The 254,825-nt window shown below is 43.2% G+C and overlaps 2 protein-coding genes across 5 annotated transcripts; one reads left to right on the top strand and one right to left on the bottom strand.

Annotated features, from left to right (window-relative positions):
• Positions 1-70,063: 70,063 nt before the first annotated feature.
• TWIST2 (twist family bHLH transcription factor 2) lies at positions 70,064-100,256 on the top strand. Its single transcript, XM_081184026.1, has 2 exons — positions 70,064-70,803; positions 99,536-100,256. The coding sequence occupies exon 1, from the start codon at positions 70,283-70,285 to the stop codon at positions 70,763-70,765; it is 483 nt and encodes a 160-aa protein (XP_081040152.1). The 5' UTR covers positions 70,064-70,282; the 3' UTR covers positions 70,766-70,803; positions 99,536-100,256.
• A 12,996-nt stretch (positions 100,257-113,252) lies between these two features.
• On the bottom strand, positions 113,253-243,076 carry HDAC4 (histone deacetylase 4). Of its 4 annotated transcripts, none has more exons than XM_081205325.1 (27): positions 242,889-243,073; positions 212,078-212,320; positions 200,244-200,298; positions 184,046-184,290; positions 182,159-182,309; positions 176,862-176,982; positions 174,094-174,215; positions 168,250-168,381; positions 166,719-166,831; positions 162,256-162,372; positions 161,964-162,162; positions 159,786-160,024; positions 155,773-156,027; positions 154,219-154,405; positions 152,160-152,293; positions 150,533-150,653; positions 147,251-147,297; positions 145,055-145,162; positions 144,651-144,706; positions 141,307-141,394; positions 139,300-139,419; positions 134,795-134,892; positions 127,572-127,690; positions 125,014-125,147; positions 121,725-121,809; positions 119,953-120,097; positions 113,253-118,208 (listed from the first exon to the last, which is right to left on the bottom strand). In XM_081205325.1, the coding sequence occupies exons 3-27, from the start codon at positions 200,293-200,295 to the stop codon at positions 118,169-118,171; spliced, it is 3,228 nt and encodes a 1,075-aa protein (XP_081061451.1). In that variant the 5' UTR covers positions 200,296-200,298; positions 212,078-212,320; positions 242,889-243,073; the 3' UTR covers positions 113,253-118,168. The 4 variants fall into 4 exon arrangements, with proteins under 4 accessions (XP_081061451.1, XP_081061449.1, XP_081061450.1 ...); XM_081205323.1 differs by lacking the exon at positions 200,244-200,298 and adding an exon at positions 200,150-200,221 and having other exon boundaries at positions 242,889-243,072; XM_081205324.1 differs by lacking the exon at positions 200,244-200,298 and adding an exon at positions 200,150-200,221 and having other exon boundaries at positions 159,786-160,009; positions 242,889-243,070.
• Between the last annotated feature and the right edge of the window lie 11,749 nt (positions 243,077-254,825).

A 254,825-nucleotide genomic window follows, 5' to 3' on the forward strand; every position in this document is an offset into this window, starting at 1 on the left:
TTTCCCAATATTTCGGCCAGCCGGCTTCCATATTGGGTTTTTTTCGGGCCTTAGCCTCCACTGGTGATAACCATCTCGGGGTCTTATTTTCCAATAATCCTGGGCTTCGTTTTGAATCAAGAAGGTGGAACAAAATGTCACTTTGGACTGACTTCACCTAGATCCAAACTCACAAATTTAAAAATCACAATAGCTTTTGGTTTCTAAAAATACTAGGGCAGTGCTGGCCTCTCTCTGCTAGTATTACTATAGATTAGGATTATCAGTAGATTGGAGATAAGACTTAAAGATCAAGGAGGGGGATCTGTCTGCTCTTTGAGAACGAAATGCATGATTTCCACCCACCCTGGCACTACCTTTTAATATTATGTTCAGTTGCTGAGATGCTTGCACTATTATATGTGGTGGTACCATTAGTGTGGGTGAAGAAATCACATGAAGGCTGTTTATATGAGAGGGAGAGAGGGGAGGCAGATTCATTTTTCCCACCCAATTTCTTCTACTTCTTGGTAGGGGAGCCTTAAGGAGTCTAACAAGTAGAGTTCCTAGGTGGCAAGCCTGCCACGCTCCGCAGGGAGTGTAACATGTAGCCTGGATCTCAGAGATCATTAGTCCTCACAGAATTACAGTTCCTAAGGTTTCTTGGGGGACATGAGAGTTTGCAGTGTGTCTGAAGAATGCATTTAGAGTAGCCATACCTTCCTCCCAGCAGAGGTTACCCCCCAAAATTCTTCAAATATAACATAGCCTTCTTCAGAATTATTGGCCTGAACAGCTGTCTCCACTATATGGAAGTATCCATAGGTAAACTGCCTATCAGGGGACTTCTCTGTCTGGGCATCAAATGTCTATTAGCCTTCTTGTTCCTTGTTTGGCAGTACTGCATTTTGGCTCCAACTTTGCAGTTCCACAGTTTGAACTCAAACATGTTCAGACATGGGGGAAATGTCATTGTCTTCATTATATTGGTAGGGAACAAAAGTCTCATGTAGTAACAGATTGCCATAAAAAGAAATGTCTCATGGAACCCGGAACAAGGCTAACTTGGATGCTGCACTGAAATAATCAGACCAAGTAAATTATGAACAAAGGTAGAAATATATTTATTTGCATCAGCTACCAGCTTTTACAGTGTGTATACAAAGTGCAAATGTAAGTAATATTACCAAATCAAATTAAAATTCATGCTATGTAAAACTCAGAGAGGATCATCACCCTTATCTCAGTGGTACCCTGCTAGGCATTTTGTGGTCTTGGCTGCCACCAGCTTAACTTGATTGGAAAGGAGAAACAAAATAATAATAACCAGAAGCAATGGCTGTGTGTACACTTCCATTTACTCAGCACCCAGTGTGCTTCCACTACTAGTTTGTGATGTGCACATGATGTGAACCACAATCCATGTACCCATACTATCATTTCTTATGAAATACTGTGGGGTGTTTTACAGGAAAATTTTTCTGATGTTCAAAATCAAACAGGTATTTCCTCCACAGGACTTTTGCTTTACGGAGGCCTAAACATAGTAACTGCTGTGGTGAAAAGCCAAGAAAGCATAATCTTAAAAGAACGACTTTCATCCAACTGTTTTCATACAAATTAAGCAGAACTAAGGCAACCAAGCCAATAGGAGCTAACTTCAATTGAGGCGAACAGTTAAATGTCCTGACCCAGACATGTGTCAAAATGGAGGGGAGACTGACTCTGAATCACAAGGCAGCATTAGAAACACGTTCTAGTACAGAGAATAAAATGTCTAAGGGATTTAAGATTGCACAATCTTTAGTGGGCTTAAATTGGCATCAGCCCAATTTTGAATTTCATAAAACAATTAAGCTAAGGCTTTAGCTTTAACATTTTCACGCACAGCAGGTATAAAAATTATGAAGAAACATGCTTTGAGTTTCATAATTTGCACAACTCTTTCTACCATGTATTCTTTTTAAGCTGATCATGTTCTAGACCAGAGTCAACCTTTTGACTAACGACATTCTTTCGCGGCTCCCCTGAGCCTCAGAAGCCCAGTTATGTCACCCCTTGCCGACAGAGCTGGCAGCCCCTCACCCCTTTACAAACACCCTCCCTGGGGGAGCGTTCCCTCAGCCTCCTCTCCTATCTCCTTGGCAGCACCTTACTCACCTTGCAAAGCAGCAGTGGCAGCAGCGGGCACCCCGGGACAGCCTGGCGGAAAGGCCACCCTTCGGCACAAGACACTCTGCACAGGCACAGGCACTGCACACAGCAAGCCCAAGAAAGGCCCGTGTGGCCCCTGCCTGGCCTCCCACTTCCCAACAGCGAGGGCTGGCAGGCTGGCTGGCTGGGTTCCTTCACCTACTTGCTTGCTTACTCCAAGCACCCTCGGGCCAGCGCCAGAGGCACCATTCGCCTGGGGAGCTTGTAGCCAGGGCTGCTGCAACAAACAGACGCAAACAGAAGCCTTTGGGAGGCAGAGACGCAAAAGGGCATCAGAGGAGGGAGGGAAGGGAAAAGGGGCAGAGGCCAGTGTTGCCCGTGGCGCCCCTGACTATCATTCAAGGCCCCCCAGGTGCCACGGCACACGGGTTGAAAGCCACTCTTTTAGACTATTGAAAAGTGATACCCAAATATTTTAAAACTCTTACTTATCCAATGAGCTGTTTACCCAAACACCATTTTGCATCATAGAGAATAGCATTACCTGGCTATAATTCACCATAAGGTGATTTATTTATTTTTACAAAATTCCCCCAGCAATGTTCTCAAATCCACTTTTGTCTTGGATGTCATCTGTATACAATAAAACAGATACAGTACTTAGGGACATGATAATTTGGAGATGACAAAAACATCTGTGAGCTCATACAATTTCGCTTGTCCTGTGCCCAGAAACTGTGGGTCTGAGAGGTTTTCCACTCGCCCCCTGCTTTCCTGGCATGGGTCCAAGTCGTTTTCCATTTGGGAGAAAGCAATGTGACAAGTGGAAGTGTGGATGAGCCCCATGGCAAGAGTGGGAAACCTCCACTGCACTTGCCAGTCTTTCCCTTATGGCCCACAAAACTGGGCAAGCCCACCCACCCTACAGGTAAGGCTGGGGCTTGCCCCCTGGCTTGAGGATTTTTTATCTAACCAGGACTATTTTTCTATAAAAGAGGTGCTGGAACTCACCATTCTCTTAGAATGGCAATGGTGCCCACCTGAGAGGGGCCGGAACCCACCTGAGAGGTACAGGAACAGAGTTCTTGTGAGTTCCCCCTGAAAAAAACCGTGCCAATACCTATTACGTAGTACTAATTTTCTTCTGTCAAATATCTGAGGCCATTTGCTTCCATGTCATGACAAAAGCGGAGGGGTGGGCAAAGTCATGCTCACCTTGGAGTCTATTTCATTTCATTACGGTGATTTTCTGTTCAGGCAGGTGCCCACAAGAAGGGGCCAAACTAGATGGGCAAGAATTGCATGAATATCCTTACTGTACACACACTTGTTGTGTAAATAACAGCTGTGGGGAGTCTGGACTGCTGGGGTGGCGATAAGAAGTATAACTCTCTCTTTCTGCCATGCTCTGGCAAAAAAGTTGCAGCTCCCTGAAGCTGCTGTTCACATTTAAAGGGAAGCCACACTTGGCAGCAATAGTGGCTTCCTTGGGAGAGCAAGTGGAGAGATTCTTTTAGGCACAGTGGGGGAGAGAGAGAGAGAGAGAGAGAGAGAGAGAGAGAGAGAGAGAGAGAAAGAAAGAAAGAAAGAAAGAAAGAAAGAAAGAAAGAAAGAAAGAAAGAAAGAAAGAAAGAAAGAAAGATTTCCCATCTTTCTCATGCCTACTGTTTCCAAAACAAAAATCATGCACATTAATTGTGAAAATGTCTAGTTTGGCCCTGAAATAAATACGCACAACAACATTGTAGAGGAGCACTTTGTAAGGTGTGAGCTGTTTCAGAGAAGTATCCCAAGGAGCTGCTCTTCAGTTCCCTGTAAGTGGCGGCACATGAGGTCAAAGTGCCTTTACTTCAATTTTCAATCTTCTCTCCTGCCTCCCCAAACCAGCCACTGAGTTCCTTACTGAGCCTCTTTTTGTGCACACAAAAGACATGTTGAACTCATTTAAAATGGGCTCAGAGTACAAACATGAATGCAACCCATCTGAACTCATCGAAGTTTGAGCCTGCAACCTGGTTTCCCTGGTTTCCTTTCTTTTCTGGTAAATTACAATGGCATGGCAACACAAACATTTGCTTCCATCTAGCAAACAGATTTACCGGTAAATGAATCATAAAACAATTATTACCACCATTACACAAAGTCTTTGTGACTTTTTAAAAAAAACCCTATGATAATTGCACAATGGTCCAGTTCCCCTAATGAGATTAACAGGCAACATGGATGCCTCAGGGCAAAGTGTTGTTGTTGTTATTGTTATTGTTATTGTTGTTGATGCTGATGCTGATGCTGCTCTTGTGTGGTGGCAGCAGTCAAGACCAGGAGGGCAGCGTCCTTAAAGTTATTCAGATTTGATCCCCAATTTTCCTTTTATAATATGGAATCAGTGCTGACAAATGTAAAATTCTTCCATTTTTATGTGTTAGCCGAGTGTCTTGTTGCATCATTGGACATATTTTTAGATGCCATAACATTGTCCAGCTAACATAACTTGTTTCATTGGATTCAGAACTCTACAGTATAGTCACATCAAAGTGTACCCGGTTTGTTGGTCTTTGACCCTCATAATGGAAATAGTGGTTTCAGAAGTCCAATCCAGGACGTTTCACAAGATTCACTTTTTCAAGTCTGCTCCATATTGATGCCTGACCATGGGACGGAGTCACCCTTGGTCATCCTGATGGATGACTTTTATGGAGAGCCAGACAGGGGAATGCAGTCTTGCTCCTGCTTCTCAATCTTTCTGCAGCTTTTGATACCACTTGACCACAGAATCCTCTTGGACCAGCTCCATGGAATGGCAGTGGGGGCCCTGCGTTACAGTGGTTCCAGTCCGCCTGCAGGACTGAGTAGCACTGGGAGAGAGATTTTCAGCCCCCTGGCAGTAACACAGGGCACTTTTTAAAATCCTCAATGTTATTTAGTATCCATATGAAGCTGCTGGAGTGGTCTTTAGGAGTGTTTAAAATCACAAAATAAGTAGCAAAGTAAAGCATGGAAATATAGACTGTTAGACCTTTAAAATACAATCTTCCAATTTTCTTCCAAAGTTTCCCACTTCCCCTGGTGTAGAAAAAGACCACATGTTTGGTAAATTAAATATGGTTTATTTACAAACTCTCCCAGTGTCAGATTCATGTGCTTTTCCATACAGCATTCAGAAAAAGTTGTGTAGGCAGCAAAACTTGGCTTAATTACAATGGTGAAAGTTCCTAAATTATTTGTATAGGAACTCAAGAGAGTTTTGTTAGAGCCAAAGGGAAGGAGGGATTATTTGATATTTTCATAGACTCATAGAACTGTAGAGTTGGAAGGGACTCCAAGGGTCATCTAGTCCAACCTCTGCAATGCAGGAATAAGTATTTTCTGATAAGTACTTACATTGCTGTTTTTCTGTTTTTGATCCTCCATCTCAAGGGCAACTATGTTGATGATAAAGAGAATTAATGGCGGCTGCACTCGCTGGGGGCAGGTTGAATGTGGGGAATGTGTTGACTTTGAGTGAGTTCATCTAATAGCACCCAGAATTACAAGCATGTGAACTGTGGCAGATTTGCAAAAAGTACTTGATGGGCAGAGAAAACAATCATGAATAAAATGCAGAAGATAATAATGAGCAAATCTCTGAATAAAGGGAAGGCTGGTGAAGAAGAGCAGCCCCTGAGAAACAAATATTGGAGATGATTTATTAGACCAGGAAGAAGGTCTCACAGAGTTCTCTGAAGAGTCACAGCCATGCCTAGAGGATCGCTCAGTGCCACTGGCAGTTTAATCTGGAATTATTTTAGAAGAAAAAGCGACTAAGCTTCCCGCAGTAGCAGGAATGCTGGAGGGAGGCAATCAATGTAATGATGGAGCCAGGATGTTTAGAGCCAAGATGTTGAGGAAGGAGATGGAATTAATGGAATGGGGACTCTGTGTACAATCTGAAATCATCTCAGAAGAAATGGCCACGCCCCCCATAATACCACTGAAAAGAGAATGTAAATTCAGAAAGTGGAAGATTAAGCTTTCTAATTGACAAGGATGGAAGGTCAAGGTAACAGGAAGCATAGAGTGTGAATGAATGTCTACATAACTTGTAATTAACAATGGATATTGTCCTATTATATAAACACAGCAAAGAAATTCATGAGAAAGTTGTGAGGCTGGATTGGGGGAAGTTCAAGGCTGAATTTTATATTTAATAATAATTGAAGAACCTCTCTTTTATTCTTTTATTCTTCCAGCTCTTTTTCTTTTCTCCCCTTCTTTCTGTCTTTTTTATTATTTTCTGTTTAGAAATAGTTTGCTTTTTATTGTATTGTGAAAAGTCTTAATAAAACTTTATAAAAAAATGAAAACTGGAAAACTGAAATGGGGGGTGGGCTTGTTAGAGCCCTGTGGTCTGAGCTAGGAGCAGCCATCTCACACCTCTTGACAAGCTAAGCTTCTCTGGTAGACCGTAAGTCCACTTACCCTTCTTGGTACAGTGGCGTTGCAGGCTGGTACAGCAAAAGCCTTGATTACCGTCCTCCCCAAATGAGGGGAAGTGACCAAGCTAAGCTTCATAGGACAGCTTACTCTATGTCATTAACCCCTCCATGCATCAATTAGACTTAAGCACGTTGCTTTTATGAGGCTGATGATTGCACAGTCACCATGTAGAGCCTCTGCTCAGAGGTCTGCACTGCCTGCCAATCTCCTGCAGGGCCAAATTCATGGTCTTACAATTGGCATTGTCAGTATTTTCACTGCCACTATTGCGGAGGGTCATGTGATCAAATGATTCCATTTCTTATCACTGTGTGTGTGCGCGCGGAGGTCAGGTTGACAAACTTCTGCTCTTTGTTCTCTCTCCACATAGAGAGGATGTGTGAGGAGTCGCTCACACAGCATGCTGTGTTTCTTTTGTTTTCTTTGCTGTAAATAATAAAATGCTTGATGCCACAATTCCTACACAATTTTGCTTTTGCTTATTCTGCTGATACGTCTTATACGGATGTGCACATGTCTTACGGATGTGTGCCGATGCTTTATACGCGACTCCGCCAAGGGATCATCCTGGGAGGCATATAGTTCTTAATGTCTTGGGACCAGCTTATTTGAGGAATCAGCCACTCAATGGGCAGAACTGGCACTTTTGCACTTTAGTTGTTCTGCAGTTGTAAGAAAATTTGCATTCTACTCCTTTTGGCACCAGCTTAAAAACTTTTCGTAAGGCAAACCAATTTAAACGTGTCTTTTTAGCTTACTGCTCTTTTTAATTATATTTGGAATGTTTCTAATACCTGTTTTTAATTTTATGTCATTGGTAGTTTTAATGTTTTATTATTTTTGTAAACCACCTATCACATGCAAGCAGTATATATATATATATATATTTTAAATGATACACACTGCACCTTGAAATTGTGGCTGCATGCAGAAGCATACATTTTAACCCTTGTTTCCCTCCTAAAGAATTATTGGAACAGTAGTTTGTTAAGGGTGCTGGAAATTTTAGCTCTGTGAAGGGGACCTGTGGTCAGGATTCTTCAGGGCTGGGAATGTGCTTTGAATGTATGGTGTCTATGCAGCCCATGAACTGAGACCTTATTACCGTAAGTCCACTTACCCTTCTTGGTACAGTGGCGTTGCAGGCTGGTAACACCTCCTTCCACTGGGACCTGATGTGGGCTGCAGTTGCCAGGGTCTGCCTGGCTGGTGAGGGGGCTTTTTGCTCTCCTCTCTGGCTGGGAAAATTGATCCAAGCCTGCTTGCAAGATCGACCAATGGCAGGCAGGCTTGGAGGCTGGGCCCTGATTGGGGGTGGGCATGACGGAGCAGGTAGACTTCCCTCAGGTCTGCTCCCAGGGTATTTAAGAGGACCATCTGACCATCTTGGACCATCTTGGATGGAGAGGAGGTTGCAGTCCCTGCCTGCCCCTTCAGATGTAGGGTATCCCGCTAAAGGGACCCAGGAGTCCATACACCCAGGCAGGGATGGGGGCCTCAGCATTCCTGCCGCGATCCCCCCATTTGATGTAAGTTATAGGAATCTTCCGCTGCCGGGTTGACCCTTGGTGTCACTTTTGGCAAGTCAGCCAGAAGGTCATGGTTGCCCAAGGCCTATGCCCAACCACTTTCATCTGTAAATCAATTCCAGATGTGTTGTGTCCATTATCCATGTTCAGTCAGGGGAGGTGGGGAGGGCAGAGCCTGGGCATGCAAGTCTTCCCATAATTAGATTTCATGGTTTCCCCTTCAGCTCTAGAAGGTCAGTACCCTATGGAAACTGATGGCATTTTTGGGGTAATGTTTATTTAGAACAATATGGGTTGAGCAGGTAGCAACCAAGTAGGCAGTCAGGCAGTCATATGCCATTCCCAAATCACCATCACCCCAAAGCAACTGGCCCAACATCAAAGTGGGGGAAATCAAGGATGTTCAGGGAATCTAGATCTAGAATCTTTTATTGTAACCTTTCACCATTCAGCAGGTATTTTAGTTTCATAAATCTGTGGCAGTGATGGGTCATGGTGCTGAGGATCAGCTCAGGAGATTTTCCTTGCACAGCCAATAGTTGCTGCCCCCTGTCCTGTCTGCTGCTTTGCTGGAGAAAGAAAGTGCAGCAAGCAGGTCATACAAAGTAAAAGAGAAACAGTAAAATTGATTGATTCTGTGCATTATAGAAAACGAAATAGATGCAATGGTGTGTTGTTCTTTTCAAAAGAGAGACATTTTTAAAAATGCACAGTGTAATGGAGAGGTCAAACAAGCAACAGAAACACGCGTTTCCCCAGTGACTCACAAAAGAGCATTGATCTCATTGTAGTGGCAAGAAGTTCCTACTAAAATAATGTGACCTTTGCATAATAAAACCTCAAAGAGAGGTGGGGTGTGTGTGTTTTCCTTCAATTTGGCCAGTTTGGCTCAGGTTTACCAAAGGCTTGGTAAGAGACTGTTCTATTGCTGCTGACTCTGAGCCAGGCTTTAAGCAACCTTCCCAGAACGACATGTTGGCTATGAACCAAGCTGAGTTCAGCTCCGCAGATTCATTACTTTGATCTGGAAAATAGCCAGACTCTCATAATCTGGATTAGCAATATTTGTGTTTTAGCTAAGGGTGGGGAAGAAATGCTGCTCCAGAGTTTCTGGGTCAATTTCTGTTTCTTATTTGAAGACCTGCAGTTATATTGTCACGTATCTGCATTTTGATTATGGTCTTAACAACTATATGGTGCCAGCAAATTGTTTCAGGAAAGATTGGGTAGCTCTCTTGCCCAGGGGCCAGGGGTCCTCCTGCATTTTAGTAGGAATGCTAACAGAACCACCCACCTCAGTTGGACTCAGATTGTCAGGTTCCACTTTACTAGATAGATAGGTTTGTTTCCCCCAGAAGTATATTATTTAGAGAATTTTGCAAACTGGGAGAGGAGGAACTCGTGATCCCCATTCAGTTTTTTAAAGCCGGTTATAAACATACCAAAATGCATAAAAAATATTAAAAGTAACTTTTCCCAACCGAAGGCATCTGAAATCATTTTTGTTGCAGAATTGCGCAGCTGCTGGTTGGTTTGTTTTTTATCTATTAAAGTTATTATTCATTCATTCATTCATTCATTCAACTTATACACCCAGAGGTCTCAGGGCGGTTCACAACAAGATCACAACATATAAAATCAAACCGAAAGCAGTAACCCAACCCACCCACCCACCCACCCAAAGCCACATTCTAAAAGGGTGTTGGATGTCAGTAAGAACAACCAAAGACTTGGTTAAAAAGGAACATTTTTGCCTGGTGCCTAAAGGTGTATAATGAAGGCGCCAGGCGAACTTCCCTGGGGAGAGCGTTCCACAAACAGGGAACCACTACAGAAAAGACCCATTCTCGTGTTGCCACCCTCCAGACCTCTCGAGGAGGACGCACACGAAGGAGGACCTCAGAAGATATGCTAAACATTTGTTACAGTAGTCAAGGCCCTTAACCCAATGAGGCCGCTTTGAGTATGACTTAGTTGGATGTTCCTCACTGTGTGGCATAAGTTTTCATAGGCTTCTGAAGCCCACAGGCAAGGTGTACCCGTCACAGCAAAGCTCATGCCAGCATATGTTTATTAGTTTTTAAGGTTCCACAAGACTCTGCTGCTTCTATGGAGTCAGTGCAGATTCTACTGCACACACTTGAGTTATTTTCGGGGTAAACACAACTGACCAGTTACATGTTGAATCAGCTTCAGCCACACACATCTCAAAACAGTATAGCCCAGTATGTAAACTTGGAACATACCAAGAGACCGCCTTCTTCTTTATTTCCCATTTTGATCTGCCATGTAGACCCAAAGTGCTCTGGATATTTTTTTAACCTTGTGGGGCAGAGTCATTTTGCTTGGCCAGGTATTAGAGAGCTAATCTCTCGGACATTCATCAAAAGTGATGTAGAGCATCTTCCAGAGGGGCTCCCGTCTAAAAAAAAAACTGGGCCTGAGCTTTGGTGACTGAGGCCTGGTAAATGGGGATGGGTAAACTACTGGGGTTTGTTGGTTTAATGTGATTTTAACTGGATATTTTAATTGTGTGGCACTAAAATTGTGCGGGAGAGGCTAGAAAAAAAATGGGATATAATGTGTGCAATAACCTTTAAGTTACATTTTACAAATATAGTTTACATTGTATGAATTTAGCTTCTTCTGAGACTATGATGAGAGCCAAAACAGGCCTCCAATTCGTCCGACTGTTGGTGCTTTCTGCATTAAAGATACCATCTCTCATTCCGTGTATTATTTTCTCAGATTCAGTGTTACGAAGAGGCAATCCATTTATTCTTCAAAAGTGCCTGCTAAAAAAGAAAACTTGCGTGCTTAAAAAATCTGGGACAGTTCTTGGCTGAAGCAAGAAAAAAAATCTTAGAATGATTTCATAATCTGAAAAACGTGGCTGGAAAACAAACGTTTATTCCAAATGTACTAATGCCACAGTAATTAATAATTGTTTAATATTAACAACATTGCTGTTGAATCAAAGAAAATACATTGGCGATAGTTGCAAGAAAAACTGACTACAAAAATGCAGATTCCCTCAAATATATACAGGTCGCTTCCAACTCCCCCTTGCCCTCTGCCCCTTTTCTAAAAATATCCTTAGTAATAACCTACTTCTAATACAAGGCAGTTTGTTAGTTACAATGAATGCTGGAAATTTAGTGAATGTCAACATTTGCATGTGCATATTTTGAATCACAGCTGAACAGGGGTGCAAACTTGAATAAAATATTGGCAAGGTAAAATATTGGCATAATTGATCACACAAAACAGCAAACGAACACCATTTGAATAGCAATGCCTATCAGCTTGGAAGGGGGAACGGCCTCTCAGATATTTCTTTGGAAGGGGGCTGAGCCCCAGGATAAGGTTACCAGATTTTTTTGAATGATTCTGGGGACATTTTTCAACTTCAGTGGATTCTGTATGGGGACTGATTGAGGCAGTCATCTTAATTCATGGGGGGGGGGGGAATCCAAAAGTAAGTCGGGCAATACCTTTATCAGGACCAATGTAAAAAGTCACAAAACAGTGAGCAAGCTTCGACATTCCCCAGTGCTCAATTTTGGTGGGGGGGGGGGGAGGTGAAGGAAAGAGGGAATCCGGTATGTCACAGAAAAAATGTGCAGGTGTTTAATTTCCTCCAACAGTGACATGAAAGAATAGGTTTCCAGGCACCTATATTTATCTTTCTGGATGGGGTGGAATCACAAGATATACCTGGCAATTACGACCAGAAGACAACTACATATGGAGGGGTTTTTTAAAAAATGAAACGACTCTTCCACATGGCTGTTATCAAAACATTACAAAGTCTCATCTCACTGCTGCTGAGGAGTAGAAGGCTTGGGTTCTAATTTGAGTCTCTTTTTAGAAAGCCAGGCAAATGGCAGGGGAGGCTGGCTCTTTAAATATTTTATTTTTATATTATCAATATTTTTATATTATCAATATTTTTTAAAAAATCTTAATTCAAACATGTCAATCAATAAAAAGCTGCTTGAAACACTATTATATGAATGCTTTTAATCGCCAGTTTAATCCTCCAACCTTCCCTTGAACACTGACTTAATTTTTCTTAAACATCCATGCCAGTTCCTCTCTGATTTTGCATCTTGTTGTGAAGCATTGCTACAATCATACTCTCACTCACATAGATGCAACACACACAAAAGCAAAAGGAACAGAAAGAAAGAATGAAAAGGCGGGAAGGAGGAGGGAGTGAAACAAACACTACCAAGCGGCCCTCTTCTTTGTTGTTTAGTCGTTTAGTCGTCTCCGACTCTTCGTGACCCCCTGGACCAGAGCACGCCAGGCACTCCTGTCTTCCACTGCCTCCCGCAGTTTGGTCAAACTCATGCTGGTAGCTTCAAGAACACTGTCCCAACCATCTCATCCTCTGTCGTCCCCTTCTCCTTGGGTCCTCCATCTTTCCCAACATCAGGGTCTTTTCCAGGGAGTCTTCTCTTCTCATGAGGTGGCCAAAGTATTGGAGTCTCAGCTTCACAATCTGTCCTTCCAGTGGAGAGGTTTGATCTTCTTGCAGTCCATGGGACTCTCAAGAGTCTCCTCCAGCACCATAATTCAAAAGCATCAATTCTTCGGCGATTCTTTACACTGCATTTGCATTCATAACATTCCTCACAAAGCTCTTGCACAGTTAGGCTGGCCATGCAAACTGCCGGCTTACCCAAAGAAGGCCTTGGTCACATCCCTTCAGGGTTCAAGTATGCAGTCTAGTATCCTTAGGAGAAAGGGAGGGGTTTTTAGGATGAATGAGTGTTATAACACAGAATCATAGAGTTGGAAGGGACCCTGAGGATCATCTAGTCCAACTTAAATATCCAGCTGTCCCATACGGGGATCAAACTTGCAACCTGGCCATTATCAGCATCACAATCTAACCAACTGAGGTGTCCTTAGGGCAGTGTTTCCCAACCTTGGGTCTCCAGCTGTTTTTGGACTACAACTCCCATCATCCCTAGGTAGCAAGACCAGTGGCCATGGATGATGGGAATTGTAGTCTGAAAACAGCTGGAGACCAGATGTTGGGAAACACTGCCTTAGGGTATTTATTCCTTTGCACAATTTTTTATATCCTATAAGTTACTGTCTATTTGCTATTTTGTTTACTTTGCCCAGTTTGTAGTTGAAAGGACATGACCCTTGTGAGAAATGACTAACTGGTTATCTTGTATATTTCCTGAATGATGACCTTACTTTGAAGGAAGATTCCATAGTATGTAGAAAACTCCATTCTTTCCTACCAGAGATGATAATTAAAGTTTTCTGGCATCCCAATATTAGTGTGCTGATCATTAATTACTAGGATGTCAGGTCACATTTTAAGATAAGTGGTAGTACCAGCATCAACATAGTTCTTTGAGAGTTATATTTTATATCAAATTATGGATGCGGGTGGCACTGTGGGTATAACCTCAGTGCCTAGGACTTGCTAATCGTAAGGTCGGCGGTTCGAATCCCTGCGGCGGGGTGAGCTCCCGTCGTTCGGTCCCAGCTCCTGCCCACCTAGCAGTTCGAAAGCACCCTTAAGTGCAAGTAGATAAATAGGTACCGCTTTCTAGCGGGAAGGTAAACGGCGTTTCCGTGTGCTGCGCTGGTGCAGGCTCGCCAGCTGCAGCTTCGTCACGCTGGCCACGTGACCCAGAAGTGTCTCCGGACAGCGCCGGCTCCCGGCCTCTTGACCGAGATGAGCGTGCAACCCTAGAGTCGGACACGACTGGCCCGGATGGGCAAGGGTACCTTTACCTTTTATGCCATCTTGACTCATGTCATGATTTACAGGAATAAACCATATAAAAAGTTCAGATTGGCACACACCATTAGGGTTAGGGTGCTGGACCTGGGAGACTAAACTCCAAATCCCTACTCAACTATGAAGCTCACTGGGTGACCTTAGGCCAGGGACTGTCTCTTAGCCTAACCTGCCTTTATTTGTAATAGAAATATAAATATACATACCCAATTACATATTTTAAAAAGTTTTTTTATATACAGTGGTACCTTGGTTTACAACCACAATCCGTTCCGGAGGTCCATTTGTAAAACAAAACAGGTTGTAACCCAAGGCACGCTTTCGCCAATGGGGCCTCCCAAAATTTTTTTGTTCGTAAACCCCCCCCCCCAAAAAAAAGGGTTGTAATCCAAAAAAAAAAAAAGGTTTCAAACTGGGACATGCACTTCCAGGTTTGATGTGTTTGTAATCCAAAACGTATGCAAACCAAGGTACCACTGTACTGCTAAATCACAAAACATATCAAAGCAGTTTACAACATTAAAGTGTTAAAAACTATACAACCAAAGCGTAAAATTTTAAAAACAAATTACATCGTGTACTGTATTTACACTTTTATGTCTTCCTCTGCAAATACATTGATTTTCTTAGTAGTTCAGTCCGTGCATTTATAGAGAATAAAGCACATAACATACATTTCTTGTGCATACAGGCAGAGGCCATTTTGTGTGGCAGTTCCTTTCTTGGTGCCTGCACCTGTCAGTGGAATGTGCATAAGCGCCCCCTCTCCTCCCCATTGCACCCCTGTTCTGCCCTCTTCTGGGTCCAAAAGGACCCACACGTCGGAGACTGCGCATCAGTTGGACACACTTACAATGGTTGCCACCTGTATACATTTTTATATTCTTTGAGTGATGTGGTAAGAACCAAACAGGATATTATGACTATTATCTTAGGAAATACAAAAAATCTGCATCTGAAAATTCCATAATTACTATTTGACTAAGCAGAATCAAATAATGGAAAGTTCATGAAATATTTCTTTGCTCTCCTTTTTCATTTAAAGTAGTGAGCTTGTATGCTTTTAATAAAACTCTATTTTATCTCTCAGAAGAACTTCAAATAATTTTTTACTATAATCAAAAGAATGCAGAAAATTGTAAAAGTTTATAGAATTGTTTTTTCCCCTTCTGATTGGGCAGTGCATCATAAAATCCAGTCTGATGTACTATATTTTATAGGCGTACAAAGCAGGGATTTCCCACATTTACATTGGCTGTTAATGTTGTAATGATGCTGACAAATGAAATACAGATGGAGGGCTCATTTTGCAATTTAAAGCAAAGCCTGGATATGTAAGAATGCTGTCATTTTATGTGAGTATATTTAAATTATCCTAAGTAAAAAGATTAAGGAACATCGCAGCGTGGCAAAAACTGCATTGGGTGGAAACACTGTCTTTGATGTGTCTCTCATGTACTGAGTGGGGTGTGTGTGTGTGTGTGTGCGCGCGCGTTTTATTTGTAGTGCAGCTTCATTTTTATTTTATATCTCCCCTCTAATTATGGAATTTCTCATTAAAATAAGAAGAACCACATCTAGCCAAATGTCCTGCATGTGTTTTCGCTTTCTGAAACCAATGCAAACGATATTTTCTTCCCCTTTGCAAAAATGGTGGTATAAAGTCATGCTGACCTTTGTGCTTACTATAGCACCAGCAACGATGGCATCATAGGCCTCAACCCAGGTCATGTTAGTTATATTTAAGACATGGGACAAGTTGATTGTGACAAACTTGCTTCATTGGTTTCAGTGGGAATCAGTGGCAATTGTAGCTGGATCAGGGCCACCGGATTTAAAAGAGAATCGTTGGTCATCTATTCCCTCTGCCTACAAAAGCAGGACTGCCCAGGACTGAAGCTATCTTTTCCCATCACCCACTCTTCAGATATTAAATGATTTCACACTTCATTTGGGCAACTTGTTTTATTTCCCTAAAGCTTTTCACAGCCACATACTTTCTCACTAACATTTTAGATTTCTTCTGCTCTGCCTTAATTATTAGACCACACACAAAGCCACCAGAGCAAAGTGGAAGTGGTATCTTAATAGCAGCAGAGCCTGGTGACTTCAATTCTTGAACAATATGTCTGATATATCAGCACAATGGAATATAGCTGAGAGGAGTGGCTGTACCTGCCTATCCCTGCTGCAGTTGTGGCCATACGGGAAAGGAGCAAGAAGCTTCATAGCAGGAACCCTTTGCAGGATCATCTCAGACTGAGAGCCAATGTGGTCCAGGGGTTGAAGTGTTGGACTAGGAGCTGGGAGGCCAGGTTTGAACCCCCTCAGCCACGAAGCTCGCTGGGTGACCTTGGGCTCTCAGCCCAACCTGCCTCACAGGGTGGTTGTGGGGATTAATTGAGGAGGGGGAGAACTATGTATGCCACCTGGACCTCCTTGGAGGAGAAGGTGGGATATAAATATAAATAATAAAATAAATAAGAAATATTGATATGCCCCCAATTGTATACTAAGTGCTTTCCTGCAGCTAAAATATAAACAAGGCCTAGCCTGCAGGCATGTACATAACTTTAGTGCATATTTGTTTGGATTTTATTTCCAGTAAATAATGGGGTTGTGTTTATATTTGCTGAATACTTTGGAGAACACGTTTTGCTTAGATGCTCAAATGTTTAAGAGGGAACATTGCAAATTTGGTATAATCTGTTTCATTTTCCAGGGCATTTTCTTATTGGAGTCATTTTCCCCCCAGTTGTATATTCAGCATAGCTAAAAATACGCAGACCTGCTCAGATTATTTACAAAAACTCTTTAGATGCCAAAATGCTCTGAACAATCATTTCCTTTCAGTTTACAGGAACATTCAAAGTGCTCTGAAGCATATTTTCAGTGTAACTCATCACTTTGAAGATTTGTCCAAGCTTTTGTTCATTTCTTGACAGGAAGTTGTTTTCCATTGCTCAAAACCAAAAGGGGAGCTTTGTAGCTCAACAGTATTCTTCAAAAGATGACATGCAATCTAGGCTCATGCATTCTAGTCCACCAGAGCTTCTAAAATTATTATTTAGTGACAGAAGCATTGCTCTTGCCTTATTTCAATTGACTCATTTCTGATTTTTGAAACATCCAATAAGATATGGATTCATATCCTCAAAGTGCATTGATGGTATATAAGCCATCACATCCTGGAGCTTCAGAGTCCATGTGGGACTGAACTGTCCCCAGAGGACACGGCAGCCAACCCCCTCCATATACTTGAGAACCACCACGGGTTATCTTTTGGTTTTTGTGTAGACTTAGATACTTAAGAGACTCAGGCAAAAGTTGAACAAACAAGAAAGATTTATTGTATAGAACAAGTTGGCAAAACAAAAGATGTGTCAGGAGATAAAGTTCTTCCAGGAAACAGTTAACTTATTAATAATTATACTAAATGTAGTGGATGCTACAGGCTTCTAAACAAGGTAGCTGTGGGTCCCTACAGTAGTGAAGATACAGCTTCTTTTTAACTTTAGTTGCCTATATTCAGATATTATCCTTCAGTTAGATGCTGCAAGTTTCTAGGCAAGATGGTAAATGCTCCTTGTATTTCCAGTTATTTCACTTCCTTTCTTTAGCTTAATTGCATAGGTCTTGCAGCTTAATATTTTGGTTCTTAAACCCAGTGCTGCTTTCTGTCAGTTTCCCAACATTCCGTCAATCACACTCTTGAGGTGCTTCAAGCAGCAGAGCGGATTCAGGGGTTCCCCACGCACCCCTTTTGCCTGGTTTCTAGAAAGTCTTCTCTTTCTAGCAGATCTCTCCTCCCCTGCCTGAAATGAGACCCAATGAGACATTTCCCTCACAGCTTCTACTTCTCCTGGCTCAAATTCAGCCCTCCAGTCAACTCCTGCCTGAATACTCTCAGAAGAAAGTCAACACTGTCTTTCTACCTAAGCTCAGAGGCTCCTTTCTCTAGCGATATATATTTTCCTCAGCCTGTTACACAAAGATCAGAACAAATTCCCTCCCCTTCCTCCTCAAACTGTCTTGCTCTCTCAGAAACGGCTCCTTTTATTCTCCCTCCCAAAATGCTGGCCAGTCAGAGAGAGGGTCCAGCCCTCTGGTGGGATTCTGAGGCACTGCATCACCAGATCTGATGGGGAAACAGGGAAAACCCGCTATAAATAATTAGATTGTTATAATCTAAAGTCATCTTTGAGAATTCCTGGAGAACAGGCGAAGTCCTGGCAGACTGGCGGAGGGCAAATGTTGTCCCTATTTTCAAAAGGGGGAAAAGAGAGGACCCAAATAATTACCGCCCAGTCAGTCTGACATCAATAGCAGGGAAGATTCTGGAGCAGATCATTAAGCAAACAGTCTGTGAGCACCTAGAAAGGAATGCTGTGATCACCAATAGTCAGCATGGATTTCTGAAAAATAAGTCATGTCAGACTAACCTGATCTCGTTTTTTGACAGAATTACAAGCCTGGTAGATGAAGGGAACTCAGTGGATATAGCCTACCTTGATTTCAGGCACTTGACAAGGCATTTGACAAGGTGCCCCATGATATACTTGTAAAGAAGCTGGTAAAATGCGGTCTTGACTATGCTACCACTCAGTGGATTTGTAACTGGCTGACTGACCGAACCCAAAGGGTGCTCATCAATGGTTCCTCTTCATCCTGGAGAAGAGTGACTAGTGGGGTGCCACAGGGTTCTGTCTTGGGCCCGGTCTTATTCAACAACTTTATCAACGACTTGGATGATGGACTCAAGGGCATCCTGATCAAATTTGCAGATGACACCAAACTGGGAGGGGTGGCTAACACCCCAGAGGACAGGATCACACTTCAAAGCGACCTTGACAGATTAGAAAACTGGGCCAAAACAAACAAGATGAATTTTAACAGGGAGAAATGTAAAGTATTGCACTTGGGCAAAAAAAATGAGAGGCACAAATACAAGATGGGTGACACCTGGCTTGAGAACAGTACATGTGAAAAGGATCTAGGAGTCTTGGTTGACCACAAACTTGACATGAGCCAACAGTGTGACGCGGCAGATAAAAAAGCCAATGCAATTCTGGGCCTCATCAATAGGAGTATAGCATCTAGATCAAGGGAAGTAATAGTGCCACTGTATTCTGCTCTGGTCAGACCTCACCTGGAGTACTGTGTCCAGTTCTGGGCACCACAATTCAAGAAGGACACTGACAAACTGGAACGTGTCCAGAGGAGGGCAACCAAAATGGTCCAAGGCCTGGAAACGATGCCTTATGAGGAACGGCTAAGGGAGCTGGGCATGTTTAGCCTGGAGAAGAGGAGGTTAAGGGGTGATATGATAGCCATGTTCAAATATATAAAAGGATGTCACATAGAGGAGGGAGAAAGGTTGTTTTCTGCTGCTCCAGAGAAGTGGACACGGAGCAATGGATCCAAACTACAAGAAAGAAGATTCCACCTAAACATTAGGAAGAACTTCCTGACAGTAAGAGCTGTTCGACAGTGGAATTTGCTGCCAAGGAGTGTGGTGGAGTCTCCTACTTTGGAGGTCTTTAAGCAGAGGCTTGACAACCATATATCAGGAGTGCTCTGATGGTATTTCCTGCTTGGCAGGGGGTTGGACTCGATGGCCCTTGTGGTCTCTTCCAACTCTATGATTCTATGATTCTATGATAACAACAGAAAGAAATCCCTATGGAAAGCCACGTTTTATAATTTCCTGCTCTCTGGGGCCATCTAGTGTTGCATGTTTATAGCACACTCAAATGGCTGTTTCTTTATTAATATAGCTGAGTCCCTAGCCTGGCTCTGCTGTCCATCACAACCTCATGGAGGAGGAGGAGGAGGAGGAACTGATTGAGGGGCAACAGACCAGAAGAACTGGCAGTACCAGGGAGGTCAAGTTCCTTCTCTGAAAGTGGGGAAGAGGAGGAGGATGGTGAGCAGAATGAGCAACCCACCTTTTTGGCGCACTGAAGCACAAGAAGGAAATCATTTCCCAGCATGACCCCTGCGTGGAAGGCAGCCTGAAGAGCCAGTGTGCACTTGCTGGCAGGGTGCAGCTGGACAGAGAGATGTTTGACCAGATGAAGAGGCAAATGCGCCAGCCGCCCACCACCAAGTTCCTCCACAAATCACCACCACCACCAGCAAGTGCATCTGACCCACAGCCAAGCACATCAGGGTCCTGGTCTACCCACCTCCAGCGATGAGGAAGACTGAGAGCCACCCTTACCACCATTCATACCTGTCTGGTAAGCGCTGCTGGCTTTTAAAAGGGTTTCCCAAGGGTTTCCCGAGGTTTAGAGGGTGTTTACAGGCTTCTTTGATGGTGTTGCCCACTAGTGCACACGGTGTCTCAGAACGTAACCCCCGTGTAAATTGGGAGATGCCAGTATATAAATATCATTGCATTGCTTGTTATATAAATTAACTTGTTGCAGTATAAAATACACTTTGAATTGTGGTTATTGAAAGTTTTATTTACAGTATTCAGTTAAATGGACTCCTCTTTCCTCCCCAAAAAACATCCTTCCATTGTCTTCCTTCCTTTTCCCCTTGCATAATATGTTACTTTTGCTGTTAACTCAAATTCACTGATTTTATCAGTTCATTAATTTACCTGTAATCCCCATTTCCTTGTATATAATATACATGCTGCTTTCAATGTATACCAAAAAAATGCTCTTTTTTCACTGAACTGTCTAAATAATTAATTAAGAAGTTTATTTTATTCTATTCCCTCACAATTTTTACTATTGAAATTTTGCTGCCCGCCCCCAATATTTATATGCAATTTTTGGCCTTTCATTCCTGTAATTGGATACTTTTTATTTTATAAATTACCTTTGGTGTTATATACTACCTCGTCACTGTTTTAAAACAGTTTTCACTTGTGATAATATTCAAATAGAACCTGTGTGTCTTTCCCCACAACTTTTCACATACTGTGGTATCGTCCCTATTTCTGGCTCCCATTTTATTGACTAAATATTTGTACAGGGTAGGAATTCTTCTATTCATTAAGCCCACAACTTAAGCACATTTAATTTGTGCACATTCAACTTTATGCACGTGGCAAAAAATGAAAAATAAAAAGGGGACAGAAAGGGGGTGGTCATCTGGGGAAAAAGACTTTGGCAATCCCACCTGCCCTTGCACCCAGTGTGTTTTGACTATATGTGGTTTTGGCTTTAGGCGCAATCTCCAGGACATAACCCACATCTAAGTTGGGAGCTTACTGTACTGCCTTGGAAGGGACCTAGCACACGGTTAAGAGCCCAAATAAGGTGTTTTCCTTGAACAGAACTTCACTGAGGAAATCTTGATGACCACTCAACATATTTTAGCCTATCTACCTTGCAGGGTTGGTGTGATGATTACAAAATGCATACTGCTTTAAGTTTGTGATATACTGATTTAGGTTTGTAGATTCTAAGTTTTGTTTGGTCATAGGCATGCAAAATGGGCTAAAAGATCCTGCCCCCAGCACCCAAGTCTGCGTTCACAATGATCTATGTGAGACTTGATCTCTATGCATGCCAGCCAAATGGGTGATCAGCCAAATAGGAGAAAGGCAGTTAGCTTTGAAAGGGCTAATTGGCAGGGAAAGGAGGTCTAAATCCAGTCTCTCCCTTCTCCTGCTGCCTTGAACAGATGAACAGTACCCCTCTGCCAAAAAAGGCACCTTACATTTACCACATCCCATCTGTAAAAATGAAAATGATCATGAATTTCCCCCCTTGGTTCCATTGGCTCATGGTTTTGGTGAATACCCTTAAAAGAGAACACAGACTTTGTGGATCATATTGAGGATGCTTTTGGAAGAGAAATCAATCAGCCTCTAGGTTATTCGGGTGAATAGGTGGTTCTGTGCTACAAATATTGCAGTAACGATTGATTTCAGCAGTGATCTTGTTCTCATTGGTGAAGACGATGGCAACCGACTTCTGCTCAGCTGGTAAAAGCATCATCTCTAAATACCATCTGCTCCCTCAGCTAGGAGGCTCAAGGGAAATAATGGAAACTGAAAACAAAGCTGAGTGTGATACAAAGAGCCTAGAGGCAACTTTCATCATGCTATGCATCATAAGATGTTGAAAATTGCCTCTAGGCTCCTCACGTCACATGTGGCTATTTGGAAGCTGGGAGATTCTCTGCTTTTAGTTAACAACCTAACTTTGAATTGTGTAACTGTTCTGCATTTTAAAAGCATACACAATTCTTGGCAACTATTATTGTGTCATCTTTTATAAGTTCGTGACCTACATTCAACTTTACTGCTGGGGTTTTTTTTGGGGGGGGGAGCAGTACTACTGGATCTGGCCCCTAGCATGGTAGGATGCCATGACTGGAATGTGGGAACTTTATTCTGTAATTACCATTCTTGTCCCTAATGTACCTAGCAGTGGGGATGGTGACAGGAAATTCTCACTTTGGGCACAGAGTTACCTCATCTCCTTTTCCTTGGTCTCTGAAAGGAAAAGCAAAATATGACCAAAATATGGGTTACCCATTAATCCACCGAGTTTCAGAAATGCAGACCCCACGGATACAACCCTTCAGAAGCACCATAAACAGACAGTGAACTACAAACGGAACAAAACGAAAATTGTTCATTGCAATTGATGTAAATCGCCAATCAAACTTCTTTTGGGTCCATTAAAGAGAAGTTCCAGAGGCACTCTGTTATTTCTACACTCTCTGAATGAGAGACCCTTAAAAGTTAAAATCCAGTAGAGTTACCGCTATTGAAAGATCATCCCTCATCTGAAGTTAAAATGTTTGTTGTTTAACCTGTTGCAGCCTAAGTCCATTCCCCTCCCTCAGGGGGCACTGTTGCAGCCAGGCCCTGGGCCACATGGGTGATCTGGCAGGTGGCAGGCTGGATCAACCAGCTGCTGCCTAACTGGCCTTTGCAAGCAGACTTGGGTTGGGCATTCCCCCGGAGGGGGCCCAACCAGCCAGTCAGGATGCTTGGGCTTGCTCCCAGGGGTCACTAAATCGCAGCCTGGCCAGCGCTCCATCGTGCTTTTGGCCAGATCTTCTGCCCTCCCTTCCTTTACCTGTTGCTTTCTTGTGCTATGACCTGGCTATAGACCAAGTTGGCCACCATATTCGGGACCAGGCAGGATTTTTTCCATTTGGCAAATAGGCACTAGCCATTTTGTTTTTGCCTACCTTGTAGCAATTGGCACAACTTTGTAAGGCGGTTAGGCATTGGGTGAGCCTAGATCTTAGCTGGAGGGGAGGTTGTAGCCTCCACCTGCCCCTCCTTGGGAAAAGGGTATCCTGTTAGAAGGATCTGGGAGGAGTGGCTTCTGTCTGACACCCAGGCAGGGGCTAAGGCCAGACCATTCCTCCAACAGGAACCCCACGGGGGTACCCTTATTTGATGTACCATGTTTTTTCATGTATAAGATGCCCAAATGTATAAGACAACCCCTATTTTTTTAACCAAAAATTAAGAAATCAATATTTTAAACATCAAACAGAACAACTTTGATGTTTTATTAAATATTCAAAGCACTGGCACTGGCGTAGCAACCCCTGCCTTCTAATAACATTGTCTTAAACAAGGAAACATCCCCTCCCCCCTGGAAAATATGGTAAGTCACAGGGCATCCCTCATGGTTGTGGTTGACCTTCACAGAGGGGCTGGAGTGGAATAGCAATGGCTTGACCCAATGCCTACACCAACCCATTCTCTACTGTAACCAACAAAGCTGTGGCCTTATTCAAGCCCAAACCCAAACTTCTGCTGTCCCGTGTGGTTATTCATTTCCCTAGGGAACTGTGGGGGTCACAAGGTCTTGGCACACAAATGGATTAAGGTCCACATCAAACCCTCCTCCTGCTCCTTGAGGGAGAGCTTGCACACCTGGGCTGCACACTCCCCTCTCCTCTGTTCAGACGAGTTACCAATAAAAGACACCACACCATCCAAATGGGATCAAATCAGGCCACAACTTTATTGACTACAGATTGGCATAGGCAACGGGTAACCATTTATTTCCGGCCCACCTGCCAGAAATATCATCAAGGGTCAAGCCAGCAGCAGGATTCCTAGCACTTACATCAAATGGGGGGATCCCCGCAGGGATCGCCCCCTAGAGGAGCACTGAGGCCCAAGCCCCCATCTGGGCATATGGACAGAAGCAACTCCTCCCAGGATCCCTTTAACTGAATACCCTATATCTGGAGGGAAAGGCGAGGGTACAACCCCCTCTCCATCCAAAACTAAGGTTACCCAATGCCTAAACCACCCAAGTTGTGATGACTGTTATGAGGTAGCAATCTTAACCTTAGCCAAAACAAGGGTTCTGTTCTTGGGACCATGGAAGGACCAAGAGGAAGGTGGTACTGGGCCTGAGGGAAAAAGAATAGGAAGTGGGCAAGATCCGAAGGCTGAGGGTTTAGGCCTTCAGAGTGTAGGTGGGGCAGAACAGGGTAAAACGTTCTTCACATACCCTGCCAAAAAGAAGCCCTCATATAGTTGCCACAGAGAGAAAGGTTAGCCTAAGCTTTTCTTTGGCATGCTGGTTTTTGTGTGGAGGAGACAGAGCCATCTCCAACAACTACAGCTGCTGGGCTATTTGAATCCTTTTGTCCCCGTTGGACAATAAATGTTCTCTTTTCACAAATCTGGGCACTGTCATCTCTCAAGAAATGGCTGAGCTGCTGGGGTCAGCTGTAATGTTACAGGAATTTTAACACTATATAAAAGAAAGTATTTTGTCAATCTTATAAAGTGACAGGAAATGAAAGCATGCCCATGGAATTCAACAGTCCAGCAGGTAGTGGCTGACATTATCACTTGCCTCGTTAATGGAATATGGGAACATAACACTCAAAGGTCACACAGTCAAGATGTCATCCCTTTTTAAATGCTCCATAATTATTTAGGCCAAGATCCTGAAAATAGTGTCTCAACTCTTACATTTGAATATTGACAGCTGGCACTCCTACCCCAAGTGACTAAAATGAGGTGCAAGTGATATGGTGATTGAGAGAGCTGGGACTTTCAGACTGGGTAAAAGTATATGGAGAGGTCATCCCCTACTTGAGAGTTGACTGTGACTGATATATCTTGAAAAATCTTCTCTGTAGCTATTGCACACTATTTTTGAAAGCCTCCCCTGATGGCACTGCTGCTCCTCTCCTGAGCTGACACTTCAAAGGCTTTGAGATTTTCAGCCATTCCCCCTCTGCCCTTTCTTAGTCAGTCAGGTGCAACTGCTATAAAGAAAGAGAAGGGGCGGGAGGGGGGGAATAGAAGAATATGGCTGGCCCCATGATCAGAGACATCTGCTGCCTGACTTACTTAGGACATGATGCAGCCACACAGTTCCTTTTTATTGCAAACATTCCTCATGAGTTAGCACAATTTTATTTTCTTCCTCCAGACTTCAGATGCCCCACAGGAATCTCATAATACCAAGGGGATTGGCTCTGCCTTTGCGATTGACTCCCATACTATTTCGGATCTCTGTCCACTTTACCTATGTGTAAAGACAGCCAGTTGGGACAGAGTGAGTGGCCTAATTCCATTCCATTTCAAGTATTTCAGGTGTTCAGTCTTAGGTCCATTCTGCCTGGGTTTTTTAAAATTTTTGTTTTAAAATAACTCAGAAAAAGATTCCATTTAAATTGTAATTTTGTACTCACATTTTACACAGAAGAAATACTTTACATGTAAAATAGGTTTTCCCCCAGTGTTTTTCAAGGCATTTCTCCATAAAATAGACAGGAAGACCATATGGTAACAGCCCCAATAAAACTGTAAAATAGGTGTTTTGTATGCATTCTTATGTACAATACTATTTTTGTGTGCACTGAAACTGAAATTCCCAAATCTGGATAACTGTGTAAGCTGACTAGGAGTTGCATTCTGTCAGGGATTGGTCTGAAGACAAGGACTGGGAATGCATTCTATGGCAGACCAGCTTCTCTCCGATGGAGAGCTGGAGGGGGGAGAGCCACCTCCCTTGTCCACAGCGTGTTCAGAAGCAGAGAGAGAGAGAGAGAGAGAGAGAGAGGCCGAACAGCTTAGGGAGGAGTTACCCAATTTCAAGATAATGACAACAGAACCAGAAAGGAGGGAGCAGCTAGTTGAGACATCTCTTCCTGTTGGCGCCCAAAATGCTGCGGAAGCTGGAAGGAGGATTAGACTAGCCAACTGCCCTCCTTGCGTAGAGCTGTGTATTTGTGCTTGCAACATGATGCTGTAAGAGAAGGACTATAAATCTATCAACTGCTTGTTAATTCTTATCTGTGAAGTTACCAAAGGGAGGGGAGGACTCTCCATGCATGACACATTCCAATCCACAAACAAATTCAGGATCAGGTTGATCTGCTGTGAAAAGCAGGCTGAACTATTTCATCTAGTTCTGATAGTGCAGAATTCAGCAGTCAGGTTACTCACCAGAGCAAGACAGTTTGAGCATATTACACCTGGTCCAACTGCAGTGGCTACCAGTTAGTTTCAGGGCCCAATTCAAAGTGCTGATTTTGACCTACAAAGCCTTAAATGGCTCAGGACTGCAATACCTCAAGGACCTCCTCTTTCCATATGAACCTGCCCAGACCCTGAGATCATCTTCTAAGGCTCTTCTTCGTGTGCCTTCTCCTCGAGAGGTCCGGAGGGTGGCAGCATGAGAACGGCCTTTTCTGCAGTGCCTCCCCGTTTGAGGAATGCTCTCCCCAGAGAAGTTCACCTGGCGCCTTCATTATACACCTGTAGGCACCAGGCAAAAATGTTCCTTTTTAACCATGTCTTTGGTTGATTTGATTGACATCCTATGCCCTTTTAAAAATGTGGCTTTGGGGTGTGTATGTTATTGGGTCGTTTTTATTTTGATTATATATATTGTGGTGTTTTATGCTGTGAACCGCCCTGAGACCTCTGGGTGTAGGGTGGTATATAAATTTAATAAATAAATAAATATTCCATTCCTAGCAACCAATAGTATTCACATGGCACAGAAGCTGAAAAAAATGCAGAAGTAATACAGAAATAAAACAGCTAAAGGCAAACATAACCTCCTTAGAATATAAGGAAACTGAGGTGGTACTCCAGAAACCTGTTTAAGGGCAGGAAACTACAAGAAGGCAGCAAGTGTAGAAAATGGCTAATGGTTTCAGTTGTATCTACACAAATGCACAGAGTATGGGAAACAAGCAAGACGAATTGGAGCTTTTACTTCAATATGACTTGGTAGACATTACTGAAACCTGGTGCAATGAGACCCATGACTGGAATGTAGGAACTGAGGGGTTTAACCTGTTTAAATGGAATAGACCAAACAGGAAGTGGGAGGAGTAACATTATATGCAAAGGATGTGTACACATGTGAAGAAATCCATGACCTGGAGCATGGAAAGCAGATTGAGAGAATATGGGTAAAAACTTTAGGAGAGAGAAACAACAGTGACCTTACTGTGGGTGCCTGCTATAGACTGCCAAGTCATACTGAAGACTTGGATGATGCCTTCCTAGAATAGATTGCCAAACATTCCAAAAGGAGAGACATAGTAGTCATGGGAGACTTCAATTTCTCCCATATCTGTTGGAACTCAAACTCAGCCTCGAATGTAAGGTCCAACAAATTCCTCCCTTGCCTAACTGAAAATTTCATTTCCCAGAAGGTAGAAAAGGCAACAAGGGGATCATCTATCCTGGCCTGGTCCTCACCAACAGGAAGGAACTGATCAACGAAGTGGAAGTACTTGGAAACCTTGGGAGAAGTGATCATGTCCTCCTGGGTTTCATGATACAGAGGCAAGGAAAAGCTGAGTGTAGTAGGACATGCACTCTGGACTTTAAGACTGTCAAGTTCAACAAGCTTAAGGAGCTACTGGGTGAGATCCCATAGTCAGAAATGTTCAAAGAGCAGGAAAGGCAGAACTACTCAACACCTACTTTGCCTCTTTCTTCACCTAAAAGGAAAGTGATGCTCAGCCTGGTGATAACAGAATAAATGATGTACGGAGGGAGCTGTGGCCCAAGATGGGAAAAGGTGTAGTAAGGGAATACCTACAGTTGCAATTGAAATTATTCAACCCCCATTGCAAATCAGGTTTATTATCAAAATTTACAGACTTTCAGCTGTTTGCAATGAGCAAATCAAACAAAAGCAATTGAAATGCTACAAGTGGTTCCCCCAAATTCAGATGAAAATGCAACTGTATTGAGCTGTTTCAATTGCAACTGTAGCTACTTTAAATGAATTCAAATCTCCAGGGCCTGATGAGCTGCATCCAAGGGTTCTAAGGGAGCTTGAGGATGTAATCTATAATCTTTGAGAATTCTTGGAGAACAGGTGAGGCCCCTGCAGACTGGAGGTGGGCAAATATTGTCCCCATCTTCAAAAATGGGAAAAATGAAGACCCAGGTAACTACCAACTGGTGAGCTTGACACTGATACCAGGAAAGGTCCCAGATAATTCAACAGTCAGTCTGTGAGCACCTAGAAAAGGATTTTGTGATTACTAAGATCCAGCATGAGTTTCTCAAAAACAAGTCATGTCAGATGAACCTCTTTTCTTTTTTTTGATGGAGTAACAAGCTTGGTGGATTAGGTTAATACTGTGGACATAGTGTATCTTGATATCAGTAAGGCTTTTGACAAAGTTCTTCATGATATTCTTGTGAGGAAGCTGGTAAAATGTGGGTTGAACGAGGTAACTGTTAGGTGGATTTGTAGCTGATTGGCGGATTGAACCCAAAGAGTACCCATGCACACATTCTTTATTACAGTCCAAAGACCCGCAAAAACAATTTCAAAAGGAAAATACAGCAGAGATACAGGAAAAACATTGCTAGGCTGTCATTGTGGGGTTTTTTTTAACTGTTCTGACAGTTGCTTTTGGGCAACTTCAAGATCCCTACTTAGATTTGGATTTGATATCCCACTTTATCACTACCCTAAGGTGTCTCAAAGCAGCTAACAATCTCCTTTTCCTTCCTCCCCCACAACAAACACTCTGTGAGGTGAGTGAGGCTGAGAGACTTCAGAGAAGTGTGACTGGCCCAAGGTCACCCAGCCACTGCATGAGGAGGAGCGGGGAATCGAACCCAGTTCACCAGATTACAAGTCCACCGCTCTTAACCACTACACCACACTGCTCTCTCCCATGTTCCAGTTCTTTATCTTAACACCAGATCTGGAGCAGAGGTTTCTGCAAATACTTGTTGAAATAGAGAACTGTCCTCTGAAAGCTCTTCAAATAGAGGGCTGTCTTCTTTGATGTCGGACACATGGCCACCTGTCTCCAGGAAAAGTTTTGATGAGAAATTTGCCATTTACTCTGCCCTGAGGCACTCTGACACTCCAAATAGACAAGGGTTAACCTCTGTGCCCTAATCACATCCACTAAGCTCCACCCCTGCCCTATCAGGCTCCACCCCTGACCGGCCAGGCAGCCACCTTGACCACAGTACATTCCCTGCCAGCTTGCTATCCTTCCTTTATAAGGAACTCAAGGAAAAAAGGAGAGGAGAATAAGACCGTTTACATGTCATTTTCCCGCCCCAGGGCTTTTGTGAATGAGATCATGGGGGAAATGTTTCAAAAGGGCCGTTCTTTGTACTGTGCGGGGACACAGGAAAATGCTTTAAAAGGCATGTCTGAAAAATACAGGGCTATGGTTTTTTGTTGATGTAAATCAACATTTATTTCATTGCAGTCATTTTGACACTCGCTAGCGAAGGAGTTACCCCAAATGCTTCCTGTGCTCTGTGGTTATGCTTTATGCTTTAAACCGTTTTCAGCTGTGGTTTATAGGAAAGAAATAATTAAATGCAGCCCATCACAGTAAGACTCCATTTCCGTCACTCTTGAAGTCAGAACATTTCTTACTTTTATGCTTTGGTTTATTTCTGTGATACCACCTGGGTAATTTCAACTGGATTAATTAACATTTTTGACAGGACTTTAGATGTGGAAAGAGGAGGGAGGAATAACCTCCCTGTCTTGTTAGCGTCTGCTTGCTATAATGATGTCTAGAACCACAAGCCTGAGCTCCAGTCACTGCAGGGATCTCTCCGAAAATGTAGCCTTGTTGCTTCTTGCCATTGCCATCGGAAATGTGGCACGTACCACACACAGTTGACTGGGTGACAAAGGATATATTCAAGTTGCAGAATGGGGTACCAGGCTCTTCTTCAAATATATCTTCATCTATGAATTATGCCAACAGGGTTTCCTTTTTTATTCTGTGCTGATGAATAAAGGATTAGGATATGTACTACTATGGCCTTCCCAAATGTGTTTTCCTTGAGATGTTGCTGGACTACAATTCCTATCATTCCTGACCACCAGCCACATTGGCTGGGCTGAAGCTGGAGTCCTACAGCATCTGGAGTAAACTGGGTTGGGAAAGACTGGTCTAATATTTATCGGATCATCACCAGCCACAGCATTATCACAGCTTTACTGAGATGCTACACTAGAGCATAAATTCAGGATCTGACCAGTTGGCAACTGCAGTCACTTATTGTCCATTTGTATTAGGAATGCATGAAACAGGCCCCTCTATTTCTGCTGTGTTCTCCTTTTCCATCCATCGTTTTGGATGCCTGTTGACGAGGTGCAGGTGCAGAATCTTGCTCAACTTTCTCAAGCAGGCAAGAACCTACAAGGGAAATGGTTGTCCATGCAGACTAGTTTCATCAATAACCCATCCAAGAAATTTTGAAGTGAATTGTTTACAAAGAGGTATTTAGAATATGATTTGAATACTCATATTTAGAAATGTGGACGTGAGGCTGGTTTGCACGTGCAGCCACCAGGTACTCACTACAAGATTGTTCATGTGTGCTTGTGACCATATGGGGTAGTCATAGTTGGAAGTAACAGTAATATTTCTTATTTATTCAGCACCTGAAGATCCACTAAGCACCAGATAAGCTTGCAGTCTAATGACTGGAGATACCTACATGGAATTGCCAAGTTTACGCCAGGTTCAAGGACAATCGTGTGGAGGGAATTCAGCCCTTCCCCTGCCTGAACTGGCCCAGAGCATCCCTGCGGCTTCAAGTGGGCTGCACACAATTCAAAGCCCGAGGGACTGTTTGGCTGAAGAGCAGAGGGGGCGGGGAATGCTTCAAATAAATAAGCAAAAAAGCTAATTGGGTGATGAGCCATCAGGTGCTGTATATTTCATTGACTCTACAAATCCAATATAACTGGGAGCTCCCTGTTCCAACAATCTTTCAAGATCTCCAAACTGAATTTTCCATCTTATTCAAATCAAGGATAGGTCTACTTTCATCCATTCTTATAACTTGCTTGACCTTCCTTCAGGGGTTGTTGTAAAGCTGGTGCTGCAAAATGAGAAAACAGACAGATCCACCAGTGAATCAAACTGGAACCATATGGAAGGAACATATTAGTGAAAAATCCAGCATTAACTTCACTCCTGCCTGGAATGAGCCGTCCCTTCATTTCTCTTTGTATTTCCCCCATATGGCTTATTTCATCAGGGATTTCTTTCAGATGCACAAACTAAAAAATGTTGCATGTCACTCAGAAGTGAAATGTAAAAAAAAATACATATTAACACAAATATTTAGTCTGTTTACTAATAATTGCTGATTTTTCTCCTCTGTCTCTGAAGCTTCTTCCTGTTCCCCCATCCAACTTCCCCAAGACTCTGCCCACTTTCCTCCAGGGAGCACAGCGCACAGTTTTGGTGCCAAGTCAAATACACAGAATCACCCCACAAATTTCTTTACATATTTAGTATATTTACACCCCACCTCTGAAAAGCTATTGCCCAGCTAAAAACTACTATTTATTCCTTTGCTATGAAGATCAAAAATTAAACAAATAAAGAAACAAAAACAAATTTATAAAATCCTGACATCGACCTTGGTGGGCTCCTCAAAGGCCATAGGCTTTCACATTTGCCCAACCCTGCCAGGGACTGACCCTAATCCTGACTAATGGATTGGTGGGTGTCTAATGGACAAAAGGAAATGCTAGCGAGTTGGCTTTATTTGAATTTCCTACAAGAACTGCTACAGTTCTTTTTGTGAAGTTATTTTTCTGGAAAACAGATGTGAGCATGCTACAAGTTTTTAGAGGATTTGTCATTTGAGACATAAATATGGGAGCTCTGGATGTAGAAATCCCGGGTTCAATCCTTTAAGCTAAATGACAAGATTTCTAGGGTGGTGGCTGTTAACAGATTCATGTCCTTAGGGGAGGCGGGGAGAGAGAGAGCGGCTTAAAAAATTGTGCTATGTTTCCAAAACCATCAAACATTTTGCAGAAGACTGTACAAACGTTACTTTTTATTCTGCCTCAGCTGTGCTCCCACCACTGGTTTTTTTAATCTGTGTTCACATGATGTACTGGCAATCAAGAAGCAGCCTGTACTTTCATGCATTTTACCCATGCCTGCCCGTTCTGCTGCCCACTGCCAAAGTCTCACTTAGCAGGGTCACGTGGCAGCTTCCAGTGAGATTGTGCCTAACTCTCGCAAGATCTCCTTGGAAGCAGTTGCAGCCGTGCAACCCTGGTGGCAGAGGCAGGCTTCTTCACCTCATGTGTGTCCTGGCCCTGCTTTTACTCCATGTCAGCTTGAAGCCGAATTTGGAATGGCAGCTGTAGTCCATTCAGAGTTAAGCCCAGGTTTCCTAAGGGCAAGTCTGGCGTGGGTGTTCACCATGGAAGACCAGCCCACTTCCCACAGAACCTCCATGTGTCCTATTTTCCAGGGACAAGCCCGGATTTACAGAAGCCAAATTGGTTTCTGATTTGATCCCATAATGTCCTGCTTTTTCCGGGGTGTCAGATTTGACGATTGAAGCTCATTGACCAGAAATAAATGCTTTGACAGATAGTTAAAAGGAGGGAAACATTGTGATCCCATTGTTTCCTTTCACTTTTTTAAAAAAGAACAAATATGGACAAAATATCTTAAAGAAGAAACTCTGTTGCTATTGTTTTCAAGGAAAAGAACAATCAGAAGTCTTTCCCCCTAGAGGGGAGCTATGAAATTGTAACTAAATCCTGGGAACTTGCAGCTGTTTACTGATTACAACTGTGGGAAAGAGTTTTGTGACCTTGCAGGACAATGCCTTCAGAAGCACTGTTGGGTGCTTTCTGTAATATAAGTGCCCTATTGGATCAGTTAAGTCAGAAGATGGATTTTATGACAAAAGCTTCCAGAGCCTTTGATCAGGTAGTGGAAAATTATATGGAGCCCACTCAGGAACTAAAACAGGAGTGTGCCATGACAGAACAACAGAAAGAAGAGGACCTTGCTGAATCTGGGACGCCAGGGATGGAGGGACTCTCGGCCCAGCAGGAAAGTGAGCTTTTGGATTTGACAAATGAACTTGGAAAAAACCAGACTTGGAAAGATAAAGTTTGGATTGACCCCCCTATGCAGGGATGTTTGGACTTTCCGAGTCTGGAAATGGGCCGTCAGAGGTTTGGAGCTGTTGGGACTTCCAATTTTGGAGGGAATCTGAAATATGCTTTAAAACATCACATGGAGCTTAGTCTGGACTATGAGAAAGGGCCTGATTTGTTGAAAAGGGTCAAAAACACTACAAAGCTGGAGTTCCCGTGAGTGAAAGGAAAATATGAAGAAGAGCTGCAGAAGGGACATGGAAGAGATTTGAAGGCCTCGGATATAAGGGCACCAGGTTAATGTGCCAGACTAATGGGGGGGGGGAAGACTGACAACCCCGGGACCGGGGGGAGGGGACGCTGGAAGAAGATTGGATTGCTTTTACTCTATTGTACTTTTTTTGTATTACTATTACTAGAAATGTTTTATGAATGTTGGGAAAATGTTGAAATGAAATTACTTGGCTCTTGTTAAAATGTTTAAAGAATTTGGCAAAAAGGTAATGGTTATGAGAAGTTGGTAAAAAAGATTTAAGTTTTAAGCTCTAAGGTCGTTTTTATAAGACAAAATGAGAATAGAGTAAGGTAACGTAATGATAAAATATTATGAATTATGGAAAGGATTTGCTGTGACAATTATTAATCAAGATACAAGAGATGGGAGGAGGAGAAGGTCATGGAAATAAGGTAATGGAAATTGGAGAATTTGAAAAGGATGGTTTTATTTTTTATTTTTCTTCATATGTTTTTGTTTTTCTTTCTTTTTTGTAATTTTGTCTTTTTTTGGTGTAATTTTAAAAAAATCTTTTGTTTCAATAAATATCATTTTAAAAAACAAAACATAATGTCCTGCTTTTCCTTAGGATGTCCCTATTTTCATGGAGAAATGTTGGAGGGTGTGGAGTTATGCGACCCACTAGCCAAGGAGATAAGCAACTACACAACCTTTAGAAGACATCTGGAGGCAGCCCTGTATAGGGAAGTTTTTAAATGTTTCATGTTTTATTATGTTTCTATACATGTTGGAAACCGCCCATAGTGGCTGGGGCAACAAAGTCAGATGGGCAGGGTATAAATATTATTATTATTGAATAGGTTGTCCCTATTTTCATTGGAGAAATGTTGAAGGGTATGTTCCCACCTGCTCTCTGCCTGCCACCTATGTCAAACCTGTGCCAAAGAGGAGATCTTTGCACAGCCCCCTCTTTTCACAACCATCACTAGAAAGTTGTGGATTTTGCTAGCAGCTCCAACACTAAATTTAGCTGTGTCTTTATATATGCATAAGCTGTAAGTACCCAAGAAGCTCAGCCTCCACAGAAATGGCAAAACTCCTGGGACCTGAATGAGGTTAACCCAAGCAAGCTGGACAATTCAAGAAATTCCCGCTTGGAGCACTTCATAGAATCATAGAATCATAGAGTTGGAAGAGACCACAAGGGCCATCGAGTCCAACCCCCTGCCAAGCAGGAAACCCCATCAGAGCACTCCTGACATATGGTTGTCAAGCCTCTGCTTAAAGACCTCCAAAGTAGGAGACTCCACCACACTCCTTGGCAGCAAATTCCACTGTCAAACAGCTCTTACTGTCAGGAAGTTCTTCCTAATGTTTAGGTGGAATCTTCTTTCTTGTAGTTTGGATCCATTGCTCCGTGTCCGCTTCTCTGGAGCAGCAGAAAACAACCTTTCCCCCTCCTCTATATGACATCCTTTTATATATTTGAACATGGCTATCATATTACCCCTTAACCTCCTCTTCTCCAGGCTAAACATGCCCAGCTCCCTTAGCCGTTCCTCATAAGGCATCGTTTCCAGGCCTTTGACCATTTTGGTTGCCCTCCTCTGGACACGTTCCAGTTTGTCAGTGTCCTTCTTGAATTGTGGTGCCCAGAACTGGACACAGTACTCCAGGTGAGGTCTGACCAGAGCAGAATACAGTGGCACTATTACTTCCCTTGATCTAGATGCTATACTCCTATTGATGAGGCCCAGAATTGCATTGGCTTTTTTAGCTGCCGCGTCACACTGTTGGCTCATGTCAAGTTTGTGGTCAACCAAGACTCCTAGATCCTTTTCACATGTACTTCTTTACACTTTCTTTTTAATTCCTCCTGGCACTTTCTGTCAACTTCTTTCTCTTCCTTTTTTATAAAACGCCTTACACTTTATGGCCTCCCTTCCATCTGCTTCTTATTATCACCTCCAGTTCTAATCCCCTCCTTAGCTGTTCACATAATCACCCATTTATTTGAAAACCTGTGTTTGCACCCTTTGATCCAGGGGTTGCCTTTGACTCTTTAGTACTCTCGAGTCCCTTCTTATCCAGCAACTCTTAGCCTGGGTCTTCCTTGTCTGCCTCCTATTGTATCCCATAGGCTATTATTGCTCTGTGGCATCACTCCCAAGCCCACTGTACTATCTATGAATGTATGAGAAGAGAGGAATGCACCTATCTCCTGCTTCCTGCAGAATATAACTGAAACTGTTTTGCTACTTCTGTTTCCTCCCTCAATATGGCATGAACATACCTAGCAAATGAAGAACTGTGCACTGGACTGATACACACAGTCACTTCTGTTTCCTCTGTAGTACAGATCTGGTGAATATAAATCTTTTTTTACAGTTTGATTTTCCTACCCACACCCTTTCAGTTATAGCCAGCTATTGACTTTTGATTGTTTTTGGCTTTTAAAGGATTACAGATTATGGGCATGGATGGTCCAACCTTTTCCTTTGTCATTTAAAAAAAGTGTTTGCATTTGCACATGTGGTGGTGGAATAATCAACAGCAGCAGAGATGACTTGCTGCTAGAAGGTCTTCAGCTTGGCATCAGAAGGACATAAGATTTGGCTTCAGGTGAGCCTTCCTGAAGAAGACTTGAAGGAGGACCTCTGATGACAATCTTAGCATTTGGAAAGACTAGTTGAGGTTCTTTAGATCATTGGATCCTGAGCCATTTAGGGCTTTAAAGGTAAGTGCCAACACATTGCATTGTGCTCTGAAACAGACTGGCAGGTCTTTAACCACTGGTAAGAGTACCAAATTCTGCTTTGGTTTTTTGCCTTGAACATTTTCACTCCTGGCAGAAGAGGTATTCTTTTTTGTGAAGAGGAACAGGACCTTGCAAAGAAGGTTTCTGCTTATGCTGATGCAGATGCGCCATGTTTTTTCTTTCCTCCTGCGCTCCTCCCAGCGGTCATTCCTCCTCTGGTGACTTCTACAGATGCGCAACCTGACTGCCTGGCTCCAGGCGATGCTGTCGTCTGCAAGGAAGGGCGCATAAGGAGAGAAACCAGGGTCACACAACTTTTCTCCCAGTAGAGAAGCAACTGTGACAGCAGGGACCCTTCTGAACCAAACGAAGACATTTTTCCATTTAGTTAGGCAAAACTAGCTAAATCACAAAATGCTTATAGGCAATACAGTACAATAATGATTTCTGTTAGAAACAAAGTAGCAATTTTGCTTTTAACAAAGAGCGGCATGGAAGCACCAGGAGTGATGGCCGCAAAGAGAGTAGATGGAAAAGAACAAAAGAAGACATTAAGAAGTGGAGATTAAGGCGTGAGCCAACTGCTGCTGAAGAGCCATAACCATCCTACAAAATAAAGGAAAATTTCCAATTTCAATTGCTTTTGAACTGATTTATTTATAAACGCAGAAGTGGCATCTGGAAGTGTTTTGCTGCAGTGCAAGCAGTGTGCTTTCGCTTAGTTTTTCAACCTTGTAGGCCCATCATTTTCTCCTATTGTTGTGGTATCTGTAGAGTATTTTTAGAAAATTGGAACAATCTCTGCTATCCCAAGAGCAGGAAACTCTGTTCCTCTGATCTGAGAGAAAGCTATTGAAAGAGACCGACAAGCAGGGAGAAATTATCTTTCTACATTCCTTTTTTCCAGGCAACATTTCATGTTTTTTTACTGCCATGAGGAAGCCTTCAGAGACACAGCTTCGAGTTTGCGAACTGGTAGTCTTCGGAATAGATTCAGTAAGGAACGTTGTGCAAATTCAAAACCTTTACACTGACTTTCATAGAAACAGTGGATAGTTTACAAATGTTAACATTATGATTTTATTCCCATATATATCTATGCACGTATGTTTTATGTCTCAATCGATCCCATTGATTTGACATGGTAGCTGGTTGTCTTCAGGGCAGCATATTATGCTTCCAAAGGGAAGGCACAGAACCAAGTTACCTGGCATGGAAAGTGTGTCAGGGGTGGGGGGAGAATGGCAGAAGCCTCAACCCCCACAGGCAGCTGCGTGGAAAAGAGCAGAGATTTTGTGGAACACACATGAGTGCACACGAGCCAAGTGGCAACAATGCAGCCCACCCATGTATGTCGTTACAAACCATGGCCATGTGCAGAACACATGCACAGCAATGTGGGCCATGATCCTGACAGGCTAAAATAAATCAAAGTTCCTATTCGTGACGTGTCAGAAGGCTTCTTTTATGCATTAGAAACTGGAGAGACCAAACTGGAGAGACGCTTTCATTTGATTGCCTTTCTTGGAACATCTAAAACGGCAACCACCAGCCGCTGTTTTTCTTCCTTTTCTGTTAAGCTCTGTTTTCCTTCTATGGGTGTGTTTCATTACTTGAAATTAAAAATCAATTTTTTAAAAACCCCATAGAAAGCTATGAAGAATAGAAATGTTTTCACTGCTTCCCTAAAGACCATTAGGGATGTGGTTGGTCCTTTGGGAAAGAATTCCATACCTGGGGCTACCACAGAAAAAGCCCTGTCTCACATTCCCATTAACTGAGCTTTGTAGTGCGCCATATAACAGGGGTGTCTGTTATAGTTCTTTAGCCTGCAGTTCTACACATAGACTTACCCAAGAGTAAGTTTCACTGAAGTTAATGGGATACACTTCTGAGGAGACGGGTTGTTTTGCCTGTTTTAGGTAAAAACAAGAGAATGACATTGGGTTGTATCCAAACACTTAATAGAACTGAGCAGTATGAGAAAAGCAAGATTGTTTTATTTTTATTTTTCCATCAGTTCAGTTCATAAAGCTCTCTGGTGTTCTGCAGTGCTCCCAGTGTTGATAGCTGTACTCCATTTCACCCTCTCCTCTTGAGTGCTGTTTTCCTGGTCCCTCTAGTGAATTCTGGTGCTGGAGGAGACTCTTGAGAGTCCCCTGGACTACAAGAAGATCAAACCTCTCCATTCTGAAGGAAATCAGCCCTGAGTGCTCACTGGAAGGACAGATCCTGAAGCTGAGGCTCCAATACTTTGGCCACCTCATGAGAAGAGAAGACTCCCTGGAAAAGACCCTGATGTTGGGAAAGATGGAGGGCACAAGGAGAAGGGGACGACAGAGGACGAGATGGTTGGACAATGTTCTCGAAGCTACCAGCCTGAGTTTGACCAAACTGCGGGAGGCAGTGGAAGACAGAAGTGCCTGGCGTGCTCTGGTCCATGGGGTCACGAAGAGTCGGACATGACTAAATGACTAAACAACAACTAGAGAAGGCCCCTCTAACCCTCTAAAATAAACACAAAGTTAAAGAGTTTTTAATGCATTCACTAAACTATGCATCTTATCTTATGTTCAGTGTTCACAGCCAATTGTGTGTACAGTGCGATGTAAATAAATGTGATAGATTTTTGTTTTTTGAAAAAATGAGAATCAAATCTGTAAGGTGACTTTAGAAATATTAATCCTAACAGCTACATCAGCTGAAATGCAGCCACAGAACTGAGAGTGGAGCTGCAGGCAGGCACCTTGGAAGGTGGTGGACTCTCCTTCATTGGAGGTTTCTGAGCAGAGGTTGGATGGCCATTTGTCATGGATGCTTGAGTTCAGATTCCTGCATTGCAGGGGGTGGACTAGATGACCCTTGTGGGTCCCTTCCATCTCTATAACCCTAGGCTTCTATGAACACTTGACTGCCACTAAACATTGTAGTTCTTTTTTCTCCTTTTTCTACCTATATTTGGTTAGATTAGCTGTATGTAGAGAAGGAGTATATGGGATGTTTGGGGGGGGAGCAGCTCTGGAGGAGGCCACATCATGCTCCTTCTGGGGTAGTTTGTTCACCTTTAGTCCCCACCATGTACTCAGCTCTCACCTGTGGCTCCTAGAAGCTGTCAGTATGCGCCAGTGGCCACAACCTGGGAACGGCTTCAACTCTCTGGCCAAACCAGGTGATGGTAGCTGACGGGTTTCAAAGCCTTGGTGAGTTAGAGACTTCCCCTGCATGTGAAGACAGGCTCTGGCAGATTAAGTGGACAAAACCAACAGTGCGTCCAATGGTCAAGAAGGTGGTTTCTGCTCATGCTGTAGGTGGAAATAAGGGGCAGATGGGGCTTGTCAACCTGGGAAGGTAACCCACCCAGGGGAAGGAAAACTCTTATCTTGTATCTCTGCTGCCTCGCAGGATATCTTTGGGAGAAGAGAAGGCTAAGGAGTAAACTACACAAATCTGGAGCAGAGTCCCTAAGACAGTTGCATGGCACCTTGTACTCCTCTTTCCGGCAAGTCCTGAAGCCAAGCTGGTGCCAAACCTATTGCTCTGCTTTCTTTTGGACCCCGTTAGTGAGGCAGCCCAGGACACACACTGCCCAGGCTTGTGACCCAAGGAGGTCACTACTGCTAACACAGCGGTTTGACTTCAATTCCAGAGGCACACTCCGTTGTCTCTCAAGACAGATGGATGCCAACAATAACAATGCGGAGAAGGGATGTGCTGCTGCATGTGTCATGCCACCCTTATGCATACAGAATAATGCCCTTATCGTTCGCTAGATCTCACCCTAGGAGAAGCTAATCTGGGAGTGAAAATGGCATGGAGGATGTCAGAAGAACCTATTGGCATGGCTTTCACATTTCTCCAGAGTTTTTCAGGAAAGCATTGATAAGTCTATACAAACAGGCAGTTACTAGTGCTGACTAATGCATAATGTCTTGCTTTTCTGTTGCCAGGAAATGTTACGGCTTTGAACATTCATTGCAAAGTGTATTTTGGAAGGATTTCCATTAGCCATCTCTTATGTTAGAAACTGAAACAGACACATGCTGGGGAAAAGATCTAGTCTTGTAATCCTTACACCTTGAACATTTAGAGTGAGCAAATCATATTCATATTGTCCTGTTCTTTTCTTGAAAAGTCATTTTGAAAACGTTTTGCTACTCTGTTCTTAGAAATCATAAACATAACTGTGCAGGAGGAATGCTGTAAATGTAATACACAAGGCTTCAGCTGACCAGCATTCCATGACTTCAGGATAAAGAAGAAACTGGGAGGGAAAGAACACCCCTGAGAAGTGCAATAATTTTTAAAGAAGATTTTTAAAGATCCTGGTAAAAATCAAGATTTCCCCTTTCTCCAGATGTTCTTCGTCCTTATGCTGACGCCTCTCGCTTAGTTTTAGGCATGATGTTGCATTGATTCTGAAGAGGTTCATGAGACCCCAAATCCGCTGTTCTTCATCTGGGGGCAGAAAAAGGGGAGAAGGCAAAGAAACAAACATCTGGAGAGCAGAGCTGCCAAGTGTGTGTGTTTTCACTGTTTTCCAGCTTTCCAATTCTTTGTTTTCTGCATTTGATACATGCACAAAGAGCTGCAGGGCAAAGATTGCAATCAGTGCAGAGTGTGATCTACTACTTCATTACTCTGAATATACATCAGTTAAGACCAAGCTAATGTTGAGTCCCTTGTCCACAGACTTGCTCTGTTCTTTTGTCCAATGGTGAGGTAATTGTGAGCATTGGCACTCACTTTCCCGGGAAGTGGATGGGGGCTGAAGTTTGTTAACAGCAGTGCTCATGTCATGGACATCTGCCAAACCTTGTACTTCTCATTTTTAATAAAGTGTAGTGGTTGGAAAATAACTTTATGGATGCTCTGCTCAGCATATCAGAGCACCAGATGGTGCTTGCACCAGCAAGAATAACAGAGTGTTAGTAAGCAAACACTGGTGAAAGGGAATAGAAACCTGAAATAGAAATCTTTCTGGAAAGATTAGGAACACCCTCGTTGGTTGGTTTTGTCACAGGAACATTGAAAGTGTGTGAGAGGGGTGCATTTAATGGAGTAGACATTAGAGAGGCAAACAGATCTGAAAATCTCTGTAACAGCTACTACACAAGCTATTCAGCCCAAGTTCAGTTTACGCCTATTGTGAGGAGTGTTTTGATTATTCCCTTGATTTTCCCATCTTCCATCCGGGAAACTCTAATTATGAGTGTCTGACTGCAGGAACTCTGGAGGGACAAATTCCAAATGTTTAAGAGGGGGAAATCTGTTACTATTAGTTCACAAGGGAGGAGGAAGAATAATAATATAGTAATGGCATAAGGACATAATTGAAGGGCATAATAGTCAGAGTTTGGCCATTGCCAAACAGTTATTGGATATGCCACACACACTCATTGTTCAGTACAGCTTATTCCCAAATATGCAAAGAATTGCAGCCAAGAATTGCCTATACAGTGGTACCTTGGGCTAAGAACTTAATTCGTTCTGGAGGTCCGTTCTTAACCTGAAACTGTTCTTAACCTGAGGTACCACTTTAGCTAATGGGGCCTCCTGCTGCCGCCGCCGTGTGATTTCTCTTCTCATCCTGAAGCAAAGTTCTTAAACCAAGGTACTATTTCTGGTTAGCAGAGTCTGTAACCTGAAGCGTCTGTAACCTGAGGTACCATTGTATGGCAGTTTCTCCTACTCTTGGTTCAGTGCTTTAGCATGAGGGAAAAGTGAAATATGGAAGCCCTGGGGAAAAGCAAGTACTATATAGAAAAGGAAGGAAGGAAGGAAGGAAGGAAGGAAGGAAGGAAGGAAGGAAGGAAGGAAGGAAGGAAGGAAGGAAGGAAGGAGTATAGAAACACATCAATGTCACAGTGTTCTGGGTTGCTTGGAGAACAATATGGTTCACTATCAGCCATACCTTGTATGCAGACAAGAGAAAGACCACCACACAGAGAATGAACTCATGGTGTGTACAGCTGGGTGGCATCAAGGATGGAGAACCCCTGGCCCTCCGGATGTTATTGGACCCCAGCCAGCATGGGCAGCGGTCAGGAATGGTGGCAGTTGTAAGGTTCCCCGTGTCCGGCCTGCATGAATGGCTCCAATTCCCTTCTCTCAAGAGGCTCAAGTGCAGTGGGGCTTAGACTAGAAATTGGACTAGAAATACTGACAAAGTTTGTAGATAAAAGGCTTGCAACGTGATTTTTTATATTCTTTTTATTAAAAGCTGGCACTCTTACCCTTAAACCAACTCATTCATAGCTGAACTGAATTGCAAAAATTGCAAGCTCCTCAGTACTATGTCTTGATTTAGAACTCTGGGGGGCAGGGAGCGATTTCCATTGTTTCCAGAGGACGCTTGTCCACCCTGAGCCTGAACTGTGGCCTTGTTCTCACTAAGGTGCTATACTTTAGGGCTGAATGTAACAAGTCAGATCACTGACTGTTGCTCCATACAGCCCCAAAGTCCCTACACAACAGAAAACTCGCCTGCCTGGTAAACACTCCTTCTCAATGTCTAGTTCACATCCACCCACCCCTATGGCAGGAGTTTATCAATAATGGGTGCCTGCAGTGTTCTGGTATAGGTTTTCTGCTGCAGTGAGAACTAGGTCTAAAAGAAGCTGTCCAAGGAAAATAAGATAAGAATAGACCGAGCTGCATGTCAGAGACAAAGGAGCAGCTGGTGAAATGAGTAATACCAGGCCGTATTCTCTCCCTTTCCCCACCTATCTTTTCCTGCCTGTGATATTTTCAAAACAATTGTTCTTGTTTTATAGTGTGAACATGTGCTGTGTTTTTTCCATAAAGCTGCAAACTAGTGTCAATCACATAGATATCACCCTGTAAATCTGCTTTAAGAACTTGGTTTTGAAATCTAGGGCCCCAGGGCAGGTTTATGAGATACTCTGCAGGTGCAGGATAAAGAAGGGAGCAAGGAACAGGGCCGAGAACACAAGTCATAAAATGAAGTGCTTTTGACTTTCAGTTTGAGGCTTTCATAAATTCATATTCTTTAGGTTAAAAAGGAGCAATGCAGTTTTCTAGCATTGGTATTAGTCTACTGCAGGCATGCCCAACGTAAAGTAGGCTGTGATCTACAATCCAATATAAAAACTGGCAGTGATCTACCACCCAGGGATGGGTCCAGGGAGGGCAGGGGCTGGCTGCTTCCCCTGAGAGGGCAGGGATGGGGGCAGGGTGGGTGGGTGTGCACTGCTTGCTTCCCCTGACATGGCAGGGGTGGAGGGGTGCAGGGCGGGGGGGGCATTGATGGGGCAGGGCTGGGCACACGCACAACGTCAAAACAGCCCCTCCCAATGTCTCCAGTGGTTGGTGGGTGGCGATTGACCAGAATTCATCGCAGGATCTACTCGTCGATCGCGATTGACGCATTGGACACGTACTATAGACTCTATAGTAACATTCAGGTGAGGTTGCAGGGTGTGTAGAGCAAAAGGCAATTAATTTTAATCTATATACTCCAGGTTATGATGAGTGTGTGTGTGTGTGTGTGTGTGTGTGTGTGTGTGTGTAAGTTCAAAAGCATGTCAAGTGCAAGTAGATAAATAGGTACCGGCGGGAAGGTAAACGGCGTTTCCGTGTGCTGCTCTGGTTCGCCAGAAGCGGCTTAGTCATGCTGGCCACATGACCTGGAAGCTGTACGCCGGCTCCCTCGGCCAGTAAAGCGACTGGACCTAACTGTCAGGGATACCTTTACCTTTATGATGAGTAAAGTTTGTCTTGGGAAGAATTCCAGTGTTCCAGACTCATTTCTTCACGGAAGTTTAATTTTATAATTTTATATGGTGGTCTTTTCCAGTATTTAATGCTGTTATGATTGAATTTGCAAGACTGAGGGACCTACCTGTGTCACTTAGCTTTTTCAATTGGACATGTATTTGTAGTGTGATGAATGCACCTCTGAGTCTAAATCGATTCGTGGTGCGTGGCCTTGGAAAACCCCAGTATCCCAAGATGCAATGCCATGCATTTGAACTTATGGAATACAGCGGAGCACTTTGGGCAATATTCAGATGTCTAGGTATTTCTCATCTCTGTTCAAGACCTCCAGGTGCAAAGGATATGACTGCTGTGTCAAATGAATGCTCAGCTGCCGGCTGGAACACAAAGCACTGATAAATGTTACCTTACTTGTGAAGGATTATTCCTAAATCAGTTTCTGTCCTTCTTTTGCCACTCAGAGGTTCCACTCTGTTCTGAACACTTATTGTAGGAGAAATGTGGTTGTCAGCATGAGTAGGAGCTGACAGAGCCAACATTTTGCATTCCCTCGACTTACATTTCTGGCTTGGTACTGGCATTTGCTGATAATCAAATTCTCCAGTACAATTATAACATAACCTGTTTTACACATAATTATAGTGCGATCATATTTTAGAACAGCAGACCTCTTCCAAAAAGAAATATGGGCCTCATCTGCAGTAGAGTGTAATGAGCATTCGAAGGGACTTTTATCTCTTCCTCCTTTTCCTTTTAGGTGTCCATAATCGAAGCAGGCAGACCTCACTCTCCCCTCAGATTTTCCTGATCCATGGATAATCCAGTGAAATTGCATGTGAGCAGACTGTGGATGTACATTGTGTGGGTGGGCTTTTTATTTTTAACTTGTGAGGTGACATTTTTCCTGGGTGCTGTCTATCGCCAAAGCTCCACCTCCATTTTGTTGACTTCAGCCCAAGCGAATAGCTGCAACACGTCTCTTTCTACCAGTTGTTGCCGAGGGCATTTGTGGACTCATTTTTTAAGCAGCTCTTTTGTGTAGAACTGATCCTGCAAAAAAATGACTGTATTAAAAACAAAAGCAAAATACTGCCCTTGCAGGTTCAAGGGTGGGAAGGAAAATGGGGAGGAAAGAAAGCAGTATTTCATGTGAAGCACCCAGAGATCTTATGATAAAGGGTGATATATAAGGTAATGGGCCCTTTAGATGTCCAGCTGTCCTTCGTCAACAACAAATTGTTGCTGTTTTTTGTGTTGAATATATGCTATATGGTAATTTATGGACCTAATAGGTATCTGTCTTATCTGTCTTTGTAAAGAAGCTATCTAATTTTGGTAATTTGCTAAGCTCTTCTTCAGCTTTCTGTTCTCCTTCCTCTTTTGAGCTCTACTTTTGTAACTTCTGGTTGACATTTTAGAAACTGTAAGTAAAATATTTAATATAATATTTATATATGGTATTATAGTAGCAAGTGGGGGTAACAGGGAACTGTACTAGTAAATAATAATATAAGCCTACTAAATAATAAAGATGAATATTTTTCTAAAGTAATTTTATAATGGGATCAAAATAAATAAATTATGTATTACAGTGGTACCTCGGGTTACATACACTTCAGGTTACATACGCTTCAGGTTACAGACTCCGCTAAACCAGAAATATTGCTTCAGGTTAAGAACTTTGCTTGAGGATGAGAACAGAAATTGTGCTCCGGCGGCGCGGCAGCAGCAGGAGGCCCCATTAGCTAAAGTGGTGCTTCCGGTTAAGAACAGTTTCAGGTTAAGTACAGACCTCCGGAACGAATTAAGTACTTAACCCGAGGTACCACTGTACATGAAATCAATCAGTAGGCATAAGACTCACACCCTCATTCCATGCTGCCTGATCACCAGTCTACAAGCACTCTTTAATATTAGATAACAGGTACAACAGCTTGACCTACATTCAAGTGTGCTGCACTGCAGTCTGCAGCTGCCTGCTACGTGTTGCCATGCCACCAGTCCATGTCGGCACCCTATATATAGAAATGAGCAAAGCAGTGATATTTTAGGGAGCAGGCTAGCAGGCGGGGCCCATGACTTACATCATAGGAGCCTACACAACACAAAACACTGTTGCTGTATGTCGGTTTTATTTCATTTGTTTTTTTATCTTTTATTTTGGAAATGTAGATCCAGTGATTTTTCCCCTTTAATTTTTTTTTTGGGGGGGGGGGCTCCAAGAGAGTGGGATCCTGAGCTCTAGCTTATTTAGCTTATACGTAATTCTGGCACTCTTGTGGATGAAGGTGCACATGGAAACAGTGACACATATATGTATTAATGCTCTAGTGTGGACACATCCATAGTCTAGAATGCTGTGATTCTAGGAGATTCTGCTTCTCACACTAGATCAGCCATGAACCTGCTGACTGGCTTTGAACTCTTTGTTATTTGCGTGGACAGGCGGAGTCCCCAGATCCCGAGCGGTCCCCCCATCATGTGGAATAACGACTCAAGACAACGTGCTATGGGATTAAATTGGCCACAACTTTATTAAATTTCAAATGTGGGTAGACCTTGGCTCAGGCATTGGGCGTTCTCCCTCCCTGGTCCCCAGCCGGGGACCTAGGGAGCTTCAGGGCTATCCAGTGTGTGGGGGGGGGATGGGCCGGCTCTGGAGAACATATGTTCAAGCAGAGATAGCCGCCCCCGTTACGTCGCCGCCACAGGGGAGAGCAATGACGACCTTTCGGCGTACGGTCAAAGCCTCCCTTCAGAAACCCCTTTAACGGGGAACCCTGGCATCGCCGCCGCAAAGAGGAAGATGGACTAAAGGATTCCGCCCAAGGCCTGATACCGCCAAAGATGTGACGTTTTGCTACGGGAAAGACGAAACCTGCCAATGCAGGGAAATTCCTTTCCGGCCCTTTAACAGCGACCTTATCGTAGAAGCGCCCGCATACCTGTGAAGAAAAGTTAACCTGCAAAGGAAGACATTAACTGAGGGTGGGTAGGGTGGGAGAAGCTCTGGAGCCAAGTGAGGATTCCCAGGTAAGACCCTCCCTCTATTGTGTGGGCAGGTAATCCCTCCCCCTACCTGGCCTGGTCTCCTTGGCAACGCTTCCCCCAGGTGGGATTGGACAACTGACTGTGGTAGGCGGAGACCTCCAGGTATCCCACCTGAGGGAAGGCAAAGCCCAGCCTATGCTGATGGAGCCGCTCCAGATCCAGGGGCTGCGCGCGTCCACGCAAAGGGCGCCGCCCGTTTTAAGCGGGGAGCGGTAATTGCAAACCTCTCTTCTCAAACTGCCTAAGTAATGACAGTGACCTGCCTCATATGGTTGTGGTGTTACCAAGTAAGATGAAATGTAGCTATCTGGTCAGACCACCAAACCAGGGCAAGCTGTGGGTTTAAGCATATAATGAAATGGAACATTTGATGTTCTCAATGCTATTTTCTTTCTGCAGGTGAATGAACTTACTACATCTTCTAAGGATGGTATTACTGAGAAGATCATAGATACATACTATATACCATGAGATAGTAGGTTTACATTAACCTTCCCAAATGGCTAAATAATCAAGCACTTGGTGAGAGCATGGTTTAGGAATGGATTCCTGCCCAGAAAAACAAGCAAATTGTTTCCCTAAATTAGCACTGCTGATTCAGGCAACTCTTTCTACTGAGCTCAGTGAAATGACACACAGAATGTATGTATGAGCAAAACATTCCTAGGAGAACTGAATTAAATTTAGCTAATATTTCTTTAGAAGAGCTTTCAGTGTCTTTGTCATTAAATCACAAAAACTACCAACTAGCAAGATTCCCAGCACCTAAATCACCCACCCCAAAGAGATTTTTTGCAGTTCCTTCAGAGAGGACATCCATGAAAACTGTTCCATTGTCCAATTTTGTGCTCACAGGATGATTTTCCTGACAACCCTCCTGAATCTGCTCCATTGTAATTTCAAACTGAAAAACCAAACAACAGGTAATGTATAATAAAAAGAAGAAAACTATAGATATAGCTAGGTAGATATAGCTATAGGATCCACCAGTCAATTAAGAATGTAAGAATATGTATTAAATCTTACGTTTTTTCTGCAAGTGATCATGTTAGATTTGGTTTTGCCTTCTTTATTCTTTACTGCATCTGAAAAAACAACATTTGGTAAATGAGCAAAAGCAATAACTGAGTAAAAATAGATTCCTGGCAAATAAATTACTTTTCATAGTTATTTTGATCTGTTCTCTAATACATCAAGTTGTAATAACAAGATGTAGTACTGGTATAAAAATTATTTTATTAAATATATAATTATATTACAACCGATTGCATGATACCTTTCTATACTGATAGGTACAGTGCTTTTTTCTGGAGATACGCAGGGGTACACACACCCCTAAACATTTTGTGAATCTTTGTACTTTTGTCCATTTACTGTATTTATTTTTCCTGATTTGAACTATAAAATGGTGATTTTCTTCAGTCAAAATGAGAGTACACCTAAACATTTTTTAAAGAAAAAAACCACTGGATGTAGATACTGTATTTTTCGCCCTATAGGACGCACTTTCCCCCCTCCATAAATGAAGGGGAAATCTGTGTGCATCCTATGGTGCGAATGCAGGCTTTCGCTGAAGCTTGGAGAGCAAGAGGGGTCGGTGCGCACCAACCCCTCTCGCTCTCCAGGCTTCAGGAAGCTATCAGCAAGCCTGGGGAGCCTGCGGGAGTTCCCGCAGGGCTCCCTAGGCTGTGGATAGCAGCCTGCCACCCGGTGCGCGAGGTGCCCTGAAGCAGAGCGCCCCGCGCTTCGGGCAGACATCCACAGCCTGGGGAGCCCTGTGGTACTTTCCGCAGGGCTCCCTAGGCTGCGGATAGCAGCCTGCTGCTGAAGTAGAGTGCCCCGTGCTTTGGGCAGACATCGGGCAGCCCCACAAGCTCGGGGGCAGAGGGGAGGCTTGGAGGCTGGCGCTGGGGAGGAGCGCCGCCATCCCGCTGTTCCCCGACCTGGTTTGGATTCCCTGACCTGGTTTTGGGGGGGGAAATAAAGGGAAATATTTTTTCCTTTATTTCCCCCCAAAAAACTAGGTGCGTCCTATGGGCTGGTGTGTCCTATGGGGCGAAAAATATGGTATATGCCGTGGTGGAGGAAATTGCTCGGGCACGCGGAGCGGCAAACATGATGTGCACCAGGGGGCGTGCCGTTCTTCCTGGGGGTGCCATCGGTGGCACCCAATTCTCCCAGGGGTACCAGTGCTGCCCGCTGATCACACAAATACGCCTGGTGTGCGGCGCTGCCTGCCAGGGATGCACGCTCCGCCCACTGGGGGGTGCATCCCTGGCAGCCAGCGCTGCCCGCCAGGCATGTTTGCACGATCAGCAGGCGGATTTTTGCAGCAACGATTGTGCCAATCGCGAAAATCTGCCCGCCGGGGATGCGAGCGCCGCCACACCAATCCACCCGGGGGGATTTTGTCACCCCCCGGCATGACACCCAGGGTGGAGCACACCCCCCGCACCCTCCTTGCGACACCCCTGGATATATGAAGCATCAGTAACAGCTAAGCACTCAGACTGAAGGCTCTATAAAGCACAATTGTCCTAACATGCCATCTAATCATAAAATGAAAGTCACACAAACCTCCTCCAGAAGACAGCTCCGTTAGCATTATCTCCAAGAAGCCCCTGCCTTGTGTAAATTCCCACAGCATATCAGATGGTGGAGGTACATGAAGTAGGGTCTCTAGTGGTGATAACCAGCTGTGAGTTAGTAGAGTCTATGCAAGAAGGTGTTCCTGAAATTTTCCTGTTACAGATCAAATTACCTACTCACAAATATTTTTTTTAATGTAGATGTAGAAAATAATGTATCCTCTAAATATCAAATATTATGTTTAATTTGAGGTGGATCATTGTTTTAAAAAACAAAACAGTTCCTACTGCAGGCTGGTCTTTTTCATACAGCCGTGCCTTTAAATTAAGGCGAGTCCTTGGGTGTCATATAGACTGAAGAATGACTTCAGTAGGCGCCTCGGGTGTCTCTTGCTGTTCACTCCCTCTCCCTCTAGAAGCTCTTATTCCCTTTAGCCCTTCTCCTACTTCACTGCTGGGCACTTCAGTTTTCCTTGAACGTAATAGAAGAACTGGGAGAAACTGGGTGACTCTTTACGTTCCAGTTGCCCAGCTCCCTTCCAGCACCCCTTGCTTCAGTTGGAGGCCGTATTCTGAACTGTTTTTAAAGGCAGTCCCATACAAGGAGCATTGCAGGAGTCTGGTCTCTCTGTAACTAGTGCAGAGGAAGTTGACAACAGTAGACTGGCAAGGAAAAGAGACTTGTTTGGAAACAAAGGTAGGCCTTCTTTGGATAACCTTTAGAGGAGTCAGGAGTAGGGAAGCTTTGGCCCTTCAGGTATTTCTAAACTGCAATACTCATCATCTCTAGCAAGCATGACCAATGACCAAGAATGATGGGAGATCAGCAACCTTTGGCGGGTCAACTCACCTTAAGACTTTACAAGCTTTAAAGCCAATAGAAGGAACCATGGTTAGGATGCAGATCAACATGGCTCTTTTTATATATAGGCTTTGTTCTCTGTGCAGGGATGTAGCATTCCAAATGTGCCTTGCTTGGCTTGTTCTTTTTATCCACAACCCACTTAACCTTAAACAGTGGCCTATTTTGACTTAATTAGATATTAACAATTTCTGTGCTAACGTATCTGTACTTTATACTATCTAGACTAGATCAGTGGATATTGTGATGAAATCTGCTACTTCAGTTCAGAATTCCAGACTTTTAGAAAATGTAATGTAATTTTTTAAAACATAGACTAAAATAAAACCGTATTGGTTTAACTAGCTATTATGAGATTGCAACAGTATCAGATATTTGTATTCCAGTTCAACACAGCAGGTTTGCATTGATCCTTCCTCCCACTCACTTCACTTGTTCCTTATTTAAAAATAAAAATCGGAGGATCCAAGTGGTCTTGTTTCATCAAAGGGGCAGCATCATATGTTTCTGACACCATTATAATGGGATAAATTCTGTTCTTTTTCAATCAGCTGCACAACATTCTGTTAACCTCTTTAAAGGGATAAAAAGAAGCACTTTATTCTCTTTTCTCTTTCTACAAAAACAAGTGTTTTTAGAGTATGTTCCACAAATAGGAGGCAAAGAGTAAGGCGAATGATCTTGCAGAGAAACTTGGGAATGACATCAATGGGTTTTCAATCTGGAAGTCAATAGAAAGTAGTTGTTTGTTATCACAGGACAGCCAAGAGATAATAGAACAAGAGCCGTTTCTTTTGAAGGTTTCAAGTATTTAAAGCTTCAATTCCGTCTAGCTCTGGATTAAAATTTTATAGGTGTTTGCAGCAATAACAAGCTGATGTTATTCTGATTCTTGAGATTTTGTCAAGCCAAGAGTTAGACCACCAGATAATTTTTCCTAGTTTTCACCTGCAATCAGTTTGTTAGTTTTCAACTGGATTAAGTACAATTCAAAGGCAAACGTGATGGAACTGTCTTGTTTTAATTTTGAAGAAGATTCAGTATCAGATTTTCAATTCTGGGTCAATGTGGATTCTACTGATCAACTCTCCTCTCAGCCAGATCATTTTCTGCTTGACCGTTCTACTCCAACAGGTGAAGTCTCTTCTTGGCCACCTTTTCCTTGTCAGTCATGGTTTCCTGATGTGCAAATACCACTCCCAGACCCAGGTGGGCAGATTCGGCAGTTTGAGGCTGGTGCTGAATTGGACAGCTCCTTGTTGGTTCAATCTGATGATAGTGACCTGCAGTTTAAATATCACCGATTCATTCCTGCTCACTCTTACAAGACGCAGAGACACGCTGCCAACATTAGGGAGAGGAAAAGGATGCTGAGCATCAACTCTGCTTTTGATGAACTTAGAGGCCACGTCCCAACCTTCCCTTATGAAAAGCGTCTCTCCAAAATTGACACTCTCAGACTGGCCATAGCATACATCGCATTGCTTAGTGATATCCTGACTTCAGGATCTGACCCCAAATCCTATGTGCAGAAATGTATGAAAAACGGATATAAAGGCCATCAGAATGCAATCTGGAACACAAGTGGTAAGTGTACAGAATTTGCTTTGTTTCATTTTTATAATTTGTTTCTTTTTTTTCTTTTTTCTAATACTATATTAAAATCTGGCTTTCATTGCAAAAAAATGAAACCAGTAAAACAATAGTATCTAAGCCAAACTGAAATGACATAGTATTCTCCCTTGTTCACAGACTGGTCAGGTCTGAAAGGATAGTCAATCTTTTTTGTGATTCATGCTCGGTGTAAATAGTTTGGGGGCCATTTTAGACAGGTCCCTTTAAAAATATTATATTGCTTAATATGTCCTTGTGCTTTAACATTTTCTAGATCTTGCTTATTTGGTAACTATTCAGTTTGCAATATAGCAAAGTAAACCTGTAAATCATGGGCTTCCCTGACTGAATAATTGTTTCCTACTCTTACACTGGTCATTAAAGCACGGAGACCTTTTATCTGTTTTGTAACCGCATAAGCCTATAAAAAAGAAACAAACCCAGATCAACAACAATAACTTAAGAAAACCACAAGAAACAGTGAAAGTCATAGAAATGTGCCGAAGTTTAAATCAACAAAAGCAAATGGCCACAATTCAACCAGTACCCTGAATTTAATTCTATAATTACTTATTATACATCTATATAATAAATGTGGAAATGAAATGGTAACTAGCTGGCTAGACAGGTGGATAAAATTCTATGTGTAATGAATCAGGATGTCTGACATAGTTTATTCAAATATGTAGCTGGACAAATTTTGGGCAGTGGGGGAAAACTGTGCAGAGTGCAGTGGTAATCAAACCCTTGCGCATATGCAGCTTAATAAGAAGCTAGTTTTTTTAGTTAAAAGAAATGGATGAAAGAGGAAAAGATTAAAAATGAATAGGAAAAAAACTAAATAAAGTTTTCTTTAGATTTACATAAGCTTACACGAAGAATATATTAGAGCCACCTTCTACTCATCAATTCATTACCTCTTCCTTCCTCTCTGTTTTTTACTTTTGTTTTCCTTTCCTTCCCCCCCCCCATCTGTCCTTTCTATTTTTCTGTGGGGAGCATTGTTGGTTGACCATTTGTCTAGCCTGTAACAGACTTTAACATTGCAGGTTCAAATTATGCCTTTATAAAATTAGTAGGTGACCCTATGGATACTATGGGAAGCATAATAGCCATTTACTCAACAGGAGCTCTTGTAATGGTGACGTTTTGAAAACTAAATAAGTGCTATATAAAATCGTCTTCATCAACAACAATTCTTCTCTGATATCCTTTCTGTGTTATGAGATTGCTATTCAAGGCAAAACCTAACCTATCCATACTGTTGATGCTAAATGAATATTAAATTAATTATATTAAAGTTTTGGTGGCAGTGTGAGCTTGCCTTGGAAAGGAGTATGCTACGTTCTGAGAATGACTATAAACTACTCAAATATTACAATTATGGATATGACAAAGCAAAGCCAATTGACTATAAGATCAAATGGTTTTTACTGAAGAGTCTAGCATATGCTTAGATCCTTCCGAGCAAAAACAGACTTTAAAGGCAACAAACCTGCACAAACACAGGCTGTTTAAATCCAAATTCTGTGCAGGTGTGCAGGCATTGTGCATTAACTGTGGTTAATTTATGCCTGATATTAACCACTTATCATCACTGTTTGCATTTATTAATAACAATGCTTAGGTTATATGTCACATTTTTCAATGTAAACTTCACATATGTTATCTCACCATTCCGGGGTGGGTGAGGAGAGATAAAGGTGTTCCTAAAGTCGACCGATTCTCTCATTGAGGATCTTCCTTCTTGATGACTCAGCTGCAACAGCAGCTTTCCTAGCCGTTCCTTTATTGATATCAGTCAGTCAGTATGTAAAAAGCAAACTCTCACTGGAAAGAGGGAAGCAGACCTGAAATGTTCAGTCTCTGTGAAAATCAAAATAGCCCCTCCTGACCAAACTGTCACTAACACACTGAGCAAATCAGTTGCTTAATTAAAAGGAAAGCGTACTGCACATTAATTAAGTCTTTTAATTCAATTGGTTCCAGCAAACATATGGTAGCACTGGGGAAAGTAATTGTGAGATAACAATTTAACACATTCCTATCTTTATAAATTAAAATACCTTGTCCAGAAGTGCATGTGTTTTCATTGCACTCTTAGCTAACTGTTTTGCTCAAGAGGGACATAAATAATGGAATTACTTTTTTCAAAGAGATGGAAGTATGACTTGCTAACTTCTTGTGCACATTTGAGTCATTGTGCATCTTCTTCACTAGATTTACTATTTCCCCCCTCTCTCTACAGATTTGACAGCCCGCTTGTCCTGGATAAAATGGGATTAAAAGATGCTGCTTGACACCAGCCGTTAAGTTCTCACCGCAGCAAACATAAGCTATTACACTGAAATGAAATAACAACAATAAACACATACTCAAGATTGATTTGGAGACCCAGTTTCTATTAAAATCCGCTGGAATTAGACATCAAGATTAGACAACAACCAGTGCTTTCATTAGTGATAATACACATGTACACCAAGTTTTCTTTTAAAAAAGAAACACTTAGAATGTTGCAAAATCTTGACTCATTCTTTTTTATATAGAATCTTAGACTTGGAAGGGACCCACAAGGGTCATCTAGTCCAACCCCCTACAATGCAGGAATCTCAGCTAAAGCATCCATGACAGATGGCCATCCAACTTCTGCTTAAAAACCTCCAAGGAAGGAGAATCCACCATCTCCTGAGGGAGATTGTTCCACTGTCAAACAGCTCTTGCTGTCAAAAGGTTTTTCTGTATCTCCTTTCTTGTAACTTGAAGCCATTGGTTTGAGTCCTACCTACCAGAGCAGACGAAAACAAGCTGGCTCCATCTTCCATGTGTCAACCCTTGAGATATTTGAAGATGGCTCTCATATCTCCTCTCAGTCTCCTCTTTTCCAGGCTAAACAGACCCAGCTCCTTCAACCATTCCTCATCAGGCTTGGTTTCTAGTCCCTTGATCATCTTGGTCACCCTCCTCGGCACACGTTCCAGCTTCTCAACATCCTTTTTAAATTGTGGGGCCCAAAATTGGACACTATATTCCATGTGTGGATGTGTGACCAAGGCAGAATAGAGTGGTGGTACTACTACTTCCCTTGATCTGGACACTAGACTTCTGTTGATGCAGCCTAGAATACAATTCACTTTTTTGCTGCTGCATCACCCATAGATCCTTTTCACATGGACTGCTAGTAAGCCAGGTGTCCCCTATCCTATATTTCTGCATCTGGTTCTTTCTGCCCAAGTGCAGAACCTTACATTTATCCTACTGAAATTCATTTTCTTAGCTTTCACCCCGTTCTCCAATCTGTCACGGTCATTTTGAATTTTGATTCTGTCTTCTGCAGCATTAGCAACCCCTCCCAGTTTCATGTCATCTGCAGATTTGATGAGCATCTCCTCAATTCCTTAATCCGAGTCATTAATTCTATTTTAAAAGATTGTTGCAAAATCTTCTAAAGTATATAGTTAACTGAAATAGGTTTTGCAGCAAAGGCCAATTGGCTGTTGCTCAATTTGTGGGCTCTTTGTTTTCAAGGAGGGAGCTCTTCCATGAAATTACACGAAGTAGGAATTAATTAACACACAATAGTTGAAAAAGTACCCCATCTTTGATGGTATAAATATTCACATATCAGAGCAAGACTGTAAAAAATCATGGATTACGTGGTGTAAAATGAGTTACATGATCCTTCAGGCATGCTGTGTAAAGAACTTGACTGTATTTTCAGAGCATGATAGACGTGCTGAGATTAGATACAAACCTGTTGCAGCTTCATTAGAAAAATTTTGATAGCATCCAATTCTGACATTTAAGAGCATTTAAAGAGCTCTGCCAGATCAATCAAGCAACCCTGTTCTCAAGGGTGACCAACCAGATGCTTATGAGCAGCCCAAGCACAGGACGTGAAGGCAAAAACTCTCCCCTGTTGTTTGTCCAGCAACAACTGGTATTCAAATGCACTGCTTCAGAGCACAGAGGTGGTTGCATATTCCTGGGATAATTTGGTATTTATTTGGGCAATTTCATTTTCATAGCTAAACTTGATATTACATGATAAACTGTCATGCAGCTTTTTTCCTTATGGATTTATAGCTTACTTCTATGAGAAACAGTCTTGTTCAAAGTGATAAAATAGTAACACTAATAGAATTCAGAAAGACTTTGTTATGTACAGTACTGAAATAACTATGCAAATTTAGCTGCTTAGCACTGCCCTCTAGTGGCAGATCGTGCAAGCTTTTGCCTTTGGGTTGGGAACAAAACCAGCCAATTAAGGCTGCAATTCTGTACACACTTACCTGGGAGAAAATGAAAGCTAACATTTAAAAACAAATAAAAGCAATGCAAGAATAACATGGGGAGGTAAAACTAATATCAGCAGTGGCTTAAGGACCCAGGAAAACAAAAGGGATTTGCCTGGAGATGAAAATAGATAGATGTAGCCTTCCTGTGTGTCTCCCTGGGCAGTGTATAACACCAGGGGCAGTGGTGGCTCTGTGGTGTAAACCACTGAGCCACTTGGGCTTGCCGATCGGCGGTTCAAATCCCCACAACAGGGTGAGCTCCCACTGCTCTGTCCAACTTCTGCCAACCTAGCAGTTCAAAACACACCAGTGCAAGTAGATAAATAAGTACCACTTCATTTCCGTGCGCTCTGGCACTCGTCACGGTGTCCCGTTGCACCAGAAGCAGCTTAGTCCTGCTGGCCACATGACCTGGACAAACTGTCTGTGGACAAACACCTGCTCCCTCAGCCTGAAAAGCGTGATGATCGCCACACCCCATAGACGCCTTTAACTGGACTTTACATTTTACCTATAACACTGGAAAGCAGCCCTAAAGACCTTATCCCACATATAGCGACTTCATCTGTACCTTGCCTTGGACAGCAGGGGCGCCAGAGGAGGACCTCCAAAGATGACATTAGTGCATGTAAGAGCATGGACAGGTTTGTGTGTTCCATGGAGCTTCTTGCTATGAAAATAGCCAACCAAATAGCCTGGCTGACTTGTTAGGCTAACATCACCCGACTAACCAGAGGTGGAAGGATACCATTAGAGCTGAAGTCAGAAATGCCAAAATGTGCAGGTGAGGGGGGTGATGTTGCAGTTCCATGTTAGCAGACCCCGTCTTATTTTTCTCACCTTTATCGCTAGACAGCTCACTGGCTCTGGGACCTGATCAACAATTGTTATACTGAATTTAATGGGCTCCGAGGACAGTTGCCATGCTGGCTGGTCAGATGCAAAAGAGGTCAAGGCTTCTGCACCAGTAATTGTGTAAAAGAAGGGATTTCAGAAGATGCAGCCTGTCATGCAAGTTGAAAATGCTATTCTGCACAACTATTAAAGATGCGCTCTTTTGCATCTGACCACTCTAAAGCCAAAGTACTCATCTCTGTTTCACACACCACACGCACACATGGTACCCATCTTTTGTTGACAACACTTTAAATTATTTTAATTACTTTGAGGGAAAACAAGCACATAATGTATTCTTAAAATCTACTGCTCCCCACCATTTAGACATAAATGCAGCCAAGATCATGCCATTGCTTCTTGCAAGCACTTACTGAAAGAGGAACTTAACACAGCCTTCTAAGTGTAGTTTATTCTGCACTCTTACAAGTTCTTGGGAGGGGGCAGTGCTGGGTGAGAGCGCATAAGACAGGCCAGAGCTACGGCTGGAGCTCATTTGGATTCTCAGTCAAAGATTCTCTAAACCGCTCAGATTGCAGTAAAGGTCAGTCTACTTCAATTGCCCCCGCAGACCTCTGCTCAGGCTAAATTTGGCACTCAGCAGCATGCAGAAGACGCACTCCACGGACTTGAATGGAGGCTAACTGCACTTTTTAATATTATAAAATGCACTTGAAGTAAGAGCAGGGACTCCTGCCTTTAACAGCTGCAGGCACACACCAGAGACACACAGCAACACTTTGATGTGCGCCTCCATTTGTGTACACAGCCAAGTGTCAGATCTGAGTGCTGCGACGTGCCGTACCTTTATTATGTGGCATTTTGAATTGGGAGCTTTTTCTTATGGGCAAACATAGCTGAGTTTGGTTTTTATGGAGCTTGTGTGTGTGACCAACCCCAGCATACAAAAATTGAGTTTTTGGTCTTAGGGAAAGAGCAAGAGCTGATAATGATGAACAAAACATTCCTCCTTTTCCTGGTTTCCAGTTCCTCTGCTAAAGGAACACACATCCAGTAGATCCAATATTCCTAGATTCATCCAGTGCTTCCTAAAACAAATGTATTTTGAAAAGACCTTCAATTACCACACATTCACTAGAATTCTTTGAAAATCTCTTAATTGACTGGGTTCTTGTGATCAGACCCAGCTGTAACTACATTGGCTCTTCACCAAAGATGTTCTCACACAGCAACTGGCTGTGAACTTGCTACAATGGACTAAGTTTCAGCATCAACTTCTCTAATAAAATTGTTGGCTCGGGGGGGGGGGGGCGGAAACTGGACATAAACCCAATTCAAATGTCACAAGCCAGGTGTGCTTCCAAAGCAGACAGACTTCCCTGGTTTGTTTCGGCTGGGCATGCTCAGATTTTGCACATGCCCTCAGAGCTGTGGGAACCATTTATACATGAGGGGAAGCCTTGGGACTTGTGGGACTGTGAATGCATGTGTTGATCCAGTACTTATTTTATGCACGTTTACGTATTAAACCAAGTCTCCATGATCAGAAGGTGTACTATTATCTCAGTAGGGCTTTAAAAATATTTACATTTGCCTTAAAGATATAGACGTTTGATTGAAGGATAAATAATATGTAACTTATGTTCATCTCAATTATAACATGATCCATAACTGGAGATCAGACATAACTTACAAGAGAAACACCATTATAGAAGGAAAATCCTTTCCTAGATCCATTGTCTTGTGGTTACAATGAAGCACGCTGATATTTTCCCATCAGTATAATATCATGAAGTATACAATATTGGTATTATAACCATCTTATGCCAGCATTACATATGTTTAGGCTCGGGATGCCGATCACCATAACCACATACAAACTTTCTCCTTCACAGACAAAAAAGAACGCACTGCCCTAAGGAAAGCTACCCAAATATCGTCAATGACAGACAAAACAAAGATTTTGTCTGAGATCCAGTGTGTTTACAGCTTTTTGCGGGGAGGACTTTATTTCTGCTCTGTGGCTCTTGGTGGTTCTGAGCTCCTCCCTTTTTTAATTTTTAAAAGTAGTATTTTTAAACCATGTACTTTTAACATATCCACCCCAATAACACTAAAAGAACACATAAAATTCTAAATACATACACTATAAAGTGTACATTAATAACACCAACTGTAGTAAATATATACAACTAATAAATTCATTCATGAGCAAGACTATGGCTGGCAGCAAAACCCTATGCATGCTTACTCAGAAGTAAATCTCACTGAGTTCAGTGGGACTTACTCCAAGGTAAGTGGGTATAAGATTGCAATCAAGTAGATGTATAGCACTGCACTGCTAATCTGAATTCAACAAGTATTCATTTCAGTTAACCAAAAAGCATATTTATTAATATTTTGATTAAACCAATAGGTTATAGTGTTATATGGCCCCATTTGTCCTTCATGAAATCTCACCAGAGATGTAAGTTTAAACCTATATAATTTCATTTGAAAAATAGTTTGGATTCATTAGGAGGAAAACGCCTGCCTTTGAAAGAATACAGGGGTGTTTATTTTTCAAGTCAATGGATTTTTATATTGTTTTATCCACTGGCATTTACAGAAATTTATGGCAAATGCTAACAAGTACAGACCAACAGGACTTGGAACTTTAAATAATAATAATAATAATAATAATTTTTTATTTATACCCCGCCCTCCCCAGCCAAGGCCGGGCTCAGAGCGGCTTACAAGCAATAATAAAAACAAGATGAGTGATTATAACTTAAAAACAAAAATAAAATACAACATTAAAATAATGGAACATTAAAATATTAAAATGGAGCCTCATTGCAGGAGAAGGAAAAGAAAAAAGAAAAAGGGGGCGGAGGGAATCAAATTGGCTCCAATCCAAAGGCCAGGCGGAACAACTCTGTCTTACAGGCCCTGCGGAAAGAGATCAGATCCTGCAGGGCCCTGGTCTCATGAGACAGAGCGTTCCACCAAGTTGGGGCCAGTGCTGAAAAGGCCCTGGCTCTGGTTGAAGCCAATCTAACTTCCTTAGGGCCTGGGACCACTAGGGTGTTGTTATTTATGGACCTTGAGGCTCTCCGTGGGGCATACCAGGCGAGGCGGTCCCGTAGGTACGAGGGTCCTAGGCCGTGAAGGGCTTTAAAGGTCAAAAGCAGCACCTTAAATCTGACCCTGTACTCCACCGGGAGCCAGTGCAGCTTGAAAAGCACTGGATGAATATGCTCCCATGGCAGAGACCCTGTGAGGAGCCTCGCTGCAGCATTCTGTACCCGCTGGAGTTTCTGGGACAGCTTCAAGGGCAGCCCCGCGTAGAGCGAGTTGCAGTAGTCAAGCCTGGAGATGACTGTTGCATGGATCACTGTGGCCAGGTCGGGGCGGGAAAGGTAAGGGACCAACTGCTTGATGCGGCGAAGGTGGAAAAATGTCGCCTTGGCTGTTGCTGTGACTTGCACCTCCATGGAAAGGGAGGCGTCAAGGATTACACCCAAACTCTTAACGGAAGGCAATGGCACTAATTGGGCCCCCGCAAGAGAAGGGAGTTGGTCCCTCATCCCCATGCTATCCCGACCTAGCCATAGGACCTCTGTCTTTGAAGGATTTAGTTTCAATCGGCTCCCACGAAACCATCCAGCCACAGCTTCCAAGCATCTGGTCAGTGTGTAAGGGGCCGAGTTGGTGTGGCCATCCATCAGTAGATAGAGCTGAGTGTCATCAGCATATTGATGACAGCCCAGCCCAAAGCTCCGGATAATCTGGGCAAGAGGGCGCATAAAGATGTTAAAAAGCATTGGGGAGAGAATTGCGCCCTGCGGCACTCCACACACCAAGGAGTGGCGTGACGACATTTCCCTCCCTAGTGCCACCCTCTGTCCCCGACCAGAGATAAAAGAGCACAACCAGTTACGGGCTATGCCCTGTATCCCCACGTCTGCAAGGCGATGGTCCAGAAGATCATGATCGACCATGTCAAAGGCTGCTGACAAATCTAAAAGGATCAGCAGTCCTGACCCGCCTCGATCCAGTTGTCTACGAATATCATCTGTTAGGGCAACCAGAGCCGTCTCCGTCCCAAAACCAGGACGGAAACCGGACTGAAATGGATCTAATGCCGATGTTTCCTCCAGAAACCTACCAAGCTGTTCAGCAACCGCTCTCTCAATTACCTTACCCAGGTATGGAAGATTTGAAACTGGGCGGTAATTGGATAGGTCTAAGGGATCTAATGAAGTTTTCTTTAAGAGTGGACGCACCACTGCTTCCTTCAGTTCCCCTGGGAATGTCCCCGTGTCAAGGGACAAATTGATAATTTCAACCAGGGGGGTCCGCGCAACATCTGGACACTCCCTAATCAGCCAAGACGGGCACGGATCAAGGAGGCAGGTGGTGGGCCTACCAACTTGGAGGAATCTATCCACATCAGTAGGGAGTATCCGATCGAAATGGTCCAACACTGGACCTGAAGTCAGTCGAGGGGCCTCCAGTTCAGTCACTGTGTCTAAATTGGCAGGGAGGTCACGGCGGAGCAACAGGACTTTCTCCGCAAAAAAGCTCGCGAATGCCTCACAGCTGTGGGTCGAATTTGTGCTTAAATTTGGTTGTCCTCCTAAGGACGTTATTGACCTAATTATTCTAAAAAGTTGTGCCGGGCGAGAGCTAGCGGATGCAATGGAAGCTGCAAAGTAAAATAGGGTATACTATAAAGTAAGAAATATGGGGTTTTATTTTAAAAGAAAAGAAACATAGACAAACTTTAGAATCACAGTGCTTACGATGAAGCCATGCCTCTGAATTTTGTGCAAAGTGGCGCTGTGGGTTAAACCACAGAGCCTAGGACTTGCCGATCAGAAGGTCGGCGGTTCAAATCCCTGCAATGGGGTGCGCTCCCTTAGCTCGGTCCCTGCTCCTGCCAGCCTAGCAATTTGAAAGCATGTCAAAGTGCAAGTAGATAAATAAGTACCACTCCGGCGGGAAGGTAAACGGCGTTTCCGTACGCTGCTCTGGTTCTCCAGAAGCGGCTCAGTCATGCTGGCCACATGACCCGGAAGCTGTATGCCAGCTCCCTCGGCCAATAAAGCGAGATGAGCACCGCAACCCCAGAGTCGCCCACGACTGGACCTAATGGTCAGGGGTCCCTTTACCTTTACCTTACTCATAACTCACCCTGATCCAGAACGGGAGGTGTCAGTGTGCACAAATGATGCAAATGTCAGCATCTGTACAGATGCAAAGCCAGGTGGGACTGCTCATCTGGGAGCCCCCTGAACTGGCACAATGTGTTCTCTAAACATTGTTGTTGTTGTTGTTGTTATTATTATTGTTGTTGTTGTTGTTGTTGTTGTATTATTATTAATATATACTGTCACAGAAATGTGGTAAAATATCAAACCATCCCCAGCACTGTCCTGTGAATCAAAACAACTTACAAGCACGCATGCATGCAATAACACTCTTAATATAGCTAATTTTTAATTATTCCTTATATTTATTTCAGCCTTCACTCCCAGCATTTGCATTTAATGTTAAGACTTAACCCTTCACTAAAGGAAGTAAAAATAAATGAAAGTGTCCCTGAGAACTTGTAATGTTCTCTTCCGTCAGGAACTAGGTAGAAAGTCTTCAGGATGACACAAGCTATTGCGTCTCTTCTTTCTAGATAGCAAACACTGTTTAAGCTACAAACATTTGTCTTTCCACAGAAGGACTATAGCCAGCCTTCTGCATAAATCCTAGGAAACTAAGTTTGGTGGGATTTACTTCCAGGGAAACAGGCAAAGGCTTCTCCAATTCCTTGTCAGGCTTCAAAGAAATGAATAGAAAATCAGTTTCCGCATAACCAACTAGAATCCTGTTGCCACATGCACAAGCAGTTTATTTTCCACAAGCAGCAACCTTTTAAAACTTACCTTGCCCTGTACACTTTATGCAGCCGGCCATGCTCACAATCGTAGTTGCTAATTGTGAATTTCTTATCCTGGATGTTTTTAAGTATGATATGAGTAACAGCAGGGCTTCCCCCCCCCCCAGCTGGAACTCACAGGAACTCAGTTCCAGCCCCTCTCAAGGCGGGTGCCATTGCCATCATAAGAGAACAAGGGAGGCGTTCATGGTGAGTTCTGGCACCTCTGATCGTGTACTAGTGGGGATCTTAGGTGGGCACAGTTTGGAACACTACCACTTTGCAAGAAGGGAGGGTTACCAGTCTGACCCTTCTTATTTTTAACCAGAAATGTTGCTTCTTGTTCTAAAAACATGCTGTCGTTCTTCAGATGGAATCTATTGCTTCTTACAGAGAATTTAATAATATAAAATTCTAATTTTATTATTTATACCCCACCCATCTGGCTGGGTTTCCCCAGCCACTCTGAGCAGCTTCCAGTATTTGTACAGCTTTGGGTATGGGCTTCTTCCACAGTCCTAGTATGGATCCTTTTTGAACACCATTGCAGTGGCAGAGCGAAGGCTAATTTCTGGTGTGAAAAGTGGTTCCATTGTAAGAGCAGGATTGGACCTCTTTCTCATGTGCCATCATGGGAGAAGTGACAGCCTCTCTTCTTTATGACCTTCAGAACATGAACAAAGTTGCTGCTGAGCTTTTCTAAAATCCTACACAGTTTTCAGTATTTAAGTCTTTTGTTTGCCTTTTGTCTTTCACTGTTTTCATAGGACAAAGGGCAGGATATAAATGCATAAAACAAACTAAGCAAGCCTCAGATAAAATGGTCACATGCCTGGTGGTGTCCATGTTTCTGGGAGGTGAAATGAGGGAAAGGGAGGGTTCTCCCCTTAAGGGCATGGGGCAAAGTGCCTGTTCTGTCACCACGTCACAGCGCCCACTTGCACAATGGCAAAAAGAGGAAAAACGCCACACACAAAAAACACAGATTTACATAAAATGTGCATGTGTGTGCGAGTTTACATATAATTACTATAATTCAGACAATGCAATCTATCTCACTATAGTGAGGAAGCCTGGTGGGCTCCGTTTCTGCTGAGTCTGTTCTGCCCAAGTGCTGTTGATGGGCAGCTTCAAGGCCCTGCTGCCCTTCCTTCTTATGGCTCTGTATTTTAAAACAAAACTTGGACTAGAGAGCCCTTCAAACAGAGTCCTGTCCCCTAAAAAGTAGGGCATTTGGCCACTTTGCTTCATCACCTTCTTTGTCTTTCTCCTCCTACCTCACATTGCTCCAGATTTGCACTTATCCCAGGGAAGGAGGGAGGGAAACCTGCAAAATCAGTCTTTTCATCCCAGCTGGTTCTGTGGCAGTGGGTCCAGTTGGGTGATTCATCAGGCCTGCCAGCTGCCAGACAGAGTGCCACTCACTGTCCCTGATTTTGCCTGGTCCTTGCTCGTGAGTTGCTGGCCTCAGAGCGGCTTGCTTTGCCCACAGACACTGCCAACTTAAACTCCCCTTCTCCACGGGCCCAGTGCACTTTGCATTTAAGCACCGGCTAATGTATCCCTGTCTATTACATTGTGCCATAACTCCCCAATATTAGTAGATGACTAGGACACACAAAGAGAACATCATTGTAGGAACAGAATCACCAGGCTCTCACTGTTTCTTCTTCTTTGACTTCAAGTGTGCAAGTGTGGCTGGCAAAATGGAAGATAATGTGAAACACTTGCTAACAGTATGCATGATTGCAGTACAGAAAACCACTATGCTGGTTGGTGTGCAGATGTTGAATTACAAATGAAAAAAGCAAGTTTCTATTTCTGTATTTAATTAACTCTTAATTGTGCCACCAACAGTGTTCAAAACAACTATTTTATATGAATTGTAGGAATGCTGCACTCAGATTGGCTGCAGAGATTGTGAATCTACATAATTATCTTTACACACACACACACACACACACACACACACACACACACTTTTCACCAGCAAAATAAATCCATATAAAAAAAAATCAAGGATTTAGGAAGGACTATTAAACAGGAACATACTCTTTAGATTAAAGTTTTGCCTATTTGAACCCACTGGATGCCTTTCCAGAAAGATCAAGGCATTTTGGTTGGACCCTTATAGCTGTGCATTTCCCTTTTCTGGCACAGGAAAGCAATGGGACTGTAATATGACCAAGCTGCTCTAATTTAATTCTTCCGCCAGCAGTGCACCAGCTGATCATGAGAATGAAGAACGTAGGGATTTCAGGAAGCAGCCTGCCACTCTCCTCTCTAGGACCCCTCTCTTCTCAGCACAGTTGCCTGCCACCCCAATCTCTGTGCAAGGCAGGATTCCAGGGGTTCCAGACCCAGGTTCATTTTTCCTTTTGGAAAGGAGGCACAGCAGAGACTGTGGTGTCTGTATGACATATGGTTTCATTCCAGATAAATACAACCTGAGCCACCGATGGAGGGGCTCACAGCATCAGCACTCCAAAAGGGTCTCACCAGGAGGCTAGCCTGGTTATTCCAAGCATTAGAACCCTTTATTAGAATTTAACACTTGCTGGATCCAGCAATTAGAAGGGTCTCGGCAGACACACACCCCAACTCCTAACAGTACTTTTGCTGTTGCCCCACTTCTTTGCCCACTAATTTCTCTCTTTCCCAGATGCAGACATCAGCCCACTTGAAAGAGGCAAAGTCACCTTGTGATAAGGTTACTACTACAATTTCTCCACAATTTTCTTTTGTGAAAACATATTATCTTGCAAAATAGATATCACAATAAAACCTTGGTTCTTGCCTTTTTTTGTAGACCATTCAAATGAATTCTAAAATATATCAGCAAGTAGCCAAATTTGCATAGCTTCTCAGTACCACTCAATAGGTTTGCACAAAAATAACCACAAAACTTCTTATCAGGAGTTTTAACTGGATGTTTGGAAAAGTACCGTAAGTCTTCTTTTTCAGGGACAACAAGCAGGCAAGAAGCTTTACCTTCCCTGTTCTTCAGTCAAATCAGACAGGCACAGCCACGTCTTAATTCATCACAAGGTAATGGCTTTTCAATAAAGGAAAGCACATTGACCAGAGGTCTGGGGGGAGGCAGGCAAAATAAAGATTCCCAAAGCTCACATCGGAGTCCTGAGCCAATGACAGTCTCTGTGGCAAATGGTTTTTGAAAGGGAATGCTGGCATGTGGAATTTTGGAAACTGGTCTTTCTCTCTCCCTTTCTGTCTCTGTTTCTTCCAAGCCAAAAATAACTCCTATTACCTTTATTGCTTTTGCAGAAAACCTGCCCTGAAATTATATGTCTGTTTCTGTAAAAAGGAAAACGCAGTGCAAGTGCTCATGTTTGCAGCAGATTCCAGAAAATCCCTTTGTAGCAGTTTCCCCTATATATTTCCTGGAGTTTTTATTCTAAGCAAACATGCAAGCAAGGTTTTGCACCTTATTGAATAACTTCTTTGGTGGATGGTGGGAAGGAGGCTCCATTTCAATGGTGCGACGCTTTATTTGTTTGTTTAAAATTTAATATCCTGTTTAACTTGTCCTATTTGGCTCTCAAACTGACTCTGCTATCAGAAGCTAAAAAGAGAGAACAACTTTATAATAACAGAATCTGTAAGAAAAAAACCATGAAAAAAAGAAACCGAGAAGCCAGAGCGAAGCCCCACCCACCATGAAGAAAGGGAAAGGGCCACAGACTTCCGAAAAGCTGGGAGATAATTTGCCAAACAGGCCTCTCAATGGAGGAAGTTTCCCGGAGACGGGAAAAGCTCTAGATCTCCTTGCAACAGTCCACACCGTCAGCAGTGATGGCATGGATACAATCTTCAAAAGGAAAAGGAAACAAAAAAAAGGGGGTTGGCTTAAAGATTGAACTGTTACGAAAACATTGAATGGGGCATTTGTGTGACAAGTAGATGTGAGGGAGACATTTGATTCAGTCTATATTTAAAGGCAAACGAAACTAATTTGTGCTGTTTTAAAACCAGATGGTAACCGAAAGACAATCACCCTGTTTGTAATGTGTACAAAAATGCAAACGCCAGTGTAAAATGTGCATATAAATGCATATATTAGTAGATAAACTCCAATGCAACATTGAACTGTGCTAATGAAGGGGATGTGGTAGCGTCTCATTTTTCTTGTTTATTATCTTAATTATTCATAGAAAATCTTTAATAAAAAGAGTTTTAAATGCATATTGTTGTTGCTGGCATCCATCTGTCTCGGGAGACAATGAAGGAGTGTGCCTTTGTGGGGTGAAGTCAAACTGTTGGAGAGTTACAGTGTCTGCTGTGGCTGTAGAGACCGATACGGGAGAGGCATGTTCTGTTGCAGCCAGGGCAGAGGAAGGCATCTGGTTGTGCTGCTGCAGATCAACCATAGTGTTTCTTCTCTCTGCACAGAGAGAAAATTCATATATTGCACAAAATTACATACAAAAATTGACATAAAGTAGGAGAAATTCACACTAAAATTCTGGGGAATTTTCATGAGGGCATTTAATAATAATAATAATAATAATAATAATAATAATAATAATAATTGCAAACTAATGTGGAAATCTGGTGAACAGATTGGAAAAATGAGAAACAGAGAAAGTGAAATTGACATATTAGCCCATCTTTAGTAAGAAGGTTGCAGCTTCAAAGTTTCCCCCTTTGGCTTCAGGTGGAAATTGAAACATGTAAACCCCACAGGTGCTGCAGGAGCCTCCCCCGCATCACTGCAAAGGCTAGTTTTGCAGCTTTCATTACAAGAGGCGAATGTGTGAGATGAACCATGGATCTGTGGCTGAGGTGCAGCAAGAAGCACAGACTTCCTGCCTTACGGCTCACGCAACGTGCGCTCCCAGGAGCAAGATGCTGAGAGTACTTGAGAACTTAGTCATCACCAGAGGTGAAATGTTATAGCTGATGGATTGGCAAAATGCCTTAAATATCATCCAATTTAATTGATAACAAATTCTCTCTCTCTCTCTCTCTCTCTTTCTCTGGGGTAAGGAAGGAAAATAATTAACTACGATGGGAAAAGAAGGAAACAAACTACAATAGCCAGACAGGCTGCAGAGGAAGATATAGAAATTTCAATCAATAGGAAACCTTTGATTTTGAGCTGAGTGACATACTTATGCTTAATACTTCACACACTCACTAATGACACGTTTCTGCCACACTTAGCACAATTTCAACATTCCTTTATAGCAGTCTTTCTCTAACTTGGGTTCCCAGATGTTCTTGAACTATAACTCCCACCATCCTTGACCACTGGCTATGCTGGCTATGCATGATGGGAGTTGTAGTCCAGCAACATCTAAGAATCAAATGTTGGGAAAGGCTGCTCTGTAGGGACATCATGGCCGGTGCGTCCCATGATGTGTTAAGTGGTCAACTTGCTTCTGAGCCAATATTTTGGTCCCATCTTATAACTTTCAAAACAGTGAAGTCAGAAATACATTTTGTTGCTTAACTACTACTGTGCCTGCCATTGCACATGCATCCTGCTTTTGGTTCAGATTGCTTAAGGATAACTCCTTTAGAGCTACCTTTTGTAGAACAACAAATGACCAGTTTAAGCAAATTTATGGACGTGGCTGTTGAATTAGGTGGCAGCCTTTTTGCATGCTCCTTGCACAGGCCACCACAACACAATGAAGCAGATCCATGGGTCTCAAAAGCAGGTTTAAATCTGGCAAATCTTTGATGCTTTTTAACTTTTGTGCTGACTGCTGAGCCTGAAAACATTTCCTTCTGAAAGTGATGCTTTCTCTTGAATAATAGTCAGCTGGTTGCAGCAGGGAATTCCAGCTCTCCAATCAATCTAGCAGACAACAGGTTGTGGTTGCTTCTAGCTATGTTGCTGGTGATAATTCTCCATTGGAAAATGCCAGTTTTAGAGGCTGTAGCTAAGTTTCCTCCTTTCTCTTCTTTTATTTCAAAAAGTTGGCTAATTTGCTCTTGCTCTTAAGTCCTGATCAAAACATTAGTAATTTGCCATTCATTAACTGTTCTCACCTGTAATGTGTGGAACCAAAATAGATTGTATCAAATAAAGATTCGGGGTTCATTGTTGAATTATGAATTGCTTTAAAAAGAAAACATGAATAGTGGGCATTCCCTCTATGTATTAGGAATAAAATAGCTGGGGAGGGGGCTGTGAAAGAGGAATCTGTAAAATAGTAATGAGGAAATGTGATGGTTGTTAATAACCTTCAAAATAATTGGGGTGTTTTTTTTTTCCATGCCCCAATAAGCGAGGGCCCGTCTACACTTCCTATTGCCCTGTGCCTAGAAAGCAGCTCTCCTGGGCGTTTTCCACTTGCCCCGTGATTTAGAGATCCAGGTCCAGGTGGTTTTTTATTTGTCCGCCTGCTTTACCTGGGGAAACCCACTGCTTCCCGCTGAATCAAAACAAACATCAATCCTCAGAAAAGCCGAATTACGTTTGTTCTGATTCAGTGGTAAACTGCAGGTTTTCCAGTGGGAAAACAGTGTGACAAGCGGAAGTGTGGATGAGCGGTAAACCTTCAACTTATATTTCACAGTTTGGAGCTTCAGTTGACATTCTTCTTTACAGGCTTGCAGACACATGTCAGCAAATAAACAAACAGTTCCTTTCTGATTAGCTTAATTTGGAGGGTTTGACATAGCCACAGATATATACATACAAAATTTGGGATGTGGGGGGAAGGTTGTAGTTGTATCTTACTGGAGGTGCACGTCCAGGATTTTGCTAAGTGTAACACAAAACTGTAAAAGTTTAGCTGAGGGAAATGCCTTCCTCCCACTGGCCTGCTTGTCCAATCAGGAACCAGCCCTGCATCTCCCTCATTTCTGACAACTATTTAGCAACTGAGCTCAGCTAAAGTTTCCAAAAAAGTTAGAATAACTTCCTCTCTCCAAGACCTCAATTTTTGCACAGCCTGGTCCTTGAAATTAGATCCCTTCAAGAGACCTGGAAAACGTTTGCTCAGCAAAACCCTCCTGTTTTTCCAAAGGCTCTGTCTCAGGAATTTAAAGCACACTTTTAAAAAACACAGAGACACCCACCACTTGAGGAGGGGGGAGAATTCCTTTCCCTCTCTCCCTCCCCTCCTTACAGAAAGAATGGAAGAAAGTTCTAGCCCTCCTGCTTCTCCTGTGGACAGCCTGGGGACCAGTGAAGAGGAGCTGGAGAGGCAGCCAAAGAGGCTGGGAAGGAAGAGGAGATACAGCAAGAAATCCAGCGAAGATGGAAGCCCAAACCCAGGCAAGCGGGGAAAGAAGTCCAGCCCCAGCGCACAGTCCTACGAGGAGCTCCAAAGCCAGCGGATCCTTGCCAATGTCCGAGAGAGGCAGAGGACTCAGTCCCTCAATGAAGCTTTTGCAGCCTTGAGGAAAATCATTCCCACCCTGCCTTCCGACAAACTCAGTAAAATCCAGACTCTCAAGCTTGCTGCCAGGTACATAGACTTCCTCTACCAGGTACTGCAGAGCGATGAAATGGACAATAAGATGACCAGCTGCAGCTATGTGGCTCACGAGCGGCTCAGCTACGCCTTTTCGGTGTGGAGGATGGAAGGAGCCTGGTCAATGTCTGCCTCACACTAGCCAACATCAGGGTAAAACCAAGGATGACTGCCAAAGTGGTATGTGGCTCATTCTTCTTACTCTGGGCAAAGCTTGTCGGCTTGGGTGGCATGCCGTACTTTGGAAATATTTGGGGAGGTGGGGATGGCAAATGAGTAATGCAGCAAATGTGTTGGATGGAGATGTGGAGTCATGATCCCAGCTGGAATGATTTGATAGCCTTTAGGCATGTTGCTATTTGCCTAGCCTAGATTTATTGTCTGTAATGTCTGTAAGCTGGGAATGACAGGGCTTTCATATGGCAAAATCCATAAAGAACTCTCCTTGTCTGATACTATCCTGCAGGCTAGGAAGGCTACTTATTTTTGTGTGTGGTTAAAGCTTAGTTCCAAGATAGGCTCAACATTTCAAAAACCAATAACTACATGGGAATGATTTGCTTCTGATCCTAATAGGATCTTAAAACAAAGTAAAAGAAAATTCATTTTCAATCATAACATCCCTCGCATGGCCCTCCAGAGTCATGTCCAAGTCGCTTTTCATTTGTTTTGCATCTTATATGAGAGAACTGTGATATTTGCCATACCAGATAAAAACGTCTATGCACAGAGCGATGGAATGCAGCTGTTATTCAAAAGCTTTGGTTCCAGAAGGAGTGGCAAAACTGTGTGGTCCTCATTCTGAACTTTGCAGGTCTGCATTTGTTACAAAGGATTTTAAAAGTGGGGGAAGAGATTGTGAGGAGCGGGTGCTTCTTTAAACAACCAACTCCATTCTGGTCGTAGCACAATTTTGTAGCTTAAACAGATGTTCAGTATTTGTTTTGCTGGGCTGTGCCCCCCCCCCCCCGCACTGCATATTCAAAGTAAACACAGAACCAGCCTTTTTTGCCAGCTTCTGGTTCAGTTCGCTTCTCTTGACCACAACTTAATGTCACTTACTTGAAGATCTGGCTCCTAGTCCAGCCTGCTGCCTTAAATGCAGCCCCCAAGGCTCATTCCACCCCCCCTTGATCTATTACAAGACAAAATAATCCTTTCTTATTTCATTTTTTTCCAGGGGTAGAATATTTTAGGCATTTTGAGAGACAGAGAGAGTGAGAGGTGAACATTATCTGAGCACTTCATAACTTGACATTGTTTCAGAACAATGTGAACACTTTCCCTCAGCTATGTAAATCACAACATTATTTTATATGTCCTAATGCACACATGAAATATGTAAAAGGCTTTGTACATTGTGGGTACCCAATGAAACACCAATGGACAACAATAGCAAAGCTATTTTGCAGAAAATACTATAAAGATATAAATGCAGACTGTAAACCTATAATGACACGTATAATTTGTAGAGTGCAGAAAATGTGGGGAAAGATACATTCATTATTTGAAGACAACAATGTTTTTAGGTTTCCTGCTTATAAGTAAGATTATAAGATTTACAGGTAAAGACCAGAATGCAACTGGCAGCCTACGATCTCAACTAAGGCCATCTTATACAGATGCACGGGCACCAGTCATTACAGAGAAAATTTCAAAATGCACCATTTTAAACCGTTTTGGAAATGAATGCTCATGCTTTATTTGTATTTAGAAGAAAAAATGAATAAATTTATTTAAACCGACTTGTTCATTAAATATACAAGTGGATGCATAAGTAATAATTAAGAGAAACTATGTCTCCACCTCATTGCCCTGGGTACTTTATATCATAAAAAGTATACATTAATTAGGACTAGTTTTGTGTGGCTTTGCTTTAGTATCAGCTGCAAAGATACATGTAGAAAATGAAACAAAATCCATTGGCTTCCCATTTATAAATATGACTTGTAAAGCCCAAGTAAGGAGGGCCGGGGGGGTGGGGGTGGGGGGGTGTCTTCCCGCTTTGTGGGAATATTCTGCTGCTTTTGCCCAAAGCAGATGTAAAATGTCTCAGACACATAGTTTGCTAGAGTTTAGATTCTGCTTTAATTATTCAGTCATAGAAACAATAAATTCACTATGTCTGCAATTACTTAGCAGTTCTTTGGCTACAATCCACAACTTTTTACTCTGAAGAAGTCCTATTAAATCTAACTTTACTAGTCCAGAGGAAGTAAATTATAGAAGCCTTCATTTGTTAATCTCCTCTATGCCATTCTTTAGACATGTCCATTTGAAAACATGTTAAGAGACAGAATGTGTATTTCATTTTCACATTTTAAAAACTGTTTTTCGATTATAAAATTAACATGTTTTCCTGAGTATAAAAATACCAAAAGTGAAGTCACAGTATGGGACTTCTGTAAGTAACGCATCGTGCCTCAGATAAAAATTATTCTTTTCCAAACATTCTTTTCAGAAGCATTTTTACATATACTCACTTCTAGCCTGTGGAATTTGTAGAGAAATTTAAATTTTGAGTATTATTCAAACCTAATTTATGGTCTGAACAAATAAAATGAGCACAAATGATCAGGACAGAGAGTGATAAGCTAGAATTCCACCTCACAATACTATCTGGGACTTGGCACACAGAGAGAGGGATTCTTAGCCATTGTAGCTTTTACATTAATACAAATTACCTTCTAGAGGCCCTGCCATGTTTCAGAAGCAACGTAAGAGCTTTTTGGTGGAACAAGAATGTGCAGGTCAATGCTAAGGAAGTAAGGGGATGCAGTGCTTATAACAGTTTCTAGATATTATGTAGCAACACAATAACTGTTATTTTAGCTTATTATTCTTAAATATTACTTTTAATAATATGTTGTTCTTTGCTCCAGACCCAGATTATGACAAAACAGGGCACTTGTATAAAAAAGAAATAAAGCAAATGACAATGGAAGCCCCACACATTTGTAGAAATCAAACATGGAAAGGCCAAACTAGAATTCTTCTGTAGGAATAGATGCTCCAATTATACTATGTAATTACCCTATCTATTTTCATGTTATCAACACAAAAGGTACTTCTAGAAGGGGGCATAATTTGCAAATGGGTCATTAAGATATTGCAAACTGGTCGTTGGCGATGGTTGTGGTGGTGATGTTCTACTCTAGGTTTCCCCCAGAAGGGATGAATCCAGATTAAATTGCAGGGACAGAGCAGGGACAGGCATCATCATGTGAATGCTGCCCGCCTCCCCCCCAAACCCACCTGCATATATGAGAAGCATCCATCCCACAAGAAGCACCCATTTGGAAGCTCCCAAATGTTGGTGTCTAATGAATTTCTGTTATAACTGATATACATTCTTACTGTACAGTGGTACCTCAGGTTACATACGCTTCAGGTTACATACGCTTCAGGTTACAGATTCCGCTAACCCAGAAATAGTGCTTCAGGTTAAAAACTTTGCTTCAGGATGAGAACAGAAATCGTGTTCCGGTGGCACGGCAGCAGCAGGAGGCCCCATTAGCTAAAGTGGTGCTTCTGGTTAAGAACAGTTTCAGGTTAAGTACGGACCTCTGGAACGAATTAAGTACTTAACCTGAGGTACCACTGTATTTCTTTCAGATGGCACATTAATGTCTGATATGTGCAGATTGGCTCACTGTACATCTGAAGTTAATTGATACCACCGGACTTGTTCCTTTAGCTTGCACGTTCTCATACTGTGAATCTTCTCTTCACTTAATGTAGAACAGGTTTAGCAGTTCAGTGTGCCTCTTACTCCTTGTCCTGTAAAATGTGAGTGAAAATTGACATGACGGAAGATGGGCAAATGCACCATTTGAAGCAGGGGGAATTATGTGGTTTACAGTGTGAGAACAATAACTGGGCATTGCTAAAAGCTCTCCTTGTGGGTACTCTGAAGTTGTGCATTTTGCTGCATTCATTCTTAAGAAGAAGTCTCTGGATCAGGCCAGGGGCCCACCCTCTTCTCACAGTGCCCAACCAGATTTCCATGGGGAAAGCCTGCAAGCAACAGCCCTATCCTCAGCTGGGATTCAGAGGCCTTCACACCTAATAGATACCTAATAGTTGCCCATCCAAGTTAAAAGCTGAGATGAAAGGAGAAAGTCCCAAAATAAAATACGCAATTTGGAAACTAAGGTAAAGCCTTCAGATGTCTTCTATAAGTCTGATAGATGTTTATTTCTTGGACATCTGATGGGATGGTGTTCCATGGGGTGAGCATGACTACCAAGATGGCCCTCTGAATGGTTCCCTGTAACCTCCCTTCTCTCAATGCCCCCCCCCCCGGTTGGATTTAATTAGAACTGTTGTCTCTCCTCACTGGATGCCAGTAGAAGAGAGAAGAAACTTCAACACTAGCACCAGAATATGCCAAAAATATGCCCATCCTATTTCTGTTGCCCAGGTTATTTTTTGTGTTTTTGGTTAAAGGTAAAGGGACCCCTGACCATTAGGTCCAGTTGTGACCGACTCTGGGGTTGTGGCACTCATCTCGCTTTATTGGCCGAGGGAGCCGGCGTACAGCTTCCGGGTCATGTGGCCAGCATGACTAAGCCGCTTCTGGCAAACCAGAGCAGCGCACGGAAACACCGTTTACCTTCCCGCTGGAGCAGTACCTATTTATCTACTTGCACTTTGACGTGCTTACAAACTGCTAGGTTGGCAGGAGCAGGGACTGAGCAACAGGAGCTCACCCCGTCACGGGGATTCGAACCTCTGACCTTCTGATCGGCAAGTCCTAGGCTCTGTGGTTTAACCCACAGTGCCACCCGCGTCCCAATTTGGAAACTAGTACAAAGCAAAATCTTGGTAAGATCCAATAGGTTAGCCGATGCCAATGGGTCCCATTCACACCCCACCATGATTCAAAATAGTAAACAAAGTTATTTGTCCGAACAATCAGTCTCTTGAGAAAAATACACCAAAGTAAATCTGAGGATTGATCCAGCCGGGGTTTCTCTGTCTCATAGATGTCAACACAAAACCCAGAGAAGTCTTTTAAAAACCGAACTGTGATAAGTGGGTTGGTAATGATGAGGAAGGGGTACCACTTAGCTTCAAAACTGCCACCTGCTGAGTACTGCAAAAGTATTCCATTATCACACATTTCCCCACATTGCCATGCTATTCAAGGAAGCTTTTAGGATAACAGAGCCAACTTGAGTAGTTGAACTGCATTTTTGCAAATCTGAATTTTGCAAATCACCAGTCCATCACCCCCAACCCCCTCTGTTTCCCCCTCTGTTTCCTAGTCTTTACTGCTGTGTAAGAGAATCAATAACACTTCACAATTTTAAGAGGATTTATGTATATTGCACAGATACATTTAATTCCTGAGGATTTAAATAGAAGAGTTCAGCACTCATTTAAAATCAGTGACACATAACCCAGTACATAGTTACTTGCGAGTAAGTTACACTGAACTCTATAAAACTTACTTTTAACCAAAAATGTATAGGGCCGTGTTTAACATTAACACAATCTTGTTGTTTTGCTAAGTGTGGATGCTGTTAAAATGAGGACATGTTGAAGAATAAAGGGAGTAAGGCTAAAACAGTACTGTTATTTACATGCTAGGTTAACTACATAGCACTATGTGGATTTTGAGTATCCTTCAGCGCAGGCATTCCCATTTGAAATCTCAGTTAATAATTGTGGAGGAGTCAACTAGTTTCTTCATGGGTTATATTGGTGCTGAGCAAAAGGTAATCTCCATGTTTGTTCAATATATTAATATTTTAAGTTTATAAATAATTTTAATATACAATTAACAAAATATTGTTGATCTATAGTCTTCATGCCTTGTATGCAGAGGGGGGTTTGGGGAAATGCAGGACAGAGTCTATAACCGATATCTAAAAATATATTCTGTTCCTCCCCCACCCAGCTTATCTTTAAGAAAATCTTTCATAAATCCATTAATTTAGTTCATGCAGTTATATTTTAAAAATATTCATGGACTGATTAGTTCATATAATTATATATTCATAAACTTCTAAAATGAAATTTTCTGAATAAGTATTAACAAACACTAGTATGCATTACAACATTACCTACTTCAATATCTATTTAAGTTTCTAAACAATTAATAAACTAAGTTAGATATTCTTGGCTTGAAATAGTGTAGGTGAAGTTCTGTTTCTTCTGATATGAACAGACTTTTGCTTTAATTACTCAGGGCATCATCTCCACAAAGTTAAGTATGTTCAACTTATTGCAACTGAAATCAATAAGTATTATTGATTTCCAATCTGGATTGCACCTAGGCATTTTTGAATTGGGGTGCAAAGAAAAGGGGTGCCTAGAAATCTCTTGAGCAAGAAATGTTAGGCTCACTTACTTTTCTCAGTCACGTCTTAAAGTAAAACACTAAATGGAACCATTTCTTTCCCTGTTGAAAGGGAAGAGCTACGCATGTTCACTTCTCATAACGTTATAAAAGAAGAAGATGCTTCATGATTTTCTGCCAATACAAACAATTATTTTCTGATTAGATGGAAAACTTTTTACACAACAATAAATGGTCTTTTGGATTTGTTTAGAATTCTATTTTTAGTCATTCATTCATGAGATTTACACACACACACACTTTATTATTATTATTTCAAACATTTTCACAATACCTTTTTAATCAGATACTTACATTGTTTCATAAGTTGACTTCCCCCCCTCGCCTCCTCGGTGTTTTTATTCAAACCTTTTCTGATGTATTATACCTTTATCTATTACAAAAAGTTTCTCTATTATAGTTATTTTGTCATTTTCCTCCCGCTGTTTCTTCCTCAAATCCTGCCTGCAATTTCATTTGACTGTAATATTTTTTAAAATAGTCTGCAAATGGCCTCCATTCTTCTATAAATTTTGCATTTCTGCATAGTCCATTACTTTCAGAAGCCCCTCCTCCTTCACTGGAACCGTCTCTCCTTTCCATTTCTGTGCATAATATTCTAGCTGCTCTTGTCACATACACACATAATTTAGTCATCTTCTACAGAACCTCCATCACCATTATACCTATAAGGAAAGCTTCTGGTCTTTTGGGAACAGCCCATATAAAGATGTTCTTCATTTCATCATATATCATTTCCCAAAAGCCTTTAGCTTTTTCATATGTCCACCACATATGGAAGAATGACTCATCTATCTGCTCATATTTCTAACATTTACTTGACACACTTTTATACATCTTAGCCAGGTTATTTGACATTAAATACTACCTGTACATCATTTTAAGTTTTCTTTAAGTGTATAACAAGCAGTAAATTTTATATCATTTCCCCATAACTTCTCCCAAGAAGTTATCAATAAGTCTTTAGGGAAGTTTTTAATGTGTGATATTTTAGTGTATTTTTGGTTTCTATGGAAGCCACCCAGAGTGGCTGGGGAAACCCAGCCAGATGGGCGGGGTACAAATAATAAATTATTATTATTATTATTATTTAGCCCATTATATCATTGTTGACTTAAAGATTTCATCTTTATTCTAGTGATTTTATAAATTTTAGAAATCAGTTTTTCATTACTCTCAAACAGCCCCATTTTTAAGTCAGATCTTTCTTCCATAAAACCATTTAACCCATCCTTCTTAAATAGCTCATTTACGTGATGATACTGAAACCAACTTGATACCAGGTCTTGAATTTATTCTAATTTTTTAAAAAAGTTTTTACCCATGTTCTGTGTAACTTAATATATCTGTATACGGCCCTCAAGAATTGCAAATAATTTATTCCAAATGATTTAATTTGGGGGCATATCCACACTGAAAGAAAAAAGTTTGTGTGCTGGGTTTTACTCTGGAAACTCATACAATAACTTCAATGGATATGAAAGTCTTAATATTTGAAAATCTGAACTTGAAGGCACAACATTACCAAATAGGCAGAAGTGGGTACTGGCCTATGGGCCCCACAGCTTTTAGGGGCCCCATGACAAAATAATATTGATTTGATCTTGAAAGAATATTACAATCAAGCTTACTTCGTTCAATGTTATCCCACATGGTTTTTAAAACAAAAACAAATATCCTTGTAAAAGCACTAGTCCAGATTCATAGCCATGGGTATCAACATCTGTGATTTCCACTAGTTCTCAACTAGCAGTTCCTTATATCCTAAAATGTTATGGGATTATGATGTCTTCTTTATGCAGGAATATTTTACCAGCCATTGAACTATTTCCCCAAGCGTCTTCAATTCCCACGGCACTAAAGCCATGCCAGCAAATCTGAACAGATAAATCCCAGGAAACAACTGCAGAGACAGTTGCCTCCAGTCTGGCTTTAGTCACATGCACCAAAATGTGGAGAAGTATGCACATTTGAATGTAAAACTGAACAGTAATGCAGAGAGACTGGGTGTTATTCACATTCAGATGTACATGAATGTACCTCCAGTTTATGCCTCTGGGTCCTCATGGGAGCCAGGAGGCCACAGTACACATTAAGAAGTATTATGAATTAATGAACAGCAACACAAAAATATCTGCATAAAGTTGAGCAACATTTTTTCCACAAATATTGGCCCATGTAAATTAATAGCTCTATTGTGAATTGGAACATCAAAAAGCAAAAATTGTAGGCTATGCTGAGATGACCAGTAATTTTCAGATAATACAGTATAAGCCATTTGGACTGGATTTTGAGCCAAAGAAGTTGCAAAAGACTGAAACTTAGACAGTTGTAAAAATTATGGGACAGGACAGAGAAATCATACTTTTGAAATGTATAAATTACTTGCAAATAATACAGTGGTACCTTGGGTTAAGTACTTAATTCGTTCCGGAGGTCTGTTCTTAACCTGAAACTGTTCTTAACCTGAAGCACCACTTTAGCTAATGGGACCTCCTGCTGCTGCCGTGCCGCCAGAGCCCGATTTCTGTTCTTATCCTGAAGCAAAGTTCTTAACCTGAAGCATTATTTCTGGGTTAGCAGAGTCTGTAACTTGAAGCGTATGTAACCCGAGGTACCACTGTATATGAATTACTTGAGGCGGGAATTCTCATTTTAAGATTTGTATTAGGTACAATACATCAACAGAAACACAGCTTTCTTTGAAATCCACACATCTTCAAATTTTGCAATGCAGTTCTGCAACCAAATATGTGAATAAAAATGTGTATATTATGGGAAATTATGCACAAAATGTGAAAATAGCTTTCAAAATGTGTTATGCTAGAGAAAATTGCATAAAAAATGTGTGTATTGTGAGAAATGCACACTAAAATGCTAAATAATTTTCATTGCTTAAAAAAGTTAGCAAACTGATGCAGAAATGTGACAACACGCACAGCAAAATCACAGTGCCATTCTGTAACAAGTCACAATATACCTAGAAACAAGTTTAACAAAATTCAGCAATCCCTTTTGCTTATAACATTACAAGATAATAACATTTCAGCAAACAATAAAACAAAATCACACTCCTCAGTTGCAACAAATGAATAATTCTGAACAACCAAGTCACTTGCAAAAATACAATACATGAAATGCCAGATACACACACCAAGAAAGATAAAAACTTAACAGCTAAGACTTCATCTTTCCTTCCTTGTCCTGAGGGACCTGTCCACCCACAGCAAACAAGGAAAGCTCTTAAGAGAAAGGGGGAAAGAAACAATTAGCATAGTCTGATTTATCATCTATGATGTCCATAACTTTGGCTGGATTTTTAGTTCATTTTGAATAATTTAACTGTTCCTTCTACTCACGCAATCCAACTCTCCCTGTTTGCCAGGGATACACCCCATTTCCTGGAATCTGTCCCAGCAGTAAATAATTGTCCATTTTTTATCACTATTGTTGCTTTTGGGGATTGCCTTGTTTATAAAAGTTATAAAGGCTCAACTTCTTCCTTGGGGTCTCTAGAAAATGTTGGAGTGAGGGAGATGCATTTTGCCTCTGACATGCAGGTAAACACCCCCCCCCCAAAAAAAAAGTTTAGGTAGCATAGTATGCAGGCTCTCGTTTCACAAGCTACTAAAGCGCCATTTGCCCTTTTGACAACAGACAACTCTGGTATGGTGCTCTGGTGTAACTTTTAGCAAAACCTTCTTGCCTTTCAAGCCAGTGTTGGATAAGTGATTACTAAGCATACAGAATACAGAACAGAGCCTTCTGAAATCGGTAGCGAAGAAATTAGGGAGGTCTCATGTACTAATATTGGTATTATGATAGGTATGTTCAGTGCTTTTTCTAAAAAAAATGTTTAGGGGTACTCTCGTTTTGACTCAAGAAAATCACTATTTTATAGTTCAAATCAGGAAAAATAAATACAGTAAATGGACAGAAGTACAAAGATTCACAAAATGTCTAGGGGGATGCGTACCCCTGCGTAGCAACCAGAAAAAAAGCACTGGGTATGTTAGAGGGGTCTCCCTAGTTTTGTGTGTGAAATCTTAGGGGCTACGTGCAACTACTACTGTTAATATAATTGCCTGTGATTGCCAACAGAAATTAACTATCTTGTACTCAGAAGAGCTGCTGAGTTGGAGAAGAGACTGGCAGTTGCACTGCCTCCATTTCAAGCTTCAGGGCCGCCACTATTTCTGCTCAACATGTTCATTTCACATACAGAAAGTAAATGTTGTCTCCTTCTCTGAAATAGTATCCTTTGCCTCAAAACCAGAGATAGGGAACCGGTGGCCTTTCAGATGTTGCTAGACTCCAACTCCCATCATCCCCGACAGCCTAACCCATGGGAGTTGTAGTCCAGCAACTTCTAGAGGGCTCCAGGCTCCTCACCACAACTCTAAATGATTCTGTATATCTTTAACACTTGGAATTATATTCCTGAGACTGAGAAAAAGTCAGTACATTTTACTCTTCCAGTATTTTATCTGTCATGCCATTGGGGCCATGTTGGCACCTACTGAAGACCCTCCTCTTTCAACAAAACTTTTAAGTCTTGAAAAGCTTTTCTGGGGAGTAAAGGACCTTTCTGAACAATATGAGGGGGGCGGCTGATGGAGGAGCAACCTACCCAAAATTGGGCTTGGATCCTAAAATAAGATTCAATAAAAATAGCCTTGCCACTTCCCTTCCCTTCCTCCCCCTGCTCAGCATTGCCGGTGCCTCTATCCCCTATTGTTCAACGGCTCAGGTGTCCTGACTCTTGGTTGGCTGCTGTCCTGGTATTAGAACGTTTTGGAAGGAAAGGGCTCTCAAGCTTTCCTCAGTTGACTGTGGGAGGCCTGTATCCACCTCTCTTCGGGCTCACTGTACTATTTGCTTGCAGCTCAATCTAACATACCACCATTCCCAGAGCATATCTACTTCGGAATTTAATTATCCCAGCTTATTATTTTTACAGTAGTTGTGCTATCTTTTACCCATGTCTACAAAAGAAGACCTCCCCCACCAACCCAAGAGTTCTCTGCTAGTATGATTACACCCCCCACCCCACCCCAGACACGCTTTGTGTAAAACAGATGCATAAATATAGGATGGGGGACGACGACACCTGGCTTACTAGCAGTCCATGTGAAAAGGATCTAGGGCTCCTGCTGGACCACAAGCTTAACATGAGTCAACAGTGTGATGCAGAAGCAAAAGAAAGCTAATGCTATTCTAGGCTTCATGAACAGAAGTCTAGTGTCCAGATCAAGGGAAGTAATAGTCCCACTCTCTTCTGCCTTGGTCAGACTACACCTGGAATATGGTGTCCAATTCTGGGCACCACAATCTCAGAAGGATGTTGACAAGCTGGAATGTGTGCAGAGGAGGAATCAAGGGTCTGGAAACCAAGCCTTATGAGGAACAGTTGAAGGAGCTGGGTATGTTTAGCTAGGAAAAGAGGAGACTGAGAGGAGATATGATTGCAATTTTAAAATATCTTAAGGGCTGTCACGTGGAAGATGGAGCAAGCTTGTTTTCTCCTGCTCTGGAGGGTAGGACTTGAACCAATGGCTCCAAGTTACAAAAAAGGAGATTCCGACTAAACATATGGAAACACTTTCGGACAGCAAGAGCTGTTTGACAGTGAAACAGTCTCCTTCGGGGAGTTTTGGACTCTCCTTCCTTGTAGGTTTTTAAGCAGAGGTTGGATGGCCATCTGTCATGGAGGCCTTAGCTGAGATCCCTGCATTGAAGGGGATTGGGCTAGATGACCACTTGGGTTCCTTCCAACTCTAAGAGTCTATGATCATCCCATGAGTTATATGGTAAATCACAGAATTTTCAAATTATCATTTCTTAAATTTGTGTGCCAGCCTTCATCCGAAGGTCTCAAGGCAGTTCACAGCATACAAATATAAAATGAAAACACTAAATACCTAATAAGAGCAAAAACAAACCAAACCCATACCTCCCCCATCGCTAGGATTTTAAAGACGTAAAAATTATACAGTCCAGCTCCATCTGAAGAGGAAGGATACTTTATTCTAACATTCACTGACACCACTGCTCACAAGAAATGTTTTCTGTTTTGTTTCCCTGGTGGGTGTCAGCTGAAGAATGTAATAATGGGTCAGATGAAGGGCCCATTTATTCTGGCATCCTGCTTTTCACAAAAGCCTCTGTGAGCCCCCAAAGCCTATCCTCCCAAGAGGCTTCCTCCTCTGAACATGAGGCTTCCATGTGCCATCAGGCCAGTAGCCAGTGGCAGATTCAGCCTCCATTCATTTGTCATTTGTAAGCCAGTGGCTGCCCATTATATCCTGTAGCAGTGAGTTCCATAGTTCTTAATTCTTCCTCAGCTTTGGTCACCAAACCTGGAGATTCAAGTAATGACAAGTGTAGCACAAAGACATAAAAGAGAGTCCCACGGACTGCAAGAAGATCCAACCTCTCCATTCTGAAGGAAATCAGCCCTGAGTGCTCACTGGAAGGACAGATCCTGAAGCTGAGGCTCCAAGACTTTGGCCACCTCATGAGAAAAGAAGACTCCCTGGAAAAGACCCTGATGTTGGGAAAGATGGAGGGCACAAGGAGAAGGGGACGACAGAGGACGAGATGGTTGGACAGTGTTCTCGAAGCTACCAGCATGAGTCTGACCAAACTGTGGGAGGCAGTGGAAGACAGGAGGGCCTGGCGTGCTCTGGTCCAGGGGGTCATGAAGAGTCGGACACGACTAAATGACTAAATAACAACAACAATATCAATGTTTTTGGATGATGCCACAGCCTTTGGCTAGTGCAATAAGGTTTATGATAATGATGAATAACACAGAAGCCTCACTCGCTCTCATTCCCAATCTCAGCTGCTCCAAAACACACACTCACAGGGTTTCAAAGGATGCTAGCTACTTCAATGGGTTGCAGATAAAAGCTTTCTTATAGGCAAGGATGTTCTAGTGGGATAATTCATTAAGCAGAGCATTTCTTTCACTGGGATTCTCATAATCAATGAACATACAAAATGCCATCACTATTCTTATTTTATTTTCACAGTGTTTCAGAAATGCTGTGGACTCACAATCCAAAAGGCCTTGCCATTTTACCTTTGCTCACACCTGGTGGCTCTTTCCTGGCACTGCTCAGCCACTGTAGGGCCCTGGTCCTGCTTAGCTGAAGGCAGCAAGGCTGGTCCCACCTTGGAAGGAGCTGGAGGGCGGCAGCAGCTGAGCCCACCCACCAAGGGATCAGGTCTCACATGGCTTCCCTGCCTCACTGTTTTGAGAAAGGTATCAAAAGATACTGGTTAGAACAGAAGAATGTCCTTTCTCCTTTCATTCAAGTCTGGCAGGGGTCCTGAGCAGCCCAATGTCAGTGCCCCATCACTTCCTTTCACCAAATAAAATATTCCAGACAACATTTAAAATTCACATCCCAAAGAATATTCTAATTCATTTGCTATTTTGTCAGCTGCGTGACCCTGGGGCAGGAGTTTCTAAAGACCTGCATGTGCTGTTAGCTGAAATTTCACTGTACTTGGAAAGACTGCAGTCATCTTTGATCTGCTGGTGTGTGTAGGACGTCAGGGGATGCACTTTCTGAGTGTGTGCAAAAGCAACAAATTAGCTGATAGAAAATGGAATCTGAAAAGTGGAAATTGGAACAGAGCATGTAAGGTTTTCATTATACAATTCTATTTGAATTTTTGCTCATTGCTATTCAGGGAAGGGCCACACACTATATGATTGGTAATAATAGGGTTTTATCTAATGAGGCTTTCTGACTTTGGAAGAAATGCTTTGAACAATTCACTCTGCTAATAAAGCATACAGTATATGTGCAATCTCCAGTTTGGCCCTTAAAAGTGTTTCATAGTGGAAGAGAAGAAGGAACATGTGAGGATATGGGAGGAGCCTAATTGCCCAATATTGTGCAAGGGCTTCAGAAGAAAATAAAACAACCCTTTGAACGAGAGCTTTAAATGTCAGAGTAAACCTACACTGGCTCAAAGAGTCAACTGATTTTCTTCTTCTGAAGCCCTTCTCTCTCATTAGTGGTGTTCATATGTGACACACAAAAACATGCAAGAGCAACCCCTCAAGCATCATGTGCTGCCTCTCCTCTGTTTTCACAGTTGGCACAGTCTGGACCATTCTAAAATCAAAAGACTTTCAGCAGCATTTCAAGACGCCCCTTTGGATGAAGAGGAGCTCCATAATCTAAGATATGAAGAGCTTGCATACTTCTTGTAATCCACCAAGTCTTAAAATCAGTTTGTGATCTTCTAGAACAAAATACGTCAGACACAAGACAAACATCTCATAGGATTTTAAAGTGAAAATGGTTTCAGGCAGATGCAAACCTTAATGTAAGTTTCTTCAGACATCAATTTTGCAAGAAAGGAATTTCAAACTCCCTTGTCTCTTGAGAGTCTAAAGCCTCATTCCTCACAACCTGATTATGAATGGCAGAATGACCTGTGCTTCTGCCTCTGATATAAGGTTTAAGGTTTTCTGGTATAACATTAAAAATTGGTCCTCAAGCTACTTGGTGCTGCTCATTTCTTGTTGATTTTAATTGTCTCTTTGTGGGAATGTTAGGGACGCGGGTGGCGCTGTGGGTTAAACCACAGAGCCTAGGACTTGCCGATCAGAAGGTCGGCGGTTTGAATCCCCGCGACAGGGTGAGCTCCCGTTGCTCGGTCCCCGCTCCTGCCAACCTAGCAGTTCGAAAGCACGTCAAAGTTCAAGTAGATAAATAGGTATCGCTCCGGCGGGAAGGTAAACAGCGTTTCCGTGCGCTGCTCTGGTTCGCCAGAAGTGGCTTAGACATGCTGGCCACATGACCCAGAAGCTGTACACCAGCTCCCTCGGCCAACAAAGTGAGATGAGCGCCGCAACCCCAGAGTCGGTCACGACTGGACTTAATGGTGAGGGGTCCCTTTACCCTTTACCTTGTGGGAATGTTAAGGATAGTAGGAAAGATATATTGAAAAAGTTTTATCCTCCCTTCACTCACGCTAGTAAGTGACGAAGCAGAGCAGATTCCCCTCAATATAGCTGGAAGCTAGTTTGCAGATTCATTTGAATCTCTTAATTAATATTTTTCTTGGTGTCCCCTTTCAATCCCTCTTAAAAGAATAAAGATCCAAGAGTCTTTCTGAGTAAAGTAACAAAATGTTTACTCACATTTCAGTTCACAATTTGATCCCTGAAAGGCAGGCTTTACTTGATAGCTACACAAAGAAACAGTTCATCTCATATGGAGATTGAGCCCACGGGCTGCTGGCTGAGAGCCAGCAGACAGCAACATTACATTTAGATAACAAAATGGCTGCAGGAGAGCAGAATGGCAGCAAAAGAACAGTAACAAGACAATAGAAAGACAAAAGCAAACTGGATGAGAGAAAATGGCTGCGTGACTCGGCCATTTTGTGGAGTCAGCCAGAGCCATGCCCATCTCCCAGGTCACATGCAGGGGGAGGATGCTCCAGACCAGTGGAAGAGGACGTTACACTGACTGGATGTCCCCCTGCCTGTGCCCACGCGAGGGAAATAAGGAACGCACCAATGGATTACATCTCACACTCTTTAAGTTATACTCTTGGTTTAATATCAATTAGTTTTACATTCTATACTTTCTCATATTTTGTATGCAGGCTCTACAATTCTATGATTCTAAGTTGCTAAGTGGTCCAGAAGGAAAGGCCACTGAGAGGTCCAGCAGAACCAACAGGAACAAGCTGTTTGTTACTTCAGTTCCACCATGTGGTCAGAGTCTGTCAGGGACTGGCAGGGCTCTGATGTGTGGGTGGCAGAGGCAAGGGCACCAGCAATTTATTGGGTTTGGTGCCACCTGCGAGGCTGTGCCAGGGCAAGGGGGAGAGGAAGGGTCTGAGCAGTCAGAGGCAGAATAGGGGGGCACAGTATGTGTCGGAAGCAGAGAACAAGGCTGTTCAGGTGAGGGGCGGCTGTCTCCTAGAACCAGGAGGGGCTTGAAGAGGGAAGAGGAGTGATGACTTCCAGGCAGAAGTATCGGGTTGGGTGCATGCACTCCGTCAGACGAGGGTACATCAGCTGGGGAGAATGGTGTGGTCCCACTGTTGCTTCAGTTGCTCCACAGGGACAAACCTGGAAAAGGGAAGGCCAGCTAAGTGGGCACTGGAAGCATTTGCGTGTGTGGATCCAGGACACCTTGGGACCTGTTGTGTTTGTCAGCAAAGAATTAACTATTGGCTATTTGCCTTCATTGGCTGGGTGGGCGCAGGACAGAGTCAGAAAGAGCATCTCCTCCAAGTGTCCCTGTTTTCCAGGGACAGTTCCAGAACTATGAAAGCCACCCTGGCTTCCGACTGGATTCCGGAATGTCCATATTTCCCCCGCCAGCACTGCCAGCGCTGCCAAGCTCAGCAGGGAGGACGAGCCAGCGCTTGTCCTGAGCGGTGGCAGCAGTGGCAGTGATGGCTGTGAGGGACCCCCTGGCCTCCCCATGGCTGCCGCTGCCAGCCTCCTCCCTGGGGCTGCTGGAGAGCCGAGGAGGAGGAGGAGAGGCTGGGGCTGCTGAGGGCCAGGCCCATTGAGGCAGGAAGAAAGAGGGCAAGGAGTCTTGATTGTAAAAAATAATGGTTTGCGTTTCCATGTCTAATTTTGCCTCTTTCTAAAATTAATTTATTGGGGGGTGTGTGTTTTGATAAATATACCAAAGAATAAATAACATTTAACCACCCATAAGTATGGATCGAATGGCAGCCTTAGCTACTTCACAAGATTAGAACTATTTCATTTCTTTGCCAATATTAAAGGGAGATGGGAAAAGATTTCTCTCAATATTTTATTGTGTTGCTCTCATATATTATCTACACATAATAAATTCCTGCACTCTGCTAGGAGGGTCAAAAACAGCCCAAAAATTGCAGTTGCTTGCAAAAGCCTAAACCAGCTACTTGAAACTGCTGATGCTAGCTACAGGTCAGAAGGTCGCTTCCTGCCTAGCCAGAAACTGCTGTTAACCGAAAAACCACTAGCAAGATGTTTCCTGCTTTACTTCTGCTTAGTAATGCCCAGCCAGAAACTGCTGTTAACCGAAAAACCACTAGCAAGATGTTTCCTGCTTTACTTCTGCTTTTAAGAAGAGATACGAAGGGAAAGCTTAGCTAGCAAAAGAAGACACGTGTACAAGGAGGTGGGAGGGAGTGCTTGGCTTAGCAGAAAGACAGGAATGTCTAGCAAGCAATAAAAATGTGTTTAGCAAGCAAGTCTGCGGGTATAAGAAAGTCTGCTGAAATGTCTTGCTTTACAGCCAGTACATTTTTAGGAACTATCGAGTTGGCTGTCTCTGAGTACAGACCTCGACTCTGTGCTCAGATCTCAATAAACTCTTTTTCTCCAAAGAAGATATTGCTTTCCTGGTACTTTTGTTCCCTCCGAGGTCCAGGGGATGGCGTGGCTAATGGATCCCTAGGTAAATAAGGCTTCATCTCTCTGGGGGCTCGCTCGGGATTTGCCCCCTCTCCAAATACGGACCGGAGGGCCAGGCTCAACCAAGGTGAACAGCTCCGATCGGCGTTCGCATTTCCAGTGCACACCCTGCCAGTTTGTAGGGGGAAATTGCCACACCGTCCTGGAGTGGAGACATCTGGTTGAGGGAGAATAAGAGGACAGAACGGCGCCGAGGGGACAGGTCCGCAGCGGAAAAGGTAAGCCCGAAGGAAAGGGCTAGGGGCCCGAGGGAAAGGGCTAGGGGCCCGAGGGAAAGGGCCAGAGGCCTGATCAGCCTCACCTGGTAGTTGGCAGTAGCGTGCCCGGCAGTAAGAATGCCACCAGGAAAGGAATTGGTAAAGGTTTGGGAAAGGGAATGGGGAAGAGGGAATTAAGTGTTTTGTTGTGTGTCAGATACTCCAGTGGATGAATTGTTGAATGAGGGCTAAGGCTTAGTGTCCCCTTGGCCGAGCGATTGTAGGGTTGTGCATTTTCTGACAAACTGTAGCATGTGGAGTGTGAGAGAATTTTGAAACCCAGTTAGGAGCGGTAGTATCTGAAAAAAAATAGGGTCTGGAGCAAGCCAATGTATTCCTCTGGAATGCTTTTTAAATAACTGGAAAACAGCCACGAAGAGTGATGATTCAAATTGAAAAACAGAGACTCAAAACTTTATGTGAGGTGGACTTGCCAACCCAGGGAACTGCGTGGCTTTGATTTGCAATTAATCAACCCCCTGTGGCAAATCAACCCCCTGTGGCAAAATATATTAAATGTCCACCCAGACCAGATCCCCTATATCTTTACATGGAAGACCAATGTAAAAAAGAATCTACCATGGCTAAAGTCTTGCTGTGACAGCAACACACAGAACAGGATTTGTACAGTGAAGCCTCTGGTGTTAGAAGACCCAGAAGATGAGGAGGGGGAGTGATTAAGCCACCACCTTACACTCCACCAACAGCCCCTCCAACCCCCCCCCAGGCCAAGATCAAGAAGCACAGGGAAGTGCTGGCGTAGGGGGAGGAGGACCTGCGAAGGAGGATAGTGAGACGGAAGAAGAGGAAGAATTTAGGAAGACACTAGATGATATGAATCAAGGAAAGAAAATGTGGACAAAAAGACAGAAAAAGAGACTAAAGGAGTTTGCAAAGCCATTTGAGGGAGAAGTTGGATGTAAGCCCCTTGTTAGTTGAGGCAGCAGAATGCTGCACCCCTGAAAAGAGGAAGAGATGGCAACGTAAGTGGGGACAGGCGGCGAAGAGAGTTATGTCTCACAGACAGTATGAGAAAACCAGGAAGGATCAGGCAGCTGGAGAAATGCCCCTTCAGAGGGTTTATGATCCACCAGCCCCTGTCCCAGCTGGACAAACGAAAGCACCACAGACAGCATATACCCTTTTCAAGTGCAGATGTTTGTAATTGAAGAAATCAGAACCCCTCTTTTGAGGAGAATCCAGCAAAGATTGTAAAATTGTTTGAAGGGATTTTTTTAAACCTATAATCCCACTTATGATGATGAACAATATCCCCTGGACTCACTACTAATTACAGAAGCATTGCTTGGCCCCTGCATGAGTCAACTAGGGAATAGAGAAGGATCCTTTTATATGGGGCAGGAAACAGCAGCAGGCTATTCAGGATCTCAAAGTGACATTACAACAAGCCCCAGTGCTTGGCATCCAAACCCCAAGAAGCCCTTTTACCCTGTTCATAGATGAAGACCAGGGGGTAGCCAAGGGAGCCTCATGCCAGAAACTGAAAAATTGGCAGCAACCCGTCGAATACTTGTCAGAGAAGCTAACCCCAACAGAACAGAGATTGCCCCCCCCCCGTATGAGAGTGATTGTGGCAGTGGCCACCCTACTCACAAAGGCAGATAAATTCACGTTTGGACAGGACACCAGCTGTGTAACTCCAAGAGGAAGTGCCAGATGCTGTTATTACATTCACGCCTGAAGTTTCAGGTTACCACAGCCCTTAACCTAGCTACCTTATTACAGGTAGGAGAAGGTGAACAAGGGAGCTGCCCACTCAGTCTTACCTGTGCCTGTAACAAAACCCACAAACCAAGTGGTTAATATAATTGGAGCCACAGGTAAATCACAAAAGGCCCCGTTTTTGCAGTCTGTTACCTGCTGCCTAGACAAATTTTTGTATATACCAGAATGTCCCATTTCTTATTGGGCTGAGACTTGTTAACAAAATTACAAGCCCAGATTTCCTTCCAACCAATGGGGGAAGTAATGATGACAACTGGACCAGCAGGAGAGTTTTCTTTAGAAATGCCCCTGAGAGACCATTGATGCTTGATGATGGTAAAAGAAGAGGAGGGAATCCTCCCTGTTAGCCTGCTTCATGATGTTGACCCTGGACTATGGGCGGAAGATAAAAACCAATACCCCATCCCACGACAGGCAGCTGAAGGAGTGTGGGTGCATTTGAAGCGATTGCTTCAACATGGAATTTTGAAACAATGCCAATCACAGTGAAACACCCCACTGTTGCCAGTGAAGAAGGAAGATGGTGGGTACTGCATATAGGCCCCAAAAGTTCTGGAAAATAGGAAAGGAAGAACAGGACTTTGAAAAAACCATTGACCCAAGAAACAGGGTATAATTGGGTGTTCATGTTGCCCTTGGCTTTGCTTAGAGTCTGTAGCCTCCCATTGAAACGTATTCACTTGTCACCCTTTTGAAGTGATGTTTGGGAGACCGGTTCCTTATGTATGCATGCTTTCACCTATCCCTGCTCAAGATGTGGAATTGAACAATTATGTACAGTCTCTCTCTCGAGATTTTCTCTCTCAACCCAGGCCCGAACTCCTTGCGTGACCAGTTTGAGCCAGGTGACGAGGTGTGGATAAGACTGGTCCCAGGCACCACTGCAACCGTGCTGGAAGGGCCCATCCGCTCTCCACACCCACAGCTGTGAAGATCGCTGGCACCACCCCTTGGGTCCACCACATTCAAGTGGAAAAAGCTGCTTCAGATTGGACTGTGTCTCAGCATCCTGAAGATCCCCTCCAGTGACGACCGCCTTGCTGATATCTCTACGCACGCTGAATAATTGGATGGGAGGGGCGCCCGCAGGCAGCGCCCCCAACGTAGACATTTGTTCTCCAGCCAATTTAGAGGCACCACCAGAACTTTTGATATTGGTACCAGTACTTACTCCAGACGATGTGGAACCACGCTACACCCTTGATGAACAGCAGTGGACCAGCCAAGAAGGAGCAACGCTCCAGGAAGGACCAGACAGCCGTGTTTTTGTGCCCCAACGTCTGGCCAGCACAATTGTAAAGAATTACCACGAGTCCACCCATTTGGGAGGCCCAGCTGCTAAAGCACATCTTGGGAGAATATTCTACCTCAACTAACTGCTGCTATATCTAACTGCTGCTATATCCCAAAATGTGCCCTGTGCGCCAACCAAGAGACTGAGAACTATCACCCTTTGAACTTCTATATGGCAGGCCAACCCCTTTCGTCCGAGACATCCCCGCCAGTTTGGGGCAGATGGGAGATCACATCACCCAAGAACAAGTGCAATCCCTGTGTTTGTTGTGTGTGTTTGCTTTCTTTCCAGGTATTCCCTCGAGCGTACACCTGCAGTCCCGCGGCAGTCTCGCTGAGCCGGTTCACCAGTTCCTCTGAGTGACAGCGTCTGGCGACCCCCTCATCCCCAACTGCAGTGAAAGTAGTCGAGGTGATCCCCTGGGTACATCACACGCATCTGAAGAAGGGTATCTGGACTTGCAAGAGAAATCCTGCTGACCCTCTGAAGTTGATCATCACCTTGTGTCTGACGCTACCAGGAAAAAGCGTTAGGCCACGGGCAACGCGATCCTGCGACTAATCATCACAAGGACAGTTACAAAGACTTTCTCTTTTCTCTCTTATTTTCTTTATTGACTTGCTCTATGTCTTATTGCCCTGACCCTACCGAACCATACCAACCCTATTGGCCTGCTGGCCTCTGCTACGACTGGTTCGTCTTGCCGGTGGTAAGAGATGGCGTGCTCCTTGGCTATTGGAAACTGGGGTTTGATGAGATTACCGTATTGAGACACCCCACTACCCCGTTGTGGCTCCTCTCCCACACCACTGACCAGCACGCGTGGACAGTGCTCTTACGGGAAGCTGCAGAGACGATCGAAATCTATCTAGTTCTGGACCGCTCTTGCTGTTGTGGGAGGGTAGTCAACTGTTATCTGGAAGGTAGAGCACTGTACCAACCTCATTTGATAGACCAGGTCCTACTCTTAACCCAGGTCATAGATGGGACAGAACCTATCTTAATGCAAGTATTGCAGGGGTGGGAGCCTTAGCCAGGTGTGCATTGAAATTACTAAACAAGTGCCAGTAAGAATTGCCACCCCAGGATTTCAGCTTCCATATGCTCTGGTCACTAGGGAGGCAGCACGAGAGTTCAATCCACCCAACAGGGCTAATAGAAAAATTGGCCCACATAGTGGGAGCATCAGCTCACCGGTGGGCTCTCATCCTTGAGGCTCAACAGGTAGTCGGGCACAAATATCAGTGGGCTCTTCAACAATGAGCACACCCCCTGAATATTGGTGGGAGGAACCATAGAGATATTGGGTTTGGTGGGTAGGAGTAATATGTACCACCCTTGTCATATGGATGCTCTCGTATTTTTGTTGGCATGAACGGTATCGTATTTGTGGGAAGAATAGGCCCAATAATGCTTCTATTGCTTTTCTGCTTCTGTATACCCTGCTTAATGCAATGCCTGCAACATATGATGGGAAAGATGATGTCTCGCATGATGGGACCTCGCGTGATTGCTGTAATGAGAGAATATAGACCCCTACCCCAGAACGAATCTAAGTAATAGATTGTTCAAAAGAAGAGGACGGAGTAAAGGGAGATGGGAAAAGATTTCTCTCAATATTTTATTGTGTTGCTCTCATATATTATCTACACATAATAAATTCCTGCACTCTGCTAGGAGGGTCAAAAACAGCCCAAAAATTGCAGTTGCTTGCAAAAGCCTAAACCAGCTACTTGAAACTGCTGATGCTAGCTACAGGTCAGAAGGTCGCTTCCTGCCTAGCCAGAAACTGCTGTTAACCGAAAAACCACTAGCAAGATGTTTCCTGCTTTACTTCTGCTTAGTAATGCCCAGCCAGAAACTGCTGTTAACCGAAAAACCACTAGCAAGATGTTTCCTGCTTTACTTCTGCTTTTAAGAAGAGATACGAAGGGAAAGCTTAGCTAGCAAAAGAAGACACGTGTACAAGGAGGTGGGAGGGAGTGCTTGGCTTAGCAGAAAGACAGGAATGTCTAGCAAGCAATAAAAATGTGTTTAGCAAGCAAGTCTGCGGGTATAAGAAAGTCTGCTGAAATGTCTTGCTTTACAGCCAGTACATTTTTAGGAACTATCGAGTTGGCTGTCTCTGAGTACAGACCTCGACTCTGTGCTCAGATCTCAATAAACTCTTTTTCTCCAAAGAAGATATTGCTTTCCTGGTACTTTTGTTCCCTCCGAGGTCCAGGGGATGGCGTGGCTAATGGATCCCTAGGTAAATAAGGCTTCAATATATAAATAGATTTGAAAGCATTCATAGAAGGACCGTGGATTAAAAGTGAATGACATTCCAAAGTTGGAGCAGCAGTGGCTTACCCTCTTACAGCAGCTGTTTCTGGTGAAAAATCTGTTGAGTTAGTTCTGTATTGCTGTTTTGCTGTATGGCAGCCGTGTGCCCGTTCTCAAGAAAGCATGTCTTCATTTTGTAGTTATCTACATTCAAATTGCACTACATTGTTGGTGGGAAAATATCAAATGTGTGGAAAATCTGAAGAGAGATTTTGCTTAATCAAGCTTCAGTTCAGCAGTTAAAAAACAAGTATGTTAGGGCACTAACAAACTGCCTGGTCTTGTACCTTTTGCAAAATATTTCACGGAGCTGTAACAGAGAGAGGAAACAGAAGGGAGCGATGATATTTCACTTGGTCTCAGGCTGCATCTTAACTCTGCAGGCCTTAAGAAAGGTATGGACTTCCTTTCCACAAACACAAGCCCAAAGCCTCTTCTACATTTTCAGGCGGATTTTATTTAACAAAATTTATACACTGCTACTAGGAGATACTACACTACTAAAATACTAATAAAAACCAAGATTAAAATTAATGTACATAATGCATTTAAAAAATCAAAAAGGTAAAATAAAATCAGTAATTTTAAGACTTAAACTTGCTCAATCTGCTCATCAATATTATATGTTAACATTAAATGCCTGGATATGCTTGTCGAACAAAAAAAAAAGTTCCGGGGAACAAGTTAAGGTGGTGGTGTGGGTGTGTTTGATCATTTTTATTTAGTTTTAACTACCTGCAGGCCTATGGCCAGGTGAACTTTAAAATATTAGGAGGCTGCCTTACAGACCCTCCCATATTACAGGATTACCCAGTGTCCTATTTTCCAGGGACAGTCCCAGATTTACAGAAGCCATCCTGGTTTCTGATCTGATCCCAGAATGTCCCACTTTTTCTTAGGAAGTCCCTGTTTTCATTGGAACAATATTCGAAGATATGGTATAGGGCTGCAATATGTCCGGATTTTCCTGGACATTACTGAGATTTCAAAGGCGGAATTGATGCCTGGGAGGAATTTCCAAAAGGCACTACTTTGTTCTGGATCTCAGGCAAGTTAATCAGAAAAAATATAGCTCAACAACTTTTGGGGTGTCCTGGTTTTTACTTTTTGAAATCTTTTTTCTTCTTCTTTGGCGATCACTCGTAGCCGAGTAAGATTGTCTTCCATAAACACAGTTTTAACAGTGAGTCCGTAAGTGACTGTGGAGGCCAGTTCTGGATCCACACATCCTTCTACAGTGGGGACATTAGTTTCCGGGCAGGAGTTGATCACAGTGTGGATTTGCCAAGCGTGCCTTCCTTAGCACGTTTCTCCCTTGCGCCCTGAGTTTGAACATCTTCAAAGCCCATGACACCTTTGGTAAAGGCTGTTCTCCAACTGGAGTGCTCACAGGCCAGTGTTTCCCAGTTGTCAGTGTTTATACTACATTTTTAAAGATTTGCCTTGAGAGAGTCTTTGAACCTCTGTTGATGACCACCAGCATTACGCTTTCCATTTTTAAGTTCGGAATAGAGCAGTTGCTTTGGCAGACGATCATCCAGCATCTGCACAACATGACCAGTCCAACAAAGTTGATGTTGAAGAATCATTGCTTCAACACTGGTGATCTTTGCTTCTTCCAGTACACTGATATTAGTTTGCCTGTCTTCCCAAGTGATGTGTAAAATTTTTCAGAGACACTGTTGATGGAATCTTTCGAGGAGTTGGAGACGGCGTTTATAAGTGGTCCATGTTTCACAAGCATATAGTAAGGTTGGTAGTACAATAGATTTGTAAACAAGCATTTTGGTTTCCCTGCGAATGTCCCGGTCCTCAAACACTCTGCACTTCAATTGGGAGAAAGCCGCACTCACAGAGCTTAGGCAATGCTGAATTTCGGCATCAGTGTTGGCCCTTGTGGAAAGATAACTGCCTAGGTAGGAGAAGTGATCGACATTTTCCAATGTTACACCACTGAGTTGGATTTGTGGCGCTGCAGAGGGGTTATTTTGTACTTGCTGGTGCAGCACTTTGGTTTTTTGTATGTTGAGTGATAGGCCAAGCTTTTTGTAAGTATTCAAAGATAATATGCAAAGACAGTATGGTAGGACGTCCCTATTTTCATCAGAGAAGTGTATAGCCTTATACCAACTAAGTCCATTGGTCCATCTAGCTCAGTATTGTTTAGAGTGACTGGCATCAGCTCTGCAGGGTTTCAGACATGAGTCTCTCTTGGCTTTAGCCAGAGGGCTGAGCCTGGGGGTCTTCTGGGACCCCCCATGCAAGTCCTGGAATATGGCCAACTAATAATAATAATATAATAATAATAATTTATTATTTATACCCCGCCCATCTGGCTGGGCCTCCCCAGCCACTCTGGGCGGCTTCCATAAAAACCAAAAATACAATAAAATATCACACGTTAAAAACTTCCCTGAACAGGGCTGCCTTAAGATGTCTCCTGAATGTCAGATAGTTGTTTATCACTTTGACATCTGCTGGAAGGGCGTTCCACAGGGCGGGCGCCACTACCGAGAAGGCCCTCTGCCTGGTTCCCTGTAGCTTTGCTTCTCGTAATGAGGGAACCGCCAGAAGGCCCTCGGCGCTGGACCTCAGCGTCCGGGCAGAATGATGGGGGTGGAGACGCTCCTTCAGGTATACTGGACCGAGGCCGTTTAGGGCTTTAAAGGTCAGCACCAACACTTTGAATTGTGCTCGGAAACGTACTGGGAGCCAATGCAGGTCTTTCAAGACCGGTGTTACATGGTCTCGGCGGCCGCTCCCAGTCACCAGTCTAGCTGCCGCATTCTGGATTAGTTGTAGTTTCCGAGTCACCTTCAAAGGTAGCCCCACGTAGAGTGCATTGCAGTAGTCCAAGCGGGAGATAACCAGAGCATGCACCACTCTGGCGAGACAGTCCGCAGGCAGATAGGGTCTCAGCCTACGTACCAGATGGAGCTGGTAAACAGCTGCCCTGGACACAGATTTGACCTGCGCCTCCATGGACAGCTGTGAGTCCAAAATGACTCCCAGGCTGCGCACCTGGTCCTTCAGGGGCACAGTTACCCCATTCAGGACCAGGGAATCCTCCACACCTGCCCGCCTCCTGTCCCCCAAAAACAGTACTTCTGTCTTGTCAGGATTCAACCTCAATCTGTTAGCCGCCATCCATCCTCCAACCGCCTCCAGACACTCACACAGGACCTTCACCGCCTTCACTGGTTCTGATTTAAAAGAGAGGTAGAGCTGGGTATCATCCGCATACTGATGAACACCCAGCCCAAACCTCCTGATGATCTCTCCCAGCGGCCGCATGTAGATGTTGAAAAGCATGGGGGAGAGGACAGAGCCCTGAGGCACCCCACAAGTGAGAGCCCAGGGGTCTGAACACTCATCCCCCACCACCACTTTCTGAACACGGCCCAGGAGGAAGGAGCGGAACCACTGTATGACAGTGCCCCCAGCTCCCAGCCCCTCAAGACGGTCCAGAAGGATGCTATGGTCGATGGTATCGAACGCCGCTGAGAGATCCAGCAGAACTAGGAAACAGCTCTCACCTTTGTCCCTAGCCCGCCGGAGATCATCAACCAGTGCGACCAAGGCAGTTTCAGTCCCATGATGAGGCCTGATGAGGCCTGAAACATGTTGCTGGTGGGAAGCAGGAACAAGAGAAACAGTGTGATGAATTTTACATTTTGCTTTAAAATACCCAGCAGAGTCTTTACACACAAAAATGTATATTTTACATCACTTTTTATAATTTCTTAAATCTTCTTTAAAGCAGCCAGCCCAAGCATCAGACATCAACACTGATCCATTTAAGCTTAGAATAAAAGGAGAGCTTTTCTGAGCACATGGGATACAGATTGCAGAACTGATTATAGTTTGGGATGTGTGTGTGTGTGTGTGTGTGTGTGTGTGTGTGTGTGTGTTTTCTTTCTGCTGATGCCTTTTGCAATAGTTGCATCTGTATTTGAGCTCACTGCTCTGCATAGGCACTGCCAAGCTTTGAAGATCTTCAAAGTACTGCAGGGCTGAATGCCAAGCCCTGGCTTTTCTGCAGAATGTCACTGTAATTAGATAAATAATATCTGAGATGCGGGGGTGGGGTGGGGATCTGAGTGGGGAAGGAGCCGGAATGGAAGCTTTCCTTTGTGGGAGGAAGTGATTGTACATATTTACCATTGAGCTGAGTCAGTCCGGCCCTGCCCTTAAAAGGAGGTTTCATGTCATGTCTGAAAGGCTTATGCACTAATAAATTAACCTCCCAGGATGGGCAGAGCTGCGTGTGCGTTCCAGGATTCCATGCAACTAGGGACAGGAGTGGAGAATGTAGACCAGGCACCCAATCCAGCATCTTTAGTCTCTCTGACGGCATGGGCAGCAATGCCAGGAGAAAAATCAGAAGTCTGTGGGTGGCCAACCAGAATTTCCAGTATGTGAGGATGGGCAGGAATTCAGGGTCCTTTGGTTGATTTTGAGGCAGTGGCGTAGCATGGGGGGTGCAGGGGGGGGCCGGCCGCACCGGGCGCAACATCTGGGGGTTAGGGGGCGGAAATCCACGGGTTAGGGGGCGCAAATCCACGGGTTAGGGGGCGCAAATTACTTGCCTTGCCCCGGGTGCTGACAACCCATGCTACGCCACTGTTCTGAGGAAATGTGGAAGATATTTGTAGAATTTGTACTGTTAAAACAGAAAAGGGTTAAACCATCGCAAGAGGAGTTGAAATTTTGAGAGATTGGATAGTTACGATGGATAGTGGTCTCGGGGCGGGGTGCACATTTATATTTTTATTTCTACTTGTGTTATTATTACTTTGTTTAAAATAATAATAAAAAACATAGAATAAAAAGAGTCAAGTCCAGTACAGACTCCCAGTGGGGGGAGAGGGTTAAGCAGGTAATTTCCTCTGCCTCCCAGAGTTCCTTAACTTTGATTTTTATTTTTATTTAAAAAGATCAGTAGGTGTAGATACAGTGGTACCTCAGGTTAGGAACTTAATTCATTCCAGAGGTTCATTCTTAACCTGAAACAGTTCTTAACCTGAGGCATGCCTTCGCTAATGGGGCTCCTGCTGCCGCTGCCGTGCGATTTCCGTTCTTATCCTAGGGCAAAGTTCTTAACCTGGAGCAACCACTTCCTGGTTAGCGGAGTCTGTAACCCAAAGTGTCTGTAACCCGAGGTACCACTGTACTTTCTTATACTTCCTAATTTTCATTGAAATACTCTGGTGTCCCTTTCTGGCTCGTCTCCATATTTCTTTTTTGTGTGACTGATGCAGTTTGGAGGGAAGTGGTGCTATTAGTCGCATGTCTTCTCTGTGACACGTGTGTTAATGCAATTCTAACAGCATTTCCCTTCCCCCTTTTCTAGGCACAACCGTGTCCTACTGTTGAATTGTGACCTTAGGAAAGAAAGGAGGAACCAGAGAACACAACACTGGGATGCATCCAACAGTAATATATTTTTCTTTCTTTTCCCCTAGACTGTCCACTTCTGGAGACTGGAGTGGAGCTGAAATGCATCCACGTTTGTAGCTTGTGAAACCTTAACAACCTCAAGAGAACTGGTCTAAAGGAACCACTTGATTTCGCCTCCCCTTGAGCTCCTGCAGAGCATTTAGAGAGACCAGAAACGCAGCACCAAAGCTAATGGGTTTGAAATGTTGCAACATCTCTCCCCAAGAGACAAAACTAAAACACAAAGAGGCTATTCAACTTTGTGTTTACTTGCTGGAGCTTTTGTGTGTGTGTGTGTGTGTGTGTGTGTGTGTGTGTGTGTGTGAGAGAGAGAGAGAGAGAGAGAGACCATGTGTGTTTTACATTTTTTTAAAAAAAAATCAGGAACACATTAATGAGGAATCCATTGATTTGGATTTCAAATTATCTCTGTATTTTTGTGTGAATAGTTTAATTAAAATCATGTTGTATAAAGTAATGTCAAAAACTGGACCAAGGCTCTTTAGAAAAGCAAACTTCCTAAATTCTGCACATTTCTTTTTCATCAAGGAAGCCTGGAATACACCTTTTTTCTCTTTTTGCATCCAGCGCCGCCTTCCTTATTGTTTTGCTTTAACCGGCCTCTTCCTTATTGTTTATTGTTTGTTTTATTTATTGAGAAATCTTTAAACAAAAGACTGCAAAGGACCTGGTTTGTGTATAATGCTTCTCCAGCTCAAAAAAATTAAAAGAAAATGATGCAGTTAATAGCAAGACATTTGATTTATTTGTGAGTTTCACAATCTTAACAAAAAAATAGACAGAAAACATACCCAGTTTTAAAAGGAATCAGTATGCTTTACCAAATTATGTGTACTCTTTATTTATTTGGGACTTTTTGTACAACATGTTAACAGGTATACTAAGAGCACAAAACAGACAAAACTAAGCAATTCCACGTCCCAGGTTAGGTTAGCCACTTGAAAGTAGTTTGTTTCCTTAAACCTACCTTTTCCAGTGTTCCTCATTACTGTTTGCAGCCCCTGCCAGCCCATAGTGCAGCTTCAGTGGCCATTTCGTCTGTGTTTTAATCCTCAACAAGTGATCCCAGTCAGTTGGGAATCTTGGATGTAATGACATCAACTGTGTTATGTGGCCATCCAGAACTGGCTGCTTATGGATGCTGATAAGGACAGGTAAAGACCATTTAGCATCAAGCTGTGCTTCCTGTCCAGGTCATTTGTGCCATCCCAGCTGTTACGGCTAAAAATCTGGGTGCGGGGTTACTCTGCCACCCAGCTCGTCGGACTAGGTCCGCGGGTCCCTGCGGAAGAAAATGAGCTCAGCCAGACGCAGGAGCAAACTACAGAAGATCCAAGTTTATTGCGCAACAGGTTCAAGGCGAGATTGAACCGCGAAAAAGGGGTGACATGAACTTTTGAAATTTCCCTCCATATCCCAGAATACAGTGCAAAATACATCCCAGTTACATCATGAATACATTAAGAGGTTGGGTTACACAGATTAACATATGGAGGAGGGAGGGGGGAATATGCAGAGAGCTGGAGAGAGGAGGGGGGGAATATGCAGAGAGCTGGAGATATGCGCAGATAAGCACATCCTGAGAAGACAATGGTCCATGTTTGCATAGTCTGTCACCTGGCATCGCCCGGAGGAAGGGCTTGGCAGATGGAAACAAATGGATATATTGTAGCGAAGAAGAAGGTGAAGAAGACATGCCCCCCCCTTCCGTATCAGTCCCCCATTCGGAGATAGATTTGCATTAAAGTTCTGTAAGAACTTGCAAATCTTTTCTCCGCACCCTAAATCTCGGTGAATGTAGGGGTTCCCTGTAAGTGGAAATGGAAAAGGAGGTGGGTTGAGCAGGGCAGGAAAAGAGGGAGCAACACGGACGAATACAATGTACGCGCGTGTTATATAGATATGCGCTAAATAATACCAGATGTGTGGCTTAATGCAAACCTGAAAGGGACTTGCAAGGCATGCCTCTTACGGTCATTTGCAAGTATAGCAGTGCAGGTAGCTGCATATAGGGTATTATATAAAAGAACACCTCTTGTATTTTGTTGCTTTTTCCTTTTTTTGATGGGGTGTCTGGGATAGAGAAGGGGAAAGAGAGGGGTTGATTAGGATTTGGGTAACTTGTACAGGGGGCTATTTAAGGTTTTCCTTTCCCTTGTTGCTTGGCAACTTCCTAGTGGTTTTAGTGAGCTCTAACTATCCGGTTTCCTTTTCTATTTCCTTATTTCCTTATTTCCTTATTTCCTTATAACCTGGGGTCTCTTTCCACTCTGCCGGTCCTGCCCAATTCCTCATGGGCTATCCCTCCTGGCAACCTCCTACCTATCATCACAATCTCAGGAAAAGGGGCCCTACTGGACGCCCGTGCTGTGCGGTGCCAGATCGGGTGATCCCTGGATAGAATTTCGAACTGAAAATCCCCCTTGCTTTGGGAAGCGGGCTCACGCACGATACACGTGTTACGTGGCACCGACCAGTGCGGCTGGGATTGGGATAGAAAGCCAGACCCCTTCCTGCCCCCTCCGTAAGGGCGCTCGGGAAGTTCGGAAGAAGAACTCCAGCCCCTTGCTTTCAACTGAGATGCCCGTTGCGGAGAGTCGGCTGTCTTTCCAAGCCGGGTCTCTCCGTCTTACTTTCGGACTCCCAATTGGTGCGGCTGGCTAGAGAGTTTAGAAAAAGAGATAGAGCTCAGAACCCCCCTTTCGGGTCGAGCGGTGGTCCATGGTCTCTCTCACTAACCGGACCAAGAGAAAGGCAAGAAGGAGCAATAGAGAGGAGGGCAGAGAATTCAGTTGCCAGGAGATTCCATCCCCTTCCCACCAGTGCACTGGATTTCTTTTCCTATACTCACGCGTCTTCAACGTTGATCCCGGGATCGATGAATAAGCCGGCTGGATCCCTCTTTTGCGCCCCGGCTGAACTCCTAGGGCTTTCGATTACCGCCCGGAAGATGGCTGGGGGTCCAAAAGGATCTTCCCAGGCAAAATGGCCCGGAGCCGGCTGAAGATTTCGGGGCCCCCAGTCAGCAGCTCGGGAGAACCGCAAGCCCCACGTTGGGGCGCCAACTGTTACGGCTAAAAATCTGGGTGCGGGGTTACTCTGCCACCCAGCTCGTCGGACTAGGTCCGCGGGTCCCTGCGGAAGAAAATGAGCTCAGCCAGACGCAGGAGCAAACTACAGAAGATCCAAGTTTATTGCGCAACAGGTTCAAGGCGAGATTGAACCGCGAAAAAGGGGTGACATGAACTTTTGAAATTTCCCTCCATATCCCAGAATACAGTGCAAAATACATCCCAGTTACATCATGAATACATTAAGAGGTTGGGTTACACAGATTAACATATGGAGGAGGGAGGGGGGAATATGCAGAGAGCTGGAGAGAGGAGGGAGGGGGGAATATGCAGAGAGCTGGAGATATGTGCAGATAAGCACATCCTGAGAAGACAATGGTCCATGTTTGCATAGTCTGTCACCTGGCATCGCCCGGAGGAAGGGCTTGGCAGATGGAAACAAATGGATATATTGTAGCGAAGAAGAAGGTGAAGAAGACATGCCCCCCCTTCCGTATCACCAGCCAATCAGAAGTAACAAAACACTTTTGCGATGATCATGAAAAAATAGTTTTGGAGAAAGGTTGGGAATGCAGTATTTTAACAAAATGCCACCCCCCTTGTGGCTTATTCATTGTTAAATATGGCCTCAACTTTACTTAAATGAGTAGGTTTTCAGAAATTGGGAGTTATAGCCAGTGCAGCTCACCTTCCAGTGCAGCAGACTTCTATTTGCACAGCAGAGATTCCCTGACCTCTCATAGTCACCTCAAAATCTGTTTCAAAGGGATGGAGCAGATTTTGACTGTGGGGAGAGGAGAGGGAGAGGAAGTCCCATTGTGTGAGAGAACTCCTTTGTGTGTAGCATTTGATACAAGCAAAAGAATGTTGTTGTGCTATTTTAATTAATGGCACAATAATGTCTATAGTGGTGCCTCGCAAGACGAAATTAATCCGTTCCGCGAGTCTCTTCGTCTTGCAGTTTTTTCGTCTTGCGAAGCACGGCTATTAGCGGCTTAGCGGCTATTAACGGCTTAGCGGCTTTAAGAAAAAAGGAAACAAACTCGCAAGAACTCGCAAGACGTTTCGTCTTGCGAAGCAAGCCCATAGGGAAATTCGTCTTGCGGAACGACTCAAAAAACGGAAAACTCTTTCGTCTTGCGCGTTTTTTGTCTTGCGAGGCATTCGTCTTGCGAGGTACCACTGTATTCAAAAGTAAGTCCCATTTAGTTCAATGTGGCCTCCTCTCAGGTAATAGGATTGCATCTTATATTCTGGCACACTGTACAGAGAGAAAGGGAAAGAGCTCAAATACACTTTAAATTCTAAACATTAAAAGAAAGCTAAAAGTTTAATGTAATCTTACTGAGGTTGAAGCAACAGGCCTGCCAATCTCTGACATGTGGAGCTGGGTTTGTGGTACTGGGTTACTTATTACATGGAGTGCTTCAGGAAACGGGCTAATACTGTTCTGATCTCAGGCTTCTGTGCCCCCCAACATTTCTCCAGTGAAAATAGGGACATCCTATTAGAAGAAGAAGAAGAAGACAATGACTCCGCCCATCTCACTGTGTTGCCCCGGCCACTCTGGGTGGCTTCCAACATATATAAAAACATAATAAAACATTAAACATTAAAAAAAACTTCCCCATTCACGGCTGCCTTCAGACGTCTTCTTAAAGTTGTATAGTTACTTATCTCCTTGGCTCGGGGTTGCATAACTCCATACCCTCCAACATTTCTCCAATGAAATTGTTCATTCCTTAGGGATGTCCTAAGGAAAACTGCGACATTCCAGGATGAAATCAGACACTGGGGCGGCTTCTGTAAATCTGGGACTTTCCCTGGAAAAGAGGGACACTTGGAGGGTCTGGCATTGTAAAACTAGATGGCACCAAAGGAAAGAAGTCTCCGGCCCTGTCTCATCCTATGTCTTCCAGATGCAAAGAATGACTGAATATAAAGATCAGGATTAAGGTGGCAAGAACTTCCTTGCTCACAATTACTCCTAGTTTGCCAGCGGCACCCAAATTTTTTAGTGTTGCAAGACTCCAGGGGTTCCAGATGCAAACCAGGGTTTGGTTTCCTTGGGATGAGGGACAATGGTGGCTGTGGCGTCTTTAGGGTTTTTTTATTTATACATATACAACCTGTGTCTACGATTGAGGCTCACAGCATTAACACCCCGGAAGGTATGAGTTCTCCCATAGTCACAGCCTTGGGTTCAAGGAGAAATCAAGCTTGGCTCTCTGGCTTCTGCCTGCTTCTTGCCCAGCCCTGAACTTTGTCTGACTCAGTCCGGATAGCTCAGTTGGTTAGAGCATGGTGTTGATAGCGCCAAAGTTGTAGGTTTGATCCCCGCACGGGGCTGCTGCATATTCCTGCGCTGCAGGGGGTTGGGATTAGATGATCTTCAGGATCCCTTCCAACCCTACAATTCTATGATTCCATGACTACCAGCCAGGTGAGGGAGGCCTACCCATTTGGTGTCTGGCACAAAGCCACTTCCTTTGTTATGTTATACTAAGGAGCAGGCTTAGGCCCATTAACTCACCAATAAGCTGGCCTGGTTACTTCAACAATTGAATCCTCCATTAGATCCAGGACCCCAATAATTACGATGGACTCAGGCATCACCCACCAAACTCACAACACTATTTTTAGAAGCAGTGCAATAAAGAACACTGGCCATTGCCAAGCCTCCTGTACCAGTCATGGCCTTTTTGGTGGCTTTGGAGAAGCAACCCATTCTCTCTGCCCCAGTTAGAATCATAGAATCTTGGAGCTGGAAGGGACCCCAAAGGTCATCTAGTCCAACCCCCTGCAATGCAGGAATCTCAGCTAAAACATCTGCGACAGATGGCAGTCCCCAAACATAATATGCACACCTAAAAGGTCCAGGGTTGTTGCAAGGCTAAATGGAAGAAGAATTGCAATACAGTGGTGCCTCGCAAGACGAAATTAATTCGTTCCGTGAGTCTTTTCGTCTTGCGATGTTTTTCAACTGCGCCTCTTCAAGCGGCTTTAAGAAAAAAGCGAACAAACTCGCAAGACGTTTCCGTCTTGCGAAGCAAGCCCATAGGGAAATTCGTCTAGCGAAGCAACGCAAAAAACGAAAAACCCTTTCGTCTAGCGAGTTTTTCGTTTTGCGAGGCATTCGTCTTGCGGAGCACCACTGTATAATTTGACTATAACAAAAGTCTGTTCTAGGAAAAGTTCATGTCCAAGTCCAAGCCTTTTCTCTTTCAAGCAATATATTTCGGTCTCCCAGCCAGCTTGAGTCCCTTTGGAACAGCTGGGGAATGCTGCTGACAGAGAAGGGAGCTGGAGGAGGGGGGGGGGGGCTGGCAATTGCTCAGAGATGTTTGTAAGCTTGTAACTCAGGGGCCACCCAAGTGCAATTTCTGGAAAGAGCCGGCTCATATTAAATGGTGTCGTGAACACTAAGCATCAGTTCTCAAGTTCACAGCAAAAGAGGGGAAGTTTGTTTTCGTATGAACCCTCAGAATGCAAATTGTCTACTTTGGGCATTTAAGAAGCAAAATTAATTGTATTTAAATCTTTACCAAATTGTGTTAAGCGGGATTTATTAGCCCTATCAGGAGAGTTAAACTGTGTATTCAAAATCATCATGGCTGGGCATGGGATGGCCAGCTGAATGTCTGCTAGGAATGGAAGGGTCTGTCAATTTCACTTATCTTAGTTTCTCACTTTTCCAATCTTAAATTCAGTTCTCCACATTTCTGCAGCAATTTATGTTTTTTTTCCTTTTTTTAAAAAAACCATCCCTATGAAAATTCTCCAGCATTTTAGTGCAAATGTCTCATACAAAACATATTTTCATATACAGTTTTGACTGTATATGTTCTCATATTGTTTCAGTTCTCATATTGTTTCAGAAACTGCAAAATTGATTGCTTCAGCTTTAAATGGGATCTGCATTGAAATGCTCCAACATCCCTAATGTCAGCATGGAGTCGGGGTTTGTGCAACTGTGAATGCGTAGAGTTCCTTCCCTGAGGTTGGGAGCTTCAGTTTTCAAGGGTTAACAACCACAACAGCCTCAATCCAGGCCTTCAAAAGAACATGTGAGGAGGACAGACACTGTGTACATGAGGAATACAGGCCCTTCCCTACCACCTCTCTGTGGGCTGCTCACATCTCCTCTTTCGCCCACTTCCCATACACTGAGCACAATTGTCTGAAGAGAGATTTTAAGCATGTTCAGCAGAATATGCACAGAATCCAGCTCCCTTAGCTGTTCCTCATAAGGCATCATTTCCAGGCCTTTGACCATTTTGGTTGCCCTCCTCTGGACACGTTCCAGTTTGTCAGTGTCCTTCTTGAACTGTGGTGCCCAGAACTGGACACAGTACTCCAGGTGAGGTCTGACCAGAGCAGAATACAGTGGCACTATTACTTCCCTTGATCTAGATGCTATACTCCTATTGATGCAGCCCAGAATTGCATTGGCTTTTTTAGCTGCCGCGTCACACTGTTGGCTCATGTCAAGTTTGTGGTCAACCAAGACTCCTAGATCCTTTTCACATGTACTGCTCTCAAGCCAGGTGTCCCCCATCTTGTATTTGTGCTTCTCATTTTTTTTGCCCAAGTGCAATACTTTACATTTCTCCGTGTTAAAGTTCATCTTGTTTGTTTTGCCCCAGTTCTCTAATCTGTCAAGGTCGTTTTGAAGTGTGATCCTGTCCTCTGGGGTGTTAGCCAACACTCCCAGTTTGGTGTCATCTGCAAATTTGATCAGGATGCCCTTGAGTCCATCATCCAAGTCGTTGATAAAGATGTTGAATAAGACCGGGCCCAAGACAGAACCCTGTGGCACCCCACTAGTCACTCTTCTCCAGGATGCATAAGCAGCTCTCAAACCAGAAGGGCATCTGCATGCAACCTCTGTGCTATGGCCACCCTTGCTGGATCAAGGCAAATGGATGTAGAAGGTTCTAGCTGGTGTGCAAACCCATCCACCCCCACCCCCACCCCGAAAAATTTCATGCCTAATACATTTCCTTTGGCTCCTGAGAAGATCTCCACATTTGCTTGGGCCAAATCCAATGACAACCTTAAGAGGCACAAAACCCCATCTGAGAAACTGCATTACTCTTATTGAAATATCTTGGCTTCCCTCAAAATTCCTCATATGTTTGGTCCCATGAGAAACCCTTCAATTCAAAGTTTAGTATTACCAGGTCTGTGACTATAGAATAAAAGTTGTTGATGACGACAAATTTCAGTTCAGATGAAATTTTGGCAGCAGGCCTGTCTTCAGGCACAGGGCATTTTTGTCTTTTTGACTCTGGAATAAATGAACTTTGCCATGAACACAGAGCCACCACCCTTTTTAGTGAGACCAAGGAAGGGATGAGATGGCTTTATATAACATTATAAACTGGAGTGTGACTGGCAGGGTGAAGGTTAGGGAGGAAAGAACAGTAGAGTGGGGCTCAAATTGTCCAGATGTTAGTTTTTCCTGCCTTGAAATGTGTAGAATATACTTGGATTAATTTTAGTGATCTACACTAAAGCTATGCTTCTGAGTCCCAGTGTGCTAATTAATAAGAAGAGGTGGACAGTGACCTCATATTGGAAGCAGCCCAGCATTGACAAGAGGAGGATCAGAATTCAAGGAATTGAAAACACTCCAAGCAGAGATGACCTTGGGGCACTGTGGTGAAAGTGTGTGTGTGTGTGTGTGTGTGTGTGTAGCGAGGGAGTCAGGGTTATATAGGCATGGCTGGGCCTGGGAGGCGTGGTAATACATCTGTTAGGAGGATTTCAATTATATTTCCACTCCACCCTTTCTCTTAAGGGTCAGGGTGCACTGCAACCTTTTTACAGACAAATGTAATTTGGTATATAAAACAGCAAGCACAACACCTTCCCCACCTATCCCCAAATCCCCTTTGCTTGTGCTTTGCGTTTTTGCAAACATCTAGTGCATGACTGTTGGGAAATTTGGGAGTGGCAATGAAGAATATAATTCTGTTTTGCCATTTGCTTTTGGTGAGCAGAGGGTGCTACTGAGGCAAAAAGAAAAGAGAAAAAGATGACTAGGGTCTCAGCTACACTCGTCACAATAACACAATTTGAATGTGTTTTAAACATGCAACATTAGATGGCACCAGAGAGCAAAAATTGTTTAAAACGGGCTTTCTCATTGGAATTTTTTTGTCTGGTAAAAAGAATCTAATTTCTGACCAGTTTACAGTGTTGTGTTCCTGTGTTTAGATCCATCCCAGGGCAATAAAGAATGCTACCATGAAGAACCCAATGCTAACAAAACATCCTACATAGATTGTGAGCAAGGTGTATGAAAAAACATAGCATTGTGCATTAAAATGTCCAGTTTTCAACAAATTATGCACGGCATCTGATCAAAGCACCATGGATACACCTTTTGAGCTCTTGGACCCATGCAAATGTGTGTGTGTGTTCTTCAAAGGACAACCAAGAGAATCCGCTACATGACATCAAATGTAAAACATACATGGTGGGCCTGTTATACCAGTCCCAGGCAAATATTTTTCTCTGCAGCTTTTGCTTTTCTTCAGACCGTGATGAGCTTCTCCTCTTCCCAGAGCAGAGAGAAGTTGCAGCAGGAAGGCACCCTTGGCTGACCAGAACACCCCAAGACTCATCGGATGATAGACTGGCAGATGCCACACTGCAGGGGGAGGTCAGGAAGAATCCAGGCTGCCACAGAGGATGATCCACATCACCACTTGGCGCAGGGCGACTTCTTGAAAAGCTGCACAAACTGGTTGCAAGTGACATTCACCCCCTGCACCAGGCCAGATTAAGCTTTTGGGTGCCATTTTAAAGCATTTCTCTCCCCAAACTGTCACCCTGTGCCTGGCAGCTTCAACCAGCCAGTTGGCGTGAGCAGGGAACTGACATATATTGCGGGGGGGGGGGATACGAGGCACTACACTTCTGTAAAACAAGAAAATCCTGAATAAAATAAAAAATTAAAAATTAAAAAATTTATTTCTTACGGCACATGTTTATGTCAATCCTGCTAATGTTTTAAGTTGTTTACAATACATCTTCAAATAGTCAATAATTTTTCCCCATTCTATTTTAAAAAAGAAAAAAAAGAAATGCCATCCAGAAAGGTCATCAGGAGGAACCAACAGCAGACACACACCTGTCAATCATAAGATTTATTAACTCATTCATGTGAAACATTTAAGCCCCCGTTTCCTATGGGAGGCTCCACCCTCAGCATTGCAGGAAAAGGCAGAGCAGCCCCTGACAGCTATAAAAGTGTCCCATTTTGAAAAGGCTGCCCACTTTTAACTTCCAAATTAAATACTGTGATCTCTTTTCAGGGATTTCAAATTCTATCCACTAGGGGGAGCTAGAGTTACTTGTCACCCAATAATTGTGATAAAGTGTGATAAATAATATGGGCATTTTAACACAGGACACCCTGCATTTCTAAAAAGTTCTCAGCAACATGGAATTTGCATTAGAAGAATCATTATTTATCTGAAAAGTGATAGTACCCAGAAGACTCAATAAAGATTACCATGATAAGTATCATTTAAAAAACAAAGTGCTTCAAGGACATTCTGTCTAAATTTCAGAGCACTCTTTATCCTCTGATCTAGAGTGGTGACTGTGCTTCAGTGCAAACATCCCTGTGGAGGTGGCTATTTATATATTTATTTACATTGTACCAGATTACTTTTCTTCCAGTTGTCTGGGGCTCCCAGAAATCAAATGACAACAAATATATATATAAAACAATAAAGGAGCTAATAAGCAGCAACTGAGTATGTGGTCATTATCTGAACATCAGAGTGCTGGTGCAGAGTACAACTTCAGCTACCTTCTATAGATCTAGGGTTAGGGATACCCATTTCTGGAGAGGGTGGTTACCTAAAAAGTCAAGTTATCTTCTACTTGTGTATCCCAGGGAACTGAGATGGGTAGCTATGTCCCACTAATATAAAACATACGATTTTCCTATTCCAAAGGTTTACACAGATTGATATAAATTCACAGGAGACAAACACAAAGAAAAATAAATTCTGAAGGCACCACCACCCTTTTTAGTGTCTTAGCTCCTACTCTTTCCACATCACCCCAAACACTCCTAAATTGAACACACAGGGGAAAGCTCAGCTGACGTTTCCCAACATTTTCAAAAAACAAGCAAGACCCTCATCATATTCTTTCAGTCCACTCCCACCCCAGAGACATGACTTCCAAATCCACCTCACCTGCCTTAGATGGCCATATCCCTACCCTCCAAGCGAGCCACTCCAGACTCCAACTGCCTATTTTGCAAGGCAACAAACTTATACTATGCACAGACCCTGTAGCTTCAAACAGTTGCGAGGCAAGCCCCATGTAAGGAGAACAGAGTTCTTGAGGACCATCCCAAGAGGACCTGAAGGTCCACCACAGGCCAGATGGGCTTGCGCTGATGGAAGTGCAGGTGGAACAATAGCCACCTGTATCTATAGGGCCATGTTGCCGGCCTCAGACACCTTTGCCATAAAGCTAAGGCCCAAACACAGTGCTGTCATGGCACTGCCTCTCCTAGGAGGCATGACGCAAATTCATGGAGGATGGTCTGTCAATAGCCAATAGCCATGAATGGCTAAACAGAGCCTCTATGTGCCGAGGCAGTGGACCTGCAAAGATCAGTTGCTAGGAGAAACACAGCCGGACAGGACCCCTGGGCTCACGTTCCGTATGGGACCTTCCTGGAAGCATCTGACTATTCCCCTTGTTGGAAACAAACTACTCAACCAGGGGAGGAGGCTGGTGCGATCCAGCTGGGCTGGATTGCTTTGTTCTTTTTTCAGAGGAAACTCTCATTCTTTTCCCAAAGGATCTATTCACATGATGGCCATTTGTCACCATGAAATTATACCAGCAAACCCTCCCACAATCCCCACCCCACCTTCTTGGCTAGTGCGGAGCAAGTGCTGATGTCCTATCAATTTCCTCATGTCTTGGGCTGAAAGCACCAACACTGTTTTATAGAAGGTTTTGGGAACCAACTTTCTATCTGCTAACACCAATAGAGGTGAATTCAAGAAACAAAGAGCACAGTTACAAGGTTCTAGACACATGAATGTTGCTCCCACTTGTGTTTGTAGAAAAGGGTGCTGGTCTATTTGTAACTAAAAGTGTTTTTAATAGTGAAACATTGGAAAATCACAAGATCTAAGAGACAGTTGCTGAAGGAGGAGTGATCTGAACATCTGCTCTTCCATTTTTGCTGTCATTTGGGAAAGGGGCAGCTTTTGCAGCTCAACTGCTCTGAGGTTTGTGAGCTCCAGGTGATGCTTGGAGGTCATAAATCACATTACAGGTGAGGTAAATTATACAGTAGAAAAGGGGTATTATGAGCAAGTCATTTCCTTATACTTTTGATTTTCCTGGTTTCTCTGTAATGTGTGAGAGTTTTAAGGGATTTGAAAGCTAATGGACAACACACGGTCTTGTGACCGCATGTCAAGGTCACTCCAGATAATATGGATTAAGGCCTCGTGAAATCTAGAGATGCCCTGTTGCTGCCACCCTTCCCACTTCCTGCCTAAAAAGTGGAGGCTTGGCTAGTCTTCAATCCTTAAACTCGCCATTTTATACCCAAAAAGAAATACAGGAGATGAATTTGGAATGTTACTTTAAATGGGAACAGTGTTCTCATAGCTACTAACATGAGTTTGACCAAACTGCGGGAGGCAGTGGAAGACAGGAGTGCCTAGCGTGCTCTGGTCCAGGGGGTCACAAAGAGGCGGACACGGCTAAACACCACCACCACTAAAGCTTTTAGATCAGGGGTGGCTAAACTCTGGCCCTCCCATTTGCAACTTCCATCCCCATCCCTGACCACTGGTCATGTTGTCTGGGGCTGATGGGTGCCCAACAACATTGCAAGGGCCACAGGTTTTCTATGCCAGGTTGGGGGGGGGGACTGCTATGAGGGCAAAATTGAAAAGTTGCTCTATGTGTGCAGATTCAGTGGTGCAATTCTCTTGATTTTGGCCTGATTAGCACATTTTATACATTGTGCTTAGAATGTAATGTATGCTTTATCCACCTCTCTAATAATCTGGTTTTGCATGCATTTGGACTGAAATGCTACTGCCCTAGCAGAGACCATTTTGTTAGCCCGAGGGATAGTTTGGGAAATGCTAATGAATAATAGCGAGTTCCAGTGTTTCAACAGAAGTCTCGTCATCACTGAAGGAGTCTACTTGCGTCTGGGCTGCACGACTTCAGACCTTAGGTGATGGAGTGCTATTCCACACAAACAAATACAAACCCTCTACACAGAAAACTAGAAGGAAAAACGAAGACAAAACACTTATCTGCAGCATCTAGTTTTGCATGGGTTTTTTGGTGGTGGTAGGTTTGTTAGGTGTATTCAGTCATGTGAGCCCCAACTTGCTGTTTGAAATTGTGCAATCCAGAAACAAGTCTTCCCCTCACTAGAACAAAGCCTTGAGATAGGCTTGCTTCTTTAGAGAGACGTATCTGCAGAAGCTTTTCTGCTCCAGAGCTCTGAAGGCAACATATGCCAGATCTCCAAGTCATAGTCAGGAGACGGCAACGCTAGTGTAGGAGTACAAGAATGAGTCAAACAACGGAAGACAAGAGATATGAAGATCAGCAACTGCAACAGAGATGGTACTATAATTCACTTTATCTTTTTATTTACACCACAAGAATAACAAGTTGTCATAATGTGGTACAAAATACTGGACTTCTATTAAAGTTGAAAGTGAAGTTGGTATTGTCAGAGAAAGACACCATTGGCCAGTAAAAAACAAGTGAAACAAAACAACAAAAACAGGAATGAGAGAGAGAGATATAGAGCTAGGAAAAATAACCCAAAACCTTCAACCCCACCAAGTAAAGGAAAAAGGTGGTAAGAAAATTGAAGTACAAAGAATATGCTACCATCACTTAAAGGGTTCATACAGTTAAGAGTGAAACTGTGTCTAAATTACAGAATAAACTGGTAGCTGCTACCAATGGTGACAACATACTGAGCATGTATAGGTATAAAGCAGAATATAATAAGAGTTACAACTTTTGGTACTACATATTTGTAATAAGCTCTTGGGTGAATAGATTTCCATCCCATATACATAGCATCTCCAATGTAGAGCACCAGAAGTGTTAAATTCTTTGTTTTTCCTATTTTTTCTTTCTATCAATAGGATTTTTCATCAATATCAAATACACGGTGAAGCTCAACTATCACTATGAAGAAACTTCATTTCCTGCTGATATAAAGTTTGTTTGAAACCACAGTGTTTGCACATCACTGCTTAAAAGTGAAATCTATTGATACATCTTTCAAAATAAAAATGTTAACACAGCTGTGCTGAAGAGTTAACTCTTAAAAGTTCTTGACATTTTTATCTGAGCATTAATATAAAAAGAAGTTGGCATATGTTTGTGCCTGCCTTATCCCTTTCCTGCCTAAATGAAAAACAAAACAAAAAACTCCTCCCCCCTTAAAGAAAAATGACACAGGCAGTTACTTGTGTGTTCTGTACAGTTTCCCCTAGAACATTATTTCCACATAAATACAATAAACTCTATTATTGGTTTGTCACAAGTGCTAGATATTTTTTTCTCTTAAAATGACAAATGTTTAAGTAGTCCTTTGTATTTTTAAAATTTTACAATAAAAAGCACAGGTCCTTAATAAGTTCAGTAAGACAAACTTCTCCCCCTTCATGCTCCTCACTTTAATTTGCATGACAGAAAACACCCCAACAGTTTATCTGTTGCTAATGCCATTAGAGGGGATTTCTCTTTCCAAAGCTGCCACGGGTGGCGTGCAAAATCTGTATACAATATAAAGACATGCCAACCTAACAGACCATGCAACCTCAAGGTGTAGGAAACTTAAAAAAATATATTCATATATATATTTTTATGTATATATATATATATTTATATATATATATCAATGCCCATAAAATGTGGGCCCAAAAGTTTACAAAAGGAAGAATGGAATGAGTACATGACTAATAAAAAGGAATGTTTGTGTACTGAAAGTAAAATAAACCCCAAATACTCAACTATTAGTACTTTGTACTACAACCTGGGTCTTGCTTCTGGGTAATACAGCTTCAAGATGTTCCTTTGTTTCTAAATTGCTACAAGAGAAGAGTTGTAATAAGCCACCCAATACCTTGGAGGCTGAGTTAGCAAAAGCCTCGAGTATCTTGCTGGTGGAACTCAGGTACCTCATATGTTCATAGTCTATAAAAATGTGGGAAGCATAGGCATGTTGCCCAAATCAGCCACAGGGCTCACAAGCAGGTCCATGTTAAGTGGGGGGAACAAGGCTACGGGGGTACCTTCCCAACAGCCATGGTGCTCACGTTTGCCTTGCGCTACTGGAGCAAGGTTAGGCAACGGCAATTTTAAAAAGATCTCAGAATTCTGGATTATGGAACAGACTGAAGTATAACAAAATAGCTTGTGGCTTTAGAAAGGCAATGATGTAGCAACACTTGTTTGTAAGAAACAAAGTAAGAGTCCTAAAATTAACAACATTGAAAGCAGTTACCAAATACTCCAGGCCAACATGTCAACACCGTTGAGTTGTGTGTACCAGCAATTTCTTGCAATGAAAAAGTACCGCATTTACTCGAATGTAATGTGCACCTTTTCTGGACAAATTACATTGCGAAAATTAGGGCGCGTATTAGATTTGATGCTGCATTTACAGTCGCCAGCAAATACTTTTTTGGTTGCAAGGTTTTGAAAATTGAGGTGCGCGTTAAATTTCATGGCGCATTAGACTCATGTAAATACAGTAAGTATTTTGAAAACATGTAGAGTGGTGTTGAAAATAAAATGTATTTTAGACTGAAGTAATTGTGGATGCATCACTTTTATCAACAGTCATAAAGGGCTAAACTAACAAAATATGAAATCAGATGATTCCACAGCAAAAATCTTTAAAGATCACAGCAGCAAGGTAGTCATCTTATAAAATATACATTTTATCTTTACTGTCAAACTTTACTCTTAGAGTATGCTCTCGGCAATTCTAATGCCAAAAAGTATTCATCAATTTGCACGTATTTGGGTTAGCAATAACTCAAATATTGTAGTGTGTCTTAAAAATTGCATATCAAGCATTAAATAAAAACCTCAAACTCTCTCCAGCACTCAGTCGGATTTATAATTAAATTCTCACAATTCTGATTTTAATGGAATGAAGAAAAACAAAACTTTTCAGAACCAGAAAATAAGTTACTACAAAGTGAACCTGTCAGTTATCATAACAAAAATATTAAAAAAGGAAAATACCACTGGTTATTCGGATGAGGGGCATGTAATATCCTACACTGCTTGAAAAAGAACACATGAATTCAGTCTCCTCCAGATATCTAATTTCACCACTAAAAGTTTAGTTACCTATTCTGAGGGTCAACTCCCTTCACCTCAAAAGGCAATTGGGGGGATAGGAAATAGTGACCAAGATTAGCCGTCTCCCAGCCAAAAAGAAGATATTAATATTACGATTCACTGTGAAATAGTCTTTTAGAGGACTAACTCAACCAGAGTGGTTTAAGAAAAGTTCTGTGTGTATGTGTTAGCATTAACTGCATGAGAGTTTGGCAGACCTTCAACATGGTCACTAAATTTATTAATGCCTTTAATAATCCTTGTCACACTCTATACTGAGGATATAGGATACATCGCTCTTTGTAATATTAATATATTTTTAAGGTTAAGAAAGCTCCTTATTTTTTTAAATGTAGCATAGCAACTATGACTGCAGAACTGATAAAATATACAATCAGTTTCCTGATATAAAAAAGACCTTGGAATCCTTCCTTTTGTGAAAAGGGCTTTCTAAAAACAAAGCCTAACAATTTGCAACTGTCCCACATGACCATGAAAACTCTTGATGGTACGAAAGGCCAAACACAAATAAAACTCCAGTGTGGAAAGTGACACAGGTCAAGAAAATGGTTACTGTTTAGAAACACAGCTGTCCAATGGAAAATAAAATGAAAATTCATGCAATAAGGCTGTTTTAAGGATTTTTGGAAAAACCAATATAAAATAAAGCAACAGCAAATACATATTTACTAAAAAAAACTCATTTTGTTAAAAGAAGATCAAAATTAAAAATCTTAAATTAAAATAGTGATGTTAGGGTAGTTGCCTAGCGGCTAAAATGTTGGCATTCTGAAAGCATTCCAAACTACAGTTTGAAAATGGTCAAGTTTCAAACCAGATCCCTTTTCTAAAAACCCTTACACTCCAATTCACAAATAAATCTTTTGCAAGGGAACCTCCAATGGCTACCATTGTAATCTGCATTTATTTATATATTTTGCATAAATGCATTATAAATATTTTATCCATAATTTGTAAGAGTCGCATTTCTAAGCTTGGAATACATTTGGAATATACATTATACATATACATTTATATAATTATACCTAAAATATTAAGCAGTATATCATGCTAGTTGCTTTTAATAAAAAGCATTCCAATTTTTTAAAATTTGCAGTTGTATCTGACGCATGCTTTTACAACCAAATTGATAGTTAAAATGGTTATACATAATGTGTAGGAGAAGATGTTGGGATTTTTTAATCAATCATTGAATTTTAGAAACCCAACAGTATTTGCCACATTACTGGCAACTACCTTAATTTTCATTTTAAACAGCAATAAAAGAAAACAAAACAAAACAAAATCCAAACTTGTCAACTGTTTGGGAGAAGCTCCGGCCATTACTTGCCAGCAGAAATCCTAGAGCCTTTCTTGCTGATTGCAGTTCTCAGCTGCCCGCCCTTCCAGAAGAATCACTGCAGAGTTCTTTTCTTTAAGGCATTGTTCATCAAAACGTCAGAAAAAACCAGCTGCCCAAAATCAATCCAATCTTTTTTTTAAAGGCACAAACTCTTCAGATGGCTTTGGAGATGCTAAAGCCAATCCCCTTTCTGGGCTTTCTTCCTTGGTTTACGTTCTTCCTCGCCACACATATATAGTCTGTCTGCATGTATATTAGGTATAAAAAAAGCTTAGTTCTCTTTTCACCCTTCATATAAAGGGGGGGAAAAAGACTTCTCATATTGTTTGGGTTTTGAAGAGAGTGTCTGGATCACAGGTAGGCAAGAGCCACAAAAATAAAACATAAAACACAAAACTACAATATGGTCTGAGTGGTCTGAACAGAGGATAATCAAACTTTAAGCACCAGTTTTAAATGAAAGTTGTCATATCTGTGTTTAATCTTTGATTTCTTTCTTTTTAAAAAGTTGGCAACTTTGCCAAATACTTCACTGGCTTCTTGCCTCTCAAACTTCCATTTAGGAAAAGAGGAAGAACGCTCAGCGCATATGTCTTTAATATTCCTGCTCTTCACCTGCACTTTTTCTTTTCCGCAAGCATATTCTGTGCAGATACAGAGAGATTTAGCTTTCTTTTACGCATGGCTGCCTTTCTGTAGTCTGGAAGAAAAGCATGACAGGATGCAGGAGTAACAAGAGAAAGCTTCTTGGCAGAGCTTCAGGACAAGACGAACAAACAGGAGAACTCCAGCCTCAAAGATGCCTGCTACAGGGGAGGGTCTTCTTCCATGGGCTCCTCGTCTGGCCTGGAAAGAAATGCATGGAGAGGAGTCAAAAAGAAGGAAGCAGACGGAGGTACAGAGCAAGCAAGCGTCCACAAGGCTCCTTGTGACGGGATAGACTGTTTGCAGATTTACCTTCTTCAGCTTAAAGACCTGATCATGAGAAACAAAACCTCATTCTCTTCTTTATCTACTCAATGAAAGTAGAGTATTACTGAAATTTTAGCCCTGATAAAATGATAGTTTATAAATTTATAACTTTTAATAAGTTTACAAAAGTAGGGAATGAAGAAATTCACACAGAACATTCATTGGGGAATCAGTTACATCTGTATCACTTTCGAATTGCTTACTCATTACTTTCACAAGAAGTCAAATTAAAAAATTTTTGTGATGCACAATGATATAAAAGACACTTGTGTTTTCACACTATAACGATAGACAGTGATCTGAACACTTGCAATACTTCACAGCTGACTTTGTAATTTGATTCTGAGTAGCTTTAGCCTCCATGAACTTTACTAAACAGCATGTATCCACCTGTGTTAAGCAGTCATAGACTCATACATCATGCATTTAATGTTACTAAGCATCAGGGCCTAGTTAGTAAAATCTGCCTGATTTTTAAAAAAAAAAATTACTGGAAAGAGGACAAGGCCCCCTAGATTATGAGGCCCTGGGCTGCAGCCCACTCAAGTCTGTATGTAAATTTGGCACTGCCATCAGGGTTTCTTTAGGCCATCACGCTGTGTCTCTGTAGGTAGAGGGGGATATTCATGAGTAGAGCAGGAGTTCTTGACATGAAAATGTCCACTGCTTGCTCCTCCTCTGCCACTAATCATTCAACAACAGAGGGCAAAAAGGAGGCATTCTGGAGCTTTCCTGGCATAGCAATTTTCCTTCTCAGCGGTCTTAATGAGAAGGACAATTTTAAAAAACCAACCCGCAGTTAGCCCAAAAACCTAAGCAAAATGAAGAGGAAAATGTTGCTCCTACTTTCGCCATGACTGAGTCTAGAACAGCTTTGGATTGGGCAGATCCACCTTCCTTCAAACCCTCTCCATCCCCTTTGGATTACTCTGTTATATTCATAATAATCAGTTGGGAACTTCTGGAGATAAATCTGGCTTCCCAACTTTAATAAAGAATCAGGGTGATGTTTAGTTTCCACCTCCATTCAACATTATTAAGCTACAAAGCACTCAGCCTTGAAAAATGCATGGTGGTTCTTCAAATTTTGAAGGCCACAAAATAAAAGTACTTTAATATTAGAAAGGACTTCCCGGATAAATGCAATTTTCTAGACCCACTTGATGGAAGACCTGAGAGCAGCTTTAGAATCTATAGAGGAATATTTCACATTATGATAAGCAATTGGTTCCACTGTTCAATTATTCAAAACCGTTGTGTTCCGGACCCCCACGCATGTCGGTGAGGACGCATAATCCTGCCCCATTTTCTGACCACTTCCGGGTTGTGGTGATGTGCACTCATGCAGTTGTACAGGCAATGATCAATTGATGTACTTCTAGTATTAAACATAAATCAATCCTGCTGCAGCTTGAAGCTAATACATCTTACCAGCAAACAAGTCTTTTCAAAGTATTGCACTGAATTTTATTTTTCTCCTTGCTGAACACAACCCTTTTTTGTTTTTCTTCAAATCAGGACACTATGCTGAAGCCTAATGTGCTTCACCTGCAGATACCTAATTTCCCACTTTTTGCCTAAAATACCAGTTTTAGATATAAGCAGATGGAAAGCTCACTTTTTGTCATGTGGTGGCTTGACCCCCACTGATAATGATGCCATAGCTGTTACAGTTTCTGCTTCTTCGTTCTCACACTTCTGTGCGTCTATCAAAGAATAGCTGACTGTTGAGGAATAGCGCTGGAGTGAGTGCCAGTACTTACCTAGAGGAAATAAAAAATGATATGCCATTAGGCAATCCACTACTGCCCACTGCTTTTAGTATAGCTACAGAAAAAACCCAACCATTATCACTACTACTGACATAGCACCATCAATGTACATACCATTTTACAAAGAACAGGTTTAACAGGTCCTACCCGAAGAGGCTCACACAGGGAAACAATAGGATGTTGGGACTGGAGTAGGGTGGGGAACCTCTGGCCTGCAGGCCAGATTTGGCATGCCAAGGGTCCTGATTTGGCCTGTGAAACATGGGTGTAGCCGGGGGGGGGGGCAGGGAGGGCAGCTGCCCCCCTAAATCAATAAAAAGCAATACAAATCTGAGGTTATGCCCCCCTAACAAAAGCCTGCCCCCCTAACAAAAATTCTGGCTACACCCATGCTGTGAGACTGTTTTCCTTAGACTTCACCCGGCTGTCCCACATTCAACCTGATATGTGAGATCCGGGCACATGTGGGGCAGGGACAGACATGGCTGGATCAGCTGCACCACTGAGCTTCCCTTGCGGAATTTTTTTGCAGAATGGAATGACTGAAATCCCTGCCCATCACCACTTGGGAAGTGAGTCAACCCTGTAGCACTGGCTACAGCTTCCCGTGGCAGAACTCAAGCACACAGCTGGCTTGCGGAAAACAGCTTTGTCAGCCCTGTGTTTGGTGTTTTGCTGGACAGTCTCTTGTGCTGGGGTTCCCAGGCGCTCAACAAGCTGGCTGCCAGGAGCTTGGGAAGTGCTGCAAGAGGACAGGTGGGCCAGACAACACACCTGCCCACCATCTGACATCATGATGCCAGGTGATTGTCCTGCCCACATGTTGAAAGCTGGTCAAAGGCAAAAAAATTCAATAGGCTTACAAATTAAAGTTTTAAAATATTTATTTCTACAACTTATATCCCACTCCTAATCACAAGTGATCTTATCGTAGATTACAATTTACAATACAAAACACATCCATCCATACAAAATACAATTAAAAGCTCACCATCTATCAAAAATTATAATCAATATGGCCGTGAGGCAGCATGCGCAAGATGCACTTTAACCGTGCAACCATATGCATAAGAAACATAAAGTGAAGTGGCTGGCAAGTAACCAGTTAGCCCATTCCAAAAGAAGTGATTTATGAGACAAATTCCAAATAATCTGCACTCTCCACCTCATTTTTCCACCATGTTTCCTTTTTCCAAGATCAGATACTGAACTCCTGACAATTTATTTGCCTCATTACAGTTTCATTCTCCAGCTATCTTTGCTATTTGCATTTTTTTAGAATTGAAACTTTGGGGCTTTTCTATTATAATATGCATTTTGATTCTTACTTGTGTATATTATGTTTTTAATTGATTTTGTTAGTTCTAATGGTTTACTCTTTGCCTTTGGGTGCTTGTAGAATAACCCTTCTGATTTTATATGATGAAACATTTAATATAATTTCTTTCAGAATTATTTTACATCTCCATAGATTTTCTTAGTGTAAAGCAGTCTGCAAGCAAGTTGAAGTTGTGGTTTATTATTTGAGTTGATGGAACTACATAGCTTCACTTTAAACAGATGAAATCAGGAACTCTCTTTAACTGTGGAATAGCACTGACTGCTCCCAGGTACTCACTGTGTATTTCAATGACCTTCTCAATGGAATGGACTGCATTAGCATTTGCTCTCTGCTGTAATACCTTTTCAGGAATAGGATCAAGCTGAAATGATTAAAAACGTGCACTTTAGATTAACTGAATTTAAAAAAATAAGTATTATTTCAACAGTTGTTATAGACTTCTACATAACCAAGTTATGCTTACTGTCTGGCTATTAACACTACTGACTACTCACCACTTCCTACAAGCCTGTCCTACCAAGTCCTACAAGGATAAAATGCAGTTCTTCCATTCCTAGTTTCTTTCTGAAAGCAGGACACAACGTTCGAGAGTGGCAGTGCCCTGCCCTTTGCTGCCTCACTATAATCTATAATCTATAATTGCTGCTTCTTTCCCATTCCCTCAAAAAATGCTGTTGCCTCTAACCCTTTACAGAAAAGAACTCTGAAGGAAAAGATGTTCTAATTATCTGTTTGTTTTTAAATGCAGTTCTGTGGCCACCTTCAGCAATCTAGTAGTGGTGGCTTCTCATTTATATTTGGCAACGTGAAGTAGCCTTTCACTTGGCACTTCTAATGTGTTAATATTCTTTGAAATTTTCCAAATGGGACCTTATTTTGACAGTCTTCTATCACAAATGAATGAACCCAACCATATTCGAAAATGGAATACTCTAGGGACAAATAACTTTCCCAAAGTGAAGGATTTAAGAACTTTAAGTATGACACTCTGACTCTTCAGCACATTTTAAGGCTTCTAAAATTCAAATATTGACTCCTACTGAGCTAAATTCTTTGCTCTTTGCCCATGTTTGGATGATGTTAAGGTGGTCTCTTTATTTAACATATAAATATAGCCATTTAAATATTTTAAAACAAATATGGTATTTTGTTTGTGGTAGATGAATTTCTCTTATATCCCTGAAAAAATGATATATCTTGAACTAATTTGTCTGTCATGACTTCTCAGATTTAGAGAGGTCACCGAAAAGAGTATGTCTAGGAAAAAATTCAAATGTGAGAGTTGTCCCATGCTCTATGAGGACTGAGGCGCGTACACAATTTCTCCATTGCAACTTGGTCACAGCCAAACTGGGTCAGCCATTCAGATCAAAGAGAAAATTCTTTTTTCAGTTCCAAGTATTGATTGAAGCTTTGAGCTTTGTTTAGTTTTTGGAGAACCCTCAATGAATGGGTTTTATAGTTGCTTAGAATTACATAAATGTACATATTTTCACCACTGGTGAAGACAGTAATTGTAGTTGCATGGTGTCCTCATACCTCTGCTACATATTTTCACAATAATATGAATTAGTGACATTCATTTCTTTCCCAAGTGAGATCCATGTGCTCAGAGTTTATCTCAAGTATGCAGAATTGTCTGCGGACGAGATGTAGATTTGCACATAATTTTACCAATGCATGGGCAACTTCATAATATCTTGTACTTGTTTGTAATCTGAAGTGACTGTTACTTCCCTGACCATCAACCTTTTATGGCTTAAATATGTTAAACTGAAAATGGAATTTTCAGGAAGCTACAAAAAGCTAAGGTAGCGTGCACACCATAAGGCAGCAGTACTAAGATAGACTGTGGTGCTTTCAGTGAAATCTTCTACAAGTATATTAGATTACTTGTTCTTCGCACCAATCAAAGTATGCTGCTGTGTGGTAGAAATTAGGCAGAAATGTGACTAGGAAAATAAAGCATACCTACTCATTTCTCCACTTTGCAGTTCAAAATGCAGTTCAAATACAAAAACCTAGACATGTACGTAAAGTCCGTTTGCTGTTGCCAACCTTTTGACAACGTAAGTAACTAAAGCTGCAGTTACTTTGAGAATGAATATAAATAAAAGTATGTGAGAATTTCTGATACTTTAATTTTCAGTTTAAATTTTGACAATTAAAAAGGAAAATATTAGGACTAGAACATGCTCCTGCATCTCAGTTGTTGGGACCTCAAGCATCAGGTTTCAGACATATGTGTACATGTGTGTGTGTGTGTGTGTGTGTGTGTGTGTATCCCAGTGGTCAGGGATATATATGTTGAAATATTGCTCAGTTTTCAATTTTGGTTGAATTAAAACAGAAATTATAACTGATTATAGTCTCTAAAGGTAACAAAATGTGATCTCTTTATAATATATATTTATTTGGCTTTTCAGCCAAAGAGACCTAACAGCACCATTTGGTATCCTCAAGCACAGGCTTCCTCAACCTCATCAGCCCTCCAGATGTTTTTGGCCTTCAAATCCCATGATCCCTAGCTAGCAGGACCAGTGGTCAGGGATGATGGGAATTGTAGTCTCAAAACATCTGGTGGGCCGAGGTTGAGGAAGCCTGCTCAAGCAGCTGTTGAGGCCCATTACTGATAATGACTGCCATTGTGGCCGTCATCTTTATTTCCCCAGAATGTGATGACCCGGAGGTTTGGGAGGGCGGCATTTTGGGACGTATGAAAAATATGAGTGTAGTCATAAGTATGTCCCCCAGGGGCCCACTGGACCTTGCCAAGGGCATCCTCAACTCTGGAGCCGATCATGGTTGACATAATCATCTGTAGGATAAATACAAAGTCATTCTTCCACAGTTATTCCCAAATAGGTTGTTTATTTGGGTCTCTGAGGGTATCCCTTGAGCTTCTCTCATATAGCTGCCATACACTCCAATAGGGAAAAGAGCAAAGAACTGCAGCCGGACATGGGTGTAGCCAAGGAGGGGCAGGAGGGCAGCTGCGCCCCTAGAGCCACAAACATTATGGAAAAGCATTGAAAGTACTTAATTATTTGAGGTTCTGCCCTCCCAGCAGAAGCCTCTCCCAACCCCCACCCCCACCCCGGCAGAAGCTATGCTATCTGAACTTTTATTTGCTAAAAAAAGCTGAATACCTTCTGTGGCTCCCCCCCCAAAAAAAGCTGAGCTGCCCCACCCCAACAAAAATCCTGGCTACGCCCATGCAGCAGGAAACAGTAGTAAGGGGGCCAGTAAAAGGAGAGGAAAATTTCAGGGCAACTCCAGTGTCCAAACGTATTTCTCGACTGCAGAAATCAACTAGATTTTCTAGACTTCTCATTATCGAGATTTTAATAGGACAAGTGTAGTGCGAGTGACTTGAGGATTTTAGCATGATTTATTATTGTTCTTATACAGAAAATATTGCCCAACACATAACAATACAAAACTGATAGGTTTCAAACTGAGATTATAATATAATCACTGATGCTACTACTGATGGTATATCACAGTATGTGTGTAAAAATAAATAACAAATAAATAACAACTTTGCTTTGGTTTTTTTTAATACCTCAATTCCTAGCAAAGCAGAAACGCACGCTTCAGACGCATCACAAATGGCTGTTAGGTCATGGCCTCCTTCAAGAGCTAAAATGATTCGTCCTCCAGCAAGACCCATGAGCTGTTTTGTCAGGTACCCAAAGCCTGCGATGCAAGGAATGCAAGAAAGGGTAACAATTAACAGATTTAATTTATTCTATAAAGTTGGAAACATTATAAAAATGAATAAAATTATTTATAAAGGTATTTGGTAGAACCAAACTTATTTAATCATATTGCATTGCATTCAACTAAGTTCTCATGTGTGCACAAGGACTTACGCAATGGAACACGCCCACCCCCCATGCTCTCCCCACCCCACTCCAAATTTGTTCCAGAGGGTTGGGGGAACTGCCAAAACAGATGTGGGGGGGGGCCTCCACTGCATAAGTCCATGTGCAAATGGGGCAACTTTGCTGGTTTCTGCATTTGCAAAACCAAAGTGGCCTCTCCAGGGTGCAAGCTTGGGCAGTGTGTACAAGACCTCCCGTCCCAGCCTCACTGATGTGGTGCAAAGCAAAGCAAAATATTGGACACCAGCTTGGCTGCTGGAGTTGCCATTCAAGATGCCATCCAGACATTCTAGGGACTCCACTCCAGAACTGTGTAGGCTTTACTCCTTAGCCTTTTCTTCTCCTGAAGCAGGGGTCTGCAACCTTTAAGACAAAAAGAGCCACTTGGACCCGTTTCCGAAGAAAAAACAACTGGGAGCCGCAAAACTTGTCATTATAAAAATAACTTTTTTGTCACTTTTTTATTATTTCTTTGTTTGACCCCTCAGAATTACTCCTTCTCATAGAAATAAACGTTAAATTAACAAGTTATCTTTTTTTGTGCATGTGTTCTTCACTCCCCTTCAAAACAGTGACCAGCGTCCATGCCCCTTTTCAATGCAGTGACCAGCGTACATGCCCCTTACAATGTAGTGGGCGGGCGGGAAGGTGACGTTGGGACGGTGCGTGACTATCGTATGCACCGCCCCCATGCGACGTCACAGCCAGTACAGCGCCCGCCACAGTGGGGAGTGTCGGGGCGCACAATGCGCCTCCTCCCCTCGCTAGTATCCGCCCCGGAGCCGCGGCAAAGGTGTAAAAGAGCCACATGCGGCTCCGGAGCCGCGGGTTGCAGACCCCTGTCCTGAAGATATCCCACAAGGCCGCAGGTACAGATTTTCCTTCAGGGTTTACTCCAGAAGTCTTCCTCACAAGACAGGTCCTTAACTCAACGTGGGTTTAAGACCCACTGGCTACCCTTCACCTGGTTTAGTCAACCGGTCAAAGCCGTTACCTGGGCTATGGCCACCGTCACAAGCTGACAGCTTCTAGGAGCCACAGATGAGAGCGGAGTGTAGGGTAAGGACCAAAGTAGGACAAACCACCCAGAAGGAGTGTTCCCCGCCAGAGATCCCTTTGTTGGCTGCAACCCATTATTTGTGAACGTGTTTTGTGATTCAACCAAAACTTTTTACACCTCCAAAGAATTTATGGTTTGCACACTCAGCCCTTATGGTTTGCACATTCACCACAAGCAGGGCTTTCCCCCCACTGGAACTCACCGGAACTGCATCTGGCACCTCTCAGCTGGGGGGGGGGAGGAGAAGAGAGACCTGACCAGCCTCAGCAAAACCCCGCTGGCACTTCCGGCTCCTGAGGGGCAGGCAAGATGGAGGTGCAGGACGGCTTTGCTGAGGCTCTTCTGCAAACTGACACACAGAAAAGGCACGCCTCAGCTGAACAAGCCCCCATGCTGCTCTGGCTCACAGGCAGGCAAGCCACCACTTTCTCCTGGGAGGAAGAGGAAGTCCCACCCCCACCCTCCATGCGTACCTCCATGAGGTAGCCCCACAAGTGAAGCCTGACAGAAGTTGCCTCTGGCTTGTGAGGAGACACCGCCCCCCAAATATATATCCTCTTTGGGCTCTGGGGTGGGTCTTCTGAGGGAGATACATTCTGGCACCTTTTGGTCTGTAACAGGCATAGGCAAACTCCGGCCCTCCAGATGTTTGGGACTACAATTCCCACCATCCCTAGCTAACAGGACCAGTGGTCAGGGATGATGGGCATTGTAGTCCCAAACATCTGGAGGGCTGGAGTTTGCCTATGCCTGGTCTAGAAAAAGGCACTGACTCCATATCTATCTACCTTTTTAGATAGGTCTTTGGGTTTAATGCTGTTTTTATGGCATTTTGTTGCTAATTTCATTTTACTGTTTTTAATTATGCTATTTCGAGGTCTTTTTTTATATTGCATTTGTAAGCTACTGCCAGCTATTGATGAGGTGGGATAATAACGTTTAGATAAATAGAAGGAGGAATCTGAATTCTATGTATAACAGGGAAGTGTGTTTTTGCATTGTTTGTGATTGGATTGAATTATATTATATTGCCTATAAAAAACCCCTCCCCAAACTAACAAGTGTAGGAAGAGTCTAGGTACAGTGAGTTATTATTAAACAGACAACTCAAATAGATAACAGGGTAAATTTGCAAAGAAAATGAGATCACTGAAATTTAAGCCTGTGGGGACTTACATTTTGCTGACAGATTATATCCTCCAAGTGGTGCAGGATGACCTTCCACTGCATCAAAACCAGATGATACCAGCACAACATCTGGAGCAAACTCATTAGCAATAGGCATTACTACTGTTCTGTAACAAAAAAAGGAACAATAGAAAGCACATTACTATGCCTTGCTCTTGAATGGACAGCTACAATGAGACAGAATCTTGTTCAAGGGTGCTTTTTAGCACAAAATATAGAACAAAATATGGAAGAAAGGACTAGAAAGGGAACCAGACAGTGTACAGGGGCATTTCTTGAGTTGTTTGTGCCACAATGTAAAAGGTAGCTTGTTCTTCAGATCTGTGAGCAGTTGCAAAGAAAATGATAGAGTTCCATCACATTTCTTTAGGTTGTGGCTAATGATGGTAATCCAAATCACCAAGTGAGTGCCTGAGTCCCATTGATTTTGTGGGTTTTAAGAACTTAACTGCATGGTTAAATCTCTGATTTCAATCTTGATATAGTAACATAAAGGGGGGGGGAGAATTAATGCATGTTTCATTCACACAAATCTGAATAGACTGAAGGACAAGCATCTCAAATTGCGATACACGTTTAGAAAAGCACTGTTGTATCAAATAACAAACATTACAAAGAATCTGCAGCTTCAAATAGATATTTTAAATTTCGGTCCTGATAGACAGCTTGTATCAAGAATGGGACGCTGCTTCTCAGTCTGCCTGTGGCTTTTGATACCACTGACTAAGATAGACCACTTCTGTAGGATGGGTATTGGGGGCACTGTTTTACAGGGGCTCCAGTCCTGCCTGCAGGGCCATGTTCCGAGAATGCCTCACGGTCCTTGTGCTATGGTGTGCTACTAGGCACAATCCTGTTGCCAATGAATGCCACTGGGGTGGTGATTAGGAGTTTTGAGGCAAAGTATCATTAGTATGCTAGAACATTTCTGGATACAGTTGTGTAATGGATGAGGGCTAATAAACTGAGCTTGAACCCTAGGAAGACAGAAGCGGTGTGGATGAGGGGTTCAGTCATTTGCCTATTCCTGATTGGACTACTCTCCCTCTGAAATAACAGGTTCCTTGTTGGGAGTGCTCCTGAATCCATCTTTGTCACTTGAGGCTCAGCAGTGCCTTGGACCAGCTACAGCTGGTGCACTAACTGCAGCTGTTCTTGAACAAGGATAGTTTGCCTATGGTGGAGGATTATTATCAACATCACTGACTTAGTAATAGCCTTCTAAACAACCATCTCAAGGTGATGTACACTAAAGAAAATTAAGAACATTTAAAAACACAAAAACAGCAAATGTATTTAAAAGAAAACTAAAACCATACAAAGTAGATTATTGTGGTGAAGACCCATTTATCCAGGCTGTCAGAACAAAAATGTCAATTTCCCCCCAGAAAATGCAGATATTAGGCACTTGCCCTATCTTGAGAGGAATGCTAGCATTCCTGTAGTGTTGTTTTATGAAGAATTTTTATGGTGCTTAATTTTTATAGGATTTATTTTTCTAGTTTGGAATTCCGTGTACACCATTTAGAGACATCAATGATTAAGTGGTTGGAGGATGGATGGTGGCTAACGAATTGAGGTTGAATCCTGACAAGACAGAAGTACTGTTCTTGGGGGACAGGGGGTGGGCGGGTGTAGAGGACTCCCTGGTACTGAATGGGGTAAGTGTGCCCCTGAACGACCAGGTGTGCAGCCTGGGAGTCATTTTGGACTCACAGCTGTCCATGGAGGTGCAGCTCAATTCTGTGTCCAGGGCAGCTGTCTGCCAACTCCACCTGGTACGCAGGCTGAGACCCTACCTGCCCACGGATTGTCTTGCTTGGACTACTGCAATACGCTCCACGTGGGGCTTCCTTTGAAGGTGACCCAGAAACTACAACTAATCTAGAATGTGGCAGCTAGACTGGTAACTGGGAGTGGCTGCCAAGACCACATAACACCGGTCTTGAAAGACCTACATTGGTTCCCAGTACGTTTCCGAGCACAATTCAAAGTGTTGGTGCTGACCTCTAAAGCCCTAAACAGTCTTGCCCCAGTATACTTGAAGGAGCGTCTCCACCCCCATCATTCTGCCCAGACACTGAGATCTAGCGCTGAGGGCCTTCTAGTGGTTCCCTCACTGCAAGAAGTGAAGTTACAGGGAACAGTACCTGCCCTGTGGAATGCCCTCCCATCAGATGTCAAAGAAATAAACAACCACATGACATTTAGAAGATATCTGAAGGCAGCCCTGTTTAGGGAAGTTGTTAATGACTGAAGTTTTAATGTATTTTTAATCTTTTGTTTGAAGCCACCCAGAGTGGCTGGGGAAATAAATAAACTACTACTACTACTACTACTACTACTACTACTACTACTACTATTATTATTATTATTATTATTATTATTATTATTATTATACAATAGCTCTTCTGGCAATGTCTATGTTTTCAGTTTTACAGACAGTTGCTGGACTACACTTCATTGCTGCCCAGAAACAATGGGTAAAGTGGCAGAGAGTGGAATTCTCACACTGACACCCATTAATATTTCAGCCAAAGGCCTCTAGTTTCATAACAGTGTCTGGTTTCATTAGAATATATAGTAATTCCTCTGACATTCTGCAGCTGAAGAGAATATTTTCTTTCTTATATTTTTCACAGACGGCAGCTACCTTTTCATGAACAAAGTATACTAGGAGTTAAAGAGAAGGCATGTGTATCTTTGCCTAGCTCAAAAGGATCTCCACTGATTCATCTGAAGACTTCAAAGCATCTGAATTTTGCATTTGGACTGGTTTGAATTACAGCTCAGTTCTGCATTCTGAGTTTCTAAGTTCACAGTGAAACTGCCTGTAGCTTCTGGATTTCATTAGGGCTAATTTTCTTATCTTTTCTTCAACTTTTGGTTTGATCCCTTGGAAATGCAACGTGGCATTCAATGGGCCAGAGTAGCAAGGTGCTGCTTTTAAGGCATGCATTGCCTCATCAGATTGGGGGGGGGGGGGATACAGCCCATTCCCTTCACTTTTCTGCCTCTCTGGGGACTATGAATTGTAAACTTCAAAGAACCTTTTTACATTAAAATGAATCAGGAAAAGGTTTTTCAAAGCAGCCGGTTATGAACCTCAAAGGCCACTTGACAATCTATTATCATGGGGCAGGGGGACTTGGCACAAGATTAAACAGGTTTCCAACATAACCTCCAGGCTGAAGGTGTGTGCACATAGGCATGGACTGTTGGAATTGTTTTCTATGGATGTGGTGTGCAATCATACGTCTTTCTAGCAGACACAGGTTTGTGCCCCACAGGGAGTGGGGGATGACAGCTTGGCCAGTGGTGATCTGGCCCACCTGGCTGACATTCCAGGCTGGGCAGTGGGTGCCCAGAGTGTGTGGCCTTCTTCAAGGCTGGCTTCATGCAGTGGTGCAAAAGTCAAGGCTAGGCAACACAGATAAGAAGGCAACCGTTCACTCTGGGTTTGCCTATGGCCCATTTAAGAGGACTGAAGCTGGTGCCTCTTCTCAGGGAATATTTGCATTCAAATACTTAGAATTGCAGTGGAATTGGAAATGTGAGAGGCCCTGGCAACAGTCAAGAGCAGCAGGGAGAACAAAAGGTGTATTGTTATCATCATGTGGAAGTGGGGAGGACTCTAGCATACAAATACCTCCTAGATCTTTACCCCCCCTCCCATTTTACATATCTGTCATCTCTCACCTCCTTCACCCCCATCCACCTCCATTCCAGTACCACTGTCATCTGGGGCATCAACACTTGCCTTAACCCAGCTGCTCTTTCAGCTGGGAAGAGAGAGAGATGCAGTGGCAAGTTCTGTCTGCCACAAAGCAGAAGCAGAAGCTACAAGCCCAGGAGAAAAAAATGTACTTTAAAACATCTATGTAAATCCACACTTCAAAAGAAGTTCAATCCAGGTGGTTCAGGGGGCAGCAGTGAGTGGGCGCACTCCCTATTCATCACCTGAAGTGGAAGCTGTAGCAAAGCGAGGAGGAGAAGCTGGGAACTGGATGGGAATGCAGTGTTTCCATGCTTATGCTTTATATAGCAATGCTGACACCTAGTTATCTGTATTCAATATGGCACAAGGCCCAAATATTTTGAAACCACTGGACACATCTAGCTGAGAGACAAGTAGCTAGTTGCATCCAGCAAGTGCCCTGGTCCAAACTCAGGGCTGTCCTGGTTTTTCCAGCTGAAGTGGACGGCCAGTCACAGGGCAAGAGTGTCTGCCCTTCAACAGCGACACCTCTATCCAAGATGGTACTTAAGTTCTTCACCTTCACCAATAGTAAAATCCACAGGAAGGCGTTTACAAATAACTCATTCCTTAACCAGGGTAAGGTGAAGCTCTAGAGGTATTCAAAGAGACCAGAAAAGGTGGAGATTGCCCAAAGGATACTGGCAATGCATTGGGTTCTTTTGTGGCAAGGACCAGTGGCAGTATCATTCAATACATGAGCATCACAGACCTCTGTACGGAACATTTTTGAGAAGACAGTGGTCACCTGTTGTGGACAATAAAATCTGGTCTCAGGAACAGACTGGAACTATTTGTGCAATTGATCAAGCTCTTAAAGAAAGGCCTCAACTCAGAGGCAGAGCACCTGGTTTGCATGTAGAAAGTCCCAGGCTCAACCCACATCACCTTCAGGTAGGGCTGGGACAGAACTCAAAACTCAAAGCTGAACTAGATGACCCAATGGCCTGACCCAGTATAAGACAACTTCCTGTGTACTGCTTGTATTCTGTGGTGCTTTGCGGTAAGCAGGAACTAAGCTTTCAGGCATAGCAGGCTTGAGTACCCCACAGTAATGCTTTGTGGGGGATCACCATAAAAGAAAGGGAACAGATGAGTTATTCAAAATAATTGTAAAGCTTTTCATATAAGTTTTAGCAAAATACAGTGGTACCTCGGATGTCGAACGGAATCCGTTCCGGAAGTCCATTTGACTTCCAAAACCAAAGTGAAGCTTCCAATTGACTGCAGGAAGCTCCTGCCGCCAATCAGAAGCTGCAGAAGTCACGTCAGACATTCGGGTTCCAAAGAACGTTCACAAACCGGAACATTCACTTCCTGGTTTGCAGCGTACAGGAGCCAGAACATTCAATTCACAAGGCGTTTGGGATCCAAGGTACGACTGTAAAACAAAACCTGGGAACAATAAAAGTTGGCAAGTCTACCTACTGGTAAATGCCACAATTGTTATCAAAAAAGTTTTACTTCTTGTAAAAGCTTGCATCTCATGCAAACTGCAAAACAACTACAGGCATCAGTAAATAAAAAGTGCTTAATTAGAAGACAACAGAGCATGATCTAGAAATGTGCAGGACATGCCCCTTTTCACTTTGTTTTCTAAATAAGTGCCCCATCAAATGGAAAGAGGTTTAAAGCTGGTTAGAAAGCCAAGCAAGGACTGGGGAGATGCATGTTCATATCTCTTGTCTGGAGATCCTTGGAGAAAATGCAGAATAAAAATGCAATCTTTTAATAATGTGTCCCTGTGTACAGAGGGATATTGCTAGCTTAAAATATATATTTTTTCAAGTGACAATAATCTAAACAAAACTCACTGTGTAAGTGATCCATAACAGTTTGCTGTGAAGACATGTACTCGACCACTGGTCTTTACAACTGTTTGTTGCTGAAGGGAAAGTAATGGCAGTACCTTGATTTAGTGTTGCACACTTCCTTCATTTAACATATGTGACTCGAGATGAGCATGACAACCACAGCCATCTGACAGGGAAGCATAGATCTGCAATGCTCATATGATGCTATAAATCAGAGGTAGGGAATGTATTCACTCCTCTGGTATTATCTATACCTATACATCATGGAAAGTACTTTCCTAAAACGCTCCCCATATCAGGCAATAGGTTCACTATGTAGCACAATAGTACACAGGAGGATGAGTTTAATTGCAATCTTTGCCCATTTAGCATGATGTGCTCACATCTAGGTAAACTGGAGTAGCACTTAAACGGAGCACAGATGTACAGCAAAATTCCACGTATCTCAAGTGAACCTATACAATATGACTCTCCATTTTAAAAACAAAAGACACTTGAATAGTGCAAGCTACTTAGCTCATGGATACTTGAAAGCTCTTACTTTAGAGACCTGAGTTAAAACTTCAGTAAAAGAATTATGTATTCCAGACTGTGTTGTGTATTATAATGTCCTTTGACGAGATTTGAAAGCATATACATAGAATTATGATACCGAGAACTGTGATTCCCTCAATATCTTCTTCCAATCTGGTTATAAACTCTTGGATCAAGCAATGCTCTACTTACTTGAATTAACTGAAACAGCAGAATAAGACCAAAGTGGCCCATCAGAGGTGATGGAAATAAATAACAAGTAAAGAATACATACGCATTGTGGAACCAAATTTAGATAGGTATTAACAAATTACTTAAATATGGATGAAAATGCAATTAGTTCTGTGCTGGCAGGGGACATTCTTTCTATTCTGCTTCCCTACCTTCTTGGTTACTACTCTTGGTTGTGTTTAATTAAGTCCTTCTCAGAGTAGACCCACTGAAATTAATGAACCTAAGTTAATCATGCCCATTAACTTCAATGGGTCTCATATGAGGAGGACTAGCATGGAATACCACCCTCTGTCTCCTGTTCTTCTAACAATAAGGTAGAAATTAGCTTTGCTTGTAAATCCAGATCAACTGAAATCAATTTTTATTATTAGCACTATTAAAGCAGACAACATGCAGCAACTAGCCTGGAATGGCCAATGACCTGAGGTTGTTTCATAAACCACGGCCTATGAAGTCTTGAATGATCATCTGAACTGGGTCACAACTTTGGGAAATTGTGTCATAAAATGGCAAAATGTACAAAATGGCTTTTCTATACAAAGTTATGCACAATGGCAATTTCACTGTGTTTCATGTTTGAGAGAGAATCCTATTCATTATTATAACATGAATGCATGCATGAGGGTTATCAATATTGTGCTGGTGAACAGTGTCCATGTGCCAGTCTTTCCACATTGCATCAGCACCTTGCCACTTGCAGTCAGCTTCAATTCCTTGGTCTCAGAACAGCAAGGTACTCAACACACACAGAAAGAAGTGTGTGTGTGTGTGTGTGTGTGTGTGTGTGTGTGTGTGTGTACACAAACACACATACAACAACTCAAAGGGCACATTTAGGGAGAAATATAGGCAGGAAAAGCAGAGAGGATTACCTGAAAGCCGTCAAGTATTCTGTATCTCCCATGGGTGGATCAAGACCACCAGTAAATGCCATGTTAACATTGAAACCGGCACCTGGTCCTATGCCAACCTAAGAAAGGAGTGGAGAGGAAAAGAAAGCAGCAGGTTACACCTCTGGCAAATATTGCCATGCATGGGGGGCGGCCCATATCACCGCAGCAATATCTCCAATAATTTTATGTTGCTCCTACAATTCAAAGTGTGGTAACACAACAGTTGTTGTTGAGAAGGTATTCTATTTTGCTTAAAAATCCACTGCTTCCTGAGCCATCAGATCAATGAGTGGGATGAAAGGCAGAAACAGCCTTAATCCTTAGTTAGCATTTAAAAGAAAAACATATGCTCATGCTCGTAACTTTAAAATATTATTACATTTACAAAAACAAAAACACACCACCAAATTGTTTAAAGTTCCAGCCATATTTTAAAGCCGTTCACACAGAATTGCTGGGGACTCTGGATTTGGTACACTGAAGTAGCTTCTTAACTGCCGCAAATATTGTAAATGCAGAATCAGCTTCTTTTCCAAAAATGTTTCCTGGAGTTCTAATATCCAAGTGCACACATTTTCCTTACTGGATTCAGTGAGCTCAGGATCATCACTGCTGCTTTGGGCCAGAAGCCACTGGCTGAGATTATTTGCAATAACAAAATACTCTCTTATAATCAACAAAATAGCACAAGCATGTATCAGAGGAAACCATGCCTCCTGGTCTCCAGCTAAAAATATAAAGACTGTATCTTAAGAGCTGTCATTCTTAAGTGAATGTGGGAGAGCTGGGCCTTGGAGCAGGGTTTTTTCCTGCCCCCCCCCATCCCAGTTGCCTGAGTTCCTATGACCTTGGCATGATGTGCTCTGTTTATGGGTGCATCCAGGTCAAGGCCTGCCTTTTATCACAAAGGGTCGCTAAGATCTAATTTTTCTGTGTGCCTATTTGGTACATTGGCTTCCACAGGGCCACTTTTTCATGTTTTTCATTGCTATTCTGCGGCTTGCCATCCATATCAGTGGATGTATGGGGGGGGGGAACGTTTGTCCCTTCCCTCAATCTCTCTTCACTGGTCCTTTCTATTCTGGGCACGTTGCAAGTATTTCTGCATCTATACAACTTAAACAAACCCCAAAGTGTGCAAAAGCAGTTATTATAAAATTGCACAATGGAGCCGTGTGCTTTTTTGTTTTAGATTTTTAGCTAAAGATCACACAAGAATGATAAGATCTTCTGCAAGAGTCTCCTTTATTGTGTGTGTATTTTGATTATAGTCTCCAAGCTAATCCCTTATAAGTACTGTGTGGAGATTGAGAGAGAACAGCTTCTCTTAACTGGGTTGTTGAAATTCAAGTATACCTTCAGCATACAGAAACTGCTAGAAATAGGCACTTTCTTATAAGTTTTGGCTACCAGAAATAAAACAGCAAGGTTGTGCACTCAGGTGAGGAGCCAATGGAAACAGGGGTGCAGTGTAAAAGGCCACCCAGTGAAACTTCACCACACATAACCTGCCCACCAAAATTGCACTAACAAGCTACAACACCAGCAAAGACTACAGATCTATAATGTACTATTTTTACTTAAATTATTTGTGGTGTTAAGGAAATTTCTGATTTAAATGTAAATAGAAAAGAAAAGGAATTGGCGTCATAAGAACACTGCAAAAAAAATGGTGTCCATAAGCAGCACCAATTCAACAATAAATTCCTGTATGTTACAAAGCATAACAGTACCATGATTTTTCTCAAAATGTTAGTCTATTTCCTCATTGTTTATTCTGGTGCTATTTGCTTTTAGTTTCACTTCTCTTACAAAATGTCCTCAAGTTCAACTTGCACTTCAGCTTGTGTTGTTGTTTAGTTGTTTAGTCGTGTCCGACTCTTCGTGACCCCCTAGACCAGAGCACGCCAGGCACCCCTGTCTTCTACTGCCTCCTGCAGTTTGGTCAAACTCAAGTACAGAAGGTTTAAAAAATTCAACTTCACAGTTGGATATGTTGGGTTCATTGGGAGAAAAATAAGCTATGTGAGCACTGTGGAGACTGTGTGCCGCACGACACCTAGGAGGCTACCTCTCTATGCCTTTAACGCAGTCACTGAAGCCTTAAGAGTAGAAGATGGGTTCCTCGCCTCCTGGGTACTTACATGACATGTGCACTTTGGGGGTACCAGAAACATTCAGTGTTCTTAATTACAAAGAGACTTCCAACTCTAGGACTAAGTGCACAATGGTTCCACAAATAGGACACCTTCAGCAAAACCTAAGGATGAAGCTGCAGCTCATGCTGTACAGCCAAGCATTCGGCACTATTTAGGTTGACTGAACTTGGTTGGCGGGAGATGACAAAAATACAGTAGTGCACTGTGAAGGGTAAGGAATGGCATCAGCGAGACAGAGGCCCAGTGTGCACATAGTGCATAGGTTCCTGGAGAGATGAAAACTGCTGCACTCTTTCGGTGGTCCTGCTGCCATCATGCTACCTATGCCTATGGCTTAACCTGGGCCTGTGGTAGCCCTGAGTATCACAGCAGCAGCAAGACCAGAGGGAGGTCATTGTGGAAATTAGTGAAATACCTTCTACCTTAGAACGTGAGACAGCATGAATTTCCAAATACGCACAGGATTTTTGCAGGCTGGTGGATGGGGGAATGAGTTCCACTTCATGTTATAAAAGCATGCAGGTTCCTAATTCCCACGTCTGTTCATGCAGCACACACACAAGCAGTCTCAACCATTATCAGGTACACACTGTCATGGACAAATGTTGCATACCAGCTGGGCAATCAAAGGTAGATAGACAACAGTGATTCACACTACTATAACTGCTGGAAAAGATACTGCTCCAGCCAAACAAACCATTACTCATCACATCAGTGATCTTTCAGTCCATGTTACATTTCTTAATGCAAGCATGGGCCCAAAGATTGTCAGGACTTCTTGCGTGTAAGAAAAAAGTAAACTGTGTACCAATTCTCATTGTTTTGCACATGTACAGTCTACTCTGCTGAAGCCTCAAATGGTCAGTCATGAACCTTTCATATTCTGCCAAAAGAGCATTCATATTTTACCCTGACCATGCATTCTTATGGTCGCCTTCCCATACCTCCCTTTGTCAACTTACACTATAGGAGTGGGGGTTGGGCAAATTTCTGCAAAACTTTAATTTTTTTTTCTACCTAGATAGAATATAAAATCTTAATATCACACACACACACACACACACACACACACACACACACACACACACTTGACCACGGTTATATAAGAGTCAATGTTTTACTTTTCTTTAGTACATAACTTATTTGACCACTAGGATATTACAGGGCAACCTCTTACTTCCACTTCTTAAATAATGCAATGAGTAATAGATCTTCCCAATTCCAGAGGTGTATAACTATCAAAGAACTCCATGCTTTTCGTAACCATCACTACTAGCTCCATTCACAGCTTTTATCAGCAAATGGCCAAAGACAGGACAGGGCAAGAAAGGCTGCTCCCTCCTGTAAGTACAAATAACAAAACCTTGTAGAGTGGATTGTGAAATGTTCATAATTCACTTTCATTAGAAACAATGTATAAATCCTATGTGTTGTAAGAATTGTCCTTTTCCAGATCTAAGAACTCAGGGGATGGGTGTCCTCTACTGGTAGAAAAAAGCAAGGCCTTCTGACAAATCAAAGCTAAATAAATATTGATACTAAATGCCAACTATTATTTTTAGGAATGCCAACCAAAGTTCGAAAAGGGGACTCTTGCCTGCCTACCTATATTAGCAATACTTGTCTCTAGTTGTTGCAGTGACTAGAGCAGGCTTCCTCAACCTCGGCACTCCAGATGGTTTTGGCCTACAACTCCCATGATTCCTAGCTAGCAGGACCAGTGGTCAGGGATGCTGGGAATTGTAGTCTCAAAACATCTGGAAGGTGGAGGTTGAGGAAGCCTGGACTAGAGGCTGGGGTAGGAGGTGGGGAGGGAGACTAACTGATATTTGCAAAGACTGAAGACAAGAATCTGAGAGTGCTGCTTGTGTGTAAAGGCTGGGTGCAAGTAGGGAGACGAGTGCACTAGGTTCATGCGCTCATTTCACAAAGACTGACTGCCGCCCTCCTTGACTGATCTGATCACTACAGATGACTGCCACTCTCCTTGAGTTCAAAGCAGGGAGCCTCCTCTACTCATGGAAGCTGCCTGCATTATTCAGAAACACAGTTCTGAGGGATTCTATATCACATTGGGAGCCTTCACAAGCAGAAGGCTTTGCACCCCGCCTCAAGGACAGCAGCATGCATAGATGTGATGTTTGGTGTGCCTTAACAAGCAAACAACATGTCTGAATAGGGCATCAACACATTCATATTTGCCACACCCCCATACGAATTGTAGTGAAAGTCCTAATCCATTATTGCTTGAGTGACCTCTAAGATTGCAATACCATTATTATAAACAAATGCTGTAAGAACACATATCAAGATTATTATTATTACCTCATCAGGAGCTCCACTGCCCGGGAAGAAGTTTCCATCATCATAGCGATGTAGTGAAATATAAAGAACATTAGGATCATTGTAGAAAGCCTGCTGAGTACCATTTCCATGGTGTACATCCTTCAGGGATAAAGATGATATCATATGAGAAGGTTTATAACATGATAGGCTGTCTACATTAACACTAACTGTAATGCAACGTTTCATGTTCATGCTACCAAAGCCCTGCAGGGGGAAGGCTCAGCAAGGCACAATTTCATACCACCAATTTTAGTAACACTAATGTATGGTTAAATGATTGTGACAATGCTTGTTGCATTATGCTTGGTTGTCACATGAGATGCATACTGCGAAGGGACTCACTTTCAGTCCTATAAATAGAAGATGCAAAAGGTGGACTGGCAAGTAAGCATTTCTGAACATAGAGAACTGCCCTGCAATAATTTCAACTATGTATAGTAACATCATCAAAACTAGTAAGAATTGATTCTTCCAGTGATAAAGGATGTAAAGCCTACACACAAACGTGGGGCCAGGTGAAAGTATGGCCATGCTACTCCTTGCTTGTGTGAGTACCCTTCAGACAAGGGTCTCTGCATCTCTGAGAGAAGAGTCCAAGAAAAGAGATTGGAAATGACTGAAAAACACTGCAAGGGAAATCCAGGGAACACCTGAACTGGGATGCTGGGTGTGCCCTGCTAGCATGACCCTCCACCGCCCTGCCCTGCCCCCTGTGTTTTGACTGCTGTCTCACTTTCTTGTTTAGTGGTGGTGTGGCAGGCAGGGTGGGAACAGGGCCATAGGTAGACCTGGCCCTCATATTAATTTACAACTGAACATGCTGCCTGATAGAATATACAGAAGACACCAATCTAATAGTGCCTTATAACAGATAGACAGGAAGGTCCAAACTGCCATGTTGCAAATGTCCTTGATAGAGAACAAATATGAAGTGCCACAGAAATTGCTGCAGCAGCACTTCCTGGGGCAGCAAAACTAGTAGCAAAGCCAATACAATTGCTGCTGGTGGTTTGAGGAATGGCAAGTCTGTGCACTCTCTCCTTCTATGTAATAAAGAGAAGTTCAACCCATCCACTGCAATCTCCCTCCCTCAAACATCAATCATATGCCACTGGTGTTCCTTAGGATGTAACAACTAGGCAGAAACCAAGGGGATTAGTTTAGTGTGAAGATCTGGGTAAAACGTGCACAATTCTTTACTGGCTGAAAGGGCTCCTCTCTCTCCAACTTCCCTGTGCAGATGTGGATGCAGTGGCAAGCAGGCCTGCCTACCACTTTTCAGGGTAGTGCCCTTAAGACACGACACCCTTCAGGTGTAGTTGGACTCCAACTCCTGCCAGCCCCAACCAGCATGGCCTACGGTCTAGAATGATCAGAGCTGCAGTTCAGCAACCCCGGCCTTTAAAGAGCAGAATATATAGGTTCAAATGACGTCTTAGTGTAAGTCCTCCAAAGGACAGGTGCTTCACAATAGGAACCTATGCGCCAGAAAAGAAAGCATGTGATGTGTGAATGCTTTCTTTGGCCCTGGTTTCCCTGGGGTAACAGACTGCCTTTTAGGGTGCTGTACTGAAATTTTTGGTCCAGTCCTGCTTCTAACAAGCTGAATATCTCCACAACAAAAGCAAAATACAGAGGAGACTTTCAGGTAGATGTTCCCTGGTGGGGCTAGATACCTAACTTGCCTCCAAAGCTTATAATGCTCTGGAAAGAAGGGGGCATCCCCATAATTATTAGCATTTTGCAAATGCTCCAGACATTAAGCCCTGTGCTGACTGAGAGCAAAGTGCTCTTCAACTTGGAATGCACGTTTGGTTGGCCTTGCTCTCCTGTCAACAAAGGAGAAAATCGAGCTCAAACGTTTTGAGGATTCGAACCCACATTTTATTGAGATTTAATGACTGCACTTTTGCTGACAGAGTTCTTGCATTTTGTACCTGTATTGGAAAGGGGGTGGGGTGTAAAAAAAAGTGCTGTTTCACTCACCCAATCCACTATAAGTATCTTGTTCACATTCAGTCTTTGCTGGAGAAGCTTGGCTGAAATTGCCACAGAATTAAAATAGCAAAAACCCCTGAAAGATAATAGATTATTATAGACGTATTTGTGGAAAGTACACTTGACAACTTCAGCACCAAACACTTTCCAAGGAAAATGACATATGCTGTTGCTTCAAAATGAGGAGATAAAATAAGACACTGAAATGTATATGAAGATGGCAATGCCAACTATTTAATGCACAGACTATTAGTTAGATCTGTGCCAAACACTCTCCATGTTCAACTTTCAGGTTTAAAGCACTGCATTTAGATTGGGGGGGGGGGCTTGTTAAAAAAAATACTGGAGGGGATGTTTAGTACTTTACTTGCCCCTGCTTGCTGCCATTTTGTTCCCTTGTTGTCCTTCAGAGTGATCACTAGCAACTTGGCGCTACTTAAACACGATGGTGACAGCATTACAGACGTACCCAAAGGAGTTTTATTGCAGAAAACTATTTTTTCCTTGGTGTAAAACTTGCATGATTTTGAAATAGTGCTGACCAGGTTTGGTTTAGCAAACTACAGTAATCCAATTCAAAAAATTTATAAACACACTCAAATAGCTTCAATGTAGATAAGGCCTACATCAAAGAAATTACCCTTGGTCAGGTGATGATGTTATGTAATCTTTCAGGGGTTATTGGTAGTGGAACAAAAAGAAAAAGAAAAAACCCCAAACCAAAAAACCATAATCTTCTGACTCCAAATGGATGTCACCTCATAAAATCTTGGAAGGGAACCCAAGGGCCATTTAGTCCAATCCCCTGCAATGCAGGAATTTTAACGAAAGCATCCAAGATAGACAGCCACCCAACCTCTGCTTAAAAACTTCCAAGGAAGGAGAGTCCACCACCCTCCGAAGGAGCTCTTACCATCATAAAGTTCTTCTTGATATTTAGTTGGAATCTTCTTTTCAATTTCTCTTTTATTTTATTTATTTACCTCTTTTATTTTATTTATTTATTTATTTGAGAGTTTCTATGCCCCACACTTCCTCCAGATCAGAGCACAGCATGACTTACAACAATAATATACAGTAAGGTCCTAGAACAGACATCCTGGGGGAAAGTGACAAGTGGGGTGCTACAGGGTTCTGTCCTGGGCCTGTTGTTGTTCGACATCTTTATAAATGACTTGGATGAAGGAATTGAGGGGATGCTCATCAAATTTGCAGATGACACCAAACTGTGAGGAGTAGCTAATGCCGCGGAAGACAGAACTGGGTTCCAAGATGACCTTGACAGATTGGAGAACTAGACCCATTTCAATAAGGATAAATGTAAGGTTCTACACTTCAGCAGGAAAAACCTGCTGCACAAATATAAGATGGAGGCACCTGGTTTGCCATAACATGTGAAAAGGACCTAGGGGTCTTAGAGCACAAGCTTAACATCAGTCAACAGTGCGATTCAGGCCATTAACGACAGACAGCTGCCCAATTCTTGGACCTGAGAACCACGTACCCACAGGACCTCCATCTTGCCAGGAATCAGTTTCAACTTACTGTTCCTCATCCTCTCCACCACTACATCCAAGAACTGGTCCAAGATGTGCAAAGCCTTGCCTGACTCAGTTGGTACAATGAAACAGAGCTTGGTGTCATCATCAGGTGACACTGCTTTCCAATAGATTGTAAATAACACTGGAAACAGAATAGAACCCTGTGGCACCCCAAAACCAAGGGGTCAATCTGGCTTCACCCAATGATACTTTCTAGTAGTGACTCTGAGGTGAAACAAGTCCATTCTATCACGCTGTGGGACAAGGAGTAAGCAGGGACTGCAGGGCCTCTCCATCAGGATTCTAAAAGGTTAGCAACTTCTGACTCCTTTTCTCCTTGAAATATTTCCATTTCAGATGGTCATTACAAGAACTCTGCAACAAAGAAATACAGTAAGGCCGCAACTTACGCGCATTTAATTTGTGCGCATTCAGCTTTACGGGCTCGGCAAAAATTAAATAAAATAAATAAAAAGGAGCGGAAAGGGGGTGGGGTTCTGGGGAAAATGACACTGGCAATCCCACCAGCTACTGAACCCAATGGATTTTGACTATATGTGATTTAACTTTAAGCACAATCCCCAGAATGTAACCCCCATGTAAGTTGCGGGCTTACCATAGTGTCTGAGATACCATTTTCCTCCTCCCTCCCTTTTCTGTCATGTCTTCTAAATTGCAATGTTGGTTGTAAGTCGGTCTAATCAATGACATTTGTAAGCTGCTCTGGGAGCCTTATTTGGCTGAAGAGCTGGATAAAAATACTTTTTAATTATTTAAAGCCTGCCTCTCCTTCAAGCTCTCTGACAATCATAAATGACTTTAGGAGGCAGTTGTAGAAGGTAGGAAAGTCCTCCCGCTTCTCCAGTTCTCCCCAGTTTGGAGAGTCTCCCCCTTGCAGATGGCATGGGGTGCTTACTAGGGATGGGCGTCCAAAACCAGTTTGAAGTCTACATTGTGTTATCAGTTTCATAATTTTTGACCTGGCAATATATCGGGAATCATGAGGAGTGGGTGGGTACTATGCAAAGATCACAATGTGGGAAAAACTGTGACCCAGTTAATGCTTCTCTCAATTCCTACTGCGCCTGTTAATTCTGCCAGCTCAGCTCTCCCCTGCCTCATGCAGGGCACAACGAATCACAAGAACAGGTGCTGGCAAAAATCACAATGCAGGAAAAACCATGAAGCCAGCCAATTCCTCTACATGGCTCTATCCTTATTTCAGACATCGTGGTATATCAATATGTCATGGTGTTTAGCTTGTGATCTATTGCAATGTTGAAAACCAGATATCGCCCAGCCTAGTGAATGGAACACTGAACTTCTGACTGGGGTATACCTGGGTGAATTCCAATGTACCATTCCACTTGTGAAATGTTTTTGTTGCCACAGAGAACGCTACAAACTTAATTGGTCCCCCAACACTACCTTCCTTGCTAGTCTACAGAGTTTTCCTAAACCTTTGGAACAGATTTTCAGAAGCTACAGGGAGCTACTGAAGGAAGTAGGAATCAGCAAAAAGGAGCTTTTGTTCTTCTATTTAAATGAATGCTCCTGATGTTCTGTTAACAGAATGGTGTTGGGTTTTACCCATTGTGTATGAAAAAGTCGCATGGGAAACACTATGAACTGATGCAAAAGGACAAGCATACATGCAAACTGCAAAACAAAAAAACAAGCTCAGTATTGACTTGGAGGTTTTTTCAGGTGAAAAAGACACCCCTGAAACTTTCAGCTCTAAGTTCTGTGAAAACACTAGTAAACGTAGCCAAAGCACAAACACATACTCACATGGGTGTGCTTTCTTCAGCATGGTGACCAGGAGGTCGAACTACGGCAAATCCATTCTACCAAAACAAAACCACATAAATTTCAACCATATTTAAATAATTGTAGCTAAGTCGCTATGTAGTTTGTGACATATTCTGCTGGGTTCTTCCCCACCCCCAGTACACAGATTCTGGGGGGAAAGGGTAGAAAACCAACCAACCAAAACCAAATTCTTTTACCTTTTAAAATACAGGAAAAATGTTTTAGCTGCTTCTTAAATCTTAGGCATGCTGCTGAAATCTGGGACTATTTCAGTAAGGATTACAGTTTACATTTGCACACGATTTATAAAATACAGTCCTCGTGACCAAGTTATTCTCAAATCCACAAAGTAATAAGCAAATCATCATTAGCATCATACTAACCTTTAGCTCCCCTGTAGCCACTTTAAAAACAAGCTCTATAACACAACCAACAGCAAGGCGAGCAGCACTGAAGGAATGGACCTCATTCCAAATTGTATCACTGTCAACCTACATAAAACAGATTCACATCAGTAAAGCTATTTTTCAAAGTCACAGACTTGTGTACTAAATTCTGTGGTTATGTTACTTGTGTAAGCTGCTTAATCATAATTGTGCTAATCATCAATATCTGATGGCACAATTCTTGCATTTTTGTCAAGTGAGATCAAACAAACCACAACGCTAGGACCTAGAAGTGGATCACAACCTGACCTATGACGGATTGCAACCGTGACATCACCATTCTATCTCTGTTTGCTTGTTGTTGTCTAGAGAGATCCATTAGGGAACTGTTTTAAGATGATGACTACAAGGACACTCCTTAGGCACTGTTTGGTGGGCTGCCACCATCCTAGATGAGACAAAGGACAGGACCCAGTTTTCTTTTCTTCACAAGTAAGAGAAATGGCAAGTGATCAGGTGCATTAGTTATCCAGCACTTTCTTGGAACTGGTGGAAATAGTGCAGTTCATTCTGTATTTTATAACTAGCCCAATCAATGACTGATTTAAATGCCTTATATATTAAAGCATACTGTAGTTATCAAATAGCATTACCACCACCATCATTATTAATAAGCATTATTAGCTACATTCTAGTTGTGTTTTAACTGCACAAATATTCCCATAAAATAGAACAATAAAACCATAAAATCTCAACATAATAAAACGTCAGCAAATTTCACAGGACATGTTAACAAAACAGCTAACAGACACATTTGTCCACAAAAGGAACAAATATAAATTTAAAGGTTTAAAAGGTGCTGGCAACAAGGATGGTCATAATTCCAGCGAAAAGGAGTTCCACAACTGGGACACCATAATAGAAAAGGCTCTGTGCTGTGTCACAAAGTAGCTGGGCATTTGTCTCTTATTATTGGGAGGTGTTTTCTGGTCAGAGGCCTTCCGTCTATGATATAAACTGATTTTCCCAATTGGAGTATAATTGGAACGGCGTGTGAGATTTTGTACTTGGCTATGTTGTGCTGCTTTAGGAATGCCCCTAATCGTTATAATCGTCTTTCATATGGTGAACCAGAAATTTCTTTTCTAATCTGAACTCTTTACATATCATCAACACTGTTGTATTTTACAATATTTTGGGTACAAAATCTGGTATAAAAAAGTGTCTGTGTGGTTTATCTTAAATGAGGCAAGTAAAAGGTATACTAGTTATGTAACAGGAACACGGTATCCTTCTGGACCGTCTAGAGGAGTTAGGAGCTGGGGGCACTGTTATGTTGCGGTTCCGCTCCTTCCTCCTGGGCCATGTCTAGAAAGTTTTCATATATGCTGTAAGCCACCCAGAGTGACTGGGGAAACTCAGTCAGATGGGAGGGGCATAAATAATAAAATTATTATATTATTAAATATTAACCTGCATTTAGTTTATAATTACACAAAACTGCATTGAGAGAATGTCAAGCACTCCCTCAAAGTCTCAAATAACTGCAGTAGTTGGAAGAGATGAGGGAACAGCCAACATGATATATACAGAGATAAATAAGCTGCTGAACCTGCCATGAAGGAGGCTTTGTGCAATAGGTAAGAGCCAAGGAGAAGCAGTGTCACCAATACAAAGCAATTTCAAACCGATTACACTGTTAGTTACAATAATCAGTGTTTATTTAGTGAAAACAGTCATTCTGTGTTGCATCCAATGGTGACTTTTGTGTTGATAAAAGTCTCTTTGATGCAGGAGGGGTTTCCATCCGAGGAATGGAGAGGGAGCAGATTTTTTATGATTCCCCCTCACAGCTAAGTTCCCTACCCTCCAACACGGGTTCCAGAGGCTTCAGGAAAATGTTCCAAAGAGTAAAGGGGGTAGTGAAAGGGGCATAGGTGAAAAATCACCTCCCCGTTCTGCTGATTCTACTGGTGACAGGCCTCATAGGATCAAAGAGCATTCTGTCAGTGGAGGAACACCACTGGATGCAACACAATTATTTCATGTAAAGATATTCTCCCTGCTTTAGATCTTACAGCAGCAGTCTGTGGTACAGATGAATACTATGTTATTCAATCATTTTAGCTATACACAGTGGAACTCTAACCTACAAGATACACACATTATTTTCATGGGGGAGGGAGTACTTACCCCAACGCCACCACAAGGGAGCCTGACAAACATTGATGTTAAAGAGCCTGGGGGAGTTAAGAGGAGAGCAAAAAACTGTTGAAACTGCACAATTCTCAGGCTTTTAGACTAAGCATTTTATGAACATGCACCTGATGTCAGCTGCAGGAGAAACCTACCCATTCACAGAATATTAAGTGTGGCATGTATACATCTACCTTCATTTGCCTCTTTCTTACACCTGTCGACTTTTGTTTTCCATAAACCTTCAGTCTAGAATAGATTCTCCTAAACTAACTTCCAATATATTCTATGTCATCCTAGTGACTTGTTATGGGTTGCAGTATTTATTTAAAGGGCATAATAGTGCCCTGGAATGGTTACAAAACCTTTCTCTGATTTATATACATCTTAATGCATTTTCAATCTGTTTTTTAAAGAACCACGCACATCTCAAAGTATATACGATTCTGAACAGGGCTCCAAACCAATTTCAAGAACATCCACATTCTCTGAAGACACTTCGGAAAAAGAAAATCATATCCGTATCATTCTGTCTGAGGGTATTAAAATGTTACCAGCAATTTAACAGAAACAAAAATCCAATGTGATAGTCAGATCATTCTGGCTCCAACTGAATATAATGGTAAGCCATGGTTAATGGTTTATTGGAAACACACCAAATGTGCCACAAAAACAGAACATGCCTAATTTACTCCTCCACATGAGCAAGCATGAGCAACCAACCATAATCCTCAGATTGTTATATCTGAACTGGAAATCATGGTTTGTCTTTGCTCAAATAAATCATGACCGATAAAGCCAAGGACATTTGACTTTACATTGTGGTTTCTTTGGAGTGAAACAAACCCAATCCCTGGGTTCCCTGCAACAATAAGCCAAGCATTGTGGTTTATGGCTCCTACTCACTAATGGAGAGGAGCAAAGTAGAAACAATCTGTGGATTCATGGTAAACCATAAATCATGACTTACCTTGATGTGCAAATGCACCAAACATGCAGTTTTCAATGAAAAGCACACCACTAGTGGCATCAGAATTGTTTCTCTATCAGCCTCTAACCAGAAAATGGCAAACCAATGCATATTGGGAAATATATGTAGGAAAAATGTCAGGGCACATATATAGGAAACATCTATTTTATGGGGGGGGGGGGACTAATGCAGGAATTCCTATGAAGAAGAATGATTATCACACATTTCTTGATTTCCAAGATAATAATCTCCATGAGGATATGGCCTGATTGCTTTGTTCTCAAAATTGGCTAAAGGTTAAAAATCGTGGTATTTAAATGAGAATCATCAATTATTTTATCATTTGCCACTCCACTAAATGTGTACCTTTCCCCAGGTGTAGCAGCAGCAATTGTGTGTTTACTTTCAACTTGTTCAGAAAACCTTATACCATTTTTCCAAATCCATTATGATCACACCAGAAAAAAATCACTTCCTGTTCCTAAATAATTGCTGAAATGTCAATCTATTGTTAACAAATGCACTATGTTGCTATTTTAAAAAATCACAGTGTGCTATTTTTTTGGCCCGGAGTGCTAATTCAAATGAAAAAAGGGGGTGCAAAATATGGTCTGAAGCTCAACATCAAAAAACCTAGGATCATGGCCACTGGTCCCATCACCTCCTGGCAAATAAAAGGGGAAGAAATGGAGGCAGTGAGAGATTTTACTTTCTTGGGCTCCATGATCACTGCAGATGGTGACAGCAGTCACGAAATTAAAAGATGCCTGCTTCTTGGGAGAAAAGCAATGACAAACCTAGACAGCATCTTAGAAAGCAGAGACATCACCTTGCCAACAAAGGTCCATATAGTAAAAGCTATGGTTTTCCCAGTAGTGATGTATGGAAGTGAGAGCTGGACCATAAAGAAGGCTGGTCGCCAAAGAATTGATGCTTTTGAATTCTGGTGCTGGAGGAGACTCTTGAGAGTCCCATGGACTGCAAGAAGATGAAACCTATCCATTCTTAAGGAAATCAGCCCTGAGGGCTCACTAGAAGGACAGATCCTGAAGCTGAGACTCCAATACCTTGGCCACCTCATGAAAAGAGAAGACTCCCTGGAAAAGACCCTGATGTTGGGAAAGATGGAGGGCACAAGGAGAAGGGGATGACAGAGGACGAGATGGTTGGATGGTGTTCTTGAAGCTACGAACATGAATTTGACCAAACTGCGGGAGGCAGTGGAAGACAGAAGTGCCTGGCGTCCATGGGGTCACGAAGAGTCGGACACGACTAAATGACTAAACAACAACTAATTCAAATACCTCACAGGTTGAAGTGTAAATGGGCTAACTTACTAGCCAAGTGTGTCATCACATCACTTAAAAACAAACAAACCTGAATGAGGTTACTATGACAAGGCCAATTGTCTCTAAAATTATATTATATGATCTTAATTATTTTTTATTCTTGTAAAAAATTGTTATTGTCCAATACCGCATACTTACTTAGGAGTAAGCCTATTGTACTCAGTGGGACTACTTACTTCCAAGTTCACATGCATACAACTGGGCTCTGTAAGGTTTTCCAAAATTGCATCCAGGAGCCCAACCAGCTATAAACCTTGAAGTTTCAAATATTATCAGATCACATTTTGAGGGTGCTCTAATTGACTTTTTGCACACCATTTGCCTAATTTCCCTGATATTCCAGGATTATTAAATTATTTGTTGGGGTAGCATGGAAATATGGAATCTGATCAGGGATTTATTAGCAATTATTGTAGTTGTTTTAGTTTACATTTCTTAAAACAGAACTTAAGATTTCTATTTGTTCTTAAAATGTGGTACACAGTCACGCCTTCAACATCCCATTTGCTTGCTTTGTTCTTAGCCTGCCACTGTAAGTTTTTTGTTTCTGTTTTAAATGTGGCTAGCACTATTTAAAATCTGGCTATGATTTTCTAGGCAACACACAAGACACATACAGAGATCCCTTGCAAATGAACAAGGCTTGATAAACATACAACAGCTTATCAATTCACCTCATTGGAGGAGGATGTGCTGTGTGTGTTTGTGTGTGTGTGTGTGTGTGTGTGTGTGCCTACGTGTATATCTGTGAGAAAGGTCCCTGGAAAAAAGCATTCTCCTACAACAGCTTATATAGATTTGAATGCAAATGAAGATCACAGAACTTTGGATTGAAACCCAGATAAAAAGGAGTAGACCATCATCATGTCCCTTGCATATCTCTATATGCAGAGATTACTAGAGTCAGGATGTATAGATTGATGCTCAAGGATGTAGAGAAGACTAAACGCCCTGCTGTACCTAACAGTTTCTTGCTGTCCAATTTCTGCCTATTCAGAGGGTTGGTACCATAAAGCAGGGTGTGGGCTTCTGAATGAACAGTCTGTAGTTCTTCTAGGGTAGCTTTTCTTCCACGGATACACTGCAAAAGAAAAGAAAACAATGAATTACATTTACTCTAAAAAAGCAGCAAACAGGGGGAAATATAACTGAAGTTAAACATAGGTTTATTTTCTAAGCTTATGTTTCATTTCCACATTTTTATTCTTAAATTTTTGAATTTCTTCTTCTCAAACTAAGCCAAGAAATTTAGGATGTTTTATGAAAACAGGTTTTTGTTATTCTGGCTACTGAAAATAACAAAAACAATTCATGAGCAATTAAACTGTCTCAGCAGGACTCACTGTGTTGAAATAATGTGGTAAAACTTGAAATAACTAAGTAAGACACATCAAATAAAATATTGCTTGACTATTACTCATCTAGTGCACACAGGAAAAACAATATGGTAGCCTTTTGATACCAGCTAATATGAGAGGATTGGAGTGGGTCTTAATACCCAACATATTTGTATTTAACAACAGTTTGATCTTGTGGACTCTTTTCTCTTTTCTCCAAATTCACTCAGATAATAACTAAATGAAGTTTAAAAAGGACTTGCACTGCAAGTTTTCCCTGGAGTTCCTTTCCCACATATTCAAGGCCTCTGATCTGAGATAACAGAAATGGATGAATGAATGAATATTGTATCTTAGATTGTTTGCAGTAACTATGCAGAGATAAACCACTGGACCCAGACTATGACCAACTCACACTCGGATCAGGCAATAAAATCCACAATAATGGTCTGGCATGCACATCGCACTACGTGAAATCATGGCTTAGTGCAATGCACAAGCAATTGGGCTCCAGTAGAAAAAATTGTGGTCACTGCACGCCTCCCTAGTTTGGTTGCTGCACTGTGTTGAGCTAAACCATGGTTTGGTTTAGTGTGCTTATGTTTAGCTTTTCCAGATAAACCACAAGCCCTAAGTCATAGGCCAAACCTTGGTTACACTTAATGGTTAATCTCAAGAGAGCTAAACCACCAGCCTGAATTCAGATGACACACAAAGTCAAACCATAATTTAGCTTATCACAATGCTAGAGCAAATCAATGTGGGAGTTAGGGGAGAGAAGCACAGCAGCCACAATCTCTTCTCTGGGAGCCCACACAGTCACAAGAAGACATGGTTTGGCTTAGTGTGAAATGCAAACCAATTATGCAAATGCAAGTAAATTATGTATTAACAAACTAGTCAGAAATTTCAACCTGTGCATCTTTAAAATAAAACCTAATAGGCTTAGAATAAGTCACATGAAATTGCAGAGTTTTCCCATGTATGTACTATGAGGTTGGTGTACACACGCAACAAAATGAAGTTGTAGAATCCCTGTGTTGTAGAGGGTTGGGTAACCTTTGACCACAGCTCTATTTCTGAAGGCCTGACCATGTAAAAACAACAACAGCACTCCACAACACTAGCACATCAGACAGGAAGGTTCTATCAGCATGCTGCATATATAAATTATATATATGGGCAGGCCTCATTTCCCCAGTATCACAAGTCTGTTTGCCTTTCCCCGATTCTATTAGGCCATCCATTACCTCACACTTGCTACGAAGACCTGTCTCCTGAAGCCGGGACCAAATGCTCTGGATTCTCCCTGCATGTTCTGGATGACTGTTTGTGTTGCCGCAAGTGCACTGGTGTTTCAGCATCAGAGTATCATACACAAGGCCTGCATTAGAGGATACAAAGTAACTGAGGCTGCAATCCTGTACTTATTTACCTGGGAGATAAACACTTCTGAGTAGATGTGTACAGAACTACATTATTAAATGCACTCTTATTATATGTGCATAGAATGTATTCTTTGAAGTAGAGTATTTTGAATTGATTTTTGGACACAGCTTTACCAAAAACATGGGACGCGGGTGGTGCTGTGGGTTAAACCACAGGAGCCTAGGAGTTGCTGATCAGAAGTTTGGTGGTTCAAATCCCCGCGATGGGGTGAGCTCCCGTTGCTCGGTCCCTGCTCCTGCCAACCTAGCAGTTTGAAAGCACGAAGTGCAAGTAGATAAATTGGTACCGCTCTGGCGGGAAGGTAAACGTCGTTTCCGTGCGCTGCTCTGGTTTGCCAGAAGTGGCTTAGTCATGCTGGACACATGACCTGGAAGCTGTACGCCGGCTCCCTCGGCCAATAAAGCGAGATGAGTGCCACAACCCCAGAGTCGGTCACAACTGGACCTAATGGTCAGGGGTCCCTTTACCTTTAACCAAAAACACAAAAAATAACCTGGGCAACAGAAAAAGGATGGGCATATTTTTGGCATATTCTGGTGCTAGTGTTGAATTTTCTTCTCTCTTCTACTGGCATCCAGTGAGAAGAGACAACAGTTCTAATTAAATCCAACCGGGGGGGGGGGCATTGAGAGAAGGGAGGTTACAGGGAACCATTCAGAGGGCCATCTTCGTAGTCATGCTCACCCCATGGAACGCCATTCCATCAGATGTCCAAGAAATAAACATCTATCAGACTTATAGAAGACATCTGAAGGCAGTACAGGGAGGTTTTTATGTTTGAAGTTTTTTTTTGTATTTTAATACTTTGTTGGAAACTGTCCAGAGAGACTGGGGTAACCCAGCCAGATGGGCAGCATATAAATAATAACTTCATCATCATTACCATCGTGTGAAGATATAGCAAGGTTGTGTCTGTGTCTTGGTGCAAGAAGGACCCCAGCCCTAACCCTGCCAGAAGCCTCCAAACCACTCTCCCCGCTGCCCACCCATCCACATCTTTTCTTTTCTTACATCTGACCACTGAAAAATACAAATCTCACCATGCTGGAAGGAAACAGTGTTCCTGAGAATATTCAAAATATATTATTTTTAATTCTGGATTCTGTTAGCCAAGAGAGCCCTCCCATTACTGGTTACTCATTCCTCTTCACAAAGGAGGTGGGGGAAGAGAGAACTGATGGGGGAACAGGAAGGGGATGTGAGGGCTGCATACACCCTCCTCATTTTGAAAATATTTGTAGAGGGTGCTTGCAAAAGCTCTCAAGGTTTTTTGTTTGGTTTTTTTCTTAGTATTTGGCCAAAACGTTTGCAAAATTCAAAAGGTTTTCAAGTCAGAGGTGGGGGTGAAGGAGGGCTACGCCACTAAACAGTTTTCCAAGAAGAGCAGCTTTTAAAAGTTTGTTTTAACCAAAGGATGAGCAATGGTCATGCTGAATGTAGTTTGATAAGAACCACAGCTCCCACGGGTTTTGATGCTTTCTACCAAAAAGGTTTCAAATATGATGATTTGTTATAATTTTGCTGACTGGCTCAAAAGACACAGGGGTGAAATAGGACTTCCAGAGACAACTTGTTGGGGGTTTTTCATTCTACTGCCTTTGACTCTCCTCTTCCTTACCACCTGGTTCTTATCAGGAAATTCTGCACCATACCAAGATAATGCTGTTGTGTGTGGTTTTTCTTTTTTTTGGGGGGGGGGGGTTCTGTGCAAAGGAGGATACTAAACTGCTTATGGCAACTTTGCCTCAATGAAGCAAATCCTGACCTACACAACTACTGGCAAATACATTTAGAAGGCTAACTGTAACAAACTGAACTTACGGTGAAATTTAATACTGTGAGAATAGTTCTGTCCATTACCTGTTGTGAATTGTGGCTTGCAGGGTGGTTCCTGTACAGACATGGGAAAGTTGGCAGAGGCAGGTGAAGACTGGGCACGAGAAAGTGGCCTATGTCCTCCAAAAGACACTGGGATGCCAGCAGCTTCCACTGATGCCTGGTAGTTCCTCAGCTGAAGAATCCGTTGCTGTTCCAGTAGAAGTGCTTGCTGTTAGGGAGGATGAATTGTTATTGCAAACACAAATTAAAATGATACAATGAATAAAATCACTGGTGCAGCTACAGAGAATCAGAATTGTAGAATTGGAAGGGACCCAGGGATCATCTAGTCCAGCCTTTCTCAACCTTGGGTCCCCAGGTGTTTTGGGCCTGCAACTTCCATCATTCCTAGCTAGCAGGGCCAATGGTCAGGGGTGATGGGAGTTGTAGTTCAACAACATCTGGGGACCCACGGTTGAGAAAGGCTGATCTAGTCCAATGCAGGAATCGCAACATGTGGCCCACCATCCAATCTGAAACCATACCAGATCCTGCTTAGCTTTGCAAATGTGCTAACAGTTTTATTGCTGCACCACTTCACATGTTAAGCCTTTTACCAGTGTTCCCTTAAAAAGAGTATTCAGACAAATGGGTACCACTCATATATCCTGTTAACATTTTGTTTATGAATGCGGTCTTGTTTTTAAATGGCAGTTGAATTAATTACCTTCTCACCAACCTTTCTAAAGAGGAGGAGGAAGAGGAAGAAGCAGCAGAAAAAGAACATCTCAGATAATAATAAAGCTAAATAGTCCAGGTTTGGTGGGACACAAGCAGCAAATCCCACTCATTTTTTGAGTGGAGAAGGAGAAGGAGAAAGTACAGCAAGTGGAGAAAAATGGCAAAATAAGGAGTATGGGAAAGAGATGTGACAGAGAAGAACAGATCTCGACAGATAGCAAGAAAGAGAAAAAGTAAAAAGCGTAAGGTCCGAGAAATTGAAATGAGTCCCAACTGCTTGTTGGGCTTAAGAATAATCCTGTGCATGGAAAGGTGAATGATCACTCTGCTAAATAAACTTGCATTTCAGTGTAAGGCAGAGTTCTTTCCTATGACACCGCTTCGAACACTGAGAAGATTCAGAGCCGTGCAGTCACTATAAACTCAATTATACGCAATAATGATTCATATTAGGGCAGAGATTTGTCTCAATGGGCATGAACTACAGGTTGACAGCCCATGCACATCCTTTACCTTTTCATAAAAATGATTCAGTCATGAGGGGTCACACTTCCTGAATACGGTAAATATTAAATATGAGTGCCTGTATATGATGCAAATACAGAGGAAGGAGAAAGAAAATGTGTCCATCACTTCCTTTTCCTACATTTCTCAGATGAAACCAGATGAAGTCAATTGCACAAGCAGTGCTCCTGCCTCTTTTTAAAACGTCTAAACAAAATCACCTTTGTTTCAATTATTAAATGTCTTTTATGTGGTTTATCTCCATTCAGAACAGCAAACAAACATACAAACCTCCAGAAAATTTTCATCAAGTAACATTAGCATGCTGCCATTTATTGCACTATGTCTTACCTGTCTGAATAGCAACTCCTGCTCAGCTTGCCTCTGCCCTGGTTCCAGTTCTTGTGGCAACTCTCCATCTTCATCGCTCTCAACAGGTTCTTGCTTCACCTGGACCAGACTGGCCAACCCTTGGACTTCCTTTTGGTTTGATATCCGCTCAATATATGGGTCTTCTAAAAATGCCTGGTGTTCTCGCAGTTCTTCTTCAGTCTCTTCAGGATGGCTTTCATGCTGGCGGGAAGACTCATTGGATTTTGGCATAATCTGAAAACATTCCTCAAATTTTACCACTGAAAGTGTGACCTCAAGAGTCAAAGCAAAGTCTAATCAAAGAAACCATTTGCAATTGTAAAGTATGGGAGAAAAGTAAGTTTTCCTGCCATTTATAACCAGCTTACTTCTTATAACAAACTCTAAATTCCTAAACCAGATGCATGTGATATATTTTAAGCAAAGGAATAACACGATAGGTTGCTCATTTTCACAATTGTTTCATTTAACCACTCAGGCCCTCAAATGATTTCACAGCCTTTAATTAGGGTGTAAACACCTGTGTTCAGGCGACACTGAGAAAGAGACACAGACGTGCTCTTAGCATGTCTTCTCCCCCCTCCCCGCTTGCCACCAGACTCCCCCTTCCTGCATTGCTCCAGGTATAGCTGATCGGACGCAGGACTTGATCCAGCCAAATCCAGGGTCAAACCAAGTTGGCTTGATTTGGTTTGTGATTAGGTCACATCTGGTGCCCAGCTCTACACCATACAATCAGATTTAGCACATGGACACAGATCTTGCCCTGGCCCAAACAGGCTCCCTGGGTGAGTTGCAGATCTCTCCTACCTTTCCACTATGTTGGACGCTTTGCATCCAAACCACTGTGTATCCTAAACAACTTATTTGGCAGAAAATGTGGGCATCGAAAAAGGAAACTATATATTTTTAAAACTACAGTATTTTTCCGTCTATAAGACGCCCCCTATTTTGGGGGCCTCAAAATGTAGAAAATAGGGGGCTTGAGCTTTGGGGGAGGATTATTTGGGGGGAATGCCAAAAATCGCTCACCAGCCAGAACGCAGCACACAACCGCTTGTGTCTCTTACAATTGCAATTACAATATTGGGCTCGCACTTCGTTCCGACGGGTGAGCAATTTTTGGCATTTCTCCCCCCCCCAATCAAGCGGCCAATCGCCGCTTTGTTTCAGTTGGTGAGCAATTTTCGGCATTGGCCACTTGATTGTTGGGGGGGGGGAATCTCAAAAATCGCTCATCCGCCGGAACGCAGCACACAACCACTTACGTCGCAGCTGCCTGATCACCACCATTAGCCCTCCTGCTTGCCGATGCAACAGTTGCCAATAGACAGCTGCCCTTGTCGCAGCAAGCGGGAACGTGACTGGCGGCTGCTGGTGGCGATTGGGGAGCTGATAGGTGGTTCTGCGAGTTTTTAAGCGGCGACTGGCCACTTGATTGTTGGGTGGGGGGGAGAGATGCCAAAAAGCGCTCACCCACTGAAACGAAGCGCAAGCCTGAGTTTTTTGAGAGCCAGTGTGGTGTAGTGGTTAGAGCAGTGGACTTGTAATCTGATGAACTGGGTTCGCGTCTCCGCTCCTCCACATGCGGCTGCTGGGTGACCTTGGGCTAGTCACACTTCTCTGAAGTCTCTCAGCCCCACTCACCTCACAGAGTGTTTGTTGTGGGGGAGGAAGGGAAAGGAGATTGTTAGCCGCTTTGAGACTCCTTCGGGTAGTGATAAACCGGGATATCAAATCCAAACTCTTCTTCATCTTCTCATCCATCGGAACAAAGTGCGACCCCGAGATTGTAAGCGGCAATTGTAAGCGAAGCGAGCGGTTGTGTGCTGCGTTCTGGCGGGTGAGCGATTTATGGCATTTCTCCCCCCCCCAACCGATCAACTTACAATCTCGGGCTCGGGCAAAAAACCATTCGCGCATCCCGCCTCAGCACTACCGGTGTATAAGACGAGCCTAAATTTTGAAGCTTATTTTTGAGTCAAAAAAGCTCGTCTTATACACAGAAAAATACGGTAATTAACAAGGCAATCCTAAAAGTTTCTACTCAGAAGTAAGTCACATTGAATTCAGGTAAGTGAGGTTAGGGTTGCAGCCTAAATTAGAATGCTGCCTCTGTTGAGCTTTTCACAGCCCACTCGCTATTCCCTGACATTATCTGGAAGCAAGATGGTACCAACATGTGAAGCGGCTGAACCGACAAACAGTCAAGTGGCAGGGCAGCCAGATTATTAAGCAGGGGAGGGCAGTTAGTGACCATCTATGTGACCATTTGTTCACACCAAGGAGTCAGGCCAGAGACAGAAGATTTAAGGGAATGAGTGCCAGGTGTAACATTTTTGGCTCATGTGTCACCCGATCCCTCTGACCCAGTAACTTCAATGCTACCCTTTGGTCATTTCAACTGTGACATTAAAGCGTAAGAGAAAGCAGGCCAGCAGCTTTTTCCTCTGGCCATAGTATCACAGATAACGAGATGCCTGAATTCCATCACCAAAGGACCTTGGTCAGCTTCATATGCATTTCTACTCTTCCCTTTGAACATTTGTCTTAAATGGGTTCTTAGTTATTTTCAGCATAATTATGGGACAGGACCTAACCCACACAGCAAGCAACTGCACACAGCTATGATGGTACAGTGTTAAGGTTCTCTGCTATAAGACAAAACTAGCAGACTGAGAGATTTCTGCTATTGTATGAGGTTGAAACACTGGGAACTGTCCGTTGAAGCCTGAAATTGAGATAATCAACAGTCTAAATCCAGGTTTTAAGCTACTGAAAGGGGGGGGGGGGGAGATAGTCTGCCTAGAAATAATAAATCTGATTCCAGGAAGGTCTGCATTCAAGCTTGAATAAATGAAATCTTTTGACACATATTTTGTTGCAATACTAGCTATAGGATCTTTAAAACTGACACAAATGAACTGAAGTATATTTACTTTCAAAGAGATTGCATCACCCATGTCTTCTAATAACCCTAATTTTAAGCTTTGCTTCACAAAGTATGTTTGTAGAACAGCAAATGAAATCTCCATGGAAATAATAGCTCTAAACTACATCAGTATGCTAATTTGAATGAAGTCCAGGTCTGGCACATGCATAGCAGTGGCATATTTCCAGAAGTACAAAAATGACGTCAGTGGCTTGTGTAATCATCTTGTCTTGCTCTGTTCTATAAACAAAGTGCTCCCCCCCCAATTGTCTCTCTTTTTCTCACTGGAAAAAAATTTACACGAGCAGCCAAAGCTTTAGGCCAATATAACTCATTCTTGTGGTGGTTTTAGTCAAAGAACAGCAATAATCTATCTACCATAAATGAAACCACAACAGTTTGAAAGCCAATCTGGTTACTGATTTCACTCCAATTGTAAGATGCCTATAGTAAGGCATGGGGAGAGAGGTGGGATGGGGAATAAACACACACCTAAAATCAGGATGTTCATGAATTATATGTCCATTTGGAAATAAGCTTATCAGCTTACTCTCTCAAAAGGTTCTTGGAATTTTAGACATTAAACACTTACATAATTCTTTCAGCCTTCATATACCTCATAAATATTAATAGTCAATATACAGAATCCTTTTAGGAGGAGAGGGAAAGAAAGTGAGCAGCAAATGGCCTTAAGAAGAAGGAGTCTGTCAGGCTTTCAGCTGTGAATAGAATTCAAGGATCCCAGGTGCTAATTCAGTATTCAGAACAATGGTATTCTGGTGAATGAATTAAGGAAACATACACACTTCACTCAAATAAGTGACTTTCAATAGAATCCTTTTTATTTCCAACTACTTAGTTTTAGGAAGCCAATTTTGTACACATTTCTAATGTCTAATTTCCCCCTGTGTTTTCTACGTTGATCCTAACAGTAAGCAATCCCAAGGATGAAGACAAATTGACATTACATAATTATAAGCAGTACATATTAGAGCAAAAAAAATTTCAAAACGGGGGCATTAAAATTGCATGAGTAAGAGCCAGCAACCAGCATACCTACCTTGTTAATGTGCAGCTGCTGCTGCTGAAATTGCTGTTTGTGTTTTTCCAGGAACTGCTGATGTTGTTGCTGGATCACTAATTGCTGGAGGGCCTGTGCATTCTGGGGAAGAGGAGCAGACTGTGTGCGCCCCAAAGGGCGGTGTTGCCGCAGTTTGTGTATGGAGGGAGAGAGTCGATCTGTGCCCACCAGGGACTGCGCATGGAGGGGTAGTGCCCCAAGCCCTGAAAGATACCAGTCTGAAGATAATATGGGGGAAAACAGCGGAGAAGAAGAAAGAAGAAAAGAGGAAGGGAGAAAATAGCTTTTGAGTAACTCACACGGTAAGAACGTGTGCTATTAAGCCAGCCACCGTGTTATGTCATGCTGCTGAAAGGTTTTTAAAACAACAGAGATGAAGATAAACAATGAGACACAGTTTGATGTTGACTCAGAGTCAAGATTAGCTAGACAGCAATATGAGGAATAAGTGAGAGCTGTCCTGGAGACCTTTTTTCCCTAAAGACAAGTGCTGTCACACTCCATCACAAGTGTCGTTAATCAGCATATTTCCAACCTGCAGACACCCCAATGTGTCCGGCTTCTATTCACACAGTTTACTATTTGTGTACTCTACAGAATGGGCACTGAATTCCAGAGCAGGAAGCTCAACATTTTTCATTAGTGTGGGGAGAACATGAAAAATGGCCAACTGATGAAGCAGTACAGTCAAACCTCATTTTGCAGACGGGATCCGTTCCGGAGGCCTGTCCGCAAGCCAAAAATGACGCATGTCGAAGCGCCGCATCTGCGGAAGCATGTGGCGCAATTTAGCACTTCTGAGCATGCACAAGTGGCGAACCCAGAAGTAACCCATTCCGGTACTTCTGGGTTTGCCACGGACGATCGCCGAAGTGGGCGGAGGAGGATGCAGAACGATGTTTGACTGTATGCAGATAGTGGGGAGAGAGAAAGTTCTTGCCATCCTTTACAGAACTAGAACTCAACGTAACTCAGTGCAACTGACCAACAGCAAAATGGTCCATTGTCAGCAGGTGGCATTCTCAAGCAAATGCCGGAGCCCCAAGGCCTGGGCTCCTGGCTGGCTGGCGATTGAAAGGAGCACTGCACACCTACAGTAAGCTTTCATTTTGATCTGTTCCTGATATAGCACACTCTGGTGCAACATTACATCAGTGGCATGGGTGATGGCAGTAAAATAGTGGTTTGCTTGCTCACTGCTCCTCCGTGATATTTCTCTTAGCAGCAGGCATGATATGGATACAGAAATAGATGTAGATATACAGAATGGGGTCAACCTGCTCCGGTGCAGGTAGTCTACCTTCACTGAGCCAAGTTGAGTCCTTCAGTATTTCCAATGCTTCAAAGTACTGAGAGAAGCACCAAGCACCATACCCACGCAGTAAGTTATCATTTTAATTCCTCCCCAATCCTCCTGGACACAGTGTCACTTCAGAGTGATGCTGCATCTGGGGCACTGGAAGAAATTAAAATGGCACTTGCTCGCTGATGTTGTCTGGTGCGCCTTAACACAGCTATCACTGCAGTAGCCCATCAGCGGCAGGATCCCATCAACCCTTGGCAGGGGGAACTCCCGGCACTTTTTATTATGCTCCTCTTTCAAGCCACTTTGTGTCCACCCTAATCTCTCCTTTCCACATCCACCATGGACACAAATTATTTCCTTTGTGCATTCATTATCTGTATTCTCTTAACTTATCACACTTTGGTCTGAGATAATATGCTGAGAGACAAAAAATGGGCACTCCATCCTTGTAGAAGCCCTTGTCTCCTTCTTTCCTGACATGCTGTAACTGAAGTCTTCATGAATGTGCTAACTACAGATTTTCTCACTGCATCCAAATCAAGGAACTGTAGTCAGGATTGGATAAACTAGGATCAGAAATCAACTCCAAACTGTGGTTTCAGATTCTGTAATCATAGGCCCCAAATTTAGATGCAATGGGAAACTATGATTAATTAACCCAGGAAAACTTCAATCACAGCACAGTGAGAAAAGAAAGGGGCAGTGAGAGGTCAGCGCACACCGGCACAAGGTTTGTACATATCTCAGTTTATTAAGTTGAGATATGTATATCTGAAGCTAGCCTTTGGCTTTTGGCACGGACTCTGAGGAACACACACATGCTTTTTCAGTAAAACTCTGGTTGTGCTCACCTGGGACTAAGGGGTTTTGTGCAGTTGGTTGTTCCAGTAAGACCATGTGTTGAAGAAGAGGGTTGTGTGCAGTTCCCCCATCCCTTTCCACTGCAGAACTGCTCAAATAAGGAGTGAGGTGGGTGCCAGGAAACAAGGAGATTCGTTGTTGTAAGGGTGGAATAGCAAGTCTTTCAGCATCCTGCTGTCCTGATCCCCCCTGCAAGCATATAACTGGTAATACATTGAGCTTATGAACAGTTAATGTAACAAACAAAGCCCCCCAAAAAACTTTGCATTAAACATCACTTACACTGGATGGGGCAGTTGCAGGTAGTCCTAACGTTATATTTGGCAAGGAGGGAGATGTGTACAAAGGAAGCTGCGTTACTGAGCCTTCACGATTCACAAGTCTATGAGCCAGGTTGGTCTGAAAAGGGGGGGAAATGGTTGCCTCAGAAGAAAGGACAACACAAGAACCACACACTTCATCATCATCATTATCAGTCTGTAAAGGAACGTAACATTAAATACAAGGGCAACTGAATTGGAATTGGAATTACTGGTGATCAAACTGTGCTGAATCTTCCTCAAAGCCCAATGCACCTAGAGGGAATAGGATTATAATCATAAGGCTAAATATACATTTTAAGACAAAATTGCTGCATGACATTGAATGAATGTCCAGTTTATCTAACTGTAGGCAAAATCAACTACAGTCGTACCTTGGAAGTCGAACAGAATCCAGAAACCAAAGCATGGCTTCTGATTGGCTGCAGGAAGCTCTTGCAGCCATTCAGAAGTCGTGGAAGCCCCGTCAGACGTTTGGCTTCCAAAAACAGTTCACAAACCAGAACAGTCACTTCCAGGTTTCCGGCATTCGGGAGCCAAAACGTTTGAGAACTAAGCTGTTTGACTTCCGAGGTACGACTGTACTGTATATGCCAGACCTTGCAGGTTGCACCAATATACTCATCACTCAAGTCAGTGATTTTTATCCCAAATACGTAGGAACACAACAACACATAGACATGTGACATTAGCTTGTTTCCATATAACTAGCCACTGTTTGCAATAGCAGCTACTAAACTTTGGGGGGGGGGACAGTTGTTGTTTACAAATTAATAGATTTACACAAATACGTTGTAAAAAAAATATTAGAAGGAATTTTAATATTAATCACCTACTAATTTGAATCTGAAGTTAGCAAAAGGTTGCCTCTGTGTGCACAAAGAGGCTTTTCTGCTCCCTCTTTGCTACCACACTGCAAAAGGTTTACCTAACGGTAAGCCATCCAGAGCAGCTTGTCAGGTATCAAGGAAGCTGAGGAAGAAAACCTGGTGCATTTAGAAGTACTCAAGTGCTGGGGTAGGAAAAGGGGTGAAGATCCATATCATTCACTGAAGCCAGCCTTGATTTTTATTCATATTATTATATTATAATGCAAGGTTATCTTACTAAACTAAATCTATTGGATTTAATTTTAAAATCATAGAATTCCACTGGCCTTGAACCATCACTAAAGAGATGTGGGCTTGATTAATGGAGAATATGAAATAAATTTGTGACATTTGATTACTAATCATACATTTCAAAGAAGCAGATATGTATAAGCCTGCTCTCAGTGCACTGTAAAAAGATAATTATAGGGGGAGAAATGCCAACCTTTGCAGCACTGAGTATGGCGAAAGAGTTTCTAAACAAATTTGTTGATTTCACCCAGTAGCAAGTCATCATCTTTACTTTACTATCATCTATTCAACAATACATCACTTGAACACTTTTGTAATTACATTTGTGTGTATTTCAGACCATTTTCATCTCAGTGCTCTTCTGACCAGAAGCTTAATACTATTTCTCATGAAAAATGCTTTAATGATTGGCTCCCAGCATAACCAGCAGGTGTTACAACCTTAACACTTTTCACAGTAATTGCAATTTTATGAAGTACTGTGTGAAATGTAAGTCTAATAGCACCAATTTTAATGTGTTGGGCAAGCTGAAATACAATCTGTAATTGATGCCAAAAGCAACTTCATGTGTATGATCTGCTTCATGTTCATTAATTTCTGTGTCAGAATACTAGTAAAAAAACACTGATGGAATGTTATGTTTTAAAGATAAAAGCTTCAGTTTCTGTAAAAACATAGCTATGGTTTTTAATATATTGTAGTTCACAGAAAATACCTATTTGTTACATACAACTTAGAACAAACATATGTAAAAGTCCATTATCAAGAGTACTCAGTGGCAGTAATGGCAAAGAAGAAGACCTCACCTTTACTATTCTCTCCTAAGGATGCCACCCAATGGAGTGCTTCCAAGCTCTTCAAGGCCTGTTTGGCCCACAGAGAAAAGTGAAAGAACCCTCATAGACATGATGTAACATGTCTGCTAAATATTTTGATAAAATAAAGCATATCTGTTTTTGACCGCTCCGTGATTCTCAGAGGAAGGGCGGTATATAAATGTCAACAACAACAACAATCTTTGGCGATCACTCGTTGCCGAGTAAAATTGTCTTCCATGAATATGGTCTTAACAGTGAGTCCGTAAGTGACTGTGGAGGCCAATTCTGGATCCACATGTCCTTCCACAGTGGGGACATTGGTTTCCGGGCGGGAGTTGATCATGGTGTGGATTTACCAAGCGTGCCATCCTCTTAGCCCTTTGCGTCCTGAGTTTGAGTGTCTTCAAAGCCCATGACACCTTTGGTAAAGGCTATTCTCCAACTGGAGCGCTCACAGGCAACTGTTTCCCAATCGTTGGTGTTTATACTACATTTTTTAAAATTTGCCTTGAGACAGTCTTTAAACCGCTTTGTTGACCATCAGCATTACGCTTTCCATTTTTAAGTTCGGAATAGAGTAGTTGCTTTGGAAAACAATAATCAGGCATCTGTACAACACGATCAGTCCAACGAAGTTGATGTTGAAGAAACATTGCTTCAACACTGGCGATCTTTGCTTCTTCCAGTACACTGATATTAGTTTGCCTGTCTTCCCAAGTGATGTGTAAAAATTTTCAGAGACACCGTTGATGGAATCTTTCGAGGAGTTGGATATAATAGCAGTGTAGTAAAGGTGTTGCGAGGCACACAGCCCACTATTTATATTGCTCACTATTTACATCTTACAGCTGACAAGAAGAGGTTGACTGGTTGAGTCCAGGAAGTGGTGAATGCATCTTTACAAGAGGGAACAGGACCAGCTGCCTTTCAAGAGGTGACTGTGAGGCTACTCCTGGAAGTGTCATCCCTGGGCCATGAGGATTATATTGTCTGGTCTCTAATATCCCCTTCTTGGGCAAAGGTGTTGTGCTCACTTTTGAATGAGAATCCTTATCTGGATACATTTCAATCTGGGTTCAGGTCTGGTTTTGGCACACAATCTGTTTTGGTTCTCCTGCTTGATAATCTATGTTGGAAGAGTGACAGGGCAAGTGCAACCTGGTTCACCATCCTGAACATCTCCGTGGTCTTGATGCTATTGATTATGGAAGGGGCAGCTAACCTGTGGTTCTTCAGATACTGATGAACTATGATACTCATCATCCTATCCTTCTGTTTCTTATAGTGAATTTTATCTCTAAAAGACTTCTTTGGGGAAAATAATCCCTGACAAGACTGGTTTAGGCTGGTAGCAGTGGGACCACTGGGTCTCACCTGAAGAGTATTTCTCCTGGGTGGTGGTCCATAAAGAAGACTATTATCTCCACCTAGCATCCAGGGCCAGGAAATGCATACAAATTCCACATTTTATAACATTTGTTTTAGTATTTTAAAACTGTAAAGCCCCTTTGGTGCCTTGGCAGAAAGGCAGTACATAAACAAAACAAATACTATTTTAAAAATACCACCTGTGGAATGTGTCCATCTCCAGATTAGTTTGCCATTTACCACAATCATCCTAAGATCCTTCTCTGGGTGCCTTTACTTTGTTTCCACTAATTTTGGCTCTTCTGTTGCATGTGAACCTTGGTTCATGGTTTAAACTCCTTAGTTCAAAGCAAGTCAGCTTCATGACCAAGGGCTTAAAGATAGCTTGTTTTGAAACTGAACAGTTAGTGATAAACTATGAGCCCAAGTTTGCAAACAGCCAAGACTAGAAAGCAAAGTAAAGGCTATTGAAGAGTTTCCCTTAGCTGCACGGGAGAATGGGGAGGGGCATGCAACCCGTATCTAATTTGGACTCATTTCAGCTTGGGGAGCGTGGAGAACATCTGGTCTTCCAGATGTTGCTCAACTACAACTGCCATCAGCCCTAGCAAGCATGGCCAGCGGCCTAGCGAGGATGGCAGTTGCACTTCAGCAATATCTGTAGGGCCAAAGGTTCCCCATAACTGGTTGAGCATGACATGAAGTAAGGTGATTGAACAAGTCATACTGTGAATATTTATCTGGAAAGGTGACAAATATTTGAAAAATGGAAATACCCAATAATAAAAATGGGTATGCACAGTTTAAGCTGTATGCACAGTTTAAATAACACTGCAAACAGTGCATTTTTTACCAGCTTTTGTATTCAATCTTCTTTTTTTAAAGATACTTTTCAGAACTTTGGTGATTATACAACTTTCCCTTCACAGGCAAAATCTGTAAATATTGACTCACTGTGACAAAAATGGAAGCATACTTAGGTTTTTCACATTTTCTAATTACAGTATATTCTTAAAAATTTGTAACATCTGAAGTAAAGTACTTTGCTCTCCATAATCTATAATGCAAGTTGGTGTACTGTAGAAAGAAACACAAATGTGCAAAGCAATGTATTTTACCTCTGCCTGGAGATTTGCAACTGATCCAGTAATTCCATTCTCAGTGCTTATGTTACTGGAACTATTATTTGGAGAACTAGGGCCAGATCCAGGAGCGCTGTTGCACGCAGAGTCTAAAACACAATGAAAACCATTTATTAATGCCACTGTCATGCAATCATATTACAAAATAACAGGATTTTCTTAGCATTTCCACTAAAACTCAACAAACTTATCAAATTAACTGGTTTTTTTTTAACATAACTCTGCAAGTATTCCAAATACACACAATATTGTACAGAATTAATTATACAATTACAAGTCAATAAAGTAATTGACAATTTATGGTAAGAATTATCATTATATCGAAAAGCTACAAAGAGAGTTCATATTAAACAATGGCATGTCAAGATATACCATCAAAGAGGTGACAACTAAAAAATGTTTTACTTACGGTTACATAATTTGCCTAGCATTTATTATTTTCTAGTAAATAAATAATGTAGGAAGCAGTATGGGGGCTGCATGGGAAGAGGACAATGGATGAAAACCACCTTTTCCTAAATAAATCTCTCTCCCTTCCACAAACTTGTGTGATGGACACTCTGGATTCAATTCTACAGCTCTAATTACAGTGGTACCTCGCAAGACGAATGCCTCGCAAGACAAAAAACTCGCTAGACGAAAGGTTTTTCCGTTTTCGATTTGCCTCGCAAGACGAAATTTCCCTATGGGCTTGCTTCGCAAGACGAAAACGTCTCGCGGCTTTGTTTCCTTTGTCTAAAAACAAAGACATGTTTTGTTTATAAAGTTAATTTATTTTCCCTTCAATTTTTGAACTGCTCTTTACAGTATGTGTGACTTTAAAGAGCAGTTAATAAACTGTTGTTGTACCAAATTTGGCTTTGTTTCGACTTTTTTTGACCATAGGAACGCATTAATTGATTTTCAATGCATTCCTATGGGATTTCGTGATTCGCAAGACGAAAAATTCGCTAGACGACAAAAATTGCGGAACGAATTAATTTCGTCTTGCGGGGCACCACTGTATAATAACTGATAGAGCTGCAAGGCATTAAAAATTAATATTTTCACTTCTGGTATAAGTGTTCACTTATTCTAAAATTATAGGAGAATATATTAACAAAAAAATCAAGAAAAACATGTTCTCTTATGGTCTATAATTCAGTTACTGTTTTATCTGGGCTATTTAGAAGCATCAGTAGAAATTACAGCTTTGGAGTTCAGTTTTTTAACCACTACCAAAATTATTGTAGCCTACTAGAAGAAAAGACACCATTCCCATATCCTATATATACTGACATCTCAGAATTTGAATAGCCACAAACCTCAAATGGACTAACTCTGGGAGGGTAAGGGCAGAAAAATACAACAAATTTACTGAAAGAGAGTCATTGCTCACTGAATAATGGAATAGGAATGCAAAACATATAGTGATTATTGCAATTATATAAAAAAAGACATAATATTTATACAACTTATTTACGTATTTTGTAATTTAAATTAAATTAGCTCATGGTCAGCAACCTACCTGTGACATCTAATGGGCGCTTTTTAAGAGCTGTAACTACAGGTCCATCTTTTCTTCGTAATAATGGGCTACTCCGCCTTTCTGCAACCTTCTGCTTTAACCTGGATCGCAATTTAAGATTGGGTTCAGATGCTGGAATAAAGAGAGCGACAAGGGAGAATATAAGCTTATCATATGCATAACAGTTTTCCAGTAAAAATATCTTATTTAAACAACCCTAACACTTGCTATACCAAAAACATAACATCTAACACAGGGCATGCTTACCACGGAATTAGAACAGCATCTGAAAGCATGGATTTAGAGAACATTTCAGGAAGACATTATGGACCAAAGGGTTTAAATCTGAGCAGCTAGTAATCTATTAAATGTATTTCAAATATTGCTGAAGCCCTCTCATGTAATTAGATAAGCGATCCAGAGTGGTTAAGAAAGCAAAAAACGACACCCTCAGCCATTATATTGCAATCCTATGCCCTCACTTCCTCTGCCCGTCAGTGCAAGAAACTTGGAAGTTTCTTTGTTCACTTGAGAAGGCCAGTTCACAAATCAATGTCTGAAAGCACAATCTTCTAACCAAAGTTAAAATAAATTATAGTTTCCCAAGTATGTACATATAATAATGGAATTGCTGTCTGTTCTAAAGGGAAAGTTTGCACTCTCCTGTTGCCTCCTCCTCCAAGCTAGTTCCCAAGTATCGTTCCTTAAATCACTGTTAGGTGATTGTCTATGTGTACTGGAATGAACATATTTTCTTGGTAGCATACTTTTGTTTGTTATGATCAAGTATGAACTTGATGTTAAACATTGCCAGTGCAATGGGGCATAGTCATTCTCCTGGCACTAGTACTGCTGTTGCTTGTTGGACTATTAATTTAAAATGCTAATTATTAATTAATTGGACTATTAATTAATTGGACTATTAATTTAAAATGCTAATTATTATTAACAAATTTGGTATTGTAGTGTTCAAAGCACTTTACATGTTATCTAACTGTAATCCTTAAACGACATGTAAGGTTAAGTCAGGGAGTAGTACCCAATGTAGTTCCCAATGTAGTTCCATTAATGCAAGGAACGGAAACTTCTAGCTGCACAATGGAATTTCACATTCCCCTCCTCTCCCTGCAACCTCCCAAAATCTGTTATGGGTTTTTCCCCAATCCTCCAGAGCAGATCTAAGGAGATCACAGTGGATGAGCAGGGAGAGGAGAGCGAGGGGAAGTTATGCTAACAAAACTACGCCATTGGATATCACCCAGTATTTGCATCCTCCATGTTGCAGGTGGAAGGAATTAGGACCGAGTGAGACTTGTCTAAGGCAACTTAGTTCCAAGATCTGAAGAAAAAAATTCTAGATTCCAAGCTCAGTCTCTTAGTTACCATGCTACACCAGCTCTTAATTTGGGTTCTATTTTAAAGTATGTTTAAAAACATTTTTACATGTCCAAAATCCAGGATTCGGCATGCTAAAAGATCTAGCTAAATTTAAATACATTTATAAAAAGGAGCTAAATAACTCCAGCCCCACTTATGAATCTACAATATATTGCTTTGACCCTAAATTGCAGTTTCCTTTGATACTCGACCATATACAAATATATTATACTTGACCATAGTCAATGATGACTCAGTGATAAAGTAGAAGAACGGGGGGGGGGGGGGCTTAAATTTGATGACAGAGAAACAAGTCCAAATAGACAATTCACTAGACAATACCATCAAGTTAATTATTTAAAGAAAAAGAGAATGCCCTACTACTATTATTCATTTTATTTATAAAATTATTTGGGAGTCACCTTTTTGCTCAAAAATAACTCACAAGGACACTTACCATTTTAAAACTTTAAAATGATAGGGCTGCAATTCTAAGTGCATTAGAATAGTTAAGCTCCACTGAAATAGACAGAACTTATTTTTATGTATATTGGTTTAGATGAGAATCAAGCTTTTAAATCACACAAATTATAACCATCCTATGGAGTGGCTTAAGTACAACACCACAAACATAGTGTAATAGAAACATGTCATAAAAACAGTAAACGTATAAAAACAGCAGAGCTACAAAAATTGAACCTTAGGAGTCAAGAAAGGCCTGGACAAAAAGGTATGTTCTTAAACCTTCACTAGCCAGCTAAGCTATTGAACTAGAAGCTTGTTAGTACCTGCTACAGGGAACAATATCTGAAGTAATTTCCTCCTATATTTAGGAATTTGACAAGATGTGGCATAATGCTCAGCAGAACCAGACTTGGGACCATGACCACAGCACGAAGTACAGGGTGGGCAGAGATACTGTCATGGTGTTTTGCGCACCACAAGGAGTGGAGGCTCTCACCGAATTGCACATCCACACTGCATTATGCACTTAAGGTTGCCATGCAATTTTTCTAATATGTCACTTAGTGCATTCATAAGCTCAGCATCAGCTTGCAGAGGAATATTTATTGGTAAAACATACTGCTAGTTTACAACCCAAACAAGTTTGTTTTTAACAGAAGTGTTAAAGTCACAGTAATTTGATCAGCATAGCAACAACACTTTCCCCACATTTTTGCAAAAATAAAACAGCATGCTGTACACTTTGCATATTAGAAATAATAGCCCTATTTTCCTGTTTTCTGGAACCACAACTCTTTGCAATAAAAGCTTTCTCTTTGTAAATAATACAATTAGTAAGTAAGTATACAAACATCCAGCTGCTCCATGACAAGATCTCAGGATCTTCACTATGAGATCTAGAAACTGACTAATAGAAAATAAGCAGGGCAAATCTTGAAGACTTCAACAGAGAAACGGCTGGTAACAAAGGAAAAGAAACTTGGATCACCAGCACCTGGAACCTAATCACAATCCAGCCTGATAACTATGCTCTGCATTATCAGCTAGAGAAAGGGAAAATAATAAGCTGCACTTTGAACCACAAAATGTGCAAGTCTGAGCCCCCCTCAAAAAAACCCATGATTAATAAATTATATATCAGCAGTACAGAAAGTTGAGCAGCACTTCCTGGACTTTCGCAGAAATTGTCTGGAGAAGAGCCTTCTCCTGCAACACTGCCATCGGTGGTAGACTCAAGGACAATTTCACAGACCATTTTTAGCCTTGGGTACGTCCCTGTGAAAGGGACGCGGGTGGCGCTGTGGGTTAAACCACAGAGCCTAGGACTTGCTGATCGAAAGGTCGGCGGTTCGAATCCCCACGACGGGGTAAGCTCCCGTTGCTCGGTCCCTGCTCCTGCCAACCTAGCAGTTCGAAAGCATGAAGTGCAAGTAGAAAAATAGGAACCGCTCCGGCGGGAAGGGAAACAGCGTTTCCGTGCGCTGCTCTGGTTCGCCAGAAGCGGCTTAGTCATGCTGGCCACATGACCCGGAAGCTGTACGCTGGCTCCCTCGGCCAATAAAGCAAGATGAGTTCCGCAACCCCAGAGTCGGCCACGACTGGACCTAATGGTCTGGGGTCCCTTTACCTTTACCTTACTCCCCTGCGACTTTTTCAACCAATTTTGTACACATCACTCTATTGCAAAGACTTTTGTACAACATTAGACAACGTTGTACCAACTCTTTCCCTCAACAGTTTGCAAGAAAATGACTGGGCCATGTGTGTGTGAGAGAGAGAGAGAGAGAGAGAGAGAGAGAGACTGATCCACATCAGTCTTACCAAACCCAGTTTATGTCTAATTTCTCCTTCAGACAGTGCCCAACTTTCTCAGAGAGGTCCTTTATATGTGACCTTGGATTCCCAGATCCCAAATTGGCCAAACCTGTCTTTACTAACTGGACATAGTGGAGACTTCCTTAGAGCCAGAGCTCCAATCCATTTTTGCCATTTTCACAGATTCTATGTCATCAATATCCTGCTTCTTAATGTTTTGAAATGGCCAGGCCCAGAAACTGGAGGGACTCTGTCCCATTTCCCCATCTACCCACAACACTTCTGTGTTTCCTCTGATTATGTGAACCAACTGCTTCAACTGAGAAGCTACGCACAGGAAACTCCCCATTTACACGAGTTCAAGGCACACATGACCAAACACGTGTGCATCACAGCAAACCCAGAAGTGGTACAGAATGGGGCAAAAATGTTTTGATTTCACACAAAAGAGTGTGGAAACGACGAAAATGGCACAGAAACAGCACCTGGCAATCCCACAAGCCTTTACAAGTGCAATCCCAGGAGTACGTGCACCTTTGAGGCCTGCAGAGGGTTAGAGTTTGAGCAAGGAGGTTTGGAGGGTGTTTGCAGGCATTTTCAATGCTTGCCCTCATATATGCAATTTCACTTAAACCTGTCGTGCCTCGTAACATAACCCCCATGTAAATGGGCAGTTGCCTGTAGTACGTGTTTAGATAGGGTGGGAGGAGTATGCTGCAGGTTTGCGGATGAGATTTTTGTCTGAATGCCTGCAAAAGTGGGTCAACTAGTATACCTGATCCAGTGCTGGCATTATTGTCAATATCAATCTTGTTGATGGGTTTAAAATAGGTGAAGTTTTTGTTGACAGTGACACATACGGAAATAGTGACACAATGGAAAACTGCCCACTTTTTAACACACAGCTGGATAGCTTGGAATTTAGCAGTACCAGAAAGGTTGACTCAGCACAATAGCTGTGAGAGGTGTTGCAAGAAGAGATTATTTCGAAATATCTTGGGTGCCCATTATAACTTTTGTTAATAGACAATGGCGATTACTTCAGCCACTAGTCATTCAACCACCTTAGATATAACTAACCTGTGCAGTGCTCTCCAAGGTGATACCAGTAATATGAGAATTGTACTCTGTATGTTTTTATATCAGTTTTAAAAAATTTAATCTTCCAGTTCTGCTGTCAAATTTTCACATTTAAAGTTATGCAATAAGGTGAATTTGCATGACTATACTTCCTTTTTTTTTTTTTACTCTTATGTTTTGAGTTTTGGTTGTGGGGGATGGTTCAATTTGATTAGTTGGTTCTTTGGAATTTTTTTTCTTCTATTTCTGGTCACTGCAAAATGGAGCTAAAGTGACTACAGTGGTACCTCGTGCTAAGTACTTAATTCGTTCCGGAGGTCTGTTCTTAACCTGAAACTGTTCTTAACCTGAGGTACCACTTTAGCTAATGGGGCCTCCTGCTGCCGCCGCCACGCCACCTGAGCATGATTTCTGTTCTCATCTGAAGCAAAGTTCTTAACCCGAGGTACTATTTCTGGGTTAGCAAAGTTCTTAACCCGAGGTACTATTTCTGGGTTAGCGGAGTCTGTAACCTGAAGTGTCTGTAACCTGAAGTGTATGTAACCCGAAGTACCACTGTATTACTACTTTAAGTGAGCAGCTTCATATAGGACAAGGGGATGAAATGCATATTTACCTGAGTATTTGTTTCAAAGCAGAGGCATTCCTCCATACCCTTCCACCCCCACCCATACGGCCTGAGCTGCGGTAAGCAGGTACACAATACATGGCCTTTTTGCTCAGGGCACAACAGGAGTGCCTTCCTGAGGGAAACCCAATTGCTCCAAAACATTGCCTTTACGCATGTAGGGACAGCATGGTTACCTGAGGCTGATTATTCTATAGTACTATATCTACCAATGTTTTGCTGACTTCCGTGTTCTTCTGCTGTGTCCTGTTAACTTCTGACTATGCTATTTGCTGTTTTCTTTTGAGATTTAATATCTTACCATTGTGTTTTTAATCTTAGCCACCTTTGGTGTGAAAAGAATGGCTATAAATATTAGGAAAAAATAAAGGCAAATATACAAGCAAAAGCACATGAATGAACAAAGATCAAATTATTTATGTAACTTTTTAAAAGAAATGTTTTAGAATGCTATGTGAACAGTGAAAGGTAGGACTTACCTGTTTTCCTGAGTGGAAAATCATCTTTGGAATCATACATCCCTAGCACAGGATGATTATAAGTGCCTGATACTCCGCTTTGTGGTGGAGAGCTCTGGTCAAGAGAACTATGCTGTGTTTTCCTACAGAAAAAGTGAGGCATTACTAGCCTTGCAGTTTACACTACTTTTCCCTTAAGCAATAAGCAAGATTACTGATAGTTAACATGGGCTTCACCGAAAAGCTTAGTTCCCCCAATGGCTGTACCAACCAGCTCTGATTGCAATCCCAGATTGAGTTCCTACTGGTGACAGGCGCCCAGTTACAAATCTGCAATTAGGGTTGCCATGAGAGAGTTGATGAAGAATGTCCTTTAAGGGCTTTGGCAAGTCCAGGCTCGAGGTTGTCACCTCATCCATCTATAAGTAAGCAGCTCTTGCAAAAATCAATTTGGTAAGAGATGCCTGAAGGCATGAGGAGGAAGCCTCAAAGCTCTCAAGGACCAACTCAATACATTATTTGACTGCATCTTTAGAGCTCCACCCTCCTACTGTGGGAGGGACTGCTGGTGATGACAGAGGCACTTCATGGAGATGCTCAGAGAGGACATTTAGTTTGCTGATCAGCTAATGTATAGACATTGGTCTGGTTAGGGTGAGCCACTTTTGGCAAAGGATCCTACTAAAAGACTCAGGGAAGGGTTTTGCTGTGCTCCAGAGGGAAACTTCATTGTCCCCTTTGGGCAGTGTTGCAGCTTCCCCATCTCCACTCTCTGTCCCCACCATCTGATAAAGAGTATTGGGAAGTTTTTTGTGTTTGACATTTTATTATGTTTTTTTTATTTATTTTGCTGGAAGCCGCTCAGTGGTTGGGGAAACCCAGCCAGACTGAGAATTCAGTCTGAAAAAGCTTGTTCAACAGCTGCTCAGTTTGTTCCTCTTCTCCCTAGAGAGCTGTTCTTCTTTCTCTATGAGACTGTGTCCTTACCAGGAGATTAATGTGAACATTGATCCATTGCTTGTGTTAGTGTGCCTTCATCCACATGAGTGTTTTCAGTTTTATGCTTCCAAATTTCTAACTTGATATTTCACAATATGGTTGATATAATGTATTTCTTACTTTGTACTGTTGCTCCCTCCCCTAAATTACAACTTCCCAGTTCCCAAGAATTCTCATAATTGTAGACATAGCCTCTGAGATTACATTCTCAAACATCTTGGGTACCATGCTTAAGGTCATGGAGATCTGAATTCATTTAAAATACCATCTCTTTTCCTATGTTGGGCTGCAGCTTCCTCCTCACATCATTTATTTTGTTATCACCAGGTTGGGCATCACTTTCCTTTTGGATGAGGCAAAGTAGGTGTTGAACAGTCGGCACCTTCTCTCAGTCACCCAAGAGCCTTTCTCTGCCTACTCCAGGGGTCAGCAACCCGCGGCTCCGGAGCCGCATGTGGCTCTTTTACACCTTTGCCGTGGCTCCGGGGCGGATACTAGCGAGGGGAGGAGGTGCATTGTGCGCCCTGACACTCCCCACTGTGGCGGGCGCTGTACTGGCTGTGACGTCGCATGGGGGCGGTGCGTGCGTTAGTCACGCACCGCCCCGACGTCACCTTCCCGCCCGCTGTCAGATCGCGGCTCCAGAGATATATTTGTTTTAAATGTCGCAATGGTTTTGCGGCTCCCAGTGTTTTTTTTCCTTCGGAAACAGGTCCAAGTGGCTCTTTTTGTCTTAAAGGTTGCAGACCCCTGGCCTCCTCCATGCAGAGCACCTGCCACTTGCTTCTTCTTATTCTTCTTGCATCAAACATAGCCAAAGACACTTTTTTAAAAAAAGATGTGGGTAGCGCTGTGGTTTAAACCACTGAGCCTCTTGGCCTTCCGCCTGGAAGGTTGGCGGTTCAAATCTGCGCAATGGGGTGAGCTCCCGTTGCTCTGTCCCAGCTCCTGCCAACCTAGCAGTTCAAAAGCACACCAGTGCTGCTGCTGCTGCTGCTGCTGCTGCTGCTGCTGCTTATTATTATTATTATTATTATTATTATTATTATTATTATTATTATTATTATTATTATTTCTAGTAATTTCCTCTTTCTTCCTAGACCACAACCTTCAACAGGAAGGAGTGATGGGAAAACCCCAAGGCCCTTTAGCTTCCTGTCCAGAGTTTCAGTCGCTTGCTATATGTCAAAGGCTGTGTCTGGCAATATCATGACCCACATGAATCAGAAGGATGGGGTTGTGGTCAGTGGGCTTTGTAAGTCTTGGCAACTTCTCTGTTACATCATGAATCTTTGCACCTGTGAAGGCAGCACACTTCCTGGGACATCCTCTGCACACTGCTGCCTCTGTCCCCCTCAGTAGGGAATCACCTACCATCCCATGATGTCTCTTCCTTCTCTGGGGAATAGCAGCACTTGTTCTGTGCACGGTACCTCCCACAGCCATTTTGGTGTATTCTGAAGTCTGTAACAGCTGTCCTAGCTCCTCCGGCCCAGAATCGGTGTCCGAGATGAGAACATGCAATCAAGAACGGACCTCCGGAACGAATTAAGTTTGTAACCAGAGGTACCACTGTACCTTTCGTAGGCACGAGGCAGGCAAGTGGACTTATTTTCCATCACATTCAAAGGCAGGTTACAACTGTTTTAGAACATGCTACCCATGGTTTACTCCAAAGGCTATCCCTTTTGAGTTCCAATTTGGAGCAGAGTATTTTTTCAAGCAGAAAGGGGAGGATGCTATCTAATAAGCAGTCAAAAAGTTGTTAGAAATAGGATGGGGCCACTTACCCATACCAGAAGCGCGGGTCATTAGAAATGCAATGGTTGAGATTCCGCTGGGCCAAAGCTTTTTTTTTATTTAAGACAAACTCTTGTAGCTTCATTTTTACTTCTGTGCTTGCCACTGCACCTGAAATACCAAACCCAAAGTAAATAGACTGAACTAGCACCCACAACATTAATTTGAGACCTACTTCATGAACTTACAAAAGGTTGTCTAAAGATTTCAATCAAACTCTTTCAATATTTTAAGCTATCAATAAAGAATTATTCTGTGCAATGAGGAGTGGTACACAATTACAACTGATGTTTGGAAATGTAAATTTAATCAGAGATTTATCTTTTTCCTATGAAGGGAGGTGCAGCTGAATAGGATTTTACGCACAAAATTATGCCTAAACTAAAGCACTTGTAGAAGCTCTTCCAGCCGCTCTGAATTAAAACCATTTAAGAACAGAAGTGTTGTACATACTCAGGGGTTTTTTTTAAAGTTACATCTGCAGGCAAAGGTTGAAGATGAATGGCTCATGTACAGAAACTGTCTAGGAAAACCTTCCAAATAAGGATCTTTGTTCACTATATCTGCATAAATATTTCCATTCACAGTCAATCATCTGTTTTGTCAAACAGAAAATCTGGCATCTAAGAAAGTTACATGTTTTCAAAGTCTAGAATTACATTTCTAGCAGCATAATTTCTCATCACTATTTACTTCACAAGATACCAGTCCATCAATGCACAGACAAATTCTTGTGCAGTGAGACTTCGGAAGAGCAACATATTGAAACTTTACAGTCTTGCCATCAGCAAGACTCTTTTCAGTCTCTGGGTCCTGACTTTATGTAGCTTTAATTCTAATGTGGAATAGCAACTTTCCACATTATTTATTATTAAATTTGTATACACCTACAGGATAAAATCACAATATAAAAATACAAAATCAAAATAGAAACAAAAACAACCAATATTCAAAAGTACTGCAGGGAACAAGAATGGGACTTATATATGACATGAACTGAAGGTCTGCTGAGTATTTTTAGGTAGCTTTGGTGGATGTTCAACCACCATTATTATTATTAGTAGTAGTAGTAGTAGTAGTAGTAGTAGTAGTAGTAGTTGTTAAACAGGTTTTCTGGAGGCTTTGTCCAAATTTGCAGTTGTGCAAATTGTTGTGCTCCAATTCCAATTTCACAAAGTCATTCCAGAAAGATACAATGGCTCATAGAACTGATAGGCTGATAGGATATTGTGAAGTCAAAGAGATTCAGAGCTGCCCTTCCATTTTCAGTCTCTTGAAGCAGACATCCCATCATAGTGCGGAAGGCAGCCTACAAACCAGACCAGAACATCAACTGAAATATTTCAAACCGTCTGGTAGCTACCAAGATCACCTGGAGCAAAAGATGGTTCTTCATGAACAGCCTTGTGGGCATCTTTCAACACAGCCAGAACTACTCCTTCCTTTTTTTCTTGTCACGTGACTAACAAGCTATTTACTTATTCTTCTTACAATAAAATATGTTTCAATTTTTTCATTTCCAACCCCACCTGCACTTTATTTTTAAAAGGAGTAGCTTATTAATTATGTGTGTACTCTCTGTATATACCTTTAAATGGATAGCTGGTTACGATGGGGAAATGGAAGCTCTCTTAAGCTACGAAACCTAAGATGAACTCTTGTTATACCTCTAGTCACTGACCTAAATGCTTTTATAAACAAAGATCTCATTCATGAAGCCACTGTTTATGTCCATAAAATCAGTCTTCTTAGCATACCCAATAATGCAAATGCCTGTTTCTAGGCTGCCCTTGAAACTCCAGCGGGTGCAGAATGCCGCAGCGGGGCTCCTTACGGGGTCCTTGCCATGGGATCACATTCATCCAGTGCTTTACCAACTGCACTGGCTCCCAGTGGAGTACAGGGTCAGGTTGAAGGTGCTGGTTTTGACCTTTAAAGCCCTATGCAGCCTAGGACCCATGTACCTATGGGACCGCCTCTCCTGGTATGCCCTGCGGGGGACCTTAAGGTCCACAAATAACAACACTTTGGAGGTCCCGAGCATCAAGGAGATTAGATTGGTTTCAACTAGGGCCAGGGCCTTTTCAGCACTGGCCCCGACGTGGTGGAACGCTCTGTCACAAGAAACTAGGGCCCTGCGGGACTTGACATCTTTCCGCCTGGCCTTTGGCTTGGATTCAGTCTGACCCTTATGTTTCCCTCCCTTTATGGTCTTGATTTATCAACTATTTTAAAATTAGGCAGGATTTTAAATTGCATTTTAACCTGTATTTTAAATTTGTTTCCCCCCCTTTCTTTTCCCCCTATTATGGTTTTTACTGTGATTTTATTGGTGTTAGCCGCCTGAGCCCGGATGGCGGGGTATAAATAAATATTATTATTATTATTATTTCTAGTCATGTGAGAAACACAAGGCTACTGCTGCCTGCTGCGCTGAAACAATCATCATTTGTGAAATGGCAATGATTACCACTAGCATGCGTGTTGAATGTGACAAGTACAATAAACCTAGGAAGTGAAGACATGTCAGAGGCAGGTGACTGTGTGCAGAGAGTGCAAGGTCACTAACAAAATCTACACTATATATTGGGTCTCCAATTCCAGAAAACATTTCATATATTTATGCACCACCTGCTTTCTTTGGCACTCAAAGCGACATACATAGATCCCTTAGATCTAATTATCTTTACATAGTACCATTCTGATAATTTTTAGATGGGCATCAGCATTTTCTTTCCCCATAAGAGACTCTTGCTTCAAAAGGGAAAGAATGGTGGAAAGGACACAGATGTAAATCAAAGCAGAAGAGTTTAGTATATAATCCAGCTAACAGATGACTCACAGATAAGGAAGAATGTGTAAATAGAGGGTTGTCTTCCAGATACAACAATGAATTTCCCCCCACTTTATTTGAACTCTTGAATTAAGGCTTGTTAAAAAGCAGGCTTTTGATCCTAAAAGCAATGCTTTATGTAACAAGTTCAGCTTTTCCCCCTTCAGATCCTGTTCCTTCACCCACTCAACTATTTCTATAATTAATCTTGAAAGAAACTTGAGAAATTGGAAGAAAAGCCTCCTTGTTTTCAAACAATGAGTGATGTTGAGAAGGATACCCTACAGGATTTAGCCACCAATCCTAGTGTAATCATTAAAGGAGCAAATAAGGCAGGTGTAGAAGTAACTGTGAATAAGAATGGACGGGTCAGTCTACTTCCAGTCTGCACCTATTTCACGTGAGTTCACCCTTAAGTCCATTCTGTACCATTTCCATGTTAAACTGCAATTTTTTGTGGCTGGGTGTGTTAATCTGTACAAAAATTGTTTCCAAATATATATTTAATTCCTTTTTTTAAAAAAGGGGTTTCTCTTAAAATGCACATTGTAAACATATTTGATATGTCCTTTGACCCAAGAATACCAACGGGAACATTCAGAAAGTGCACGTTACTTGGGGAGGTATGCATTGGTTCATATTGGAATTCATGAAGATCAAATTCCCTAAGTATGAATAGCAAGATGAAAATACAGGCTGAACTTTCTGTGCTGAAAGACCCACATAAAATTAGAATGACTCTTAAAGGAAGAATATTGGAGCACATGTTTTCTGAGATAGTTCCTTGCAACATGGAAATACTACGGATATACCTCATCAAGTCTCTCATGGATGCAGCCCATGTGTACAGGACCAAGGGATTGCTAAAGGATTCAAAAGTACTCTCTTTCTCTCCACTACACCCGTCTGCATACACTCATGGGAAAGCAGGTACTATGCAAGGACATTATGGTGACCAAGAAATTTGGGCACAGCTGCATTATTCCTATCCAGCCCTCGGTGCTGCTCTTTACAAAAATGCAAGTTACAGTGGTGCCTCACAAGACGAAATTAATCCGTTCCGCGAGTCTCTTCGTCTAGCGGTTTTTTCGTCTTGCAAAGCAACCCTATTAGCGGCTTAGCGGATTAGCGCTATTAGCGGTTTAGCGGCTATTAAAGGCTTAGCGGCTATTAAAGGCTTAGCGGCTTAGCGGCTAAAAGGCTATTAGCGGCTTAGCGGCTTAGAAAGGGGGGGGAGCGGGGAAAAATCAGAACACTCGCAAGACGTTTTCATCTTGCAAAGCAAGCCCATAGGGAAAATCGTCTTGCGAAGCAGCTCAAAAATGGAAAACCCTTTCGTCTAGCGGGTTTTCCATCTTGCGAGGCATTCGTCTTGCAGGGCACCACTGTAATTGAGCTTTAAGCCTGAGTTACTTGGATTAAGCAGAAGGGGAGAGAGAGTCTGCCATCAGGGAGGGGCAGAAGCAGAGACCTGGCCTCCCAGCAACAGTGTCTCTACTGCAAGGGTCGGTAACCTAAGGCCCTTAGGCCACAGGCGACCCATGGGGGTCATTTAAGCAGCCCATGGACACACACCCCGCTGCCGCCGCCGCCCGCTCAGTCGGCTCCCGTGCACTGCACTAAACCGGCGCAGAGCAGAGCAGGGACCACCTTCCGCGATGCTGGCAGGCTTCCCATTGGCTGCAGGAAGCTCCTGCAGCCAATGGGAAGCGGTGCAGGCCTCCTCCACATTGGAAATACCATTTGTGCATGCGCACGCGCACACACTCCAGCCCACCGCGGCATCTGCGGGACCCTGAACCGGCCCAAGCCACAAAAACTTTGCGGACCCCTGCTCTACTGCATACTGAGGTAGGGTGGCAGCAAGGTCCAACAGAGCTACTCCCACCAGTGCCCTAGCCATGTCCAGGCCTTACTGCTGTCCTGCCCCATCCTAGTATGAGGTAGCAATGCTGGCCGTTCCAGGTATGCATTAACCTCTCAATCCCCACAACAGCCGTATGCACACAGATACACTCGTATGCTGGCAGAAGAGAGCATTGCTCATAACGCAACATTTATACAAATGTATAAAATCACCATCTAATTTTGTAAAGAAGTGGACAAATATTCACAAACAGGTGGTCTGTAAGAAGAGAAACTTCACATGGACAAGTATTCTTTGGATAAATTAGGACATCAACCCTAAAAAGGAAATCTTCCAAATGTGATCTCCATTAACATTTACAATGTTATATTCACTTCTTTAAATGCCTTTCTTTCTCTCTTTAGGTTTAAAGCATAGTAGAGGTCAACATAAAAGATAGGATGAGCCTTACTCAGGGAAAAACACCTGAATTACTTAAACTTTGCAATTTACAGTAATCTTCACAGTAACCTGATCAAAGTTGCCTTCCTCATTATTCATGTGTCACTAGATGCATCACTGACATCATCTGTCCGGCTGTCACTTACTTTCTTTTCCTTTCTCTTTGTTTTTAAGTTGCTGCAGCTTCTGTTCTCTATGCTGCTTCTCTAACTCTTGTTCCTGCCGATGCTTTTCCAACTTTCTCTGGTGTTCCAAGAGCTCCTGCTGATGTTTCATTGCCAGAATCTCCTGTTGCTGCTGTTGGGCAAAAAAAAAAAAAAAAAAAAAGAGGTGTATGTAAAGTAAATGCACACAATCTTTGCCCTTTCGGTCACAATCTTTGCCCTTTAAAGTTGCCATCTCCTAAGCAGCAGTCAGAATAAAACTGTTAAAAGTGAGAAAAGAACGTTCCAATACCACACAAGGAAACAGAGGAGGCAGCATAGCAATAATTTTGAGTTTTGCAATTGTGCACTAGATCAGGGGTAGAAAACCTTTCTGGTCTGGTAGGCCATATATTTATTGTCACACAAACCCTGCGGGTCAACTTTGACAGTTGGGCAGAACAACTCACCTGCCAATCACCTGGTATCATAATGACATCAAGTGATTAATATGTGTCAAAGTTCTTTGCACAGAGCTTCCCAAACACCTAAGAATCAACTGTGGAAACACTGAGCTCAGAGGCTTGCAAAGCACAGTGCTTCCCACATGCTCATTAAGCAGCTAATTGCCGGTGCTTGGGAAGCGCTGTGCAACAGGGCTTTGCATGCACTGCCCTTTTAGATCACGCCCTACCATTGCCTGCCCCACAGAGCACAGCGCAGCAGCTCAGCCAAAGCTTGGCTTAATGTGTTGTTTGAGCTCAGAACTGCAGTTAAGATTTCTCCTTTTTCACCACAATCTGTAACAATAGGACAAAGCTTGGCTACAGATAGTAAGGAAGAGGTTCCCTAACGAAGTTCAGAGAACACGTTAAATCACACCTTGGCTTAGCTGTTTGTCCACACTGGATATAAACTCCTCAAATGAACCAGCACATTCCAACTGTCATGGTAAGTCACATTCCGGCTGACTGTTACATGTAAAACAGGCCTATGACTAGAACTGTAAGAGGGATTGATTGATGACAATTTATATGCCACTTAATTATCGTTGGCTCTAAGAGGTTTACTGGTAATTCAATACAATAAAGATTAAAAACAGTTAAAAATATAAAATCAGAACTGAGTTAAAATGCTTGCTGGTTGTTGTTTTTAAGTAAAAAATTAAAAGTGCTGGTGTTAGGTGCTGGTGACAGTCTGTTCCCAACTCAAAGCATCACTCCTGGAGTTCACCAGATTTTAACAGTGGAAATAACTACAAACTACAACCGTACATAATTTTGTGAATTGCCAACAAGGATCAAGGACTGTTAGTGTTTTGACTAGCAGTGTACAGAAAATCAACAAAAGATACTCTTGTCTTTTGTTTGGTTTTAAATACACACATACATGGCCATTACATGAGAGATACAATGACCCAATTCACACATAACCATAAACTATAAGCCATGGCTTCCTGTGAGCATGCAGGGTGCTGGTGTATGCTGCTCATTCACACACACCCATCTCCTCCTCCCTGGGTCATGCAGAGAACAAACCACCAGCGTTGGTTCTTGGTTTGCTGCTGGTGTTGAATTTGTAGAGAAACAAACCACAAGTTCACACATAAAGCTAAGCCAGTGATCAGGTCTGTATCCTTGCAGCATGACGCAGGGAGGAGAGTGGTGGGAGTGAAGGAGCAGCAGACATGAGCCTGCAGGAAGCTCATGGGAAGCCATGGCTCATCTTAGGCTATGGTTTGCCACTGATCCAATATATACCTAGGTACACAGGTTATGTTTCTTTCCTTCTAGAGCATCTAAAGTGATTATATAAAGACAACTGTTTAACACACATCAGCCACTGCTTGGGAGACTTTGTTCCAACTCAAACTGAATTCTCGCCACTCACCTTTATGTGTTCATGTAGTTGAGCTTCATGCTGACGAGAGAGCTGTTCATGCTGTCTCTGAAATTCTGCTATGAGGATCTGTCTCTGGATCTGTTGCTTTTGTTTGAGGGCCAACAATTCCTGTTGAAGCTGCTGCTCACGTAATGTAGGTTCTGCAACTGGCATGGAGAACTGATGGTCCAAACGGAGATCCATAGGGACTACAGATGGTGCCACTTGCAAAGGTAGTGTTGTGGTCACATCAACTGCAAAACCCAAAAGGCAAGGTTAGCTCATCTCCAATTCTTATTACGAATTTTACGCAGTATTTATTAGGGGTTTTTTTTTATCCCACTTCTCCTTCTAAATGACCCAAGGGCAAACTTACATAATCTATGTTAGAAATAGAAAATCGGAACAATTAAAATATACCGTATTTTTCGCCCTATAGGACGCACTTTTTCCCCTCCAAAAATGAAGGGGGAATCTGGGTGCGTCCTATGGGGCGAATGCAGGCTTTCGCTGAAGCTTGGAGAGCGAGAGGCGTCGGTGCGCACCGACCCCTCTCGCTCTCCAGGCATCAGGAAGACATCCGCAGCCTAGGCAGCCCTGCAGGAGAGGCACCCGCCCTGTGGAACACCCTCCCGTCAGATGTCAAGGAAATAAACAACAAGACATCTGAAGGCAGCCCTGTTTAGGGAAGTTTTTAATGTTTGAAGTTTTATCCTGTTTTTAATGTTCTGTTGAAAGCCCCCCAGAGTGGCTGGGGAAACCCAGCCAGATAGGCGGGGTAGAAATAATAAATAAAAATTATTATTATTGTTGTTGTTGTTGTTGTAGCTGGTAAGGCAGGCAAAGACAGATGCCAGCAACCGTATCACTAAGGCCACTTAGATTTATAACATCATATTTGGATCAAAATGTAATTCCAATAGCCACAGCTGTCCTTAAAATCTAACTCTGATCAGCCACATGAACAATGGCAAGGAGGATGGGCGTTGCACTTCAAAAACAACTGAATGTTAACTACCCTTGCTCAAGTCAGTTAACCACAAAGAACCATTTAAGTTAGTAAGTTTAAAACAAAAACACTTTTGGAAGCTATTTTGGTGCTACCATATTTCAGTTATAAAGAATGAGAAAAGCAGAATATATTAGTCTTTCCTTCCAACAATGACTAGTAACTTACAATTTAACAAAAGCTCTCATGATAACTTCAATATATAACTATACAGATATTTTTAACATATGCAGATTAAATGTGAATGAATTAATCATTTAGAAGGTAGATAATCAAATTATGACATTATTTAATTAATTTACAAGCCTTCCTTTGGGAGTGTTGCATATACTGTATTTTTTACTGATGTTAGCTATTTTAGGAAGCAATATTTATCTGAATAGCAGGATGTAAATAAATAAATAAATAAGAACTGATTTGCAACAAGACAATGGACAGAAAGAAGCTTTGATTCCTGAAATCTCTACCTTCAAGTCAGCGCTAGTCAAGAAGCAGGATGCACAAGAAACAAGAAGTTGGACATGTCTGCATATAAGGATCTGAAATACTTTATTTTTATTATTTATTGAATTTATATGCCGCCCTATACACGGAGGTCTCAGGGCGGTTCACAAAACAGCACAAAAGAGCCACATTTTAAAAGGGTATAGGATGTCAATCAAATCAACCAAAGACCTGATTAAAAAAAAAACATTTTTGCCTGGTGCTTAAAGGTGTATAATGAAGGCGCCAGGCGAACTTCCCTGGGGAGAGCATTCCACAGATGGGGAGCCACTGCAGAGAAGGCCCCGTTCTTGTGTTGCCACCCTCCGGACCTTTCGAGGAGGGACACGAAGGAGGGCCTCAGAAGTTGATCTCAGGGTCTGGGTAAGTTGATATGGAAATAGGAGATCCTTGAAGTATTGTGGTCCTGAGCCATTTAAGGCTTTACAGGTCAAAACCAGCACTTTGAATTGGGCCCGGAAAGAAACTGGTAGCCACTGCAGTTGGACCAGGATCGGTGTAATATGCTCAAACCGTCTTCCTCCGGTGAGCAACCTGGCTGCTGAATTCTCCACCATCTGAAATTTCCAAACCATCTTCAGAGGCAGCCCTAGGTATAACACATTGCAGTATTCTAACCCTGAGGCTACCAGAGCATAGACGCAGTTAGGCTATCCATGTCGAGAAAGGGACATAAGTGGGCCACCAGCCGAAGCTGATGGAAGGCACTCCGGGCCACTGAGGCCACCTGAGCCTCGAGCGACAGCAAAGGATCCAGGAGGACCCCCAGGCTACGAACCTGCTCCTTCAGAGGAAGTGTAACCCCATCAAGAGCAGGCGACCTCCCAGCCATTTTCCTTGAAGCTTGTACCTATTTTATTCTGGGGTTTTTAATTTGATGTTTAATGTATTGTAAACCGCTTTGAGATCTTTTCTTTAAAATACAGAAATGAAATGAATAATAATAAAAATATTTCTTAAATTACACAATTTCTTAAAATTTATTATTTCTTTAAAATACAGAAATGAAATCATAGAATCATACGAGTTCAATGAGACCCATGGGTCATCTTGTCCATGGGTAGGCAAACTAAGGCCCAGGGGCCGGATCCGGCCCAATTGCCTTCTCAATCCAGCCTGCGGATGGTCTGGGAATCAGCGTGTTTTTACACGAATAGAATGTGTCCTTTTATTTAAAATGCATCTCTGGGTTGTTTGTGGGGCCTGCCTGGTGTTTTTACATGAGCAGAATGTGAGCTTTTATTTAAAATGCATCTCTGGGTTATTTGTGGGGCATAGGAATTCGTTCATTTCCCCACCCCCCCAAATATAGTCCAGCCCACCACATGGTCTGAGGGACGGTGGACCGGCCCACAGCTGAAAAAGGTTGCTGACCCCTGTATTTGAAGATGGCTATCATATCTCCTCTCAGTCTCCTCTTTTCCTAGCTAAACATACCCAGCTCCTTCAACTGTTCCTCATAAGGCTTGGTTTCCGGACCCTTGATTCCTCCTCTGCACACATTCCAGCTTGTCAACATCCTTCTGAGATTGTGGTGCCCAGAATTGGACACCATATTCCAGGTGTAGTCTGACCAAGGCAGAAGAGAGTGGGACTATTACTTCCCTTGATCTGGACACTAGACTTCGGTTGACACAGCCTAGAACAGCAGTGACTTTTTTTGCTGCTGCATCACACTGTTGACTCATGATAAGCTTGTGGTCTACCAAGACCTCTAGATCCTTTTCACATGTACTGCTAGTAAGACAGGTGTTCCCAATCCTATATTTGTGCATCTGGTTCTTCCTGCCTAAGTGCAGAACTTTACATTTGTCCCTATTGAAATTCATTTTGTTAGCTTGGACCCTGTTCTCCAATCTGTTAAAGTCATTTTGAATTCTGATTCTGTCTTCTACTGAATTAGCTACCCCTCCCAGTTTGATATCATCTGCAAATTTGATGAGCATCCCCTCAATTCCTTCATCCAAGTAGTTTATAAAGACATTGAACAACAACGGGGCCAGGACAGAAACTTGTGGCACCCGACTTGTCACTTTTTCCTAGGATTGTGAGGAACTACTAATGACCACTCTTTGGGTTTGGTCCACCAACCAGCTACAAATCCACCTTACAGTTACCTCATTTAACCCACATTTTACCAGCTTCCTCGCAAGATTATCATGGGGGACTTTGTCAAAAGCCTTACTGAAATCAAGATACACTACGTCCACACCATTCCCCTGATTCGCCAAGCTTGTTACTCCATCCAAAAACAAAAAAAAGAGATCAGACTGGTTTGTCATGGCTTATTTTTGAGAAACCTATGCTGGGTCTTAATAATCATGAGGGCTGGTTAATATCTGATTTTCAACATTGTGATATATCACCATCTAAACATCACAATATTTTGATATATCACGATATCTGAAATAAGGCTGAAGCTATATAGAAATGAACGTGGGAATGTCCTGGCAACTGCTAAAACCTATCAGTCTAATTCTAAAACTGATAAATTTTTACTTACTCTTAACATATTGTTACATTGCATTTCTTTTATAAACCAGGCCAAACCAGGAAGGAGGGATAAAATTTTACAGAACTAAAAATTATTAAATGAAATTTATATATTTTTTTGCAATGAAAATCTGCATTTCTGCATTCTCTGGCAATAGAGATGTCATTTGCCTTTGAAGAACATTGCCAGCAGTGCTGAACACATTTTCAGATGGCACACTTGTTCCGTTTTTGGATAGCCAAATATTTCTTTGCAAGCACTTTCAACTTTGGGAAGGATGCCTCATGTCCCATATCAGAGGGCATTCATCAATGTCCTCTGTTGGCATCGCCATATAGTCTGTGGGTTGCTTCTGCCCCAAAAGAAAGGCGCACACAAAAAACACAGGGGGGTCCCCCCTTTTATTCTGAGACGACTTGCAAGCCAACTTGGTATCCCTCCCCCTTGCAGCAGCATAGTGCAAGCAACTTGGAAGGGAAAGAGAGAGAGAGCACAGCTAAAAAAGAAGTTCCTTGGAAGGGTAGTACTACAGAGAAGCTCATCACTGGAGCAAGGAAGGGAAAGGGTTAACACAGAGGAGGCATGGGAGACTCTAGAGATGGTTTCTGAAAGATCTGTTTCTCCATCAGGCTGCAGTTTTTGCTCAACCTTTTGTAGCTATTTGTAGCAATAACCTGTTCTCAAAGAGACAGAGATTTTTAGAGGGTCATAGAATCATAGAATCATAGAATCATAGAGTTGGAAGAGACCACAAGGGCCATCGAGTCGAGTCCAACCCCCTGCCAAGCATCTTTTCTCAACCTGTAGCTATTTGTAGCAATGGCAGGGGAGAGCTCACCAGTTCTCAAAGAGGCAGAAATTTTTACAGGCAGCTGTTTTTGCTCAGCCTATTGTAGCTACAGTCATACCTCGTGATGAATACACTTTGGGTTAGGCAAATTCGGGGTGCGCTCCGTGGCGACCCTGGAAGTAACAGAGCGCGTTACTTCCGGGTTTCGCCGCACGCGCAGACCGTCAAAATGATGTCACGTGCATGCGCAGAAGCGCCGAAACGTGACCCGCGCATGCGCAGACACGCGGACACAGGTTACGTTCGCTTCGGGATGCAAACGGGGCTCCGGAACGGATCCCGTTTGCATCCTGAGGTACCACTGTATTTCTAGTGATGGTGGGGAGAGCTAACCTGTTCTCAAAGATGTGGTGATTTCTGCAGCAGCCAGCTGGCAGGGAAGAGCTGACCAAGGCAGTGTTAGCAAGGGCTGACTGTGGAATTATCTGTTCTGGGACCTTTCCTGGTACTGATGTCAAATTCACTTGTCAGTAGTTACCTGGGTCTTCATTTCCCCCCTTTTTTGCAAATGGGGACATTTGCTCACCTCCAGTCTGCAGGGACCTCACCTGTTCTCCAAGAATTCTCAAAGATCATAGACAAAGGCTCTGACATTACATCCGCAAGCTCCTTTAGAACCCTTGGAGACAGCTCTCCAGGCCCTGTAGATTTGAATTCCTTTAAAGTAGCTAGGTGTTCCCTTACTACCTCTTTTCCTATATTGAGCTGCAGCTCCCTGCTTACATCATTTATTCTGTTATCACCAGGCTGTGCATCACCTTTATTTTGAGTGAAGACAAAGGCAAAGTAGATGTTGAGTAGCTCCGCCTTCTCTTTGTCACTCAACAGCATTTCTCCATCTTTTCCACACAGAGGACCTGCCACTTGCTTGTTCTTTCTCTTCCTTCGGACACAGCCAAAGAACCTTTTTTATTATTATTTTCAACCTCTCTTGCAAGCCTGAGCTCATTCTGAGCTTTAGCCAGCCTGACTTTCCCCCTGCAACTGTTGGCTACTCGTGTATACTCCTCCTCTGTGATTTCCCTTTTCTTCCATTTCTTATACATGCCCTTCTTAACTCTCAGCTCATCTGTAAAGCTCCTTTTACGGCCACACCGGTTTCCTTAGAAACAGTAGCACCTCGGCTTACGTTACCCTCAGGCAACGTAAACTTCGGGTTGCAAAAGCGGTCCTTCCAGGTGCGGAAACCTCGGGATCCAACCGGAGCTCTGGAACAGATCCCGTCCACAACCGGAGGTACCACTGTACACTTTAAAACTATGAAACCAGAGTATTTTTGTATCATGGCCCCAGCCCACTTAAGAGAATGAGAGCCCATATCCTACTGATTTCCCTTGGACTCACGCTTCACTCACCTTCTCTAGATTAGAGCCCAGAAGTGCCACGAAAGCTCCCCAATTTGAAAACAGATGTGTAGTTCATTCAACATGAAACTGCATTTTGTCATTTCCGAATTTCTATACTGATATAAAGAATCAGCAACTCAGTGCTTCTCCATTAGCAAGTGTCTCAAATTTGCCCTGTAGAATGAGCTTTATTACACTGTGGCAGAGCCACTTCTGAAGAAAACCTACACATTTTACCTATTTAGTTGCTACAAATAATACCTGCCTCAAATGCCTTCGGTATTAGACAAGCGTGCCAGCTGCAGAGCTCATCAACATCATTCCCATTCATTGTATTCACAGACTGGTGCGTCAAACATGACTCATACTACTTCAGTCACAAAAAACTATCAGACATGCCACAACTTCCAAACAGAAGCAATGAGTGCCTCTGACCCACAGTACTCTTCGGGAAACAATAAAACCTTCTCTACTTAATGAACATGTCAGCCAAACAGAAAAAGCCTGTATTGTCATGAATATTTTATGGTGAACTAGAAAATTGCTTTTAACAGCTATGTCTTCACAACATATTAGTATGATCAGATTCATGACGTCTACAAAAAAGTATACAAAGGCTATATTCAGAGTTTTAATGAGAAATGCCAAAGGCACAAATTAGGTTTAAATTATGAATAGGTTGTATTCTTGGAGTCCAGTCTTTTCAACACCACAAAAGAATATAATACAGATTTTCAATGATTATGCTACTTTTTATTATAGATAGATCACTGTCTTAGTTGTCATTTTAACACCAAGTTAAAACATGTATACCGAGAAATTAAATTTTTCCAAAGATTGCCTATGTAAAAAATGAACCTCCAAGACATTTTACTTATGACTATAAAGTGTAAAATGAAAATGTATTTTTAGTGAATTTGTTTTTTACACACATACACACGCACACACACACACACACACACACTTCACTCTGACAATGCTCATACATTTTTTAAATCTAAAGTTTTAAAATTATGGTCAAATAAAATATATTCCATCATACCTGCAACCCACTGTCTGCAAGTATGTGTGTGTGAATTCACAATATATATTTTCCACCCTTAAAAAGGTGCTTTAAAAACACATTAAAATCCCCGCCAAAGAAATCAAGGCAACCCTTGCAGATGCTCTGCTTGGGCAAAGGGGCTTTTAAAATCCACCTTCCAAACAGCCGTCTCTAGACAAGCCTCCTCCCAATAAGACCCTCTTAGCTAGCAACGCATAAAGTACAGGGGACTCTTGCTGGAAGGAAACTTTGCCCCTCCCTCTCTAGGCGAGTGAAAGTGCCTTCTCCTTGCTAATGGTGGCAACACATGAAAGATTCAGCACTCCACTGCCCCACAGTTAATTCAACACACAATATATGAGGAACACAACTATCTAACCAACATTTTGAATTTATTGCTATTTTAGTCTACCAGAAACCTAGTCTCTGAACTTGAACCCACCAACATAGTTTCTCACGTTATTTCCTGTGTGTATCAATGTGCAATGATCTTAAACTATTTCAGACACTAAAATCCTTGCACAAGAACTCAACATATATTTTACAAGTCCTTCAGAATTTTAGATCAAGTTAATGGCTGCCAAACAATATTTTCATCTGAGAAAAATGTAGCATGTGATTTGGGTATGTGCAACATATATCAAATGGAAATTATAATAAATTCAAAGGAACATTCAAACAAATGCTGTTAATTATCAAGAATATATTAGCACAAAGCCACTTAGACTAGCAACTCACTTAGAGGATAAACCCCCCAGAATCCATTTAAAAATTATCTCTAAAATTGTTCACTGAGCATCATTTTTCTTCTGCTCAATATTTGTCACAAATACATGCTTAACAGTATTATTGCTTAGAAGATTGCACTGTATATGCATGGCACTCTATTCACAGTCCACACTTCAGTAAATGTCAAAATTTGCTGAAACACTAAGAGACAGTGAGATCATAGCTATTTATAGAAACAAGCTTCTGCAGTATCTGACTGCAGTGCCAAGATACAGGAATGATATTTTTATTGAAGCTGTAGTAGAACATACCTCAACATGGAATAATAGCAAGCTATAGCATATATCGCCAGATATTTGTCCATTCTGTTTTAAAAGCCTTTTTAGTCACAAATAATATAATATGTTGAACACTATGAAGCTAGACTAAGGATTCAAACCAGAAGATAAAAATCAAGCAGAACTTTAAAGCGTAACATATAAGTAATATGGTTTATATATTGCAAACCATATTCAAACTGGAAGTCCTTCACAGTAAGACACTAGGATGAGCTCAGCACAGACAATATGTGCTAGTCTCTCAACGCTGATAAGGCGATCTGGAACATGTTCCCATGTTAGAATAATAGAGAATTGTAGAGTTGGAAGGGACCCCAATGTAGGAATCTCAAATAAGCATCCATGACAGAGGGCCATCTAATCTCTGCTTAAAAACCTCCAATGTCTGCCACCTCTTGTGTGAGTCTGTTTCACAGTTGAACAGGTCTTAATGTCAGAAAATTCAGTCCTTTCTCCAAACTATGAGAATTTTCCCTGTGTTTTTTGGGGGGTGGGTGGGGGTGGGATAGGCAGAGAGGTAACCTTGGTCAGGATTACACGTGCACCAAATTTATCTCCAAAAACAGAATCAGATAGAGAAATTCAAGTCCTAAAAGGGAAACACAATACAGTTCCTGCCTTCTGTAATAGGAATTCTGAGGTCATGTTGTTGTTTAGTCGTTTAGTCGTCTCCGACTCTTCGTGACCCCATGGACCAGAGCACGCCAGACACTTCTGTCTTCCACTGCCTCCCTCAGTTTGGTAAGACTCATGTTTGTAGCTTCGAAAACACTGTCCAACCATCTCGTCCTCTGTCGTCCCCTTCTCCTTGTGCCCTCCATATTTCCCAACATCAGGGTCTTTTCCAGGGAGTCTTCTCTTCTCATGAGGTGGCCAAAGTATTGGAGCCTCAGCTTCACGATCTGTCCTTCCAGTGAGCCCTCAGGGTTGATTTCCTTCAGAATGGATACGTTTGATCTTCTTGCAGTCCATGGGACTCTCAAGAGTCTCCTCCAGCACCAGAATTCAAAAGCATCAATTCTTTGGCGATCAGCCTTCTTGATGGTCCAGCTCTCACTTCCATACATCACAACTGGGAAAACCATGGCTTTAACTATACGGACCTTTGTTGGTAAGGTGATGTCTCTACTTTTTAAGATGTTGTCTAGATTTGCCATCGCCTTTCTCCCAAGGAGCAGGCGTCTTTTAATTTCGTGACTGCTGTCACCATCTGCAGTGATCATGGAGCCCAAGAAAGTAAAATCTCTCACTGCTTCCATTTCTTCCCCTTCTATTTGCCAGGAGGTGATGGGCCCAGTGGCCATGATCTTCGTTTTTCTGATGTTGAGCTTCAGACCATATTTTGCGCTCTCCTCTTTCACCCTCATTAAAAGGTTCTTTAATTCCTCCTCACTTTCTGCCATCAAGGTTGTGTCATCTGCATATCTGAGGTTGTTGATATTTCTTCCAGCAATCTTAATTCCGGCTTGGGATTCATCCAGCCCAGCCTTTCGCTTGATGAATTCTGCATATAAGTTAAATAAGCAAGGAGACAATATACAGCCTTGCCGTACTCCTTTCCCAATTTTGAACCAATCAGTTGTTCCATATCCAGTTCTAACTGTAGCTTCTTGTCCCACATAGAGATTTCTCAGGAGACAGATGAGGTGATCAGGCACTCCCATTTCTTTAAGAACTTGCCATAGTTTGCTGTGGTTAACACAGTCAAAGGCTTTTGCATAGTCAATGAAGCAGAAGTAGATGCCTTTCTGGAACTCTCTAGCTTTCTCCATAATCCAGCGCATGTTTGCAATTTGGTCTCTGGTTCCTCTGCCTCTTCTAAATCCAGCTTGTACTTCTGGGAGTTCTCGGTCCACATACTGCTTAAGCCTGCCTTGTAGAATTTTAAGCATAACCTTGCTAGCGTGTGAAATGAGTGCAATTGTGCGGTAGTTGGAGCATTCTTTGGCACTGCCCTTCTTTGGGATTGAGATGTAGAGTTTTCCAAACTTGCTGGCATATTGAGTGTAGCACCTTAACAGCATCATCTTTAAAAAATTTAAATAGTTCAGCTGGAATATCATCACTCCCACTGGCCTTGTGATTAGCAATGCTTTCTAAGGCCCATTTGACTTCACTCTCCAGGATGTCTGGCTCAAGGTCAGCAACCACACTACCTGGGGTATACAAGACATCCATTTCTTTCTGGTATAGTTCCTCTGTGTATTCTTGCCACCTCTTCTTGATGTCTTCTGCTTCTGTTAGGTCCTTTCCACTTTTGTCTTTTATTATGGAAATCTTTGTACAAAATGTTCCTTTCATATCTCCAATTTTCTTGAACAGATCTCTGGTTTTTCCCATTCTATTGTTTTCCTCTATTTCTTTGCATTGCTCGTTTAAGAAAGCCTTCTTGTCTCTCCTTGCTATTTTTTGGAAATCTGCATTCAATTTCCTGTATCTTTCACTATCTCCCTCGCATTTTGCTTGCCTTCTCTCCTCCGCTATTTGTAAGGCCTCGTTGGACAGCCACTTTGCTTTCTTGCATTTCCTTTTCATTGGGATGGTTTTAGTTGCTGCCTCTTGTATAATGTTATGAGCCTCCATCCATAGTTCTTCAGGCACTCTGTCCACTCTGTGTAGAGTCGTCTCTTGTGTTGTTGGAAAAGAGTGTTTGTGATGACCAGCTTGTTCTCCTGACAAAACTCTATTATCCTTTGCCCTGCTTCGTTTTGAACTCCAAGGCGAAACTTGCCAGTTGTTCCTTTTATCCCTTGACTCCCTACTTTAGCATTCCAATCCCCTATAATGAGAAGAACATCCTTCTTTGGTGTCATTTCTATAAGGTGTTGTAAGTCTTCATAGAATTGGTCAATTTCAGTTTCTTCAGCACCAGTGGTTGGTGCATAAACTTGGATTACTGAGATGTTAAAAGGTCTGCCTTGGATTCGTATCAAGATCATTCTATCATTTTTGAGATTGCATCCCAGTACAGCTTTTGCCACTCTTTTGTTGACTATGAGGGCCACTCCATTTCTTTTACGGGATTCTTGCCCACAGTAGTAGATGTGATGGTCATCCGAACTGAATTCGCCCATTCCCGTCCATTTTAGTTCACTGATGCCCAGGATGTCAATATTTATTCTTGCCATCTCATTTTTGACCACATCCAACTTACCAAGGTTCATGGTTCTTACATTCCAGGTTCCTATGCAATATTTTTCTTTACAGCATTGGATTTTCCTTTCGCTTCCAGGCATATCCGCAACTGAGCGTCGGCTTTGGCCCAGCCGCTTCATCAGCTCTGAATCTACTTGTACTTGTCCTCCGCTCTTCCTCAGTAGCATGTTGGACGCCTTCCGACCTGAGGGGCTCATCTTCCAGCATCATAGATATATGTTAAATGTTCATAAGTGTACCAACCAAGCACGTACATAGATCAGCACAGGAAGCCTGACCTGGAACCATTTTGAATCCCAAAATGACCCAAACTGACCCAATGTTTTCTCTGCAAGGTCAAAGGAAAATGGAAAAGCCTCCCCATTGTCTTTTCCTTCACAAATCCTGTCTTAAAGGTATGTCTGTGTTTGAATAGGGTGTGAGCCTGTGCCATGGCCCAGGAACTAAGTATTTATCATTACAAAAGACTGGCCAGGCTCCCCAGGCAATCCAATCAAGTAACCTGCCAGACAGGAGATAAACAATGACAGGAGAAAAACAACATTCAAATTTCTGTTTTAGACCACCTTTTCTGTGATGTAGGTATGATGTATCTGGGGGGTGGTCTTAGGTTACACCCCTTCTGTGATGTACCGTATTTTTCGCCCCATAAGACGCACTTTTCCCCCTCCAAAAATGAAGGGGAAATCGGGGTGCGTCTTATGGGGCGAATGCCTGCAAGCCTCGCGCGCCCAGCAGGAGGTCCCACCGGGTGCGCGAGGCTTGGGGCGGCAGCCTGTCGCCCGAAGCACGGGGAGCCCTCGGGAGGGCTCCCCCTGCTTCGGGCGAGTGTCTGCAAGCCTCGCGCACCCGGCAGGAGGTCCCACCGGGTGCGCGAGGCTTGGGGCGGCAGCCTGTCGCCCGAAGCACGGGGAGCCCTCAGGAGGGCTCCCCCTGCTTCGGGCGAGTGTCTGCAAGCCTCGCGCACCCAGCAGGAGGTCCCACCGGGTGCGCGAGGCTTGGGGCGGCAGCGGACTGCTTGCGCGCACCTAGAAGCTTGGGGCGCGCTGAGCTCAGCACGCCCCAAGCTCCTGGTGTAGCGCAGCGATCCGCTAGCCCTGGGAGAGCCCCGCGGCTCTCCCAAGACTAGCGGACTGCTTGCGCGCACGCAGAAGCTTGGGGCGCGCTGAGCTCAGCACGCCCCAAGCTCCTGGTGTAGCGCAGCGATCCACTAGCCCTGGGAGAGCCCCGCGGCTCTCCCAAGGCTAGCGGACTGCTTGCGCGCACCTAGAAGCTTGGGGCGCGCTGAGCTCAGCACGCCCCAAGCTCCTGGTATAGCGCAGCGATCCGCTAGCCCTGGGAGAGCCCCGCGGCTCTCCCAGGGCTAGCGGACTGCTTGCCGGCACGCAGAAGCTTGGGGTGCGCTGACCTCAGCTTGCCCCAAGCTTCTGGATTAGCGCAGGGGTCCGCTAGCCCTGGGAGAGGCGCCCGGCTCTCCCACGCTAGCGGAGACCTTGCCGGCACGCAGAAGCTTGGGGCGCGCTGAGCTCCGCATGCCCCAAGCTCCTGGTGTAGCGCAGCGCACCTGGGGGGGGGAATAATTTTTTTTCCTTTATTTCCCCCCCAAAAATCTAGGTGCGTCTTATGGGCCGGTGCGTCTTATGGGGCGAAAAATACGGTATGTATGATGTTTCTGGGGGTGGTCTTGATCTAGAGGGTGGCAATTTCAAGTGTCTTTATAAGGCCTTGCACGCCATTTTTCTGGGTTCATCCTCTCTCCTGCGTGTGAGGGGAGAACCCTGTTGCAACAGATCAATAAAGATCAAGCTTACTAGCTGCTTTGCTTCTCAATATTTTCTGGTTGGCCTCTGTTATTTTCTCCTACCAAAAGGGAACCTATGTAAGGACTCTATATGGGCTCTTGGATACCCCCATAAGGGAAAAAGGGCAGATTTTTGTTTACAACACTTCCAATCAGGGTTACAAGATTGGGAGCACTATGCTTCATTCACATGCCATGCAAAAATGTGGTTTAGCACAATGAATGAACAGGAATGAGCCTCAGCAACTTTTAGGCTTCCACATTCCCTCACCCAAGTCAGGATGCTTTCGGAAGCTTTTGCTTTCAGTTTTGGTTAACCACAGCTTGCCATGCCATCCAGACCCAGAACTGTGCTTAAAATTAACTACAATGAATGGAATGGTTTGAAGTTGCTTCTTTTAAGCAAAGCCTGGTGAACATTAACCAGTTTATCACTCCCACACTACCTCCAGCCACACACAAAGAGGAATCCAAAAACCCAAAGCACAACCAAGAGCTGGTTCATGAATAAATATAAATCAATGTTTAGCACAACACGCAGTTTAGAATGAACCTGAGCAAAGCCTCAGGCTTGTTTGCTCCCCCTTCTTTTGCTGCACAACTGGGAAAGTGACTTCTGGAATTTCATTCAATTTCCACAACCTCTTAGATCACACTTTAAAAGCAAACTGGATGCTTGATTATACAAGCTTCATAACCCATGGTTTAGCAATGACTTGCTGTGAAACAAACCAGAGTGTGCTTTATAATAAAGCTAGAGAAGGCTCTCAGCTGTGGGCACACAGTAAATGAAGGGTAAGCCAGAACAGGCATCAGGCCACAAAGGCCTTTAAAGTAACAGTGTTCAGGTGGGGAGATGTTCCTGACCCAAAGCTTATCTTTTCCTTCTTTGGCTACTCGGTATGTACTATTGCCCATCCGCCAATACCAGACACAAAATAGTATCAAATGTGCCCTTTGGGGACAACATTTAAAAACATGGAGAGGCATATAAATTCTAGCTAGTTCCATGAATTGATTATCTAGAGCAGTGGTAAGCAATATACTGCCTTCCATATGTTCTGGACTACAACTTCCATCATTGCTAACCTTTGGCCATGATGATGGGAATTGTGCTCCAGAATATCTGGAAGGCCCTAGGTTGCCTCTTCCTATCTAGATCCCTTACGGCCGGCTTTCAGAACTCAAATTGACTTGGAGGGTGACTTGCACAGGGAGATTGGGGAGGGCATAAGGATTCCAGCTGAGCGTTCTCAGTGGTGTTACCCCAGTTGTGGATTCCTCTTCTTAGCCCTCTTCTCCCTTCTGAGTAACCTTTCCTAATCTGGTTAAATCTCCCCTCCCCCCCCCCCCCCCGATTCTCATTATGATTGACCCTATGCTGCTATTGACCTTTTTCCTAAGCTAACAGCAGTGGCAGGAGTGGTGAGAATTTCCATTAGAGTTGTGAGAGTGGGAGGAAAGATCTACCATTTCCCTCTCTGCAATTCCTCTTTTGCTGCTTAGTTGACTGGGGAACAGGTAAGCATAGTGAAAACGAGGCTGGACTACGAAAATAAATTAATTTGTATCTGGAGGCTACAATCCATTTCCTGTGGATTAGTGGGAGGGTATTTTGTGGGCCATGTAACATTAAACAGTGGGCCAGTGTTGGACAGGGGAGTGGGGTGAGAAATAGAAAAAAAATGTCATGTATCTTGGAGACTACGTGTACAGATCAGAATATGTGCATACTACCTGGAGAACCAATGGAATGCAGTCAAGGTATGTACATTTCCAAGGCCTGTGGGAGATTATTAATAATGGCTGGAGAATGCAGAAACGTTTGTCAATATATGCACATTCCCCAATGCCTGATGAAGACCAGGAAATGACCAGAAAATAATGACCAGGAGATGTACACAATTCCCCGGGTTATGAACACATTCTCTATAAGGCAAGGAGAATTTGCAGCGACTTGTCATACACATTAGCAACTTAACATACATACAAAATTCCCCTTAACATACATATGTAATTATGCTTCCTTTCCCCACAGATGTGCAAACACAAAGAATTGTTCAATAAATCTGTATACCGAGTATGAGAGTTGTATATGTGTGTGCATGTGACAGAGTGATGGAGATTGATAATATTTATACAATCAACTCAATATTCAAAAACCTGGCCATCCTTTTAGTTACCAAATATCATTCCATCCTATTTTCCTATACAAATTAATTATAGCTTAGTACCAATCAATAGCATCACATATAATCAAGCAGATTACAATGATAACATATATATAACAACTGGAGCATAGGCCAAGATTATAAATACAAACATTATCTCAATACTATTTTAATTAGCTTGAATAAATTCTGCAATTAATATCTAACCCATATCTATTCCATTCTAGCTCATAATATTCTTTCTTTACCATGTTATTCAAATAACCTAACGCCACAAATAGTTGGATAGTTAACCTCTTTCCAAAAAAAGGTAATTTCTGTCATATCTACTCATTCCAAGAATAATCACCATTTCATAAACCCAGGGATAAAGAAATCAGCCCTAACAGACCATATTTACACAGATGAGGCATCAACATAAAACTCAAAGGTTGATATAAAAATTAGTAAAACTATTTAGCCTCAGCTTTGCTTTGTTTACTTCCTTCAATATCCTTCCCGTTTCCATTGTTAAGTATTATTTTTCCATAGTTGACATTAAATATTACAAATAATCTATGCTCCAAATGATTCCAAAAGTATCAAGTTACAGATCTCCCACCCCTTACAGAATGTTATGTACCATATACTTCTCACATATGGCATAATATTAAACAGCTTTATCTCTTACCAGAACTTGGCATATGGTTTACTCTGGCTGGATTTAACAATTCTACTGGCTGGTCCCTGCCAGAAAGTCCATCTGAAAAAAGAGAGAAACCCACCTAGTGTTAGTAGCTCCAGCAGGTTAAAGTTCACCAGAGGTTCTGAAGACATGACCTGATGAAAAAATAGAGGCAAAGAAACTGAGCTACGATTCTCAATATATATATATATAGTTTTCAGGTATAAGTACAATTTACATTACAATATATTTTGTTTCAGTACTCAACTGTATTGAACTAAATTTTATGTAAGAACATGGTTGTTTTTACACAGTGTGTTTATATTACTGGCATTTTGTACCTTGCATTTAAATTGTAAGCAACTGCTGTAGCCTATGATACCTAATACAATACAAATTGATCATTCTAACAGTTTGGTTAAGTTATTGGTAAATGATTTGTAGAAACTTTATTAAGTTCATACTTAATAACAAGTTGCAAAAGAAGCTATTATAGAGTTACCGGTAATAAAAACACACTGCGCAAAGTAATGAACAATTCTGAGAATTTTGGGTTCCTTTTTATTAAGTGCATGAAATGAAACTACAATCTGGAACTGTTTGGGGGCTTTTCACTGCTGTTATAATACAAAATACAGATTGTAGAATATATATATATATATATACACACACACACACACACACACACACACATATATATATATATATATATATATATATATATACACACACACACACACACACACACACACACACACACACATATATTTCTTATAAATCCTTATTGTATATTAAACAGTCCAATATAGGAATTAAATTAAATTCAATTGTAAAAAAAGACAAAATAAGTTTTTCAACACACAACTGAGATTTCAAGAAGACAATGTTTTAGGAAAGGTTTACTTTAAATGGTATAAGCAGAAATTCCTGCTGTCAAAGCACTTTCCTGATTATAATTTTTCTGGGCCACTGTGAAGGGAGCCCACTGTGCCCCTGGGTCAGGAGCTGCCACGGCCGGCCACCACAGCGGAGAAAAGTGGAGGGCAGCACTGCTGCAACTCTCCTCTCTCTGCCCCCGGGGGGTCAGGCTGGAGACAGCTGGCAGCGTCGGGCCGATGAGGGAGCCTGTTGTTGGAGGCACCTGGTCATGCCCCCTCAAAAAAAAATGCCCGAGGCCACAGTGCCCACAGCTCCCCCACACACTACGCCATTCACCCACGTCATGCTGATCTTTTCGGGATGCTGAAGAGATCAGTGTAAAGGCGGCTTTCCAAGAAGGTCCTGCCCATCAGCTGGCATCACTACCAACATAAGCAAGTGGGCATGGTTTGGAGGAATGGCTTTACAGGCCAAATTGGACCCCCCCCCCAGTGGGCCCAGACTGGCCCACAGGCCAGAAGTTCCCACCTACAATGTGTGGCCATAGCCATACGCAATTTCCTCAGGAACGGAAAGTCATTTCCAGCTGCTACCACTATCTGATCATCCAGATATAAAGCTGAATCTAGCAGCACCCCTAAGCTGCAAACCTGATTTTTCAAGTTGAGTACAACCCCCCTCAACTCCTAATCCACAGTCTCCCTCCCTCCTGACCAGGAATACATCTGTCTTGTACTGAGCTTCACAATGAGAACCTTGAAGCACCAGTTCAGAACCCCATTTTACCACATCTCACATATAATTTAGTAAAGAAAAACATCACATTGGGTCTAACTAGAGAGGAATAAGTTATATCACTGTAGCTGAAAATGATACTCCCCAACTAAAAAAGGTAGAGAAAAAGACAGCAAATACAACATTCTGAAGGCAAATCACATTTCTATTTCTACAGTCATTGGCCAGGAGTGTAAAGTGCAGACTAGAACAGTGCAGGTCATAGAACATTGAGAGATAAATTTGGCAATTGTGAGGTAAAATGTCAGAATAGTTCTTATTCAGTAGCTATTATGCTGTGCTCTCTTTGAAAAAGATTTGACTATCTCAAGTTACTAATGGCTTCAATGACCCACTAAAGAAAAAATAACTCTGCTAGTGGCCAGCCAGAAGAGAAGGGAACCTTCCTCCAGTCGATAGACTTGGCCAGCAAGATACAAAACATTACACGGCAACCACCTACAATTCCCAGCGACAAAGAATAATTCGGAAGAACAGAACAAGGAAAACTGAAGTAAAAGGCAAAGAGGACAGGATAAAATGGGGGTTCACTGACGCTATGCTTCTTATATAGAAGGGAACCTCACAAGTCAAACTTTCTGTTTATGGTTAGCTGAACTTTCTGGTTCTCCTTCAGCAGAGCATACATTTCCATTCCACCTTAAGGAACAGACATGGGATTGTTACATGTCACGTGTCTGTTTACATTCCAACACAGTATGCTGGGAACTTCCATTGTGTGTATAGCTTTTGCTTTTACCTGTTCTCTCTGAGACGACATGAGAGAGAGAGACATGTTTCTTTGTCCTGATTTATGATTAATAAATCTGTAGTTGTAGTATGCTTCCACAAGCCTCATGCCTATTCTGTATGCGTAGTTCGATCTGCTGATAGTGTGCCGTGGCTCAGAAGCCCGGGTCACTGATTTATGTCAGAGCAGAGGCAATGGTCTTCACGGCTGGAAGGAGTCGGCCGAGCTGGGGCTAGCCAGCTGGCCTCCCAGCCCTCTGCATGCCGACAATGTCCACTGAGGGCAGGAGAACCCCTATTCACAAAACTTGTTGCAAGATCCTCCTGCCAAAGGATACTTTCACCAAAGCAGAGATTGGGTGGCCATCTGCCATGGGCGCTTTAGCCGAAATTCCTGCATTGCTGGTTGGACTAGATGACCCTTGGGTCTCTTCCAACTGTACAATTCTATGATTTTCTGTACCTTGCTTTTGAGCATTGTGTATTTTGCAGTGATTGGGTGTGAAATCATCACAAATTATAACCAGGCAAAAGTTTCCTATTTTTCTCTGAGAGAGCATTTTCAGTCATTTTGGATTGTCATCTCCCACCAGTAGGAGGCAGGGCCTGACTATGAGGAGGAGTCTTTGTGTTGGGCTCCCCAGTTCTCCTTTAAGTGCACCTTACTTTTAAAATTATTTCTACCTACCTATCTATCTATCATTCATTCATTCATTTCTAGTTGTTTATTCTCCCCCCCCCCATCCCAAGGAAGACTAGGATTCACGTGGATGGCGATCTCAGGATATCTAAAGTTCCAGCCTCTCCACTTTTCAGACTGAATGGATGGGTTAACTGAAAAGAGGAAGCTGTTTGCTTTCGCCTGCCTTTTTGCCTTCTCCTTTATGTTTTCTATGAAAACATGTTTATCCACCTTGGAGAATTCATTAAATGTGGTGGGGTGAAATCACAAGGCCACCCTACATATGTCCTGTAAGAGGATGTGGATGTGACCACCCCTCTATTATAATTATAAATTAAATTTCAATACCTCCCTTCATCTGAGGATCACAGGGCGGTTTACAATTTAAAGACACAAAAATACATACCACAGTAACAAACAAAAATAATAACTCACTCCCCCCCATCACGATTGTGGGCATGATTCCCTATTGAACATCAATTTTACTCGAAGCCTGAGGACTATGTGGTCTGGGTGAACACCACCACATTCCCCCCAAAAGGCCAGAAACCCCAGCAATCTAATCTGCCTGGACAGGAGGATGGGATAATTTTGTATGTGTGTTTGTTCATGTTGACTTGCTGTGTGTGTGCAACAAATATTTAGTCCTGCAGGAGGGGTGCCATTTACAGAAAACAATGAGAACTGGCTTGTAGCAGGTCATCTCTTGTGAACGCAGAAATGTAAAAAGCCACACAGTTGTGAATGCAGCCAAAAAGTCATGTGAGGAATTAAACACGGTACTGTACTATGTTGATCCTTCCATCCAGGCAAATGTACTATGTTGATCCTTCCCAGACAGAACAACCCCCCCCCCTTCCCCCATACACTGTTCTCAAGGGCACATGAGGTGGGAAGCCTCCATTGTGGAAGCAGAAGTCATCTGAATCCTGCTCCGTGGGACTGAGGTTGAGTAAGGAAAAACAGAAGCCTTGATAATAATTAAGAAGTACTACTTTTCTATAAGCAATACGTAACAGTACACCTGCCCCAGATCTGTACTTGCAACACCACCAATACACACAAAGAACTTGTTTTCATCACATCCATGCCGGACTGCATGATTACTTCTGGTATCCTTTCCTTCCTCTGTCCTGAAAGTGATGGCTTCATTTATTATTACTATTTATTAAATTTGTATACTGCCCTTCATCCAAAGATCACAACATAAAAATACATAGTAATTCATGGATGTGGTGGGCATGTTGTCTCAAAACATAAGGAGTGTGCTTTCTTTATCCAAGATACTCATTGCCTTTCAGCTCAACTGCTGAGCAGACATTGGAACAGTGGCTTTCTAAAGGCAATTAAATGTGAGGGAAAGCGCATCCAGGCATGTAGAGCAGATGCCCTTGTCTGAGAGAACAAGATCCATTTTCTATTCATGCCAGAACATTTCCCAGTGCTCTATGCCTTTTAAAAACTTGCCTACTTGCCTGATAGACAGAGTAAGTGAAAAATTGTAATACATTTTTGTTGAAATACGTGCAATACACTAAAATGTAAAGAAATTGTTCCTTCAGCAGATTCCTGAAGAACACAATATCACAGACAACCCATGCATGCTGAATGACAAAAGTCACCAGCCATTATGAAAAAGTTTGAAGTACTAGCTTTACTCAAATTAATTCAACTGTTTGTCAGGGCCTGGAAGACATTATACAGCCAAATCACAATCCCAAACATTGATAAATATTTTTGTACTGCAAATGCACATTGGGAGGCAGCAATGTGGGAGCGATATTAAATGAAAAGGATGCTTATCCCCATGAAACATCCCCAATAAATGCCAAAGATAAAGCTGCTTTTCTACAAATCAGTTTCCAAAGCAAACATGTGAAGATGACACAGTTTGGAAGCACATCTTAGTAATGTAAAGGTTTGAATATACCCTCTTGGCGTGGTGCTCTGCACAGTTAGAGAAATCATTTATGAGTCTTTGGTCCAAATCCTGAAATGCTTCAAATCTTTTGAAGAGTAATGGTCTCTTCCATGCCCTCAATTTGCCCAGCATCCGGCCTACCAAAGTGGCCAGCCAAATGCATCACAGACACAGCAGGTGTATGGCGAGAAGCAGAATATCACCATCCGTTGCTCTGGACTTGCGAGACATTTCCAAAATGCCATGCAACCAGCAATGCCCTCACTCTTCCCTCATAGTTCGAGAATAAGGAGGTGAGCAGTGTGAGAAACTCAGATACCTAAGCTACTTCCCAAATTGCCCCTTGAACCTAGGTTACAGCTGCTGAAAATGAATTGTATATATTGTTAACACATTAAAATTCAAAATGCGTAATGTGGTTTTCCCACTTTTTTAGCTTCTGTTTTGATTCCCATTGGTTATTTCAGGTGTATTTTGTGGCCTTTTGAAAAACAGAAGCAATTAATATTTCCAAAAAGAAAGCATCAAAAGTATCCCAAACCATACCATTGTATTTTGGGCAAATTAATCCAGAGTAACTACCATTTCCTGATTCCGTACTAACAACAGCACACACACCGGCGTGTTGAGTTGGGCCCAACATTAGGGAGGCCGTCACATGTGCATGACGTCACATGCCTCACCCCCGCCCCAGTCCAGCCAGGCCTGCTGGGACGCATGGGCGCCAGAGCGCCTTCCCAGAAAGCGCTCTGGTGATCACAGCAGTGTGCGGGGAGGGTGAAAAACGCCCTCCACGCCTCCTGCACCCACCTGGCAGGCCAGCGCTTGCCCGAGAATGCGGCCTCAGCAGCACCGTCTCATGGCGCTGCCCAGCTGACCTGACCCAGGAGCTCCCTCGCACCTGCAGCCCTGTACAGACGAGGGGTGGCGGCCCAGCAACGCTACTGCCGCAGCCTCTCCTCCACTGGGCCAGACCTGACTCAGGAGCAGAGCTGAGGCTGGGCTCAAGTGCTTGCCTGGGGGCAGCGGGGGATTGCTGGAGGGGCTCAGCTCCCTGCTTACAAATATTGAGGGGGCTGAAGCCCCTTCCGTCTACTGTAGCTGGTGCCCCTGCCAACACATATTACAAGCCTGGCAGAGACACCCACCTTGAGTGTCCAGTTTGGTGTCCCTCAATCCCCCCACTCCAACATTTGTTTTGTTTTTAAGCACCACTGTGAGAGTCTAAGGTAAATAACACTTTCTTATATTTTAGTATATATGCTGCCAAAGCAAGCGTGGTAAATAACACTCTAAAATGCACGTTTTAGGCGTGTCCTATATGTGTGTATGGGGACGTGGCTGGCGCTGTGGGTTAAACCACAGAGCCTAGGACTTGCCGATCAGAAGGTCAGCGGTTCGAATCCCCACGACGGGGTGAGCTCCTGTTGCTCAGTCCCTGCTCCTGCCCACCTAGCAGTTCAAAAGTACGTCAAATTGCAAGTAGATAAATAGGTACTGCTCCGGCAGGAAGGTAAGCGGCATTTCCGTGCGCTGCTCTGGTTCGCCAGAAGCGGCTTAGTCATGCTGGCCACATGACCTGGAAGCTGTCTGTGGACAAACGCTGACTCCCTCGGCCAGTAAAGCGAGATGAGTGCCGCAACCCCAGAGTCAGCCACGACTGGACCTAATGGTCAGGGGTCCCTTTACCTTTATATGTGTATGACCAAGCAGGCGCACTGAACCCAGAAGTGACCCAAAAGTCACAAAATGGGGTGGGGCAGGGCAGGAGTGGGTTTTTTGCAGGCTTTTACAATAGATATTACAATATAGGTGATTTCACTTAAACGCATGGTGCCTTGGAACTATGACTGAGTTTGAGGTTCAATGCCACTGATAATACTCCCTAGTGGTTTATTAGAACACCACAAGTAAAACATGATGGTATAGGTCCAGTAAGGAAAGCATCTCAGGATGCTTAGTACTGACAAAAACAGTGTGTGTGTGTTTTTAAAAAAATACATATTTCAATGGCGCACAATACTTTGTGCCCCAGATTTTCAAGTTAAAAAAATCAGTCGTAACCTTTATGAAAGAATATTAACTTGCAATCTCCAATAATGTTTCTCTGGAATAAAAAAGCTTTTGTAGTTAAGATAAAATGGAAGTATGGCACCCTCAGTGTGGTGACCTCTGACATTAGAATGAACAGAGAGCACCAATATTTGAGGTTATTTTAAAAGCAGCAAGAAAAGGGCAATAATTCAACTTTTACTTCAACTTGAATTCATTTCAGGACAAAACAACCAGCTACTACTAATTTATATTTACTTCCCAAATGTGAAAATTATATTTTACTGCATGGCACTTCAATATAAATAAAAAGTATATGAATAGCCCTTGAGGATATCTAAAGTTCAAAATAGCAACACAGCAATCAAAGTAAGTGGAGGAAAAGTTAACTCCTCCACACTATCAAAATACAGAGGATAAAATAATTCATTATTTTATGATAGCATTCACAGAACTATTAACATTTTCATCTGTTATTACTAGTGGCTAGCACATTAGCACATAAAAATCACTATATCCTGTTTCTGAACCCAATACTACTACATGGGTGGTGTTTCTTGGTCACATCTATGCAGGACAAAATGTAGAGGCCTCTTTCATGCCAACATCTTATCATAACGTGTCATCTCCACAAGACTGCATTGAGTAGCTAAACACACAGCAATTTGTGTTAATTAAAGCACAGAAGATACACTACCGGGGGGGGGGGGTAGCAAAAATGTCACAGACCAAGATATACATAAGACTGTCAATATGTGGTAACTTCCTAGCTATTAAAGGAGCAATTATATCAAAAATTGGGAGTTCAGAACTCCAAGTTTTGAAAAGTCCAGGTTTTGAAAAGAGCATGTACCCACATGATGAAAGCCTGGAAAGGCCCAAGCTGAGGGATGTGCTGAGAAACTTGAGAGACTGAAGCTGGCACAGGCTCAAAGAACAGGAACATCAGTAAAAAGAGACCCGACATACACAGAATCAGCACAAAGCAAAGTTTTGGGGAAGACAGTGTTCATGCTTAATTCCCAGCCCTCAGATCACAGTAAGTAGAAGGCACAGGGGCTGGAGGTATGAGATGCCACCCCAAGTCTAGCTGGTATGCACAAAGCTAGAGCAACAGCTGGCCAAGCTGGCCCAGTTGAAGCACATTGAAGGCTGTAATACAAGATGCACTCCAGTGTCCCAATACTTTGGGGGCAGCAGATTCTGTAAGTCAGCTAGACAAAGCCTATCCAGCCCCTGTAGGAAGTTTTGAAGACACGGCTCCTTTAATTCTAGGCATCTTCCTAAGTTTCTGTTTGTGGAAGCTTTATAAATCCTTACAGAACACTTAGTCATACTTCTCCAAGGGTAAAAGGTAATGATAACAGGACAGTTAAGTTCCATTCAAAGGCGACTCTGGGGTTGTGGCGCTCATCTCGCTTTCAGGCCAAGGGAGCCGGCGTTTGTCCACAGACAGCTTTCCGGGTCATGTGGCCAGCAGGACTAAACCACTTCTGGCACAACGGGACCCGTGACAAGTGCCAGAGCACATGGAAATGCTGTTTACCTTCCTGCCGCAGCAGTACCTACCGTATTTTTCGCTCTATAACACGCAGATTTTTTCTTCTAAAAAGGAAGGTGAAATGTCTGTGCGTGTTATGCAGCGAATGTGTGGTCCCTGGAGCCGAAAAATGAGGCAAAAATCAAACCGCGCTTCAGGGAGAAGGGAGCTCCGTGAGAGAGGAAGCTGTTGTTTTCCTGCATTCTGCCTCAGGGTCTTACTGCCCACCCGCTCTGTTTCGTTACTGTGTTTGCTCAAACGGAACAAAGAGCAGGGAAAGCCCCTCCCCTCCAGGCAAGAAGAGGGGAAAGCAGAGCGTCCCTCCTTCTATCCTCTCCCTGCTCCGGAGGGAACAATGTTTGTGAAGGGAAGAGAGATTACAGGTTCGGCTTAAAATTCTGATTTGACTTCCTGCTTTTTGTTTTTGGAGACACACAGCATTCAAATATGCTTTCTTCCATTTAAAAGGATGAAATCCTTAAACAGTGTTTTGCCTGTAAATTTATGCGATCTGGAAGATTACAGTGTCTGTACCTCTTAAGGGATGGCAAAGCTTAGGTTTCGCTGCTAAATAGTTCTTAATGCAGTTAAAATGCTTTCTTCTGTCATGCTGGTGGGAGGGAGAGGGAGGGAGGGAGGGAGGGAGAGAGAGAGAGAGAGAGAGAGCACGCTGGCTGGCTTGGGTGGCTGGGTGGGGGGAAACTTTTGCCTTCCTTTCCTCACGTTATAGCCCTCTCCTGCATTCTTAGCCTTCTGTGTTTTTCCTTCCCTCCCCACTTAAAATGTGGTTACAAAGCATGGATCCACATGGATCCTCAGGATCTTTGCATTGGGTCACCCCAAATTCACCATCAGAGCACACAGCATGTCCATGGCTACAGCCTGTCCCCCCAAAAAAAAATCACGCACCCACTGTTGCCTGGGGCTGCAATGGTGCAAAAACGTGGTTACAAAGCATGGATCCACATGGATCCTCAGGATCTTTGCATTGGGTCAGCCAAAATTCACCATCAGAGCACATAGCATGTCCATGGCTACAGCCTGCCCCCCCCCAAAAAAAATCACGCACCCACTGTTGCCTGGGGCTGCAATGGTGCAAAAACGTGGTTAAAAAGTATGGGTCCACATGGATCCTCAGGATCTTTGCATTGGGTCAGCCAAAATTCACCATCAGAGCACATAGCATGTCCATGGCTACAGCCTGCCCCCCAAAAAAAATCACGCACCCACTGTTGCCTGGGGCTGCAATGGTGCAAAAACGTGGTTACAAAGCATGGATCCACAGGGATTCTCAGGATTTTTGCATTGGGTCACCCCAAATTCACCATCAGATCACATGTCTGTGGCCACAGCATGAAGCACAAAAATGATACGTCCACTGTTTCATTCAGAATATTTTTTCCCTTGTTTTCCTCCTCTAAAAACGATGTGCGTGTTATGGTCAGGTGCGTGTTATAGAGCGAAAAATACGGTATTTATCTACAGTTGCACTGACATGCTTTCAAACTGCTAGGTTGGCAGAAGCTGGTATCAAAAGGGAATGGGGCAGATCTTGCAATTTACCAGGGACAACTGCAATGACCCACTGCTTCAGCTTCCACCAACATCTACCCCCACTACTTTAAAACTCTTCATAATTCCTCAAATTCTTCCATTTGTCATTTTCACCCAGAGACTTCTCTATTCCAGTGTTTCCCAACCTTTTTTGGGCAAAGGCACACTTGTTTCATGAAAAAAAATCTCGAGGCACACCACCATGCCAGATGGGGAAAGGTCACTTTTTACTTATTCACTTTTTGAATAATAAGAATTATACGTCATGGGGGGGGGCAGGATTTTAGAGATGTTTAGGTGGGGCATGGCCCAAAAAAAGGTTGGGAACCACTGTTCTAGAGCAAGTAAGAAAGCTACCCCAGAGGGGGAAGGGTGGATTGAAAAAGTGGAATGAGGACAAGAGCCTATTCTTGCCAGGCTGCTGCTACACCCACTGGTCTTCCAATTGATCCAAATTGGGTCGCAGTGCCAAGTGCAACCGTGCAAACTATATGGCCAAAGATTTAAGAAGCTGGTTCCCCCAAGTGCAATGTGTTTGGGTTCAATGTGGAAAAAGTTGACAGCGGCGGGTCTGCACTTGGAGGGCAGGAGCTCTCCAAGGTTTCCAAGGCAGGGATCGACGCCGGGAACTGATGTGCCTGGGATCCTTTTCGTGCAAAAACACACCTACACTCTGCCCGCTGAGTCACGACGCGGAAGCCTCTGTGGTTGTTTGATGCTTGTTCAGCATTTGGCGGTCATTCTGGGGGGTTGGGGGGTGTCTGGAAGAGGGGCAGCCCCCCGCCAAGCCCCTCGAGGCCCCGTCTCGGCTGCCCCTCGCCTCCTTCCCACGGCTCCCGGGGCTCCTTCCAGAGAACAGGAAGGCCCGCGACCTGGGGCGTGTGTATCCCCCCCCAGTCTCGGGCGCCTTCCTCACCCGTTCAGCGGGGGTCCCAGGGGCTCGCAGGCGTCGGTTTCCCCCTCCGGGACGAGGCGCAGGACTCCCGCCAGGTCCGCCCGGCACTCCCAGGAGCAGGCGGCTGACAGGCGGCCAGCGGGCGCAAAGGGGCCTCCAGCGGCGGGAGCTTTTGCGAGGCCAGCTACCGCCGCCAGGCTGCTGCCGCTCGCCATGGCAAGCAGGAAGCCCCCCGGGCTCTGGGCGCCGAGAGGATGCTACGCGGCGGGACCATACGCGGGCAGCGGAGAAGAAGAAGGGCGGCGGGAGAGGGGCGGTTCTCGAGGGGGGAACTCAGCTTCCCAAGATCGCAGGGCTCACCGGACGGTTCTTCCCCGCAGGAACTTCCGCCCTTCCGCAGCTTCAACCATAGACGTATTAGCATATGATAGGATGAAAGCTGGCCATAGAGAAAAGGCGAAGTTTGGCTGTCCGCAGCCTGGATTCCCGGGTTTCTTTCGACGTTACAGCCCCGTGACGTCAGCGCCACGCAGGCAGCCAGACGGCGAGAGCCCCGCGCTGGGCGGCCTCTCCTCGCCGCCGCCGCCCCGCCTCTCGCCGCCTGACTCGCCCGCCTCCCTCCCACGGCACACCAGGCAATGTCTGGCGGCACACTAGTGTGCCGCGGAACACCGGTTGGGAAACACTGCTCTATTCATACCTGGTCCCAGATCCTGCTACATGTCTAACATCCCTCGTTCTTTGCAAGATCCTGATTAAAATTCAGAGACGGTAGGTTTCCTAACTTGCTACATATTGTGTAAGTAGCCTTAAAACTCACATCATCTATCACTTCTGGTTTCCCATGGTAACATTTTGTTCTAGATAGAAAGGATTTTTGACCTTACCTGGATGGCTTTGAGAACTCATTGCTAGCAGAATTTAAACAAGTGTGAGAAAAAGAGGCTAGCTTCTGAGCAGACAACAGTCCTGGAGAGCTTCAGTGTTCCAATGGAACATAGAACGTAAATTCAGGAGGAAACACATTCATAGCCACCAGATAAATTCCAGATCAGAAAGACATTCTATGTTGTGAAGCAATGCAATCCAGCAAGACGGTAGACTATTCAAGATGTTTTCAAAACGTAATCCTGTAAAGAAAAAAATGTCAAATGAATTTGGTTTCTTGCATACAGTGCTCATGCTCCCATACTTTACTGCTTGTTATCATCTTACATTTTAAGACACAACAGGTCATGATATACCCCTATGCACCTCTCCCAGCATTTCTCCTTTTGCCTTATCTCACTCCCACTGTGCAGTCATTTTTCAGGGCAACAGGAAAGGGTTTTTTAATAAATGCATCAAACAGAAAGTCTCAGCTGTTCGCCTATCAAGCAGCACTGGTTGAAATACAGGTTTTTAGCTAAATTCAGATATTAATTGTGCACATATGCTGACTCGGCCTCCCAATTTAGGGAGAATCTGCTGCTCCAGACACTCTAAGCAGAAGGCCTATTTTATGTTTTCCCTTCAACCCTCCTCCACCCCACCCTTGTGCCTCTCAAACTATTGTTACTCATCACCTGTAATTTCTCCTCCCCTTCTCTTTTCAGTTAACTTTTATCTTATCCCTTCTCCCAACAGAATATTAAAATCATGATAAAATATCAAACATTAAAAACTTCCCTAAACCGGGCTGCTTTCAGATGTCTTCTAAAAGTCAGATAGTTATTCATTTCCTTGTCATCTGATGGGAGGGCGTTCCAGAGGGCAGATGCTACCACTGAGAAGGCCCTCTGCCTGGTTCCCTGTAACCTCACTTCTTGCAGTGAGGAAACCGCCAGAAGGCCCTCGGAGCTGGATCTCAGTGTCTGGGCCGAACAATGGGGGTGGAGATGCTCCTTCCAGGTATACTGGGCCGAGGCCATTTAGGGCTTTAAAGGTCAGCACCAATGCTTTGAACTGTGTTCGGAAACAAACTGGGAGCCAATGTAGGTCTTTCTGGCGTTATATGGTCTCGGGGGCCACTCCCAGTCACCAAGTCCAGCTGCCACATTCTGGATTAGTTGTAGTTTCCAGGTCACCTTCAAAGGTAGCCCCACGTAGAGCGCATGGCAGTAGTCCAAGCAGGAGATAACTAGAGGATGCACCACTCTGGCAAGACAGTCTTCGGGCTGGTAGGGTCTCAGCCTGCGTACCAGATGGAGCTGGTAGACAGCTGCCCTGGACACAGAATTGACCTGCGCCTCCATGGACAGCTGTGAATCCAAAATGACTCGCAGGCTGCACACCTGCTCCTTCAGTGGCACAGTTGCCCCATTCAGGACCAGGGAGTCCCCCAACCTGCCTGACCCCCTGCCCCCCACCCCCCAAAACAGTACTTCTGTAGTTTCTGGGTCACCTTCAAAGGTAGACCCATGTAGATCGCGTTGCAGTAGTCCAAGCGGGAGATAACTAGAGCATGCACCACTCTGGCAAGACAGTCTGTGGGCAGGTAGGGTCTAAGCCTGCGTACCAGATGGAGCTGGTAGACAACTGCCCTGGACACAGAACTGACCTACTCCATGGTCAATGGTATCAAAGGCTGCTGAGAGTTCCAGAAGAACTAGGAGACAGATTTCACCTTTGTCCCTAGCCCACCGGAGAACTTCAACCAACGTGACCAAGGCAGTTTCAGTCCCATGATGAGGCCTGAATTCTGATTGGAAGGGATCCAAATGGTCCGCATCCTCCAGGCATGCCTGGAGTTCTTCATGTCAGCACTCTTAGGTTTGCAAAGTTGCATCTGAAGAAACTACAAGACTTCTGGAACAATGTGCTTTGGACAGACAAGACCAAAGTGGAGTTGTTTGGCCAAAATGCACAGCACCACATTTGGCCAAAACCAAGCACAGCATATCAGCACAAACACCTCATACCAACTGTTAAGCAGGGTGGCAAAGCGGTGATGAGATGGGCTTGTTCTGCAGCCACAGGACCTGGGAACCTTGCAGTCATTGATTCGACTATGAACTCCTCTGTACAGAGAAGTATTCTAGGGTCAAACTCGAGGCCATCTGCCCAAAGGCTGAAGCTTGGCTGAGATTGGGTCATGCAATAGGACAATGGTCCCAAAAACATCAGCAAATCTACAACAGAATGGCTGAAAAAGAAAAGAATCAAGGTGTTGCAATGACCCAGTCAAAATCCAGACCAGAGAGCCGTGCATAAACAAATGCCAGCAAACCCAACAAACTGAAGCAATGGTGTAAAGAAGAGTGGGCCAAAAATCCTCCACCACAATGGGAGAGACTGAGAAAGTCATCAGAAAACAATTACTTCTAGTTATTGCTGCTAAAGGTGGTTCTATTGAATCGTAAGGTGTACTTAGTTTTTCACACATGGCTTCTCCATCTTGGTTTTATTTTTGTTAAATTAATCTTGACACTATGTAATATGTCCTGTGTTGTTGTTCATCTGAGGTTGTACTGTAAGACTTGTTAAGAAACAGATGGTTGTTATTATGTCCTGTAAAACCACAGAATTCAACGAGGGTATACTTTCTTTTTCCCATAGCAATCTCAGACTCAAAATATAAAAATTAAAAAGACTATGCAAATCTAGAAGGTTGCCTTGCACTAATTTTGACTGCACCAAAATCCAGCTAAAACTTAATCTCTTCTTGCTGGGTGGCATTTTGGATTTCCAAATGTAGCACAGTGAACGTTGCCATAGCTACAGTGGAATTCTACAATAACTACTGCCTTGCAATGGCTTGATGCCTGTATACAAGCAGCTGAGCTTACTTAATTCACCACCCTTTTAAGACTCAAAAACAGCAACCTGTTTTTGATCCTGGGTTTTTCTCCCCAGTTTTTTCGTAGCAGAAGCTCCCTCAACAAAGTGTGTTACCAATGTAAATAAATGCAGAGCAAAGAATGGCGCACTCATTCATCCCAGAAACCAGGCCACACTACACCCATGTACCTGGGAGTAAGCTCCATTGAATTCATAAGAAATTACGGTACTTCCAAAAAGAGGTGTATAGGATTGCACAGTAAACATAAAAGGAGCAATGGCACTTAAGCTCCAAAATCCAGGGAAGGGAGATACAAGGAACCAAAGACACTGGAGAATATGGGAGGGGGTCCTCCATTAGCACCCCCAAAACCAATACTAATAGCAGCAACGGGACTCCACCACCTGGCCAAGAATCCTTCCACAATGGAATTATGAATTTTGGTCACTAAAAAAATGGAACCACATATCAAAGGCAGTAGCTGCCATCTACTTTTCTGAGTGACTCAAAAACTGTAAATACAGTGAGGGGGGAAAGTATTTGATCCCCTGCTAAATTTGCCTGTTTGCCCTCTGACCAAAAAATGATCAGTCCATAATTTTAATGGTAGGTTTATTGTAGCTGTGAGAGACAGAATAACAACAGGAAAACCCCCAGAAACCCAGAAGACAAAAGTCAGAGATGGATGTGCATTATAATGAGTGTAATAAGTATTTGATCCCCTATCAACCAGCCAGATGTCAGGCTACCTGGTGTCTTCACTGTATGTAATGAGCTGAGATTAGAAGAACCTGCTGTAAGGGAGACATCTTACCTGTAATCCCAGCTCATTATAGTACCTGTACAAAAGACACCTGTCGACAGAAGCAATCAATCCAGCAGATTCCAAAGTAGCCACCATGACCAAGACCAAAGAGCTGTCCAAGGATGTCAGGGACAAGACTGTAGACCTGCACAAGGCTGGACTGGGCTACAAGACTATTGGCAAGCAGCTTGGTGAGACGGTGACAACAGTTAGTGCAATAATTCGCAAATGGAAGAAACACAAAATAACTGTCAACCTCCCTCGGTCTTACTGACTTGGAGAGGATCTGCAAAGAGGAGTGGGACAAAATACTTCCTGAGATGTATGCAAACCTGGTGGTCACCTACAATAAACATCTGACCTCTGTAATTGCCAACAAGGGTTTTGCCACCAAGTACTAAGTCATCTTTTGCAAAGGGATCAAATACTTATTTCACTCATTATAATGTCCTGCTTCCTAAGCTATTGCTTGCTTACTACTTAGACTTCATTGTACAGGTAATAGATAATGTATGTATTCTCACTGAAATGTAACCATTCCACACGGAAACAGATGTTGACTATATATCTTGTTCTATCTTATCAGCTCAATGATTAAGCCCCTTTGTGGGAAGAAACACTGAGTTTACCAGAACAATGTCTGGGTGTTGACTTATGAATTGATGTTACTCCTATCAAATTCAAGTGATTGTAGAGAAAAAGACTGCATCTATATTTCTCTATCTATACACCTTATTGGGGGGCACTTTGGTGATATATTTTTCTGTGACTTATAGAAGACACCAGACAATAATAATAATAATAATAATAAATTTTATTTATATCCCGCCCTCCCCAGCTGAGCCGGGCTCAGGGCGGCTAACAACAACCAAATAACAGTCAAATAATAACACATTCTAAAAATATTTCATTATAAAAATTAGTTAAAATCAAATTGATGGCAACCGATTAAACAAAATTCTGTGCAGGTTGCCAGAGGAGGGAGTCAGGCTGCGCCCTGACCAAAAGCTTGGCGGAACAACTCTGTCTTGCAGGCCCTGCGGAAAGATGTCAGATCCCGCAGGGCCCTAGTCTCTTGTGACAGAGCATTCCACCAGGTTGGAGCTGCAGCCGAGAAGGCCCTGGCTCTAGTTGAGGCCAGCCTAACCTCTCTGAGGCCTGGGACCTTGAGGGTGTTATTATTTGTAGACCGTAGGTTTCTCTGTGGGGCATACCAGGAGAGGCGGTCCCGTAGGTACGAGGGTCCTAGGCCGTATAGGGCTTTAAAGGTTAAAACCAGCACCTTAAACCTGATCCTGTACTCCACCGGGAGCCAGTGCAGCTGGTATAGCACCGGATGAATGTGATCCCGCGGCGAAGACCCTGTAAGGAGTCTCGCTGCGGCATTCTGCACCCGCTGGAGTTTCTGGGTCAGTCTCAAGGGCAGCCCCACGTAGAGCGAGTTACAATAATCCAGTCTGGAGGTGACCGTCGCATGGATCACAGTGGCTAGGTCAGGGCGAGAGAGATAGGGGGCCAACTGCTTAGCTTGGCGGAGATGGAAAAATGCCGCCTTTGTTATAGCTGTAATCTGCGCCTCCATAGAAAGGGAGGTATCGAAGATTACACCCAAACTCTTAACGGACGGTGCTGGCACCAATTGCACCCCCGCAAGAGATGGGAGTTGCCCCCTCGATCCCATATCGTCCCGCCCCAGCCAGAGGACCTCTGTCTTCGAAGGATTTAACTTCAACCGGCTCCCACGTAACCATCCAGCCACAGCTTCCAGACATTTGGTCAGTGTGTCTGGGGCCGAGTTAGGATGGCCATCCATCAACAGATAGAGTTGGGTGTCATCAGCATACTGATGGCAGCCCAGCCCAAAACTCCGGACAAGCTGGGCGAGGGGGCGCATAAAGATGTTAAAAAGCATCGGGGAGAGAATCGCACCCTGAGGCACTCCACACACCAAGGAGTGACGCGATGACAATTCCCCCCCAAGCGCCACCCTCTGTCCCCGATCAGAGAGAAACGAGCGCAGCCATTGAAGGACTGTGCCCTGGATCCCCACGTCGGCAAGGCGGTGGTCCAGGAGTTCGTGATCGACCATGTCAAAGGCTGCTGACAGATCTAGAAGAATCAGCAGCCCCGACCCGCCTCGATCCAGCTGCCTGCGGAGATCATCTGTTAGGGCGACCAGAGCCGTCTCGGTCCCATGACCAGCACGGAAGCCGGACTGGAATGGATCCAAAGCAGATGTTTCATCCAGAAACCTACCAAGCTGTTCAGCAACCGCTCTCTCAATCACCTTACCCAGGAATGGAAGATTCGAGACCGGGCGGTAATTGGATAGATCTAAGGGATCTAACGATGTTTTCTTTAAGAGCGGACGCACCACCGCCTCCTTCAGTTCCCCTGGGAATATCCCGGTGCCAAGGGACAAATTGATGATATCCCCCAGGGGGCCCCGCACCTCGTCTGGACACGCTCTAATCAGCCATGACGGGCACGGGTCAAGAGGACAGGTGGTGGGCTTTCCAGCTTGGAGGAATCTGTCCACATCGGCTGGAGATATCCGGTCAAAGTGGTCCAATACTGGACCCGAGGACAGTCGAGGGGCCTCCAGTTCCTTTATTGTATCCAAATTGGCAGGGAGGTCATGGCGGAGCGACAAGACCTTCTCCGCAAAAAAGCTCGCAAATGCCTCACAGCTGTGTGTCAGATTGTTATTTAAATTTGGCTGTCCTTCAAGGGACGTTAAAGACCGGATTATACTAAATAATTGCGCCGGGCGAGAGCTAGCGGATGCAATGGAGGCCGAGAAGTAAGACTTCTTAGCGGCCTTCACTGCCATCTCATAGGTTTTCATAAAAACCCTATAAGATGTTCTTGAGGCTCCGTCACGGGCACCCCGCCATACTCGCTCTAGCCGTCTGAGGTCCCGCTTCATTTTCCGAAGCTCCTCGGTAAACCAGGGAGCCCGGTTTCTGCGGGGTCGCAGAGGGCGCTTAGGTGCGATCTCATCGATGGCTGCCAGGAGCTGGGTATTCCAGCCCTCAACAAGCTCAGTCAATGAGTCGCCAGGGGGAGCAAGGTCCCGCAAGGCTTGACGGAATCTATCAGGGTCCATCAGCCTCTGCGGGCGAGCCCAAATCGGCTCGCCACCTAAGCAGGGTGGGGGTGGAAAGTCAATCCTGGCTTTCAGAGCGTAGTGATCAGACCATGGCACCTTCATCGAGGGAGACATGATCACATCTATACCGGCGCCAAAGATCAAATCCAGCGTGTGGCCTGCTTGATGTGTGGGGCCCGAAACAAACTGGGAGAGCCCTAGTGTCGCCATGGAAGACACCAGGTCCAGAGCCTGTGAGGAGGGAGTGGCATCAGCATGGATGTTGAAGTCCCCCAGTACCAATAGGTTGGGGAACTCCAAGGCCCAGCCGGCCACCGCCTCCAGCAGGCCTGACAGGGTGGCTGCTGGTGCGCTAGGTGGCCGGTACACCAGCCAGACAGCCAAGCTCTCCTCGGAGCCCCACACTAGGCCAACACATTCAATGCCGGGGATCGATGGCGATGGTAGAGCCCTGAAAGAACAATTTTCCCGGATTAATATTGCCACCCCTCCCCCCCGGCCCACAGTCCGCGACTGGTGGAGGACAGAGAAACCTGGGGGCGCCATCTCTCGTAGGGTAACAGTTTCCCCTTCGCGCACCCAGGTCTCCGTCACACAAGCCAGGTCAACCCCCTGCGAGGTGAAGAAGTCTCGCAGGGTGGCGGTTTTTTTGCCTATAGACCTGGCATTGCACAACACCAGTGAAGGAGGTGAGTAATCCTTGCTCACCCTACCCTCGTCCCTCGGGATGGGGCGCAGATTGGAAGGGGTACGAGCATATCCATATCTCGATCCCCTTCGCCTATGACATCTGCCCCCACCGCCATACCTCCCTCGCCCCACTACGGTAGCAATCCCAAGCCTCAAACCAACCTCCATTTACAGAACAGAAACAAGTCAAATCAAAAACAATTGTACCAACACAACAAATCCCCACCCCACTCAATAGCCAACCCCAAACCAAACTAAAACAGAACAAAATAGAAATACATCAATAAAAAACACCGTTCACGGTGGGACAACAAAATAAAAAATAAAAACCCCTATAAAACATTTTAAAATATATAAAAACATATTAAGCATTTGCCGCGGCAACATCAGTGTCCTTAAAACAGTAGCGGTGGCGAGTGTGGGCCCCGCCCCCTAGGCCTGGAAGAGTGTGCCTACAGGAGGGAGCGGCCTTCCTCAACCCCCACGGTGGAGCCGCAGCAATGGTGTCCCAGTGCCTCATGAGGCCTCTTAAGCTGTGGCAGTGGTGAGTCAGTCTGGCCCCGCCCCCTGGGCCTGGTGGAATCAGCCTGAGGAGGGAGCAGCCTTCCCAACTCACAGTGCAGCAGCAGCAGTGGTGTTCCGGTGCCTCGTGCGGCCTCTTAAGCTGTGGCAGTGGTGAGTCAGTCTGGCCCCGCCCCCTGGGCCTGGTGGAATCAGCCTGAGGAGGGAGCGGCCTTCCCAACTCACAGTGCAGCAGCAGCAGTGGTGTTCCGGTGCCTCGTGCGGCCTCTTAAGCTGTGGCAGTGGTGAGTCAGTCTAGGCCCCGCCCCCTGGGCCTGGTGGAATCAGCCTGAGGAGGGAGCGGCCTTCCCAACTCACAGTGCAGCAGCAGCAGTGGTGTTCCGGTGCCTCGTGCGGCCTCTTAAGCTGTGGCAGTGGTGAGTCAGTCTGGCCCCGCCCCCTGGGCCTGGTGGAATCAGCCTGAGGAGGGAGCGGCCTTCCCAACTCACAGTGCAGCAGCAGCAGTGGTGTTCCGGTGCCTCGTGCGGCCTCTTAAGCTGTGGCAGTGGTGAGTCAGTCTAGGCCCCGCCCCCTGGGCCTGGTGGAATCAGCCTGAGGAGGGAGCGGCCTTCCCAACTCACAGTGCAGCAGCAGCAGTGGTGTTCCGGTGCCTCGTGCGGCCTCTTAAGCTGTGGCAGTGGTGAGTCAGTCTGGCCCCGCCCCCTGGGCCTGGTGGAATCAGCCTGAGGAGGGAGCGGCCTTCCCAACTCACAGTGCAGCAGCAGCAGTGGTGTTCCGGTGCCTCGTGCGGCCTCTTAAGCTGTGGCAGTGGTGAGTCAGTCTAGGCCCCGCCTCCTGGGCCTGGTGGAATCAGCCTGAGAAGGGAGCGGCCTTCCCAACTCACAGTGCAGCAGCAGCAGTGGTGTTCCGGTGCCTCGTGCGGCCTCTTAAGCTGTGGCAGTGGTGAGTCAGTCTGGCCCCGCCCCCTGGGCCTGGTGGAATCAGCCTGAGGCGGGAGCGGCCTTCCCAACTCACAGTGCAGCAGCAGCAGTGGTGTTCCGGTGCCTCGTGCGGCCTCTTAAGCTGTGGCAGTGGTGAGTCAGTCTAGGCCCCGCCCCCTGGGCCTGGTGGAATCAGCCTGGGGAGGGAGCGGCCTTCCCAACTCACAGTGCAGCAGCAGCAGCGGTGCTCCGGTGCCTCTTAAGCTGTGGCAGTGGTGAGTCAGTCTAGGCCCCGCCCCCTGGGCCTGGTGGAATCAGCCTGGGGAGGGAGCGGCCTTCCCAAATCACAGTACAGCAGCAGCAGAAAAGTGTACCGTGATGGTTGCTGCCACAGTAGTGAAGTGTTTCTTGACAGAATAAATGCAAATCGAGTACCTTACAGAACCATCACTCTCCCCTGTGGAGCTGTTTATTGAAAAACTAGTAATCAAGTATGCCTCATTCATAGCCAACCAAGAAAAGGCGATCAATAATTCTGATGGTAACAAGCCCCAAATAAACACCCATTGGTTCTGCTGAATAGCTGCAAATTTAAGGCAAATCCATCCAATGCCAGATTAGGAGGACAGCCAAACAGTCATGATGTAACTTCAGAATGCAATTTTAAAAGCACATTCATGCAAAACTTTATACAAAGGGTTACACGTAATCTCTGCTGACGAATTCCAACACAAAATTTAGAGATAATTTCAAATCATGCAGCTCTATTACTGTTAGTGACAGAGCTTTACTTTTAGTAGTTTATAAACTAATCAGACTCACACTCTTCCAAATGCTACCACGTCTTCCTGTAGTGCATCACAGAGTATTAACACTCAGAAACTAGCTTAAAGTGCTATCCAGATAAAATCCAGACACAGAAATTTCTTACAAGATTGCCACATACTAAAAGCAAGCAGACTGCACACCCTCACTGCACAAAATATTAATTTCAAAACATAGTAAAACAAACAGGGGAAAGAACGGTCTCAGGTAAGTACTGTGGTGCAGCAGTCAATGAGGACTGGGGGAGCTGGATGCAAATCTCCATCCAGCCTTAAAGCTCCACTGAGCGAATATAGCCCAGTTACTTTTTCTCAGACTAACAAACTTCATAGTGTTGCAAGAATAACATGGAAAATGGCAGAGTAGCAGGTATTCCAACCTGAGCTATTCTATTATAGATCACTGCTATATACATTTTCAGCTTTGTATTCTTGTAAAAAAAAAGTGTGCCTAGATATTCCGTTGTTGCGCCCATAACCCAGGTTTAAGGTGCCATTTAGCTCCTAGCTTTCCTATCTCAGTTTCTAACACTGATTATTTGTACCCAGCACATCAGACTGAGTTGCCCCAGCCACTCTGGGAGGCATATATATGGATACATAGCAGTGTAGAATGTATTCAACTGCATTTTACTCATAGATTTGTTGAAATTAATGAAGAGAACTAAGTTACATAGGCCCATTAATGTCAATGGGTTTACTAGAGTAGAACTTCGCTGAATACCACCCCATGTTCTTATTTGATAGGGGTTTTTTTGTTGTTGAAACAATCCATCATGATATTCTACAAAACAGGGGAAATAACCAAACTCATGATACAAATACCTTACTATTACTATAGTTAAAATGTTTGTCTGCAAATTACAGCTAGCTACTTAGAAAAACTGACAAAGTTTTAGAAGACTGGGTGAACTGTCCTCCATCTGATATCCTAAAGCAGAGTATTCCAAACTGTGTGTCGCGACACATTAGTGTGTCAGCTGCAGTGTTTAGGTGTGTCACACAAATGCTCCCCACACGCTTCCTGGGGCTGGAAAGGGTTAGCTTTAACCTTCAGTTTGCTAGTAAAACTGAATTACTGCGTCACAAAATTATGCATGTCCAAAAAGTGTGTTGCCAACTTGAAAAGCTTGGAAAGCTCTGTATTGTACAGTCATAGCTTGGGTTGAATATGCTTCAGGATGAGCGCTTTCGGGTTGCGCTCCACGGCGACCTGGAAGTAACAGAGCGTGTTACTTCTGGGTTTCGCAGCTTGCGCATGTGCAGTCAAAATGATGTCACGTGCACGAACAGAAGCGACGAATCCCGTTCGCATCCTGAGGTACCACTGTATACAATCAGGTATGCACACACCACAGCACACCCTGTGTAACATGTGTCAAGAAGCAGACACATGCACTTCTTATGTGTTCCTTTCCCACCCCCTTTACGAAAGTAGAGCGATTGTGACAACCAGGCATTGATACACACTCCCATGGTCTGGTATGCAGTACAGACAGAAAAGCAATCTGTTTCCTTGCACCAACCAACCCTTAGAATATGTATTGAAACAAGAAATAAGATGTGTGTTTCAGAAATCATGCATTGCATTTTAAGCAGGGTTTTCGGTCAGAACAGCTTGAAGTACAAGCTTTGTGTAGGTTATTTACTCTGAACAAAGATCAGCAGAAGCTACAGAAGCTTTACTATTAATACACCTTTGAAGGTGGCTATCAATGTATTAGTACAGTTTACATTTAATGTGTACAATAAATCTTTACAAATCCTGATTTGAACTCCATTCTACATCTGCAAAATGGGAACAACCATGACAGATGATATACCAGATGATAGAGAGAATTACAGTTGTACCTCGGAAGTCAAACAGAATCCATTCTGACTTCCAAAGCGCAGCTTCTGATTGGCTGCAGGAAGCTGCGGAAGTCCCGTCAGACGTTCGGAATTCAGAAGAACGTTTGAAAACTGGAACACTCACTTCTGGTTTTCGATCGTTCAGGAACATTAGAAATTAGACTCCCAAGGTGTTCGGAAGCCGAGTTACAATTGTAGTGAAATTAGGAAGCTTTGCTAACTAAACCACTGTGAACTTGAAAGACTGTAACAACGCCTGAAGTCCACTCCAAATATCCAACACTTTGTTCTGCTAGATACCTGAAGACACACGTGTCATCCAATATTTAAAAAAGCAAATGATGAAGCTTGCAGCACAAGCACCCTCAAACCCTTGCCATGGAAGCAAACCATCAACTGGCACGCAGGTGGGGAGGAATAAGAGCCTGTAGGATTAGGCCAATGGCTAATGGTGTAGTGGTTAAGAGCAGTGGACTTGTAATCTGGTGAACCGGGTTCAATTCCCTGCTCCTCCACACAGCCTCACAGAGTGTTTGTTGTGGGGGAGGAAGGGAAAAGGAGATTGTTAGCTGCTTTGAGACACCTTGGGGTAGTGATAAAGCGGGGTATCAAATCCAAATTCTTCTTCTTCTTCTTCTTCTTCTTCTTCTTCTTCTTCTTCTCCTCCTCATAGTGGCCAACTTATGGGAAGCAAGCAAGCAGGCCTTGAGCAGAAGAGCACTATCCTCTTCTGCAGTTTTCAGCAACTAGTATTCAGAACATATGGCCTCCAAGCATGGAGATAGCCACTGTGGAAAGCAGCCATTGATAGGCTTGTTGTTAGCATCCATCTGTCTCAAGAGACGGAGTGCACCTCCGGGGGTGAAGTCAAACTGCTGCTGGGATAACTCATTCCGAATCTGACCGGACACAGGTTAGAGCTCAACGTCGAGCCTACCAAGTGGCGATAGCGACGGCGAAGAAGAATTTCTTCACCGCCTCTATTGCATCTGCAGAAAACAGCAGCAGGAGACTTTTTCAGGTGGTTCACAATTTAGCGGAACCACCTGCAACATCGGGGCCCAGTACGGGCCACATGTTCTCCTGCAATGATTTTGCAAAGTTTTTTGCAGATAAAATCGCCCAGATTCGGGAAGAAGTAGACTCCACCGTGGGAGCAGGGCCGGGGCGGGAGAGTGCTAGAGTTCTGTCTAGTCAAGTTGAGTGGGATCAATTTCAATCTGTTACCTCCGAGGATGTGGACAGGCTGCTTGGACGAGTGAAACCAACCACCTGTCTCCTGGATCCTTGCCCATCCTGGCTTATAAAAGCTAGCCGGGAAGGACTGGGCGATGGGCTTCGTGGGGTGGTGAATGCTTCCCTCCGTGAGGGAGCCTTCCCAGACCCGCTGAAAGAGGCGGTTATTAAACCGCTTCTTAAAAAACCATCTTTAGATGCGGCCACGATGGCCAACTATCGCCCAGTCTCAAATCTTCCATTCCTGGGCAAGGTGATTGAGCGAGTGGTTGCTGAACAACTCCAGGCACGCCTGGAAGAAGCGGACCATTTGGATCCCTTCCAGTCGGGATTCAGGCCTCATCATGGGACTGAAACTGCCTTGGTCGCACTGGTTGATGATCTCCGGCGGGCTAGGGACAAAGGTGAGAGCTGTTTCCTAGTTCTGCTGGATCTCTCAGCGGCGTTTGATACCATCGACCATAGCATCCTTCTGGACCGTCTTGAGGGGCTGGGAGCTGGGGGCACTGTTATACAGTGGTTCCGCTCCTTCCTCCTGGGCCGTGTTCAGAAAGTGGTGGTGGGGGATGAGTGTTCAGACCCTTGGGCCCTCACTTGTGGGGTGCCTCAGGGTTCTGTCCTCTCCCCCATGCTTTTTAACATCTATATGAAGCCGCTGGGAGAGATCATCAGGAGGTTTGGGCTGGGTGTTCATCAGTATGCGGATGACACCCAGCTCTACCTCTCTTTTAAATCAGAACCAGTGAAGGCGGTGAAGGTCCTGTGTGAGTGTCTGGAGGCGGTTGGAGGATGGATGGCGGCTAACAGATTGAGGTTGAATCCTGACAAGACAGAAGTACTGTTTTTGGGGGACAGGAGGCGGGCAGGTGTGGAGGATTCCCTGGTCCTGAATGGGGTAACTGTGCCCTTGAAGGACCAGGTGCGCAGCCTGGGAGTCATTTTGGACTCACAGCTGTCCATGGAGGCACAGGTCAAATCTGTGTCCAGGGCAGCTGTTTACCAGCTCCATCTGGTACGTAGGCTGAGACCCTATCTGCCTGCGGACTGTCTCGCCAGAGTGGTGCATGCTCTGGTTATCTCCCGCTTGGACTACTGCAATGCGCTCTACGTGGGGCTACCTTTGAAGGTGACGCGGAAACTACAACTAATCCAGAATGCGGCAGCTAGACTGGTGACTGGGAGCGGCCGCCGAGACCATATAACACCGGTCTTGAAAGACCTGCATTGGCTCCCAGTACGTTTCCGAGCACAATTCAAAGTGTTGGTGCTGACCTTTAAAGCCCTAAACGGCCTCGGTCCAGTATACCTGAAGGAGCGTCTCCACCCCCATCAGTCTGCCCGGACGCTGAGGTCCAGCGCCGAGGGCCTTCTGGCGGTTCCCTCACTGCGAGAAGCAAAGCTACAGGGAACCAGGCAGAGGGCCTTCTCGGTAGTGGCGCCCGCCCTGTGGAACGCCCTTCCAGCAGATGTCAAAGCGATAAACAACTATCTGACATTCAGGAGACATCTTAAGGCAGCCCTGTTCAGGGAAGTTTTTAACGTGTGACATTTTACTGTATTTTTGGTTTTTATGGAAGCCGCCCAGAGTGGCTGGGGAGGCCCAGCCAGATGGGCGGGGTATAAATAATAAATTATTATTATTATTATTATTATTAGCAGCACCAAAGTGACCTCCCTGGGGTGCAAGTCTCGACAGAGTGTTTTGAAGTCCTGGGGTGCCCAGAAGACAAGACCACGCTCTCAGCCTCACTGAGGTGGTCCAAAGGAAAGCAGAGCAATAGGTTTGGCACCAGCTTGGCCAAACTGGAAGGAGGCATACAAGACTCCACTCTGGATTTCTGTTGGGAAGAGCTTTCCAAACTGGGTGTCGTGACACAATAGTATGTCAGCTGCAAGGTGTCTGTGTTTCACGCGATTGCTCCCCATGCTCCTCTTGGGGCTGGAAAAAGGTGAGTTTAATCTCCAGTTTGCTAGTAAAACAGAAGTACTGTGTCACAAAATGATGCATGTCTTACAAGTGTGTCACCAAGGTGTTATTTGCAAATGACACCTCACTAACAATCGAAAATCCATTGGAAAACATGCAGGTAATAGAGGCACATTTGAAAAAAATTAAAGAAATAACAGGGTTGTGAATTAATTGGTCCAAATCAGAGATGATAATATTTAACTACAATGAAGATGAAAAACAAAATTTTTTGAAAGAAATAAAAATAGATTTAAAGTTAAGAAATGTAATAAAGTACTTGGGAATAAATATAACATTAAATTTAGAAAATTTAAAGAGAATCTTAACAAATTAAAGAGGGAAATTAAGGAAAAGCTGGAGGAATATAAGAAAATTAAGCTATTAACAATTAACAAAAAGATGAACAGGTCAAGTCGGTAATGATACACTGGGCGAGATGGCAGATTCAGATGGCAGATTGGGAAAGGTTATGGAAAACAGAACTGAAATTTACAGCCTGTTGTACTTGAAAGAGAATTACATGAAAATGATGTACCGGTGGTATTTGACTCTGACTTAAGTTGGCAAAAATATATAGGACATATACAAATACCTTCTGGAAATGTAAAGAAAAAGAGGGTACCTTTTAACATATGTGGTGGACTTGTAAGGTGGTAAAAGCTTTCTGGGAGATGATATATAATGAAATTTTAAAAATGTTTAAAATACATTTTGTTTAAAAACCAGAAGCTTTTTTATTAAAAATTATAGGTACTGACATCCCAAAGGACCAGAAAAGACTTTTTATGTATGGAACAACAGCCGGGCGGATGCTACTAGCCCAGAGATGGAAACAAGACAAAGTCCCTACCAGAGAAGAATGGCAAACCAAGCTGATGGGCTATGCCAAAATGGCAAAGCAGACTGGAAAACTCAGGAACCAAGAGGACAAAAACTTTACAAAAGTATGGGGGGAAATTTTTGTTCCTTAAAAGACCACTGTGAGCAGATAGAAATACTAGCAGGATTTTGATTCCACTTGTAGTGTAATAATTACCATGGAAAATATGGATTGATATAATAAAGGGTCAGCAAACTTTTTCAGCAGGGGGCCAGTCCACTGTCTCTCAGACCTTGTGGGGGGCAGATTATATTTTTGGGGAGGGGGGGAGGAAATGAACGAATTCCTATGCCCCACAAATAACCCAGAGACGCATTTTAAATAAAAGCACACATTCTACTCATGTAAAAACACGCTGATTCCCAGACCGTCTGCAGGCCAGATTTAGAAGGCGATTAGGCCGGATCCGGCCCCCGGGCCTTCGTTTGCCTACCCATGTAATAGAGTATGGAAGAAGATGCAGTTTTAATGTTTAAAATGGGACTCCAGGGAGGGAGAGGGGGAAAGTCCTGATATTCAGAGAAATCTCTGTATATGGATATGCATCTGAATTTTTTAAAATATAATTTTGTATTGTAAAACCAAATAAAAATGATTTCATAAAAAAAGCTTTCATGGTTTGGAAGAATAGTGATAATTTCAATGAAAATTTTGTCTACAATAAATTTTTTATTCAGAACGTTACCAATTAAGATATCAGGGACAGAGATAAAGGGTTGGCAAAGTATAATTAATAAATTTTTCAATGAGGATAAGAAAACTAGAATGGAAGATGGTATAAACCCCAGAAAACAGGTTTAATGGGTGTCTCCAACATAAAGTTATATAGCAAATTAGCTAAGATATATCATAGATGGGATAACAGAACAAGGAGAGTTAGAATGGTTAGAGAGTGGTACACAGAAACGTGACAGAGAAGTTAGTGAATATATTTCTTATCAAACCAAATAGGCAATGGTAGCAGAATATTGAAAATCCCTTATTAAGAAACATCATTGGGATATGGGTGAAATATAAAGGAAAACTGATACCAGTAAATTCCCCACTAACTCTGGTGATGATGATAGAAGATTTCCCAGGAAATTTTAAAAAGGAAATTGAAAAAGAAGCAAAAGAGAAAATTTAAAATAAAAGAATGGGTGGAGAAAATGAGAAGCAAAGAACAATTGAGAGAAGCTCTAACCGCACGAAGTAAAATAACTTGGTTTAGCTGTATACAACTGGAGCAATGGTCAAGGAAGTGGTTAAGCAAAAACAGGAACGGCAAAGAATAGACAAAATCTGAAAAAAAATGATTATAAAAAGGGGAGATAAAGAAGAAATATAGTTATAAAAGATGAAACCAGTGATATGTATAAAATGTAAGTAGAAATGGAGGATCAGCAAGATCAATTAAAAGAAGTGTGGGAAAAGGAGACAACAGGGCAGATAGACTTACGGTAGTTTGGAGATGGTATTTAACACCAGTCAGATTAAATCAAATAAACAATGACTATTTGGTGTTATGTTGGAGGGGATGCCAGGAAACCAGGACTTATGTTCACATGTGGTGGGGGTGTAAATATTTACAAATTTTGGGGCAAAGGGTGTTTAAAGAGATAACAGAAATCACTGGGTTAAAGCTAACCAAAAGTCCAGAGGTAACATTATTATCAATTTACGATGGAGTGGAAGGTTCGCAGGCTAAGAAGGACTTGCTTACAAATTTATTGACAGCTGCACAAGTTATTATAGCTAGGAAGTGGAAGGGACAAGATGAATATAAAATGGAAGAATGGTATAAAGAAGTGTGGGATATAAATATTAATGATAAATGAACATGTGCTATTAAAGTAAGACGGGGAATATGCAGGAGAAATTATTTTGAAGAGATATGGAAGGTGTTTGTAGAATCTGTACTGTTAAAATAGAAAGGGATCAAACTATCGCAAGAGGTGTTAAATTTTTCGGAGGTTGGATAGTTACAATGGAATGGTCTTGGCGGTGGGGTGCACATTTTTATTCTTATTTATTATTATTACTTTGACAAAATAAAATTATAAAATGGGGGGGGGGAGTTTGTCATCAACATGAAGAGTTTGGAAAGCTCTGGTGTAGGTGTTTTCTCCTTAGCCTCACCATATATATTATGGTGCTTAGGTCTAAGAACCAGGCCCTTTAAACCCAGCAGGAGGCCACAGCAATCCCCTCCCTCTCTGCTGTCCTGTTCCTCCTAAGTACCCTTTGGATAAGAGGCAAGAAAAGAATGGCATACAACTATACAGCAATTCTGACATCAGGGCATCCATGCCCAAGGCCCCTTGGGTCCTGAGGAGAGAAAAGAACATGCTCAGCTTCCTATTTTCCAGACTTATAAACAGGTTCACCACAGGCATCCAGAACATGTCTGTGATCTGTAGAAACACCTGTTGATGTAGACTCCATTCTACTTACACATTGGAGGATGTGGTTGGCTGACAGGGATTCTAGATGCTTCTCTGTCTAATCCAGAGAAGAGAGTGATATCTGGACCCCTGTCTATTTATCTCTGGGGCTTGGTGGTCATATTGCCCATGAGAACATGGACATCTGTGGATTACCAGAGGTAAGAAATGGAGACGGACCAACCTTACTGCTTGCAGCTCCAGATAGTTTATCAGTCTTTCTGCTTCTTCCAGGCCCAAAGTTTAATGGATTTCCCCCCAAATGATTTTCACTGCCCATATGTATGTGCCCCTTAGTCTGAGAGCCACGCATCCACAGTGATCTGGAGCACCTCCTGGAAGGAGACTTCACTGTAGAGAGCTGCAGAGAGCTACCAGAGGAGAGAACACCTCACCCTTTTGCTCAGTTGAACTTTTAACATAGTGGTGGTGTACAATCTCTTATTGATAAAGGGAGGAAAGCCGACTGGAGCAGACTTGAATGGAACCGCACCCATGGGATGCACCCTATGGAAGCAATTATTGCTCCCTGGGCTAAATGGAAGATGTCTAGCCTTTGTGAAACAAGAACTACTCCCACCACCTTATGCAGTATGGAGATGTGCTTCCTTGGCAGACTCACCACGCCATCTGGGTGCTGATCACGGCTGCTAGATGTGTCATCTCCTGTAAAGCTCCTAGCTAACTCCTTTCCATATTTATCTGAAATCATGCTGGCAATCCTGTGTTGTTGTGACATCCTGATGGTGGGCATGTGGGAGAGAGTCTGAGCACACAAGAATGCCAACCAGGTAAAGGAACATGTGGATACCCTGCCTTCTCAAATGTAGTACCACTGCCACCTATACCTTTGTAAACATGCTTGGAGCAATGGTTAAACCAAATGAGAGAGCTGTATTGGTAGCATCTACTCGGGTAGACAGAGCACACCTTCTGGAAATGCAATGGGTGAATCTGTCAAGCTAGACTTCTGTCAAGTCCTGGAAGTACATGAAGTCCCCAGACTCAATGTTCTCCAGTAATGTCTGGAGAGTCTCCATCCAGAACTTTCTTATCAACAATCCAATGACCCACTTCAAATTCAATATGGTACTCTGGTCCCCCAACTTACTGGGAATAGCGAATAGAATCTGAGAATATGGCACAACTTCTGTTGCCTTGATGTCCTGAATATGCTTGATGACCTGTAGCATCAATTGATGTTTTTGACACTTGCAGGCCCCTGAAGCAAGAAGTAAAGTGGTGAAGTATCCATCTGATGATGCTCAGAATCCATTGCTCCATGGTGGAAGCCAGCCACTGGTATGGGTGCCTGGTCATGCCTATTGCTGTTACTATTGTTGCCTTCCTGGCCAAACTGCCAGCCTGCCTGCCTGACCAGCTTTGGAGAAGGAGCTCTACCACTGCTGTCATGCAGCAAAGCCCTGTCCACCCTAGGAGGGCCTAGAACCTCTGCCATCCCTGGGAGCATAGCAAATCTTAACAGAATGAAAGGAGGAAAGGGTGCCCTTGCTTCCCCTCCAATCATCTCTTTGGTCCCTGGAGCAATGCTTTCCTCTTGTGACTAGCTTCCACCAAGACAATACAAAGCCCATCCCCAAAAAGTCTGCCCTCATTTAAGGGGTCACTGGAAAACTTCTCTAGGCCTTTACCTTTGCTCTCCAATTATTTAGTCATAGCTGCCTGTGCACAGCTACATCCATGATTATGGCCCTGACAAAGAATGATAGTGCATCCACTGAAGTATGGCACGTTTGCACAGCTCCTGCAGTAAGTGGGTACAGACAAACCTCAGATCCTGAAAACCCAAAGTAAATGCTCCAGTTTTCGAACGTTTTTCAGAAGCTGAACGTCCAACACGGCTTCCACTTGAATGCAGGAAGCTCCTGCAGCCAATCGGAAGCCACGTCTCAGTTGTTGAACATTTTGGAAGCCAAATGGGCTTCCAGAACAGATTATATTCAACAACCAAGGTTTGACTGTATCCACATATAGAAATTCCCAGGGTTTTTTCCCAGGGGGAACTCACAGGAACTCAGTTCCGGCATCTCTGTTGGGTGCCATTGCCATTCTAAAAGAATGAGGGAGGTGTTCATGGTGAGTTCCAGCACCTCTTTTTCTAGAAAAAACAGCACTGGAAATTCCTGGAAATAGCACTGGAAATTCCGATATGAGAGCCTGTGCAAAGAGGAAGGAAGAGTTGTTTAGGTTCATGCCTGAAAGGTGTGTGGTCAGCCTCACTCTCAAGGCCAAAACTGTTTGCCTGAGATGTGAAACCAAGCCAACTCTGGTGGGGCTTTGACGGAGGACCTGCACTTGTATACCTCAAAGACTTTCCAGCACCCTCTGGAACTCTGCCACTGGAGTGGGGGAGGAAAAATAGAAGGTAGCAGAAGAGGGCATCCCCCCCCCCCCAGATGGTGGCCAAAGTAAGAAAAACATGGGGGCCTAATCTGATCAGTAGAATGTTTGGGATCTGGTAGGCTCTGCTTGTGTGTTCTGCTCCAGAATCCGCCTTCCCTTCAGGGTGTTCCGTTAAGTTTCAGCTAAGAGGGACCAACAGCCTCTTCTTGTTTCTTGCCTCATACTTCTCTCATGTTGTTGTATTTAATTTCTCTCATTATGTTATTTTGTTATAGTTTTCTTTATTATTAAAGCTTAGTTTACATTTAAGTAAGCCACTTATTTTTCTCAAAGAAAAACATACTCTGCGGAGGAAAGATGTCGAATGTCCTAAACCGGGCAAGTGAGGGGATATTTTCCCAGTTTGCTAGGAGGATTGATTTTGTTCACCACCTCCCAGCTCCACAACATCCACGGGGCTGCAGTCTGAGGGGTCACATACACCTGGATGCCCAGGAAGGGTCCACAACCTGTACTGCTGTCTACAGCAGGGGGCACTTGCCAAGCCACGGGCATAAAGGCCCTGGCTGAGACATCTAAGCAGCTCTAGGACAAGGCCTTTTTCTTCTGGGAGCAGGGATGCCAACTTGAATAAAATGAGGGGGGGGGGAGGTAAGCCTCACCCTGCATAATTGACCACATGATGCGGCGCATGCAGCCACACACACCATTTGAATGGTAACACCATCAACTTGGGGGGCAGCCCCCCAATAGTTTATTGGGAGGACCAAAGACCCCTCAGCCCCTAGGAGTTGGCTCCTATGTGAGGGGAGGGATACCATGGCCAGACCCCTTCTCCCAAGTTCCCTGCTTGCCAAAGCAAGGTGTTGTGTTGCCAGAGCCGCCACTGAGGTGCACCTGGGCAGTGAGCCCCACAGCCCCCTCCGCATGCAACCTGAGGCCGCTCCATGTCAGCAGATGAGTTAGCAAAGATGGTGGCGAGTTCAGGCTTTCCAATGCCTCAGCCCTCCAATCCCTTCCATTCTCCTCCACTCTTTCTTTCTTTCTTCCCTCCCTCCCTCCCTCTCTCCCTCTCCCTCTTTCTCTCTCTCTCTCTCTCTCTCTCACACACACACACACACAAGCACTGCAGTGCAGTCCTAAGGTGGGAAGCAGGAGAAAGGCCAGGTGGCCAAATTTGGAGCGGGGATCAAAGCTCAAGGCTATCTTAGAGCTATGCAGAGAGCAACCTGCTGTAAAGTTGGTCAGGAAGTAAGTAACTAAATAAAAAATTATTATTATTATTATTATTTCTACCCCGCCCATCAGGCTGGGTTTCCCCAGCCAATCTGGGCGGCTCCCAACAGAATTAAAAGCACAATACAACATCAAACATTAATAATTACCCTAAACAGGGCTGCCTTCAGATGTCTTCTAAAAGTCAGATAGTTGTTTATTTCCTTGACAGCTGCCCTGGACACAGAATTGACCTATGTCTCCATGGACAGCTGAGAGTCCAAAATGACTCCCAGGCTGCGCACCTGGTCAGGGGCACCATTACCGCATTCAGGACCAGGGAGTCCTCCACACCTGCACGTCCCATCCCCCCAAAACAGTACTTCTGTCTTGTCAGGATTCAACCTCAATCTGTTAGCTGCCATCCATCCTCCAACCGCCTCCAGACACTCACACACGACCTTCACTGGTTCTGATTTAAAAGAGAGGTAGAGCCCAAACCCCCTGATGGTCTCTCCCAGCGGCTTCATATAGATGTTAAAAAGCATGGGGGAGAGAACGGAACCCTGGGGCACCCCACAAGAGAGAGCCCAAGGGTCCGAACACTCATCCCCCCACACCACTTTCTGGACACTTTCAGGAAGGAGCAGCTCCCAGCCCCTCTAGACGGTCCAGAAGGCTGTCATGGTCAATGGTATCAAACTGGGGAGAGGTCTCCTGATCCACTCAGATGACCTCTTCCCAATTTACTTCTTCCTGTGCAGTGGAGCAAGTGGGCAGGGACAACCATACATGGATCCCCTTCTCCATCTGCAGGAAATGTCAACTGATGCAACAGTGAAGTACTTTTGAGGGTTGAAGAGGTCTGTCTGACAAAGAGAGGGTAGAGAGGGAAAGGTCAGGCTTAATGAAAGGAATGGCTTTCTAAAACCATTCATTCATTTGAACATGATTATGTTCTCAAAGATTTCAAGCAAGGAAAATTCCCATTCCTACCTGGAGATGTCAGGGATTGAGCTGGCACCTTCTGCAGACAAAGCAAATGCCCTACCACTGAGCCATGGGCCCTGCCCATATTTAGTTTAGATTTACACACACAGTGGCTGCTGGTGATCACCAGCTAGAGGGAGCAGGGACGGAGACAGCATCCCAAAGAAGGCTAGGCAGGAATAACAATAGGCAAGAACACTGCAAGGTGCAAGGCTACAGAGATCCACGTTAAGAGTAAACCCACTGAGCATAGTGGGACTTCTGGGTAAAATGCATAGGGTTGCTAGTAATTATAGTATAAACAAACATTACATATAGTGAAAATGCAATAATCTTATACAGTCCAGCAAACATGACCTCAAAAAACAGTATTATTTTACAACCCAGTGCTATAAACGTTTACTCACAAATGAGCCTTGTAGAATGCAATAGGACTTGCTCCCAAGAAAGCGCATATTGAATGGCCATTTTAAGATTCTCTTCTTTCTACTGGTCCTGTTCTTCTGCCTTTAAGAGCAGTTTGCAATGCAGAAATTAAGCAGGCGAAGCTCTTCACGGCATGGCTACTGGTACTCATAGGAGAAGAAACAGTAAAAAAACTGGCAATTCTGCTGCCAGCTATATAGTCTAGAAAGATGCCAGAGGTCATAAAATTGCAGGGACAAGTATGATTACCACCTTTTCTCTACACAAAACTACTGCACCTTTAACTGCCACAGCAGAGGCAGATACTCAACAGGTGTATCTTTCCTAAGAATGAAGATTCAACAAAATTTGAGAGGCTGCTCCAGGCCTTGAAATGCATTCACTAAATTTTAACAGCCACAGTTCTGTTGCTAAACCCCATTTCAGGGCATGCAAACTTGTCAGACCCAAAGCCAATTAATTTAAGACCAACGGAGTGTACAAGCCAACAAAACAAAAACACATACAAAAAACAAAGCTACAAAATGCCATTTCAGGGCAATCAAAGACGTCCCCTCTCACATCCAAAGCATTAAGAGTAAGGAAGGAAAGGGGAGAGGAGACTAAAACTATATTGTTGCTGCTGGTCTGGTTCTGAGAACTCCCAGGGTTGCTACTACTGCTTTCATGGGAGTCACAGTGCTTGAAGTCAGTGTTAGAAACTGAGATATGAAAGCTAGGAGCTAAATGGCACCTTAAACCTAGGTTATGGGAACAATGGAGTGTTTACAAGAATACAAAGCTGAAAATGAATGAACCGCAGCTAAAATATTATGTTCATTTTTCACATGGTCTAGTCCTTCCACCCCCCAAATATTCTTAAGAGGATCTCTTCTCCAGGCTTCAGAGAGTAGCTGGAAGTAGGGAAGCAAAAAAGTCCTCCTTTCCTTCCACTCTGCAGTTTTAATTTGAAATCTTAGGTGTAGAACTGCGCCCAGAGCTCAGAAACTGCTTGTGCTAATGAAATTCCCTGTCACAAAATGTGCCTAGAACAACAGGAGTTTCAAACACTGCTTGAAATTAAATGGTTGTGGATGTTAATCACAGACACAATTTATGCCAAAAACTTTTTCCTCGTGATTAATGTAAATATCTGTGCCCTGATTGGCTAGGTGCCACCAATCACAAGGAAGTAAGTCTATTTAGAAGACTGGCAAGTCTTCTTGCCATCCTGAACACTATTTTTCAATGGGAATTGCTCGAAGAAACCTATTTTTCTGGAGCAGGACCAGGCCCAGGCCACAGCAACGCAGACTCCTGGAAGGCAGAGAGAGCAGAAAGTGAATGATTGTAACTTGAGTGGCAGAAACAGCAAGTGGGGACAGGCTTCAGGGTGGGGACTTCCACTGGTGGTTCACTGCCCCTTATATCCTTATCCATTCCTTCTTGGGGGGGACAGGACAGGGAGCTGAGTTTCTAGCCAGATGGAAAATGAGTGGATTGAGAGCTAACTGAATAGGAGTTGATTCTTTGGAAGAATTGGGTATGTGCCTCCAACCCACAGCAATGATTCTGCATCTAATAACACCCAACCATAGTAGCTATTTCCTCAAATGGTTGGTTGTTGGATCAAAGTATGCCATGTAGGAGAAAGACATTAGAAAGCTGAAAATGGTTGTATAACTTTGTGTTTGTGAACAGCCAGTAAACAGCCTATATTCAGTGGTTTATATAAATAGAATTAGGCATCTTCTGTTTAGTCATGGCAGCTGTCCTAGGGGTTCCTGAAGGGCCAGTCTTGTGGCCCATGTTGTTTAATATCTATATTAAACTAAGCCACTGGGCGTAGTCATCAGGAAATTTAGAGCAAAGTGCCATCAAAATGCTAATAACACCCAGCTTATGGTATCAGAGGAGGCAGTGATGGTTCTGAATTGGTGTGTGGATTAATGGGCTAAATGTATGTCCATAAACTGAAACTGAATTCAAACAAGATGCAGGTCCTGTGGGTGGGTGGGTGGGTGGTTCTGAAGTCTGTGGTATGATGTGGTTGCACACTCTTTAAAGGAACAGGTTGGAAGTTCAAGGTGCTCCTAGAACAATCGTTGTCAGTTGAGGTCCAAGTGACTTCCGTGGCTAGGAGCATCTAGCACACCCATTTCTGCACAGGGATAGCCTGGTACTATAATTCATGCTCTGACTAATGTAATGCACCTACATGAGGCTGCCCTTAAAGACAATCCAGAAGTTGCATCCAGAGTGCTGATAGGAACAGCAGGTCAGCTGCATATAATGCATTCTCTAACAGCTGCACGGGTTGGCAGTCGTCTTCTAGGTCCAATTCAAGGTGCTTATGTTGACATTTAGCACCCCAGACAACTGGGGCCCAAATATCTGAGGAAATAGCCTTCCTCCATATCATCATACCAATGTATTAAGCTGAACAGATGAGGCTCTGCTGGTGGTCTGTTAAATGAGATGTGTATTGTGAGGACCCATGAAGAGTTTTTTAGTTGTGGCTCTGCATCTGTGCATCTTGCTCCAACTTCTTATACATTTACACATCAGAAAAAAACTCACCTTTTATGTGTGGCTTTTAGAGGCTGAGTTAAGTCATTTTTAAATTATGATACTATCATTTATGTATTTATTTTGTTTATTTTCATAAAATGTAGACACTGCTTGATTGTTAAAAAGTATTTGAACAGGGATTACAAAAAAGAACAATAAAATCAAGAAAGGTTTGTAATACTTTAAACATACGAAAACCTAAAATACTAAAACAAGTTAAAATTCACAGCAATTTTCTACATAATCTGGGTAGGCTTGTCTAAACAATGTTTTTAGCAGGCACCAAAAAGAATACAGTGAAGGCACCTGCTTGATATCAATAAGCAAAAAGCTCCAAAGTGTAGGTGCTGCCACACTAAACAACTGAGTTCTTACAAACGTGAAATGGTCATTATGAATAGTACCAGTCTAAACTCCGAAGTAAGCCTCTAGGAAAAGAATTGGAAATGCAGCTAATTTCACTCTAATGCAGGTTGTGCACAAATCCTACTGTAGGACTGGACAAGTTTCTGGAGCCAACTCAGTGGTGAGTTGATATTGCTTTCTAGGATCTGGAGTTGTGGTCAGGGTGGATAAAAATCAATGATTTTTTTATATTTTAAAAAAATCAGACATTTTTTATTTAAATCAGATATTTTTTATTTAAATTGGATTTTTAAAATAAAATGCTTTTGGAGGAAAAAAAACTTTCTAAAGATAGGTTTCTGTTTCTGTTTAAGTTGCATTATAGTCCAAAGGCTATTCATCAAGAAATAAGGATTTGTTTTAAGTTTTTCATGTGTGCTGAAACTCAGTCTAAGGTGTGTTTTTTTTAAAAAAAAGAATGCTTAACCGCATCAGTTAACAAACATGGATACATATGCTATAATTTTTTTTTAGTTAAATAAATTGTTTGCCGTATTTTTCGCCCTATAGGACGCACCGGCCCATAGGACGCACCTAGATTTGGGGGGGGGGGAAATAAAGGGGGGAAATTCCCCCCCCCCCAGGCACGGAGCTGGGGCGGGGGAAGCTTCCCCCGACGCCAGCCCCCAGAACGGGACCCAGAGCGATGCCGAAGCTGCGTGCAGCTTTGGCATTGCTCTGGGAGCTTGCGGGGCTGGAGGAGGGGGAAGCCCTCCGCCAGCCTTCTAACCAAGTCGGGGGACAGCGGGAAAGGCGCGCTGCACCTCCCCGCTGTCCCCCAAGCTTGTGGGGCTGGCGGTGGGGCTCTCCTGAAGCCTGGAGAGCGAAAGGGGTCAGTGCGCACCGACCCCTCTCGCTCTCCAGGCTTCAGCGAAAGCCTGCATTCGCCCCATAGGACGCACACACATTTCCCCTTCATTTTTGGAGGGGAAAAAGTGCTTCCTATGGGGCGAAAAATACGGTAAATTGTTACTAAGGAAATGATTATTTTTCTCCTTCCAATAAAGTACAGCAGAAAAGTTGCCCAAATATAAACAGTTAACTTATTAAACCTCACAATAATTTCATAATTATCTGTCTATGTATTTCTAATAGCATAACAAATCAGTAATTTTTCATATAACTGTAAAAACTACTCTGAAAATTTATTATTCCAAAAACAAAACTTTCATCTGGTTGTAAATATTAAGATTATACCAGCAAGAACGTCTTTCTGTAACACCCCTCCCCCCCCCCCCGATTTAAATCAAGTCTTACTGCCTAGTGATTTAATTCGCGATTTATAATGATTTGATTTAAATCAAATATACCCTGGTTCTGGTACATTAAAATGTCAGTTATTAACTCTGGCGCTTATATTTTGGAGATGGCTCTTAGATTTGGACAAGATTTGTCCAGGCCATTCTACTGAACTTAAGAGGATTTAAGACATTCTCTCTCTTTTTACTTGCAAAAATGATTTGCCATGCAGTTAGTTGTTCGAACTTTTAAACCGAACTTTATGCAAATTCATGCTGTAATATTCTGCATTCCACTTCAGTTAGCAATGTACAGTTTGGAGTGTGAATGCAAGTGAATGTATAATTGAGAACTACCAATTATGTTCAAAACTTATGTTAGAAAACAACTACTATCATGTTTAAACAGCCCATAAAAATTTAATGCGTTTTCTTTTCAAAAACCAATAAAAGTCAATAATAAAATGCTAAACCTGCCAGTCTACAATCAGAGTTAAGGCTCCCACAATGCCCAAAAATCAGAAGACAAGCCTAGTGCCTTCATATACATGCCCCATGATCAGCAATGATGTTGTGTAATGTCACAAACTGTGCTTGCTTCCAATTTACTTTCCACATATTAATACTCTTATTTGGTCTTTCAGGGTGAAATCCAGATGAAGAACCAGTAAATATGTCCTGTGCTGTCCTCTTCCTGTTACCTCATGAAGTAGCCAAGCCTTACTATATTGCTAGAAAAATGATTCTTCGGTTGACTGTCTTGTTTCCATTAGGAGCTGACAGGATGGGTTTAAGAGTGGGAAATGTGGACTCTTCTCAGAATCAGTAGGGGCAAAACTGGCACGGCTGCTAATGACTTGGAGTATAGTGTGTATAGCTGTGTTTCCTAGCTGCAACAGATAGTTGTGTCAGTAATGAAAAGTGTCAAAGCAAATTTTGAAAATGGTCCACCTGTTTCATAGATTTTAAAGAGACAATAAGAAAAAGTGCATATTGACAGCGTTGAGAGGTGAGCATACCGATTTTGAGCAAGAACAGGTTACTTAATTATTTATGTTTCAGTGCATTTGTGCAATGCCTCTTCTCTAAAAGTTGCTCACAGGACCTTACAAAAAATATCAGGTTAGACAACTGAGTTCACAAATCTTTTCTCATACATCTTTTCTGTTGCAAAGTGCAGTTAAGCGCAATCTGAAGAAAAGAAGACGCACACTGGAAAATAATTCTTGACCCCTTCTTCTCTGCTGTAACACCATACCACCCAGTCCATTTCATCCCCACCAAACATCTCAGGTTCCAAAGCAACCCCAGATATTTTACAGCATATCTACAGCTGGAAATATTAATATGGTGATGAATGAACATTTTTATCGTTCATCTCGCAGTTCCAAATCCAGAAAAAGAAACCTAAACTCTTGTGTCCTTCATTCTTACAGTAATGACACACAGAAGCCTACTCTGGAGTAAGACAGCATGAGAACTGTGCAAGGTACTAAAAAAGTGCCCTCACCATCCTGCCAGCTCCTGATGTAAGAAACGAAGAGGCATAGGTCAACCCTATGTCTGCACTTTGCTTGCCCTGTGCCTAGAAAGCACAGTTCCAAGGTTTTCTGCTTGTCCCACGCTTTCTACACGCAGGTCTAAAAAGCTTTTCGTTTCCCCACCACTTTCCCCAGGAAAACCCACTCTAACAATGAATCAGAGCAAATGTCAATCCACAAAAAATCCAACTTACATATGCTCCAATTCAGTGATAAAGAGTGGGTTTTCACGGGGAAAAGAGGTGGGGAAAGTGGAAGTGGTGATGAGCCCTAGGGCTCAAATGCTTCCTAAGGGGATACAGATCCAGGACAATATGGGGCATTGTTGCTTCTCCCAGGCATTCCATCCTGCCCATCTGTATCTGAGCCTGAAAGACCAAGGTGAAGCAAGATTGCGTTGAGAACAAGTTGTAAGCAAGCACAACCTGTGATACGGCACAGCAAGAACAGTTTTAACCCAAACCTGGGGTGGGAGGGAGAGAGAATCATTAAACACATATGACTGATATAAGACTGTTTCTTACGCATATCTCATGTCAGATCAGTGGCCCATCTTGCCTGACACTGTCTAGTTCAACTGGCAGTGGCTGTTTAGAGCCCTGTTTCCAATTAAAAAGGATCTCGGGTGATGCCAGGAATTGAGCATGAAACCTTATGCAAGCAAAGCTCCATTAATGAACTATACCCAAGATACATGAGATGAGGAGAATATAACTGTAGAGCGGGAAGGGGCGCCAGGGCCATCTAGTCAACCCCGCTATGCAGGAATCTCAACTAAAGCATCGGTGAGAGACGGTCGTCCAACCTCTGCTTCAAAACCTCCAAGGAAGGAGAGATGGAAAAGATGCTCGGATCCGTAAACAAGCCTCAAATGTAAAAGTTAAAAGCACTTTCCCAGCAACAAAAACTCTCGCCTTCTGGCTGCTATTTCCTTTTCCCAATCGCCCTGCCAGACGAGACTCGGGGCTCCAAAGGCAGAGATTAGGCAAGGAAACCCCCAGCTCTCACAGACAGACAGACAGGCGCACGTACTTCAGGCGGCGACCCCCCGAAAGGCCCGGGAAGCTCTGGCAGCGCAACTGCCCTCTTGGCCGGACCGGGAGCACCTCGTGGACGGGCCTGCGTGGCCGGCAAGAGCTGCCTCTCGAAGGGCTTGGCCTCGCCGGAGATGCCAGGCTGCCTGGCCGCCAGCGCAGCGGGACCGGCCGCCCTTCGCCTCCCCTTCCCTCCGCCGCCGGGGCCGGGATTGCCGGGAGGGAGGGAGGGCGGGCGCCGCCCAGCCTCGCCCCATGGGCGTCTCCGCGCCGCAGCCGCCGCATCCCTCGCGCCCGTCGCCCGTTATAGACTCACCCTCGGGCGCCTCGGACGGCGGCGGGGCGAGGCGGGCGCGGCTCCTGGACCAAGCGGAGCTCTCTCGCGGGGGGTCAAGGAAGAGGCTCCGGCAGCCCCGGGCGGGCAAGGGCGGCTCCCTCCCCTCCGCGCCCGGGGAGAGCGCGCCGGGGCGGCACGGGGGGGGGGGGCAAGGCCGGCGCAGGTGTCGATCAAGGACCCCAAGGCCCGCCCTCCCCTCCTCAGCCCAGCGTGGGGGGCAGCGGAGACGGCGGCTCAAAAGCGCCCGCCAAGGAAGCAGGCGGGGCCCTGATTGGCGCTCCCAGGCGTCAGTCACCCCACCACACACACACCCTGGACGTCCATTCACCCCCCCCCGCAGGCTGCCCCCCCCCGCCCGCGGCCCGTGAAATGGGGGGAGCGAAAAAGGCGCCTTTGGGAGGCAGCGGGCCAAAGCTGCTCATCTCTTTCAAGCGGGGGGGGGGCAGCGCATCCTCGCCGCCCGCCCTGAAGAACACAACTGAGGGGAAGAATAACAATAACAAAAACCATCCTCATCCCCCCCCCCGCGAGAAGAACTGCCCCCCCCGCCGCCGCCAGGGAGGGAGGGAGGGAGGGCGGGGAAGTCGCGCCGCCGCTTACACTGACCTGCGTGCGAAGACGAGGGGCGAGGGGGGGGGGCGGCGAGGGACCCTCACGGCGGCAGCCGGCGGCGGCGGCGGGGAGGAGGAGGCAGGCGGGACACGCGCCCGACGGGCCCTTTGGCGCTGGCACAGCGGTGCGCGCGCCGCCAACGGAATCAGCCCGTGACGGCACCCGCCATCTTGGAGTTTTCGGATGGAAAATCACGTGGTCGAAAATCCGCTTGATACATATATATTTATTTATATATATATATACATATATTGCTTCCCTAAGCCAATCAGGCAGCGGCGCTATTAATAGCCCCGTTTCCCTTTTTCTTCCTCTCCCCCTCCCTGAAAAAATAAAACATCCCCGCCCCCTCCGCGCCGGAAGTGGAGTGGAGGCGAGCGCGGCGGGCGCGGGGCTGCGCCGGGAGCGGGAGGCGCGTCCCCGAAGCCGCCCAAGACGGGGCTCCGCATCTCGGCCGGCGGGCGGGGGGTCCCTTCCGACACACACGAGCGCGCGCAGCCCCAGGCCTCCCCCCCCCCGCCTCGCCCGGGGGAATGCGGGGCCCTCGCTCGCTCTCCCGCCGCCGACCCGAGCTCAGGCCAGGTGAGGGGGCCTCCTTTCCCAGCCGCCTGCCTCCCACCTGGGACCCCGGATCTCGCCCGAGCGAACTCGCAGCTCTGGTACAAAAACAGCATAAATGTGCAAGTCTATATTGTGAGGACAGAGACCTACGTTCGTTTCCTACTCAGCAAATGCATTGAGGAGGCTATATAAATTATTATTCTCACGTATCACTGGAGATAGAACCCATCTGGGTTTTCCATCTAAGGTACAAAATGCCTTCGGACAAGCCCAGAAATAATTAGATTGCAACCCCTCTGTCACTTCAGCTCAGTAGTAAGGGACATCTTCCAGGACTGTGCAGTGATACCTCAGTTTATGAACGTAATCCATTCCTGAAGTCCATTCTTAAACCAAAACCATTCTTAAACCAAGGTGCGCTTTCCCTAATGCAGTGTTTCCCAACCACTGTTCCATGGCACACTAGTGTGCCGCGAGATGTTGCCTGGTGTGCCGCGAGATGTTGCCTGGAGGGAGGCGGGCGAGTCGGGCGGCGAGAGGCGGGGCGGGGGCGGCGAGGAGAGGCCGCCCAGCGCGGGGCTCTCGCCGTCTGCCTGCCTGGCTGCCTGCGAGCTCGGCGGGCAGCGCCTCCGTCTGCAGCGCCCGCCCCTGCCAAAGCTCACCCAGCCAAGCCGCGCTCTCCTTCCTGCCTCGCTTTGCTGCCTCCTCCCCCCCACCCCCAAAGCTTGGAGGTTCCCCGGCAAGGGGGAGGGAAAAAAATTGGAACTTACACTTTCGTGCGTCCCTCCCGGCGTGACGCTGCGCGCTGACGTCACGGGGCTGTAATGGTGGTGTGCCTCGAGATTTTTTTCATCAAACAAGTGTGCCTTTGCCCAAAAAAGGTTGGGAAACACTGCCCTAATGAGGCCTCCCGCAGGCAGTGCCCTTCCACCATTCGGATTCCATTGTTAGACCAATGTAAAGCCAAGACACTATTTCCAGTTTTGCGGAGTTTGTAAACCAAATCGTTCTTAAACCAGACTGTTCTTAAACCGAAGTACCACTGTACAGTCATGCCTCGGGATAGATACGCTTCAGGGTAAGTATTTTCGGGTTGCACTCTGCGGCGACCCAGAAGTAACAGAGCGTGTTACTTCCGGGTTTCACCGCTCACGCATACGCAGACAGTCAAAATGACATGCACGGAAGCGGCGAAATGCACAGACGTGCGGTCGCATCTTACGTTCTGTTCAGGATGCGAACGGGGCTCCGGAACGGATCCTGTTCGCATCCCAAGGTACCACTGTATAATATACAGTCATTGGAATCTGTGCATAAGCACCTGTTGCTTTGTCTCCGCTTCTGCCAACCTAGCAGTTCAAAAGCATACCAGTGCAAGTAAATAAATAGGTACCACTGTGGCAGGAAGGTAAAAAGCATTTCTGTGTGCTCTGGCAATCGACACAGTGTCCCATTGCATCAGAAGTGGTTTAGTCTGGTGGCCACATGACCCAGAAAAGCTGTCTGCAGACAAACACTGGCTCCCTTTAACTGAAGCAAGATGAGCGCCGTACCCCATAGTCAAATTCAACTGGACTTACGGTAACTGTCCAGGGTTCTTACCTTTACCCACCATGGGGGGGGGGAGTACACCCTCTTTGAATTCTGTGGTTTTACATATTAGGGCATAATAAAAATCATGTGTTCTTTAGGTTTTAAAATTAGGTAAATATACCCACAGATGAACAACAACACGGGACATATTACACTGTGTCAAGATTTATTTAACAAAAATAAAACCAAGATGGGGAAGCCATTTGTGAAAAACTAAGTACACCTTACGATTCAATAGAACCACCTTTAGCAGCAATAACTAGAAGTAATTGTTTTCTGATGACTTTATCAGTCTCTCCCATTGTGGTGGAGGATTTTTGGCCCACTCTTCTTTACACCATTGCTTCAGTTTGTTGGGTTTGCTGGCATTTGTTTATGCACGGCTCTCTGGTCTGGATTTTGACTGGGTCATTGCAAAACCTTGATTCTTTTCTTTTTCAGCCATTCTGTTGTAGATTTGCTGGTGTTCTTGGGACCATTGTCCTATTGCATGACCCAATCTCAGCCAAGCTTCAGCCTTTGGGCAGATGGCCTCGCGTTTGACCCTAGAATACTTCTCTGTACAGAGGAGTTCATAGTCGACTCAATGACTGCAAGGTTCCCAGGTCCTGTGGCTGCAGAACAAGCCCAACTCATCACCGCTTTGCCACCCTGCTTAACAGTTGGTATGAGGTGTTTGTGCTGATGTGCTGTGCTTGGTTTTGGCCAAATGTGGTGCTGTGCATTTTGGCCAGACAACTCCACTTTGGTCTTGTCTGTCCAAAGCACATTGTTCCAGAAGTCTTGTAGTTTCTTTAGATGCAACTTTGCAAACTATCCTGACATGTTCTTTTTAGAGAGAAGAGACTTTCTCCTGACAGCCCTTCCAAACAACCTACTGTATACTGGTTCAGTCTTTTTCTAGTTGTACTGTCATGAGCTGTAACACTGATGCTAAATGAGTCCTGTAGATCCTGTGATGGAACTCTTGGGTTTCTTGCAATTCTTCTGAAAATTGCACGGTCTGACCTTGGGGTGAATTTGCTGGGATGTCCACTCCTGGGAAGATTGGGAACTGTCTTGAATGTTTTCCGCTTTTGAATAATCTTTCTTACTGTAGAATAATGCACGTTAAATTGGGTAGAGATGGTCTTATAACCCTTCCCAGTTTCATGGCCAGCAACAATTGCTTCTCTAAGAGCATTGCTGAAATCTTTCCTCCTTGGCATTGTGTGAAAACACATCTGAATGCTCCATCAAACTGCTAAAATTTTGACTTTTATAGAGATAGTCACAATTGCTGATGATCAATTAACCAACACCTGTCTGCTACTTAGCCTCATAATGATCCTTGTTTTATTTATTTTCTCATAAATAGATCACAATTTACATTTATAGCACTGCATATAACAGTGTGATTTGCCATCAAACCACCTAGGAGTTCAGTGTCAAACAGTTTTCAGTTCAGCACCTAAGCCATATGTTAGCAACTGGACCACATAATAGCATAAATTCCTTCCAGCATTATTTACTGTTTTTCCTTGCAAGAGTGCGCCCAAACCTTTAACAGGTTTCATTTGGGAATCTGTTGTATCTATTTGAAGATTGCATTCAGTTACTCAACACCTCCTTATTTGATCTGTAAGCAAGTGCACTATTGTGATCAAAATGATTACTTCGTAAGTAGTCCTGACATGTTAGAACCTTGTTAAAAAGAAAGATGATGAATGTTCATATTCAACTGATGAAGTAGGAGATGCATTTTAATTCATTAAATGTATAATAATTTCAAAAAAGTTATTTAAATACTAAATGCAAAGTGCCAAAAGCCTTTCACATACAGGTCATTCCATATCAAGTGATCCTACTTTTTTACCTCATGTCATCCTATTTTCTTAACATTTTGTATATTTGTTGAATGATCAAAACTAAGTTTAAATCTAAAATTTTACAGTTACAACAAAATACTGTACATAGCAAACAAAATTATGACACCACTGGAACTCTTTAACTGGTGCCAAGATAATCATAGAATCATAGAATCATAGAATCATAGAATCCTAGAGTTGGAAGAGACCACAAGGGCCATCGAGTCCAACCCCCTGCCAAGCAGGAAACACCATCAGAGCACTCCTGACATATGGTTGTCAAGCCTCTGCTTAAAGACCTCCAAAGTAGGAGACTCCACCACACTCCTTGGCAGCAAATTCCACTGTCGAACAGCTCTTACTGTCAGGAAGTTCTTCCTAATGTTTAGGTGGAATCTTCTTTCTTGTAGTTTGGATCCATTGCTCCGTGTCCGCTTCTCTGGAGCAGCAGAAAACAATCTTTCTCCCTCCTCTATGTGACATCCTTTTATATATTTGAACATGGCTATCATATCACCCCTTAACCTCCTCTTCTCCAGGCTAAACATGCCCAGCTCCCTTAGCCGTTCCTCATAAGGCATCGTTTCCAGGCCTTTGACCATTTTGGTTGCCCTCCTCTGGACACGTTCCAGTTTGTCAGTGTCCTTCTTGAACTGTGGTGCCCAGAACTGGACACAGTACTCCAGGTGAGGTCTGACCAGAGCAGAATACAGTGGCACTATTACTTCCCTTGATCTAGATGCTATACTCCTATTGATGCAGCCCAGAATTGCATTGGCTTTTTTAGCTGCCGCGTCACACTTCTGTGAAGGGAATAGGAAGAGGATGGCTGTGATACAAGTGGCCAGAAAGATTATGCTAGCAGCAGTCTCTTGGGGGAAAATAAGGAAGAGGTGCAAAATAAAAATGAGAAATGCCACTAAGAAACTCTTGTCCATTCCTTGAAGGTGTATGAAAACTTGTAGTAAAGGAAGGAACCTTTAAATGGTAAAGATACCCAATGGTAAAGATAACACTCCTTCTACCGGGTTGTCATTTTCAACAAATGAGGAGTGCAGAAAAGAACATTCCTAAAACAACCCTTTGAAACAGTGAAATCAATCAAGGGAATACAAGGATTTCATTGATTTGTTCCATCTACATCCAGTCCAACAGAAATTGTGACCAAAGTGTACTCCTTTAGCAATGAGAGTGAGAAGTTCGACACTGAAGGAGGTACAAAACCTCCAGATATGGCTGAGATAACTAGGTATGTAACCTGTGAATACAATAAAAAATGGTGGTTGACCTGTGTGCCGTCGGTGGACTATGAAAGTGAAGACGTAACTCGGCCCTTCTGACACTTGCTGGGCTCAGCGTCATAATTTGCTTACACATCTAGTTGGGATGTTCTTAAGGCGAGCAGAAGTTCTAACACCGGTCAAACCAAGGATTGCAACTGGCCACACTTACACTTTGACAAAAAATGAAACATCATGTGCAACAAATTCTGTTGAAAAGTGTTTGGTATAAAGTATAATTAATGGAAGAATAAATGTTTTAGACCCATTTGATGTGTAAGGTTTTTTTCCATAATTTTGTTTGATATGTATTTTGTTGTAATGTTCATGAAATGAAGTACTAACAGGGATGCTTTCAAAGCGTTAATTCTATCATGCAACAGCAAGTTACCACTCTGCTGTGGAACACATTTTAAAAAGAAAAGCCTCACTAGCTTTTCAGATACTGTTTAATTGAATAACTTTTTGAAGAAATGCCTGAAGTAACTGATATTATACTTTGAAGTCTTGTTTATTCTGTTATACTTTACCCAAAGAAGACTCATTTATCCTAAATAGAACCCAATAAGCCCAACATGTATGTACAAAATATGTTTTTAATGTTATCCCATTGAGATACCAAGAAGTATATCTTAGAAGTATGAAACAATACAATTTGGAGAAAATTTTTAATTGTTTTTAAAAATAACTTAAAAAAATTATGTAACTCAATTTTAAAGTGGGCCCATCATATGACATTTGAAGAGATTGGTTTTTTATTTTTGAAATATCTCAATTCTGGGCTGAGCTTTTAAGGTTTTTGTGTAGTCTGGCAATGTCCCCCCAAAAATGAAATTTGAAACCCTCATAACTCAAAAACAGGATGAGATAAAAAAAATAAAATTTTAGATTTAGACTTAGTCTTGATCATTCAACAAGTGTACAAAGTATTAAGAAAACAGGATGACATGAGGTAAAAAAAAATTGGATCACTTGATAGGGAGTGACCCATACATTACCTGCGAGTCACACTTAAAATGACCCTGCAAGGCAGGCAAGTATGCTACAAAAGGTGGCTGAAGTTGAGGGATAGTGGTTGCATCAAGCCATGCAATAATTGATGAAATTTAACAAGAACCAGAGACTTCCATTTCACACCTTTTGATCTTAGCCATTAGAGCTGGAATCTTATGTACACATAATTAGTAGTAAACATCATTGAATTCAGTGGGACTAATACTACTAAGTGCGCATGCAGATGGCTTTTCCCTCTAGCCCAGCAAAAGGTAGCCAACAAGATGCCTGCAGGAAACCCACAAGCAGAGCTTGAGTGAAATAGCCCTCCCCTGATTGTTGTTCCCAAGATACTGATATTCAGAGGCTAGGGTGACACGGTCTGAAGCTTGTACTATGAGAGGCTAGGGAGGCAAGCAAACCAGCCAAAACAATTCCTCTTTCTTGTTAACTTCAGCACTGCCACCAGGAAGATATCTTTATTTTTCTCTGGCTGCTTCCTCTAAATACTCGTTTAACCTTCAGGACTTTAATTAGTCCAATCAACCTACTCCCAACACTTGGTACAGTGTTATAGCACTTAGACATGGCACAAATAACAGGGTCTCAGACCAATTTTTCCCAAAACCAGTTATGCTTTTACTTAGAATTTGGTATGGTAACAAATTATTTAAAAATGAGAAATTGTTCTTAGAAAAAAGGTGATTTTTCAGTTTGTGTACTTACCCATTATAGAAAATAAAACATAATTAGAAATTAATCACATTCCGTTACCTGTTCTAGACTGTTTCCATAATCAAGCCAGTATTTTAATTGCATCACTCAGTTTAGTTTCTGAATCTCTCCAGCATCTTGAAAGTCCTATTCCTATACCTCCTCTGATCTTGCAGGTAGCATACAGCCATCATGACTAATAGGTGTCATGCCACTTTGCTTCTGCTTTGTGGTTCTCTGACATCACCCTCAGATCTACCTCAACTTCACTGGACCACCTTCTCTCTAAGGTGTACAGCCCTCACCTGGGTTCCTGCTAGGTATCTAGGATCTCTTGATTTTTGCTGCCACCACAGATACAAACTATCTGATTCCACCTTTAGTGAGGCCAGTCAAGAAACACGTGTATAATACAACAACTTTATTGATAACAGAACTAATAAAAGTAATCAAATATTAATTCAGCACACAGAAGCATATGGTTTTAGTTATGTAGTTAGAATTTATGTATTTAGTTATGGTTAGAAGTTATTCTGATTCATATAAACACTCCTACCTATTCTACCTTTCCAAAAATACCTAAGCTAAATCCTCCCTCACCATTTATCCCAAAACTATTACCAATAACAACACTGACCCTATTCCATCTCATTAACCCAATATACTCTCAACCACGTTCAATCCCAACTAATATTCAAACTGCCCCTCAAAATTCCTATCTCGTCACCACTCACTTCCAATGTTCCAAGCACGCTCCCTCTCTCTCCCAGCCAACACTTAGCCTCATTCATCTAATCTAATTGCCTCCACATTTAACACTATGCACTATCAGAATATCACAGCAGCCATTGCTGCTTGCCTCATCTTTCATAAATTGGTCCGATTTCCTTTTAAAAGAAACTGATGGTCATCACTACTGTCTTGTACAGTATAGCAAATTCCATAGTTTGAAACTATGTGCTATGTAAAGTACTTTGCCCTCTGACTCTTCCGTTTTCAACTTCATTGGAACACCCCAGGTTTTAATATTATGAAAGAGTAAGGGGGGAAAATCTCTAACTACTTTCTCCACACCATCTATAAATTCATACACTATCACAGCTGCTACATCAGCATTTTCATTGAGTTACCCATCTTGACCCCACAATTTTTACCACCCTGAATGATGTGGTGTCGTTACAAACATTGCAACTTCACTGCTCATCTCTAAACTTCAGATTATTCACGTTAAAAGGTACAGGTCCCAATACAGATCCTTGCAGGACCTCACTTCATACATCTATCCATTGTGAGTATGGTCCATTTATTCCTTTTTCTGCATCCTTTTCTTTAACCAGTTACAGATCCATAAGAGAATCTGTCATCTTATGACTGTTAAGTTACTCAGAAATTCTTGATAAGAAACTTTATTAGAACCTTTTTGAAACTTTAGGTACAAAATGAATACTCCAGGGATGGGAACACAAACTTTTAAAATAAAGGAAAAGTTGCTTCTGGTTGCATGCATTTTTTATCCCTAGAATCATAGAATCATAGAGTTGGAAGAAACCACAAGGGCCATCGAGTCCAACCCCCTGCCAAGCAGGAAACACCACCAGAGCACTCCTGACATATGGTTGTCAAGCCTCTGCTTAAAGACCTCCAAAGTAGGAGACTCCACCACACTCCTTGGCAGCAAATTCCACTGTCGAACAGCTCTTACTGTCAGGAAGTTCTTCCTAATGTTTAGGTGGAATCTTCTTTCTTGTAGTTTGGATCCATTGCTCCGTGTCCGCTTCTCTGGAGCAGCAGAAAACAACCTTTCTCCCTCCTCTATGTGACATCCTTGTCCCAAAATCAATTTAACTTTTCATTATCCAAAACAGTTTTTAATCTAAATTAAAAGAACAAAGTATTTCAATCAACAGACTGAAAAAGATTGTTTCATTTGAGCCGTGACACATTACAGCCCAACCCCATGAAAAATCTTGCAGCTGTGGTCTGGTGGAGAGGAGGAAAATGGGGTACTACCAGAACTGGAAGACATTGACTCAGACTTTGGGGAGCGGGAGAAGTCTGCTTCAGTGCCATCAGACACATTGGGTGCCACATCACAGCTGCCTCATGATGCCTGGGCCACCTCCCACCCCCCAAGAACCTCCTCCCATCCAGGAGGTACCAGCGGGCAGATCAGACAGAAAGCCAGCCCCATAGACTCCAGCTCCATCGCCAAGGACACAAAGATGGCTGCACCTGCATGAACAAACTCAGCAAACCCAGACAGTTCAAAGGAGTGCCACTTACTTGCCCAGTCCTGTTTCTTGGAGCGCCAACCATACGAATGCCAGTATCCATTCTGCTCTTCAAAATGAGAGTCTGGGGGACATGGCCCAGTTGGTGCTTAGTCAGATATTTTAACCTCTGCTGCAAATGCTAACCAGTGTGCTTTGTAAGCTGACTTACATCCCATAGTGATCTATGCATTAAAGCCATCAGCAAAACCTGAGTTGAGAACATGAGTGCTGCATCCGCCAGTGAGAGCCAGGGGGCACACAGAAATGAGGCTCTTGAGAGTGAAAAGGGTTAGTGAGACAGGACTTGTTTGCAGAAGCCATGCTGATTTTTTCCCAGCAGGACATATTCTCCCCATCAGTTTTCCCAGGGCAGAGTCTTTAACTGGCCTGTAGTTTTCTCAATTCACGCACCTGATCCGGTTTTTAAAAAAGAGTATTATGTTAACCTCTTTCCAGTTCCAATCTTTTTGCCATACTGCCCAGAACTTTGTTTCTTGTCCCTCTTATTTGTCTCATTTCTTCAGATTCTGTTTCTGATAATGTCACTCCAGGCACCACTATCTCTGTTCCATCTCCCGCAGTAAAAACAAACGGAAATGATTAAATCAGCTTCTGCACAATCCCCTTTGCTTCCTTTAGCACACCTTTAACTCCACTGCTGTCCAAAGAACCAACCACTTCCCTAGCTGCTTATGATGTATTTAAGCACTTTTTAAATTGTTGGTATTAATATTTTTAGTGAAATGCATAGCCCATAAATTTACATACTGTCATAGCAATAATTAAACTCACAAACTTTAATTGCTCAGAACTTCACAGCTTTTCTTAACTGATTGTTGGTTATAGTATTCAGATCATTTCCATAGCAGTGAAGAGTTCTGAAAATGTTCATAGAAAGGGACATCTGTTAGAAGGCTCTCTGCACAAATTTTGCAGTGCTACCAAATCATTACTTCTTTCTTTGACTGATAGTCTGGCTCTAGTCAGATCTAACAGAGCTAAATCTCCTCTATACTGTCCATTATATATTACTAAATCATTTGTTAGATGATTCTAACAAATTCTGAACAACTTTAGAATTTCTCTTAAATGTACTGTTTTCGCTTTTTTTAAACAGCACATAATAATCTCCTCTAGTTTATTTTCTGAATTTTGAGGCAATGGTTGGCAATACATCCCTATGCCTGGTTTGCGTAGACAAATTGGCTTACTTTGCCTTCAGTAGTTATACCAGGATGTCAAATGGAGGATTTCTACAAACAATATGTTGGTACCTTACATTTCAGAATGCGCAGATCATAGAAGTACATAAAATTAATTAATTAATTAATAAGCCACCCTTTAGTCAAAGAGGCTCTCTGAGTCACTTACAAAAATCAGTACTAAGGGAGTCCCTGTCCTACGGCTCACAATCTAAAACAGGAGTGAGGAACAGGTCTTCACTGGCTCTTTGTAGTGGGTCCCACTACATGATGACTACAAAAGCTTAGTAGTTTATTATTTAGTGCAATTCACGCAATTCAAGATAACAAAATGAATTCCAATACGGATGAATTTAAAGTTCTCCACTTAGGCAGGAGGAGCCAGACGCACAAATATAGGGTGGGGGACACCTGGCTTACTAGCAGTACATGTGGAAAGGATCTAGGGCTCCTGGTGGACCAAAAGCTTAACATGAGTCAACAGTGTGATGCAGAAGCAAAAGAAAGCTAATGCTATTCTAGGCTGCATGAACAGAAGTCTAGTGTCCAAATCAAGGAGAGTAATAGCCCCACTCTCTTCTGCCTTGGTCACATATCCACACCTGGAATACTGTGTCCAATTCTGGGCACCACAATTTAAGAAGGGTATTGATAAGCTGGAATGTGTGCAGAGGAGGGCAACCTAGATCAGTGTTCCCCAACCTTGGGCCTCCAGCTGTTTTTGGACTACAACTCCCATCATCCCTCGCTAGCAAGACCAGTGGTCAAGGATGATGGGAATTGTAGTCCAAAAACAGCTGGAGGCCCAAGGTTGGGGAACACTGACCTAGATGATCACTGCTCTGGAAACTAAGCCTTATGAGGAGCACATGAAGGAGCTGGGTATGTTTACCCTGGAAAAGAGGAGACTGAGAGGAGAAGGGATAGCACATGGAGGAGGTAGCATGCTTGTTTCTCCTGCTCGGGGGGGGGGGGTAGGACTCGAACCAATGACTTCAAGTTGTTGCAAGAAAGGAGATTCTGACTAGACATGCAAAAATACTTTCCAATAGTAAGAGCTGTTTGACAGTGGAACAGTCTCCCTCGGGAGGTGGTGGGCTCTCCTTCCTTGGAGGTTTTAAAGCAGAGGTTGGACGGCCATATGTCATGGATGCTTTGGCTGAGATTCCTACATTTCAGGGGGTTGGACTAGATGACCCTTGGGTCCCTTCCAACTCTATAATTCTATGCTCTCTGTAAGGTATTCCACTTTATCCCCCCCCCCGCTCCACATTAGGTTTGTATTTCTCTTTATTCTTTGGAATAGCAGTGTTTTAGTGTAATCTACTTTCTCCCTAAAGCATACCACTATATGTGTTTTTCTTTTCCTGGCAAGATAGGGTTGACGTCATTTTTGTTGTTTTCTAAATTCCTTAGAATGACTGCTACATTCATGATATGGAAGCTTTTATCTGGCTGGGAGGTGGAG

The sequence above is a fragment of the Podarcis bocagei genome (genome assembly GCF_964188305.1).
Source record: "Podarcis bocagei genome assembly, chromosome: 1".
NCBI classification, from domain to species: Eukaryota; Metazoa; Chordata; class Lepidosauria; order Squamata; family Lacertidae; genus Podarcis; species Podarcis bocagei.

Bases quoted from the DNA above. Each gene is read 5' to 3' on its own strand.
- TWIST2 (XM_081184026.1), top strand. From the start codon at position 70,283: ATGGAAGAAAGTTCTAGCCCTCCTGCTTCTCCTGTGGACAGCCTGGGG.
- HDAC4 (XM_081205323.1), bottom strand. From the start codon at position 212,099: ATGAGTTCTCAAAGCCATCCAG. The intron at 184,291-200,149 runs GTAAGAGATAAA...TGGGTTTTGCAG, and splicing joins AAACCATATGCCAAGTTCTG to TTGATGTGACCACAACACTA. The intron at 120,098-121,724 runs GTGAGTACCTGG...TATTTCCTCTAG, and splicing joins GAAGGTCATTGAAATACACA to GTAAGTACTGGCACTCACTC.